The sequence below is a fragment of the Lepisosteus oculatus genome, unplaced genomic scaffold (assembly GCF_040954835.1).
Source record: "Lepisosteus oculatus isolate fLepOcu1 unplaced genomic scaffold, fLepOcu1.hap2 HAP2_SCAFFOLD_87, whole genome shotgun sequence".
Lineage (NCBI taxonomy): Eukaryota > Metazoa > Chordata > Actinopteri > Semionotiformes > Lepisosteidae > Lepisosteus > Lepisosteus oculatus.
This window is the reverse complement of record NW_027168425.1, coordinates 287,346-512,500: the sequence shown is the minus strand read 5'-3', so window position 1 is coordinate 512,500 and position 225,155 is coordinate 287,346. Positions and strand designations below refer to the sequence as shown.

Here is a 225,155-nt window from a genome sequence, read left to right as displayed (position 1 = left end):
GATAATACCGATATGCATGTGATAATCTTCCTTATATCATGTAGTGCGTCATTTGGACACTTTGTGGGCTTGAAATACAAAGAAAATCATGTTTTATGGTACAAGATAAATACAAAACTGAAGCTTTTATTTTAATTAGATTTGTTTATAAAGCATAAGCAATCATTTATTACATTACTATATGTGAAAATAACATTTTAGCATCATATTATTACATACAGGTCTTTAGCTTCAGCACAGTGATATATATATATATATGCTCAGTGATTTATTGGTACATGCCCAGGTCAATAATCAGAATGAGGATTTATTTCCAGACGGGCTACAGGTAGTGTTGTGAAATACTTCAACACACTGGATCGCAGATTTAGACCCCCTGCACTCTTACTCCTTAAAAACCAAAGAAATGAAGATATGTAGCAATCACATTGTAACAGGGGTGACAGTGACTTAATGCTTATACTAGTGGACTTCAGGTACCTTTAGGGTACGGTGTTCCCTGAAGGGCTCTCAAACCCCACATTTCAGATGCCTAGCTGTATCGCTGATCTATTGCACCTCAGAATCACTTTTAAACCTTACCTCTGGTATCTTTAATCCCTATTGCTCAACGCATGGTGAAAGTATTGCATAAATGTGTCTGAAAATGAGCAATGGGCACCTGAGAGACTCATTTGCCTGTTTCACAAATGATCATATTTGACTAGAGATTCTGTTTGGAATTCAGTTGTGCATTCTGACAGCAATCCCTTTCAAAAAACGATACATTCTGGATGAGGTCAAAGGTGCAGGAACACTGTATTTAGGATGTGTTTTAAAATCCATTGACTGATCCCCGAATCCTACCACTGCACCCCGGGGCGTACGGTATATGGGAACGAGCACACGCCACGAATCGTCTCGAATCACTCCCTACAGCTGTAAGGCACCTTGAAGCGTGCACCCCCAACATTCTTCTTTGCGCATCTGTGAAAGGTAAATTCTTGAACAAACTCTGAACCAGCTCTAAGGAAACTAATCAGATTAGACATTACTTTGACTCATCTTTTTACGCTCAGTGCTGGATTGCTCAAACTCCAGCTAGGGTTAGGGTTAGCATTCCCACGCTACTTAGACACTTTGTTTACGCTCAGTGCTGGATTTTGGGAACTTCAGGACGAGTGGGAATTTTCTCCTATCTGTCAATTCTGTTTTGTTTTGGAGACTCTTGGCTGCCTATGTTGTACAGTGCAGCGTGAAGGAAACATTTTCAAAAACTGTGTCAGCTCAAAAGTTGTAAGAAAACCTCTCCAGCTGCTTTAACTCTCTTGATTTTTGTCATTTAACGTGACACTCGATGTATAACTGGAGCCTCACATATGCAAATGGTGAGGCTCCAGTTCGACACCACTTTACAGTATATGACAAAAGCATGGCAGACTGTGCCATGACCGGCAGATAACTTCTGCTTATTTTTACCATATTAAACATTGGAAATCCTCCCACTTGCATTTGTGACACTTGATTTTGGCTCCACCTAATACACTCTTAAAACTTCAAACACTTTTCTCTTCTCCCGCAACACTCTTGTCTGTCGGCACTATGTGGCAGCGTTGCATGACAACCCATCTCACCACGGAAAGGAACCTAACAGCTTTGGTAAGAGAGGAGAAAAGGACCTGGCACGTACGGGGCTCGAACCCACGACCTTGGCGTTATTAGCACCACACTCTAACCAACTGAGCTAACCGGCCTCACGACAGTGGTCCTCTCTGTGCTGACACTGCTCATGATGTTTCCCGAGCCGAAACTGCGTTTTTCCAAGCAATTTGACAAAGCCCGCCCACTGAAAACTGCAGCAGATCGTGTAAAGACGTTCAACTTTGTAATTACTGCACGCACAGGAAGCAGAATAAATTCCTCTTTTCAAACTGTCAAAGGTTTGCTTTGCGAACGCTGCAGGACATCGCACAATCTCTTTTGAACAGGGACGAACGATTTCTTATGGGGCGCAGTAAGTACAGACGTTTAAAAAGCTCCACTCATGTCGACGATGCAGCATGAAGAAGCGCAACCTAACGTTTGACAGACAAAGGCCGGGCGCCGCTACGAGCAATATGAAATCAAACTGACAGCACACGGCGTTTCGCGCTGACTCAAAAGTGATCTCGACAGACGCTGTTCTCTGCATAACGCTGAAAGAGCTAAAGAGCGTTTCTGTTGAGACGTAACAAGCTCGTTTCTTTCTACCATGATGTCACCATGACCAAATCTGTCTTTAAGCACCTTGCTCAGTCTCTGACGACACTGTCAAAAATTGCTTTCGCCGATTGTATTGCAAACCGGCGGAAGCGGGGTATTGGGAAAAGTTTTCAACTAGCAATAATCGCGCCTCGGCTAAACCTCACAGGCTACGATACTGCCACTGCGCAAAGCTGATAGTTGCCAGGCAACCGCGGGGATCCTATGGAAATCGTTATCGATAGTCTCATGGCATGTCGTTTCTGTAACGCTTCATATTTGTCCTCTTCTTCATCTAGCTTGAGGTTTTGAAGAATTTCATGGCAGACAAGGTCTCCGTCGGGAACAAAGGGCGTTGTGAGAAAACCGTTGCTTATTTTCAGCAGCAGAAATACAACCCTTTAAGTACAAGATGACAGAACAATGAGGAAGGGCATGCCGGGAGGAACTCATGCACTACAGAGGAAAGGGGGCGGGCACGTACAGTTCACATTCAAGCCACAAGTACTCTTCTCGGATGTTGCACAAACAAATCCTAACGTCTTGAAAGCATTGCAGCATGTTTGTGTCCCACTTCCCGTGGCTGCAGGACGACTGACACGAACGGACAAACACAATCTGTGGCGTTTAGCGTGACATAGTCTTGCAGGCATCGTGCTGTCTCACTGCAATACTATACCGCTGGAGGAAACAGTCCATCTGGCCATGAAACTCATTTAAACGTCTAGCTACAGCAACTAACTATATCATGATTTATTCAGGATGTGTGGAATCAGCACGTCCCGGAGACAGCTTCCGAAATCGTGAGCATTCTCTGGTGGTAGGGGCGTTCAAGATGGCGCTCAGGTGGGAGGTAAAGTTTAGTGGTTGAGGAGTTTTTTTGAGTTTTTCATGACCTGAATGTTAATTTTTGCTTTTTTTGACTACAGAAAAATAAGGACTTAACACTAGTTGTTTAAACTTCAGTTATAATTGAAAGAAAAAAAAAACGATTTTTTTTAGGTTTAAGAATTTCGATATGAGTAACACTGGGAAAAGAAAAGAGTGCTGGGTCCTCGAAGGAGAAATCTAAGATACCTCAATCGTATATGTATAGCACTACAAGAAAATCGATGGAACTACAGGGAAAAGTGAAGCAGCTGGAGGGGACGTGGAAAGAGTGCTGGAGATGCGCTCGTACGGTAGAGCCATCAAGCAAAGTACCTGAACATGACTCTGTCTTCATAAATGCGCCCCTGTAATAAAGAAATTAAATCCAAAATCAAGAGGGCAGTTGCCTACTGAAGTTCAAGAAGTCATCAATTTTAACCTAGCAACACATTAAAGGCTGCATCTATACAAGTATGATTCTAGAAATGCTCACCAGATTACGTTTTAAGAAGGAACTGCGCCTCAGGTTTCGCCGAGATCTTAACTCGGATGGCAGGATTCAGAGTCCGGAGTGTGGACTGATGGAGCACGGAGGGTCCATATACTGTGGATCCCTCAGTGATCTTCCGCGTATTCAAACCGCCAGCGTGTAACTCCCCTGTCCCCGTGACCTCATTGCTCTGCTCTCACCTCTGTGCAGCCGAGCCCGACTCATGATAAAGTGGAAAAAAATATGCCCCCAACGTGAGATTTAATTTAGATTTCACAGATGCGCAAGGAAGAATGTTGGGGGTGCACACTTCAAGGTGCCTTACAGCTGTAGGGAGTGATTCGAGACGATTCGTGGCGTGCGCTCGTTCCCATATACCGTACGCCCCGGGCTGCAGTGCTAGGATGACATACAATACCGCTTGGGCACGTAACGGCCTTACATGCAAGTGTGGGACGTGAGGGTTTTCGTTTGTTCGTTTTGTTTTGCTCTGCTTTGCTTTGTTTTGCTTTCCATCGCGTTGGTAAGAGCGTAAATAAAAAGGCGATTCCTGCGTCTACCACTAATGTAAGAGCTATTTCAAGTGCGACGTGGTGCGGCTTTTCAAATGCTTGTGGGCATTTCTCTGTTGTTGATTCTTTTTTTGTGTGTAACAAAGTGGCATTTTCATGTCCGGACGGGGAGACTTTATCATTCCGACATGAAGCCACCCTTAAGTCCTCTGAGGCGTGTCTGTCTGCAAGGCTTGTATTTTGGAAATGTTTTTTTTAAACGGAGAATGACTTTGAAATAGGCTTCCGCTGGCGCCTCGCGATCCAGGTAAGATTGTAGCAAGAACGCAGCGGCGGTGGGGCTTGCTGTAGTCGTGGCCGAGTGATTAAAGCGATGGATTGGAAATCCATTGGGGTCTCCCCGCGCAAGTTCGAATCCTGCCGACTAGGTTGTCCGCCTCCAGTCCTTGTGTTCCGGCGCAAGGAAAGAAGCGTGCCTCTTTGCTGTTCCTGGTGGTTTTAAAACGCCAAATCGCTTGTACCCGCTGCCTTGGAAATAAATTCTTCAGCATCCGCGAATGCCTTTTTGCAGCTAAATGACGGTGTAAGTGTGTTTAGCCAGCGGGACTGGCTAGAGACGTAACTAAAGAGACTTGACGAAAATCAACTTAAGGAGATTGGAAAATATAAGAGCGTCTGAAAGTATAAGTACAGTACAGGTGGACGTAAAAGTAGTTAGATAAACAGTGTTTGTATTTTTATACAATTAGTTGCAATAGAGGAAACAATTTGGGTTTATTCGAATGTCTCAGACATGCTGAAACGCTGTAGGTTTAGAATCGAGACTGGGGAGAATAACGTCTTGTGAGAAGATCTGTTTACCTAACGATTAGATCCTGTAAATCCCTTGTACCCTCCCTAAGTCTGTCCCAGTCCAGTGGATAAAAATGTACTGTTAATGGAGTGTTGGTTTCTCTGTTATGGGATACTGGAGCACTACTGTCATGCTTGTTTCACTCCTCTGTTCAACAGTGTGCTATAGAGTAATGTATATGGGGAGACGGCAGGAGGCCACAGGAGTATTGGGGCAGCAAGTTTTACTTGCCGAGTACCAGATTTTAATGGGTGGTTTTATCCCAGATCTATTGGGTTGGAATATTATGCATTACAAAGAATGACTATCCAGAACAGGGTATCACGTGGCTTCAACTGACTGTGATCACTCAGTATGTTGATAGTATTCTGAGTGCTTCCCCTGACGAGGAAACCCACAAGTCTGAGTTGCTTCAGCTTTAGAGTGTCTAATAGAAGCAGTTATGATAAGGCCCTTTTGTGTCTAGCATTGTGAAATTTTAACAGGGCTTGGGTGCAATGTTTTTACAGGGTGAGCACAACTCTTAACAGATCTGCTTAAGGGGGGAGTGCAGTACAAGGACAAGATTGCCTTGGTTCCCGCAACAAAAGCCGCCTATAATAATTTGAAACAAGCTCTCTTACAGGTGCTGAGACTGGGGTTTCCTCAGATGGATCAACCATTCCTTTGTATGTAAGTGTGGACAAAGGGTTACTGTATATGTATATAATGTATGTATTTGTTGCATGTAGGCCACAATTCTGGATGGCTATGGAGAAATAGGATTCTCTCACAACGGCAGGGACTCCAGTTAAGAATACTAGGCTTGTCTCTGAACTGATTTGTAGTTTTACAGCTGCCGACAGAAGCAGCTTGAGTAAGGTGTAAATAACACAATAAATAAAGAATTCCAGTAACTCAAGGTAACAACCATGCAGATGCAGATGCCAGACGAGCTGCACTGGGAGAGCGGGAGTCTGAGACCCCTGTGAAACCTCTATTGGGGAAAGGGGAGAATTCAGGTTGAGGCCTTTAATAGATGTTTAATAGTGGTTAGAACAAATGTGTAAAGAATGTGGGGTTGTATGATGATGTGATGTGGGCTGGCACATACCCAAGTGTATGACAAAGATGATCCCAGGGTATGGACTGCCCTGCCCCTTGGATACTGATCTAGGGGCAGACTACACTGGGAAGGTGTGCCAGGCTGTAATTGCCTCACTAGGGGTAAGTTGGAAGTCACATTGCCCCAATCACCCACAGTCTGAAAGACCAACTAAGGAAATATCAACTGAAGGGACACCGTGGGTAGATAACTCTCTATTAAAGTGTTGTAGGTTTGTTAACTGAAGCGGTGCACAGGGCTTGTGAACAGGTGCCGGACGCTTGGGGACCTCCAGCAGAGGGGAGACACGACCGGATACCTGGCGAGTGGGTGTAGGTGAAGAAGAGATACCCTGCCAGATGTTGCAATCCTGCTGGGAGGGACCATATCAACTGCCACCAATTACTGATTGTGCCATCTGAGTGACAGGATGAGATCGCTGGATCCGCGCATCGCACTTTCACTGACCCACGGCACCAGAGACTGAGTGAACAGAAAGAAGGATGTTGTTACCGTTTCTGTGTCTGATGCTTCCTAAGACCAACAGTGTGCTTGTTAGGCCTGAGGAGCATTACTGGGGATATGGTATCAATACATTCCGGGTGTTGGGATATCTATCAGGGTAATACATTTCTAATTGGACTATAAATAATGTCATATTGTCTGCTTTAAAACTGATGTTTTCAACTCTATTGTAGAGATTCTAGAATCAACTAATAGAGAATTGAAATAAAAAAGGGCATAAGAAGACATTACCAAGAACGACCACAAGATGGAGATATTGTCTAGACATTACCAACAACGACCACAAGATGGAGATATTGTCCAAAGAGGCAAGAAGGGCAAAGCCGCGAAAAGGTAAAAGCATTTTTTGAAAGAGATTGCTGTCAGAATGCACATCCGTATCCCAAACAGAATCTCTAGTAGAATATGATCATTTGTGAAACAGGCAAATGAGTGTCTGCTACAATATGATTGCTACATATCTGCATTTGTTGGTTTTTAAGGAGTAAGAGTGCAGGGGGTTTAAACCTGCGATCCAGTGTGTTGAAGTATTTCACAACACTACCCCTAGCACATCTGGAAATAAATCCTCATAAGTGCAAACACATCCTAAATACAGTGTTCCTGCACCTTTGACCTCATCCAGAATGTATCGTTTTTTGAAAGGGATTGCTGTCAGAATGCACAACTGAATCCCAAACAGAATCTCTAGTCAAATATGATCATTTGTGAAACAGGCAAATGAGTCTCTCAGGTGCCCATTGCTCATTTTCAGACACATTTATGCAATACTTTCACCATGCGTTGAGCAATAGGGATTAAAGATACCAGAGGTAAGGTTTAAAAGTGATTCTGAGGTGCAACACATCAGCGATACAGCTAGGCATCTGAAATGCGGGGTTTGAGAGCCCTTCAGGGAACACCTTACCCTAAAGGTACCAGAAGTCCACTAGTATAAGCATTAAGTCACTGTCACCCCTGTTACAATGTGATTGCTACATATCTTCATTTCTTTGGTTTTTAAGTAGTAAGAGTGCAGGGGGTCTAAATCTGCGATCCAGTGTGTTGAAGTATTTCACAACACTACCTGTAGCCCGTCTGGAAATAAATCCTCATTCTGATTATTGACCTGGGCATGTACCAATAAATCACTGAGCATATATATATCACTGTGTTGAAGCTAGAGACCTGTATGTAATAATATGATGCTAAAATGTTATTTTCACATATATTAATGTAATAAATGATTGCTTATGCTTTATAAACAAATCTAATTAAAATAAAAGCTAAAGTTTTGTATTTATCTTGTACCATAGAACATGATTTTCTTTGTATTTCAAGCCCACAAAGTGTCCAAATGACGCACTACATGATATAAAGAAGATTATCACATGCATATCAGTATTATCTTTCTTATGAAAATGCATTCCTTTCATTATCTTTTACTTTTTAAAATGAACTCAAGTTGTGTATAATGTAATAATTTAAGTAGAATAGATTCTAATAATAAAATGATCCAGTGTGTTGCTCTACTACACTACTTCACTGCTCTATGCCGTCTGGAAATAAATCCTCAGACTGCTTACTGCCCTGGGCATGTACCAATGAATTACAGGAGCACATCTATTTATCACTGCGTTGAAGCAGGAGACACATAGTCTCTGCAAACACATCCTAAATACAGTGTTCCAGCACCTTTGACCTCATCCAGAACGTATCATTTCTTGAAAGGGATTGCTGTCCGAATGCACATCTGAATCCCAAACAGAATCTCTAGTAAAATACGATCATTTGTGAAACAGGTAAATGACTGTCTCAGGGGCCCATTCCTCATTCTCAAGACACATGTATGCAGTACGTACACCATGCATTGAGCAATAGGGATTAAAGACACCACAGGTAAGGTTAGATGTCATGTTCTATGATCATTTCTTTCATCATTAGGGACTAAATATACCAAACGTATGATGCTAAAATCCTGAAAAAAGGATGTGCTCCATCTCGGCAGTAGATTGGATTCCAAAACTGATTTGGGTCAATATACATTACCTTTGAAGATAAGGTACAGTCTACTGTAGGGAACCATCAACTTAGAAAGCATTGGCCTTCCCTGGGGGTCAGGTAGGTGCAAAAGATAAACCTTTATCCTATCTTTATCTTAAGATAAGTGGCCAAGCAGTATTTTTCCAAGTTTCACCAAGCTCATCATGTTGCCATAGTAGAAAAAGTTCTATAAAATGTTAAATAACTTTAAAAAAGCATCTTGGTCTTTCAGTACTGTACAAGGTGAATTAAACTGTCCCTGGTAATAAAAAGTAATTAGAAGCATCCCAGAAACTTTATCTCTAGAAACATTAGCTGTTTTATATCATGTAATTTAGTGTGATGTCAGAATTCAAGGACATTATCACACACAGAAATTGGTTCAGTTAAATCTAAAAAACGCAGCTAAACATGGGTTTAAATGTAAAATAGAAGTCTTACCTCTTGTCAAAAGATTTAATTCAAGAAGCGATGTAATAAATGATTGCTTATGCTTTATAAACAAATCTAATTAAAATAAAAGCTTAAGTTTTGTATTTATCTTGTACCATAGAACATGATTTTCTTTGTATTTGAAGCCCACAAAGTGTCCAAATGATGCACTACATGATATAAGGAAGATTATCACATGCATATCGGTATTATCTTTCTTATGAAAATGCATTCCTTTCATTACCTTTTACTTTTTAAAATGAACTCAAATTGTGTATAATGTAATAATTTAAGTAGAATAGATTCAGGTAGGAAATATAGAGTCATGATGTTTATGGCTGACATCATTTCACATGGGTGAATTTTAAGCTAAGAAATAAAAACATTTACAATGAAGATACCATTACTTAATTTTAAATGCCTTTAAAAAATAAATACCTCCTGAGAATAATTTGCCACTCCCAGATCCTTGGTAAGGTACTGTTTGAATCCAATCAGGAGAGGAGCATCCAGGGAGTGCTTTCTATAGAGTCCAGCTTGGGCCACTCTCTTCCGGCCTGCTGATACTTTTTAACTACTCAGGGCCTGTAAGGATATAAAACACCGGTTTAAACATTTTATACCTATAAGACAAATTAGAATTTTAGTAAAAAATAGATACATCTGAAAAATAAAAAGTCTTACTGCTGATAGAGTTCTTCAGAGCTCATATCTTCCCTTTCCTTATCCGCTTCTGTTTCAGTTTCTAGAGCAGCCTCTGGCATCTCTTCCTCCTGGACAGCGGCCTCTTGCTCAGGGCCGCTGGAATGCAGGTATATTCTTTTCAACATGCTTTTACATAATATGTTGTAACAATGATTTCAAAAAGAAACTACAGAAGCCTTACAGATTAAAAATATCTCACCTTGCCAATGTGTCTTCAGGCTTCCCATGTACAAAAAGGCCCAAGGACTCTAGCAGTCTTACAACCACTATCCTGTTTGCCTCACCAGACACGATCTCTATTCTGTGGTAATCCACGATGACCCCATTCTTCAGGTGATTCATCATGTCCTCCCTCGCCTGTTGAGAGGCCATCCTGATCTCTTCTGCCGTGGCGTGCTTCATACACGCCCTCTTCAAGTGAGCAGGAAGCTGATCAAGAGTATTCAGGCACATCTTGCACACCAGGGGAATCCTCGCGGGTTTCCTTTGAAAATAAATAATACCATCTGTGTATAGAAACAAGCTAAGACTGATTTCTTAAATTATCCTTAATTTTCTCTCTCATAGTTTGAGCATAATGATTTTATTGCATTTATATAAGAATTGCTCATTGCTCCAAAATAAATAATGGTTTCATAAAAAAGTGAGCACTTACTTGGTCTCAGTCACAGACTTTCCAATAGAAGCCATTGTGGAGTTCAGCAACTGCAGGTCCTAGAAGTGGGGAAGGAATTTTAAAAGAGAAATTGAATTACAATACAGAAGGAATGGCTGAGGGATCACTGAAATATATATATACAAATTCCAAAGACTGAGTCCATATAGAAACAACTACCTTTCATTTTCAGTATAAGAAAAAAAAAACATTATCTTCCAAAGCATCATAAAATTGTCCCTTCTTCCCCGTGACCTCATTGCTCTGCTCTCTCCTCTGTGCAGCTGAGCCCGACTCACGGTAAAATGGAAAAAAATATGCCCTCGACGTGAAATTTACTCTGGAGCGAGCCAGTGTTGCGCATAGCTGCCTTCAAAGCAGTTGACCCAGGTTCGATTCCCGGCCAATGCAGTTGCAAATGTTTTCAAATGCTGTCATGAGCCTTGGATTGTGACTAGCAAAGTGAAGCCTTTTGAAAGAGCTAAAGCACTGCAAAACGGAATTGAAGGAGAATCTTACAGGGGATTCTGAGCAGTGTCTGCATACATGCAGTCAGATAAAGGTGCTGAAAGCTTGAGCTACTCTCAATGTCATGCTGCCCTTCCCCGGAGTAAATCTGTTACATTGAAAGAATGCTTCTGGCAGGTTCAAAAAGGGACCCTTGTTAATTGGAGAAAACAATGATTTCGAATGAATTCTGTACGCGTTAAAAGACAGCTATACACAGAAAACATGCAGGACACTGCTCATGATGTTTCCCGAGCCGAAACACAGTGCGTTTTTCCAAGCCATTTGACAAAGCCCACCCACTGAAAACTGCAGCAGATCGTGTAAAGACGTTCAACTTTGTAACTACTGCACGCACAGGAAGCAGAATAAATTCCTCTTTTCAAACTGTCAAAGGTTTGCTTTGCGAACGCTGCAGGACATCGCACAATCTCTTTTGAACAGGGACAAACGATTTCTTATGGGGCGCAGTAAGTACAGACGTTTAAAATGCTCCACTCATGCCGACGATGCAGCATGAAGAAGCGCAACCTAACGTTTGACAGACAAAAGCCAGGCGCCGCTACGAGCAATATGAAATCAAACTGACAGCACACGGCGTTTCGCGCTGACACAAAAGTAATCTCGACAGACGCTGTTCTCTGCATAAAGCTGAAAGAGCTAAAGAGCGTTTCTGTTGACACGTAACAAGCTCGTTTCTTTCTACCATGATATCACCATGACCAAATCTGTCTTTAAACACCTTGCTCAGTCTCTGACGAGACTGTCAAAAATTGCTTTCGCCGATTGTATTGCAAACCGGCGGAAGCGGGGTATTGGGAAAAGTTTTCAACTAGCAATAATCGCGCCTCGGCTAAACCTCACAGGCTACGATACTGCCACTGCGCAAAGCTGACGGTTGCCAAGCAACCGCGGGGATTCTATGGAAATCGTTATCGATCGTCTCATGGCATGTCGTTGCTATAACGCTTCATATTTGTCGTCTTCTTCTTCTTCTAGCTTGAGGTTTTGAAGAATTTCATGACAGACAAGGGCTCCGTTGGGAACAAAGGGCGTTGTGAGAAAACCGTTGCTTATTTTCAGCAGCAGAAATACAACCCTTTAAATAAAAGATGACAGAACAATGACGAAGACCGGGGTAAAGTTAGCTCGAAGTTCGAAAACGATTTTGGCACGCCTGTAGCGCTTTCACGAAACCTCTTAGAGTTGCGAGAATGCTTGTTTTGTGTATAAAATACATTGTGGATGCTTTCTCAGCCTTTACTTTTTCGATTTTATGACATTTTTTTGACCATGCACGAATATTCTTTTGTCCATATCTTCGCAATGGAAGCACAGAACGCCGTCAAACCAAATGCATTTTAAAGACCACGACTTGTGGATATTTCCACAGCCTTTACATCAAACTATCAGTGAGCTAATTATCTTTTTTTAAACCTCCGGTTTTTCATCGATGCGTAATTACGCACGAACTGGAACCCGGGGGACCGCTGTGTGCACACGTTCACAACGCGAGAAATACTGTTCAATACGGCTTCATGCGAAAAACCCGTATATGACCATAGGAAGCAGAACAGCGCGGTCTCCCATTACCCAGACTGTAAGCACGGGAATAAAGCTTTGTTTGATTTCTGAAACCCTTCCTTTACGCCCTGTTTTCATTCAGGTAAGGGTCAACTATATTCACAATACTACTGACAGCAGGAAGATTAAAATATTCTTTTCTCAGCAGCTTATTAAAAACAGCTCCCATGATGTTCAAACCGATTTTTTACACAGAACACTGACACAGCTTTGCATTCTGAATCTCTTTTTGTCATGCTTTTATTTAATATGGCACAATGCATTGGGATAGGGGTATTCTGTTCACAAACCAATAGCATTTAAACCACAGCACCCACAATGCAGCAAGTGTTTTGCACACTAAGCAGGTCCTCTGACTTTTCCCAGCTTTGTTTTGGGTTGTGGAACCTTTCTTTATATTTTTTAGGATTTTCTGAAGATAACACTACAGGTAATACACTGGGATAGGTGGGTCATCTTCATGGCTCAATAGCATTTCAAATACAGCACCCACACTGTTGAAACCAAGTGTTTTACACACCAGACAGGCCCCCTAACTTTATATAACCTTGCTGTGGCTGTGGCCCCTTTCTTTAATTTTTTATGATTTTTTGAAGATAACACTACGGGTAATACACTGGGACAGGTGGGTCGTCTTCATGGCTCAATAGCATTTCAAATACAGCACCCACACTGCTGAAACCAAGTGTTTTACACACCAGACAGGCCCCCGGACCTCGTACAACCTTGCTGTGGCTGTGGCCCCTTTCTTTAATTTTTTATGATTTTCTGAAGATAACACTACAGGTAATACACTGGGATAGGTGGGTCGTCTTCATGGCTCAATAGCATTTCAAATACAGCACCCACACTGTTGAAACCAAGTGTTTTACACACCAGACAGGCCCCCTAACTTTATATAACCTTGCTGTGGCTGTGGCCCCTTTCTTTAATTTTTTATGATTTTTTGAAGATAACACTACGGGTAATACACTGGGACAGGTGGGTCGTCTTCATGGCTCAATAGCATTTCAAATACAGCACCCACACTGCTGAAACCAAGTGTTTTACACACCAGACAGGCCCAAGAACCTCGTACAACCTTGCTGTGGCTGTGGCCCCTTTCTTTATTTTTTTATGATTTTCTGAAGATAACACTACAGGTAACACAGTGCGATAGGTGGGTAGTCTTCATGGCTCAATAGCATTTCAAATACAACAACCACACTGCTGAAACCAAGTGTTTTACACACCACACAGGTCCCCTAACCTTATACAACCTTTCTGTGGTTGTGGCCCCTTTATTTATTTTTTTAATAAGAATTTTAGTTTTTCAATATGGCACCATTAGACAGGCGGTACATGGGGATTGGGGGGTGCTATTCATGAGTCAATAGCTCTTCAAGCACAACAGCCACAGTGCTGCAACCAGGTGTTTTACACCAGACATTTCCCCTAACCTTATACAACCTCGCTTTGAGTTGTGGAACATTTCTTTATTTTTTAATGTTTTTTTTGACTGTAATCAAGTGTTGTGCTCACTAGGCAGGCCTCCTGACCTTTCACAGTCATGCTTTGTTGTGTGCAACTTTAATTATCTTTTTAGGATTTTTTGAACATGGCAACTTCCACCAAGACGGGTGGGGGGTGTGGGGGTGCTCTTCAATAGCTTTTTCATCTATACACACAAACGGATGTAACCAAGACACTCAGAACCTGTCACGCAGGGGCTGACTGCTGAGGATAGGGATCCAATGCGGTGCCCTTGGTAGGGTTGGCCCAAGACGCAGGCGTAGTCGGAGTAAACAGGCAGGGGCCCGAGTCCGGGAAGGCGTAGAAGTTGCGTCGGTAGGCAGAGGCGTAAATGAAGAGACAGGCTGGGGTCAGGATCTGAGAAAGCGTAAAACAGGCGAAGGTACAAAATCGAGTGGCTAAAGCAGTTGTCGGAAAAGCGGGGTCGAGGTCCAGGGGAGAAGTCATAGTAAGGCAAAAGCGTAGTTAGTAGGTAAGCTCCGGGACAGAATCTCAATCGTGAGCAATGACCGGGGAACAGATGAGGGTTTAAGTAGAGGACTGATTGACATGTGCACGTTTGGTATGGGGAGAGCTCGAGGGAATGCGGGAGCGCTTGCCTGCGTGAGGGAGATTCATGACAGAACCAACAGAATCAACCTGAACTCATAGAAAAACAAGAATGCCCCCGAGACACCTGAATCCCCCTCCTGGACCACTCTGGTATCAACACCCCCAAACCCATCCATACCAGCTAACAAGATTCAGAATCGGTGCAACCCTCCAACCTGGACCAAGAGCAGGATGGGACAAGAACCTGCACCACACTACGTAGACAGGTTTGTATTTTTGGCTGAAGATGAAAATGTCTAACATAGATTGTTTTGGTTCTAGCAAACAATAAAAATAGTTGTTAAAATCCAAACACACATAATGAGATCACTCTCTGTCAGTAACATTCTGGGTCTGGGCTCCTCTGTATTTGGGCTAAAGAGAGTTCAACAACATTTATTAAATGCACTGACATCATAATCTGACAAGATCCATTGTTTAGGGGAGACTTGACCACCCACTGTCCCCCTGGTATCGTGAAGCTCATTGTCCTTTAGCTTTCCAAAACCAGAATCACTTGGGACTCCGGGGGGATCGGTGTATGCAAAATATGAATTCCTTATGCAAGAAATTGTATATGGTCAATATAGCGATCATATCTTATCAGCAGATGGTAATCTCCAAGGAACAAGTAATAGGTTTATTCCACGCTGAAAAATGATCAAATGATTGATGAACCCAAGTGATTTGAAAGAAATGTTAAACAACTCAAAGCGAGGTTGTATAAGGTTAGGGGAGCTGTCTGGTGTGTAAAACACCTGGTTGCAGCACTGTGGCTGTTGTGCTTGAAGAGCTATTGACTCGTGAAGAGCACGATGTACTATCCCCATGTACCGCCTGTCTAATGGTGCCATATTGAAAAACTCATAAAAAAATAAAGAAAGGGGCCACAACCACAGCAAGGTTGTATAAGGTTCTGGGGGCTGTCTGGTGTGTAAAACACCTGGTTTCAGCAGTGTGGCTGTTGTATTTGAAATGCTATTGAGCCATGAAGACGACCCACCCGTCCCAGTGTATTACCTGTAGTGTTATCTTCAGAAAATCATTACAAAATAAAGAAAGGGGCCACAGCCACAGTAAGGTTGTATGAGGTTTGGGGGCCTGTCTGGTGTGTAAAACACTTGGTTTCAGCAGAGTGGGTGCTGTATTTGAAATGCAATTGAGCCATGAAGACGACCCACCCGTCCCAGTGTATTACCTGTAGTGTTATCTTCAGAAAATCATTACAAAATAAAGAAAGGGGCCACAGCCACAGTAAGGTTGTATGAGGTTTGGGGGCCTGTCTGGTGTGTAAAACACTTGGTTTCAGCAGAGTGGGTGCTGTATTTGAAATGCTATTGAGCCATGAAGACGACCCACCTGTCCCAGTGTATTACCTGTAGTGTTATCTTCAGAAAATCATAAAAAAATTAAAGAAAGGGGCCACAGCCACAGCAAGGTTGTATGAGGTTCGGGGGCCTGTCTGGTGTGTAAAACACTTGGTTTCAGCAGTGTGGGTGCTGTATTTGAAATGCTATTGAGCCATGAAGACAACCCACCCATCCCACCTGTAGTGTTATCTTCAGAAAATCATAAAAAAATAAAGGTTCCATAACCCAAAACAAAGCTGGGAATAGTCAGATGACCTGCTTAGTGTGCAAAACACTTACCTGCAGCATTGTGGGTGCTGTGGTTTAAATGCTATTGGTTTGTGAACCAGTGCATTGTGCCACATTAAATAAAAGCAAGAGAAAAAGAGTTTCAGAACACAAAGCTGTGTCAGTGTTCTGTGTAAAAAATCGGTTTGAACATCATGGGAGCTGTTTTTAATAAGCTGCTGAGTAAAGAATATTTTAATCTTCCTGCTGTCAGTAGTATTGTGAATATAGTTGACCCTTACCTGAATGAAAACAGGACGTAAAGGAAGGGTTTCAGAAATCAAACAAAGCTTTATTCCCGTGCTTACAGTCTGGGTAATGGGAGACCGCGCTGTTCTGCTTCCTATGGTCATACAGTATACGGGTTTTTCGCATGAAGCCGTATTGAACAGTATTTCTCGCTTTGTGAACGTGTGCACACAGCGGTCCCCCGGGTTCCAGTTCGTGCGTAATTACGCATCGATGAAAAACCGGAGGTTTAAAAAAAGATAATTAGCTCACCGATAGATTGATGTAAAGGCTGTGGAAATATCCACAAGTCGTGGTCTTTAAAATGCTTTTGGTTTGAAGGCGTTCTGTGCTTCCATTGCGGAGATATGGACAAAAGCATATTCGTGCTTGGTCAAAAAAATGTCATAAAAACGAAAAAGTAAAGGCTGAGAAAGCATCCACAATGTATTTTATACACAAAGCAAGTGTTTTTGTAACTCTAAGAGATTTCGTGAAAGCGCTACAGGCGTGCCAAAATCGTTTTCGAACTTCAAGCTAACTTTACCCCGGTAACTTGTCTGGTATATTTGAACACAAATGCCGTTCTTCAATTAAAACTAACAGTACATTGTCAGGGACATTCAGTTCTATACAAACAAGAGACAGACGAGAATATTTCTACCGTTCATGTGGACTACGTGTTGACTAACTGATCGGAATATTTGAAAAGTTCGGGCTCATAGCCGATGCAGTGCGTGCTAATTAGAACAACAGCAACGCTGAGCTCTCAGCACCGTACTGAGCCCAGGTGTTTTTCTAATGCTGTCAGGTGCAGTTCATTTACATGAAGGAAATCTCTTACTGGGTACGATTACAATGCAGTAAGTAGCACAGACTGCTTAGGGAGTAGCCCGATGCTTTTAAAAACAACCCGAGCCAGGCAGGAGTCGAACCTGCAATCTCCTGATCCGTAGTCAGACGCGTTATCCATTGCGCCACTGGCCCTGGTGTGATACTGCAGGACTGTAACCCAGTGAGATCAGCACTGCAACTAGTAAAATATTACCCCCGGTCCATTCTTTTCCAAAAGTGAGAAACACCTGTTTTCTACATTTTGTCTGTTTTAAAACCATATCTCTTTAAACCAAACCAAGAGTTTGTCTTTTGCACTGATATTCTGATTCATTTCGATTTCAAAGAAAAAAAAAAACATTATCTTCCAAAGCATCATAAAATTGTCCCTTCTTCCAGACTCTACTTCTCTCTTATAGTAGTACAGCAGACCTTTCCAGGTGAGCAGATCACAGAGTCCGAAATGAGCTTCCTCCATCAAGCAAAGTACCTGAACATGACTCTGTCTTCATAAAAGCGCCCCTGTAATAAAGAAATTAAATCCGAAATCAAGAGGGCAGTTGCCTACTGAAGTTCAAGAAATCATCAATTTTAACCTAGCAACACATTAAAGGCTGCATCTATACAAGTACGATTCTAGAAATGCTCACCAGATTACGTTTTAAGAAGGAACTGCGCCTCAGGTTCTGCCGAGATCTTAACTCGGATGGCAGGATTCAGAGTCCGGAGTGTGGACTGATGGCGCACGGAGGGTCCATATACTGTGGATCCCTCAGTGATCTTCCGCGTATTCAAACCGCCAGCGTGTGACTCCCCTGTCACCTGTCCTCTCTCCTCTGTGCAGCCGAGCCCGATTCACGGTAAAGTGAAAAAAAATAACTAATCATAACTAGGGTCAGGGAGACTGTTTTCACTAGACAAAGGAATAGCAGAACGGGAAACAGTCTTAACAAACCCAGCACTCTTAGGATGTTGCTGTTGCTGCTGCTTATGTTTTAGGGCCAAACAATCTGCAATTATATGACCTCTCTTGTGACAATAAAAACATTCACGCTCCTCTTTAAGACGTGAGGAACTAGTTTTTACTGGGGGAGACTGAGACTGGGAACTTAGAGTAGACAAAGTCTTCTCCGCACGCACAGACATGAAAACATTCTTATGAGTGAGCACGAACTCATCTGCCAAAACAGCGACTTGCGATAAAGTAGTTACTTTTTGCTCATTCAAATACACAACAATGCGTTCAGGCAAACAGTTCTTAAATTCCTCTAAGAGCATTAACTCACGCAATGAGTTAAAGTCACTCACTTTACTGGCTACAACCCATTTATCAAAGAGAGTGCCCTTCTCTCTAGCAAATTCAACAAATGTCTGGTCTGACACTTTACGATGATTTCTGAAGCGTTGTCTATAAGCCTCAGGAACCAATTCATAAGCCCGTAAGATAGCAGCTTTCACAGTATTGTAATTCAAACTTTCTTCTAAAGAAAGTGTAGAACAAACTTCCTGAGCTTTGCCCACTAATCTACACTGCAAAAGCAGTGACCAAACCTCCTTAGGCCAACGAAGTGATGTGGCAATTCGCTCGAATGCACCAAAGTACGAATCAACTTCCGTCTCCCTAAACAGAGGAACTAAAGCAATGTGCTTACTTACATCAAAGGTGGTAGAGAGTGGATCTTGCAAAGGAGACACGCTAGAGGCCTCGGAGTGGGTTGGCTGCACAGCAGGAGCATTCTTTCGTGCTTCTAGCTCAAGCTGTCGGAGCTTAACCTCTTTCTCCGCCTCAATCTCCATCTTACGAATTGCAAGGCGCAATTCAAATTCTGCCTGGCGCACTTGGGCTTTTTCCTGCGCCTCCATGTGCAAGCGGGCCAAATGAACTTTCAGGCGAGTGTCGCTTTTGACCCGGCGGAGACCGGAGAGAACGGTTCAAAGGGAGGCAAGGTGGCCTTGACCTCAGCCTCCACTAAGTCTTCAGCCACCCCCTGCACCTCGTCCTGTTCTTCCACCACCATAGCAGGTTTAGCACCAGCCCCAGGAGAACCGGCGTACCTGCTCGTTAATGCAATGACCTCTAACTCTACCAACCTATCCATCACAGCTCTCTTGACGTCCCTTTTAAGAACTTGCGTCGAAACCTGAATCTGGAAGTAATCAGCAATTTGGAGCAATTCGTCCTTCCTACACTTATCCAGCTGCTCAAAGGAAGGTTCCTCCACAAACTTTCGCAAATCAAAAGTAGCCATAACTACAGTACCTTGCCAAAACACAATCCACAAATCAAAATCCTGTACCAACACCAAAATTCTGCAACACAAAAAAAAATCCTTAGGACGGGAATTTGATATCCCGGACGAGCCCCCAATAATGTTACAACCCCAAGTGTCTAGGGGGAAAGGGGTGTAACATTTAGGATAAGTCTTTTGGAAGCAGATGGGTTTTGGTGAGGGACTAGGAAGCGTGATAAGGGTAAGGAACTAGAGTGGTGCCAAAGAAAAGAAAATAACAAACAAAATGGAGCTGGCTAGGACAGTGAGGGAAAGCTAATCTGACTACAAAAGAAAACCAGAAACACACGGTCTTCTGCGTCTTCAACACCCTAGTTAACCTGCACTGACTACCCAAAACCATACAAGACAAATGGCACTCACCCGTACTAAACTAGTGTACTAATACAAAATTAACTAAGTGTGTAAGTGTACCCAACAACCTAAACTAACCTTATATACAAAAGTTCACACAAAAACACAAGTGAACCAGGAATACAAATAAGGAAAAACAAGAGTTATCAACAGGACAGGGTACAAAAGAACACATAAGTTGAACATGTAACACTTGGGCAAGGTAAAGACAAATCAAGGATGAACACACAAACAAACGAAAGTACAAAGAAACTAACGTAAAACCAACAAAACAACAAAGCCGAAGCTATACGAAAATACACAAACACAAAGCAAAACAAACCAACAAACGAAGCCAAAGCAATAACAAGAAGCGAAGCGAAGCGAAGCGAAGCGAAAACCAAAACCGAACGGGACCGAAGTCAAACGAAAGGCCTTTTCTTTCTGAAAGCCTCCATGTTATATAGTGAATAAAATGTGTTCTGATTGGCTGAAGGCTAATTAATGATGACATCATATTGAAACAGTGGTGTGATGGTTGGCCAATGGGGAAGGGAGAACAATCAAGGGTCAGCAGTGTGGACATAACAGAAAAACACACAGAACACACACTGGGACGTAACAGTGCCGGCGGGGGGCCCTCACCCTGAGGTCTGTGCGGGTCCCAATGCCCCAGCATAGTGACGGAGACGCTGTGTTGTAAAAGGGTGCCGTCCTTTGGATGAGATGTAAAACCGAGGTCACAGCGCTCTGTGGTCATTAAAAATGACCACCAAAACCTTTGACAAAAGCTCTTGGTAATTGATGGTCTTCAATAATGCTCCTCCTTTAGGTACATTTTAAATCAGCTGAAAAATGCTGTGAAATGGGGGGGCACTTCAGGCCAGTGTAGGATTTGGGTTACAAGAACCATAAAAACTGCATGAGAAAGCCCATACACTGAATTACACAGCTTTCTATTCAAAGGAGGACAAAAGAAATTCCCTGAGTTCGATTTTTTGCAGCACAGAGAGGACCACTGTCGTGAGGCCGGTTAGCTCAGTGGGTTAGAGTGTGGTGCTAGTGACGCCAAGGTTGTGGGTTCGAGCCCTGTACGGGCCAGGTCAATTTCTCCTCTCTTACCAAAGCTGTTAGGTCCCTTTCCGTGGTGAGATGGGTTGTCATGCAACACTGCCACATAGTGCCGACAGACAATTAAATGACAAAAATGAAGAGAGTTAAAGCAGCTGGAGAGGTTCTCTTACAACTTTTGAGCTGACACAGTTTTGGAAAATGTTTCCTTCACGCTGCACTGTACCACATAGGCAGCCAAGAGTCTCCAAAACAAAACAGAATTGACAGTCATATAATGTCCATTAACCCCGGTTTTACACGCAGGATCATGTCTGCCATCATAAGAATATGAGTCCAATATTTTAGAATATAGTCAGAATGACTTCTAACCTTACCTGTGGTGTCTTTAATCCCTATTGCTCAATTCATGGTGTACGTACTGCATACATGTGTCTTGAAAATGAGGAATGGGCCCCTGAGACAGTCATTTACCTGTTTCACAAATGATCGTATTTTACTAGAGATTCTGTTTGGGATTCAGATGTGCATTCGGACAGCAATCCCTTTCAAGAAATGATACGTTCTGGATGAGGTCAGTGGTGCTGGAACACTGTATTTAGGATGTGTTTGCAGTGATTGTGTGTCCCCTGCTTCAACGCAGTGATATATAGATGTGCTCCTGTAATTTATTGGTACATGCCCAGGGCAGTAAGCAGTCTGAGGATTTATTTCCAGATGGCATAGAGCAGTGAAGCATTGAAGTAGTGCAACACACTGGATCATTATATTATTAGAATCTATTCTACTTAAATTATTACATTATACACAATTTGAGTTCATTTTAAAAAGTAAAAGGTAATGAAAGGAATGCATTTTCGTAAGAAAGATAATACCGATATGCATGTGATAATCTTCCTTATATCATGTAGTGCGTCATTTGGACACTTTGTGGGATTGAAATACAAAGAAAATCATGTTCTATGGTACAAGATAAATACAAAACTTAAGCTTTTATTTTAATTAGATTTGTTTATAAAGCATAAGCAATCATTTATTACATTAATATATCTGAAAATAACATTTTAGCATCATATTATTACATACAGGTCTCTAGCTTCAACACAGTGCTATATATATATATGCTCAGTGATTTATTGGTACATGCCCAGGGCAACAATCAGAATGAGGATTTATTTCCAGACGGGCTAGAGGTAGTGTTGTGAAATACTTCAACACACTGGATCGCAGATTTAGACCCCCTGCACTCTTACTCCTTTCAAAACCAAAGAAATGAAGATATGTAGCAATCACATTGTAACAGGGGTGACAGTGACTTAATGCTTATACAAGTGGACTTCTGGTACCTTTAGGGTACGGTGTTCCCTGAAGGGCTCTCAAACCCCGCATTTCAGATGCCTAGCTGTATCGCTGATGTGTTGCACCTCAGAATCACTTTTAAACCTTACCTCTGGTATCTTTAATCCCTATTGCTCAACGCATGGTGAAAGTATTGCATAAATGTGTCTGAAAATGAGCAATGGGCACCTGAGAGACTCATTTGCCTGTTTCACAAATGATCATATTTGACTAGAGATTCTGTTTGGGATTCAGTTGTGCATTCTGACAGCAATCCCTTTAAAAAAACGATACATTCTGGATGAGGTCAAAGGTGCAGGAACACTGTATTTAGGATGTGTTTGCAGTTATTCTGTGTCTCTAGCTTCAACACAGTGATATATATATATATATGCTCACTGATTTTTTGGTACATCCCCAGGGCAATAATCATTATGAGGATTTATTTCCAGATGTGCTATGGGTAGTGTTGTGAAATACTTCAACACACTGGATCGCAGGTTTACACCCCTTGCACTCTTACTCCTTAAAAACCAACAAATGCAGATATGTAGCAATCATATTGTAGCAGACACTCATTTGCCAGTTTCAGAAATGATCATAAGGTGAATCCATCCCCTTCAAAGCTCCATGAAAAAATGATATTTTTAAATTTGAAAAAAAAAACATTATAGAACAACATCTCTTGGTCCACAGAGAGCAACAATCCAACTTTGAACAAAATCCATTGACTGATCCCCGAATCCTGATGTTTCTTCGCATGATATTGGGCTTGCAACCACTTTCTGGAAAACGAAGAAAAAGGCCAAAAATGAAAAAAAAGTTATCAATTCTAGAGCCTAAGAGGAAAACAAGACAAATGTATATCTCCAAATAATTTTATGTGCTTCAGAAAAGCCCAGGAAAGTTTTTTGCATACATGAAACCACGCCCGTTTGCACGTAAGCAGACATGGTTTCACAAACGACTGCATGAAAGCACGCGTGCATGCGAAGTCATCCTGTTGAGCATTTGAAAAGCCGCACCACACCACACTTGAAATAGCTCTTACATTAGTGGTAGACACAGGAATCGCCGCAGGAATCAAAATTGAACCTAGTTGCCACATCACATACATCCTGTTCAACGATAAAAAGGTAACATCTATCCTCGCTCCAGAGTAAATCTCACGTTGAGGGCATATTTTTTTCCACTTTACCATGAGTCGGGCTCGGCTGCACAGAGGCGAGAGCAGAGTAATGAGGTCACGGGGACAGGGGAGTCACACGCTGGCGGTTTGAACACGCGGAAGATCACTGCGGGATCCACAGTATGTGGACCCTCCGTGCGCCATCAGTCCACACTCCGGGCTCTGAATCCTGCCATCCGAGTTAAGATCTCGGCGGAACCTGAGGCACAGTTCCTTCTTAAAACGTAATCTGGTCAGCATTTCTAGAATCGTACTTGTATAGATTGTTGCGTGCTCTCTGAAGGCACCAGTTCTGTAGGGTTTGGGCATTAACTGGGACAATTATTAATTGTAGCAGTAAATCATAAAATGATTCTTTGGATGGCCTTAGAATCCAACCATGCGATATAACTCAAACAACGCACACACATAGGTACTAATACACGAGGATACATTTATTAATACATAGAATATGCATGTAAACCAAACAGATCTTATCAAGAGGTTTATCAGAATACAAAAGGTATATATTCAGTCAGTTACAAAGAGTTACATATATCAAGAGGACATATGTTCAGTATATCATTCATTTAGACCGTTTTGTAAATGAACTTGGTTATAACTTCTACATTGGATACTCAAAACAAGTACATAACTCTTAGGAATTAAATTGGTATCAACTGGTTGGGATGACAATTGAATTCTCGAGCTGTAATGCATTGAAGTTGAATACTCATCCAATCTCTGGGGATTCAGATCTCCTGCGGACTCAAAGAAGCAGTTGCAGGCTTGTTGCTGTCCAATCCGCGCTGTCTGGCTTGGTGCCAGGTTGTGCTGTGCGGTTTGCGACAGTGCGCTGCTGATGCTCACTGACCGGCTAGTTAGTGTTGGCTTTAACTAGCAAAGTTTATGCACAGGAGAAAAGATGACTGTGGGTCCCAGCAGGTCAGGAAGAGGACCGGTTCGTTCCTGATGAAGCGCTTGTTCTGATTAGTGATTCAGCTGTCCACAGTTCCGACCTGTTCACGAGGCTTGCTGCTGATGCTAACCTCGGGTGGATCCTCTGGTTACTCGTGGCAACCTCCACTCTCGACTCTTAGAACAGAGGAAAGTACTGGCACTCGGACACACTGGCCGTTCCGTGGTTGTCCGGGCTGAGTCTCAGGATGGTCAGGAGGCGTGCTGTGAGAATGTCCTGCCCTTGGGAGCCTTCTGCTCCTGGGCCGTCCTGCCATGGAATTGTCTTGCACCCCTGGAATTCTCCTTAGAATTCTCCTACTGGAATAGTCCTACTAGTTCTCCTGCACATTGTCTATTGTTTGTTTGTACATTGTCTTGATGCACTGGTTGCACTTTGTTTTGTTTTTTACACTTGTTTTACAATCGAGAGACTTTCTGTAAGTAAGAATTCCATTGTACCAGTACCGGTTACATATGGCAATAAAGTTCAAGTTCAAGTTCAAGTTCTCCAGGCTCTCTGTTGCCTGTTTTTACCTGGAGGAACTTTGGCTTGTCATTGGCTGAAAGTTTAATGGGCATCAGAGTCCCACATGGGTTACATTGCCCTACCAGTCCCTGACTGGTTGATCAAGGTGAGATATGAGTCACTTACTCCTGACACCTAGGAATGCAATCCAGATGTCCATCTGGCACTCCCTAGACAGATAGGCGCCAATGGATGACCATTGATCATGATAGCCAGGCTTAGCTAAGTGCATCCCCATTTGGGAGCTGTCCCTTATCAAAAGAAAACATCTTTAAATCAGCCTGCATGAATAGTTTCTCTGTGGCTGCACCACAGAGATGAAGAGAGAGATGGGGCCTCATTTGGGAAAGCACAGCAACACTTATTTCTGTCTTATTAACAAGCATTGCCTCTACATATCCCCCCTTTTTGAAGGTCACGAGGTCCTGAGACATTGTTGCCTTCAAAACAAAACAGAGTTAAGTGATGTCCCCTGTCATTAGAACATTAACCTTAAATGTCCACATTTCTCCTCGAGAATTCATACCGGAACCAGCATTGGGAACAAACAGGATGAAAAACATCTGGAGTATGTATAAACACGGTAGGAGACATCATCTCAGTCTAGGCATTACAAATCAGGAAGTTCACTGTCAGTATCTGATACCTCTGTAGGCAGATATTTGGGGAAGAAGTAACTTCCTTTCTTTTGAAATGCTAACTTTGACTCATTTGTGCTACCCGGAGTACATCTTGATGTAAGAGTACTGCATTCAGAGTACATTGTCAGCCATGATCCAGCTTCCCAGCAGCAGTGTTACAATAACACCGGTTCCTGTTCCCAGCCCCCCTGATGAACCATGACACCTGTGTTGGGCACCTGCCAGGGTGGTTTGGAGGTTTGTTCCATTAAAGCAAACTAACTACCTGTACCTCCTGAGGGCTTACTGTTTCTTGGATTTCTATCCAATTCAATAGTGTGGCACCTGAAGGCATCCACGACCTCAAGTTTGGTCTTATGTTGTCTGGTTCCAGACTGTACAGTGTCAAGTTACCATGCTGTACTATGGCCTCCTTGGGGCCAGTAGCACGCAAACCTATCAGAAATAGCAAACACACAACAGTGGCGGCAGCAATCAGTCCTCCCAAAAGTCTTTTCGGGTGGCTGATCCCAGTCATCTCCTTCTGAGTGACTGTTGCCTTTCTAAGTTGGCGCAGCATGTACATGGTCTCTTTCTCAGTATGCCATGTGGCATCTTGGGCACCAACATCCTGGAAATCTGAGGAGATCTGACGCAGCTGCTGATGCTGCTCCTCCATTTCCAGGACATCTGCTTTTTCGATTTGTTCATGCCTGTGCTCTAGGAACCCTGCAGGGGGTGGTGCAGCGGTGGAGCATGCCTGACCCTTGGCTTAGTGGTCATCTGGAGCACCTGAGGGATCTGGGATTGTTACTCCATTCTCACTGTTCAGGTCCACCCTGCACACTTCCTGATTGAGGAATCCCTCTATCGGCATGTTTACAATCGTTCGCTGGGCGTGGGTGTAGGACACCTGCTCGCTCCCCCCTTCCCTCTCTAGGGGTTCAGGGAGCTGCCCCAGCACTGGGATAGCTAGTTCACTGTCTTTGAACTCACCATCACCCACCAGGCCCATGTCAGTGCAGGCGGGGATTCTGACACCCCCCTTTTCCATGTTCTGCACTAACAGTCAGGTGGCTTGCCCATCCAGCTCCAGTGGTTGGTGCTGAACCACTGTTGGTCAGACTCAGACTGACAAACTGAGCTGGTGGCTGTAAGAAAACCGGCTCGGCTTTCATTCCCTGTCCCTTCTGGGGGACTGGGTGTATTGGCAACCCTGCCGTTGAGGCAGGAACAATCAGGTCAATCTCACTCACTACCTGGTAGTTGTGAGAAATAATGTTACCTGACTGCAGGTTCCCTGGGTCACAGCAGAGGGAATCGGCATCTGGGATCAGGTGTGTCCACAGCGCAGTAGTCTCAGCGTCCAGCTGAACCTCCTGTCTAACCTGTGAATGTTGCTCCAGGGGATTTCTTTATTTATGTCTTTATTTAGTGGTTTCATTAGTGACAAAGGCTAAACTTTCTTGGAAAAATGTCTTTTATGTAAACCATGTTTGCTATTAATTCATTTAGGACTAGAATATGTTCATTTTCTTCCAATAAAAGAAGGGTTCCATTCGCCATAGTCGGGTTGACATTAGAAGCTTGCCACGCCCGGACTGTAACACCATCGCATTAGCATGTTAAAGCGATTTCGTTGAGGAGCCTGGCTTTCTTAACTAGTAAGTACTGTACTTCCTTGGTTTTTGAGGGGGGAAGGTGTCTTTCGCTGGAAATCTGGTCCCCTTCTACTGTGAAAATACCTGTGAAACCGGTTTAATCCGTCACAGCCAGCACTCCCGCTGGCCACCCACGTGTTATGCTCTTCATTAATGTCTAAGCCGGAACACATCATTATATCTCATTTTGTATTTCTTTAAAAAAAATCGTTTGCCCAGCCTAACAGTATTGTTGTTATTGTTTTTATCCTGTAAAGCGCTTTGAGGAGCCAGCTTTTAAGGCGCCATATACAATAAAGTTCATTATTATTACTATTGTTAAATTGCTGGACAGAGAGGTGAACATTATTACACGGAAGACAAAGATAGCGATTTATGTGTGGATGCTGCACATTGGTGGGGAGTCCCCATTGCCTGTAAAGCACTTTGAGTGGAGTGTCCAGAAAAGCGCTATATAAATGTAAGCAATTATTATTATGATTATTATTATTATGATTATTATTATTATTATTATTATTATTATTACGTTGCATTGTGCATTGTGCTGCTGTAATACAGTTTTAAATAATTAAAAGTCTAAACAGTATCAGCTTTATTTATGGGTTTTAAATCAATATAAATGTTTATATTGTAACGCCTAGGTGACTATTCATTGTTATTAAAATGACTTAAATTTGATCATGTTATGATAATTAGAAATATAAATTTGTTTGGTGCGAGTGAAGTTTTATTTAATCTCTGAGCCAGGGAAACATTGTATTTTTTTAAAAAAATGTTTATTAAAAAAAAGTAACGGCTCCAGCAGGATTCAAAAACACAACATGTGATGTAGAAGTCAGGAAGCTAACCCACAGCACCACCAGCAAGGTCACACAAAGAGTGTCGAAAAAGCCCTACGAAACATTATGTAACAATTCTTGTGTTGCGGTACATGAGTATAATTATATCGTTATTAATTTCTTTAAATACGCGATTCCATATTATATTCCCTTTTAATCAAATTCTTGTACCGGAGCTTGTTGACTCCAGTATCACGTTAGTTAAAGACTTCGATGCTTAAAATGTTTAGGGAGAAATGGAATACTGGTGTGTATGTTTTCTTTAAAGTACCGAGACCAGCCATATACTGTATGTTTAAGTTCCAAAATTAATATCGTTTATGGCCTTCACACGTGTTACAGTATGCTCCTATTCTTTTTATGCTCAGGTACTAAGATTTCCCTTCAGTGGTAAAATTCCATATAAATATTCAATGCTTAAACGGGCACAGTAAAGACATTAAATATACATGTACATATACATACTGTATACAGTACAGTTTGCATACAGTAATATGTTTATGTTCCTAAATCAATCTCTTTTATGAGCATGTGAAAGGCATGGTGAATCGGAGATTCTCAAAAATTACTGTACTTTGCATGATTGGAAACAAATGCGTGATTGCGAAATGCTGTGGTGTTACTTTTACAAAGACGGTCAATGAAAAAAAGAATGTGGACCAGGGCACTACTTTGAGTTTACAGCTTGTCCAAGGTCATTCATTATTAATACTATTAGTAATATCTTCGTTAAAGACTTTGATGGCGACAGCTCAAACATGAGAGGTTGAGCTTTATTAGCTCCACCTTGCAGAAATTCCGGATACTATTATTTTAATTGCGGTTTTATAGGAGAATTTACGGTAACTCGTGGTAGACTGCGTAAAGCGCACCGCAAAATAATGTGGTATCGCCCGCTTGTTTTGAATAGCTGCATCTGTACGCCCCGTGTCTCAACGGTAGGACGGAGTCAAATACTGCCTCGACACGTAACAGCGTTATATTAAACCGCAGGACTTTAGGGCTGTTTTGTTTGAATGTTCAAGGCATTGGTAAGAGCGTAGGTCAAGGGCCATTGGTGCATCTCCTGTAACTGGAGTAAAAATGCTATTCAAAGTGCAGTGACTAAAATCGTCGTCCACATGTCTCCGTTGTTGATTGCTTTCTGTCTAAGAACGTTCTGTTTTCATGTCCGAACGGGGAGACTTTATCATTCCAACTTGAAGCCACCCTTAAGTCCTCTGAGGTGTGTGTGTGTGTGCTTGCACGTATGGCGTAAAAGGTTTCTTAAACGGAGAGCGAACTTGAAAAAAGTTGCCTCCGCCGCCGCCGCCGCCTCGCACTCCCTGTTCGATTGTAGCAAGAAGGCAGCGGCCGTGGCGCTCGCTGTAGTCGTGGCCGAGTGGTTAAGGTGACGGACTTGAAATCCGTTGGGGTCTCCCCGCGCAGGTTCAAATCCTGCCGACTACGGCGTCCTTTGCATTTGGTTGCGTGCGTGCGTGTAAAAGGACCAGCGCCGTTTCGTTTTCGCTGGGACCTTTAACACTCTAAATCGTCTGGACCCGCAGCCTGTGAAATCGATTCTTCAGCACCCACGAAGGACGCTTTGCAGCTGGACACAGATACCGATGCTTTTCTGCAACGAGCTTTCCAGCTGAATTTTCTCGGCAGCTCCCTACTGAACCTGTTCTCCATTGCAACATAGCGGAGGCTCGTCACATCTATAGCAAGGCTGTGTAGGACCGCATACGCCACAGTGACTTGTACACAGACCACATGAAAGGCAAGCAAAATACAATTTTAAAATTCCAAAGACTCACAAGGTCAGAGGAACAGCGATGATCTGAACTGATCTGTTACAGAAGTCTAGGTTGACCTTTTAGAGCTGTAATTGCATTTTTGTTTAATAGAAGATCAAATCTACTCGCATGTACCAGCACCTTACAGTTTATTGATGTTAATTCTGTTTAAGTAATAAGATTGCTAACGATGTTGGACTTTAGCCGGTGTTTTTTAGAACAAATTGCTTACACTTCTGTAAGGAATACGCAGTACGTGCCTTTGTCAGTCATTGCTCACCATACCTGTAACTTTCTTATCTAACTCACTTCCTCAAATGGTGAAGGTCCACAAACATAAATGAAAAAAAATCCCTTGTTGTAGATGAGGTGCACAAAAAAGCAGCCCCTGATAGTGTATAACACATTTATACTATTGCAGAGACACATGTAACATATATATATATACTGTTTATATATATGAAACAGAAATAGAAACAGAAACAGGAATCGCTTACACACCTGGAGAATCTCTGTAGGAATATCTAGCATTTATCAATGGAAATAAAAGCTGCTTTAATACAGTGCATGTTCAAACTCAAACCCTCAGCTGCTGTTCTTGTTTGTTTTGGGACAAATTGCAACTGAGCATCGCATGAGCCGTTACGTACCCTTATCTGTTAGGGAATTTCAAGGGAGGAGTTAGGTCAGAATGGGTAGGCTGCAAAACAACAAGTAAAGATTTATTCCAAGATGAAACGTTGTGGCGGTTTTCTTATCTTTTCAGCATGGACTAAACTTTTACGTGTTCCTTATATGCTATATATGTATATATTAGCACCAATGTCGTTCTTAAAAACTAACATGAAATTGTCAGGGACATTCAGCTATATACAAAGACGAGACAGACAAACTAATAATTCTATATTAACGTGGCCTACATATTGACGCAATGATCGAACTAACTGACATGTTCTGATTCAGATTCCCTGCAGTTTATGCCAATTAGAACAATAGCAATGCTGAGTCCTCCCCACCCTACCGAGCACAAATTCAGCTGCTCTCCAGTTCTGTTCTGCATGTTTTTTCATTGCAATTGAGCTCGGAGCTGGAGATGATCTCCATACAGTTCTGTGTTAACTAGCCCGCACTTGCGTGCTAATTTACGGGTTGTGGCAAATGCTTTTCTATAGTTCATATACATGACAGCAACCTGTTACCGAGGAACCTGAGAGGTTTAAAAGCCACACGAGCCAAGCAGGATTCGAACCTACAATCTTCTGATCCGAAGTCAGATGCATTATCCATTACGCCACTGGCCCATAGAACATGTGCTTGCACTCCACCACAGAGAGCTCTACACTGCTACTAGTAGTACACTTCCCCATCTAAATTTTCACAGCAAGAAACTTGTGTTTCCTACTATTTTTATCAGGTTTAAAATATCATCTCCTTAAAAAAGAAAAAGTGTTGATGTGTCGTGCTGAAATTCCGATTGATTTTGAATTCAAAGAAAAAAGGTTTTCTTCCAAAACACCATGAAATTGTCACATCTTGCAGACAATAGGTGTATTCCATGTTGAAAAGAGAAGAAAGAAAACCATGGAGCCTTTTACAGGTGTGAGGCTTCTTCAGGTGTGAGAAGACCTCACAGCCGAAACACTGTGTTTCCGTTCTTCTCTTTTCAGCATGCAATAAACCTATTACTTGTTCCTTTGCAGCCGAGGCATGCTGACGTAGCTACCCAGCTGAACATCTTGCAGACTCTACAGTACTTCTCTCCTGTAGAAGTAAAGCAGGGCTTGCTGGGTGAGCTTTTGCTCCGGTAAATTAGGTCACGTGTCATGTTAAATCACTTCTTCTAAACACAACATTTGCTGGTGCTAGCTTTCCCCATGAAAAGAGACATTTCCCTTACAGTACATGACATATCGTTTTTATTCTATCAATAAGTATAGAAATTAAAAGAAAAAATGGTGTCGCCAAAGAATGGGAGGTGTCAAGGGCATTGAGCTCCTTGGACATGAAAAGTGCCCGATAAATGCCATTTCTCATCATTTCTCTTGGCGTCAGTTCTGCTATTAAATGGGACGGAGGCAACGGGCTCAGAGAGCAGGTTAAGTGCACACCGAACACAGATGTGTCCAAGTGTCTGTAAAAGGGCGGTGCTCTGCTGGCGCTGTTCCCTAGTGGCTTAAAGTGCCTGCCTAGTAAGCAGGCGATCCTGGGTCTGAATACCAGCGGTGCCTCTCTCCGTGTCTTGTTGTGCCGAATGTCTCATTTCAGACAAACATGTACAGCTTGGTTCAGTTTAATGCAAGAATTCATTTCCTTTCTGGAATAACTTGTTTTTGAAGAAATCCATACAGCTTGTGAAAGATGAAATCCATTTCTTGGTTGTCAGTGGAAAAAGATTGCCGGCTGCAAGAAGTGCAAGTGATTGTTTTCTTTGACCATAAACCTGCAAATGTAGGGAGCTCAAGCGGCCGTCAGTCTCTGTGGTGCAATCGGTTAGCGCATTCGGCTATTAATCGGAAGGTTGGTGGTTCAAGCCCACCCAGAGACGCATGTCTCAGTTTTTCCAATGTAAACATCATCACCGCTAAAGAAAATGGCGCAGAAGGCTCCACAGTCGAAACGTTGTGCTTCTTTTCTTCTCTTTTCAGCATGGAGCAAACCTTTGCTTGATCCTTTGCAGCCTACGCATGCTGACACAGCTACCTTTCTCTTAACGCGCCTCAATCATTATTCACCAAAACCATCAGCAGAATGTGTCGCCTTTGTGGTGATGTCACTCCTCTGCTTCACAAATGTCCTTAGTGACGGACCATTTCTTTCTGCCATTTTTCCGGAGCGGTTATTGATTGCTCCATCATTTCCCTCATACTTTCCATCCCTAGATTGAAAAAAAAAAACAGAAACAGGCTGACAGGACGACAATCAAATTGCAAAAACTCATCAAAGCACTCGATAGAGTATTTGAATCCACAAGTAGCTACGAGCAACTTTGTCCTGGCTTGCATGAAAGTCGGAAAATGTCAAAAAGAAAAAGATGGTGGCTTTTTCATATTCGTTCTTTTATTTTTAGTTTGTTGCTTCTTCTGTCCATTGTCCTCCTGCCTGGCTCTTGACCTGTGACTGTTTGAACGCACACAGTAGACTTTCATGCAGGGGATTTGTCCTGAGCCTCTGTGAAAGACCCACCCACCCCCATAAATAACTGCTCTAGAAACACATGAATGCAAAACTAAACCACAGCTTAAAGAGGAGCTTGTCATGACCGCCAGGCAGTTAAGACCAACTCTTAAGCAATCTAATCAGCACCAGCAGCGGGTGATTATTAACAAACGCCGCCGCACGAGTTAACCCACCTGCACACACTCCACCGTGCGGTACGCAGTGCTATTTTTACCATCTTTACCTGCTTCCCGCTGGTATTGAGTCTACTCCTTGAGAGCTCTACCTGGCGTTTTTTCCATTACTTCTTTTATTCTGGATATTGGACTCCCCTTCTGCCTTTTCGACTTTGGACCTCACCTCTCACCTTGGACTGTTTGCCACCAGTGTACTCCCTGGATTACAACTTACCTTACGCCTCTTGACCACGGAACAAAGCAAAGCAGAGCAAAACAAAAAGAACAAACGAAAACCCTCACGTCCCGCACTTGCATATAATGCCGTTACGTGCCCAAGCAGTATTGTACGTCATCCTGGCAATGCACCCCGGGGCGTACGGTATATGGGAACGAGCACACGCCACGAATCGTCTCAAATCACTCCCTACAGCTGTAAGGCGCCTTGAAGCATGCACCCCCAACATTCTTCTTTGCGCATCTGTGAAAGGTAAACTCTTGAGCAAACTCTGAACCAGCTCAAAGGAAACTAATCCGATTAGACGTTACTTTGACTCATCCTTTAAGGGACCCTTGTTAATTGGAGAAATCAATGATTTTGAATGAATTCTGTATGCGTTAAAAGACAGCTATACACTGAAAACATGCAGGACACTTCTCATGATGTTTCCCGAGCCGAAACACAGTGCGTTTTTCCAAGCCATTTGACAAAGCCCACCCACTGAAAACTGCAGCAGATCATGTAAAGACGTTCAACTTTGTAACTACTGCACGCACAGGAAGCAGAATAAATTCCTCTTTTCCGGTTTTATTTATGCGAACCATAAATAAACCAAATAAACCAAGTTGCAAGAGGCCCGCACCCACAGCACAAATTGCGCAGCCTAGGCCACCTCCTCGCCCCGCACGCCACCGCCTCCTGCTGGGCCCACTCTTTCGCACACTCACACGCCACACTAACACTCAAAAGTGTGGGCAAAACGAGAAAACGAGCGCGCCGTTTCCTACACATCTGCAGTCGCCATTGCGCATTCGCAGCATGTCCCGGGATGCAATTCGGCCTCATTTGCATAACTCCAGACCGGCAGATCGCCACGCAAGCTCGCGACGTGCGCCTGCCACACACCGAACAAACCTTTTCAGCAATTTCCAAAAAACGGGCCTGCTCGCCTGCCCACAAGGCTCCGTCTCTTACCTGCTCTCCAGAGCCTGCTGCCTTCTGTGCTTTTCTCTCGGCACCGCTGCAGCGCACACAACTCCTGCAGCGGGAGGTGGGAGAAAGTTCCCGCGCTCCGCCGCAGGGAAGGCTCGCTCCGTGCGCACACGTCCTTTCGATGCCAGTCCAACAGTTGCTCTGCATTAGCTGCGTCGGGGCTCCGGCGTGTCGCACCTCACCTCACCTCACCTCACCTCACACTGCCCCCTCCTTGAATGTCTGGCGCTGGGCATGCCCCGCTCTCCTCCGCCTTATCTTATCGCGTGTGAGCACCGACAATGGCCACAATGCCGGGGAATGGCACCTGTAAATTAATTATCTTCTCTTGCAGCCTGAGATCATGTCCTTCTTTTGGCTCCCTCCAGTTCTGATAAAAAATCTCACTCTTAGATGTGTTAATTTTTGCAGAGGAAGCCAAAGAGAACCGATCACAGCACTGCAGAGCTCTGCTAATTGAGGCATTGTCAGAGAGGAGTAGGGTGACGTCATCCATGTATAGAGATGTCTTTACCTCTCCTCCCCCACTTCCAGGCACTGGTATCCCATTAATGGCCTGATCCTGGCGCAAGGCACAGGCTAAGGGCTCCATAGCCAAAACGAATAACAAGGGGGATAATGGGCAGCCCTGCCTCACCCCTGAACAGACTTCAAAGGGGCGTGATCTATTGCCATTAACCATTACTCTGCTGTTGCTACCTGTGTACAGCAGGTTAATCCACTTTCTCATGATGGGGCCAAACTTCATGTGCTCAAGTACCGATGTAAAGTACTGCCGGTTTAGGAGGTCAAAGGCCTTTTCTAGGTCTACACCTAAAATGCACAGAGGGAGGGAGCGATCCTCAGAGTACAGACAGACATCCCTCAACAAGGCCAGGTTGTCGCTCATCAGGCGTCCTGCTATCCCACAAGTCTGTTCTTTCCCTACCAGTGAGGCCACTACATTTTGTAGGCGCAGGAAAAGGGCTTTGGACAGGATCTTAGTGTCCACGCCTAACAGGCTGAGGGGTCTCCAGTTCTTTATGTCATTCTTTGCTCCTTTCTTAAACAAGAGAGAGATAGTGCCTTCTCTTAAGGAGTCAGGCATCAATTCTGTCTTATAGCTTTCCTCGAATAGGAGCTGTAGCGGATCCTGAAGCAGATCCCAAAAGGTGCAATAAAATTCTTTAGGGAGCCCGTCAGCACCCGGAGTTTTCCCCTTCTGTAAGCTCTCCATAGCCTGTCTCAGCTCTTCTACTGTCAAATCCCTCTCAAGTACTTCCCTATCTTCTTCACTCAAAACGTTTTCTAGCTTTGAGGTAAAAAAATGAATTTCTTCATCCTTTAACTCTGTAGAGCTGCACAGTCTTGAGTAGAAGGCCTCGGTGCAGGAGAGGATAGCACTCGGCTCTGTTCTCTCTCGTCCCTCCTCATCAACTACACTTTCCATGACAGACTTGGAGCCTACCACTTTCCTGAAAAAGAAGCGAGTACACTTCTTATTTTCTTCCAAGAACTGCACTCTGCTTCTTAACAGCACTCCTCGACTACTTTCAACGGCTATGCTCCGGATATCCTTTTTTAAAAGGGTGATATCCTCGAGCACATCGAAGCCACTGTGCAGCATCGTGTAGAGACGCTGCAGCTGCCTCTGTTTCCTGGCTAGCACTCCTCTCCGTCTGGCAGCAGCCTTCCTTCCCTCAGCCATGAAAAAGGCCTTTGTCCTCATCTTCACCTCCTCCCACCACTCTCCTACTGACCCGTACAGACACTGCAAGGACAGCCACTGTGATAGTTTCTCCTTGTAGCGGGATACTACCCCCTCGTTCTCTAGCAGCTTTGTGTTGAGTTTCCAGAGGCCTGGGCCAAAGACAGTCCCGCCCTGGAGTTCCACTCTACACCCTAAAGCCTGATGATCTGAGAAGAAGACAGGCTGAAGAGTGACCCCAACAGCTTTCACTCTCTCTGAGACAAAGCAATAGTCAATTCTGGAGCTGCTATTCCTCCCTGACCATGTATATCCTGCTGTTGTGGGATATATACATCTATATGTGTCTGAGAGTTTAAAGTCTTGAACTAAGTTTTGCAGGGCCAGTGAGCTGGAATCCAATTTTATCGGAGAGCTAGACTGCCTGTCTGTGTGCTCTAAGATACAATTAAAATCCCCTCCCACTATCACGTCTGTGTTACTTAACAATAGGGGAGAGAGTGCCTTGAGTAGCTCCACCCTTCCTCCCACGTCAGTAGGACAATACACATTGATTAGCCGCAGGTTAACGGTGCCCCATTCCACATTCACACACAGCAACCTGCCATCTATGACCCTCTGAATACTTTTCAATTTGAAAGCCCATCCTTTGAAAAGAATGGCCACGCCAGAGGCTCTGTTGTTATTGTCCCCTGACCAAACAGAAGGCCCTTTATCCCACCTATCTTCAAAGCTTTTATACCTCTCTTGATAGGCTAAAGCACACTCCTGCAACATCAACACATCTCCCTCTCTCTGCTGGAGGTAATCAAAGACACACTGGCATTTAACTCTGTCATTGATACCTCTGGTGTTAAGAGAAATTATGTTTAGAGCCATATTACATAAGAAAGTGGAACCAGTCTTTACAAAACACATTTCTCTTCGGTCTCACCAGTTACCTTCTTCTTTTTCTTTTTCTTCTTACCAATTTCCTGCCAGCCATCCTCTGAATGAGCCTTCATCAGGGTGGCAGCAGTAAAAGCATTCACGGAGTCCATTTCAAGGAAGGGGGTAGAAGGAGGGGTGGAGGGGTTCCAGCTGTCCCCATCGCCATGCTCTCCTTCCTCCTCGCTCGGGGAGAAAACAGAGTCATTTTTCCTTTTCCTCAAGTCCAGCTCCTGGGAGCACTGAGGGGAAAGGGGTGGAGCCGATGCACCAGTCTCCTCTTCCCCCTCACCAACCAGCTGTTGCAGATCCTCCGTGATGGACTGGATGGAGGAGAGGAGGGCATCTGTAGCACTTGCAGAGTCTGAGAAAAGCAGCTCCGCTGAATCCTGGGTATCGTCGCTGGACCCGCTCCACCTGGGGGCCCCACACTGGCCCTCGTTCTGAGGAGCAGGAGTGGGGGAGGGGTCCTCGCTGTTCTCGGGGGTTTTCAAACCCTCGTGCTTGTCTGGTGCAGTCTGCGGTTGTGGGGGCGTAGTGGATTTCTCTTCCACCGGCCCCGGAGCCACAGCAGGACTGATCCTGGCTGGAGGCTGAGACTCTTTGTCCAACAAGGGTTCTTTGTTTGACTTGTTGTTTGCTTTGGCTTTTCGGGCCGGTTTGGCTGAAACAAGCACTGCCTCATCCTTTCTCATTTTGAGTTTATTGGCGTAGGTGTGAGGGCAGTTCTTAAAAACGTGTCCTTCCGAGCCACATAAATTGCACTTTGGCAGCATTGAACAGTCAAAGGCTAAATGTCCCTGTTTGCCACAGGTCTTGCAGCATTTCACAGTGCAGGACGATGCCAGGTGTCCCACAGCACCACAGCGCCGACACACCTTTGGTTGTCCCACATAAAACACATAGCCATTGCAGGCGCCCAGCTGGATTGTAGAGGGCAGGTGCCTTAAGCCTCCATTGACATTGTCCGGTAGCAAGCGAACCTCGAATTTCCTTGCTCCTGTTTTTATACCGTCAACATCTCTAACCTCAGTTCCATGGTGGACGGTGCAGTACTGCTTAAGCCAGGTGTGAATGTCCTCCGTCTTTGCCAGTTCCGAGAACATAACAACATGCACCGTTTTCCTCTCTCTCTGTGTCAGAGGCTGCAAGTTGATCTTCTCAAGGGCAGGAACTTTCCCTCTTTTTGCCTCAAACACATCCACACATTGTTCAAACGGAGAATAGGTAGCAAAAACAACCTCAAATGCTTTCTGACCTGGGAGAGCGAAGATGAAATCCAAGTGCCGAGGTTCAAAGCCAAGTTCCTTCTGTAACACTTTTCTGCTGAACTGCATACGATCCATGAAGAGGTCATCCAAAAGCTCAAAACGTACAGCATTCTTGCGGGATCCAAAGGTTGCCATCTCAAACTGCAAAACAAACACTGCTTCCACAAAACAAGAAAACAATCCAACTACTCCAACTACAGGCTGATCAAGGTATCTCCCCTGCCAGGTAAGCCGAGAGCCGCAGGCGATGAGCCCGGAGCTGAACGGGCCCCACTGGCTCGTTTGTAAGGCCAGGTGCATTGCCAACCACGACCGGCAGGGCAGAGGCCTTGAAGGCAGCCTGGGCTCCTGCAGCTGTCCAGCCACGCACTCTGGTTTCTCTTCATCTCGTACAAATCTTTTGCCTTTTACTAAAGATTTCCATGGAGAGGAGCATGAATGAGTTCCATACAATTTTTGTGCTTCCCTGCCTTCGGGTGGGGCACAGCTGGGCTGGTCAAAGAGAGAAAACAAAACCACTCACAATCGCTCTTATTACGGCGACTGTGGCCGTCTGCTCTGCGAGTCCTCGGTCTCCGCCTGTCTGATTGGCGCTCTTTTCTTTGGGGGGCGGGAAGTGTCCGGCCACAAATATGAAGCGTTACAGCAACGACATGCCATGAGACGATTGATAACGATTTCCATAAGATCCCCGCGGTTGCCTGGCAACCGTCAGCTTTGCGCAGTGGCAGTATCGTAGCCTGTGAGGTTTAGCTGAGGCGCGATTATTGCTAGTTGAAAACTTTTCCCAATACCCCGCTTCCGCCGGTTTGCAATACAATCGGCGAAAGCAATTTTTGACAGTCTCGTCAGAGACTGAGCAAGGTGTTTAAAGACAGATTTGGTCATGGTGACATCATGGTAGAAAGAAACGAGCTTGTTACGTCTCAACAGAAACGCTCTTTAGCTCTTTCAGCGTTATGCAGAGAACAGCGTCTGTCGAGATCACTTTTGAGTCAGCGCGAAACGCCGTGTGCTGTCAGTTTGATTTCATATTGCTCGTAGCGGCGCCCGGCTTTTGTCTGTCAAATGTTAGGTTGCGCTTCTTCATGCTGCATTGTCGGCATGAGTGGAGCTTTTTAAACGTCTGTATTTACTGCGCCCCATAAGAAATCGTTTGTCCCCATTCAAAAGAGATTGTGCGATGTCCTGCAGCGTTCGCAAAGCAAACATTTGACAGTTTGAAAAGAGGAATTTATTCTGCTTCCTGTGCGTGCAGTAGTTACAAAGTTGAACGTCTTTACACGATCTGCTGCAGTTTTCAGTGGGCGGGCTTTGTCAGATGGCTTGGAAAAACGCACTGTGTTTCGGCTCGGGAAACATCATGAGCAGTGTCCTGCATGTTTTCTGTGTATAGCTGTCTTTTAACGCATACAGAATTCATTCGAAATCATTGATTTCTCCAATTAACAAGGGGCCCTTTTTGAACCTGCTAGAAGCATTCTTTCAATGTAACAGATTTACTCCGGGGAAAGGCAGCATGATATTGAGAGTAGCTCAAGCTTTCAGCACCCGTATCGGACTGCGTGTATGCAGACACTGCTCAGAATCCCCTGTAAGATTCTCCTTCAATTCCGTTTTGCAGTGCTTTAGCTCTTTCAAAAGGCTTCGCTTTGCTAGTCACAATCCAAGGCTCATGACAGCATTTGAAACCAATCGCCACTGCGTTGGCTGGGAATCGAACGCGGGTCAACTGCTTGGAAGGTAGCTATGCTCACCACTATACCACCAACGCACGCCCACAGGCGCCCTGCAGGACACCACCAGAGAATGCTCACAATTTCGGAAGCTGTCTCCGGGACGTGCTGATTCCACACATCCTGAATAAATCATGATATTGTTAGTTGCTGTAGCTAGACGTTCAAATGAGTTTCATGGCCAGATGGACTGTTTCCTCCAGCGGTATAGTATTGCAGTGAGACAGCACGATGCCTGCAAGACTATGTCACGCTAAACGCCACAGATTGTGTTTGTGTTGGACAGTTGGACCCTACAGTTGGACCCTCGTCGACAACCTGAATAGCTTATTCAGAAGCAGTGCTGGACCGGGAACGAACCAGCTTCTTCCCAGGCACAAGAGTGACTTGTGAGGACTCGCGGTCACACTCTGTGCATAGAGACTTTCTATCAGCCAGCCGGACTGCTGGTAGATCCCCTCGGAGCAACGACTGCCCTGCGCGCCGCAGTCAGATTCCTCCGCCCGTCCTACTCCGAGCTGCACCTTGACTGGTTGGCCGGTAGCCAGAGGACGCCGGGACAACACCCATTGGACAACCGCTGGAACAGAGGCTGCAACAGAGCCTGTCAGCTGGTTTGGTGTTCATGCCGGGAAATTCCAAATCCATACACAGTGGATAAGTAAACCCCATGTTCTACATTGCGTCTCGAGAATTTAATTGTACCTCAACACAAGTTGTTATCAATTTAATTCATGAGTAATGTATTTACTTCCGAGTTTAGAGTAACAGTGGGTAATAACACTGATTAGCGATTTGGTAACCGAACGATTTATATTGACATATATTCTCTGTTGTGTATCTCTTTGTGTTTGCATCTCTTCGGGATTATATACCTTGTATATTGATAACCCTCACAGTAAGGTCTGCCACTCGTATCCAGGCAGACTAGTATATGTTTGGTGCACAATTTATATTAATAAATGTATCTAGTGTATTGAACCTCTGTGTGTGCGTTGTTAGTTGTTCTGACGATTGATTTTCTAAAAGCCCCAACAAACAACCTTGTGATTACTGCTACAATTAATAATTGTCTCAGTAAACCCATCAAACCATTACATTTAATGGCGTCCCTGGGTGGGCGAGTTTAGAATGAAATGAGAATCCGCGGCTTCTATACGCGAATACCGGGTGTGCTGATAACTGCGTAAAGAAATCCCCCTGTTTTCTAGCGTTTAGTGTAACGTGTGCTGATTGGAAATCCATCTGCTCGGGTGTCTAGATTCCATACTGTATTTTGGAAAAAGAAAAAAAAAAGTAATACTCTTAAAGTTTCTCTGACGTAATGACAATGGCTGCTAAAATGTCTGAAGTGGAGTCGCTTATAAGTACTATTTCTAGCGACGACAATCCTGGTTACTGGAGTGGTATCGAAAAGTTGAACTTTGATGATATTGAGAAGCTGCAAGTAGATTTAGTAGCTAAGGTAGCGAACCAGCTTAACACAGGAGTGTCTGTGAACGCAGTTCTGGTCCTATCGAGTTTCACCTTAAATCTAGCTAAACAGCTGGAACTGTCTTTGTCCGAGCTGACAAAGTTTCAAAAGCTTCAGGGAACGCTAGAAAGATATAAGGCGGAGCGAGTCGAGTTGTTGGATATAATCAGAGAAAAGAGAGTGAAAAATGAGGAAAGTGAAGACTGACTCAGGGAAGTTTTAGGTAAATTAGATGACTTGTCTGCTAGAGAAACTGCGGCTGAGGTAGCTAGGAGAGACCTGGAAGCGAGCTCGAAAGAAAAAGAAAAAGAAATTGTGAGTTTAAATGAGCTCAGCCAGGAAAGGCAAAAGGAGTCAGATGCTGCCGTACTGGAAGCAAAATAGACTAGATCCCACTTGCATGCCAGCCCACCTAGCAGCCCGGAGCGCTCACCCAGCGCGCCGGGAGGAGGTTTCTCCCGGCCAGGGTCTGTGGTCGGATCGGCATGGGGGAGATCGCTGAGTCCTGCGCGAAACGCAAGGGCGAGTCAATTCAGGCATAGACCCCCTGCTCCTGATCACGGCCGTCTCCCTGCCCGCGGAGAAACCGTAAAAATTAACCTCCACTCCCTGAGGCAGTTAGCCAAAGATGTAGAAAGGTTTGACCCGTCAGTGTCAGGGAATAATGTGGAGACCTACATCGATGAGCTGAGATATACTTTGCAGTTTATGCCCGAAGCGTCCGAACAGGAAAAGGCTATGTAAGTAAGGAAAACTACCAGCCGAGCGGTCCACGAGTGGATGTCTAGACAAGGACCGGAGGTCTGTAATAGCTTTGAGGAGCTGTGTCAGGCAATGATCGGAGAATTTTCGGCTTTTATCGATCCCATAGCTGCCGTGGCTGCTGTGCACCATATTAAGCACGAAAAAGCTGAAGCCCCTCGCGACTATTATCAGAGGCTTAGGCGCACTTATTTTGCAGGGCGGAATGAAGAGGGTTGCGAAGAGAACGTGAATTTCAAAGGTTTATTCATTGCTAATCTGCATCCCTCAGTCAGGAAAATGATTGTGATGCACACTGATGCAAAAGCGATGAAAATGGCTGACATTAGAAGGTTGGCTCAAAAAGCCTGGGGAGCTGAAGTCTCTGCTTCCTCAGAGCGAAAACCTGCTAAAACGGCCGTGTTCGCCACTAAAGCCAGCAGGGTTGACGACTCGCCTCAGCTCGAGGCAGCTGAGGTTCCTGAGCTCGCTAAGCCCCGGCGCAAAATAGGCAGGCAGGACCGCACTAAGCGTCAGAGCCGCCGTGAGCGCTACGGGGAAGGCAAGGGCTCAGGCAGAGTCTATCATAAGACTGGACGAAGGGAGTCGACTGCAGCCCGCCTGGCCAGGCTTGAACAAGCCCTGCCTGAGAGATCAGGACAGGGTAAACCTTCCGCACCGAATGCCAGAAGTGTGAATGAGCTTAGGGGGACCACGCCCCTTCTCACTGGAGGAGGCGGGGATCCGTCCCAAGCCCCTCCCTCAGTCTATCTGATTGGGTGGGAGGGTTCCTGCCTGGAAGAAGGCTGTGACTCTGAGTTGGGCGCTGACCCCGCCCCTGAAGTCAAAGAAAAGGCAGGCTTCCAACAATTCTTAGGGAATCTCAGCCAGAAAGGCAAAGCAAGGCGTATTTATATCAAGGTTTCTCTTGAAAACGTCTTAGATAGAGAAGCACTGATTGACACTGGGGCTGAAATTAGTTTGATGTCAGCCGATCTACTCAGCGAGCTCAAACGAGTAGCGAAAGGAAAAGGCATCAGACTTAAGGTAGAACCGTGTAAAATAGATATTTCCAGCTATACCCAGGATCATGCCAGGATCACACACCGAGTGTGGGTGGCACTTAGGTTCGGGCCAATGAACGTGGTGCATCCTGTTTACATCTCTAGGTTAAAAACAGAGCCACTACTCATTGGCCAAGACCTGCTTGACAGGCTGGAGCCTCTGGTGGACTGCCAGCGTGGAAAATTGTGGGCTCAGGTCAAAAACCCTAAGCCTGTTGCACAGCAAAAAGGGGGATTCAGTGGTTATGCTGTGATCACACAGTGCCCACTGAACACTATAGCTGAGTTGGAGGTTCCTCCTGGTTCCTCTGGACGAGAATAAATGTCTCTTCTTGCTTTCCAAAACTACAGGGAAGTCCTGCCCAGGCCAGCACTCCCACGGTCTCCCAACTACAGGAGCAGTGCTCCGAGCAGCTGCTTGACCCGCCAGGTAAAGCACACCCCCTTTTCATCCCTGAAGAAGAGTGGATCTCCCTGTCCGGTAATGAATGGGAGTCCTTTCTGTGCACCCTGGTACCTCAGGGGGTCCAGGACTACCACCCCATGGTGGTGGGAGGGGGTCCAGGTGGCAGAAGTGCAGGTTGATGATGTAATTCTTAGCCTCAGCTCTGAGAAGTCCATAATCAGTGAAGGTCTGTTCGAGGACCTGTCGCGAAGCTGTCAGGTGACCCTGGTGACGCAGTCACAGGTTCTGTGGTGGGCACCCCCACCTCATAGGTCCATTTGGAGCAAAGGAAGCTGTGTAGCTTCCATCTCCATCGGAAAAAGGAAGTTTGCTCACTACTTCCAGGTAGCACCTCAGCTGACCCATTCGGTCTGCATTGGTGCAGACCTATTGGTTCGACTGGGCGCCCAGCTGGACACAGTAAACAGTGTGCTGTGGAAACGGGTGGACCCAGATGCCCACTCTCTAAGCGGTGACCCCGAGAACATTCGGTCAGGTCAGACGATTCCTCAGGCCTGCCAGGTAGTAAACGAATCGGACCTGATCGTTCCTGCGTCAACAGCAGGGTTTCCGGTACGCCTTGTCCTAAAGAAGGGACAGAGAATGGACGCTGAGATGGTTTTCTTCCAACCATCAGCTCAGTTTATCAGACTGAACCTAGCAGTCTGTTGTACCCCCAGACTGGAACGGAATGGCCGAGCCACCTGCCTGTTGGTGCAGAACATAGCAAAACAAGATGTCAAAATCCCTGCTCGCACTGACATGGGACTGGAATTGACAATAGTTTCTATGATTTCGAACTGGCCATCCCAGTACTGGGGCAGCTCCCTGGTCCCTTGGCTTCATAAAAGCGCCCCTGTAATAAAGAAATTAAATCCAAAATCAAGAGGGCAGTTGCCTACTGAAATACAAGAAGTCATCAATTTTAACCTAGCAACACATTAAAGGCTGCATCTATACAAGTGCGATTCTAGAAATGCTCACCAGATTACGTTTTAAGAAGGAACTGCGCCTCAGGTTCCGCCGAGATCTTAACTCGGATGGCAGGATTCAGAGTCCGGAGTGTGGACTGATGGCGAAGGAGGGTCCACATACTGTGGATCCCTCAGTGATCTTCCGCGTATTCAAACCGCCAGCGTGTGACTCCCCTGTCCCTGTGACCTCATTGCTCTGCTCTTTCCTCTGTGCAGCCGAGCCCGACTCACGGTAAAGTGAAAAAAAAGATGCCCTCAACGTGAGATTTACTCTGGAGCGAGGATAGATGTTACCTTTTTATCATTTAACAGGATGTATGTGATGTGGCGACTACGTTCAATTTTGTATCCTCTTTAAAAGATTAAGGACTGGGGTGAGCGTGATATACCACCCTTTCAGCTAAGAACCCGACTTGCGCACCGTTTAAGCTGCATAGACTCGGTCGTTTAACTCTTCTCCGTTAGCAGGGTTAAGGTTAAAGAAAAAAAAATAGCTGACTCCTTTTTTTTGCCAGCCGCTAGCGCTGATTAGCAAGGCTTGTATTTCATGTTTTGCAAGTTGCATCCATTTTAAGAAAAACAAGTCGCGTTAAAGACAGGAAATGAATACTTGCATTTAATTAAGTCTAGCCATAGGCGGGGATCTCCTGTTTACTAGACAGGCGCTTTAACCAACTAAGCCACGGCGCCCCAGGAGTGTTGTCCTTTTGCAGCCACTTGGACACACCACTCAGACACATCTGCATTCGGTGTGTGCTCCGCCTGCTCGCTGAGCAAGTTGCCACCTTTACATACAATAGCAACATCGACACCAAGAGAAAGGATGACAAATGGCTTTTATCTGGAACTTTTCATGTCCAAGGAGCTCAATGTGCTTTCTGTGTACAACAGGGCCACTGAACTCCACACTGGCCACTGAACCACAGCAGTGGCTTGCTGGCTTGACATCTCCCAAGGAAAATGTTGAAATCACATGTGGAACAGGAAAATGACCCTCGAGTACGTGGGGAAAAAAAGAAAAAGATCATCTGGAGCGCGCCAACCCATGTCCGGACAGCCCAGTTTCGTCGACAAGGTGGCTGAGTGGTTAAGGTGATGGACTGCTAATCCATTGTGCTCTGCAGGCATGGGTTCGAATCCCATTCTCATCGCTCTCCATGTCTGACATGTGTGCCTGTTCGACATCGGCCCTCCTGTTGTTTGCTCCGGTGCTAGAGCCGTACATTTTCTAGCAGTGGCTGAACATGGTATAGTAGGCCAACGTCGGTATCGAGCAGTGACAGTAACAGTACTTACTGCGCCCCATAAGAAATCGTTTGTCCCTGTTCAAAAGAGATTGTGCGATGTCCTGCGGCGTTCGTAAAGCAAACCTTTGACAGTTTGAAAAGAGGAATTTATTCTGCTTCCTGTGCGTGCAGTAGTTACAAAGTTGAACGTCTTTACACGATCTGCTGCAGTTTTCAGTGGGCGGGCTTTGTCAGATGGCTTGAAAAAACGCACTGTGTTTCGGCTCGGGAAACATCATAAGCAGTGTCCTGCATGTTTTCTGTGTAAAGCTGTCTTTTAACGCATACAGAATTCATTCGAAATCATTGATTTCTCCAATTAACAAGGGTCCCTTTTTGAACCTGCGAGAAGCATTCTTTCAATGTAACAGATTTACTCCGGGGAAAGCCAGCATGACATTAAGAGTAGCTCAAGCTTTCAGCACCCGTATCGGACTGCGTGTATGCAGACACCGCTCAGAATCCCCTGTAAGATTCTCCCTCAATTCCGTTTTTCAGTGCTTTAGCTCTTTCAAAAGGCTTCGCTTTGCTAGTCACAGTCCAAGGCTCATGACAGCATTTGAAAACATTCGCCACTGCGTTGGCCGGGAATCGAACCCGGGTCAACTGCTTGGAAGGCAGCTATGCTCACCACTATACCACCAACGCACACCCACAGGAAGCCTGCAGGACACCACCAGAGAATGCTTTTTTAATTTTTTTTTTATTAAACATAGAATTTACAAATACAAATACAACAAGAGGATCAGAGTCATGTACAAGAGAAAAAAAACGCAGCAGAAAAAAGCATTTAACTACCAGAGGTAATTAAGTAATTATGTGATCAAATTGTATATTTTACACGTATCATATTTTCCTTGCTTTAATATTTCTCAATTATTTATAAACTTTAGTTTCAACATGCATGCGTTTCCTGTAAAAAATAAAACTCAGCACACAGTTTTTCTTTTAACAACATTTCGAGTACCTCTGGCATTCATGAAAAAGACATACACAAAAGCAAATAACTAACTCTAAGACTGTCTAAACTATTGAGTTTTTCAAAGAACCAGAACTATAACAGTCCTTAACACTTAACTACACCATTCCAAACTAACACTAAAGAAACACTAGTATATACTGGTATAACAAATATAACCAAACATAATCATTAACTGAGCAGTCACTGGGAGCAAATCTCCTTCCCGTCCACAAAGGCCCTCGCTCCCACAAAGTAGGCTCTCCTCCCCTCTCTTCTGGCAGCTTCAACCTGGGGCCACAGCTGGTTCCTGGTGCTCCTGTCCGCGGCAGACAGGTCCTCTGCAAACCTCAGTTTGTTCCCATTCAAATACTCATTCCCCCTCGCCGCTCGCCACAGCATGTCCCTCGCCGTCCTCTTGGTGAACTGTATTATAATCGATCTGGGGCGCACTTGCCCAGACATGTTCGCTCTCCCGAGCCTGTGAACAAAGTCAATGGCCGATATTACGTCCTCCTGGTCCGGCAGGGTCCTTTTACAGATACCCTTCACTGTTGCAACAAGGTCCTTATCACGTTCCTCTTTAACTCCAAATAATTTTAAATTCCATCATCGACGGTATCTATCTACATCGTTCACTTTCAATTCAAGTTCTTTAATATGCTTTTCTTGTTTGGTATTTACTTGTTTAAGAACTTTTACTTCACTCTTTAAGTCTTCAACCTCTTTAAACACACAGTCCATGGACTTTTTAAGACTTTCGATTTCGACTGTATTAGATCAAATCATTTCCTTCAGCTCACCCATGCTCTGTGCCATCATGTTGAAGATGTTGGTCTGGAGCTCCTCCAGCGTCAGGTCGCCCCTTCCTCTCTTGGCTGCCGGGGTTTTCACAGGTGTGCTGGGCAGGGACTCCGGCTCTTCCTCTGGCAGCTGAGTCTCACTTGGGCTGCGAACGCTCGCGTACGAGCGCATCTCCAGCACTCTTTCCACGTCCCCTCCAGCTGCTTCACTTTTCCCTTTAGTTGCCATCAATTTTCTTGTAGTGCTATACATATACGATTGAGGTTTCTTAGACTTCTCCTTCGAAGACCCAGCACTCTCTTTTGTTTTCCCAGTGTTACTCATATCGAAATTCTTAAACCTAAAAAAAATCGTTTTTTTTTCTTTCAATTATAACTGAAGTTTAAACAAGTAGTGTTAAGTCCTTATTTTTCTGTAGTCAAAAAAAGCAAAAATTAACATTCAGGTCATGAAAAACTCAAAAAAAATCCTCAACCACTAAACTTTACCTCCCACCTGAGCGCCATCTTGAACGCCCCTACCACCAGAGAATGCTCACGATTTCGGAAGCTGTCTCCGGGACGTGCTGATTCCACACATCCTGAATAAATCATGATATTGTTAGTTGCTGTAGCTAGACGTTCAAATGAGTTTCATGGCCAGATGGACTGTTTCCTCCAGCGGTATAGTATTGCAGTGAGACAGCACGATGCCTGCAAGACTATGTCACGCTAAACGCCACAGATTGTGTTTGTCCGTTCATGTCAGTCATCCTGCAGCCACGGGAAGTGGGACACAAACATGCCGCAATGCTTTCAAGACGTTAGGATTTGTTTGTGCAACATCCGAGAAGAGTACTTGTGGCTTGAATGTGAACTGTACGTGCCCGCCCCCTTTCCTCTGTAGTGCATGAGTTCCTCCCGGCATGCCCTTCGTCATTGTTCTGTCATCTTGTATTTAAAGGGTTGTATTTCTGCTGCTGAAAAGAATCAACGGGTTTCTTTGTTCCCAACGGAGCCCTTGTCTGTCATGAAATTCTTCAAAACCTCAAGCTAGAAGAAGACGACAAATATGAAGCGTTACAGCAACGACATGCCATGAGACGATTGATAACGATTTCCATAGGATCCCCGCGGTTGCCTGGCAACCGTCAGCTTTGCGCAGTGGCAGTATCGTAGCCTGTGAGGTTTAGCCGAGGCGGGATTATTGCTAGTTGAAAACTTTTCCCAATACCCCGCTTCCGCCGGTTTGCAATACAATCGGCGAAAGCAATTTTTGACAGTCTCGTTAGAGACTGAGCAAGGTGTTTAAAGACAGATTTGGTCATGGTGACATCATGGTAGAAAGAAGCGAGCTTGTTCCCAGTGGGCATTGATTCGTCGAATATACGTATATTTACGGTGAAATTACGGCTATACGTATATATACGTCGCCTCGAAGTATAATCAACGTCGAATTGCAACCGTAAAATTGACGACATTAACAAACGCATATATAACGTCGAAAACACATCTAACACAGTGCCTGAGGCTTTTTACTGTATGTATCGTGTGTGCCGCAACTAGGAGTATACGGCACTCTGCACAGTGTACGAAGTAAATTATTTTCGCAGCAATTAATTTACACGTGTATAATAAATATAGTAAATATAATAAATTAATTACTGCGAAAATAATTTACTTCGTACACTGTGCAGAGTGCCGTATACTCCTAGTTGCGGCACACACGATACATACAGTAAAAAGCCTCAGGCACTGTGTTAGATGTTTTTTCGACGTTATATATGCGTTTATTCATGTCGTCGATTTTACGGTTGCAATTCGACGTTGATTATACGTCGAGGCGACGTATATATACGTATAGCCGTAATTTCGCCGTAAATATACGTATATTCGACGAATCAATGCCCACAGCTTGGCATACAAGGGTTTTGCTGAGGGGGTCTTGCCACCTGCCTGAAAAAAAACAGTAAAATGTTTCAGTGCCTATAGAGTTTCTATTTTTATTTTCTTGACAAAAGTCCCCCATCAGTGCGCGGTGCCCGAGGAAAAATCTGTAGGGGGGCGTCTGAAATTCTGAGGGGGGAGTGATATTTCGGTTGAAACGGAGCTGTACGGTGCAGCTACCCAAATGAAATCTCGCAGCTATGCCATTGATTAGTGCTTCATGATAGAAGATAACGACTAGCAATCTGGTATTTGCGATGAAGTTCAGTTTCACATTTTTCGTCACTCTCAAGGTTTGTATTGCCTGGAGCGAAAAGTACCATAAGCGTTCATTTTTGCAGCTACATGGACGTTCTGAATCGTTAAGAAAAAAATGTTGTAAAACCAACAGAAAGCACAGACTGCTATAACTAGTCCTAGTTATATAACGATTTTAAGTATAATGATAAACTACTGCAAGGAATCGGTCCACCTGAGCAAACAGGATCGTAATGTTGACACTCAATAATATGTGCAGTTCCTGGACGGATAGCCCTCCTGCCCATCAAACAGACTGAGTGACTGTTCGTGTCATTTAGTGTTGTCTGACCATTGACAAAGTACAACTATTTTTTTAGGGTGCAAATTAAGTTAGGTAAATCTTTTTGCCCAAAACTGAAGGGGCGACATTCCCCCCTCCCCCTGTGATGCCAGGCCTGTCCCCATCCTATTCCATAATGTCATTATATATAATACCATACAACAGTGACCGATCCTTAATATTTGCATGCGTTAAAATTGCACATCAGCTCATAGCAGCGATGTATTATCAATGTTAAATTTCAACCATAATATCGACAACATTAATAAACGCATACGTTGAGAAAATATCGAACCCATCATATTTTCCGGTTATATACCACAATGCATTGCTAGTATTCGTTGGTCACCATTTTGGACACGTTTTTCAAACGTAGAAGTATATCCGAAAATATCTCAGCAATCCTCTTTTGACGAGTAAGTATGAACAATAATAATACTATCTGAATACATACAGATCTTTCTTAATATTATTTTGATTAAAATAGTATGTGAATAAGCAAAAAAAATGGCACATAAAATAGTGTGAATGGGGAAGATGACACAAAATCGTTTTGCCGTTTCTCTTATTCTTATTCTATGTTGTACTTTCAAACTTTGGGTACTCTTTAATTAGGACAGACTTTATTGCTCAACTGCTATGATGCAAGCCAAATTTTATACATTTATTTCAGCTTTGAGCTTAGTAAACCGTTCATTTTTTAGATTATACTAAAGAAGATATTAATCATTATTTATTTGGGAAGTAATATTATATAATTTTCTCCTAGCTGCGGTGCTGAAGTCCCACCCTACATCAACAGAAAAAGAAATAAAGGAGCACGCAATGTGTTACTTGAAGAATGCATATGCAAGGCAGGGGGCCAAGAGATCTGGACTCTGAAAATAATAGGTTTTTGGTTCTAACTGTTAGGACAATTAGACAGGGTTTGCAAATAGTGGACAAAAATCGTCTTAACTTCCATTGTAATATTTTATATTTTATGTAATATTTTTTTCTTGGAAATATAGAAGTTGTACATTTTAAAATGTATATTTGAATCAAAATGTGGTTTTGAGTTAGTGTGTTAATGTAATTAGTTTTCTGTTTGTCATTACTATACTGTATATTGGAACAAGTAATAGGTTTATTCCATGCTGAAAAAAAGAAGAAAGAGAACACAACGTTTCGGCCGTGGAGCCTTCTTCAGGTGTGAGAGAGACAGGGCAGTAGGCAAAGGTAAAGTAGCGGGAGAACAAAGGTTGAGAGGGAGGAGGAGTGAGAGGCGGGAGCAGGGGACAGAAAGAGAGGCCAATCAAGAGGTGTGAAGTCAGAATGGGTGCAGAGAGGTGTGAAATGAAACTTCCAATGAATGGAGAAAATTTAAAAGAACAGTAATCTGTCGTTAAGGGAAGGGAGAATGTGTGATCCTAGCTGCAGAATAATTTTAGTTTCGGTGGTCTTTCTGATGTATGAGTTCGGAAAACCGTCTTGGAGAACACAGACGGAGAGATTAGAGTGGTCGTGGCCGTCAGAGTGGCCGTCAGTATATTGTATATTGCCGTGGCCGGCAATATACAATATACTGTATATTGCCATGTTACCAGAATTTGTAGCTGAAGTTTAAGACTAGTTGTGTTTTTATGATTATTGCCCATATGTTGATTGTTGATTGATTGTATACAATGTATAATTTGAAATACATATGTTTCAGGTGTGAATGTGTATTTTCAGAATACATTTCTAAACCTAATCATTGGCTTGTTTTACTTGTTTCTACACCTATAAAATCTATCTTTGATGTATAATAGACCTCTACCCATATACGTATAATAGACCTCTAATGTTATCCGTATAATAGACCTCTAACCATATACGTATAATAGACCTCTAAAGTTATCCGGAACTCCAACCATATATGTATAATAGTCCTCTAAATTTATCCGTATAATAGAACTCCAACCATTTATGTATAATGAACGTCTAAATATAGACGTATAATTGACGTATAACTTTAGACGTATATTAGAATTTCATTCTAGACGAATTGTAGACCACATTTAGACGTCTAAGATATGCGTTTAATAGACGTATATTATACGTCTTTTGCCCAATGGGTTACGTCTCAACAGAAACGCTCTTTAGCTCTTTCAGCGTTATGCAGAGAACATCGTCTGTCGAGATCACTTTTGAGTCAGCGCGAAACGCCGTGTGCTGTCAGTTTGATTTCATATTGCTCGTAGCGGCGCCCGGCTTTTGTCTGTCAAACGTTAGGTTGCGCTTCTTCATGCTGCATCGTCGGCATGAGTGGAGCTTTATAAACGTCTGTACTTACTGCGCCCCATAAGAAATCGTTTGTCCCCGTTCAAAAGAGATTGTGCGATGTCCTGCAGCAAACCTTTGACAGTTTGAAAAGAGGAATTTATTCTGCTTCCTGTGCGTGCAGTAGTTACAAAGTTGAACGCCTTTACACGATCTGCTGCAGTTTTCAGTGGGCGGGCTTTGTCAAATGGCTTGGAAAAACGCACTGTGTTTCGGCTCGGGAAACATCATGAGCAGTGTCCTGCATGTTTTCTGTGTATAGCTGTCTTTTAACGCATACAGAATTCATTCGAAATCATTGATTTCTCCAATTAACAAGGGTCCCTTAAAGGATGAGTCAAAGTAACGTCTAATCGGATTAGTTTCCTTAGAGCTGGTTCAGAGTTTGCTCAAGAGTTTACCTTTCACAGATGCGCAAAGAAGAATGTTGGGGGTGCACGCTTCAAGGCGCCTTACAGCTGTAGGGAGTGATTCGAGACGATTCATGGCGTGTGCTCGTTCCCATATATCGTACGACCCGGGATGCAGTGCTAGGATGACGTACAATACCGCTTGGGCACGTAACGGCGTTATATGCAAGTGCAGGACGTGAGGGTTTTCGTTTGTTTGTTTTGTTTTGCTCTGCTTTGCTTTGTTTTGCTTTCCATCGCGTTGGTAAGAGCGTAAATAAAAAGGCGATTCCTGCATCTACCACTAATGTAAGAGCTATTTCAAGTGCGACGTGGTGCGGCTTTTCAAATGCTTGTGGGCATTTCTCTGTTGTTGATTCTTTTTTTGTGTGTAACAAAGTGGCATTTTCATGTCCGGACGGGGAGACTTTATCATTCCGACATGAAGCCACCCTTAAGTCCTCTGAGGCGTGTCTGTCTGCAAGGCTTGTATTTTGGAAATGTTTTTTTGAAACGGAGAACGACTTTGAAATAGGCTTCCGCCGGCGCCTCGCGATCCAGGTAAGATTGTAGCAAGAACGCAGCTGCGGTGGGGCTTGCTGTAGTCGTGGCTGAGTTGTTAAGGCGATGGACTAGAAATCCATTGGGGTCTCCCCGCACAGGTTCCAATCCTGCCGACTACGTTGTCCGCCTTCAGTCGGTGTGTTTCGGCACAAGCAAAGAAGCGCGCCTCTTTGCTGTTCCTGGTGGTTTTAAAACGCCCAATCGCTTGTACCCGCTGCCTTGGAAATAAGTTCTTCAGCGTCCGCAAATGGCATTTTGCAGCTGGAAGCATATGTCGACGCGTTTTGCACAGAGCACCAAAAAAGCGTCTTTTTTGAAGGCCCAGGCACTGAGCATTGGTGGTTCAGTGGTAGAATTCTCGCCTGCCACGCGGGAGGCTCGGGTTCGATTCCCGGCCAATGCAGTGGCTTTTGCAGCGAGCGGCTCCATCACTTGCATCCCCTTGCAACTCGCAACTGAAAACCCACTGAAGCTAAGCAGGTGTGAGCCAGGTCAGTACCTGGATGAGGATGAGCTACAGGGAAAAACAAAGCTTCCAGCTGGAAGCGGTGTTAATGGTGCCGGCGGGGGGGCGCTCACCCTGAGGTCTGTGCGGGTCCCAATGCCCCAGTATAGTGACGGAGATGCTGTGTTGTAAAAGGGCGCTGTCTTTTGGATGAGATGTAAAACCGAGGTCACAGCGCTCTGTGGTCATTCAAAATGACCACCAAAACCTTTGACAAAAGCTCTTGGTAATTGATGGTCTTCAATAATGCTTCTCCTTTAGGTACATTTTAAATCAGCTGAAAAATGCTGTGAAATGGGGGGGCACTTCAGGCCAGTGTAGGATTTGGGTTACAAGAACCATGAAACTGCACGAGAAAGCCCGTACACTGAATTACACGGCTTTCTATTCAAAGGAGGACAAAAGAAATTCCCTGAGTTTGATTTTTTGCAGCACAGAGAGGAGCACTGTCGTGAGGCCGGTTAGCTCAGTTGGTTAGAGCGTGGTGCTAATAACGCCAAGGTCGCGGGTTTGAGCCCTGTACGGGCCAGGTCTAGGTCCAGGTCCCTGTTTGTGAAACAGGCAAATGACTGTCTCAGGGGCCCATTCCTCATTCTCAAGACACATGTATGCACTATGTACACCGTGCATTGAGCAATAGGGACTGAGTACACCACAGGTAAGGTTAGAAGTCATTCTGAGGTGCCACATGTGAGGGATACAGCTAGGCATCCGAAATGTAGGGTTTGAGACCCTTCAGGAGTACTGCATCCTCTGAGACAGACCCTGTTAAACAAATGATCATTTCTTTCGGCATTAGGGACTAAATATACTAAACATATGATGCTAAAATGTTATTTTCACATATATTAATGTAATAAATGATTGCTTATGCTTTATAAACAAATCTAATTCAAATAAAAGCTTAAGTTTTGTATTTATCTTGTACCATAGAACATGATTTTCTTTGTATTTCAAGCCCACAAAGTGTCCAAATGACGCACTACATGATATAAGGAAGATTATCACATGCATATCGGTATTATCTTTCTTATGAAAATGCATTCCTTTCATTACCTTTTACTTTTTAAAATGAACTCAAATTGAGTATAATGTAATAATTTAAGTAGAATAGATTCTAATAATATAATGATCCAGTGTTTTGCACTACTTCACTGCTTCACTGCTCTATGCCATCTGGAAATAAATCCTCAGACTGCTTACTGCCCTGGGCATGTACCAATAAATTAAAGGAGCACATCTGTTTATCACTGCGTTGAAGCAGGAGACACACAGTCTCTGCAAACACATCCTAGATACAGTGTTCCAGCACCTTTGACCTCATCCAGAACGTATCATTTCTTGAAAGGGATTGCTGTCCGAATGCACATCTGAATCCCAAACAGAATCTCTAGTAAAATACGATCATTTGTGAAACAGGCAAATGACTGTCTCAGGGGCCCATTCCTCATTGTCAGACACATGTATGGAATGCTTTCACCGTGCATTGAGCAATAGGGATTAAAAACACCGCAGGTAAGGTTAGATGTCATGTTCTATGATCATTTCTTTCAGCATTAGGGACTAAATATACTAAACGTATGATGCTAAAATGTTATTTTCACATATATTAATGTAATAAATGATTGCTTATGCTTTATAAACAAATCTAATTAAAATAAAAGCTTAAGTTTTGTATTTATCTTGTACCATAGAACATGATTTGCTTTGTATTTCAAGCCCACAAAGTGTCCAAATGTTCTATGATCATTTCTTTCATCATTAGGGACTAAATATACCAAACGTATGATGCTAAAATCCTGAAAAAAGGATGTGCTCCATCTCGTCAGTAGATTGGATTCCAAAACTGATTTGGGTCAATATACATTACCTTTGAAATTAAAGTACAGTCTACTGTAGGGAACCATCAACTTAGAAAGCATTGGCCTTCCCTGGGGGTCAGGTAGGTGCAAAAGATAAACCTTTATCCTATCTTTATCTTAAGATAAGTGGCCAAGCAGTATTTTTCCAAGTTTCACCAAGCACATCATGTTGCCATAGTAGACAAAGTTCTATAAAATGTTAAATAACTTTTAAAAAAAGTATCTTGGTCTTACAGTACTGTACAAGGTGAATTAAACTGTCCCTGGTAATAAAAAGTAATTAGAAGCATCTCAGAAACTTTATCTCTAGAAACATTAGCTGTTTTATATCATGTAATTTAGTGTGATGTTGTCAGAATTCAAGGACATTATCACACACAGAAATTGGTTCAGTTAAATCTAAAAAACACAGCTAAACATGGGTTTAAATGTAACAGAAGTCTCACCTCTTGTCAAAAGATTTAATTCAAGAAGCGATGTAATAAATGATTGCTTATGCTTTATAAAGAAGCTTAAGTTTTGTATTTATCTTGTACCATAGAACATGATTTTCTTTGTATTTGAAGCCCACAAAGTGTCCAAATGATGCACTACATGATATAAGGAAGATTATCACATGCATGTCGGTATTATCTTTCTTATGAAAATGCATTCCTTTCATTACCTTTTACTTTTTAAAATGAACTCAAATTGTGTATAATGTAATAATTTAAGTAGAATAGATTCAGGTAGGAAATATAGAGTCATGATGTTTATGGCTGACATCATTTCACATGGGTGAATTTTAAGCTAAGAAATAAAAACATTTACAATGAAGATACCATTGCTTAATTTTAAATGCCTTTAAAAAATAAATACCTCCTGAGAATAATTTGCCACTCCCAGATCCTTGATAAGGTACTGTTTGAATCCAATCAGGAGAGGAGCATCCAGGGAGTGCTTTCTATAGAGTCCAGCTTGGGCCACTCTCTTCCGGCCTGCTGATACTTTTTAACTACTCAGGGCCTGTAAGGATATAAAACACCGGTTTAAACATTTTATACCTATAAGACAAATTAGAATTTTAGTAAAAAATAGATACATCTGAAAAATAAAAAAGTCTTACTGCTGATAGAGTTCTTCAGAGCTCACATCTTCCCCTTCCTTATCCGCTTCTGTTTCAGTTTCTAGAGCAGCCTCTGGCATCTCTTCCTCCTGGACAGCGGCCTCTTGCTCAGGGCCGCTGGAATGCAGGTAGATTCTTTTCAACATGCTTTTACATAATATGTTGTAACAATGATTTCAAAAAGAAACTACAGAAGCCTTACACATACACGCCCTCTTCAAGTGAGCAGGAAGCTGATCAAGAGTATTCAGGTACATCTTGCACACCAGGGGAATCCGCGCGGGTTTCCTTTGAAAATAAATAATACCATCTGTGTATAGAAACAAGACTGATTTCTTAAATTATCCTTAATTTTCTCTCTCATAGTTTGAGCATAATGATTTTATTGCATTTATATAAAATGCAATAAATAAATAATGGTTTCATAAAAAAGTGAACACTTACTTGGTCTCAGTCACAGACTTTCCAATAGAAGCCATTGTGGAGTTCAGCAACTGCAGGTCCTAGAAGTGGGGAAAGAATTTTAAAAGAGAAATTGAATTACAATACAGAAGGAATGGCTGAGGGTTCACTGAAATATATAAATATACAAATTCCAAAGACTGAGTCCATATAGAAACAACTACCTTTCATTTTCAGTATAAGAAAAAAAAAACATTATCTTCCAAAGCATCATAAAATTGTCCCTTCTTCCAGACTCTACTTCTCTCTTGTAGTAGTATAGCAGACCTTTCCAGGTGAGCAGATCACAGAGTCCGAAATGAGCTTCCTCCATCAAGCAAAGTACCTGAACATGACTCTGTCATCATAAAAGCGCCCCTGTAATAAAGAAATTAAATCCGAAATCAAGAGGGCAGTTGCCTACTGAAATACAAGAAGTCATCAATTTTAACCTAGCAACACATTAAAGGCTGCATCTATACAAGTACGATTCTAGAAATGCTCACCAGATTACGTTTTAAGAAGGAACTGCGCCTCAGGTTCCGCCGAGATCTTAACTCGGATGGCAGGATTCAGAGTCCGGAGTGCGGACTGATGGCGCACGGAGGGTCCATATACTGTGGATCCCTCAGTGATCTTCCGCGTATTCAAACCGCCAGCGTGTGACTCCCCTGTCCCCGTAACCTCATTGCTCTGCTCTCTCCTCTGTGCAGCTGAGCCCGACTCACGGTAAAATGGAAAAAAATATGCCCTCGACGTGAGATTTATTCTGGAGCGAGCCAGTGTTGCGCATAGCTGCCTTCAAAGCAGTTAACCCAGGTTCGATTCCCGGCCAACGCAGTTGCGAATGTTTTCAAATGCTGTCATGAGCCTTGGATTGTGACTAGCAAAGCGAAGCCTTTTCAAAGAGCTAAAGCACTGCAAAACGGAATTGAAGGAGAATCTTACAGGGGATTCTGAGCAGTGTCTGCATACATGCAGTCAGATAAAGGTGCTGAAAGCTTGAGCTACTCTCAATGTCATGCTGCCCTTCCCCGGAGTAAATCTGTTACATTGAAAGAATGCTTCTGGCAGGTTCAAAAAGGGACCCTTGTTAATTGGAGAAATCAATGATTTCGAATGAATTCTGTATGCGTTAAAAGACAGCTATACACAGAAAACATGCAGGACACTGCTCATGATGTTTCCCGAGCCGAAACACAGTGCGTTTTTCCAAGCCATTTGACAAAGCCCACCCACTGAAAACTGCAGCAGATCATGTAAAGACGTTCAACTTTGTAACTACTGCACGCACAGGAAGCAGAATAAATTCCTCTTTTCAAACTGTCAAAGGTTTGCTTTGCGAACGCTGCAGGACATCGCACAATCTCTTTTGAATGGGGACAAACGATTTCTTATGGGGCGCAGTAAGTACAGACGTTTAAAATGCTCCACTCATGCCGACGATGCAGCATGAAGAAGCGCAACCTAACGTTTGACAGACAAAAGCCAGGCGCCGCTATGAGCAATATGAAATCATACTGACAGCACACGGCGTTTCGCGCTGACACAAAAGTAATCTCGACAGACGCTGTTCTCTGCATAAAGCTGAAAGAGCTAAAGAGCGTTTCTGTTGACACGTAACAAGCTCGTTTCTTTCTACCATGATATCACCGTGACCAAATCTGTCTTTAAACACCTTGCTCAGTCTCTGACGAGACTGTCAAAAATTGCTTTCGCCGATTGTATTGCAAACCGGCGGAAGCGGGGTATTGGGAAAAGTTTTCAACTAGCAATAATCGCGCCTCGGCTAAACCTCACAGGCTACGATACTGCCACTGCGCAAAGCTGACGGTTGCCAGGCAACCGCGGGGATCCTATGGAAATCGTTATCGATCGTCTCATGGCATGTCGTTGCTATAACGCTTCATATTTGTCGTCTTCTTCTTCTTCTAGCTTGAGGTTTTGAAGAATTTCATGACAGACAAGGGCTCCGTTGGGAACAAAGGGCGTTGTGAGAAAACCGTTGCTTATTTTCAGCAGCAGAGATACAACCCTTTAAATACAAGATGACAGAACAATGACGAAGGGCATGCCGGGAGGAACTCATGCACTACAGAGGAAAGGGGGCGGGCACGTACAGTTCACATTCAAGCCACAAGTACTCTTCTTGGATGTTGCACAAACAAATCCTAACGTCTTGAAAGCATTGCAGCATGTTTGTGTCCCACTTCCCGTGGCTGCGGGACGACTGACACGAACGGACAAACACAATCTGTGGCGTTTAGCGTGACATAGTCTTGCAGGCATCGTGCTGTCTCACTGCAATATTATACCGCTGGAGGAAACAGTCCATCTGGCCATGAAACTCATTTGAACGTCTAGCTACAGCAACTAACAATATCATGATTTATTCAGGATGTGTGGAATCAGCACGTCCCGGAGACAGCTTCCGAAATCGTGAGCATTCTCTGGTGGTAGGGGCGTTCAAGATGGCGCTCAGGTGGGAGGTAAAGTTTAGTGGTTGGGGAGGTTTTTTGGGGTTTTCATGACCTGAATGTTAATTTTTGCTTTTTTTGACTACAGAAAAATAAGGACTTAACACTAGTTGTTTAAACTTCAGTTATAATTGAAAGAAAAAACGATTTTTTTTTAGGTTTAAAAAGTCCGATATGAGTAACACTGGGAAAAGAAAAGAGAGTGCTGGGTCTTCGAAGGAGAACTCTAAGATACCTCAATCGTATATGTATAGCACTACAAAAAAATCGATGGCAACTAAAGGGAAAAGTGAAGCAGCTGCAGGGGCAGCAACAGGGCGGAGGCGCCGCGCGCCCGGCCGACGTGTTGGACCGGTGCGCTTTACGTGCTGAAATAAACACGCGAAAGCCCCGAAATGTTTCCAGAGTGCTGTGCACTGGAGGTTTTTGTCTGGTGAAGACTTGCCTGGTGCTCCTCCGTGCAGATTGTTTGTCCTCCTCCAGTGCGGGACGAGCCAACACAAGGGAGCGCATTCGCCAACATCCAGGCACGCAATGCGATTTGGAAAGCAGCTCCTTTCCAAAGAGTTGCACACGAACGATCCTTCAGTCCCGCTCGGGGGGCACGGAACCCCCGCCACACATAGCTTCAAGTAGCGAGTCAGGCGCCAGGGCTTTCGCTTACGGCCACACCACCCTTAACACGCCTGATCTCGTCTGATCTTGGAAGCTAAGCAGCGTAAGGCCTGGTTAGTACTTGGATGGGAGACTGCCTGGGAATACCAGGTGCTGTAAGCTTTTGCTCTCCCGGCCAGCAGGGGTCGCCGTTGGTGCCGTAGGCTTTGGGAGGAAAACCTGCAGGATGGAAAGGTGATCTATAGCCTCATCTCTAGAGATGTTTTGTTGCTGTGGCATGTGTGTGACCCATATTCAAAAAAAAAAACCCGTCTGTAAAACGAATATCGAAGCTGCCTCTAAATCTGCAAATGAAGATGAGTCGATAAACCACTCGTTTTTCGTATAACTAGACATTTATTCATTTGTTACCGATTTCATTCATTGAGCACGGATACAATAGAGGTACAGCCATTCACTGTTTGACATGTCTGCACTGGTACAGAACCGAGCAATCAGAAAACGGGTGAAACTGTCTTTAGACTCAGCATACAGTACCGAGGCCCCCCATGACCAAATAAAGGCTAACCTCGATAATCAGCCTAAAGAACGCAGACTACAGCAAAACGACCGACTTTGAAAAGGGAATGAACGTCCGGAAGGAGTAGTGGAACTAGCTTGAGATGCTTCTCCGGACCCCTAACTAAAAGCCAGCGAGAACCAGCAGCGGCGTCCACTCCTGTCGAACCGGGATCCTTCCGCAGCCACGCAGCTCGTGGTGTCCTAACCCTCCTGTATCTGATTTTGGACCAAGCACATCAGGGGAGAGCGCGAACGCAGTCCCCCACTACCAGAAATTATGCAGTCGAGATTCCCACATTTGGGGAATTCGCAGGGGTCAGCACAGCCGGAGTGCAATGGCCAAGCCTCGCCCTGGGTGAACCTCCTTCTTGATCAAGGTATCTCCCCTGCCAGGTAAGTATGAGTTAAACAGGCCCCTGCAAGCGGCCCGCACCCACAGCACAAATCGCGCAGCCTAGGCCACCTCCTCGCCCCGCACGCCACCGCCTCCTGCTGGGCCCACTCTTTCACACACTCACACGCCACACTAACACTCAAAAGTGTGGGCAAAACGAGAAAACGAGCGCGCCGTTTCCTACACATCTGCAGTCGCCGTTGCGCATTCGCAGCATGTCCCGGGATGCAATTCGGCCTCATTTGCATAACTCCAGACCGGCAGATCGCCACGCAAGCTCGCGACGTGCGCCTGCCACACACCGAACAAACCTTTTCAGCAATTTCCCAAAAAACGGGCCTGCTCGCCTGCCCACAAGGCTCCGTCTCTTACCTGCTCTCCAGAGCCTGCTGCCTTCTGTGCTTTTCTCTCGGCACCGCTGCAGTGCACACAACTCCTGCAGCGGGAGGGGGGGAGAAAGTTCCCGCGCTCCGCCGCAGGGAAGGCTCGCTCCGTGCGCACACGTCCTTTCGATGCCAGTCCAACAAGTGCTCCGCATTAGCTGCGTCGGGGCTCCGGCGTGTCGCACCTCACCTCACCTCGCACTGCCCCCTCCTTGAATGTCTGCCGCTGGGCATGCCCCGCTCTCCTCCGCCTTATCTTATCGCGTGTGAGCACCGACAATGGCCACAATGCCGGGGAATGGCACCTGTAAAGTGTTAATTGGTGCACAGGAACAGCCCGTCTCGTCTCGGGGGGGCAGGCTTCAGAGACAATACAGCAAACACAGCGGGGCGGGGGAAGAAGACGACACCACACATGCGGGTACATTCAGCTCCGGCGGGAACGAGACATTTGTCGGTCTTTTCAAGTGCCGAGAGCCGAGCAATCCTTCACTTGTATCGTTTCTCCCCGGTGACTAGATCTGGCCCTGCGACTCTCGACTGGGCTCACCCCCGGGGCAGCCCAGCAGGTGTGAGCCTGGCCGGCACCCGGGTGGGAGATTCCACCCCGGAAAAGCTCCGGTTGCTGCTGCTCCTGCAAGAGGTGTGACTGGGACCAGTAGGGAGCGCTCACCCTGCGGGCTGTGTGGCTCTCTTACGCCCCAGCCTCCTGATGGCGACACTCTGCTGCACAAACAGGCGCCATCCTTCGGGGGAGGCGTCAAACCGAGGTCCCGACCCTCCTTGGCCATTAGGAAACCCCAGGGCGTCTCTCAAAAAGAGACGCCAGGGTTGTCCCTCTGGTGTTAGTGCTCCCCTTTACCCATCAGTCGGGGTCTCCTCCTAATCCCCGTCTCACCTGTAACAATCAATGACGAGGCCCCCCTGTCCGTGAGATTTAGTACTCGCGCAAGAGACCGGGGGCAGAGCGCGAACGCGGTCCCCCGCCCCCCACAAAGTGCGCGCTCCGGACTAATGACTGAACGAGCCTGGTGAATACTCATCACGTGGCACAATGAGAGCGTGCAGTCAGCTGTCCAAGGCAGCAACCTCATTGCTCGTTCAAAAGAACACGTACTGAAAACTCATCACCACTATGTCGTAAATGAGCACCGCGATCGCTTGTTGTCATGCGTCCTTACTTGGGAAATGCAGAAGCAAAAACTGCCCTCTCTCAGCCACCGAAACGTGTGCGGCTCGCCTTGCACTCTCTGCGCCTCGCATATTTATGGAGCTGTCTGCTCTTCTTTCTGTTGAAGTACGCAAGTTACGGGGCGTACTGCACACTATGATGTGCTCAATGACAGCTTTCAAAATTTGAAAACTATGAGCTTCATTGCTCAAGTCGAACGAATGTGGTTGTTACGCAATTGATGATCAAACGCACATATTCTAACGATGCGTGAGAGTATGTTCTAAAGGTCCCTGGCTCGATCCCGGGTTTCGGCATTTTGTTTAATCGCGCCCTTTGTTTCTCTCTCCAGCGCCCTCTGCCTAAAGTGACGCGTCCCTTTCTCAGCCCGAAACGCAAGCGAGACACCAGCAACAGTCCCTACAGGTTTCCGTAGTGTAGCGGCTATCACGTTTGCCTAACACGCGAAAGGTCCCCGGTTCGAGACTGGGTGCAAACAGCTTCTTCTTGCACGCTCCTGCACTTCACAGAGGTCTTGAACCACCAGTCATTTGTTCCCAATGTATTTCCGGTGCCTTCATGCACTCTTGTACCAAACACATGTTTTTTCTGTACCTGGAGCCGATCATTTGCAATTGGGCTGTGCCGACAGACCAAGACGAGCTCTGTCGGCTCAAAAGCAGCGCAACACCTGCGAGAACAACAGAAAGATTAGCATCCAGCGGGGGCTTCTTAGTGAGCCCAAGATCTAATCAAGAATCGACTCCAGAAACAGGGCTTGGCGCATTGTTCCATACTCCGACCACTCTTGGTGTAAACAGGTCCCTCCTGGTCTCTGCATGAAATGCACTTTCCTGCGTTTGCTTTGGTGTAACTGGCTTCCCATGCATGGGCGAATGTGAAGAAGATCCTTAGTAAGTCATTGAAGAAACCCGAGAAGAGGTCGGAGTGGTCTCTGTCGTTCATCAACGATCCAGTCAGGCAGTACTCCTCTGTAAAGCGCCGTTCGTTCACATCAATTGGCTTTTTTTTGCCTTCATTCGTGCAAGTAGTAAAAGCAGACGCCCCTATTCTGCCGTGACCCGGATTCGAACCGGGGTTGTTGCGGCCACAACGCAAAGTACTGACCACTATACGATCACGGCGAGTTACCGATACACACGTGGCAGGGCGGAAAAGGCTGTGCTCTCTTCGTGTGACATAATTCGGGAAAGTCCTGACGTTGCATTTCAACTGAGCCCCAGTATACATCGACCCTTCGACACTCTGAGTGACAACTCTCTTGCGTGTTTTCTCATATTTATGTAGTTTGCTTGCATGATGCCCGGAACAGCAGGGTTGTGCACTCCCATATGGTCTAGCGGTTAGGATTCCTGGTTTTCACCCAGGCGGCCCGGGTTCGACTCCCGGTATGGGAACGTGTCAATTTTGCCTCCTGCTTTCCAAAAGATCAGCACTGTGTACGAAGGAGCCGCATTAAAACTACTCAACGTGCAAAACGTGCGAGAAGAGGGGGCGCTTGTTTCCAGCCGAAACTTCTCGCGTGTGAGACGAGCTGACCATCGCTGCAGGAGGTGGGAGGGTCACTCTGGTAGACAGGGCTGACCTTCAGCAATAGGATTTATACTCTCCAAGATGATATTTGCACTTTCTGGAGAGGCGATTTTCTCCACTTCAGTAGCCCGATTTCGTCGATTGCGTGGAGAGGGCTGTAGAATGTGGCGCCGTCTTTCCTGCTCCGTCCATGACAGGCATGCTGGTCTCTGGAGAGAGAGCATGGTCCATCAGCGCACCCCAATAAAGGCACTGGAAGCAGCTGAATCGCAGTGGCGAAGCTCAGCGCTCGGCCGCTGGGCACATCTGACCACAGTTTCCGTAGTGTAGTGGTTATCACGTTCGCCTCACATGCGAAAGATCCCTGGATCGAAACCGGGCGGAAACAGACCAGACTTCTTCTGTCGCCACGCACAAAAGGGGATTGGGGATTCGCCTAGTGCTGTGATCGAACAGACCCACTCACCTCTTAGTGTGGCGGGATCTGCACAGTGCATGTCGCAGCGCATCCTGCTTTCACTTCAATGCGCGTCCTGATGTACCCCGGTCTCCCGCGTGACAGGTGGGGACAGGTGACAGGTCCACGTGACAGGTCCTATACTAACGAGGAAGACATCACTCTCTCCGACCCCCGGCATCGTGTCCCGACCCACCGTGCTGGAAGCCGACTCGTGCTGTGATTCCTTTACGGAGCAGAAATGACATCCGAGGAGCCGAGAGATCATTTCAGCATTTCGCGTCTGAACGGAAAACACAAACGACCAACTCGGAATGACTTGCTTTGGACGCTTTTTTTAAAGCGTTCTTTGTGCACGACAACTGCGCCGCCTAGCAGATACAAATGGGTTGTACAACTTTGAAGTAGCAAATGGAAGAGGGCTAAGCCTCCTCTCTTTTAGCCCAGGTTCGATCTGTCTCCCAGAATCACCAGGGCGCACGCACACACACACACCCGTGCCGTTGAAGTACTCTGCTTCATTTCTAAGGGCAACTCAACATTCACTCCTACCCCGAGTGCAGAAAAGACAGCGTCTGCAGCAACAGCAGCTCAGGTCTCTGCACAGGAGCTAAGCTGCCCCCATCTCCTCTGCTCTGCGGCTCCTACGGAGTGGAGTCCTGCCTGGAGCTGTGTTTGCAGGCGGCGGCTCCCCGCACCCTGTCTGTGCGTCGTGTCCAAGAGCTCCTGGGAGGAAGAGAGAGCCCTCCGACTCGGGGGCTTTTCCACGGTCTGTGTGAGGAGGGGCGGGTGTGTCCAGCAGCTTATCGAGCGGAAGCCTGGGGCGGCGGAGAGCTGTGATCGTGCAGACCTTGAGGTGTCACCTCTTTGTCTGCTTTCCCGCCCTCCCTCCGCCCAAGCTCTGCTCCAAAGTAGCCCGGCAACCCCTCACACCTGCACGTGTCACAACCTAAGGTGTGGTCATGAGACACCCATGGGGTGTTGTTCTGTTCTTGCTAATTGTTTCCTGCCCGTCGCAGGCAGGAGTCCATGCGAGGAAGATGCGCTGGACAGAGCTCAGAGGGCGCACCTGGGTGGCTTTCCTTCTGAGTGACGTTCCTGCAACACTCTCACGCTACTCTTGGTGCACTCATGCCGCAACACAGGAAGGCTGGAGCAGGTGGCTGTGGGCTCTGTGCACCGCCGAAAATAGCTCAGCTGGGAGAGCGTTAGACTGAAGATCTAAAGATCCCGGGTTTCGGTGTTTTGTTTCATCGCGCCCTTTGTTCCTCTCTCCAGCGCCCCCTGCCTAAAGTGACGCGTCCCTTTCTCAGCCCGAAACGCAAGCGAGACACCAGCAGCAGTCCCTGCAGGTTTCCGTGGTGTAGCGGCTATCACGTTCGCCTAACACGCGAAAGGTCCCCGGTTCGAGACCGGGCGGAAACAGCCTCGTTTTGCACGCTCCTGTACTTCACAGAGGTATTGAGCGACCGGTCATTTGTTCCCAATGTATTTCCGGTGCCTTCATGCACTCTTGTACCAAACGCACGTTCCTTCTGTATGCGGAGCCGATCATTTGCAATTGGGCTGTGCCGACAGATCAGGACGAGCTCTGTCGGCTCAAAAGCAGCGCAGGACCTGCAAGAACAACAGAAAGATTAGCATCCAGCGGGGGCTTCTTAGTGAGCCCAAGATCTCATCAAGAATCGGCTCCAGCAACAGGGCTGGGCGCATTGTTCCATTCTCCGACCACTCTCGGTGTAAACAAGTACCTCCTGGTCTCTGCTTGAATTGCACTTTCCTGCGTTTGCTTTGGTGTAACTGGCTTCCCCTGCATGGGCGAATGTGAAGAAGATCCTTAGTAAGTCATTGAAGAAACCCGAGAAGAGGTCGGAGTGGTCTCTGTCGTTCATCAACGATCCAGTCAGGCAGTACTCCTCTGTAAAGCGCCGTTCGTTCACATCAATTGGCTTTTTTTTGCCTTCATTCGTGCAAGTAGTAAAAGCAGACGCCCCTATTCTGCCGTGACCCGGATTCGAACCGGGGTTGTTGCGGCCACAACGCAAAGTACTGACCACTATACGATCACGGCGAGTTACCGATACACACGTGGCAGGGCGGAAAAGGCTGTGCTCTCTTCGTGTGACATAATTCGGGAAAGTCCTGACGTTGCATTTCAACTGAGCCCCAGTATACATCGACCCTTCGACACTCTGAGTGACAACTCTCTTGCGTGTTTTCTCATATTTATGTAGTTTGCTTGCATGATGCCCGGAACAGCAGGGTTGTGCACTCCCATATGGTCTAGCGGTTAGGATTCCTGGTTTTCACCCAGGCGGCCCGGGTTCGACTCCCGGTATGGGAACGTGTCACTTTTGCCTCCTGCTTTCCAAAAGATCAGCACTGTGTACGAAGGAGCCGCATTAAAACTACTCAACGTGCAAAACGTGCGAAAAGAGGGGGCGCTTGTTTCCAGCCGAAACTTCTCGCGTGTGAGACGAGCTGACCATCGCTGCAGGAGGTGGGAGGGTCACTCTGGTAGACAGGGCTGACCTTCGGCAATAGGATTTATACTCTCCAAGATGATATTTGCACTTTCTGGAGAGGCGATTTTCTCCACTTCAGTAGCCCGATTTCGTCGATTGCGTGGAGAGGGCTGTAGAATGTGGCGCCGTCTTTCCTGCTCCATCCATGACAGGCGTGCTGGTCTCTGGAGAGAGAGCACGGTCCATCAGCGCACCCCAATAAAGGCACTGGAAGCAGCTGAATCGCATTGGCGAAGCTCAGCGCTGGGCCGCTGGGCACATCTGACCACAGTTTCCGTAGTGTAGTGGTTATCACGTTCGCCTCACACGCGAAAGATCCCCGGATCGAAACCGGGCGGAAACAGACCAGACTTCTTCTGTCGTCACGCACAAAAGGGGATTGGGGATTCGCCTAGTGCTGTGATCGAACAGACCCACTCACCTCTTAGTGTGGCGGGATCTGCACAGTGCATGTCGCAGCGCATCCTGCTTTCACTTCAATGCGCGTCCTGATGTACCCCGGTCTCCCGCGTGACAGGTGGGGACAGGTGACAGGTCCTGTACTAACGAGGAAGACATCGCTCTCCGACCCCCGGCATTGTATCCCGACCCACCGTGCTGGAAGCCGACTCGTGCTGTGATTCCTTTACGGAGCAGAAATGACAACCGAGGAGCCAAGAGATCATTTCAGCATTTCGCGTCTGAACGGAAAACACAAACGACCAACTCGGAATGACTTGCCTTTGACGCTTATATACCTCTTAGTGTGGCAGGATCTGCACAGTGCATGTCGCAGCGCTCCCTGCTTTCACTTCAATGTGCTTCCTGATGTCGAGTCGTGTGCCGTGCGGAGGCTCTGAAAGCGAGAGCAATGAAAAGGTGCACGACACTGTGAAATAAACATAAATAAACGCATATATAACGTCGAAAACACATCTAACACTAGGAGTATACAGCACTCTGCACAGTGTACGAAGTAAATTATTTTCGCAGTAATTAATTATATTTACTATATTTATTATACACGTGTAAATTAATTACTGCGAAAATAATTTACTTCGTACACTGTGCAGAATCCCGTATACTCCTAGTGTTAGATGTGTTTTCGACGTTATATATGCATTTATTAATGTCGTCGATTTTACGGTTGCAATTCGACGTTAATTATACGTCGAGGCGACGTATATATACGTATAGCCGTATTTTCGCCGTGAATATACGTATATTCGACGAATCAATGCCCACAGCTTGGCATACAAGGGTTTTGCGGAGGGGTCTTGCCACCTGCCTGAAAAAAAAACAGTAAAATGTTTGAGTGCCTATAGAGTTTCTATTTTTATTTTCTTGAGAAAAGTTGATACCATTTCCTGGAAACCCCGTCCCCCATCAGTGCGCGGTGCCCGGGGAAAAATCTGTAGGGGGGCGTCTGAAATTCTGAGCGGGGGTGATATTTCGGTTGAAACGGAGCTGTACGGTGCAGCTACCCAAATGAAATCTCGCAGCTATGCCATTAATTAGTGCTTTATGATAGAAGATATCGACTAGCAATCTGGTATTTGCGATGAAGTTCAGTTTCACATTTTTCGTCACTCTCACTGGAGAGTATTGCCTGGAGCGAAAAGTACCATAAGCGTTCATTTTTGCAGCTACATGGACGTTCTGAATCGTTAAGAAAAAATGTTGTAAAACCAACAGAAAGCACAGACTGCTATAACTAGTCCTAGTTATATAACGATTTTAAGTATAATGATAAACTACTGCAAGGAATCGGTCCACCTGAGCAAACAGGATCGTAATGTTGACACTCAATAACGACACTGATATGTGCAGTTCCTGGACGGATAGCCCTCCTGCCCATCAAACAGACTGAGTGACTGTTCGTGTCATTTAGTGTTGTCTGACCATTGACAAAGTACAACTATTTTTTTAGGGCGCAAATTAAGTTAGGTAAATCTTTTTGCCCAAAACTGAAGGGGCAACATTCCCCCCTCCCCCCGTGATGCCAGGCCTGTCCCCATCCTATTCCATAATGTCATTATATATAATACCATACAACAGTGACCGATCCTTACTAACTACATGCGTTAAAATTGCACATCAGCTCATAGCAGGGGGCACATAGCCGCGATGTATTATCAATGTTATATTTCAACCATAATATCGACAACATTAATAAACGCATACGTTGAGAAAATATCGAACCCAGCATATTTTCCGGTTATATACCACAATGCATTGCTAGTATTCGTTGGTCACAATTTTGGACACGTTTTTCAAACGTAGAAGTATATCCGCAAATATCTCAGCAATCCTCTTTTGACGAGTAAGTATGAACAATAATAATACTATCTGAATACATACAGATCTTTCTTAATATTATTTTGATTAAAATAGTACGTGAATAAGCAAAAAATGGCACATAAAATAGTGTGAATGGGGAAGATGACACAAAATCGTTTTGCCGTTTCTCTATTCTTATTCTATGTTGTACTTTCAAACTTTGGGTACTCTTTAATTAGGACAGACTTTATTGCTCAACTGCTATGATGCAAGCCAAATTTTATACATTTATTTCAGTTTTGAGCTTAGTAAACCGTTCACTTTTTAGATTATACTAAAGAAGATATTCATCATCATTTATTTGGGAAGTAATATTATATAATTTTCTCCTAGCTGCGGTGCTGAAGTCCCACCCTACATCAACAGAAAAAGAAATAAAGGAGCATGCAATGTGTTACTTGAAGAATGCATATGAAAGACAGGGGGCCAGGAGATCTGGACACTGAAAATAATAGGTTTTTGGTTCTAACTGTTAGGACAATTAGACAGGGTTTGCAAATAGTGGAAAAAAATCATCTTAACTTCCATTGTAATATTTTTTTTTCTTGGAAATATAGAAGTTGTACATTTTAAAATGTATATTTGAATCAAAATGTGGTTTTGAGTTAGTGTGTTAATGTAATTAGTTTTGTGTTTGTCATTACTATACTGTATATTGCCATGTTACCAGAATTTGTAGCTGAAGTTTAAGACTAGTTGTGTTTTTTATGATTATTGCCCATATGTTGATTGTTGATTGATTGTATACAATGTATAATTTGAAATACATATGTTTCAGGTGTGAATGTGTATTTTCAGAATACATTTCTAAATCTAATCATTGGCTTGGTTTACTTGTTTCTACACCTATAAAATCTATCTTTGATGTATAATAGACCTCTACCCATATACGTATAATAGACCTCTAACCATATACGTATAATAGACCTCTAAAGTTATCCGTATAATAGACCTCTAACCATATACGTATAACAGACCTCTAACCATATACGTATAATAGACCTCTAAAGTTATACGTATAATAGACCTCTAACCATATACGTATAATAGACCTCTAAAGTTATGCGTATAATAGACCTCTAACCATATACGTATAATAGACCTCTAAAGTTATCCGTATAATAGACCTCTAACCATATATGTATAACAGACCTCTAACCATATACGTATAATAGACCTCTAAAGTTATACGTATAATAGACCTCTAACCATATACGTATAATAGACCTCTAAAGTTATACGTATATTAGACCTCTAACCATATACGTATAATAGTCCTCTAAAGTTATCCGTATAATAGACCTCTAAAGTTATCCGGAACTCCAACCATATATGTATAATAGTCCTCTAAATTTATCCGTATAATAGAACTCCAACCATTTATGTATAATGAACGTCTAAACATAGACGTATAATTGACGTATAACTTTAGACGTATATTAGAATTTCATTCTAGACGAATTGTAGACCACATTTAGACGTATAAGGTATGCGTTTAATAGACGTTTATTATACGTCTTTTGCCCACTGGGTGGGCTCCAGATGCACATGGAAGCAATCAAGTGTTTCATCCGAGCTGTTTCAAAGACTGCCCAAGAGCTTTCCTTTCACAGAGGCGCAACGATTAATGATGGGGGTGCACCCTTCAATGCGCCTTACGACTCTAGGGAGTGATTGAGACGAATCGTAGCGTGTGCTCATTTCTCTCTATTCCCCGTGTTGCAGTGGTAGGATGACGTAAATTACTGCTTCGACACGTAACGCCATTATAATCACGTGCAGGAGCTGAGGGTTTTAGTTTTGTTTCGTTTTCCATGGCGTTCGTAAGCGCGCAAATCAAAGGCAAGTCCTGCGTCTAACACGAACGTAAATGCTTTTGAAAGTGCAGTGTGGTGCAGCTTGTAAAATCCTTGTCCACATTTGTGGTTTGTTGATGTTTGTTCTGTCTGCCAAAGTTGCATTTTGACATCCGGACGGGGGGACTTTATCATTTGAACGTGAAGCCAGCCTTAAACCCTCTGAGGTGTGTCTGTCTGCCGGCACGTATCTTGTGAAAGGTATTTTTTTTTAACGGAGAGCAACTTTAAAAAGGTATCCGCAGCCACCTCGCAGTCCGTGTTTGATTATAGGAGGAATACGGCGGTGGGGGGCTCGCTTTTGTCGTGGTCGAGTGGTTAAGGCGATGGGCTCGAAATGCGTTGGGGACTCCCCGCGCAGGTTCGAAACCTGCCGACTCCGGCGTCTGCCGCATGTCGCCTTGTGCCTGCGCGGCAGAGGCGAAGTGCCGCTTCTCCTTTCCTGGTACTATAACAACGCGAAATCGCTTGGACCTGCTGCCATGGACATCAATTCTTCAGATAACCACACACTTTTCCTTCGCACCTCTGGTGCTCTGCTTATGCCTTTGAAAACCTAATGAATAAAGCTGAAAGAACCGACACGATATGTAGGTGCTGGTAAAGCACGCAGTAAAGAACTGTTAACAGCAAGGGTTTCAGTGGGTTAACTGAGGAGAAGGTGTGATCGCTAATTGTTGACTTTTTATTTGGTGTTAGAAACACTCTTACTGTGCATGACGTGCAACAAATGTAGCCACAGAAATTGCATCACGCTTTCATGTATGCTATTGCAAACACCAACGTTCCCTAGATAGAAAACCGAAATAGCCGTGGGTTTGCTTGCTGGTCTGAAGGATCTCTCTTCGAATCTCTATCATTTGTCAATGGAAGTAAAAGGCGCTGCAATCTGATACGTTCAGAATCAAACCCGCAGCTGTTGTTCGACTTTATTTCTTGACTAATTACAACTGAGTGTCGCATGAGCAGTTACATAAACTTGTCTGGTATATTTGAACACAAATGCCGTTCTTCAATTAAAACTAACAGTACATTGTCAGGGACATTCAGTTCTATACAAACAAGAGACAGACGAGAATATTTCTACCGTTCATGTGGACTACGTGTTGACTTACTGATCGGAATAATTGAAAGGTTCGGGCTCATAGCCGATGCAGTGCGTGCTAATTAGAACAGCAACGCTGAGCTCTCAGCACCGTACTGAGCCCAGGTGTTTTTCTAAAGCTGTCAGGTGCAGTTCATTTACATGAAGGAAATCTCTTACTGGGTACGATTACAATGCAGTAAGTAGCACAGACTACGTAGGGAGTTGCCCGATGCGTTTAAAAACGACCCGAGCCAGGCAGGCGTCAAACCTGCAATCTTCTGATCCGTAGTCAGACGTGTTATCCATTGCGCCACTGGCCCTGGTGTGACACTGCAGGACTGTAACCCAGTGAGATCAGCACTGCAACTAGTAAAATATTACCCCCGGTCCATTTTTTTCCAAAAGTGAGAAACACCTGTTTTCTACATTTTGTCTGTTTTAAAACCATATCTCTTTAAACCAAACCAAGACTTTGTCTTTTGCACTGATATTCTGATTCATTTCGATTTCAAAGAAAAAAAAAACATTATCTTCCAAAGCATCATAAAATTGTCGATTCTTCCAGACTCTACTTCTCTCTTGTAGTAGTACAGCAGACCTTTCCAGGTGAGCAGATCACAGAGTCCGAAATGAGCTTCCTCCATCAAGCAAAGTACCTGAACATGACTCTGTCATCATAAAAGCGCCCCTGTAATAAAGAAATTAAATCCGAAATCAAGAGGGCAGTTGCCTACTGAAGTTCAAGAAGTCATCAATTTTAACCTAGCAACACATTAAAGGCTGCATCTATACAAGTACGATTCTAGAAATGCTCACCAGATTACGTTTTAAGAAGGAACTGCGCCTCAGGTTCCGCCAAGATCTTAACTCGGATGGCAGGATTCAGAGTCTGGAGTGTGGACTGATGGCGCACGGAGGGTCCATATACTGTGGATCCCTCAGTTTTCTTCCGCGTGTTTAAACCGCCAGCGTGTGACTCCCCTGTCCCCGTGACCTCATTGCTCTGCTCTCGCCTCTGTGCAGCTGAGCCCGACTCATGGTAAAGTGGAAAAAAATATGCCCTCAACGTGGGATTTACTCTGGATCGAGGATAGATGTCACCTTTTTATCGTTGAACAGGATGTATGTGATGTGGCGACTAGGTTCAATTTTGTATCCTTTTAAAAGATTAAGGACTGGGGTGAGCGTGATTTACCACCCTTTCAGCTAAGAACCCGACATGAGCACCGTTTAGGCTGCATAGACTCGGTCGTCTAACATTGCTGACTTCTTTTTTTTTGCCAGCCGCTAGCGCTGATTAGCAATGTTTGTATTTCATGTTTTGCAAGTTGCATCCATTTTAAGAAAAACAAGTCGTGTTAAAGACAGGAAATGAATACTTGCATTTAATTAAGTCTAGCTGTAGGCGGTTGTCTGTAAGGACCAGTTCTGTTCGAGAAGACAGAACAAAGAAGGCACCACTGGGATTCGGACTCAGGATCTCCTGTTTAAGAGACAAGCGCTTTAGCCAACTAAGCCACGGCGCCCCGGGAGGGGTGTCCTTTTGCAGCCATTTGGACACACCACTCAGACACATCTGCATTCGGTGTGTGCTCCGCCTGCTCGCTGAGCAAGTTGCCACCTTTACATACAATAGCAACATCGACACCAAGAGAAAGGATGACAAATGGCTTTTATCTGGAACTTTTCATGTCCAAGGAGCTCAATGTGCTTTCTGTGTACAACAGGGCCACTGAACTCCACACTGGCCACTGAAGCACAGCAGTGGCTTGCTGGCTTGACATCTCCCAAGGAAAATGTTGAAATCGCATGTGGAACAGGAAAAGGACCCTCGAGTACGAGGGAAAAAAAAGAAAAAGATCATTTGGAGCGCGCCAACCCATGTCTGGACAGCCCAGTTTCATCGACGAGGTGGCCGAGTGGTTAAGGCGATGGACTGCTAATCCATTGTGCTCTGCACGCATGGGTTCAAATCCCATCCTCGTCGCTCTCTACGTTTGACGTTGGCCCTCCTTTTGTTTGCTCCAGTACTAGAGCCTTACATTTTCTAGCGGTGGCTGAACATGGTATAGTAGGCTAACGTTGGTATCGACCAGTGGCAGTAACAGTATTTACGTGCCGCTGCTGCCAAGTGGCTCTGGGTTGAGACCGCGTTTTCACTTACTTGCAGCACAAACGGAGAAAGCGATTTTTGACAGTCTCTCGTGAGACTGCGCTAGGTGTTTAGGGATATACTGAGGGATCCACAGTATGTGGACCCTCCGTGCGCCATCAGTCCGCACTCCGGACTGAGAAGAAGACAGGCTGAAGAGTGACCCCAACAACTTTCACTCTCTCTGAGACAAAGCAATAGTCAATTCTGGAGCTGCTATTCCTCCCTGACCATGTATATCCTGCTGTTGTGGGATATATACATCTATATGTGTCTGAGAGTTTAAAGTCTTGAACTAAGTTTTGCAGGGCCAGTGAGCTGGAATCCAATTTTATCGGAGAGCTAGACTGCCTGTCTGTGTGCTCTAAGATACAATTAAAATCCCCTCCCACTATCACTTCTGTGCTACATAACAATAGGGGGGAGAGTGCCTTGAGTAGCTCCACCCTTCCTCCCACGTCAGTAGGACAATACACATTGATTAGCCGCAGGTTAACGGTCCCCCATTCCACATCCACACACAGCAACCTGCCATCTATGACCCTCTGAATACTTTTCAATTTGAAAGCCCATCCTTTGAAAAGAATGGCCACGCCAGAGGCTCTGTTGTTATTGTCCCCTGACCAAACAGAAGGCCCTTTATCCCACCTATCTTCAAAGCTTTTATACCTTTCTTGATAGGCTATAGCACACTTCTGCAACATCAACACATCTCTCTCTCTCTGCTGGAGGTAATCAAAGACAGACTGGCATTTAACTCTGTCATTGATACCTCTGGTGTTAAGAGAAATTATGTTTAGAGCCATATTACATAAGAAAGTGGAACCAGTCTTTACAAAACACATTTCTCTTCGGTCTCACCTGTTACCTTCTTCTTTTTCTTTTTCTTCTTACCAATTTCCTGCCAGCCATCCTCTGAATGAGCCTTCATCAGGGTGGCAGCAGTAAAAGCATTCACGGAGTCCATTTCAAGGAAGGGGGTAGAGGGAGGGGTGGAGGGGTTCCAGCTGTCCCCATCGCCATGCTCTCCTTCCTCCTCGCTCGGGGAGAAAACAGAGTCATTTTTCCTTTTCCTCAAGTCCAGCTCCTGGGAGCACTGAGGGGAAAGGGGTGCAGCCGATGCACCAGTCTCCTCTTCCCCCTCACCCACCAGCTGCTGCAGATCCTCCGTGATGGACTGGATGGAGGAGAGGAGGGCATCTGTAGCACTTGCAGAGTCTGAGAAAAGCAGCTCCGCTGAATCCTGGGTATCCTCGCTGGACCCGCTCCACCGGGGGGCCCCACACTGGCCCTCGTTCTGAGGAGCAGGAATGGGGGAGGGGTCCTCGCTGTTCTCGGGGGTTTTCAAACCCTCGTGCTTGTCTGGTGCAGTCTGCGGTTGTGGGGGCGTAGTGGATTTCTCTTCCACCGGGCCCAGAGCCACAGCAGGACTGATCCTGGCTGGAGGCTGAGACTCTTTGTCCAACAAGGGTTCTTTGTTTGACTTGTTGTTTGCTTTGGCTTTTCGGGCCGGTTTGGCTGAAACAAGCACTGCCTCATCCTTTCTCATTTTGAGTTAATTGGCGTAGGCGTGAGGGCAGTTCTTAAAAACGTGTCCTTCCGAGCCACATAAATTGCACTTTGGCAGCATTGAACAGTCAGAGGCTAAATGTCCCTGTTTGCCACAGGTCTTGCAGCATTTCACAGTGCAGGACGATGCCAGGTGTCCCACAGCACCACAGCGCCGACACACCTTTGGTTGTCCCACATAAAAAACATAGCCATTGCAGGCGCCCAGCCGGATTGTAGAGGGCAGGTGCCTTAAGCCTCCATTTACATTGTCCGGTAGCAAGCAAACCTCGAATTTCCTTGCTCCTGTTTTTATACCGTCAACATCTCTAACCTCAGTTCCATGGTGGATGGTGCAGTACTGCTTAAGCCAGGTGTGAATGTCCTCCGTCTTTGCCAGTTCCGAGAACATAACAACATGCACCGTTTTCCTCTCTATCCGTGTCAGAGGCTGCAAGATGATCTTCTCAAGGGCAGGAACTTTCCCTCTTTTTGCCTCAAACACATCCACAAATTGTTCAAACAGAGAATAGGTAGCAAAAACAACCTCAAATGCTTTCTGACCTGGGAGAGCGAAGATGAAATCCAAGTGCCGAGGTTCAAAGCCAAGTTCCTTCTGTAACACTTTTCTGCTGAACTGCATACGATCCATGAAGAGGTCACCCAAAAGCTCAAAACGTACAGCATTCTTGCGGGATCCAAAGGTTGCCATCTCAAACTGCAAAACAAACACTGCTTCCACAAAACAAGAAAACAATCCAACTACTCCAACTACAGGCTGATCAAGGTATCTCCCCTGCCAGGTAAGCCGAGAGCCGCAGGCGATGAGCCCGGAGCTGAACGGGCCCCACTGGCTCGTTTGTAAGGCCAGGTGCATTACCAACCACGACCGGCAGGGCAGAGGCCTTGAAGGCGGCCTGGGCTCCTGCAGCTGTCCAGCCACGCACTCTGGTTTCTCTTCATCTCGTACAAATCTTTTGCCTTTTACTAAAGATTTCCATGGAGAGGAGCATGAATGAGTTCCATACAATTTTTGTGCTTCCCTGCCTCCGGGTGGGGCGCAGCTGGGCTGGTCAAAGAGAGAAAACAAAACCGCTCACAATCGCTCTTATTACGGCGACTGTGGCCGTTTGCTCTGCGAGTCCTCGGTCTCCACCTGTCTGATTGGCGCTCTTTTCTTTGGGAGGCGGGAAGTGTCCGGCCGCAAATATGAAGCGTTACAGCAACGACATGCCATGAGACGATTGACAACGATTTCCATAGGATCCCCGCGGTTGCCTGGCAACCGTCAGCTTTGCGCAGTGGCAGTATCGTAGCCTGTGAGGTATAGCCGAGGCGCGATTATTGCTAGTTGAAAACTTTTCCCAATACCCCGCTTCCGCCGGTTTGCAATACAATCGGCGAAAACAATTTTCGACAGTCTCGTCAGAGACTGAGCAAGGTGTTTAAAGACAGATTTTGTCATGGTAACATCATGGTAGAAAGAAACAAGCTTCTTACGTCTCAACAGAAACGCTCTTTAGCTCTTTCAGAGTTATGCAGAGAACAGCGTCTGTCGAGATCACTTTTGAGTCAGCGCGAAACGCCGTGTGCTGTCAGTTTGATTTCATATTGCTCGTAGAGCGCCCGGCTTTTGTCTGTCAAACGTTAGGTTGCGCTTCTTCATGCTGCATCGTCGGCATGAGTGGAGCTTTTTAATTGTCTGTACTTGTCTTACTGCGCCCCATAAGAAATCGTTTGTCCCCGTTCAAAAGAGATTGTGCGATGTCCTGCAGCGTTCGCAAAGCAAACCTTTGACAGTTTGAAAAGAGGAATTTATTCTGCTTCCTGTGCGTGCAGTAGTTACAAAGTTGAACGTCTTTACACGATCTGCTGCAGTTTTCAGTGGGCGGGCTTTGTCAGATGGCTTGGAAAAACGCACTGTGTTTCGGCTCGGGAAACATCATGAGCAGTGTCCTGCATGTTTTCTGTGTATAGCTGTCTTTTAACGCACACAGAATTCATTCGAAATCATTGATTTCTCCAATTAACAATGGAACCTCCCTTTTTGAACCTGCGAGAAGCATTCTTTCAATGTAACAGATTTACTCCGAGGAAAGGCAGCATGACATTGAGAGTAGCTCAAGCTTTCAGCACCCGTATCGGGCTGCGTGTATGCAGACACCGCTCAGAATCCCCTGTAAGATTCTCCCTCACTTCCGTTGTGCAGTGCTTTACCTCTTTCAAAAGGCTTCACTTTCCTAGTCACATTCCAAGGCTCATCGAACCCGGGCTGTTTCCTCCAGCGGTATAGTATTGCAGTGAGACAGCACGATGCCTGCAAGACTATGTCACGCTAAACGCCACAAATTGTGTTTGTCCGTTCGTGTCAGTCGTCCTGCAGCCACGGGAAGTGGGACACAAACATGCTGCAATGCTTTCAGGACGTTAGGATTTGTTTATGCAACATCCGAGAAGAGTACTTGTGGCTTGAATGTGAACTGTACGTGCCCGCCCCCTTTCCTCTGTAGTGCATGAGTTCCTCCCGGCATGCCCTTCGTCATTGTTCTGTCATCTTGTATTTAAAGGGTTGTATTTCTGCTGCTGAAAATAAGCAACGGTTTTCTCACAACGCCCTTTGTTCCCGACGGAGCCCTTGTCTGTCATGAAATTCTTCAAAACCTCAAGCTAGAAGAAGAAGAAGACGACAAATATGAAGCGTTACTGCAACGACATGCCATGAGACGATCGATAACGATTTCCATAGGATCCCCGCGGTTGCCTGGCAACCGTCAGCTTTGCGCAGTGGCAGTATCGTAGCCTGTGAGGTTTAGCCGAGGCGCAATTATTGCTAGTTGAAAACTTTTCCCAATACCCCGCTTCCGCCGGTTTGCAATACAATCGTCGAAAGCAATTTTTGACAGTCTCGTCAGTGCGTGACATAGTCTTGCAGGCATCGTGCTGTCTAACTGCAATACTATACCGCTGGAGGAAACAGCCCGGGTTCAATGAGCCTTGGAATGTGACTAGGAAAGTGAAGCCTTTTGAAAGAGGTAATGTCGACGCTTTTTTAACAGAGTACCAAAAAAGCGTCTTTTTTGAAGACCTGGGCACTGAGCATTGTTGGTTCAGTGGTAGAATTCTCGCTTCTCACGCGGGAGGCTCTGGTTCGATTCCCAGCCAAAGCAGTGGCTTTTGCAGCGAGCGGCTCCATCACTTGCATCCCCTTGCAACTCGCAACTGAAAACCCACTGAAGCTAAGCAGGTGAGCCAGGTCAGTACCCGGATGAGGGTGAGCTACAGGGAAAAACAAAGTTTCCAGCTGGAAGCGGTGTTAATGGTGCCGGCGGGGGGGCGCTCACCCTGAGGTCTGTGCGGGTCCCAATGCCCCAGCATAGTGACGGAGACGCTGTGTTGTAAAAGGGCGCTGTCTCTTGGATGAGATGTAAAACTGAGGTCACAGCGCTCTGTGGTCATTAAAAATGACCACCAAAACCTTTGACAAAAGCTCTTGGTAATTGATGGTCTTCAATAATGCTTCTCCTTTAGGTACATTTTAAATCAGCTGAAAAATGCTGTGAAATGGGGGGTCACTTCACGCCAGTGTAGGATTTGGGTTACAAGAACTATAAAACTGCACGAGAAAGCCCGTACACTGAATTACACGGCTTTCAATTCAAAGGAGGGCAAAAGAAATTCCCTGAGTTCGATTTTTTGCAGCACAGAGAGGATTGCTGTCGTGAGGCTGGTTAGCTCAGTTGGTTAGAGCTAATAACACCAAGGTTGTGGGTTCGAGTCCCGTACGGGCCAGGTCCTTTTCTCCTCTCTTACAAAAGCTGTTAGGTTCCTTTCCGTGGTGAGATGGGTTGTCATGCAACGCTGCTACATAGTGCCGACAGACAATTAAATGACAAAAATGAAGAGAGTTAAAGCAGCTGGAAAGATTTTCTTACAACTTTTGAGCTGACACAGTTTTGGAAAATGTTTTCTTCACGCTGCACTGTACCACATAGGCAGCCAAGAGTCTCCAAAACAAAACAGAATTGACAGTCATATAATGTCCATTAACCCCGGTTTTAAACACAGCATCATGTCTGCCATCATAAGAATATGAGTCCAATATTTTAGAATATAGTCAGAATGTCTTCTAACCTTACCTGTGGTGTCTTTAATCCCTATTGCTCAATGCATGATGTACGTACTGCATACATGTGTCTTGAGAATGAGGAATGGGCCCCTGAGACATTTACCTGTTTCACAAATGATCGTATTTTACTAGAGATTCTGTTTGGGATTCAGATGTGCATTCGGACAGCAATTCCTTTCAAGAAATGATACGTTCTGGATGAGGTCAAAGGTGCTGGAACACTGTATTTAGGATGTATTTGCAGTGATTGTGTCTCCTGCTTCAACGCAGTGATATATAGATGTGCTCCTGTAATTTATTGGTACATGCCCAGGGCAGTAAGTTGTCTGAGGATTTATTTCCAGACGGCATAGAGCAGTGAAGCAGTGAAGTAGTGCAACACACTGGATCATTATATTATTAGAATCTATTCTACTTAAATTATTACATTATACACAACTTGAGCTCTCAGCACCGTACTGAGCCCAGGTGTTTTTCTAAAGCTGTCAGGTGCAGTTCATTTACATGAAGGAAATCTCTTACTGGGTACGATTACAATGCAGTAAGTAGCACAGACTACTTAGGGAGTAGGCTGATGTGTTTAAAAACAACCAGCGCCAGGCAGGAGTCGAACCTCCAAACTCCTAATCCATAGTCAGACACATTATCCATTGCACCACTGGCCCTCGTGTGACACTGCAGGGCTGTAACCCAATGAGCTTAGCACTGCAACTAGTAAAATATTACCCCCGGTCCATTCTTTTCCAAAAGTGAGAAACACCTGTTTTCTACATTTTGTCTGTTTTAAAACCATATCTCTTTAAACCAAACCAAGAGTTTGTCTTTTGCACTGATATTCTGATTCATTTCGATTTCAAAGAAAAAAAAAACATTACCTTCCAAAGCATCATAAAATTGTCCCTTCCTCCAGACTCTACTTCTCTCTTGTAGTAGTACAGCAGACCTTTCCAGGTGAGAAGATCACAGAGTCCGAAATGAGCTTCCTCCATCAAGCAAAGTACCTGAACTTGACTCTGTCATCATAAAAGCTCCCCTGTAATAAAGAAATTAAATCCGAAATCAAGAGGGCAGTTGCCTACTGAAGTTCAAGAAGTCATAAATTTTAACCTAGCAACATATTAAAGGCTGCATCTATACAATTACGATTCTAGAAATGCTCACCAGATTACGTTTTAAGAAAGAACTGCGCCTCAGGTTCCGCCGAGATCTTAACTCGGATGGCAGGATTCAGAGTCTGGAGTGTGGAATGATGGCGCACGGAGGGTCCACATACTGTGGATCCCTCAGTGATCTTCCGCGTGTTCAAACCGCCAGCGTGTGACTCCCCTATCCCCCTGACCTCATTGCTCTGCTCTCGCCTCTGTGCAGCTGAGCCCGACTCATGGTAAAGTGGAAAAAAATATGCCCTCAACGTGAGATTTACTCTGGAGTGAGGATAGTTGTTACATTCTTATCGTTGAAACGGATGTATGTGATGTGGCGACTAGGTTCTTCTCCATTAGCAGGCTTAAGGTTAAAGAAAAAAACATTGCTGACTTCTTTTTTTTTTGCCAGCCGCGAGCGCTGATTAGCGAGGTTTGTATTTCATGTTTTGCAAGTTGCATCCATTTTAAGAAAAACAAGTCGTTCAAGACAGGAAATGAATACTTGCATTTAATTAAGTCTAGACGTATGCGGTTGTCTATAATGACCAGTTCTGTTCGAGAACACAGAACAAAAAAAGGCACCGCTGGGATTCGGACCCAGGATTTTCTGTTTACTAGACAGGCGCTTTAACCAACTGAGCCACGGCGCCCTGGGAGTGCTGTCCTTTTGCAGCCACTTGGACACACCACTCAGACACATCTGCATTCGGTGTGTGCTCCGCCTGCTCGCTCAGCAAGTTGCCACCTTTACATACAATAGCAACATCGACACCAAGAGAAAGGATGACAAATGGCTTTTATCTGGAACTTTTCATGTCCAAGGAGCTCAATGTGCTTTCTGTGTACAACAGGGCCACTGAACTCCACACTGGCCACTGAACCACAGCAGTGGCTTGCTGGCTTGACATCTCCCAAGGAAAATGTTGAAATCGCATGTGGAACAGGAAAATGACCCTCGAGTATGAGGGAAAAAAAAGAAAAAGATCAACTGGAGTGCGCCAACCCATGTCAGGACAGCCCAGTTTCCTAGACGAGGTGGCCGAGTGGTTACTGTATGCTGAGTCTAAAGACAGTTTCACCCGTTTTCTGATTGCTCGGTTCTGTACCAGTGCAGACATGTCAAACAGTGAATGGTTGTACCTCTATTGTATCCGTGCTCAATGAATGAAAAAGGTAACAAACGAATATATGTCTAGTTATACGAAAAACGAGTGGTTTATCGACTCATCTTCATTTGCAGATTTAGAGGCAGCTTCGATATTCGTTTTACAGACGGAGTTTTTTTTTTAATATGGGTCACACACATGCCACAGCAACAAAACATCTCTAGAGATGAGGCTATAGATCACCTTTCCATCCTGCAGGTTTTCCTCCCAAAGCCTACGGCACCAACGGCGACCCCTGCTGGCCGGGAGAGCAAAAGCTTACAGCACCTGGTATTCCCAGGCAGTCTCCCATCCAAGTACTAACCAGGCCCGACGCTGCTTAGCTTCCGAGATCAGACGAGATCGGGCGTGTTCAGGGTGGTGTGGCCGTAAGCGAACGCCTCGGCGCCTGACTCGCTACTTGAAGCTGTGTGTGGCGGGGGTTCCGTGCCCCCCGAGCGGGACTGAAGGATCGTTCGTGTGCAACTCTTTGGAAAGGAGCTGCTTTCCAAATCGCATTGCGTGCCTGGATGTTGGCGAATGCGCTCCCTTGTGTTGGCTCGTCCCGCACTGGAGGAGGACAAACAATCTGCACGGAGGAGCACCAGGCAAGTCTTCACCAGACAAAAACCTCCAGTGCACAGCACTCTGGAAACATTTCGGGGCTTTCGCGTGTTTATTTCAGCACTTAAAAAGCGCACCGGTCCAACACGTCGGCCGGGCGCGCGGCGCCTCCGCCCTCTTGTGGCCTTGCGGCGTCAGAGCAAGAGGCTCCTTCTCGCTGCCCTTCCGCTGTATTGCAGGGCCCCGAGAGGGAACCCGGAGCGCGCACTTTGTGGGGGGCGGGGGACCGCGTTCGCGCTCTGCCCCCGGTCTCTTGCGCGAGTACTAAATCTCACGGACAGGGGGGCCTCGTCATTGATTGTTACAGGTGAGACGGGGATTAGGAGGAGACCCCGACTGATGGGTAAAGGGGAGCACTAACACCAGAGGGACACCCCCGGCGTCTCTTTTTGAGAGACGCCCTGGGGTTTCCTAATGGCCAAGGAGGGTCGGGACCTCGGTTTGACGCCTCCCCCGAAGGACGGCGCCTGTTTGTGCAGCAGAGTGTCGCCATCAGGAGGCTGGGGCGTAAGAGAGCCACACAGCCCGCAGGGTGAGCGCTCCCTACTGGTCCCAGTCACACCTCTTGCAGGAGCAGCAGCAACCGGAGCTTTTCCGGGGTGGACTCTCCCATCCGGGTGCCGGCCAGGCTCACACCTGCTGGGCTGCCCCGGGGGTGAGCCCAGTCGAGAGTCGCAGGGCCAGATCTAGTCACCGGGGAGAAACGATACAAGTGAAGGATTGCTCGGCTCTCGGCACTTGAAAAGACCGACAAATGTCTCGTTCCCGCCGGAGCTGAATGTACCCGCATGTGTGGTGTCGTCTTCTTCCCCCGCCCCGCTGTGTTTGCTGTATTGTCTCTGAAGCCGGCCCCCCCGAGACGAGACGGGCTGTTCCTGTGCCCCAATTAACACTTTACAGGTGCCATTCCCCGGCATTGTGGCCATTGTCGGTGCTCACACGCGGTAAGAGAAGGCGGAGGAGAGCGGGGCATGCCCAGGGGTAGACATTCAAGGAGGGGGCAGTGCGAGGTGAGGTGAGGTGCGACACGCCGGAGCCCCGACGCAGCTAATGCGGAGCACTTGTTGGACTGGCATCGAAAGGACGTGTGCGCACGGAGCGAGCCTTCCCTGCGGCGGAGCGCGGGAACTTTCTCCCCCCCTCCCGCTGCAGGAGTTGTGTGCACTGCAGCGGTGCCAAGAGAAAAGCACAGAAGGCAGCAGGCTCTGGAGAGCAGGTAAGAGACGGAGCCTTGTGGGCAGGCGAGCAGGCCCGTTTTTTGGAAATTGCTGAAAAGGTTTGTTCGGTGTGTGGCAGGCGCACGTCGCGAGCTTGCGTGGCGATCTGCCGGTCTGGAGTTATGCAAATGAGGCCGAATTGCATCCCGGGACATGCTGCGAATGCGCAACGGCGACTGCAGATGTGTAGGAAACGGCGCGCTCGTTTTCTCGTTTTGCCCACACTTTTGAGTGTTAGTGTGGCGTGTGAGTGTGCGAAAGAGTGGGCCCAGCAGGAGGCGGTGGCGTGCGGGGCGAGGAGGTGGCCTAGGATGCGCGATTTGTGCTGTGGGTGCGGGCCGCTTGCAGGGGCCTGTTTAACTCATACTTACCTGGCAGGGGAGATACCTTGATCAAGAAGGAGGTTCACCCAGGGCGAGGCTCGGCCATTGTACTCCGGCTGTGCTGACCCCTGCGAATTCCCTAAATGTGGGAATCTTGACTGCATAATTTCTGGTAGTGGGGGACTGCGTTCGCGCTCTCCCCTGATGTGCTTGGTCCAAAATCAGATACGGGAGGGTTAGGACACCACGAGCTGCGTGGCTGCGGAAGGATCCCGGTTCGACAGGAGTGGACGCCGCTGCTGGTTCTCGCTGGCTTTTAGTTAGGGGTCCGGAGAAGCATCTCAAGCTAGTTCCACTACTCTTTCCGGACGTTCATTCCCTTTTCAAAGTCAGTCGTTTTGCTGTAGTCTGCGTTCTTTAGGCTGATTATCGAGGTTAGCCTTTATTTGGTCATGGGGGGCCTCGGTACTGTATGCTGAGTCTAAAGACAGTTTCACCCGTTTTCTGATTGCTCGGTTCTGTACCAGTGCAGACATGTCAAACAGTGAATGGCTGTACCTCTATTGTATCCGTGCTCAATGAATGAAATCGGTAACAAATGAATATATGTCTAGTTATACGAAAAACGAGTGGTTTATCGACTCATCTTCATTTGCAGATTTAGAGGCAGCTTCGATATTCGTTTTACAGACGGGGTTTTTTTTTGAATATGGGTCACACACATGCCACAGCAACAAAACATCTCTAGAGATGAGGCTATAGATCACCTTTCCATCCTGCAGGTTTTCCTCCCAAAGCCTACGGCACCAACGGCGACCCCTGCTGGCCGGGAGAGCAAAAGCTTACAGCACCTGGTATTCCCAGGCAGTCTCCAATCCAAGTACTAACCAGGCCCGACGCTACTTAGCTTCCGAGATCAGACGAGATCGGGCGTGTTCAGGGTGGTGTGGCCGTAAGCGAAAGCCCCGGCGCCTGACTCGCTACTTGAAGCTGTGTGTGGCGGGGGTTCCGTGCCCCCCGAGCGGGACTGAAGGATCGTTCGTGTGCAACTCTTTGGAAAGGAGCTGCTTTCCAAATCGCATTGCGTGCCTGGATGTTGGCGAATGCGCTCCCTTGTGTTGGCTCGTCCCGCACTGGAGGAGGACAAACAATCTGCACGGAGGAGCACCAGGCAAGTCTTCACCAGACAAAAACCTCCAGTGCACAGCACTCTGGAAACATTTCGGGGCTTTCGCGTGTTTATTTCAGCACTTAAAAAGCACACCGGTCCAACACGTCGGCCGGGCGCGCGGCGCCTCCGCCCTCTTGTGGCCTTGCGGCGTCAGAGCAAGAGGCTCCTTCTCCCTGCCCTTCCGCTGTGTTGCAGGGCCCCGAGAGGGAACCCGGAGCGCGCACTTTGTGGGGGGCGGGGGACCGCGTTCGCGCTCTGCCCCCGGTCTCTTGCGCGAGTACTAAATCTCACGGACAGGGGGGCCTCGTCATTGATTGTTACAGGTGAGACGGGGATTAGGAGGAGACCCCGACTGATGGGTAAAGGGGAGCACTAACACCAGAGGGACACCCCCGGCGTCTCTTTTTGAGAGACGCCCTGGGGTTTCCTAATGGCCAAGGAGGGTCGGGACCTCGGTTTGACGCCTCCCCCGAAGGACGGCGCCTGTTTGTGCAGCAGAGTGTCGCCATCAGGAGGCTGGGGCGTAAGAGAGCCACACAGCCCGCAGGGTGAGCGCTCCCTACTGGTCCCAGTCACACCTCTTGCAGGAGCAGCAGCAACCGGAGCTTTTCCGGGGTGGAATCTCCCATCCGGGTGCCGGCCAGGCTCACACCTCCTTGGCTGCCCCGGGGGTGAAGGATCGTTCGTGTGCAACTCTTTGGAAAGGAGCTGCTTTCCAAATCGCATTGCGTGCCTGGATGTTGGCGAATGCGCTCCCTTGTGTTGGCTCGTCCCGCACTGGAGGAGGACAAACAATCTGCACGGAGGAGCACCAGGCAAGTCTTCACCAGACAAAAACCTCCAGTGCACAGCACTCTGGAAACATTTCGGGGCTTTCGCGTGTTTATTTCAGCACTTAAAAAGCACACCGGTCCAACACGTCGGCCGGGCGCGCGGCGCCTCCGCCCTCTTGTGGCCTTGCGGCGTCAGAGCAAGAGGCTCCTTCTCGCTGCCCTTCCGCTGTGTTGCAGGGCCCCGAGAGGGAACCCGGAGCGCGCACTTTGTGGGGGGCGGGGGACCGCGTTCGCGCTCTGCCCCCGGTCTCTTGCGCGAGTACTAAATCTCACGGACAGGGGGGCCTCGTCATTGATTGTTACAGGTGAGACGGGGATTAGGAGGAGACCCCGACTGATGGGTAAAGGGGAGCACTAACACCAGAGGGACACCCCCGGCGTCTCTTTTTGAGAGACGCCCTGGGGTTTCCTAATGGCCAAGGAGGGTCGGGACCTCGGTTTGACGCCTCCCCCGAAGGACGGCGCCTGTTTGTGCAGCAGAGTGTCGCCATCAGGAGGCTGGGGCGTAAGAGAGCCACACAGCCCGCAGGGTGAGCGCTCCCTACTGGTCCCAGTCACACCTCTTGCAGGAGCAGCAGCAACCGGAGCTTTTCCGGGGTGGAATCTCCCATCCGGGTGCCGGCCAGGCTCACACCTGCTGGGCTGCCCCGGGGGTGAGCCCAGTCGAGAGTCGCAGGGCCAGATCTAGTCACCGGGGAGAAACGATACAAGTGAAGGATTGCTCGGCTCTCGGCACTTGAAAAGACCGACAAATGTCTCGTTCCCGCCGGAGCTGAATGTACCCGCATGTGTGGTGTCGTCTTCTTCCCCCGCCCCGCTGTGTTTGCTGTATTGTCTCTGAAGCCGGCCCCCCCGAGACGAGACGGGCTGTTCCTGTGCCCCAATTAACACTTTACAGGTGCCATTCCCCGGCATTGTGGCCATTGTCGGTGCTCACACGCGGTAAGATAAGGCGGAGGAGAGCGGGGCATGCCCAGGGGCAGACATTCAAGGAGGGGGCAGTGCGAGGTGAGGTGAGGTGCGACACGCCGGAGCCCCGACGCAGCTAATGCGGAGCACTTGTTGGACTGGCATCGAAAGGACGTGTGCGCACGGAGCGAGCCTTCCCTGCGGCGGGGCGCGGGAACTTTCTCCCCCCCTCCCGCTGCAGGAGTTGTGTGCACTGCAGCGGTGCCAAGAGAAAAGCACAGAAGGCAGCAGGCTCTGGAGAGCAGGTAAGAGACGGAGCCTTGTGGGCAGGCGAGCAGGCCCGTTTTTTGGAAATTGCTGAAAAGGTTTGTTCGGTGTGTGGCAGGCGCACGTCGCGAGCTTGCGTGGCGATCTGCCGGTCTGGAGTTATGCAAATGAGGCCGAATTGCATCCCGGGACATGCTGCGAATGCGCAACGGCGACTGCAGATGTGTAGGAAACGGCGCGCTCGTTTTCTCGTTTTGCCCACACTTTTGAGTGTTAGTGTGGCGTGTGAGTGTGTGAAAGAGTGGGCCCAGCAGGAGGCGGTGGCGTGCGGGGCGAGGAGGTGGCGTAGGCTGCGCGATTTGTGCTGTGGGTGCGGGCCGCTTGCAGGGGCCTGTTTAACTCATACTTACCTGGCAGGGGAGATACCTTGATCAAGAAGGAGGTTCACCCAGGGCGAGGCTCGGCCATTGCACTCCGGCTGTGCTGACCCCTGCGAATTCCCCAAATGTGGGAATCTCGACTGCATAATTTCTGGTAGTGGGGGACTGCGTTCGCGCTCTCCCCTGATGTGCTTGGTCCAAAATCAGATACGGGAGGGTTAGGACACCACGAGCTGCGTGGCTGCGGAAGGATCCCGGTTCGACAGGAGTGGACGCCGCTGCTGGTTCTCGCTGGCTTTTAGTTAGGGGTCCGGAGAAGCATCTCAAGCTAGTTCCACTACTCTTTCCGGACGTTCATTCCCTTTTCAAAGTCAGTCGTTTTGCTGTAGTCTGCGTTCTTTAGGCTGATTATCGAGGTTAGCCTTTATTTGGTCATGGGGGGCCTCGGTACTGTATGCTGAGTCTAAAGACAGTTTCACCCGTTTTCTGATTGCTCGGTTCTGTACCAGTGCAGACATGTCAAACAGTGAATGGCTGTACCTCTATTGTATCCGTGCTCAATGAATGAAATCGGTAACAAATGAATATATGTCTAGTTATACGAAAAACGAGTGGTTTATCGACTCATCTTCATTTGCAGATTTAGAGGCAGCTTCGATATTCGTTTTACAGACGGGGTTTTTTTTTGAATATGGGTCACACACATGCCACAGCAACAAAACATCTCTAGAGATGAGGCTATAGATCACCTTTCCATCCTGCAGGTTTTCCTCCCAAAGCCTACGGCACCAACGGCGACCCCTGCTGGCCGGGAGAGCAAAAGCTTACAGCACCTGGTATTCCCAGGCAGTCTCCCATCCAAGTACTAACCAGGCCCGACGCTGCTTAGCTTCCGAGATCAGACGAGATCGGGCGTGTTCAGGGTGGTGTGGCCATAAGCGAAAGCCCCGCCGCCTGACTCGCTACTTGAAGCTGTGTGTGGCGGGGGTTCCGTGCCCCCCGAGCGGGACTGAAGGATCGTTCGTGTGCAACTCTTTGGAAAGGAGCTGCTTTCCAAATCGCATTGCGTGCCTGGATGTTGGCGAATGCGCTCCCTTGTGTTGGCTCGTCCCGCACTGGAGGAGGACAAACAATCTGCACGGAGGAGCACCAGGCAAGTCTTCACCAGACAAAAACCTCCAGTGCACAGCACTCTGGAAACATTTCGGGGCTTTCGCGTGTTTATTTCAGCACGTAAATTGCACCGGTCCAACACGTCGGCCGGGCGCGCGGCGCCTCCGCCCTCTTGTGGCCTTGCGGCGTCAGAGCAAGAGGCTCCTTCTCGCTGCCCTTCCGCTGTGTTGCAGGGCCCCGAGAGGGAACCTGGAGCGCGCACTTTGTGGGGGGCGGGGGACCGCGTTCGCGCTCTGCCCCCGGTCTCTTGCGCGAGTACTAAATCTCACGGACAGGGGGGCCAAGTCATTGATTGTTACAGGTGAGACGGGGATTAGGAGGAGACCCCGACTGATGGGTAAAGGGGAGCACTAACACCAGAGGGACACCCCCGGCGTCTCTTTTTGAGAGACGCCCTGGGGTTTCCTAATGGCCAAGGAGGGTCGGGACCTCGGTTTGACGCCTCCCCCGAAGGACGGCGCCTGTTTGTGCAGCAGAGTGTCGCCATCAGGAGGCTGGGGCGTAAGAGAGCCACACAGCCCGCAGGGTGAGCGCTCCCTACTGGTCCCAGTCACACCTCTTGCAGGAGCAGCAGCAACCGGAGCTTTTCCGGGGTGGAATCTCCCATCCGGGTGCCGGCCAGGCTCACACCTGCTGGGCTGCCCCGGGGGTGAGCCCAGTCGAGAGTCGCAGGGCCAGATCTAGTCACCGGGGAGAAACGATACAAGTGAAGGATTGCTCGGCTCTCGGCACTTGAAAAGACCGACAAATGTCTCGTTCCCGCCGGAGCTGAATGTACCCGCATGTGTGGTGTCGTCTTCTTCCCCCGCCCCGCTGTGTTTGCTGTATTGTCTCTGAAGCCGGCCCCCCCGAGACGAGACGGGCTGTTCCTGTGCCCCAATTAACACTTTACAGGTGCCATTCCCCGGCATTGTGGCCATTGTCGGTGCTCACACGCGATAAGATAAGGCGGAGGAGAGCGGGGCATGCCCAGCGGCAGACATTCAAGGAGGGGGCAGTGCGAGGTGAGGTGAGGTGCGACACGCCGGAGCCCCGACGCAGCTAATGCGGAGCACTTGTTGGACTGGCATCGAAAGGACGTGTGCGCACGGAGCGAGCCTTCCCTGCGGCGGAGCGCGGGAACTTTCTCCCCCCCTCCCGCTGCAGGAGTTGTGTGCACTGCAGCGGTGCCGAGAGAAAAGCACAGAAGGCAGCAGGCTCTGGAGAACAGGTAAGAGACGGAGCCTTGTGGGCAGGCGAGCAGGCCCGTTTTTTGGAAATTGCTGAAAAGGTTTGTTCGGTGTGTGGCAGGCGCACGTCGCGAGCTTGCGTGGCGATCTGCCGGTCTGGAGTTATGCAAATGAGGCCGAATTGCATCCCGGGACATGCTGCGAATGCGCAACGGCGACTGCAGATGTGTAGGAAACGGCGCGCTCGTTTTCTCGTTTTGCCCACACTTTTGAGTGTTAGTGTGGCGTGTGAGTGTGTGAAAGAGTGGGCCCAGCAGGAGGCGGTGGCGTGCGGGGCGAGGAGGTGGCCTAGGCTGCGCGATTTGTGCTGTGGGTGCGGGCCGCTTGCAGGGGCCTGTTTAACTCATACTTACCTGGCAGGGGAGATACCTTGATCAGCCTGTAGGTGGAGTAGTTGGATTGTTTTTCTTTTGTTGGAAGCAGTGTTCGATTTGCGGTTTTTGAAATGGCAACCTTTGGATCCCGTAAGAATGCTGTACGTTTTGAGCTCTTGGATGACCTCTTCATGGATCGTATGCAGTTCAGCAGAAAAGTGTTACAGAAGGAACTTGGCTTTGAACCTCGGCACTTGGATTTCATCTTCGCTCTCCCAGGTCAGAAAGCATTTGAGGTTGTATTTGCTACCTATCCTCTGTTTGAACAATGCGTGGATGTGTTTGAGGCAAAAAGAGGCAAAGTTCCTGCACTTGAGAAGATCAACTTGCAGCCTCTGACACAGAGAGAGAGGAAAACGGTGCATGTTGTTATGTTCTCGGAACTGGCAAAGACGGAGGACATTCACACCTTGCTTAACCAGTACTGCACCGTCCACCATGGAACTGAGGTTAGAGATGTTGATGGTATAAAAACAGGAGCAAGGAAATTCGAGGTTCGCTTGCTACCGGACAGCGTAAATGGAGGCTTAAGGCACCTGCCCTCTACAATCCGGCTGGGCGCCTGCAATGGCTATGTGTTTTATGTGGGACAACCAAAGGTGTGTCGGCGCTGTGGTGCTGTGGGACACCTGGCATCGTCCTGCACTGTGAAATGCTGCAAGACCTGTGGCAAACAGGGACATTTAGCCTCTGACTGTTCAATGCTGCCAAAGTGCAATTTATGTGGCTCGGAAGGACACGTTTTTAAGAACTGCCCTCACGCCTACGCCAATAAACTCAAAATGAGAAAGGATGAGGCAGTGCTTGTTTCAGCCAAACCGGCCCGAAAATCCAAAGCAAACAACAAGTCAAACAAAGAACCCTTGTTGGACAAAGACTCTCAGCCTCCAGCCAGGATCAGTCCTGCTGTGGCTCCGGGGCTGGTGGAAGAGAAATCCACTACGCCCCCACAACCGCAGACTGCACCAGACAAGCACGAGGGTTTGAAAACCCCCGAGAACAGCGAGGACCCCTCCCCCACTCCTGCTCCTCAGAACGAGGGCCAGTGTGGGGCCCCCCGGTGGAGCGGGTCCAGCGAGGATACCCAGGATTCAGCGGAGCTGCTTTTCACAGACTCTGCAAGTGCTACAGATGCCCTCCTCTCCTCCATCCAGTCCATCACGGAGGATCTGCAGCAGCTGGTGGGTGAGGGGGAAGAGGAGACTGGTGCATCGGCTGCACCCCTTTCCCCTCAGTGCTCCCAGGAGCTGGACTTGAGGAAAAGAAAAAATGACTCTGTTTTCTCCCCGAGCGAGGAGGAAGGAGAGCATGGCGATGGGGACAGCTGGAACCTCTCCACCCCTCCCTCTACCCCCTTCCTTGAAATGGACTCTGTGAACGCTTTTACTGCTGCCACCCTGATGAAGGCTCATTCAGAGGATGGCTGGCAGGAAATTGGTAAGAAGAAAAAGAAAAAGAAAAAGGTAACAGGTGAGACCGAAGAGAAATGTGTTTTGTAAAGACTGTTTCCACTTTCTTATGTAATATGGCTCTTAACATAATTTCTCTTAACACAAGAGGTATCAATGACAGAGTTAAATGCCAGTCTGTCTTTGATTACCTCCAGCAGAGAGAGGGAGATGTGTTGATGTTGCAGGAGTGTGCTTTAGCCTATCAAGAGAGGTATAAAAGTTTTGAAGATAGGTGGGATAAAGGGCCTTCTGTTTGGTCAGGGGACAATAACAACAGAGCCTCTGGCGTGGCCATTCTTTTCAAAGGATGGGCATTCAAATTGAAAAGTATTCAGAGGGTCATAGATGGCAGGTTGCTGTGTGTGGATGTGGAATGGGGGACCGTTAACCTGCGGCTAATCAATGTGTATTGCCCTACTGACGTAGGAGGAAGGGTGGAGCTACTCAAGGCACTCTCCCCCCTATTGTTATGCAGCACAGACGTGATAGTGGGAGGGGATTTTAATTGTATCTTAGAGCACACAGACAGGCAGTCTAGCTCGCCGATAAAATTGGATTCCAGCTCACTGGCCCTGCAAAACTTAGTTCAAGACTTTAAACTCTCAGACACATATAGATGTATATATCCCACAACAGCAGGATATACATGGTCAGGGAGGAATAGCAGCTCCAGAATTGACTATTGCTTTGTCTCAGAGAGAGTGAAAGTTGTTGGGGTCACTCTTCAGCCTGTCTTCTTCTCAGATCATCAGGCTTTAGGGTGTAGAGTGGAACTCCAGGGCGGGACTGTCTTTGGCCCAGGCCTCTGGAAACTCAACACAAAGCTGCTAGAGAACGAGGGGGTAGTATCCCGCTACAAGGAGAAACTATCACAGTGGCTGTCCTTGCAGTGTCTGTACGGGTCAGTAGGAGAGTGGTGGGAGGAGGTGAAGGTGAGGACAAAGGCCTTTTTCATGGCTGAGGGAAGGAAGGCTGCTGCCAGACGGAGAGGAGTGCTAGCCAGGAAACAGAGGCAGCTGCAGCGTCTCTACACGATGCTGCACAGTGGCTTCGATGTGCTCGAGGATATCGCCCTTTTAAAAAAGGACATCCGGAGCATAGCCGAAGAAAGTAGTCGAGGAGTGCTGTTAAGAAGCAGAGTGCAGTTCTTGGAAGAAAATGAGAAGTGTACTCGCTTCTTTTTCAGGAAAGTGGTAGGCTCCAAGACTGTCATGGAAAGTGTAGTTGATGAGGAGGGACGAGAGAGAACAGAGCCGAGTGCTATCCTCTCCTGCACCGAGGCCTTCTACTCAAGACTGTACAGCTCTACAGAGGTAAAGGATGAAGATATTCATTTTTTTACCTCAAAGCTAGAAAACATTTTGAGTGAAGAAGATAGGGAAGTACTTGAGAGGGATTTGACAGTAGAAGAGCTGAGACAGGCTATGGAGAGCTTACAGAAGGGGAAAACTCCGGGTGCTGACGGGCTCCCTAAAGAATTTTATTGCACCTTTTGGGATCTGCTTCAGGATCCGCTACTGCTCCTATTCGAGGAAAGCTACAAGACAGAATTGCTGCCTGACTCCTTAAGAGAAGGCACGATCTCTCTCTTGTTTAAGAAAGGAGCAAAAAATGACATAAAGAACTGGAGACCCCTCAGCCTGTTAGGCGTGGACACTAAGATCCTGTCCAAAGCCCTTTTCCTGCGCCTACAAAATGTAGTGGCCTCACTGGTAGGGAAAGAACAGACTTGTGGGATAGCAGGACGCCTGATGAGCGACAACCTGGCCTTGTTGAGGGATGTCTGTCTGTACTCTGAGGATCGCTCCCTCCCTCTGTGCATTTTAGGTGTAGACCTAGAAAAGGCCTTTGACCGCCTAAACCGGCAGTACTTAACATCGGTACTTGAGCACATGAAGTTTGGCCCCATCATGAGAAAGTGGATTAACCTGCTGTACACAGGTAGCAACAGCAGAGTCATGGTTAATGGCAATAGATCACGCACCTTTGAAGTCTGTTCAGGGGTGAGGCAGGGCTGCCCATTATCCCCCTTGTTATTCGTTTTGGCTATGGAGCCCTTAGCCTGTGCCTTGCGCCAGGATCAGGCCATTAATGGGATACCAGTGCCTGGAAGTGGGGGAGGAGAGGTAAAGACGTCTCTATACATGGATGACGTCACCCTGCTCCTCTCTGACAATGCCTCAATTAGCAGAGCTCTGCAGTGCTGTGATCGGTTCTCTTTGGCTTCCTCCGCAAAAATTAACACATCTAAGAGTGAGATTTTTTATCAGAACTGGAGGGAGCCAAAAGAAGGACATGATCTCAGGCTGCAAGAGAAGAGAATTAAGGTCCTGGGGGTGTATTTTGGAGAAGAGATGGGAACAGTAAATTGGCAGAACAAATTGCCAATCTTAAACAAAAAACTGATGCAATGGAAGGACCGAGACCTCACCATGACAGGGAAGGTGCTGGTCATCAAAGCCGAGCTCTTGCCTGTCTTGAATTTTCTGGCTTCTACCTTCCCAATCCCACACCGTGTTGCGGCGGTGCTGAGGAGATTGATGTTTCAATTTCTATGGGGTGGGAAGCAGGAAAGACTCAGAAGGGAAATAATGTACAGGCCGCTACCCTCAGGGGGGAAGTCTGTCCCAGATATTGCTACGAAGCTGCTGTGCATTTTCCTGGCCTCTGTGCTGAGAGGCTTTGCAACAGCACCTGCAGCGCGTACCTGGACTTATTTTTCCAGGCTCTGGGTAGGTAGGGAGGTGTTCAGGGTGTGGGGTGTCAGACCCAAGCTGGACGTCCCACTCTCTGACACATGCCCTGCAATTTATGGGACAGTTAAAAGTTTTCTAAGATCTCACCCAATTGGCCATATTCCCCTCCGAGATGTCAGCGTCCAAAAACTGGAAGATTTCGTAGCACCCCAGAACAATAGGCAGACCCCTGTGGGCATTTTAACATCAGCCCAAACAAGGAAGGTGTGGAAACACACATCCTCTAAATTTCTGTGCAACATTCACAGAGATTTAGCCTGGAGTGTCGTCCACCAGTGCTTACCGGTACGAACTTTCTTGTACCGTAGGGGCCTCACCCCCAGCCCTCGCTGCGTTAGGGTGGGCTGCGGCGAGGAGGAGACTGTGACCCATCTCCTGTGGTCCTGCTTTTTTGCTAAGGCCTTCTGGGCACAGTTTGAAGATTGGTTGCAGGCTCTCTCGCCCCAATTTACCCTGACCGCTGCTTTCATCATATATGGCATCTCTCCTGTCAAACTTCCCCCTGACGTGTTTGACAGGATCTGGGCCGTGGTGAACAGTGGGAAAGACGCCCTGTGGAGAGTGAGGAACATGGGGCTGTTCAAAGGCATCGAGGTCCCAGTCAAGGCAGCAGGTAGCCTGGCCCTGTTCATCACCCGAGAGAACTATTACCTCAGAGATCTGTGGAGAGAAGGGAGGGAGGAAGCAGAAAATCTGTGGGAAATAGAGAGCATTGGACAGTATCTCAAGAAACTGTGAAAAACATTATCATGTTTAAATAAAGAATGTGATTTGCACCAGAAAAAAAGAAAATTGTTGCTATGTAACTGTTACCGTGTCAAAATGTAATGAGATGTGATCATATATACTGTTTTAAGTATGTATATTAATGTAAAGCTTTCTGATTTGTGATTTCCTGTATTTTTTTGTGAAAAGAAAATAAAGTTCTTAAAAATCGAAATCGAATCGGTTCACCCAGGGCGAGGCTCGGCCATTGCACTCCGGCTGTGCTGACCCCTGCGAATTCCCCAAATGTGGGAATCTCGACTGCATAATTTCTGGTAGTGGGGGACTGCGTTCGCGCTTTCCCCTGATGTGCTTGGTCCAAAATCAGATACAGGAAGGTTAGGACACCACGAGCTGCATGGCTGCGGAAGGATCCCGGTTCGACAGGAGTGGACGCCGCTGCTGGTTCTCGCTGGCTTTTAGTTAGGGGTCCGGAGAAGCATCTCAAGCTAGTTCCACTACTCCTTCCGGACGTTCATTCCCTTTTCAAAGTCAGTCGTTTTGCTGTAGTCTGCGTTCTTTAGGCTGATTATCGAGGTTAGCCTTTATTTGGTCATGGGGGGCCTCGGTACTGTATGCTGAGTCTAAAGACAGTTTCACCCGTTTTCTGATTGCTCGGTTCTGTACCAGTGCAGACATGTCAAACAGTGAATGGCTGTACCTCTATTGTATCCGTGCTCAATGAATGAAATCGGTAACAAATGAATATATGTCTAGTTATACGAAAAATGAGTGGTTTATCGACTCATCTTCATTTGCAGATTTAGAGGCAGCTTCGATATTCGTTTTACAGACGGGTTTTTTTTTTTGAATATGGGTCACACACATGCCACAGCAACAAAACATCTCTAGAGATGAGGCTATAGATCACCTTTCCATCCTGCAGGTTTTCCTCCCAAAGCCTACGGCACCAACGGCGACCCCTGCTGGCCGGGAGAGCAAAAGCTTACAGCACCTGGTATTCCCAGGCAGTCTCCCATCCAAGTACTAACCAGGCCCGACGCTGCTTAGCTTCCGAGATCAGACGAGATCGGGCGTGTTCAGGGTGGTGTGGCCGTAAGCGAAAGTCCCGGCGCCTGACTCGCTACTTGAAGCTGTGTGTGGCGGGGGTTCCGTGCTCCCCGAGCGGGACTGAAGGATCGTTCGTGTGCCACTCTTTGGAAAGGAGCTGCTTTCCAAATCGCATTGCGTGCCTGGATGTTGGCGAATGCGCTCCCTTGTGTTGGCTCGTCCCGCACTGGAGGAGGACAAACAATCTGCACGGAGGAGCACCAGGCAAGTCTTCACCAGACAAAAACCTCCAGTGCACAGCACTCTGGAAACATTTCGGGGCTTTCGCGTGTTTATTTCAGCACGTAAAGCGCACCGGTCCAACACGTCGGCCGGGCGCGCGGTGCCTCCGCCCTCTTGTGGCCTTGCGGCGTCAGAGCAAGAGGCTCCTTCTCGCTGCCCTTCCGCTGTGTTGCAGGGCCCCGAGAGGGAACCCGGAGCGCGCACTTTGTGGGGGGCGGGGGACCGCGTTCGCGCTCTGCCCCCGGTCTCTTGCGCGAGTACTAAATCTCACGGACAGGGGGGCCTCGTCATTGATTGTTACAGGTGAGACGGGGATTAGGAGGAGACCCCGACTGATGGGTAAAGGGGAGCACTAACACCAGAGGGACACCCCCGGCGTCTCTTTTTGAGAGACGCCCTGGGGTTTCCTAATGGCCAAGGAGGGTCGGGACCTCGGTTTGACGCCTCCCCCGAAGGACGGCGCCTGTTTGTGCAGCAGAGTGTCGCCATCAGGAGGCTGGGGCGTAAGAGAGCCACACAGCCCGCAGGGTGAGCGCTCCCTACTGGTCCCAGTCACACCTCTTGCAGGAGCAGCAGCAACCGGAGCTTTTCCGGGGTGGAATCTCCCATCCGGGTGCCGGCCAGGCTCACACCTGCTGGGCTGCCCCGGGGGTGAGCCCAGTCGAGAGTCGCAGGGCCAGATCTAGTCACCGGGGAGAAACGATACAAGTGAAGGATTGCTCGGCTCTCGGCACTTGAAAAGACCGACAAATGTCTCGTTCCCGCCGGAGCTGAATGTACCCGCATGTGTGGTGTCGTCTTCTTCCCCCGCCCCGCTGTGTTTGCTGTATTGTCTCTGAAGCCGGCCCCCCCGAGACGAGACGGGCTGTTCCTGTGCCCCAATTAACACTTTACAGGTGCCATTCCCCGGCATTGTGGCCATTGTCGGTGCTCACACGCGATAAGATAAGGCGGAGGAGAGCGGGGCATGCCCAGCGGCAGACATTCAAGGAGGGGGCAGTGCGAGGTGAGGTGAGGTGCGACACGCCGGAGCCCCGACGCAGCTAATGCGGAGCACTTGTTGGACTGGCATCGAAAGGACGTGTGCGCACGGAGCGAGCCTTCCCTGCGGCGGAGCGCGGGAACTTTCTCCCCCCCTCCCGCTGCAGGAGTTGTGTGCACTGCAGCGGTGCCGAGAGAAAAGCACAGAAGGCAGCAGGCTCTGGAGAACAGGTAAGAGACGGAGCCTTGTGGGCAGGCGAGCAGGCCCGTTTTTTGGAAATTGCTGAAAAGGTTTGTTCGGTGTGTGGCAGGCGCACGTCGCGAGCTTGCGTGGCGATCTGCCGGTCTGGAGTTATGCAAATGAGGCCGAATTGCATCCCGGGACATGCTGCGAATGCGCAACGGCGACTGCAGATGTGTAGGAAACGGCGCGCTCGTTTTCTCGTTTTGCCCACACTTTTGAGTGTTAGTGTGGCGTGTGAGTGTGTGAAAGAGTGGGCCCAGCAGGAGGCGGTGGCGTGCGGGGCGAGGAGGTGGCCTAGGCTGCGCGATTTGTGCTGTGGGTGCGGGCCGCTTGCAGGGGCCTGTTTAACTCATACTTACCTGGCAGGGGAGATACCTTGATCAAGAAGGAGGTTCACCCAGGGCGAGGCTCGGCCATTGCACTCCGGCTGTGCTGACCCCTGCGAATTCCCCAAATGTGGGAATCTCGACTGCATAATTTCTGGTAGTGGGGGACTGCGTTCGCGCTTTCCCCTGATGTGCTTGGTCCAAAATCAGATACAGGAAGGTTAGGACACCACGAGCTGCATGGCTGCGGAAGGATCCCGGTTCGACAGGAGTGGACGCCGCTGCTGGTTCTCGCTGGCTTTTAGTTAGGGGTCCGGAGAAGCATCTCAAGCTAGTTCCACTACTCCTTCCGGACGTTCATTCCCTTTTCAAAGTCAGTCGTTTTGCTGTAGTCTGCGTTCTTTAGGCTGATTATCGAGGTTAGCCTTTATTTGGTCATGGGGGGCCTCGGTACTGTATGCTGAGTCTAAAGACAGTTTCACCCGTTTTCTGATTGCTCGGTTCTGTACCAGTGCAGACATGTCAAACAGTGAATGGCTGTACCTCTACTGTATCCATGCTCAATGAATGAAATCGGTAACAAATGAATATATGTCTAGTTATACGAAAAACGAGTGGTTTATCGACTCATCTTCATTTGCAGATTTAGAGGCAGCTTCGATATTCGTTTTACAGACGGGTTTTTTTTTTTGAATATGGGTCACACACATGCCACAGCAACAAAACATCTCTAGAGATGAGGCTATAGATCACCTTTCCATCCTGCAGGTTTTCCTCCCAAAGCCTACGGCACCAACGGCGACCCCTGCTGGCCGGGAGAGCAAGAGCTTACAGCACCTGGTATTCCCAGGCAGTCTCCCATCCAAGTACTAACCAGGCCCAACACTGCTTAGCTTCCAAGATCAGACGAGATCGGGCGTGTTCAGGGTGGTGTGGCCGTAAGCAAAAGCCCTGGCGCCTGACTCGCTACTTGAAGCTGTGTGTGGCGGGGGTTCCGTGCCCCCCGAGCGGGACTGAAGGATCGTTCGTGTGCCACTCTTTGGAAAGGAGCTGCTTTCCAAATCGCATTGCGTGCCTGGATGTTGGCGAATGCGCTCCCTTGTGTTGGCTCGTCCCGCACTGGAGGAGGACAAAGAATCTGCACGGAGGAGCACCAGGCAAGTCTTCAGTGCACAGCACTCTGGAAACATTTCGGGGCTGTCGCGTGTTTATTTCAGCACGTAAAGCGCACCGGTCCAACACTTCGGCCGGGCGCGCGGCGCCTCCGCCCTCTTGCTGCCCCTGCAGCTGCTTCACTTTTCCCTTTAGTTGCCATCGATTTTTTTGTAGTGCTATACATATACGATTGAGGTATCTTAGAGTTCTCCTTCGAAGACCCAGCACTCTCTTTTCTTTTCCCAGTGTTACTCATATCGGACTTTTTAAACCTAAAAAAAAATGGTTTTTTTTTTCTTTCAATTATAACTGAAGTTTAAACAACTAGTGTTAAGTCCTTATTTTTCTGTAGTCAAAAAAAGCAAAAATTAACATTCAGGTCATGAAAAACTCAAAAAAACTCCCCAACCACTAAACTTTACCTCCCACCTGAGCGCCATCTTGAACGCCCCTACCACCAGAGAATGCTCACGATTTCGGAAGCTGTCTCCGGGACGTGCTGATTCCACACATCCTGAATAAATCATGATATTGTTAGTTGCTGTAGCTAGACGTTCAAATGAGTTTCATGGCCAGATGGACTGTTTCCTCCAGCGGTATAATATTGCAGTGAGACAGCACGATGCCTGCAAGACTATGTCACGCTAAACGCCACAGATTGTGTTTGTCCGTTCGTGTCAGTCGTCCCGCAGCCACGGGAAGTGGGACACAAACATGCTGCAATGCTTTCAAGACGTTAGGATTTGTTTGTGCAACATCCAAGAGGAGTACTTGTGGCTTGAATGTGAACTGTACGTGCCCGCCCCCTTTCCTCTGTAGTGCATGAGTTCCTCCCGGCATGCCCTTCGTCATTGTTCTGTCATCTTGTATTTAAAGGGTTGTATTTCTGCTGCTGAAAATAAGCAACGGTTTTCTCACAACGCCCTTTGTTCCCAACGGAGCCCTTGTCTGTCATGAAATTCTTCAAAACCTCAAGCTAGAAGAAGAAGAAGACGACAAATATGAAGCGTTATAGCAACGACATGCCATGACACGATCGATAACGATTTCCATAGGATCCCCGCGGTTGCCTGGCAACCGTCAGCTTTGCGCAGTGGCAGTATCGTAGCCTGTGAGGGTTAGCCGAGGCGTGATTATTGCTAGTTGAAAACTTTTCCCAATACCCCGCTTCCGCCGGTTTGCAATACAATCGGCGAAAGCAATTTTTGACAGTCTCGTCAGAGACTGAGCAAGGTGTTTAAAGACAGATTTGGTCACGGTGATATCATGGTAGAAAGAAACGAACTTGTTACGTGTCAACAGAAACGCTCTTTCAGCTTTATGCAGAGAACAGCGTCTGTCGAGATTACTTTTGTGTCAGCGCGAAACGCCGTGTGCTTGTCAGTATGATTTCATATTGCTCGTAGCGGCGCCTGGCTTTTGTCTGTCAAACGTTAGGTTGCGCTTCTTCATGCTGCATCGTCGGCATGAGTGGAGCATTTTAAACGTCTGTACTTACTGCGCCCCATAAGAAATCGTTTGTCCCCATTCAAAAGAGATTGTGCGATGTCCTGCAGCGTTCGCAAAGCAAACCTTTGACAGTTTGAAAAGAGGAATTTATTCTGCTTCCTGTGCGTGCAGTAGTTACAAAGTTGAACGTCTTTACACGATCTGCTGCAGTTTTCAGTGGGTGGGCTTTGTCAAATGGCTTGGAAAAACGCACTGTGTTTCTGCTCGGGAAACATCATGAGCAGTGTCCTGCATGTTTTCTGTGTATAGCTGTCTTTTAACGCATACAGAATTCATTCGAAATCATTGATTTCTCCAATTAACAAGGGTCTCTTTTTGAACCTGCCAGAAGCATTCTTACAATGTAACAGATTTACTCCGGGGAAGGGCAGCATGACATTGAGAGTAGCTCAAGCTTTCAGCACCTTTATCTGACTGCATGTATGCAGACTCTGCTCAGAATCCCCTGTAAGATTCTCCTTCAATTCCGTTTTGCAGTGCTTTAGCTCTTTCAAAAGGCTTCGCTTTGCTAGTCACAATCCAAGGCTCATGACAGCATTTGAAAACATTCGTAACTGCGTTGGCCGGGAATCGAACCTGGGTTAACTGCTTTGAAGGCAGCTATGCGCAACACTGGCTCGCTCCAGAATAAATCTCACGTCGAGGGCATATTTTTTTCCATTTTACCGTGAGTCGGGCTCAGCTGCACAGAGGAGAGAGCAGAGCAATGAGGTCACGGGGACAGGGGAGTCACACGCTGGCGGTTTGAATACGCGGAAGATCACTGAGGGATCCACAGTATATGGACCCTCCGTGCGCCATCAGTCCGCACTCCGGACTCTGAATCCTGCCATCCGAGTTAAGATCTCGGCGGAACCTGAGGCGCAGTTCCTTCTTAAAACGTAATCTGGTGAGCATTTCTAGAATCGTACTTGTATAGATGCAGCCTTTAATGTGTTGCTAGGTTAAAATTGATGACTTCTTGTATTTCAGTAGGCAACTGCCCTCTTGATTTCGGATTTAATTTCTTTATTACAGGGGCGCTTTTATGAAGACAGAGTCATGTTCAGGTACTTTGCTTGATGGAGGAAGCTCATTTCGGACTCTGTGATCTGCTCACCTGGAAAGGTCTGCTATACTACTACAAGAGAGAAGTAGAGTCTGGAAGAAGGGACAATTTTATGATGCTTTGGAAGATAATGTTTTTTTTTTCTTATACTGAAAATGAAAGGTAGTTGTTTCTATATGGACTCAGTCTTTGGAATTTGTATATATATATTTCAGTGATCCCTCAGCCATTCCTTCTGTATTGTAATTCAATTTCTCTTTTAAAATTCCTTCCCCACTTCTAGGACCTGCAGTTGCTGAACTCCACAATGGCTTCTATTGGAAAGTCTGTGACTGAGACCAAGTGTTCACTTTTTTATGAAACCATTATTTATTTAGGAGCAATGAGCAATTCTTATATAAATGCAATAAAATCATTATGCTCAAACTATGAGAGAGAAAATTAAGGATAATTTAAGAAATCAGTCTTAGCTTGTTTCTATACACAGATGGTATTATTTATTTTCAAAGGAAACCCGCGAGGATTCCCCTGGTGTGCAAGATGTGCCTGAATACTCTTGATCAGCTTCCTGCTCACTTGAAGAGGGCGTGTATGAAGCACGCCACGGCAGAAAACATCAGGATGGCCTCTCAACAGGCGAGGGAGGACATGATGAATCACCTGAAGAACGGGGTCATCGTGGATTACCACAGAATAGAGATCGTGTCTGGTGAGGCAAACAGGATAGTGGTTGTAAGACTGCTAGAGTCCTTGGGCCTTTTTGTACATGGGAAGCCTGAAGACACATTGGCAAGGTGAGATATTTTTAATCTGTAAGGCTTCTGTAGTTTCTTTTTGAAATCATTGTTACAACATATTATGTAAAAGCATGTTGAAAAGAATCTACCTGCATTCCAGCGGCCCTGAGCAAGAGGCCGCAGTCCAGGAGGAAGAGATGCCAGAGGCTGCTCTAGAAACTGAAACAGAAGCGGATAAGGAAGGGGAAGATGTGAGCTCTGAAGAACTCTATCAGCAGTAAGACTTTTTATTTTTCAGATGTATCTATTTTTTACTAAAATTCTAATTTGTCTTATAGGTATAAAATGTTTAAACCGGTGTTTTATATCCTTACAGGCCCTGAGTAGTTAAAAAGTATCAGCAGGCCGGAAGAGAGTGGCCCAAGCTGGACTCTATAGAAAGCACTCCCTGGATGCTCCTCTCCTGATTGGATTCAAACAGTACCTTACCAAGGATCTGGGAGTGGCAAATTATTCTCAGGAGGTATTTATTTTTTAAAGGCATTTAAAATTAAGCAATGGTATCTTCATTGTAAATGTTTTTATTTCTTAGCTTAAAATTCACCCATGTGAAATGATGTCAGCCATAAACATCATGACTCTATATTTCCTACCTGAATCTATTCTACTTAAATTATTACATTATACACAATTTGAGTTCATTTTAAAAAGTAAAAGGTAATGAAAGGAATGCATTTTCATAAGAAAGATAATACCGATATGCATGTGATAATCTTCCTTATATCATGTAGTGCATCATTTGGACACTTTGTGGGCTTCAAATACAAAGAAAATCATGTTCTATGGTACAAGATAAATACAAAACTTAAGCTTTTATTTTAATTAGATTTGTTTATAAAGCATAAGCAATCATTTATTACATCGCTTCTTGAATTAAATCTTTTGACAAGAGGTAAGACTTCTGTTACATTTAAACCCATGTTTAGCTGTGTTTTTTAGATTTAACTGAACCAATTTCTGTGTGTGCTAATGTCCTTGAATTCTGACAACATCACACTAAATTACATGATATAAAACAGCTAATGTTTCTAGAGATAAAGTTTCTGAGATGCTTCTAATTACTTTTTATTACCAGGGACAGTTTAATTCACCTTGTACAGTACTGTAAGACCAAGATGCTTTTTTTAAAAGTTATTTAACATTTTATAGAACTTTGTCTACTATGGCAACATGATGTGCTTGGTGAAACTTGGAAAAATACTGCTTGGCCACTTATCTTAAGATAAAGATAGGATAAAGGTTTATCTTTTGCACCTACCTGACCCCCAGGGAAGGCCAATGCTTTCTAAGTTGATGGTTCCCTACAGTAGACTGTACTTTAATTTCAAAGGTAATGTATATTGACCCAAATCAGTTTTGGAATCCAATCTACTGACGAGATGGAGCACATCCTTTTTTCAGGATTTTAGCATCATACGTTTGGTATATTTAGTCCCTAATGCTGAAAGAAATGATCATAGAACATTTGGACACTTTGTGGGCTTGAAATACAAAGCAAATCATGTTCTATGGTACAAGATAAATACAAAACTTAAGCTTTTATTTTAATTAGATTTGTTTATAAAGCATAAGCAATCATTTATTACATTAATATATGTAAAAATAACATTTTAGCATCATACGTTTAGTATATTTAGTCCCTAATGCTGAAAGAAATGATCATAGAACATGACATCTAACCTTACCTGCGGTGTTTTTAATCCCTATTGCTCAATGCACGGTGAAAGCATTCCATACATGTGTCTGACAATGAGGAATAGGCCCCTGAGACAGTCATTTGCCTGTTTCACAAATGATCGTATTTTACTAGAGATTCTGTTTGGGATTCAGATGTGCATTCGGACAGCAATCCCTTTCAAGAAATGATACGTTCTGGATGAGGTCAAAGGTGCTGGAACACTGTATCTAGGATGTGTTTGCAGAGACTGTGTGTCTCCTGCTTCAACGCAGTGATAAACAGATGTGCTCCTTTAATTTATTGGTACATGCCCAGGGCAGTAAGCAGTCTGAGGATTTATTTCCAGATGGCATAGAGCAGTGAAGCAGTGAAGTAGTGCAAAACACTGGATCATTATATTATTAGAATCTATTCTACTTAAATTATTACATTATACTCAATTTGAGTTCATTTTAAAAAGTAAAAGGTAATGAAAGGAATGCATTTTCATAAGAAAGATAATACCGATATGCATGTGATAATCTTCCTTATATCATGTAGTGCGTCATTTGGACACTTTGTGGGCTTGAAATACAAAGAAAATCATGTTCTATGGTACAAGATAAATACAAAACTTAAGCTTTTATTTTAATTAGATTTGTTTCTAAAGCATAAGCAATCATTTATTACATTAATATATGTGAAAATAACATTTTAGCATCATATGTTTAGTATATTTAGTCCCTAATGCCGAAAGAAATGATCATTTGTTTAACATGCACGGGTCTGTCTCAAAGGATGCAGTACTCCTGAAGGGTCTCAAACCCTACATTTCGGATGCCTAGCTGTATCCCTCACATGTGGCACCTCAGAATGACTTCTAACCTTACCTGTGGTGTATTCAGTCCCTATTGCTCAATGCACGGTGTACATACTGCATACATGTGTCTTGAGAATGAGGAATGGGCCCCTGAGACAGTCATTTGCCTGTTTCACAAACAGGGACCTGGACCTAGACCTGGCCCGTACAGGGCTCAAACCCGCGACCTTGGCGTTATTAGCACCACGCTCTAACCAACTGAGCTAACCAGCCTCACGACAGTGCTCCTCTCTGTGCTGCAAAAAATCAAACTCAGGGAATTTCTTTTGTCCTCCTTTGAATAGAAAGCCGTGTAATCAGTGTACGGGCTTTCTCGTGCAGTTTCATGGTTCTTGTAACCCAAATCCTACACTGGCCTGAAGTGCCCCCCCATTTCACAGCATTTTTCAGCTGATTTAAAATGTACCTAAAGGAGAAGCATTATTGAAGACCATCAATTACCAAGAGCTTTTGTCAAAGGTTTTGGTGGTCATTTTGAATGACCACAGAGCGCTATGACCTCGGTTTTACATCTCATCCAAAAGACAGCGCCCTTTTACAACACAGCATCTCCGTCACTATACTGGGGCATTGGGACCCGCACAGACCTCAGGGTGAGCGCCCCCCTGCCGGCACCATTAACACCGCTTCCAGCTGGAAGCTTTGTTTTTCCCTGTAGCTCATCCAGGTACTGACCTGGCTCACACCTGCTTAGCTTCAGTGGGTTTTCAGTTGCGAGTTGCAAGGGGATGCAAGTGATGGAGCCGCTCGCTGCAAAAGCCACTGCATTGGCCGGGAATCGAACCCGAGCCTCCCCCGTGGCAGGCGAGAATTCTACCACTGAACCACCAATGCTCAGTGCCTAGGCCTTCAAAAAAGATGCTTTTTTGGTGCTCTGTGCAAAACGCGTCGACATCTGCTTCCAGCTGCAAAATGCCATTTGCGGACGCTGAAGAACTTATTTCTAAGGCAGCGGGTACAAGCGATTGGGCGTTTTAAAACCACCAGGAACAGCAAAGAGGCGCGCTTCTTTGCTTGAGCCGAAACACACCGACTGAAAGTGGACAACGTAGTCGGCAGGATTGGAACCTGTGCGGGGAGACCCCAATGGATTTTTAGTCCATTGCCTTAACCACTCAGCCACGACTACAGCAAGCCCCACTGCCGCTGCGTTCTTGCTACAATCTTACCTGGATCGCGAGGCGCCGGCGGAAGCCTATTTCAAAGTCGTTCTCCGTTTCAAAAAAACATTTCCAAAATACAAGCCTTGCAGACAGACACGCCTCAGAGGACTTAAGGGTGGCTTCATGTCGGAATGATAAAGTCTCCCCGTCCGGACATGAAAATGCCACTTTGTTACACACAAAAAAAGAATCAACAACAGAGAAATGCCCACAAGCATTTGAAAAGCCGCACCACGTCGCACTTGAAATAGCTCTTACATTAGTGGTAGACACAGGAATCGCCTTTTTATTTACGCTCTTACCAACGCGATGGAAAGCAAAACAAAGCAAAGCAGAGCAAAACAAAACGAACAAACGAAAACCCTCACGTCCTGCACTTGCATATAACCCCGTTACGTGCCCAAGCGGTATTGTACGTCATCCTAGCACTGCACCCCGGGTCGTACGGTATATGGGAACGAGCACACGCCACGAATCGTCTCGAATCACTCCCTACAGCTGTAAGGCGCCTTGAAGCGTGCACCCCCAACATTCTTCTTTGCGCATCTGTGAAAGGTAAACTCTTGAGCAAACTCTGAACCAGCTCTAAGGAAACTAATCCGATTAGACGTTACTTTGACTCATCTTCTTACGCTCAGTGCCGGATTGCTCAAACTCCAGCTAGGGTTAGGGTTAGCATTCCCACGCTACTTAGACACTTTGTTTACGCTCAGTGCTGGATTTTGGGAACTTCAGGACGAGTGGGAATTTTCTCCTATCTGTCCATTCTGTTTTGTTTTGGAGACTCTTGGCTGCCTATGTTGTTCAGTGCACCGTGAAGGAAACATTTTCCAAAACTGTGTCAGCTCAAAAGTTGTAAGAAAACCTCTCCAGGTGACACTCGATGTATAACTGGAGCCTCACATATGCAAATGGTGAGGCTCCAGTTCGACACCCAGTTCCACACCACTTTACAGTATATGACAAAAGCATGGCAGACTGTGCCGGACCAGCTGGTAACTTCCGCTTATTTTGACCATATTAAACATTGGAAATCTTCCCACTTGCATTTGTGACACTTGATTTTGGCTCCACCTAAGACACTCTTAAATCTTCAAACACTTTTCTCTTCTCCCGCAACACACTTGTCTGTCGGCACTATGTGGCAGCGTTGCATGACAACCCATCTCACCACGGAAAGAAACCTAACAGCTTTGGTAAGAGAGTAGAATTACCTGAAGAACTGCTTTTTATGGAAGCAGGACCAAGCGATGTAGCATTTTTATAGTACCAGGAAAGGAGAAGCGGCACTTCGCCTTTGCCGCACAGGCACAAGGTGACGTGCGGCAGACGCCGTAGTCGGCAGGATTCGAACCTGAGCGGGGAGTCCCCAATGGATTTCAAATCCATCGCCTTAACTACTCGGCCACGACTACAGCGAGCTCGCCGCCGCCGCATTCCTCCTATAATCTAACACGGAGTGCGAGGTGGCTGCGGAAACCTTTTTAAAGTCGCTCTCTGTTAAAAAAAAAACCTTTCACAAGATACATGCCGGCAGACAGACACGCCTCAGAGGGTTTAAGGCTGGCTTCACGTTCAAATGATAAAGTCTCCCCGTCCGGATGTCAAAATGCAACTTTGGCAGACAGAAAAAACATCAACAAACCACAAATGTGGACAAGGATTTTACAAGCTGCACCACACTGCACTTTCAAAAGCATTTACATTCGTGTTAGACGCAGGAATTGTCTTTGTTTTGCGCGCTTACGAACGCCATAGAAAACGAAACAAAACAAAAGCCCTCAGCTCCTGTACTTGATTATAACGCCGTTACGTGTCGAAGCAGGAATTTACGTCATCTTACCACTGCAACATGGGGAATAGAGGGAAATGAACACACGCTACGAATCGTCTCAATCACTCCCTAGAGTCGTAAGGCACATTGAAGGGTGCACCCCCATCATTAATCGTTGGGCCTCTGTAAAAGGAAAGCTGTTGAGCAGTCTTTGAAACAGCTCGGATGAAACACTTGATTGCTTCCATGTGCATCTGGAGCCCACTTCTTATTTTCACTTCACGCCGCCCAAAGCATTTCTAAAACAGGAGATTCGCGTTTGGGAATGCGCCCTGCCCTACAAATAAAACAGGTCTACGGGTCTGAAACCTGCTCCACGGAAAACAGTTCTGTTGCGCTTTTGATCAAAGGGAGATTCTCTGTTCTTACTTTTTGATGACATAACACCCAAAGGGGCCTCTTTGGAGCTGGATTCCAACCAGCATCCTAAAGTTTCTTGGCGGTATCCTTTACAGTCCTCTGTTCGGTCGACAAGGAACAGAAGGGGGCAGCTTTCCTCACACATACAGTGCAATGTACTGTAGTGTTCCCCTTCATTGAATTCGCAGTTCTGCATCAGACCTCTAACTCGTTTCCTTAGCTTGGATTTAAGCCACGAAGCAGGCTTCTACTGTATAAACGTCTAGAGGAATCACAAACTATTTGAGAGGCCATCATCCCAGGGGGAACTGACAAAGTCTATCCCTAAACACCTAGCGCAGTCTCTCGAGAGACTGTCAAAAATCGCTTTCTCCGTTTGTGCTGCAAGTAAGTGAAAACGCGGTCTCAACCCAGAGCCACTTGGCAGCAGTGGCACGTAAATACTGTTACTGCCACTGCTCGATACCGACGTTAGCCTACTATACCATGTTCAGCCACCGCTAGAAAATGTAAGGCTCTAGTACTGGAGCAAACAAAAGGAGGGCCAACGTCGAACGGGCACACATGTCAGACATGGAAACCGACAAGAGTGGGATTTGAACTCATACATGCAGAGCACAATGGATTAACAAGCCATCGCCTTAACCACTCAGCCACCTCGTGAACAGAACTGGGCTGTCCAGAAATGGGTTGGCGCGCTCCAGATGATCTTTTTCTTTTTTTTCCCTCGTACTCGAGGGTCCTTTTCCTGTTCCACATGCGATTTCAACATTTTCCTTGGGAGATGTCAAGCCAGCAAGCCACTGCTGTGGTTCAGTGGCCAGTGTGGAGTTCAGTGGCCCTGTTGTACACAGAAAGCACATTGAGCTCCTTGGACATGAAAAGTTCCAGATAAAAGCCATTTGTCATCCTTTCTCTTGGTGTCGATGTTGCTATTGTATGTAAAGGTGGCAACTTGCTCAGCGAGCAGGCGGAGCACACACCGAATGCAGATGTGTCTGAGTGGCGTGTCCAAGTGGCTGCAAAAGGACAATACTCCCGGGGTGCCGTGGCTTAGTTGGTTAAAGCGCTTGTCTCTTAAACAGGAGATCCTGGGTCCGAATCCCAGTGGTGCATTCTTTGTTCTGTCTTCTCGAACAGAACTGGTCCTTACAGACAACCGCCTACGGCTAGACTTAATTAAATGCAAGTATTCATTTCCTGTCTTGAATGACTTGTTTTTCTTAAAATGGATGCAACTTGCAAAACATGAAATACAAACCTCGCTAATCAGCGCTCGCGGCTGGCAAAAAAAAAAGAAGTCAGCAATGTTTTTTTCTTTAACCTTAAGCCTGCTAATGGAGAAGAAACTAGTCGCCACATCACATACATCCGTTTCAACGATAAGAAGGTAACAACTATCCTCACTCCAGAGTAAATCTCACGTTGAGGGCATATTTTTTTCCACTTTACCATGAGTCGGGCTCAGCTGCAGAGAGGCGAGAGCAGAGCAATGAGGTCAGGGGGACAGGGGAGTCACACGCTGGCAGTTTGAACACGCGGAAGATCACTGAGGGATCCACAGTATGTGGACCCTCCGTGCGCCATCATTCCACACTCCAGACTCTGAATCCTGCCATCCGAGTTAAGATCTCGGCGGAACCTGAGGCGCAGTTCTTTCTTAAAACGTAATCTGGTGAGCATTTCTAGAATCGTACTTGTATAGATGCAGCCTTTAATGTGTTGCTAGGTTAAAATTTATGACTTCTTGAACTTCAGTAGGCAACTGCCCTCTTGATTTCGGATTTAATTTCTTTATTACAGGGGCGCTTTCATGATGACAGAGTCATGTTCAGGTACTTTGCTTGATGGAGGAAGCTCATTTCGGACTCTGTGATCTGATCACCTGGAAAGGTCTGCTGTACTACTACAAGAGAGAAGTAGAGTCTGGAGGAAGGGACAATTTTATGATGCTTTGGAAGGTAATGTTTTTTTTTTCTTTGAAATCGAAATGAATCAGAATATCAGTGCAAAAGACAAACTCTTGGTTTGGTTTAAAGAGATATGGTTTTAAAACAGACAAAATGTAGAAAACAGGTGTTTCTCACTTTTGGAAAAGAATGGACCGGGGATAATATTTTACTAGTTGCAGTGCTAAGCTCACTGGGTTACAGTCCTGCAGTGTCACACCAGGGCCAGTGGTGCAATGGATAATGTGTCTGACGATGGATTAGGAGTTTGGAGGTTCGACTCCTGCCTGGCGCTGGTTGTTTTTAAACGCATCAGGCTACTCCCTTAGTAGCCTGTGCTACTTACTGCATTGTAATCGTACCCAGTAAGAGATTTCCTTCATGTAAATGAACTGCACCTGACAGCTTTAGAAAAACACCTGGGCTCAGTACGGTGCTGAGAGCTCAAGTTGTGTATAATGTAATAATTTAGGTAGAATAGATTCTAATAATATAATGATCCAGTGTGCTGCACTACTTCACTGTTTCACTGCTCTATGCCTTCTGGAAATAAATCCTCAGACTACTTACTGCCCTGGGCATGTACCAATAAATTACAGGAGCACATCTATATATCACTGCGTTGAAGCAGGAGACACAATCACTGCAAACACATCCTAAATACAGTGTTCCAGCACCTTTGACCTCATCCAGAACGTATCATTTCTTGAAAGGAATTGCTGTCCGAATGCACATCTGAATCCCAAACAGAATCTCTAGTAAAATCCGATCATTTGTGAAACAGGTAAATGTCTCAGGGGCCCATTCCTCATTCTCAAGACACATGTATGCAGTACGTACACCATGCATTGAGCAATAGGGATTAAAGACACCACAGGTAAGGTTAGAAGACATTCTGACTATATTCTAAAATATTGGACTCATATTCTTATGATGGCAGACATGAGTCTGTGTTTAAAACCGGGGTTAATGGACATTATATGACTGTCAATTCTGTTTTGTTTTGGAGACTCTTGGCTGCCTATGTGGTACAGTGCAGCGTGAAGAAAACATTTTCCAAAACTGTGTCAGCTCAAAAGTTGTAAGAAAACCTTTCCAGCTGCTTTAACTCTCTTCATTTTTGTCATTTAATTGTCTGTCGGCACTATGTGGCAGCGTTGCATGACAACCCATCTCACCACGGAAAGGAACCTAACAGCTTTTGTAAGAGAGGAGAAAACGACCTGGCCTGTATGGAGATCGAACCCACGACCTTGGCGGTATTAGCACCACGCTCTAACCAACTGAGCTAACCAGCCTCACGACAGCAATCCTCTCTGTGCTGCAAAAAATCGAACTCAGGGAATTTCTTTTGCCCTCCTTTGAATAGAAAGCCGTGTAATTCAGTGTACGGGCTTTCTCGTGCAGTTTCATGGTTCTTGTAACCCAAATCCTACACTGGCGTGAAGTGACCCCCCATTTCACAGCATTTTTCAGCTGATTTAAAATGTACCTAAAGGAGAAGCATTATTGAAGACCATCAATTACCAAGAGCTTTTGTCAAAGGTTTTGGTGGTCATTTTTAATGACCACAGAGCGCTGTGACCTCGGTTTTACATCTCATCCAAGAGACAGCGCCCTTTTACAACACAGCGTCTCCGTCACTATGCTGGGGCATTGGGACCCGCACAGACCTCAGGTTGAGCGCCCCCCCACCGGCACCATTAACACCGCTTCCAGCTGGAAACTTTGTTTTTCCCTGTAGCTCACCCTCATCCGGGTACTGACCTGGCTAACAAATGCTTTGCTTCAGTGGGTTTTCAGTTGCGAGTTGCAAGGGGATGCAAGTGATGGAGCCGCTCGCTGCAAAAGCCACTGCTTTGGCTGGGAATCGAACCAGAGCCTCCCACGTGGGAAGTGAGAATTCTACCACTGAACCACCAATGCTCAGTACCCAGGCCTTCAAAAAAGACGCTTTTTTGGTGCTCTGTTAAAAAAGCGTCGACATTACCTCTTTCAAAAGGCTTCACTTTCCTAGTCACATTCCAAGGCTCATTGAACCCGGGCTGTTTCCTCCAGCGGTATAGTATTGCAGTTAGACAGCACGATGCCTGCAAGACTATGTCACGCTCTGACGAGACTGTCAAAAATTGCTTTCGCCGATTGTATTGCAAACCGGCGGAAGCGGGGTATTGGGAAAAGTTTTCAACTAGCAATAATCGCGCCTCGGCTAAACCTCACAGGCTACGATACTACCAATGCGCAAATCTGACGGTTGCCAGGCAACCGCGGGGATCCTATGGAAATCGTTATCAATCGTCTCATGGCATGTCGTTGCTGTAACGCTTCATATTTGTCGTCTTCTTCTTCTAGCTTGAGGTTTTGAAGAATTTCATGACAGACAAGGGCTCCGTCGGGAACAAAGGGCGTTGTGAGAAAACCGTTGCTTATTTTCAGCAGCAGAAATACAACCCTTTAAATACAAGATGACAGAACAATGACGAAGGGCATGCCGGGAGGAACTCATGCACTACAGAGGAAAGGGGGCGGGCACGTACAGTTCACATTCAAGCCACAAGTACTCTTCTCGGATGTTGCACAAACAAATCCTAACGTCCTGAAAGCATTGCAGCATGTTTGTGTCCCACTTCCCGTGGCTGCAGGACGACTGACACGAACAGACAAACACAATCTGTGGCGTTTAGTGTGACATAGTCTTGCAGGCATCGTGCTGTCTCACTGCAATACTATACCGCTGGAGGAAACAGCCCGGGTTCGATGAGCCTTGGAATGTGACTAGGAAAGTGAAGCCTTTTGAAAGAGGTAAAGCACTGCACAACGGAACTGAGGGAGAATCTTACAATGATTCCGAATGAATTCTGTATGCGTTAAAAGACAGCTATACACAGAAAACATGCAGGACACTGCTCATGATGTTTCCCGAGCCGAAACACAGTGCGTTTTTCCAAGCCATCTGACAAAGCCCGCCCACTGAAAACTGCAGCAGATCGTGTAAAGACGTTCAACTTTGTAACTACTGCACGCACAGGAAGCAGAATAAATTCCTCTTTTCAAACTGTCAAAGGTTTGCTTTGCGAACGCTGCAGGGCATCGCACAATCTCTTTTGAACGGGGACAAACGATTTCTTATGGGGCGCAGTAAGTACAGACGTTTAAAAAGCTCCACTCATGCCGACGATGCAGCATGAAGAAGCGCAACCTAACGTTTGACAGACAAAAGCCGGGCGCCGCTACGAGCAATATGAAATCAAACTGACAGCACACGGCGTTTCGCGCTGACTCAAAAGTGATCTCGACAGACGCTGTTCTCTGCATAACGCTGAAAGAGCTAAAGAGCGTTTCTGTTGAGACGTAACAAGCTTGTTTCTTTCTACCATGATGTTACCATGACAAAATCTGTCTTTAAACACCTTGCTCAGTCTCTGACGAGACTGTCAAAAATTGCTTTCGCCGATTGTATTGCAAACCGGCGGAAGCGGGGTATTGGGAAAAGTTTTCAACTAGCAATAATCGCGCCTCGGCTAAACCTCACAGGCTACGATACTGCCACTGCGCAAAGCTGACGGTTGCCAGGCAACCGCGGGGATCCTATGGAAATCGTTATCAATCGTCTCATGGCATGTCGTTGCTGTAACGCTTCATATTTCACAGCATATTCCCGCCCCCCAAAGAAAAGAGCGCCAATCAGAGAGGCGGAGACCGAGGACTCGCAGAGCAGACGGCCACAGTCGCCGTAATAAGAGCGATTGTGAGCGGTTTTAGTTTCTCTCTTTGACCAGCCCAGCTGCGCCCCACCCGAAGGCAGGGAAGCACAAAAATTGTATGGAACTCATTCATGTTCCTCTCCATGGAAATCTTTAGTAAAAGGCAAAAGATTTGTACGAGATGAAGAGAAACCAGAGTGCGTGGCTGGACAGCTGCAGGAGCCCAGGCCGCCTTCAAGGCCTCTGCCCTGCCGGTCGTGGTTGGCAATGCACCTGGCCTTACAAACGAGCCAGTGGGGCCCGTTCAGCTCTGGGCTCATCGCCTGCGGCTCTCGGCTTACCTGGCAGGGGAGATACCTTGATCAGCCTGTAGTTAGAGTAGTTGGATTGTTTTCTTGTTTTGTGGAAGCAGTGTTTGTTTTGCAGTTTGAGATGGCAACCTTTGGATCCCGCAAGAATGCTGTACGTTTTGAGCTTTTGGATGACCTCTTCATGGATTGTATGCAGTTCAGCAGAAAAGTGTTACAGAAGGAACGTGGCTTTGAACCTCGGCACTTGGATTTCATCTTCGCTCTCCCAGGTCAGAAAGCATTTGAGGTTGTTTTTGCTACCTATTCTCTGTTTGAACAATGTGTGGATGTGTTTGAGGCAAAAAGAGGGAAAGTTCCTGCCCTTGAGAAGATCAACTTGCAGCCTCTGACAGAGAGAGAGAGGAAAACGGTGCATGTTGTTATGTTCTCGGAACTGGCAAAGACGGAGGACATTCACACCTGGCTTAAGCAGTACTGCACCGTCCACCATGGAACTGAGGTTAGAGATGTTGACGGTATAAAAACAGGAGCAAGGAAATTCGAGGTTCGCTTGCTACCGGACAATGTAAATGGAGGCTTAAGGCACCTGCCCTCTACAATCCGGCTGGGCGCCTGCAATGGCTATGTTTTTTATGTGGGACAACCAAAGGTGTGTCGGCGCTGTGGTGTTGTGGGACACCTGGCATCGTCCATACATTTCAAAATCCATACAGCTTGTGAAAGATGAAATCCATTTCTTGGTTGTCAGTGGAAAAAGATTGCCGGCTGCAAGAAGCGCAAGTGATTGTTTTCTTTGACCATAAACCTGCAAATGTAGGGAGCACAAGCGGCCGTCAGTCTCTGTGGCGCAATCGGTTAGTGCGTTCGGCTGTTAACCGAAAGGTTGGTGGTTCAAGCCCACCCAGGGACGCATGTCTCAGTTTTTCCAATGTAAACATCATCACCGCTAAAGAAGATGGCGCAGAAGGCTCCACAGTCGAAACGCTGTGCTTCTTTTCTTCTCTTTTCAGAATGGAGTAAACCTTTGCTTGATCCTTTGCAGCCTACGCATGCTGACACAGCTACCTTTCTCTTAACGCGCCTCAATCATTATTCACCAAAACCATCAGCAGAATGTGTCGCCTTTGTGGTGATGTCACTCCTCTGCTTCACAAATGTCCTTAGTGACGGACCATTTCTTTCTGCCATTTTTCCGGAGCGGTTATTGATTGCTCCATCATTTCCCTCATACTTTCCATCCCTAGATTGAAAAAAAAAAAAACAGAAACAGGCTGACAGGACGACAATCAAATTGCAAAAACTCATCAAAGCACTCGATAGAGTATTTGAATCCACAAGTAGCTACGAGCAACTTTGTCCTGGCTTGCATGAAAGTCGGAAAATGTCAAAAAGAAAAAGATGGTGGCTTTTTCATATCTGTTCTTTTATTTTTAGTTCGTTGGCTCTTCTGTCCATTGTCCTCCTGCCTGGCTCTTGACCTGTGACTGTCTGAACGCACACATCAGACTTTCAGGCGGGGGATTTGTCCTGAGCCTCTGTGAAAGACCCACCCACCCCCATAAATAACTGCTCTAGAAACACATGAATGCAAAACTAAACCACAGCTTAAAGAGGAGCTCCAACTCAGTGCCATACTAATGTAAACGAAGTAATACTAAGACATGTTCTTATGGATTTGTCTTACCTTGAGATATGTAATTGGATTTCAGGATTAACTTCCTCATTCAATGTACTGGTGATTTTTTGCCTGGTCAGTACCTGGGTGGGAGACCTCCAGCGAACAATTAAGCTTGCTGCTGGAAGTGGTGTTAAGAGACTCTTAGGATCTTCCAGAGGTGTCTGTCCAATAGCACTAGTTAGTTGCCTTAGAGCTGGCTCAAACATTGCTCAAGAGTCTACCTTTCACAGATGCGCAAAGATGAATGATGGGGGTGCACGCTTCAAGGAGCCTTCCAACTGTAGGGACCGATTAGAGACGATCCGTAGCATGTGTTCGTTTCCATATACGCCCCGTGTCTCAACGGTAGGACAGAGTCAAATACTGCCTCGACACGTAACAGCGTTATATTAAACCGCAGGACTTGAGGGCTGTTTTGTTTGAATGTTCAAGGCATTGGTAAGAGCGTAGGTCAAGGGCCATTGGTGCATCTCCTGTAACTGGAGTAAAAATGCTATTCAAAGTGCAGTGACTAAAATCGTCGTCCACATGTCTCCGTTGTTGATTGCTTTCTGTCTAAGAACGTTCTGTTTTCATGTCCGAACGGGGAGACTTTATCATTCCAACTTGAAGCCACCCTTAAGTCCTCTGAGGTGTGTGTGTGTGTGTGCTTGCACGTATGGCGTAAAAGGTTTCTTAAACGGAGAGCGAACTTGAAAAAAGTTGCCTCCACTGCCGCCGCCGCCTCGCACTCCCTGTTCGATTGTAGCAAGAAGGCAGCGGCCGCAGCGCTCGCTGTAGTCGTGGCCGAGTGGTTAAGGTGACAGACTTGAAATCTGTTGGGGTCTCCCCGCGCAGGTTCAAATCCTGCCGACTACGGCGTCCTTTGCATTTGGTTGCGTGCGTGCGTGTAAAAGGACCAGCGCCGTTCCGTTTTCGCTGGGACCTTTAACACTCTAAATCGCCTGGACCCGCAGCCTGTGAAATCGATTCTTCAGCACCCACGATGGACGCTTTGCCGCTGGACGCAGATAACGATGCTTTTCTGCAACGAGCTTTCCAGCTGAATTTTCTCAGCAGCTCCGTACTGAACCTGTTCTCCATTGCAACATAGCGGAGGCTCGTCACGTCTATAGCAAGGCTGTGTAGGACCGCATACGCCACAGTGACTTGTACACAGACCACATGAAAGGCAAGCAAAATACACTTTTAAAATTCCAAAGACTCACAAGGTCAGAGAAACAGCGATGACCTGAACAGATCTGTTACAGAAGTCTAGGTTGACCTTTTTAGAGCTGTAATTGCATTTTTGTTTAATAGAAGATCAAATCTACTCGCATGTACCAGCACCTTACAGTTTAGTGATGTTAATTCTGTTTAAGTAATAAGATTGCTAACGATGTTGGACTTTAGCCGGTGTTTTTTAGAACAAATTGCTTACACTTCTGTAAGGAATACCCAGTACGTGCCTTTGTCAGTCATTGCTCACCATACCTGTAACTTTCTTATCTAACTCACTTCCTCAAATGGTGAAGGTCCACAAACATAAATGAAAAAAAAACCCTTGTTGTAGATGAGGTGCACAAAAAAGCAGCCCCTGATAGTGTATAACACATTTATACTATTGCAGAGACACATGTAACATATATATATATAATGTATATATATGAAACAGAAATAGAAACAGAAACAGGAATCGCTTACTCACCTGGAGAATCTCTGTAGGAATATCTAGCATTTATCAATGGAAATAAAAGCTGCTTTAATACAGTGCATGTTCAAACTCAAACCCTCAGCTGCTGTTCTTGTTTGTTTTGGGACAAATTGCAACTGAGCATCGCATGAGCCGTTAGGTACCCTTATCTGTTAGGGAATTTCAAGGGAGGAGTTAGGTCAGAATGGGTAGGCTGCAAAACAACAAGTAAAGATTTATTCCAAGATGAAACGTTGTGGCGGTTTTCTTATCTTTTCAGCATGGACTAAACATTTACGTTTTCCTTATATGCTATATATGTATATATTAGCACCAATGTCGTTCTTAAAAACTAACATGAAATTGTCAGGGACATTCAGCTATATACAAAGACGAGACAGACAAAGTAATAATTCTGTATTAACGTGGCCTACATATTGACGCAATGATCGAACTATCTGACATGTTCTGATTCAGATCCCCTGCAGTTCATGCCAATTAGAACAATAGCAATGCTGAGTCCTCCCCACCCTACTGAGCACAAATTCAGCTGCTCTCCAGTTCTTTTCTGCATGTTTTTTCATTGCAATTGAGCTCAGAGCTGGAGATGATCTCCATACAGTTCTGTGTTCACCAGCCCGCACTTGCGTGCTAATTTACGGGTTGTGGCAAATGCTTTTCTATAGTTCATATACATGACGGCAACCTGTTACCGAGGAACCTGAGAGGTTTAAAAGCCTCGCGAGCCAAGCAGGACTCGAACTTACAATCTTCTGATCCAAAGTCAGAAGCGTTATCCATTACGCCACTGGCCCATAGAACACGTGCTTGCACTCCACCACAGAGAGCTCTACACTGCTACTAGTAGTACACTTCCCCATCTAAATTTTCACAGCAAGAAACTTGTGTTTCCTACTATTTTTATCAGGTTTAAAATATCATCTCCTTAAAACAGAAAAAGTGTTGATGTGTCGTGCTGAAATTCCGATTGATTTTGAATTCAAAGAAAAAAGGTTTTCTTCCAAAACACCATGAAATTGTCACATCTTGCAGACAATAGGTGTATTCCATGTTGAAAAGAGAAGAAAGAAAACCATGGAGCCTTTTACAGGTGTGAGGCTTCTTCAGGTGTGAGAAGACCTCACAGTCGAAACGCTGTGTTTCCGTTTTTCTCTTTTCAGCATGCAATAAACCTATTACTTGTTCCTTTGCAGCCGAGGCATGCTGACGTAGGTACCCAGCTGAACATCTTGCAGACTCTACAGTACTTCTCTCCTGTAGAAGTAAAGCAGGGCTTGCTGGGTGAGCTTTTGCTCCGGTAAATTAGGTCACGTGTCATGTTAAATCACTTCTTCTAAACACAACATTTGCTGGTGCTAGCTTTCCCCATGAAAAGAGACATTTCCCTTACAGTACATGACATATCGTTTTTATTCTATCAATAAGTATAGAAATTAAACAAAAGAAAAAATGGTGTCGCCAAAGAATGCACAGCTCTGTCGCCTTGGGGAGGTGTCAAGGGCATTGAGCTCCTTGGACATGAAAAGTGCCCGATAAATGCCATTTCTCATCATTTCTCTTGGCATCAGTTCTGCTATTAAATGGGACGGAGGCAACGGGCTCAGAGAGCAGGTTAAGTGCACACCGAACGCAGATGTGTCCAAGTGTCTGTAAAAGCGTGGTGCTCCGCTGGCGCTGTTCCCTAGTGGCTTAAAATGCCTGCCTGGTAAGCAGGCGATCCTGGGTCTGAATACCAGCGGTGCCTCTCTCCGTGTCTTGTTGTGCCGAATGTCTCATTTCAGACAAACATGTACAGCTTGGTTCAGTTTAATGCAAGAATTCATTTCCTTTCTGGAATAACTTGTTTTTGAAGAAATCCATACAGCTTGTGAAAGATGAAATCCATTTCTTGGTTGTCAGTGGAAAAAGATTGCCGGCTGCAAGAAGCGCAAGTGATTATTTTCTTTGACCATAAACCTGCAAATGTAGGGAGCACAAGCGGCCGTCAGTCTCTGTGGCGCAATCGGTTAGCGCGTTCGGCTGTTAACCGAAAGGTTGGTGGTTCAAGCCCACCCAGGGATGCATGTCTCCGTTTTTCCAATGTAAACATCATCACCGCTAAAGAAGATGGCGCAGAAGGCTCCACAGTCGAAACGTTGTGCTTCTTTTCTTCTCTTTTCAGCATGGAGTAAACCTTTGCTTGATCCTTTGCAGCCTACGCATGCTGACACAGCTACCTTTCTCTTAACGCGCCTCAATCATTATTCACCAAAACCATCAGCAGAATGTGTCGCCTTTGTGGTGATGTCAGTCCTCTGCTTCACAAATGTCCTTAGTGACGGACCATTTCTTTCTGCCATTTTTCCGGAGCGGTTATTGATTGCTCCATCATTTCCCTCATACTTTCCATCCCTAGATTGAAAAAAAAAAAACAGAAACAGGCTGACAGGACGACAATCAAATTGCAAAAACTCATCAAAGCACTCGATAGAGTATTTGAATCCACAAGTAGCTACAAGCAACTTTGTCCTGGCTTGCGTGAAAGTCGGAAAATGTCAAAAAGAAAAAGATGGTGGCTTTTTCATATCTGTTCTTTTATTTTTAGTTCGTTGGCTCTTCTGTCCATTGTCCTCCAGCCTGGCTCTTGACCTGTGACTCTCTGAACGCACACATTAGACTTTCAGGCGGGGGATTTGTCCTGAGCCTCTGTGAAAGACCCACCCACCCACATAAATAACTGCTCTAGAAACACATGAATGCAAAACTAAACCACAGCTTAAAGAGGAGCTTGTCATGACCGCCAGGCAGTTAAGACCAACTCTTAAGCAATCTAAACAGCACCAGCAGCGGGTGATTATTAACAAACGCCGCCGCACAAGTTAACCCACCTGCACACACTCCACCGTGCGGTACGCAGTGCTATTTTTACCATCTTTACCTGCTTCCCGCTGGTATTGAGTCTACTCCTTGAGAGCTCTACCTGGCGTTTCTGCCTTTTCGACTTTGGACCTCGCCTCTCACCTCGGACTGTTTGCCACCAGTGTTCTCCCTGGATTACGACTTACCTTACGCCTCTTGACCACGAAACAAAGCAAAGCAGAGCAAAACAAAATGAACAAACGAAAACCCTCACGTCCCGCACTTGCATATAACGCCGTTACGTGCCCAAGCGGTATTGTACGTCATCCTAGCACTGCACCCCGGGGCGTACGGTATATGGGAACGAGCACACGCCACGAATCGTCTCGAATCACTCCCTACAGCTATAAGGCACCTTGAAGCATGCACCCCCAACATTCTTCTTTGCGCATCTGTGAAAGGTAAACTCTTGAGCAAACTCTGAACCAGCTCTAAGGAAACTAATCCGATTAGACGTTACTTTGACTAATCTTTTAAGGGACCCTTGTTAATTGGAGAAATCAATGATTTCGAATGAATTCTGTATGCGATAAAAGACAGCTATACACAGAAAACATGCAGGACACTTCTCATGATGTTTCCCGAGCCGAAACACAGTGCGTTTTTCCAAGCCATCTGACAAAGCCCGCCCACTGAAAACTGCAGCAAATCGTGTAAAGACGTTCAACTTTGTAATTACTGCACGCACAGGAAGCAGAATAAATTCCTCTTTTCAAACTGTCAAAGGTTTGCTTTGCGAACACTGCAGGACATCGCACAATCTCTTTTGAACGGGGACAAACGATTTCTTATGGGGCACAGTAAGTACAGACGTTTAAAAAGCTCCACTCATGCCGACGATGCAGCATGAAGAAGCGCAACCTAACGTTTGCATTCCTAGCAAATTCCTTTTATTTTTTGATAAATAAAGACAGTCTTGTTTAACAAACAACACACACAACATTTTACATTGTGAATTCAATTCAAATCAATGTATTTCTATATAGCGCCTTTCACAACAAGGTTGTCCCAAGGCACTTAACAATGCAAGTTGTTAAGAGCCTTGTGTTTAATATGCCGCCTAGGTTACGTGCTGTCTCTTTGAGGCAAATGTTTAAATCCTCTGAGTTAAGTGCTGAAGTTATAGTAGTCCTATCAGTATTGTTGCCTCCGATCAACAGATCCTCATTTTTCTCAGAGTTGAGTAACAAAAAGTTTTCACACATCCAAGTATTTCCTTCCTTAATGCATTTAACTAAACTGATAATAGAAGAGTTGTCGTTTGGTGTAAACAAAATGTTTATTTGAGTGTCATCAGCATATGAATGAAAGTTCATATTATTTTTTCATATTATCCTACCTAGCAGCAGCATGTTGAGAGAGAGAGCAATATTGGTCCCAGCACTGATCTTCTGGTACCCCAAATTGAACTGGTGACATTGATGAAGCAGTACAATTATTAGATATTTGAACATAATGAAAACGATGAGTAAAATGTGAAGTAAACCACTGAAGGACGGTTCCAGATAAGCCAACCTCAAACTCAAGCCTGTGTAACAAAACAGAGAGGTCAACCATGTCAAAGGCAGCTCTAAGATCTAGAAGCACAAGCACTGTTGCATTCCCCGCATCAGTAGCTAAGAGAATATCATTTACGACTCTTGTTAATGCAGTTTCAGAAACCAGACTGAAATTTCTCAAGTATATTATTTGAATCCAGATACGATTGACGTTGGGCAACAACTATTCTCCCAAGACTTTTAGATTGAAATGGGACCTTTGAGACAGGCCTGTAGTTGTTAAGAACTTGTGGATCCAAATTTGACTTCTTAAGGAGTGGTCTAACAACCGCTACCTTAAATTGATCAGGTACAACGCCTGACGCAAGCGATGCATTCATCATACTAATTATAGGTCCTGCCAGTCCTTCGAGGGAATCTTTGACTAGCTGAGTGGGGATGGGATCTAGCGAACAGGTGGTTGACTTTGTCTTACGTCTGTGTTCATGAGTCCACCATAAGAAGAAATCTGAACAGGAGTGGTGATCATGCGAGGTCACCATGGAGGAAACCACTGCTCTCCCCCCCAAAAAAACCACCACTGCCCCTCTCAAGTTTGCTAAAGACCACATGGATGTTCCACAGCAACTCCTGGAACAATGTTCTGTGGACAGACGTGACAAAAGTTGAACTTGTTGGTAAATGTGCACAGCGTTATGTTTGGAGATAACAAAACACTGCATACCAACTCCAAAACCTCATCCCACCTGGGAAGGATGGCGGAGGCTGTACGGCTTGCAATCATCGAGGGACCGATGAATTCCAAGATGTATCAGGAAAATCTACAGCAGAATGTCAGGGTGTCTGCCTGTGATCTAAAACTCGAAAGACGCTGGGTCATGCAGCATGACAAAAACAAAGGAGTACATCAACAACAGAGTGGCTGAAACAAAAGAAATTCCGTATTTTGGGATGGCCAAGTAAGAGTCCTGACCCCAATCCCATTGAAGTGCTGTGGCGTGATCTGAAGCAGGCCGTTCAGTGCAAGACATCCCAAAAATATACATGAACTGAAACAGTTTTTCATAGAGGAATAGGCCAAAATACCTCCTAACCGCTGCTCAGGTCTGACCAGCCGCTACAGAAAGTGGGGGTTGAGGTTTTTGTCATAAAGGAGGTTCCACTAGCTCCTTAATATAAGGGTTCACGTACTTTTTCCATCAATGACCTTGATTTTTTAAACCATTTGGTCAATAAAGAAACAGCAATGTCAAATGTTGGGCGTGTGTTGTTTGTGAAATCAGACTCTCTTTATTAATTATTATGACTTAGATAAAGATAAGATCACATGTTAGGAGCCATTCATGCAGAAATCCACATCATTCCGAAGGGCTGTTTACAAAAGTTTTTCTCCCAACTGTATGTGAGAGAAAAGCAGAGACGCTCACTGAGTAAGGTGGGGTTGCAGCTTTGCAAATCACAAGGACATTTGTACGCTCAAAATGGGACAGGAGCACCCCAGATGGGACTCAAACCCACAAACCCTGGCTTAGGAAGCCAGTGCCTTATCCATTAGGCCACTGGGGCACACTGGGTTGGGTCGATCATGCTGATGAAGAGCCAGTTTTTTTTTCCTTTGCTTTTACAAAGGGATCCCCAAAATTAGGAAAGTTAGGCAGCAGAAGGTTTACTGTGACCTGAGAAGGACCGGCATCCAATCACGGTGGTACACACAGACACGCTCTCACTCATCTGAGCTACACGGCTACCAAGATGATCTCAGGTGCGCCGAGCTGGTACGGAACATATTGAACTGAACAACGGCGAATTGTCTCTCAGACAGGCTTTTCACCTCTGAGCTCCCTGACTGACAGTAATCAGCTAGCTAGTGAAACAGTCAGCTGCTTCTAAGCCTTAAACAGCTGCATCTCGGCGCTTCCACAGACAGATGATTTGAAAGCCAAACATCGCCCATTGGGAACACCTTACTATCACTAGTTTAAGAGACTCTTAAGGTCTTGCAGAGGTGCCTGTCTAATAGCATGCGCTTTGCAAGCTATAGGTGTTTAGGCTGAGGCAGAATGCCTGTTAACAAAATGTTTTTCTAAAGGGGCCTCGCACTCTTTTCCAAGCAATGGTCACCATCCCCACCGAGTGTCACAATGTAGTCATGTCCTAGGACATCACCTGTTAGTCTCCATTTGTCTGCCACCAACACTTTAGGTTACAGGGTCACAACCGCACCCCAGAGACCAGAGGAGCCGTTGGCGTTCTGGCGGCGCAGATTGGGCTGAAGGTGGGGCGCTTGAATCTCGCTGTTGGAGGCCGTCTGAAACTGACCCAAGCCTTTCCCTTGAATTAAATGTAAATAAGAAATGAACCCCAGATGCACATGGAATCAATCACGTGTTTCCTTTGAGCCGTTTCAGAGACTGCTCCAGAGTTTACCTTGCACAGATGCGCAAAGATTAATGATGGGGGTGCACGCTTCCAGGCGTCTTACAACTGTAGGGACTGTTTAGAGACAATTCGTAGATTGTGCTCATTTCCCTCTATTCCCCGTGTTGCAGTGGTAGGATGACGTAAATTCCTGCTTCGACACGTAACGGCATTATAATCAAGTGCAGGAGCTGAGGGCTTTAGTTTTGTTTCGTTTTCCATGGCGTTCGTAAGCGCGCAAATCAAAGGCAATTCCTGCGTCTAACACGAATGTAAATGCTTTTGAAAGTGCAGTGTGGTGCAGCTTGTAAAATCCTTTTCCACATTTGTGGTTTGTTGCTGTTTTTTCTGTCTGCCAAAGTTGCATTTTGACATCCGGACTGGGGGACTTTATCATTTGAACGTGAAGCCAGCCTTAAACCCTCTGAGGCGTGTCTGTCTGCCGGCACGAATCTTGTGAAAGGTTTTTTTTTTTAACGGAGAGCGACTTTAAAAAGGTTTCCGCAGCCACCTCGCACTCCGTGTTAGATTATAGGAGGAATGCGGCGGCAGCGAGCTCGCTTTTGTCATGGCCGAGTGGTTAAGGCGATGGATTCGAAATGCGTTAGGGACTCCCCGCGCAGGTTCGGAACTTGCCGACTCCTGCGTCTGCCGCACGTCGCCTTGTGCCTGCGCGGCAAAGGCAAAGTGCCGCTTCTCCTTTCCCGGTACTATAAAAACGTTAAATCGCTTGGACCCGCTGCCATGGAAAGCAGTTCTTCAGATTACCATACATTCTGCGTTCGCACCTCTGGTGCTCTACTTATGCCTTTGAAAACCTAATGAATAAAGCTGAAAGAACCGACACGATATGTAGGTGCTCGTAAAGCACGCATTAAAGAACTGTTAACAGCAAGGGTTTCAGTGGGTTAACTGAGAAGGCGTGATCGCTAATTGTTGACTTTTTATTTGGTGTTAGAAACACTCTTACTGTGCATGACGTGCAACAAATGTAGCCACAGAAATTGCATCACGCTTTCATGTATGCTATTGCAGACACCAACGTTGCCTAGATAGAAAACCGAAATAGCCGTGGGTTTGCTTGCTGGTCTGAAGGATCTCTCTTCGAATCTCTATCATTTGTCAATGGAAGTAAAAGACGCTGCAATCTCATACGTTCAGAATCAAACCCGCAGCTGTTGTTCGACTTTATTTCTTGACTAATTACAACTGAGTGTCGCATGAGCAGTTACATAAACTTGTCTGGTATATTTGAACACAAATGCCGTTCTTCAATTAAAACTAACAGTACATTGTCAGGGACATTCAGTTCTATACAAACAAGAGACAGACAAGAGAATATTTCTACCTTTCATGTGGACTACGTGTTGACTTACTGATCGGAATAATTGAAAAGTTCGGGTTCATAGCCGATGCAGTGCGTGCTAATTAGAACAACAGCAACGATTAGCTCTCAGCACCGTACTGAGCCCAGGTGTTTTTCTAAAGCTGTCAAGTGCAGTTCATTTACATAAAGGAAATCTCTTACTGGGTACGATTATAATACAGTAAGTAGCACATGCTACTTAGGGAGTAGCCTGATGCGTTTAAAAACGACCCGAGCCAGGCGGAAGTTGAACCTACAATCTCCTGATCCGTAGTCAAACGTGTTATCCATTGCACCACTGACCCTGGTGCAACACTGCAGGACTGCAAGCCGGTGAGCTCAGCACTGCAACTAGTAAAATACCCCGGTCCATTCTTTTCCAGAAGTGAGAAACACCTGTTTTCTACATTTTGTCTGTTTTAAAACCATATCTCTTTAAACCAAACCAAGAGTTTGTCTTTTGCTCTGATATTCTGATTCATTTCGATTTCAAAGAAAAAAAAAACTACCTTCCAAAGCATCATAAAATTGTCCCTTCTTCCAGACTCTACTTCTCTCTTGTAGTAGTACAGCAGACCTTTCCAGGTGAGCAGATCACAGAGTCTGAAATGAGCTTCCTCCATCAAGCAAAGTACCTGAACATGACTCTGTCATCATAAAAGCGCCCCTGTAATAAAGAAATTCAATCTGAAATCAAGAGGGCAGTTGCCTACTGAAATACAAGAAGTCATCAATTTTAACCTAGCAACACATTAAAGGCTGCATCTATACAAGTACGATTCTAGAAATGCTCACCAGATTACGTTTTAAGAAGGAACTGCGCTTCAGGTTCTGCCGAGATCTTAACTCGGATGGCAGGATTCAGAGTCCGGAGTGCGGACTGATTGCGCACGGAGGGTCCATATACTGTGGATCCCTCAGTGATCTTCCGCGTGTTCAAACAGCCAGCGTGTGACTCCCCTGTCCCCGTGACCTCATTGCTCTGCTCTCTCCTCTGTGCAGCCGAGCCCGATTCACGGTAAAGTGAAAAAAAATATGCCCTCAACGTGAGATTTACTCTGGAGCGAGGATAGATGTTACCTTTTTATCATTGAACAGGATGTATGTGATGTGGCGTCTAGGTTCAATTTTGTATCCTCTTTAAAAGATTAAGGACTGGGGTGAGCGTGATTTACCACCCTTTCAGCTAAGATCCCGACGTGCGCACCGTTTAAGCTGCATAGACTCGGTCGTTTAACTCTTCTCCATTAGCAGGGTTAAGGTTAAAGAAAAAAAACATTGCTGACTTCTTTTTTTTTGCCAGCTGCTAGCGCTGATTAGCAAGGTTTGTATTTCATGTTTTGCAAGTTGCATCCATTTTAAGAAAAACAAGTCGTGTTAAAGACAGGAAATGAATACTTGCATTTAATTAAGTCTAGCCGTAGGCGGTTATCCACTGGGATTCAGACCCAGGGCCTCCTGTTTTCTAGACAGGCGCTTTAACCAACTAAGCCACAGCGCCCCGTGAGTGCTGTCCTTTTGCAGCCACTTGGACACACCACTCAGACACATCTGCATTCGGTGTGTGCTCCGCCTGCTCGCTGAGCAAGTTGCCACCTTTACATACAATAGCAACATCGACACCAAGAGAAAGGATGACAAATGGCTTTTATCTGGAACTTTTCATGTCCAAGGAGCTCAATGTGCTTTCTGTGTACAACAGGGCCACTGAACTCCACGCTGGCCACTGAACCACAGCAGTGGCTTGCTGGCTTGACATCTCCCAAGGAAAATATTGAAATCGCATGTGGAACAGGAAAATGACCCTCGAGTACGAGGGAAAAAAAAGAAAAAGATCATCTGGAGCGCGCCAACCCAGTTGGGACAGCCCAGTTTTGTCGACGAGGTGGCCGAGTGGTTAAGGTGATGGATTGCTAATCTATTGTGCTTTGCACGCATGGGTTCAAATCCCATCCTCGTCTGTTTCCATTCTGTTTTTGATCCCTATTGCTCAATGCACAGTGAAAGCATTGCATACATGTGTCTGACAATGAGAAATGGGCCCCTGAGACAGTCATTTGCCTGTTTCACAAATGATCGTATTTTACTAGAGATTCTGTTTGGGATTCAGATGTGCATTCGGACAGCAATCCCTTTCAAGAAATGATACGTTCTGGATGAGGTCAAAGGTGCATCATTTGGACACTTTGTGGGCTTGAAATACAAAGAAAATCATGTTCTATGGTACAAGATAAATACAAAACTTAAGCTTTTATTATAATTAGATTTGTTTATAAAGCATAAGCAATCATTCATTACATTAATATATGTAAAAATAACATTTTAGCATCATACGTTTAGTATATTTAGTCCCTAATGCTGAAAGAAATGATCATAGAACATGACTTCTAACCTTACCTGCGGTGTTTTTGATCCCTATTGCTCAATGCACAGTGAAAGCATTGCATACATGTGTCTGACAATGAGAAATGGGCCCCTGAGACAGTCATTTGCCTGTTTCACAAATGATCGTATTTTACTAGAGATTCTGTTTGGGATTCAGATGTGCATTCGGACAGCAATCCCTTTCAAGAAATGATACGTTCTGGATGAGGTCAAAGGTGCTGGAACACTGTATTTAGGATGTGTTTGCAGTTATTCTGTGTTTCTAGCTTCAACCCAATGATATATATATATATGCTCACTGATTTTTTGGTACATGCCCAGGGCAATAATCATTATGAGGATTTATTTCCATATGTGCTAGAGGTAGTGTTGTGAAATTCTTCAACACACTGGATCGCAGGTTTAAACCTGCACTCTTACTCCTTAAATACCAACAAATGCAGATATGTAGCAATCATATTGTAGCTGACACTCATTTGCCTATTTCACAAATGAGCATATTTTACTAGAGATTCTGTTTGGGATACGGATGTGCATTCTGACAACAATCTCTTTCAAAAAATGATTTTACCTTATCGCAGCTTTGCCCCTCTTGCCTCTTTGGAAAATATCTCCATCTTGTGGTCGTTGTTGGTAATGTCTAGACAATATCTCCATCTTGTGGTCGTTGTTGGTAATGTCTAGACAATATCTCCATCATGTGGTCGTTGTTGGTAATGTCTTCTTATGCCCTTTTTTTATTTCAATTCTTTATTAGTTGATTCTAGAATCTCTACAATAGAGCTGAAAATATCAGTTTTGTAGCAGACAATATGACATTAGTTATAGTCCAATTAAGACTTTATTACCCTGTTTGTAACATAACAAATTAAAATTGATTAAAACTAAGTTTGGAACACCAGGGAACATAAAAAATGATTTTTAGGAAAACCATGAGGTTCTCTGTGTCCGATGCCTGCAAGGGGAGAAAGCTAGAATTCTTTGCTTTTTCAAAATTTGAAAATAAACATCATATAACAACAGCTTTCATTCCTAGGAGTGAAAAATAACCATTTTTGAAGACATTTTAGTTTCTAAAACACTACAATAAAGTTAAAAACATCAGTTTTATATTACTTTTAGTATTTTTAGTGAAATTAGTCATTTATTGCACTATTTTTAATATAATCTCTAATTAAAAGTGAATAGAATTAAGTTTGGAGCAACAAGGAACACAAAAAAAAAGATTTTAAGGAAAAAAATGATGTCTTCTGTGCCAGGTGCCTGCAAGGGGAGAAAGCTAGAATCCTACCCAGGCTCCTGGAGCTCTGTCCTGGCTAAAGGAGGGTGAATCCATCCACTTCAAAGCTCCATGAAAAAATGATCATTTAAAATTTGAAAAAAAAAACATCATATAACAACAGTTTTCATTCATAGGAGTGAAAAACAACCATTTTTGAAGACATATTAGTTTCTAAAACACTACAATAAAGTTGAAAACATCCGTTTTATATTACATTAATTTTTGTGAAATTAGTCATTTATTGCACTATTTTTAATAAAATCTCTAATTAAAAGTGATTAAAATTAAGTTTGGAGCAACAAGGAACACAAAAAAAAAGATTTTAAGGAAAAAAATGATGTCTTCTGTGCCAGGTGCCTGCAAGGGGAGAAAGCTAGAATCCTACCCAGGCTCCTGGAGCTCTGTCCTGGCTAAAGGAGGGTGAATCCATCCCATTCAAAGCTCCATGAAAAAATGATATTTTTAAATTTGAAAAAAAAAAAACATTATAGAACAACATCTCTTGGTCCACAGAGTGCAAAAATCCAACTTTGAAGAAAATCCATTGACTGATCCCCGAATCCTGAAGTTTCTTCGCATGATATTGGGCTTGCAACCACTTTCTGGAAAATGATGAAAAATGCCAAAAATGAAAAAAAAGTTATCAATTCTAGAGCCTAAGAGGAAAATAAGACAAATGTATATCTCCAAATAATTTTATGTGCTTCAGAAGAGCCCAGGAAAGTTTTTTGCATACATGAAACCACGCCCGTTTGCACGTAAGCAGACATGGTTGCACACACGACTGCATGAAAGCACGCGTGCATGCAAAATCATCCTGTTAAGCATTTGAAAAGCCGCACCACGGCGCACTTGAAATAGCTCTTACATTAGTGGTCGACACAGGAATCGCCTTTTTATTTACGCTCTTACCAACGCGATGGAAAGCAAAACAAAGCAAAGCAGAGCAAAACAAAACGAACAAACGCAAAACCCTCACGTCCCGCACTTGCATATAACGCCGTTACGTGCCCAAGCGGTATTGTACGTCATCCTAGCACTGCACCCCGGGGCGTACGGTATATGGGAATGAGCACACGCCACGAATCGTCTGAAATCACTCCCTACAGCTGTAAGGCGCCTTGAAGCGTGCACCCCCAACATTCTTCTTTGCGCATCTGTGAAAGGTAAACTCTTGAGCAAACTCTGAACCAGCTCTAAGGAAACTAATCCGATTAGACGTTACTTTGACTCATCCTTTAACAGTTTTCAGTCTCTGTCTTTAAACACCTTGCTCAGTCACATTCAAGCCACAAGTACTCTTCTCGGATGTTGCACAAACAAATCCTAATGTCTTGAAAGCATTGCAGCATGTTTGTGTCCCACTTCCCGTGGCTGCAGGACGACTGACACGAACGGACAAACACAATCTGTGGCGTTTAGCGTGACATAGTCTTGCAGGCATCGTGCTGTCTTACTGCAATACTATACCACTTGAGGAAACAGTCCATCTGGCCATGAAACTCATTTGAACGTCTAGCTACAGCAACTAACAATAACATGATTTATTCAGGATGTGTGGAATCAGCACGTCCCGGAGACAGCTTCTGAAATCGTGAGCATTCTCTGGTGGTGTCCTGGAGGGCTCCCCCGGGCATGTGTTGGTGGTATAGTGGTGAGCATAGCTACCTTCCAAGCAGTTGACCCGGATTTGATTCCTGGCCAACGCAGTGGCAAGTGTTTTCAAATGCTGTCACAAGCCTTGGATTGTGACTAGCAAAGCGAAGCCTTTTGAAAGAGCTAAAGCACTGCAAAACGGAATTGAAGGAGAATCTTACAGGGGATTCTGAGCGGTGTCTAAATAAATAAATTCACAACGTCCGCGGATGGCATTTTGCAGCTGGAAGTAGATGTCGACGCTTTTTGCACACAGCACCAAAAAAGCGTCTTTTTTGAAGGTACAGGCATTGAGCATTGGTGGTTCATTGTTAGAACTCTTGCCTGCCACGCAGGAGGCTTGGTTTCGATTCCTGGCCAGTGGCTTTTGCAGCGAACGGCTCCATCACTTGCATCCCAACTTTTGCAACTCGCAACTGAAAACCCACTGAAGCTAAGCAGGTGTGAGCCAGGTCAGTACCTGGATGAGGGTGAGCTACAGGGAAAAACAAAGCTTCCAGCTGGAAGTGGTGTTAATGGGGCCAGCGGGGAGGCGCTCACCCTGAGGTCTGTGCGGGTCCCAATCTCCCAATATAGTGACGGAGAAGCTCTGTTGTAAAAGGGCGCTGTCTTTTGGATGAGATGTAAAACCGAGGTCATAGTGCTCTGTGGTCATTAAAAATGACCACCAAAACCTTTGACAAAAGCTCTTGGTAATTGATGGTCTTCAATAATGTTTCTCCTTTAGGTACATTTAAAATCAGCTGAATAATGCTGTGAAACCATGAAACTGCATGAGAAAGCCCGTACACTGAATTACAAGGCTTTCTATTCAAAGGAGGACAAAAGAAATTCCCTGAGTTCGATTTTTTGCAGCACAGAGAGGGGCACTGTCATAAGGCCGGTTAGCTCAGTTGGTTAGAGCGTGGTGCAAATAACGCCAAGGTCGCGGGTTCGAGCCCCGTACGGGCCATGTCCTTTTCTCCTCTCTTACCAAAGCTGTTAGGTTCCTTTCCTTGGTGAGATGGGTTGTCCTGCAACGCTGCCACACAGTGCCGACAGACAAGAGTGTTGCGGGAGAAGAGAAAAGTGTTTGAAGATTTAAGAGTGTCTTAGGTGGAGCCAAAATCAAGTGTCACAAATGCAAGTGGGAAGATTTCCAATGTTTAATATGGTCAAAATAAGCGGAAGTTACCAGCTGGTCCGGCACAGTCTGCCATGCTTTTGTCATATACTGTAAAGTGGTGTCGAACTGGAGCCTCACCATTTGCATATGTGAGGCTCCAGTTATACATCGATTGTCACATTAAATGACAAAAATGAAGAGAGGTAAAGCAGCTGGAGAGGTTTTCTTACAACTTTTGAGCTGACACAGTTTTGGAAAATGTTTCCTTCACGCTGCACTGTACAATATAGGCAGCCAAGAGTCTCCAAAACAAAACAGAATTGACAGATAGGAGAAAATTCCCACTCGTCCTGAAGTTCCCAAAATCCAGCACTGAGCGTAAACAAAGTGTCTAAGTAGCGTGTGAATGCTAACCCTAACCCTAGCAGGAGTTTGAGCAATCCAGCACTGAGAGTAAAAAGATGAGTCAAAGTAACGTCTAATCGGATTAGTTTCCTTAGAGCTGGTTCAGAGTTTGCTCAAGAGTTTACCTTTCACAGATGCGCAAAGAAGAATGTTGGGGGTGCAGGCTTCAAGGCGCCTTACAGCTGTAGGGAGTGATTCGAGACGATTCGTGGCGTGTGCTCGTTCCCATATACCTTACGCCCCGGGGTGCAGTGCTAGGATGACGTACAATACCGCTTGGGCACGTAACGGCGTTATATGCAAGTGCGGGACGTGAGTGTTTTCGTTTGTTCGTTTTGTTTTGCTCTGCTTTGCTTTGTTTTGCTTTCCATCGCGTTGGTAAGAGCGTAAATAAAAAGGCGATTCCTGTGTCTACCACTAATGTAAGAGCTATTTCAAGTGCGACGTGGTGCAGCTTTTCAAATGCTTGTGGGCATTTCTCTGTTGTTGATTCTTTTTTTGTGTGTAACAAAGTGGCATTTTCATGTCCGGACGGGGAGACTTTATCATTCCGACATGAAGCCACCCTTAAGTCCTCTGAGGCGTGTCTGTCTGCAAGGCTTGTATTTTGGAAATGTTTTTTTGAAACGGAAAACGACTTTGAAATAGGCTTCCGCTGGCGCCTCGCGATCCAGGTAAGATTGTAGCAAGAACGCAGCGGCGGTGGGGCTTGCTGTAGTCGTGGCTGAGTGGTTAAGGCGATGGACTAGAAATCCATTGGGGTCTCCCCGCACAGGTTCCAATCTTGCCGACTACGTTGTCCGCCTTCAGTCGGTGTGTTTCGGCACAAGCAAAGAAGCGCGCCTCTTTGCTGTTCCTGGTGGTTTTAAAACGCCCAATCGCTTGTACCCGCTGCCTTGGAAATAAGTTCTTCAGCGTCCGCAAATGGCATTTTGCAGCTGGAAGCATATGTCGACGCGTTTTGCACAGAGCACCAAAAAAGCGTCTTTTTTGAAGGGACAGGCACTGAGCATTGGTGGTTCAGTGGTAGAATTCTCGCCTGCCACGCGGGAGGCTCGGGTTCGATTCCCGGCCAATGCAGTGGCTTTTGCAGCGAGCAGCTCCATCACTTGCATCCCCTTGCAACTCGCAACTGAAAACCCACTGAAGCTAAGCAGGTGTGAGCCAGGTCAGAATCCGGATGAGGGTGAGCTACAGGGAAAAACAAAGCTTCCAGCTGGAAGCGGTGTTAATGGTGCCGGCGGGGGGGCGCTCACCCTGAGGTCTGTGCGGGTCCCAATGCCCCAGTATAGTGACGGAGATGCTGTGTTGTAAAAGGGCGCTGTCTTTTTGGATAAAACCGAGGTCACAGCACTCTGTGGTCATTCAAAATGACCACCAAAACCTTTGACAAAAGCTCTTGGTAATTGATGGTCTTCAATAATGCTTCTCCTTTAGGTACATTTTAAATCAGCTGAAAAATGCTGTGAAATGGGGGGGCACTTCAGGCCAGTGTAGGATTTGGGTTACAAGAACCATGAAACTGCACGAGAAAGCCCGTACACTGATTACACGGCTTTCTATTCAAAGGAGGACAAAAGAAATTCCCTGAGTTTGATTTTTTGCAGCACAGAGAGGAGCACTGTCATGAGGCCGGTTAGCTCAGTTGGTTAGAGCGTGGTGCTAATAACGCCAAGGTCGCGGGTTTGAGCCCTGTACGGGCCAGGTCTAGGTCCAGGTCCCTGTTTATGAAACAGGCAAATGACTGTCTCAGGGGCCCATTCCTCATTCTCAAGACACATGTATGCAGTATGTACACCGTGCATTGAGCAATAGGGACTGAATACACCACAGGTAAGGTTAGAAGTCATTCTGAGGTGCCACATGTGAGGGATACAGCTAGGCATCCGAAATGTAGGGTTTGAGGCCCTTCAGGAGTACTGCATCCTTTGAGACAGACCCGTGCATGTTAAACAAATGATCATTTCTTTCGGCATTAGGGACTAAATATACTAAACATATGATGCTAAAATGTTATTTTCACATATATTAATGTAATAAATGATTGCTTATGCTTTATAAACAAATCTAATTAAAATAAAAGCTTAAGTTTTGTATTTATCTTGTACCATAGAACATGATTTTCTTTGTATTTCAAGCCCACAAAGTGTCCAAATGACGCACTACATGATATAAGGAAGATTATCACATGCATATCGGTATTATCTTTCTTATGAAAATGCATTCCTTTCATTACCTTTTACTTTTTAAAATGAACTCAAATTGAGTATAATGTAATAATTTAAGTAGAATAGATTCTAATAATATAATGATCCAGTGTTTTGCACTACTTCACTGCTTCACTGCTCTATGCCATCTGGAAATAAATCCTCAGACTGCTTACTGCCCTGGGCATGTACCAATAAATTAAAGGAGCACATCTGTTTATCACTGCGTTGAAGCAGGAGACACACAGTCTCTGCAAACACATCCTAGATACAGTGTTCCAGCACCTTTGACCTCATCCAGAACGTATCATTTCTTGAAAGGGATTGCTGTCCGAATGCACATCTGAATCCCAAACAGAACCTCTAGTAAAATACGATCATTTGTGAAACAGGCAAATGACTGTCTCAGGGGCCCATTCCTCATTGTCAGACACATGTATGGAATGCTTTCACTGTGCATTGAGCAATAGGGATTAAAAACACCGCAGGTAAGGTTAGATGTCATGTTCTATGATCATTTCTTTCGGCATTAGGGACTAAATATACTAAACGTATGATGCTAAAATGTTATTTTCACATATATTAATGTAATAAATGATTGCTTATGCTTTATAAACAAATCTAATTAAAATAAAAGCTTAAGTTTTGTATTTATCTTGTACCATAGAACATGATTTTCTTTGTATTTCAAGCCCACAAAGTGTCCAAATGTTCTATGATCATTTCTTTCAGCATTAGGGACTAAATATACCAAACGTATGATGCTAAAATCCTGAAAAAAGGATGTGCTCCATCTCGTCAGTAGATTGGATTCCAAAACTGATTTGGGTCAATATACATTACCTTTGAAATTAAAGTACAGTCTACTGTAGGGAACCATCAACTTAGAAAGCATTGGCCTTCCCTGGGGGTCAGGTAGGTGCAAAAGATAAACTTTTATCCTATCTTTACCTTAAGATAAGTGGCCAAGCAGTATTTTTCCAAGTTTCACCAAGCACATCATGTTGCCATAGTAGACAAAGTTCTATAAAATGTTAAATAACTTTTAAAAAAAGCATCTTGGTCTTACAGTACTGTACAAGGTGAATTAAACTGTCCCTGGTAATAAAAAGTAATTAGAAGCATCTCAGAAACTTTATCTCTAGAAACATTAGCTGTTTTATATCATGTAATTTAGTGTGATGTTGTCAGAATTCAAGGACATTATCACACACAGAAATTGGTTCAGTTAAATCTAAAAAACACAGCTAAACATGGGTTTAAATGTAACAGAAGTCTTACCTCTTGTCAAAAGATTTAATTCAAGAAGCGATGTAATAAATGATTGCTTATGCTTTATAAAGAAATCTAATTAAAATAAAAGCTTAAGTTTTGTATTTATCTTGTACCATAGAACATGATTTTCTTTGTATTTGAAGCCCACAAAGTGTCCAAATGATGCACTACATGATATAAGGAAGATTATCACATGCATATCGGTATTATCTTTCTTATGAAAATGCATTCCTTTCATTACCTTTTACTTTTTAAAATGAACTCAAATTGTGTATAATGTAATAATTTAAGTAGAATAGATTCAGGTAGGAAATATAGAGTCATGATGTTTATGGCTGACATCATTTCACATGGGTGAATTTTAAGCTAAGAAATAAAAACATTTACAATGAAGATACCATTACTTAATTTTAAATGCCTTTAAAAAATAAATACCTCCTGAGAATAATTTGCCACTCCCAGATCCTTGGTAAGGTACTGTTTGAATCCAATCAGGAGAGGAGCATCCAGGGAGTGCTTTCTATAGAGTCCAGCTTGGGCCACTCTCTTCCGGCCTGCTGATACTTTTTAACTACTCAGGGCCTGTAAGGATATAAAACACCGGTTTAAACATTTTATACCTATAAGACAAATTAGAATTTTAGTAAAAAATAGATACATCTGAAAAATAAAAAGTCTTACTGCTGATAGAGTTCTTCAGAGCTCATATCTTCCCTTTCCTTATCCGCTTCTGTTTCAGTTTCTAGAGCAGCCTCTGGCATCTCTTCCTCCTGGACAGCGGCCTCTTGCTCAGGGCCGCTGGAATGCAGGTATATTCTTTTCAACATGCTTTTACATAATATGTTGTAACAATGATTTCAAAAAGAAACTACAGAAGCCTTACAGATTAAAAATATCTCACCTTGCCAATGTGTCTTCAGGCTTCCCATGTACAAAAAGGCCCAAGGACTCTAGCAGTCTTACAACCACTATCCTGTTTGCCTCACCAGACACGATCTCTATTCTGTGGTAATCCACGATGACCCCATTCTTCAGGTGATTCATCATGTCCTCCCTCGCCTGTTGAGAGGCCATCCTGATCTCTTCTGCCGTGGCGTGCTTCATACACGCCCTCTTCAAGTGAGCAGGAAGCTGATCAAGAGTATTCAGGCACATCTTGCACACCAGGGGAATCCTCGCGGGTTTCCTTTGAAAATAAATAATACCATCTGTGTATAGAAACAAGCTAAGACTGATTTCTTAAATTATCCTTAATTTTCTCTCTCATAGTTTGAGCATAATGATTTTATTGCATTTATATAAGAATTGCTCATTGCTCCAAAATAAATAATGGTTTCATAAAAAAGTGAGCACTTACTTGGTCTCAGTCACAGACTTTCCAATAGAAGCCATTGTGGAGTTCAGCAACTGCAGGTCCTAGAAGTGGGGAAGGAATTTTAAAAGAGAAATTGAATTACAATACAGAAGGAATGGCTGAGGGATCACTGAAATATATATATACAAATTCCAAAGACTGAGTCCATATAGAAACAACTACCTTTCATTTTCAGTATAAGAAAAAAAAAACATTATCTTCCAAAGCATCATAAAATTGTCCCTTCTTCCCTGTGACCTCATTGCTCTGCTCTCTCCTCTGTGCAGCTGAGCCCGACTCACGGTAAAATGGAAAAAAATATGCCCTCGACGTGAAATTTACTCTGGAGCGAGCCAGTGTTGCGCATAGCTGCCTTCAAAGCAGTTGACCCAGGTTCGATTCCCGGCCAATGCAGTTGCAAATGTTTTCAAATGCTGTCATGAGCCTTGGATTGTGACTAGCAAAGTGAAGCCTTTTGAAAGAGCTAAAGCACTGCAAAACGGAATTGAAGGAGAATCTTACAGGGGATTCTGAGCAGTGTCTGCATACATGCAGTCAGATAAAGGTGCTGAAAGCTTGAGCTACTCTCAATGTCATGCTGCCCTTCCCCGGAGTAAATCTGTTACATTGAAAGAATGCTTCTGGCAGGTTCAAAAAGGGACCCTTGTTAATTGGAGAAATCAATGATTTCGAATGAATTCTGTACGCGTTAAAAGACAGCTATACACAGAAAACATGCAGGACACTGCTCATGATGTTTCCCGAGCCGAAACACAGTGCGTTTTTCCAAGCCATTTGACAAAGCCCACCCACTGAAAACTGCAGCAGATCGTGTAAAGACGTTCAACTTTGTAACTACTGCACGCACAGGAAGCAGAATAAATTCCTCTTTTCAAATATCGGCCATTGACTTTGTTCACAGGCTCGGGAGAGCGAACATGTCTGGGCAAGTGCGCCCCAGATCGATTATAATACAGTTCACCAAGAGGACGGCGAGGGACATGCTGTGGCGAGCGGCGAGGGGGAATGAGTATTTGAATGGGAACAAACTGAGGTTTGCAGAGGACCTGTCTGCCGCGGACAGGAGTACCAGGAACCAGCTGTGGCCCCAGGTTGAAGCTGCCAGAAGAGAGGGGAGGAGAGCCTACTTTGTGGGAGCGAGGGCCTTTGTGGACGGGAAGGAGATTTGCTCCCAGTGACTGCTCAGTTAATGATTATGTTTGGTTATATTTGTTATACCAGTATATACTAGTGTTTCTTTAGTGTTAGTTTGGAATGGTGTAGTTAAGTGTTAAGGACTGTTATAGTTCTGGTTCTTTGAAAAACTCAATAGTTTAGACAGTCTTAGAGTTAGTTATTTGCTTTTGTGTATGTCTTTTTCATGAATGCCAGAGGTACTCGAAATGTTGTTAAAAGAAAAACTGTGTGCTGAGTTTTATTTTTTACAGGAAACGCATGCATGTTGAAACTAAAGTTTATAAATAATTGAGAAATATTAAAGCAAGGAAAATATGATACGTGTAAAATATACAATTTGATCACATAATTACTTAATTACCTCTGGTAGTTAAATGCTTTTTTCTGCTGCGTTTTTTTTCTCTTGTACATGACTCTGATCCTCTTGTTGTATTTGTATTTGTAAATTCTGTTTAATAAAAAAAAAATTAAAAAAAGCATTCTCTGGTGGTGTCCTGCAGGCTTCCTGTGGGTGTGCGTTGGTGGTATAGTGGTGAGCATAGCTGCCTTCCAAGCAGTTGACCCGGGTTCGATTCCCGGCCAACGCAGTGGCGAATGTTTTCAAATGCTGTCATGAGCCTTGGATTGTGACTAGCAAAGTGAAGCCTTTTGAAAGAGCTAAAGCACTGAAAAACGGAATTGAAGGAGAATCTTACAGGGGATTCTGAGCGGTGTCTGCAAACACGCAGTCCGATACAGGTGCTGAAAGCTTGAGCTACTCTCAATGTCATGCTGCTTTTCCCCGGAGTAAATCTGTTACATTGAAAGAATGCTTCTCGCAGGTTCAAAAAGGGACCCTTGTTAATTGGAGAAATCAATGATTTTGAATGAATTCTGTATGCGTTAAAAGACAGCTATACACAGAAAACATGCAGGACACAGCTCATGATGTTTCCCGAGCTGAAACACAGTGCGTTTTTTCAAGCTATCTGACAAAGCCCGCCCACTGAAAACTGCGGCAGATCGTGTAAAGACGTTCAACTTTGTAACTACTGCACGCACAGGAAGCAGAATAAATTCCTCTTTTCAAACTGTCAAAGGTTTGCTTTACGAACGCCGCAGGACATCGCACAATCTCTTTTGAACAGGGACAAACGATTTCTTATGGGGCGCAGTAAGTACTGTTACTGTCACTGCTCGATACCGACGTTGGCCTACTATACCATGTTCAGCCACTGCTAGAAAATGTACAGCTCTAGCACCGGAGCAAACAACAGGAGGGCCGACGTCGAACAGGCATACGTGTCAGTCATGGAGACCGATGAGAATGGGATTCGAACCCATGCCTGCAGAGCACAATGGATTAGCAGTCCATCACCTTAACCACTCAGCCACCTTGTCGACAAAACTGGGCTGTCCGGACATGGGTTGGCGCGCTCCAGATGATCTTTTTCTTTTTTTCCCCACGTACTCGAGGGTCATTTTCCTGTTCCACATGTGATTTCAACATTTTCCTTGGGAGATGTCAAGCCAGCAAGCCACTGCTGTGGTTCACTGGCCAGTGTGGAGTTCAGTGGCCCTGTTGTACACAGAAAGCACATTGAGCTCCTTGGACATCAAAAGTTCCAGATAAAAGCCATTTGTCATCCTTTCTCTTGGTGTTGATGTTGCTATTGTATGTAAAGGTGGCAACTTGCTCAGCGAGCAGGCGGAGCACACACCGAATGCAGATGTGTCTGAGTGGTGTGTCCAAGTGGCTGCAAAAGGACAGTGCTCCCGGGGCACCGTGGCTTAGTTGGTTAAAGCACCTGCCTAGTAAACAGGAGATCCTGGATTCAAATCCCAGCAGTGCCTTCTTTGTTCTGTCTTCTCAAACAGAACTGGTCCTTCCAGACAACCACCTACGGCTAGACTTGCAAATATTCATTTCCTGTCTTTAACGCGACTTGTTTTTCTTAAAATGGATGCAACTTGCAAAACATGAAATACAAACCTTGCTAATCAGCGCTAGCGGCTGGCAAAAAAAAAAGAAGTCAGCAATGTTTTTTTTCTTTAACCTTAACCCTGCTAATGGAGAAGAGTTAAATGACCGAGTCTATGCAGCTTAAACGGTGCGCAAGTCGGGTTCTTAGCTGAAAGGGTGGTAAATCACGCTCACCCCAGTCCTTAATCTTTTAAAGAGGATACAAAATTGAACCTAGTCGCCACATCACATACATCCTGTTCAATGATAAAAAGGTAACATCTATCCTCGCTCCAGAGTAAATCTCATGTTGAGGGCATCTTTTTTTTTCACTTTACCGTGAGTCGGGCTCGGCTGCACAGAGGAGAGAGCAGAGCAATGAGGTCACGGGGACAGGGGAGTCACACGCTGGCGGTTTGAATACGCGGAAGATCACTGAGGGATCCACAGTATGTGGACCCTCCGTGCGCCATCAGTCCGCACTCCGGACTCTGAATCCTGCCATCCGAGTTACGATCTCGGCGGAACCTGAGGCGCAGTTCCTTCTTAAAACGTAATCTGGTGAGCATTTCTAGAATCGCACTTGTATAGATACAACTATACAAGTACGATTAGTACGAAATCAGTAGGCAACTGCCCTCTTGATTTTGGATTTAATTTCTTTATTACAGGGGCGCTTTTATGAAGACAGAGTCATGTTCAGGTACTTTGCTTGATGGAGGAAGCTCATTTCGGACTCTGTGATCTGCTCACCTGGAAAGGTCTGCTGTACTACTACAAGAGAGAAGTAGAGTCTGGAAGAAGGGACAATTTTATGATGCTTTGGAAGATAATGTTTTTTTTTTCTTATACTGAAAATGAAAAGTAGTTGTTTCTATATGGACTCAGTCTTTGGAATTTGTATATTTATATATTTCAGTGAACCCTCAGCCATTCCTTCTGTATTGTAATTCAATTTCTCTTTTAAAATTCCTTCCCCACTTCTAGGACCTGCAGTTGCTGAACTCCACAATGGCTTCTATTGGAAAGTCTGTGACTGAGACCAAGTAAGTGTTCAATTTTTTATGAAACCATTATTTATTTTGGAGCAATGAGCAATTCTTATATAAATGCAATAAAATCATTATGCTCAAACTATGAGAGAGAATTTTAAGGATAATTTAATAAATCAGTCTTAGCTTGTTTCTATACACAGATGGTATTATTTATTTTCAAAGGAAACCCGCGAGGATTCCCCTGGTGTGCAAGATGTGCCTGAATACTTTTGATCAGCTTCCTGCTCATTTGAAGAGGGCGTTTATGAAGCACGCCACGGCAGAAGAGATCAGGATGGCCTCTCAACAGGCGAGGGAGGACATGATGAATCACCTGAAGAACGGGGTCATCGTGGATTACCACAGAATAGAGATCAAAGGACACTTTGTGGGCTTAAAATACAAAGAAAATCATGTTCTATGGTACAAGATAAATACAAAACTTAAGCTTTTATTTTAATTAGATTTGTTTATAAAGCATAAGCAATAATTTATTACATTAATATATGTGAAAATAACATTTTAGCATCATATTATTACATACAGGTCTCTAGCTTCAACACAGTGATATATATATATATATGCTCAGTGATTTATTGGTACATGCCCAGGTCAATAATCAGAATGAGGATTTATTTCCAGACGGGCTACAGGTAGTGTTGTGAAATACTTCAACACACTGGATCGCAGATTTAGACCCCCTGCACTCTTACTCCTTAAAAACCAAAGAAATGAAGATATGTAGCAATCACATTGTAACAGGGGTGACAGTGACTTAATGCTTATACTAGTGGACTTCTGGTACCTTTAGGGTAAGGTGTTCCCTGAAGGGCTCTCAAACCCTGCATTTCAGATGCCTAGCTGTATCGCTGATGTGTTGCACCTCAGAATCACTTTTAAACCTTACCTCTGGTATCTTTAATCCCTATTGCTCAACGCATGGTGAAAGTATTGCATAATTGTGTCTGAAAATGAGCAATGGGCACCTGAGAGACTCATTTGCCTGTTTCACAAATGATCACATTTGACTAGAGATTCTGTTTGGGATTCAGTTGTGCATTCCGACAGCAATCCCTTTCAAAAAACGATACATTCTGGATGAGGTCAAAGGTGCAGGAACACTGTATTTAGGATGTGTTTGCACTTATTCTGTGTCTCTAGCTTCAACACAGCGATATATGTATATGCTCACTGATTTTTTGGTACATGCCCAGGGCAATAATCATTATGAGGATTTATTTCCAGATGTGCTAGGGGTAGTGTTGTGAAATACTTCAACACACTGGATCGCAGGCTTAAACCCCCTGCACTCTTACTCCTTAAAAACTAACAAATGCAGATATCTAGCAATCATATTGTAGCAGACACTCATTTGCCTGTTTCACAAATGATCATATTTTACTAGAGATTATCTTTGGGATACGGATGTGCATTCTGACAGCAATCTCTTCCAAAAAATGATTTTACCTTATCGCGGCTTTGCCCTACTTGCCCCTTTGGACAATATCTCCATCTTGTGGTCGTTGTTGGTAATGTCTAGACAATACCTCCATCTTGTGGTCGTTGTTGGTAATGTCTTCTTATGCCATTTTTTTATTTCAATTCTCTATTAGTTGATTCTAGAATCTCTACAATGAAGTTGAAAACATCAGTTTTATAGCAGACAATATGACATTATTTATAGTCCAATTAGAAACTTATTACCCTGTTTTTAACATAATAACAAATTAAAATTGATTAAAACTAAGTTTGGAACACCAGGGAACATAACAAATGATTTTTAGGAAAACCATGAGGTTCTCTGTGCCCGATGCCTGCAAGGAGAGAAAGCTAGAATCCTTTGATTTTTTCAAAATTTGAAAATAAACATCATATAACAACAGCTTTCATTCCTAGGAGTAAAAAATAACCATTTCTGAAGACATAGTAGTTTCTAAAACACTACAATAAAGTTAAAAACATCAGTTTTATATTACATTATTTTTAGTGAAATCAGTCATTTATTACACTATTTTTAATATAATCTCTAAGTAAAAGTGATTAGAATTAAGTTTGGAACAACAAGGAACACAAAAAAAAAGATTTTAAGGAAAAAAATGATGTCTTCTGTGCCAGGTGCCTGCAAGGGGAGAAAGCTAGAATCCTACCCAGGCTCCTGGAGCTCTGTCCTGGCTAAAGGAGGGCGAATCCATCCCATTCAAAGCTCCATGAAAAAATGATATTTTTAAATCTGAAAAAAAACATTATAGAACAACATCTCTTGGTCCACAGAGTGCAAAAATCCAACTTTGAAGAAAATCCATTGACTGATCCCCGAATCCTGAAGTTTCTTCGCATGATATCGGGCTTGCAACCACTTTCTGGAAAATTATGAAAAATGCCAAAAATGAAATAAAAGTTATCAATTCTAGAGCCTAAGAGGAAAATAAGACAAATGTATATCTCCAAATAATTTTATGTGCTTCAGAAGAGCCCAGGAAAGTTTTTTGCATACATGAAACCACGCCCGTTTGCACGTAAGCAGACATGGTTGCACACACGACTGCATGAAAGCACGCGTGCATGCAAAATCATCCTGTTAAGCATTTGAAAAGCCGCACCACGGCGCACTTGAAATAGCTCTTACATTAGTGGTCGACGCAGGAATCGCCTTTTTATTTACGCTCTTACCAACGCGATGGAAAGCAAAACAAAGCAAAGCAGAGCAAAACAAAACGAACAATAAGATCTGTTAGGTTTACATGCATATTTTATGTATTAATAAATGTATCCTCGTGTATTAGTACCTGTGTGTGCGCGTTGTTTGAGTTATGTCACATGGTTGGATTCTAAAGCCATCAAAAGAATCAACTTTGTGATTTACTGCTACAATTAATAATTGTCTCAGTAAATGCCCAAACCCTACAGAACTGGTGCCTTCAGAGAGCCACTACATTTAATTTTGCTATGGCAACATTACATATTTGGCGTCCCTGAGCCGGTTTTCTTACATGTGAAAATAACATTTTAGCATCATATTATTACATACAGGTCTCTAGCTTCAACACAGTGATATATATATATACTCAGTGATTTATTGGTACATGCCCAGGTCAATAATCAGAATGAGGATTTATTTCCAGACGGGCTACAGGTAGTGTTGTGAAATACTTCAACACACTGGATCGCAGATTTAGACCCCCTGCACTCTTACTCCTTATAAACCAAAGAAATGAAGATATGTAGCAATCACATTGCAACAGGGCTGACAGTGACTTAATGCTTATACTAGTGGACTTCTGGTACCTTTAGGGTACGGTGTTCCCTGAAGGGCTCTCAAACCCCGCATTTCAGATGCCTAGCTGTTTCGCTGATGTGTTGCACCTCAGAATCACTTTTAAACCTTACCTCTGGTATCTTTAATCCCTATTGCTCAACGCATGGTGAAAGTATTGCATAAATGTGTCTGAAAATGAGCAATGGGCACCTGAGAGACTCATTTGCCTGTTTCACAAATGATCATATTTGACTAGAGATTCTGTTTGGGATCCGGATGTGCATTCTGACAGCAATCTCCTTATCGCGGCTTTGCCCTTCTTGCCTCTTTGGACAATATCTCCATCTTGTGGTCGTTGTTGGTAATGTCTAGACAATATCTCCATCTTGTGGTCGTTGTTGGTAATGTCTAGACAACATCTCCATCTTGTGGTCGTTATTGGTAATGTCTTCTTATGCCCTTTTTTATTTTAATTCTCTATTAGTTGATTCTAGAATCTCTACAATGGAGATGAAAACATCAGTTTTATAGCAGACAATATGACATTATTTATAGTCCAATTAGAAACTTATTACCCTGTTTTTAACATAATAACAAATTAAAATTGATTAAAACTAAGTTTGGAACACCAGGGAACATAACAAATGATTTTTAGGAAAACCATGAGGTTCTCTGTGTCCAATGCCTGCAAGGGGAGAAAGCTAGAATCCTTTGATTTTGAGTTGAACAAGTTCAACTTTTGTCACGTCTGTCCACAGAACATTGTTCCAGGAGTTGCTGTGGAACATCCATGTGGTCTTTAGCAAACTTGAGAGGGGCAGTGGTGGTTTTTTTTGGGGGGAGAGCAGTGGTTTCCTCCGTGGTGACCTCGCATGATCACCACTCCTGTTCAGATTTCTTCTTATGGTGGACTCATGGACACAGACGTAAGACAAAGTCAACCACCTGTTCGCTAGATCCCATACCCACTCAGCTAGTCAAAGATTCCCCCGAAGGACTGGCAGGACCTATAATTAGTATGATGAATGCATCGCTTGCGTCAGGCGTTGTACCTGATCAATTTAAGGTAGCGGTTGTTAGACCGCTCCTTAAGAAGTCAAATTTGGATCCACAAGTTCTTAACAACTACAGGCCTGTCTCAAAGGTCCCATTTCAATCTAAAAGTTTTGAGAGAATAGTTGTTGCCCAACGTCAATCGTATCTGGATTCAAATAATATACTTGAGAAATTTCAGTCTGGTTTCTGAAACAGCATTAACAAGAGCCTTAAATGATATTCTCTTAGCTACTGATGCGCGGAATGCAACAGTGCTAGGTTGCAACAGTGCTAGGAATGCAAACGTTAGGTTGCGCTTCTTCATGCTGCATGGTCGGCAAGAGTGGAGCTTTTTAAACGTCTGTACTTAGTGCGCCTCAAAAGAAATCGTTTGTCCCCGTTCAAAAGAGATTGTGCGATGTCCTGCAGCGTTCGCAAAGCAAACCTTTGACAGTTTGAAAAGAGGAATTTATTCTGCTTCCTGTGCGTGCAGTAGTTACAAAGTTGAACGTCTTTGCACGATCTGCTGCAGTTTTCAGTGGGCGGGCTTTGTCAGATGGCTTGGAAAAACGCACTGTGTTTCGGCTCGGGAAACATCATGAGCAGTTTCCTGCATGTTTTCTGTGTATAGCTGTCTTTTAACGCATACAGAATTCATTCGAAATCATTGATTTCTCCAATTAACAAAGGTCACTTAAAGGATGAGTCAAAGTAACGTCTAATCGGATTAGTTTCCTTAGAGCTGGTTCAGAGTTTGCTCAAGAGTTTACCTTTCACAGATGCGCAAAGAAGAATGTTGGGGGTGCACGCTTCAAGGCGCCTTACAGCTGTAGGGAGTGATTCGAGACGATTCGTGGCGTGTGCTCGTTCCCATATACCGTACGCCCTGGGGTGCAGTGCTAGGATGATGTACAATACCGCTTGGGCACGTAACGGCTTTATATGCAAGTGCGGGACGTGAGGGTTTTCGTTTGTTCATTTTATTTTGCTCTGCTTTGCTTTGTTTTGCTTTCCATCGCGTCGGTAAGAGCGTAAATAAAAAGGCGATTCCTGCGTCTACCACTAATGTAAGAGCTATTTCAAGTGCGCCGTGGTGCGGCTTTTCAAATGCTTAACAGGATGATTTTGCATGCACGCGTGCTTTCATGCAGTCGTGTGTGCAACCATGTCTGCTTACGTGCAAACGGGCGTGGTTTCATGTATGCAAAAAACTTTCCTGGGCTCTTCTGAAGCACATAAAATTATTTGGAGATATACATTTGTCTTATTTTCCTCTTAGGCTCTAGAATTGATAACTTTTTTTTCATTTTTGGCATTTTTCATTTTCCAGAAAGTGGTTGCAAGCCCGATATCATGCGAAGAAACTTCAGGATTCGGGGATCAGTCAATGGATTTTCTTCAAAGTTGGATTTTTGCACTCTGTGGACCAAGAGATGTTGTTCTATAATGTTTTTTTTCAGATTTAAAAATATCATTTTTTCATGGAGCTTTGAAGGGGATGGATTCACCCTCCTTTACCCAGGACAGAGCTCCAGGAGCCTGGGTAGGATTCTAGCTTTCTCCCCTTGCAGGCACCTGGCACAGAAGACATCATTTTTTTCCTTAAAATCTTTTTTTTTTTTTGTGTTCCTTGTTGTTCCAAACTTAATTTTAATCACTTTTAATTAGAGATTTTATTAAAAATAGTGCAATAAATGACTAATTTCACAAAAAATAATGTAATATAAAACGGATGTTTTCAACTTTATTGTAGTGTTTTAGAAACTACTATGTCTTCAAAAATGGTTATTTTTCACTCCTAGGAATGAAAGCTGTTGTTATATCATGTTTATTTTTTCAAATTTTAAATGATCATTTTTTCATGGAGCTTTGAAGGGGATGGATTCACCCTCCTTTAGCCAGGACAGAGCTCCAGGAGCCTGGGTAGGATTCTAGCTTTCTCCCCTTGCAGGACCTGGCACAGAAGACATCATTTTTTTTCCTTAAAATCTTTTTTTTTTGTGTTCCTTGTTGCTCCAAACTTAATTCTATTCACTTTTAATTAGAGATTATATTAAAAATAGTGCAATAAATGACTAATTTCACTAAAAATACTAAAAGTAATATAAAACGGATGTTTTTAACTTTATTGTAGTGTTTTAGAAACTAATATGTCTTCAAAAATGGTTGTTTTTCACTCCTAGGAATGAAAGCTGTTGTTATATGATGTTTATTTTCAAATTTTGAAAAAGCAAAGGATTCTAGCTTTCTCCCCTTGCAGGCATTGGACACAGAGAACCTCATGGTTTTCCTAAAAATCATTTTTTATGTTCCCTGGTGTTCCAAACTTAGTTTTAATCAATTTTAATTTGTTATGTTACAAACAGGGTAATAAAGTCTTAATTGGACTATAACTAATGTCATATTGTCTGCTACAAAACTGATATTTTCAGCTCTATTGTAGAGATTCTAGAATCAACTAATAAAGAATTGAAATAAAAAAAGGGCATAAGAAGACATTACCAACAACGACCACATGATGGAGATATTGTCTAGACATTACCAACAATGACCACAAGATGGAGATATTGTCCAAAGAGGCAAGAGGGGCAAAGCTGCGATAAGGTAAAATCATTTTTTGAAAGAGATTGTTGTCAGAATGCACATCCGTATCCCAAACAGAATCTCTAGTAAAATATGATCATTTGTGAAACAGGCAAATGAGTGTCCGCTACAATATGATTGCTACATATCTGCATTTGTTGGTATTTAAGGAGTAAGAGTGCAGGTTTAAACCTGCGATCCAGTGTGTTGAAAAATTTCACAACACTACCTCTAGCACATATGGAAATAAATCCTCATAATGATTATTGCCCTGGGCATGTACCAAAAAATCAGTGAGCATATATACAGTGCCTTGCGAAAGTATTCGGCCCCCTTGAACTTTTCAACCTTTTGCCACATTTCAGGCTTCAAACATAAAGATATACATTTTTTATTTTATGTGAAGAATCACCAACAAGTGGGACACAATTGTGAAGTGGAACGAAATCTATTGGATTTTTGAAACTTTTTTAACTAATAAAAAAATGAAAAGTGGGGCGTGCAAAATTATTCGGCCCCCTTGCGTTAATACTTTGTAGAGCCACCTTTTGCTGCGATTACAGCTGCAAGTCGCTTGGGGTATGTCTCTATCAGTTTTGCACATCGAGAGACTGAAATTCTTGCCCATTCTTCCTTGCAAAACAGCTCGAGCTCAGTGAGGTTGGATGGAGAGCGTTTGTGAACAGCAGTTTTCAGCTCTTTCCACAGATTCTCGATTGGATTCAGGTCTGGACTTTGACTTGGCCATTCAAACACCTGGATACGTTTATTTGTGAACCATTCCTTTGTAGATTTTGCTGTATGTTTGGGATCATTGTCTTGTTGGAAGATAAATCTCCGTCCCAGTTTCAGGTCTTTTGCAGACTCCAACAGGTTTTCATCCAGAATGGTCCTGTATTTGGCTGCATCCATCTTCCCCTCAATTTTAACCATCTTCCCTGTCCCTGCTGAAGAAAAGCAGGCCCAAACCATGATGCTGCCACCACCATGTTTGACAGTGGGGATGGTGTGTTGAGGGTGATGAGCTGTGTTGCTTTTACGCCAAACATATCGTTTTGCATTGTGGGCAAAAAGTTCGATTTTGGTTTCATCTGACCAGAGCACCTTCTTCCACATGTTTGGGGTGTCTCCCAGGTGGCTTGTGGCAAACTTTAGACGAGACTTTTTATGGATATCTTTGAGAAATGGCTTTCTTCTTGCCACTCTTCCATAAAGGCCAGATTTGTGCAGTGTAAGACTGATTGTTGTCCTATGGACAGACTCTCCCACCTCAGCTGTAGTTCTCTGCAGTTCATCCAGAGTGATCATGGGCCTCTTGGCTGCATCTCTGATCAGTCTTCTCCTTGTCTGAGCTGAAAGTTTAGAGGGACGGCCAGGTCTTGGTAGATTTGCAGTGGTCTGATACTCCTTCCATTTCAAGATGATCGCTTGCACAGTGCTCCTTGGGATGTTTGAAGCTTGGGAAATCTTTTTGTATCCAAATCCGGCTTTAAACTTCTCCACAACAGTATTACGGACCTGCCTGGTGTGTTCCTTGGTCTTCATGATGCTCTCTGCGCTTTCAACAGAACCTTGAGACTATCACAGAGCAGGTGCATTTATACAGAGACTTGATTACACACAGGTGGATTCTATTTATCACCATCAGTCATTTAGGACAACATTGGATCATTCAGAGATCCTCGCTGAACTTCTGGAGTGAGTTTGCTGCACTGAAAGTAAAGGGGCCGAATAATTTTGCACGCCCCACTTTTCATTTTTTTATTAGTTAAAAAAGTTTCAAAAATCCAATAGATTTCGTTCCACTTCACAATTGTGTCCCACTTGTTGGTGATTCTTCACAATAAAAAATGTATATCTTTATGTTTGAAGCCTGAAATGTGGCAAAAGGTTGAAAAGTTCAAGGGGGCCGAATACTTTCGCAAGGCACTGTATATATATCACTGGGTTGAAGCTAGAAACACAGAATAACTGCAAACACATCCTAAATACAGTGTTCCAGCACCTTTGACCTCATCCAGAACGTATCATTTCTTGAAAGGGATTGCTGTCCGAATGCACATCTGAATCCCAAACAGAATCTCTAGTAAAATACGATCATTTGTGAAACAGGCAAATGACTGTCTCAGGGGCCCATTTCTCATTGTCAGACACATGTATGCAATGCTTTCACTGTGCATTGAGCAATAGGGATCAAAAACACCGCAGGTAAGGTTAGAAGTCATGTTCTATGATCATTTTTTTCAGCATTAGGGACTAAATATACTAAACGTATGATGCTAAAATGTTATTTTTACATATATTAATGTAATAAATGATTGCTTATGCTTTATAAACAAATCTAATTATAATAAAAGCTTAAGTTTTGTATTTATCTTGTACCATAGAACATGATTTTCTTTGTATTTCAAGCCCACAAAGTGTCCAAATGATGCACCTTTGACCTCATCCAGAACGTATCATTTCTTGAAAGGGATTGCTGTCCGAATGCACATCTGAATCCCAAACAGAATCTCTAGTAAAATACGATCATTTGTGAAACAGGCAAATGACTGTCTCAGGGGCCCATTTCTCATTGTCAGACACATGTATGCAATGCTTTCACTGTGCATTGAGCAATAGGGATCAAAAACAGAATGGAAACAGACGAGGATGGGATTTGAACCCATGCGTGCAAAGCACAATGGATTAGCAACCCATCGCCTTAACCACTCGGCCACTTCGTCAACAAAACTGGGCTGTCCCAACTGGGTTGGCGCGCTCCAGATGATCTTTTTCTTTTTTTTCCCTCGTACTCGAGGGTCATTTTCCTGTTCCACATGCGATTTCAACATTTTCCTTGGGAGATGTCAAGCCAGCAAGCCACTGCTGTGGTTCAGTGGCCAGCGTGGAGTTCAGTGGCCTTGTTGTACACAGAAAGCACATTGAGCTCCTTGGACATGAAAAGTTCCAGATAAAAGCCATTTGATATCCTTTCTCTTGGTGTCGATGTTGCTATTGTATGTAAAGGTGGCAACTTGCTTAGCGAGCAGGCGGAGCACACACCGAATGCAGATGTGTCTGAGTGGTGTGTCCAAGTGGCTGCAAAAGGACAGCACTCCCGGGGCGCTGTGGCTTAGTTGGTTAAAGCGCCTGTCTAGTAAACAGGAGACCCTGGGTCTGAATCCCAGTGGATAACCGCCTACGGCTAGACTTAATTAAATGCAAGTATTCATTTCCTGTCTTTAACACGACTTGTTTTTCTTAAAATGGATGCAACTTGCAAAACATGAAATACAAACCTTGCTAATCAGCGCTAGCAGCTGGCAAAAAAAAAAGAAGTCAGCAATGTTTTTTTTCTTTAACCTTAACCCTGCTAATGGAGAAGAGTTAAACGACCGAGTCTATGCAGCTTAAACGGTGCGCACGTCGGGTTCTTAGCTGAAAGGGTGGTAAATCACGCTCACCCCAGTCCTTAATCTTTTAAAGAGGATACAAAATTGAACCTAGTCGCCACATCACATACATCCTGTTCAATGATAAAAAGGTAACATCTATCCTCGCTCCAGAGTAAATCTCACGTTGAGGGGATATTTTTTTTCACTTTACCGTGAATCGGGCTCGGCTGCACAGAGGAGAGAGCAGAGCAATGAGGTCACGGGGACAGGGGAGTCACACGCTGGCTGTTTGAACACGCGGAAGATCACTGAGGGATCCACAGTATATGGACCCTCCGTGAGCAATCAGTCCGCACTCCGGACTCTGAATCCTGCCATCCGAGTTAAGATCTCGGCAGAACCTGAAGCGCAGTTCCTTCTTAAAACGTAATCTGGTGAGCATTTCTAGAATCGTACTTGTATAGATGCAGCCTTTAATGTGTTGCTAGGTTAAAATTGATGACTTCTTGTATTTCAGTAGGCAACTGCCCTCTTGATTTCAGATTGAATTTCTTTATTACAGGGGCGCTTTTATGATGACAGAGTCATGTTCAGGTACTTTGCTTGATGGAGGAAGCTCATTTCGGACTCTGTGATCTGCTCACCTGGAAAGGTCTGCTGTACTACTACAAGAGAGAAGTAGAGTCTGGAAGAAGGGACAATTTTATGATGCTTTGGAAGGTAGTTTTTTTTTCTTTGAAATCGAAATGAATCAGAATATCAAAGCAAAAGACAAACTCTTGGTTTGGTTTAAAGAGATATGGTTTTAAAACAGACAAAATGTAGAAAACAGGTGTTTCTCACTTTTGTAAAAGAATGGACCGGGGGTATTTTACTAGTTGCAGTGCTGAGCTCACCGGGTTGCAGTCCTGCAGTGTTGCACCAGGGTCAGTGGTGCAATGGATAACACATCTGACTACGGATCAGGAGATTGTAGGTTCGACTTCTGCCTGGCTCGGGTCGTTTTTAAACGCATCAGGCTACTCCCTAAGTAGCCTGTGCTACTTACTGTATTGTAATCGTACCCAGTAAGAGATTTCCTTCATGTAAATGAACTGCACCTGACAGCTTTAGAAAAACACCTGGGCTCAGTACGGTGCTGAGAGCTCATCGTTGCTGTTGTTCTAATTAGCACGCACTGCATCGGCTATGAACCCGAACTTTTCAATTATTCCGATCAGTAAGTCAACACGTAGTCCACATGAAAGGTAGAAATATTCTCTTGTCTGTCTCTTGTTTGTATAGAACTGAATGTCCCTGACAATGTACTGTTAGTTTTAATTGAAGAACGGCATTTGTGTTCAAATATACCAGACAAGTTTACGTAACTGCTCATGCGACACTCAGTTGTAATTAGTCAAGAAATAAAGTCGAACAACAGCTGCGGGTTTGATTCTGAACGTATGAGATTGCAGCGCCTTTTACTTCCATTGACAAATGATAGAGATTCGAAGAGAGATCCTTCAGACCAGCAAGCAAACCCACGGCTATTTCGGTTTTCTATCTAGGCAACGTTGGTGTCTGCAATAGCATACATGAAAGCGTGATGCAATTTCTGTGGCTACATTTGTTGCACGTCATGCACAGTAAGAGTGATTCTAACACCAAATAAAAAGTCAACAATTAGCGATCACGCCTTCTCCTCAGTTAACCCACTGAAACCCTTGCTGTTAACAGTTCTTTACTGCGTGCTTTACGAGCACCTACATATCGTGTCGGTTCTTTCAGCTTTATTCATTAGGTTTTCAAAGGCATAAGTAGAGCACCAGAGGTGCGAACGCAGAATGTGTGGTAATCTGAAGAACTGCTTTCCATGGCAGCGGGTCCAAGCGATTTAGCGTTTTTATAGTACCGGGAAAGGAGAAGCGGCACTTTGCCTTTGCCGCGCAGGCACAAGGCGACTTGCGGCAGACGCCGGAGTCGGCAAGTTCCGAACCTGCGCGGGGAGTCCCCAACGCATTTCGAGTCCATCGCCTTAACCACTCGGCCATGACAAAAGCGAGCTCGCTGCCGCCGCATTCCTCCTATAATCTAACACGGAGTGCGAGGTTGCTGCGGAAACCTTTTTAAAGTCGCTCTCCGTTAAAAAAAAAATACCTTACACAAGATTCGTGCCGGCAGACAGACACGCCTCAGAGGGTTTAAGGCTGGCTTCACGTTCAAATGATAAAGTCCCCCAGTCCGGATGTCAAAATGCAACTTTGGCAGACAGAAAAAACATCAACAAACCACAAATGTGGAAAAGGATTTTACAAGCTGCACCACACTGCACTTTCAAAAGCATTTACATTCGTGTTAGACGCAGGAATTGCCTTTGATTTGCGCGCTTACGAACGCCATGGAAAACGAAACAAAACTAAAGCCCTCAGCTCCTGCACTTGATTATAATGCCGTTACGTGTCGAAGCAGGAATTTACGTCATCCTACCACTGCAACACGGGGAATAGAGGGAAATGAGCACAAGCTACGAATTGTCTCTAAACAGTCCCTACAGTTGTAAGACGCCTGGAAGCGTGCACCCCCATCATTAATCTTTGCGCATCTGTGCAAGGTTAACTCTGGAGCAGTCTCTAAAACGGCTCAAAGGAAACACGTGATTGATTCCATGTGCATCTGGGGTTCATTTCTTATTTACATTTAATTCAAGGGAAAGGCTTGGGTCAGTTTCAGACGGCCTCCAACAGCGAGATTCAAGCGCCCCACCTTCAGCCCAATCTGCGCCGCCAGAACGCCAACGGCTCCTCTGGTCTCCGGGGTGCGGTTGTGACTCCGTAACCTAAAGTGTTGGTGGCAGACAAATGGAGACTAACAGGTGATGTCCTAGGACATGACTACGTTGTGACACTCGGTGGGGATGGTGACCATTGCTTGGAAAAGAGTGCGAGGCCCCTTTAGAAAAACATTTTGTTAACAGGCATTCTGCCTCAGCCTAAACACCTATAGCTTGCAAAGCGCATGCTATTAGACAGGCACCTCTGCAAGACCTTAAGAGTCTCTTAAACTAGTGATAGTAAGGTGTTCCCAATGGGCGATGTTTGGCTTTCAAATCATCTGTCTGTGGAAGCGCCGAGATGCAGCTGTTTAAGGCTTAGAAGCAGCTGACTGTTTCACTACCTAGCTGATTACTGTCAGTCAGGGAGCTCAGAGGTGAAAAGCCTGTCTGAGAGACAATTCGCCGTCGATCAGTTCAATATGTTCCGTACCAGCTCGGCGCACCTGAGATCATCTTGGTAGCCGTGTAGCTCAGATGAGTGAGAGCGTGTCTGTGTGTACCACCGTGATTGGATGCCGGTCCTTCTCAGGTCACAGTAAACCTTCTGCTGCCTAACTTTCCTAATTTTGGGGATCCCTTTGAAAAAGCAAAGGAAAAAAAAACTGGCTCTTCATCAGCATGATCGACCCAACCCAGTGTGGCGCAGTGGCCTAATGGATAAGGCACTGGCCTCCTAAGCCAGGGATTGTGGGTTTGAGTCCCATCTGGGGTGCTCCTGTCCCATTTTGAGCGTACAAATGTCCTTTTGATTTGCAAAGCTGCAACCCCACCTTACTCAGTGAGCGTCTCTGCTTTTCTCTCACATACAGTTGGGAGAAAAACTTTTGTAAACAGCCCTTCGGAATGATGTGGATTTCTGCATGAATGGCTCCTAACATGTGATCTTATCTTTATCTAAGTCATAATAATTAATAAAGAGAGTCTGATTTAACAAACAACACACGCCCAACATTTGACATTGCTGTTTCTTTATTGACCAAATGGTTTAAACAATCAAGGTCATTGATGGAAAAAGTACGTGAACCCTTATATTAAGGAGCTAGTGGAACCTCCTTTATGACAAAAACCTCAACCCCCACTTTCTGTAGCGGCTGGTCAGACCTGAGCAGCGGTTAGGAGGTATTTTGGCCTATTCCTCTATGAAAAACTGTTTCAGTTCATGTATATTTTTGGGATGTCTTGCACTGAACGGCCTGCTTCAGATCACGCCACAGCACTTCAATGGGATTGGGGTCAGGACTCTTACTTGGCCATCCCAAAATACGGAATTTCTTTTGTTTCAGCCACTCTGTTGTTGATGTACTCCTTTGTTTTTGTCATGCTGCATGACCCAGCGTCTTTCGAGTTTTAGATCACAGGCAGACACCCTGACGTTCTGCTGTAGATTTTCCTGATACATCTTGGAATTCATCGGTCCCTCGATGATTGCAAGCAGTACAGCCTCCGCCATGCTTCCCAGGTGGGATGAGGTTTTGGAGTTGGTATGCAGTGTTTTGTTATCTCCAAACATAACGCTGTGCACATTTACCAACAAGTTCAACTTTTGTCACGTCTGTCCACAGAACATTGTTCCAGGAGTTGTGGAACATCCATGTGGTCTTTAGCAAACTTGAGAGGGGCAGTGGTGGTTTTTTTTGGGGGGAGAGCAGTGGTTTCCTCCATGGTGACCTCACATGATCACCACTCCTGTTCAGATTTTTTCTTATGGTGGACTCATGAACACAGACGTAAGACAAAGTCAACCACCTGTTCGCTAGATCCCATCCCCACTCAGCTAGTCAAAGATTCCCTCGAAGGACTGGCAGGACCTATAATTAGTATGATGAATGCATCGCTTGCGTCAGGCGTTGTACCTGATCAATTTAAGGTAGCGGTTGTTAGACCGCTCCTTAAGAAGTCAAATTTGGATCCACAAGTTCTTAACAACTACAGGCCTGTCTCAAAGGTCCCATTTCAATCTAAAAGTCTTGGGAGAATAGTTGTTGCCCAACGTCAATCGTATCTGGATTCAAATAATATACTTGAGAAATTTCAGTCTGGTTTCTGAAACTGCATTAACAAGAGTCGTAAATGATATTCTCTTAGCTACTGATGCGGGGAATGCAACAGTGCTTGTGCTTCTAGATCTTAGAGCTGCCTTTGACACGGTTGACCTCTCTGTTTTGTTACACAGGCTTGAGTTTGAGGTTGGCTTATCTGGAACCGTCCTTCAGTGGTTTACTTCACATTTTACTCATCGTTTTCATTATGTTCAAATATCTAATAATTGTACTGCTTCATCAATGTCACCAGTTCAATTTGGGGTACCAGAAGATCAGTGCTGGGACCAATATTGCTCTCTCTCTCTACATGCTGCTGCTAGGTAGGATAATCTGAAAAAATAATATGAACTTTCATTCATATGCTGATGACACTCAAATAAACATTTTGTTTACACCAAACGACAACTCTTCTATTATCAGTTTAGTTAAATGCATTAAGGAAGGAAATACTTGGATGTGTGAAAACTTTTTGTTACTCAACTCTGAGAAAAATGAGGATCTGTTGATCGGAGGCAACAATACTGATAGGACTACTATAACTTCAGCACTTAACTCAGAGGATTTAAACATTTGCCTCAAAGAGACAGCACGTTACCTAGGCGGCATATTAGACACAAGGCTCTTAACAACTTGCATTGTTAAGTGCCTTGGGACAACCTTGTTGTGAAAGGCGCTATATAGAAATACATTGATTTGAATTGAATTGACAATGTAAAATGTTGTGTGTGTTGTTTGTTAAACAAGACTGTCTTTATTTATCAAAAAATAAAAGGAATTTGCTAGGAATGCAAACGTTAGGTTGCGCTTCTTCATGCTGCATCGTCGGCATGAGTGGAGCTTTTTAAACGTCTGTACTTACTGTGCCCCATAAGAAATCGTTTGTCCCCGTTCAAAAGAGATTGTGCGATGTCCTGCAGTGTTCGCAAAGCAAACCTTTGACAGTTTGAAAAGAGGAATTTATTCTGCTTCCTGTGCGTGCAGTAGTTACAAAGTTGAACGTCTTTACACGATTTGCTGCAGTTTTCAGTGGGCGGGCTTTGTCAGATGGCTTGGAAAAACGCACTGTGTTTCGGCTCGGGAAACATCATGAGAAGTGTCCTGCATGTTTTCTGTGTATAGCTGTCTTTTAACGCATACAGAATTCATTCGAAATCATTGATTTCTCCAATTAACAAGGGTCCCTTAAAAGATGAGTCAAAGTAACGTCTAATCAGATTAGTTTCCTTAGAGCTGGTTCAGAGTTTGCTCAAGAGTTTACCTTTCACAGATGCGCAAAGAAGAATGTTGGGGGTGCATGCTTCAAGGTGCCTTACAGCTGTAGGGAGTGATTCGAGATGATTCGTGGCGTGTGCTCGTTCCCATATACCGTACGCCCCGGGGTGCAGTGCTAGGATGACGTAAAATACCGCTTGGGCACGTAACGGCGTTATATGCAAGTGCGGGACGTGAGGGTTTTCGTTTGTTCATTTTGTTTTGCTCTGCTTTGCTTTGTTTCGTGGTCAAGAGGCGTAAGGTAAGTCGTAATCCAGGGAGAACACTGGTGGCAAACAGTCCGAGGTGAGAGGCGAGGTCCAAAGTCGAAAAGGCAGAAGGGGAGTCCAATATCCAGAATAAACGAGGTAATGGAAAAAACGCCAGGTAGAGCTCTCAAGGAGTAGACTCAATACCAGCGGGAAGCAGGTAAAGATGGTAAAAATAGCACTGCGTACCGCACGGTGGAGTGTGTGCAGGTGGGTTAACTCGTGCGGCGGCGTTTGTTAATAATCACCCGCTGCTGGTGCTGTTTAGATTGCTTAAGAGTTGGTCTTAACTGCCTGGCGGTCATGACAAGCTCCTCTTTAAGCTGTGGTTTAGTTTTGCATTCATGTGTTTCTAGAGCAGTTATTTATGGGGGTGGGTGGGTCTTTCACAGAGGCTCAGGACAAATCCCCTGCATGAAAGTCTACTGTGTGCGTTCAAACAGTCACAGGTCAAGAGCCAGGCAGGAGGACAATGGACAGAAGAAGCAACGAACTAAAAATAAAAGAACGAATATGAAAAAGCCACCATCTTTTTCTTTTTGACATTTTCCGACTTTCATGCAAGCCAGGACAAAGTTGCTCGTAGCTACTTGTGGATTCAAATACTCTATCGAGTGCTTTGATGAGTTTTTGCAATTTGATTGTCGTCCTGTCAGCCTGTTTCTGTTTTTTTTTTTCAATCTAGTGATGGAAAGTAAGAGGGAAATGATGGAGCAATCAATAACCGCTCCGGAAAAATGGCAGAAAGAAATGGCCCGTCACTAAGGACATTTGTGAAGCAGAGGAGTGACATCACCACAAAGGCGACTTATTCTGCTGATCGTTTTGGTGAATAATGATTGAGGCGTGTTAAGAGAAAGGTAGCTGCGTCAGCATGCTTAGGCTGCAAAGGATAAAGCAAAGGTTTACTCCATGCTGAAAAGAGAAGAAAAGAAGCACAACGTTTCGGCTGTGGAGCCTTCTGCGCCATCTTCTTTAGCAATGGTGATGATGTTTACATTGGAAAAACTGAGACACGCATACTGGAGGGGCTTGAACCACCAACTTTTCAGCACCACAGAGTCTGACAGTCTTTTGTGCGCCCTACATTTGCAGGTTTATGGTCAAAGAAAACAATCACTTGCGCTTCTTGCAGCCGGCAATCTTTTTCCACTGACAACCAAGAAATGGATTTCATCTTTCACAAGCTGTATGGATTTCTTCAAAAACAAGTTATTCCAGAAAGGAAATGAATTCTTGCATTAAACTGAACCAAGCTGTACATGTTTGTCTGAAATGAGACATGTGGCACAACAAGACACGGAGAGAGGCACCGCTGGTATTCAGACCCAGGATCGCCTGCTTACTAGGCAGGCACTTTAAGCCACTAGGGAACAGCGCCAGCAGAGCACCGTGCTTTTACAGACACTTGGACACATCTGCGTTCGGTGTGCACTTAACCTGCTCTCTGAGCCCGTTGCCTCCGTCCCATTTAATAGCAGAACTGACGCCAAGAGAAATGATGAGAAATGGCATTTATCTGGCACTTCTCATGTCCAAGGAGCTCAATGCCCTTGACACCTCCCCAAGGCGACAGAACTGTGCATTCTTTGGCGACAACATTTTTTCTTTTGTTTTATTTCTATACTTATTGATAGAATAAAAACGATATGTCATGTACTGTAAGGGAAATGTCTGTTTTCATGGGGAAAGCTAGCACCAGCAAATGTTGTGTTTAGAAGAAGTGATTTAACATGACACGTGACCTAATTTACCGGAGCAAAAGCTCACCCAGCAAGCCCTGCTTTACTTCTACAGGAGAGAAGTACTGTAGAGTCTGCAAGATGTTCAGCTGGGTAGCTACGTCAGCATGCCTCGGCTGCAAAGGAACAAGTAATAGGTTTATTGCATGCTGAAAAGAGAAGAACGGAAACACAGCGTTTCGGCCGTGAGGTCTTCTCACACCTGAAGAAGCCTCACACCTGTAAAAGGCTCCATGGTTTTCTTTCTTCTCTTTTCAACATGGAATACACCTATTGTCTGCAAGATGTGACAATTTCACGGTGTTTTGGAAGAAAACCTTTTTTCTTTGAATTCAAAATCAATCAGAATTTCAGCACGACACACCAACACTTTTTCTGTTTTAAGGAGATGATATTTTAAACCTGATAAAAATAGTAGGAAACACAAGTTTCTTGCTGTGAAAATTTAGATGGGGAAGTGTACTACTGGTAGCAGTGTAGAGCTCTCTGTGGTGGAATGCAAACACATGTTCTATGGGCCAGTGGCGTAATGGATTACGCGTCTGACTTTGGATCAGAAGATTGTAGGTTTGAGTCCTGCCTGGTTTGTGAGGCTTTTAAACCTCTCAGGTTCCTCGGTAACAGGTTGCCGTCATGTATATGAACTATAGAAAAGCATCTGCCACAACCCGTAAATTAGCACGCAAGTGCGGGCTAGTTAACACAGAACTGTATGGAGATCATCTCCAGCTCCGAGCTCAATTGCAATGAAAAAACATGCAGAACAGAACTGGAGAGCAGCTGAATTTGTGCTCAGTAGGGTGGGGAGGACTCAGCATTGCTATTGTTCTAATTGGCATGAACTGCAGGGGATCTGAATCAGAACACGTCACTTAGTTCGATCATTGCGTCAATATGTAGGCCACGTTAATATAGAATTATTACTTTGTCTGTCTCGTCTTTGTATATAGGTGAATGTCCCTGACAATTTCATGTTAGTTTTTAAGAACGACATTGGTGCTAATATATACATATATAGCATATAAGGAACACGTAAAAGTTTAGTCCATGCTGAAAAGATAAGAAAACCGCCACAACGTTTCATCTCGGAATAAATCTTTACTTGTTGTTTTGCAGCCTACCCATTCTGACCTAACTCCTCCCTTGAAATTCCCTAACAGATAAGGGTACGTAACGGCTCATGCGATGCTCAGTTGCAATTTGTCCCAAAACAAACAAGAACAGCAGCTGAGGGTTTGAGTTTGAACATGCACTGTATTAAAGCAGCTTTTATTTCCATTGATAAATGCTAGATATTCCTACAGAGATTCTCCAGGTAGTAAGCGATTCCTGTTTCTGTTTCTATTTCTGTTTCATATATATATACAGTATATATACAGTATTGTACTATTATTATATAATTGTTACACTGTGGCTGTGTTGTGTGTGTTAAGCTGCTGTTGCACTGCAATTTCCCTCACGGGATCAATAAAGTATCTATCTATAAGAAGACATTACCAACAACGACCACAAGATGGAGATATTGTCTAGACATTACCAACAACGACCACAAGATGGAGATATTGTCCAAAGAGGCAAGAAGGGCAAAGCCGCGATAAGGTAAAATCATTTTTTGTAAGAGATTGCTGTCAGAATGCACATCCGTATCCCAAACAGAATCTCTAGTAAAATATGATCATTTGTGAAACAGGCAATTGAGTGTCTGCTACAATATGATTGCTACAGATGCAGCCATTCAAAATGCGCGGGCGTACGCTGTACGCAGTCTACCACAAGTTACCGGTAAATACCGCGAGTTACCGGTAAATACCGCTAGCAAAATAATAGTATCCGGAATTTCCGCAAGGTGGCGCTAATAAAGCTCAACTTCTCATGTTTGAGCTGTAGCCATCAAAGTCTTTAATGAAGATATTACTAATAGTATTAATAATAAATGAACTTGGACAAGCTGTAAACTCAAAGTATTGCCCTGGTCCACATTATTTTTTTCATTGACCGTCTTTGTAAAAGTAACACCACAGCATTTCGCAATCACGCATTTTTTTCCAATCATGCAAAGTACAGTAATTTTTGAGAATCGATTCACCATGCCTTTCACATGCTCATAAAAGAGGTTGATTTAGGAACATAAACATATTACCGTATGCAAACTGTACTGTATACAGTTTGTATATGTATATGTATATGTATATGTAATGTCTTAACTGTGCCCGTTTAAGTATTGAATATTTATTTGGAATTTTACCACTGAAGGGAAATCTTAGTGCCTGAGCATAAAAAGAATAGGAGCATACTGCAACACGTGTGAAGGCCATAAACGATATTAATTTTGGAACATAAACATACAGTATATGGCTGGTCTCGGTACTTTAAAGAAAACATACACGAAACATGGTTTCATTATGACCAGAATCGGTCTTGAGATATTTTTAACTTGATTTACAGTATTTGAGAGGTATGTCTTGACACCGATACTACGTAAATACTCCTCACGTATATGTTTCTAGGTTTATATTATGCATTTCATACGGTCAAATTGCTTTTGAGCAACTGATAAGAAGCGCGAAACGGTATGCCCAGGGCGTTTTAGTTTTCGTTTTGTTTTAATGCAGTGCAGTGGATTGATTAGAGATATCAAGTACATACAAGTCATTTTTTAAATGTTGTAGTTCGTCTTGTAAAAATGTTACGAGTACATCATCTGTCAACAATTACACAGGTTCTGTTTCCATATTGCGGTTTTTGGTTACGTAATATTATTTTCTAATTTCACGTTGTGAATATATGATTTGGGCAAACAGAGCCGCAAAGAAGTACATTATGGGTTGTTGTTGTTTTTTTGCAGTTTTATCTAAAATAAGTGATGCTTAAACCTTTGTCTGATTCTTGTGAAACTATCCACACGACAGTTACCTAGGAGTTGACTTCAGTGATGTCACTGATGGGATGTTTCTAAAAATCCATCCTCTGTAAAACATCTTCTCTAGTTGTTCTGCATATGTATTCGCTAATGAAGCTGTGTGTTCTGAGCCTGGTTCTCTACATTTCTGTATGAACCAGCTTAGAGGGCTAAAGACAGCTTGTGTTTAAATTGAGTGTAAGGTAATTTATGCTTCTAAAGTCATGGTCAGCATTTATTATTGTACTGTGCTGTAAACTTCTTCTGTGCCTAATTACATTATTTTATAGTCGATAATGTTTCTGTAGTGCTTTTTCAGCCCTCAGCATGTGTCTGCGCTGGTGGTGCTGTGGGTTAGGTTCCTGACTCCTATGTCACATGGTCTGTGGTTGAATCTCATGGAACTATGACTTTAATTTTTAACAAACATTTCTTTGAAAAAATGAAACATTTCCCTTGGTCAGAGATTAAATAAAACCTCACTCGCATCAAAACAAATTTATATTTCTAAATATCACAACATGATCGAATTTACGTCTTTTTAATAACAATGAATAGTCACCTATGCGTTACAAAATAAACATTTATATTGATTTGAATCGCGTTTTGATTTAAATCGTAAACGCGTGTTTAAATATATGTGTTTAAAGGCGATATACTGTATAAAAGTGCTGATTCTAATGGAATGTGTTCGGCCGGGGATTCAAAAAAATTATTTTTTTTAATTGCGAATCTAAGGAAAATTGCAGTATAACTTTGTTCATGCACAAACAGTGGCATGTTACATTATAATTTGGGTGTCTCCTCTTGCCAGAAAGCTCTAAATTGCATTTTGAGTGCGGTTTTTGACTTTTTCTAAATTGCAACCCATAAATAAAGCTGATACAGTTTAGACTTACTGTATTCTAAACTGTATTACAACATCACATTGGACAATGCAACGTAAATTGCAAAAATGCACTTGGAATCTGTCCAAGCCCTACTACGAAAATTATTTAAACTGCGACACTTATCATTCATCTTTAAATAAACTTTATTTTATATAGCGTTTTAAGCGAATAGATAATTAGATTGCTCATAAACCTAATCGCTTTTTCTACATAAACACAGCGTGATTGCTCTCTGAAAATGCTTTTTTCTTTATATTTAGGCTCAGATTTCAACTATAGATCGTATTATTATGAACTTTCTTGGAAAAATGTCTTTTATGTAAACCATGTTTGCTATTAATTCATTTAGGGCTAAAATACGTTCATTGTCTTCCAATCGAGTCGAGTTGACATTGGAAGCTTGCCACGCCCGGACTGTTACACCAACGCATTAGCATGTTGAAGCGATTTCATTGAGGAGGCCATCTACTAGTTAACACTGTACTTCCTACTTTGAAAATACCTGTGAAATTGGTTTAATTCGTCACAGCCAGCACTCCGGCAGAGAGGGGGGTTGTACTCGTTAATGTCTGATGACATACAAGTGGAAAGATTACAGATTTTAATCGTTTTTTTTCTGAACCAGGGAAAATCTGATCATGTTTCTCTATAACAATAATAAAAAACTTTATTTTCAATTATTTTACATATCCCGCTTGCACATCGCATGACTTTAATAAATCTATTCTTTATTAATACTAAATAAATAATACTAAAAATACTTCAGCAAAGAGGTCACTTGATTTTTGGAATAATTCCAAATAGCACAATGATCCACTGGCATTCCTGAAGTCTGTTTAGTGCATAATCTTCCAAATACAATCACTAAGCAATTATAAGAATTATACCATCCTATTTCTTTGTGATGTCCTGTAAAAACTAAACCTATTTTTATAAGGCTTTTACTCAAAAGATTTCCAAACACACAAAGCATTTGTGAAGTACTATAGTATTTCTAAAGGTTACTGGTACAACATCAATCATTAAAGCTTAACAATAAAGTTTAGATTGCTGACTATGGACTAACTACATTAACTAACTGCAATGCAACACTATACATTTTACAAGAATATCTGGTTGAATTCTTGCATTTGTAGCCAATTTAATGCGAGAGAAATAAGCCAATTTAATTATTTCACAAAAAATAATGTGATATAAAATGGATGTTTTTAACTTTATTGTAGTGTTTTAGAAACTAATATGTCTTCAAAAATGGTTGTTTTTCACTCCTAGGAATGAAAGCTGTTGTTATATAATGTTTATTTTCAAATTTTGAAAAATCAAAGGATTCTAGCTTTCTCCCCTTGCAGGCATCGGACACAGAGAACCTCATGGTTTTCCTAAAAATCATTTTTTATGTTCCCTGGTGTTCCAAACTTAGTTTTAATCAATTTTAATTTGTTATTATGTTAAAAACAGGGTAATAAATTTCTAATTGGACTATAAATAATGTCATATTGTCTGCTATAAAAATGATGTTTTCAACTCTATTGTAGAGATTCTAGAATCAACTAATAGAGAATTGAAATAAAAAAGGGCATAAGAAAACATTGCCAACAACGACCACAAGATGGAGATATTGTCTAGACATTACCAACAACGACCACAAGATGGAGATATTGTCCAAAGAGGCAAGAAGGGCAAAGCTGCGATAAGGTAAAATCATTTTTTGAAAGAGATTGCTGTCAGAATGCACAACTGAATCCCAAACAGAATCTCTAGTCAAATATGATCATTTGTGAAACAGGCAAATGAGTCTCTCAGGTGCCCATTGCTCATTTTCAGACACATTTATGCAATACTTTCACCATGCGTTGAGCAATAGGGATTAAAGATACCAGAGGTAAGGTTTAAAAGTGATTCTGAGGTGCAACACATCAGCGATACAGCTAGGCATCTGAAATGCGGGGTTTGAGAGCCCTTCAGGGAACACCGTACCCTAAAGGTACCAGAAGTCCACTAGTATAAGCATTAAGTCACTGTCACCCCTGTTACAATGTGATTGCTACATATCTTCATTTCTTTGGTTTTTAAGGAGTAAGAGTGCAGGGGGTCTAAATCTGCGATCCAGTGTGTTGAAGTATTTCACAACACTACCTGTAGCCCGTATGGAAATAAATACTAATTCTGATTATTGCCCTGGGCATGTACCAATAAATCACTGAGCATATATCACTGTGTTGAAGCTAGAGACCTGTATGTAATATTATGGTGCTAAAATGTCATTTTCACATATATTAATGTAATAAATGATTGCTTATGCTTAATAAACAAATCTAATTAAAATAAAAACTTAAGTTTTGTATTTGTTTTGTACCATAGAACATGATTTTCTTTGTATTTCAAGCCCACAAAGTGTCCAAATGATGCACGACATGATATAAGGAAGATTATCACATGAAAAATCGGTATTATCTTTCTCATGAAAATGCATTCCTTTCATTACCTTTTAATTTTTAAAATGAACTCAAGTTGTGTATAATGTAATAATTTAAGTAGAATAGATTCTAATAATATAATGATCCAGTGTGTTGCACTACTTCACTGCTTCACTGTTCTATGCCGTATGGAAATAAATCCTCAGACTGCTTACTGCCCTGGGCTTGTACCAATAAATTACAGGAGCACATCTATATATCACTGCGTTGAAGCAGGAGACAGACAATCACTGCAAACACATCCTAAATACAGTGTTCCAGCACCTTTGACCTCATCCAGAACGTATCATTTCTTGAAAGGGATTGCTGTCTGAATGCACATCTGAATCCCAAACAGAATCTCTAGTAAAATACGATCATTTGTGAAACAGGCAAATGACTGTCTCAGGGGCCCATTACTCATTCTCAAGACACATGTATGCAGTACGTACACCATGCATTGAGCAAAAGGGATCAAAGACACCACAGGTAAGGTTAGAAGTCATTCTGACTATATTCTAAAATATTGGACTCATATTCTTATGATGGCAGACATGATGCTGCGTTTAAAACCGGGGTTAATGGACATTATATGACTGTCAATTCTGTTTTGTTTTGGAGACACTTGGCTGCCTATATGGTACAGTGCAGCGTGAAGGAAACATTTTCCAAAACTGTGTCAGCTCAAAAGTTGTAAGAGAACCTCTCCAGCTGCTTTAACTCTCTTCATTTTTGTCATTTAATTGTCTGTCGGCACGATGTGGCAGCGTTGCATGACAACCCATCTCACCACGGAAAGGAACCTAACAGCTTTGGTAAGAGAGGAGAAAAGGACCTGGCCAGTAAGGGGCTCGAACCCACGACTTTGGCGTTATTAGCACCATGCTCTAACCAACTGAGCTAACCGGCCTCACGACAGTGATCCTCTCTGTGCAGCGCCTTTTACTTCTATTGACAAATGATAGCGATTCGAAGAGAGATCCTTCAGACCAGCAAGCAAACCCACGGCTATTTCGGTTTTCTATCTAGGCAACGTTGGTGTCTGCAATAGCATACATGAAAGCGTGATGCAATTTCTGTGGGTACATTTGTTGCACGTCATGCACAGTAAGAGTGTTTCTAACACCAAATAAAAAGTCAACAATTAACGATCACGCCTTCTCCTCAGTTAACCCACTGAAACCCTTGCTGTTAACAGTTCTTTACTGCGTGCTTTACGAGCACCTACATATCGTGTCGGTTCTTTCAGCTTTATTCATTAGGTTTTCAAAGGCATAAGTAGAGCACCAGAGGTCTGAAGAACTCATTTCCATGGCAGCAGGGCCAAGTGATTTAGCGTATTTATAGTACCAGGAAAGGAGAAGCGGCACTTCGCCTTTGCCACAGAGGCACAAGGATACGTGTGGCAAACGCCATAGTCGGCAGGATTCAAACCTGCGCAGGGAGTTCTCAACGGATTTCGAGTCCATCGCCTTAACCACTCGGCCACGACTACAGCGAGCTCACCCCCGCCGCATTCCTCCTATAATCTAACACGGAGTGCGAGGTGGCTGCGGAAACGTTTTCAAAGTCGCTCTCTGTTAAAAAAAAATAAATACCTTTGACAAAATACGTGCCGGCAGACAGACATGCCTCAGAGGGTTTAAGGCTGGCTTCACTTTCAAATGATAAAGTCTCCCCGTCCGGATGTCAAAATGCAACTTTGGCAGACAGAAAAAACATCAACAAACCACAAATGTGGACAAGGATTTTACAAGCTGCACCACACTGCACTTTCCAAAGCATTTACATTCCTGTTAGACGCAGGAATTGCCTTTGATTTGCGCGCTTACGAACGCCATGAAAAACGAAACAAAACTAAAGCCCTCAGCTCCTGCACTTGATTATAATGCCGTTACGTGTCGAAGCAGGAATTTATGTCATCCTACCACTGCAACACGGGGAATAGAGGGAAATGAGCACACGCTACGTACGTCTCAATCACTCCCTAGAGTCGTAAGGCGCATTGAAGGGTGCACCCCCATCATTAATCGTTGCGCCTCTGTGAAAGGAAAGCTCTTGAGCAGTCTTTGAAACAGCTCGGATTAAACACTTGATTGCTTCCATGTGCATCTGGAGCCCATTTCTAATTTTCACTTCACGCCGCCCAAAGCATTTCTAAAACATGAGATTCGCGTTTGGGAATGCGCCCTGCCCTACGAATAAAACAGGTCTACGGGTCAGAAACCTGCTCCACGGAAAACAGTTCTGTTGCGCTTTTGATCAAAGGGAGATTCGCTGTTCTTACTTTTTGATGACATAACACCCAAAGGGGCTTCTTTGGAGCTGGATTCCAACCAGCATCCTAAAGTTTCTTGGCGGTATCCTTTACAGTCCTCTGTTCGGTCGACAAGGGACAGAAGGGGGCAGCTTTCCTCACACACACAGTGCAATGTACTGTAGTGTTCCCGTTCATTGAATTCGCAGTTCTGCATCAGACCTCTAACTCGTTTCCTTAGCTTGGATTTAAGCCACGAAGCAGGCTTCTACTGTATAAGGAATCACAAACTATTTGAGAGGCCATCATCCCAGGGGGAACTGACAAAGTCTATCCCTAAACACCTAGCGCAATCTCTCGAGAGACTGTCAAAAATCGCTTTCTCCATTTCCGTTGCAAGTAAGTGAAAATGCGGTCTCAAACCAGAGCCACTTGGCAGCAGCGGCACGTAAATACTGTTACTGTCACTGCTCGATACTGACGTTAGCCTACTATACCATGTTCAGCCACCGCTAGGAAATGTACGGCTCTAGTACTGGAGCAAACAACAGGAGGGCCAAAGGCACACGGGCACACATGTCAGACATGGAGAGTGACGAGAATGGGACTCAAACCCATGCGTGCAGAGTACAGTGGATTAGCAGTCCATTGCCTTAACCACTCGGCCACCTCATCTAGGAAACTGGGCTGTCCAGACATGGGTTGCCGCGCTCCAGATGATCTTTTTCTTTTTTTTCCCTCGTACTCGAGGGTCATTTTCCTGTTCCACATGCGATTTCAACATTTTCCTTGGGAGATGTCAAGCCAGCAACCCACTACTGTGGTTCAGTGGCCATTGTGGAGTTCAGTGGCCCTGTTGTACACAGAATGCACATTGAGCTCCTTGGACATGAAAAGTTCCAGATAAAAGCCATTTGTCATCCTTTCTCTTGGTGTCGATGTTGCTATTGTATGTAAAGGTGGCAACTTGCTCAGCGAACAGGCGGAGCACACACCGAATGCAGATGTGTCTGAGTGGTGTGTCCAAGTGGCTGCAAAACGACAGCACTCCCAGGGCGCCGTGGCTTAGTTGGTTAAAGCGCCTGTCTAGTAAACAGGAAATCCTGGGTCCGAATCCCAGCGGTGCCTTTTTTGTTCTGTGTTCTTGAACAGAACTGGTCATTATGGACAACCGCCTACAGCTAGACTTAATTAAATGCAAGTATTCATTTCCTGTCTTTAACGCGACTTGTTTTTCTTAAAATGGATGCAACTTGCAAAACATGAAATACAAACCTTGCTAATCAGCGCAATCGGCTGGCAAAAAAAAAGAAGTCAGCAATGTTTTTTTTCTTTAACCTTAACCCTGCTAATGGAGAAGAGTTAAACGACTGAGTCTATGCAGCTTAAACGGTCCGCACGTCGGGTTCTTAGCTGAAAGGGTGGTAAATCCCGCTCACCCCAGTCCTTAATCTTTTAAAAGGATACAAAATTGAACCTAGTCGCCACATCACATACATCCTGTTCAATAATAAAAAGGTAACATCTATCCTCGCTCCAGAGTAAATCTCACGTTGAGGGCACCTTTTTTTTTCACTTTACCGTGAATCGAGCTCGGCTGCACAGAGGAGAGAGCAGAGCAATGAGGTCACGGGGACAGGGGAGTCACACGCTGGCGGTTTGAATACGCGGAAGATCACTGAGGGATCCACAGTATATGGACCCTCCGTGCGCCATCAGTCCGCACTCCGGACTCTGAATCCTGCCATCCGAGTTAAGATCTCGGCGGAACCTGAGGCGCAGTTCCTTCTTAAAACGTAATCTGGTGAGCATTTCTAGAATCGTACTTGTATAGATGCAGCCTTTAATGTGTTGCTAGGTTAAAATTGATGACTTCTTGTATTTCAGTAGGCAACTGCCCTCTTGATTTCAGATTTAATTTCTTTATTACATGGGCGCTTTTATGAAGACAGAGTCATGTTCAGGTACTTTGCTTGATGGAGGAAGCTCATTTCAGACTCTGTGATCTGCTCACCTGGAAAGGTCTGCTGTACTACTACAAGAGAGAAGTAGAGTCTGGAAGAAGGGACAATTTTATGATTCTTTGGAAGGTAGGTTTTTTTTTCTTTGAAATCGAAATGAATCAGAATATCAGTGCAAAAGACAAACTCTTGGTTTGGTTTAAAGAGATATGGTTTTAAAATAGACAAAATGTAGAAAACAGGTGTTTCTCACTTTTGGAAAAGAATGGACCGGGGGTAATAGTTTACTAGTTGCAGTGCTGAGCTCATCGGGTTGCAGTCCCGCAATGGATAACGCGTTTGACTATGGATCAGGAGATTGTAAGTTTGACTCCTGCCTGGCTCGGGTCGTTTTTAAACGCATCGGGCTACTCCCCTAAGTAGTCTGTGCTACTTACTGCATTGTAATCGTACTCAGTAAGAGATTTCCTTCATGTAAATGAACTGCACCTGACAGCTTTAGAAAATCACCTGGGCTCAGTCCGGTGCTGAGAGCTCAGCGTTGCTGTTGTTCTAATTAGCACGCACTGCATCGGCTATGAACCCGAACTTTTCAATTATTCCGATCATTAAGTCAACACGTAGTCCACATGAAAGGTAGAAACATTCTCTTGTCTGTCTCTTGTTTGTATAGAACTGAATGTCCCTGACAATGTACTGTTAGTTTTAATTGAAGAACGGCATTTGTCAAATATATCAGACAAGTTTACGTAACTGCTCATGCGACACTCAGTTGTAATTAGTCAAGAAATAAAGTCGAACAACAGCTGCGGGTTTGATTCTGAACGTATCAGATTGGAGCGCCTTTTACTTCAATTGACAAATGATAGAGATTCGAAGAGAGATCCTTCAGACCAGCAAGCAAACCCACGGCTATTTCGGTTTTCTATCTAGGCAACGTTGGTGTCTGCAATAGCATACATGAAAGCGTGATGCAATTTCTGTGGCTACATTTGTTGCACGTCATGCACAGTAAGAATGTTTCTAACACCAAATACAAAGTCAACAATTAGCGATCACGCCTTCTCCTCAGTTAACCCACTGAAACCCTTGCTGTTAACAGTTCTTTAATGCGTGCTTTACGAGCACCTACATATTGTGTCGGTTCTTTCAGTTTTATTCATTAGGTTTTCAAAGGCATAAGTAGAACACCAGAGGTGCAAACGCAAGATGTGTGGTTATCTGAAGAACTCATTTCCATGGCAGCAGGGCCAAGCGATTTAGCGTTTTTATAGTACCAGGAAAGGAGAAGCGGCACCACGCTTTTGCCGCGCAGGCACAAGGAGACGTGCGGCAGACGCCATAGTCTGCAGGATTCAAACCTACGCGGGGAGTCCCCAACGGATTTCGAGTCCATCGCCTTAACCACTCGGCCACGACTACAGCGAGTTCGCCATCGACGCATTCCTCCTTTAATCTAACACGGAGTGCGACGTGGCTGCGGAAACCTTTTCAAAGTCGCTCTCCGTTAAAAAAAAAAAAATACCTTTGACAAAATACGTGCCAGCAGACAGACACGCCTCAGAGGGTTTAAGGCTGGCTTCACGTTCAAATGATAAAGTCTCCCCGTCCGGATGTCAAAATGCAGCTTTGGCAGACAGAACAAACATCAACAAACCACAAATGTGGATAAGGATTTTACAAGCTGCACCACACTGCACTTTCCAAAGCATTTACATTCCTGTTAGACGCAGGAATTGCCTTTGATTTGCGTGCTTACAAACGCCATGGAAAACGAAACAAAACAAAAGCCCTCAGCTCCTGCACTTGATTATAACGCCGTTACGTGTCGAAGCAGAAATTTACGTCATCCTACCACTGCAACACGGGGAATAGAGGGAAATGAGCACACGCTACGAATCGTCTCAATCACTCCCTAGAGTCGTAAGGCGCATTGAAGGGTGCACCCCCATCATTAATCATTGCACCTCTGTGAAAGGAAAGCTCTTGAGCAGTCTTTGAAACAGCTCGGATGAAACACTTGATGGCTTCCATGTGCATCTGGAGCCCATTTCTTATTTTCACTTCACGCCGCCCAAAGCATTTCTAAAACAGGAGATTCGCATTTGGGAATGCGCCCTGCCCTACAAATAAAACAGGTCTACGGGTCTGAAACCTGCTCCACGGAAAACAGTTCTGTTGCGCTTTTGATCAAAGGGAGAGTCGCTGTTCTTACTTTTTGATGACATAACACCCAAAGGGGCTTCTTTGGAGCTGTATTCCAACCAGCATCCTAAAGTTTCTTGGCGGTATCCTTTACAGTCCTCTGTTCGGTCGACAAGGGACAGAAGGGGGCAGCTTTCCTCACACATACAGTCCAATGTACTGTACTGTTCCCGTTCATTGAATTCGCAGTTCTGCATCAGACCTCTAACTCGTTTCCTTAGCTTGGATTTAAGCCACGAAGCAGGCTTCTACTGTATAAACGTCTAGAGGAATCACAAACTATTTGAGAGGCCATCATCCCAGGGGGAACTGACAAAGTCTATCCCTAAACACCTAGTGCAGTCTCTCGAGAGACTGTCAAAAATCGCTTTCTCCGTTTGCGTTGCAAGTAAGTGAAAACGCGGTCTCAACCCAGAGCCACTTGGCAGCAGCGGCATGTAAATACTGTTACTGTGACTGCTCGATACCGACGTTAGCCTACTATAACATGTTCAGCCACCGCTAGAAAATGTACAGCTCTAGTACCGGAGCAAAGAACAGGAGGGCCAACACCAAACGGGCACACGTGTCAGACATGGAGAGCGACAAGGATGGGATTCGACCCCATGCCTTAACCACTCGGCCACCTCGTCAACAAAACTGGGCTGTCCTGACATGGGTTGGCGCACTCCAGTTGATCTTTTTCTTTTTTTTCCCTCATACTCGAGGGTCATTTTCCTGTTCCACATGCGATTTCAACATTTTCCTTGGGAGATGTCAAGCCAGCAAGCCACTGCTTTGGTTCAGTGGCCAGTGTGGAGTTCAGTGGCCCTGCTGTACACAGAAAGCACATTGAGCTCCTTGGACATGAAAAGTCCAATAAAAGCCATTTGTCATCCTTTCTCTTGGTGTCGATGTTGCTATTGTATGTAAAGGTGGCAACTTGCTCAGCGAGCAGGCGGAGCACACACCGAATGCAGATGTGTCTGAGTGGTGTGTCCAAGTGGCTGCAAAAGGACAGCACTTCCGGGGCGCCGTGGCTTAGTTGGTTAAAGCGCCTGTCTAGTAAACAGGAAATCCTGGGTCCGAATCCCAGCGGTGCCTTTTTTTGTTCTGTGTTCTCAAACAGAACTGGTCATTATGGACAACCGCATACGTCTAGACTTAATTAAATGCAAGTATTCATTTCCTGTCTTGAACGACTTGTTTTTCTTAAAATGGATGCAACTTGCAAAACATGAAATACAAACCTCGCTAATCAGCGCTCGCAGCTGGCAAAAAAAAAAGAAGTCAGCAATGTTTTTTTCTTTAACCTTAAGCCTGCTAATGGAGAAGAACCTAGTCGCCATATCACATACATCCGTTTCAACGATAAGAAGGTAACAACTATCCTCACTCCAGAGTAAATCTCACGTTGAGGGCATATTTTTTTCCACTTTACCATGAGTCGGGCTCAGCTGCACAGAGGCGAGAGCAGAGCAATGAGGTCACGGGGACAGGGGAGTCACACGCTGGCGGTTTGAACACGCGGAAGAACACTGAGGGATCCACAGTATGTGGACCCTCCGTGCGCCATCATTCCACACCAGACTCTGAATCCTGCCATCCGAGTTAAGATCTCGGCGGAACCTGAGGCGCAGTTCTTTCTTAAAACGTAATCTGGTGAGCATTTCTAGAATCGTACTTGTATAGATGCAGCCTTTAATGTGTTGCTAGGTTAAAATTTATGACTTCTTGAACTTCAGTAGGCAACTGCCCTCTTGATTTCGGATTTAATTTCTTTATTACAGGGGCGCTTTTATGATGAAAGAGTCATGTTCAGGTACTTTGCTTGATGGAGGAAGCTCATTTTGGACTCTGTGATCTGCTCACCTGGAAAGGTCTGCTGTACTACTACAAGAGAGAAGTAGAGTCTGGAGGAAGGGACAATTTTATGATGCTTTGGAAGGTAATGTTTCTTTTTTCTTTGAAATCGAAATGAATCAGAATATCAGTGCAAAAGACAAACTCTTGGTTTGGTTTAAAGAGATATGGTTTTAAAACAGACAAAATGTAGAAAACAGGTGTTTCTCACTTTTGGAAAAGAATGGACCGGGGGTAATATTTTACTAGTTGCAGTGCTAAGCTCACTGGGTTACAGTCCTGCAGTGTCACACCAGGGCCAGTGGCGCAATGGATAACGCGTCTGACTACGGATCAGGAGATTGCAGGTTCGACTCCTGCTGGCTCGGGTCGTTTTTAAACACATCAGCCTACTCCCTAAGTAGCCTGTGCTACTTACTGCATTGTAATCGTACCCAGTAAGAGATTTCCTTCATGTAAATGAACTGCACCTGACAGCTTTAGAAAAACACCTGGGCTCAGTACGGTGCTGAGAGCTCAAGTTGTGTATAATGTAATAATTTAAGTAGAATAGATTCTAATAATATAATGATCCAGTGTGTTGCACTACTTCACTGCTTCACTGCTCTATGTCGTCTGGAAATAAATCCTCAGACTGCTTACTGCCCTGGGCATGTACCAGTAAATTACAGGAACACATCTATATATCATTGCGTTGAAGCAGGAGACACAATCACTGCAAACACATCCTAAATACAGTGTTCCAGCACCTTTGACCTCATCCAGAACGTATCATTTCTTGAAAGGAATTGCTGTCCGAATGCACATCTGAATCCCAAACAGAATCTCTAGTAAAATACGATCATTTGTGAAACAGGTAAATGTCTCAGGGGCCCATTCCTCATTCTCAAGACACATGTATGCAGTACGTACACCATGCATTGAGCAATAGGTATTAAAGACACCACAGGTAAGGTTAGAAGACATTCTGACTATATTCTAAAATATTGGACTTATATTCTTATGATGGCAGACATGATACTGTGTTTAAAACCGGGGTTAATGGACATTATATGACTGTCAATGCTGTTTTGTTTTGGAGACTCTTGGCTGCCTATGTGGTACAGTGCAGCGTGAAGAAAACATTTTCCAAAACTGTGTCAGCTCAAAAGTTGTAAGAAAACCTCTCCAGCTGCTTTAACTCTCTTCATTTTTGTCATTTAATTGTCTGTCGGCACTATGTGGTAGCGTTGCATCACAACCCATCTCACCACGGAAAGGAACCTAACAGCTTTTGTAAGAGAGGAGAAAAGGACCTGGCCCGTACGGGGCTCGAACCCCAGCCTTGGCGTTATTAGTACCACGCCAAAAAAAAAAAAGCGTCGACATTACCTCTTTCAAAAGGCTTCACTTTCCTAGTCACATTCCATGGCTCATTGAACCCTGGCTGTTTCCTCCAGCGGTATAGTATTGCAGTTAGACAGCACGATGCCTGCAAGACTATGTCGCGCTCTGACGAGACTGTCAAAAATTGCTTTCGCCGATTGTATTGCAAACCGGCGGAAGCGGGGTATTGGGAAAAGTTTTCAACTAGCAATAATCGCGCCTCGGCTAAACCTCACGGGCTACGATACTGCCAATGCGCAAAGCTGACGGTTGCCAGGCAACCGCGGGGATCCTATGGAAATCGTTATCAATCGTCTCATGGCATGTCGTTGCTGTAACGCTTCATATTTGTCGTCTTCTTCTTCTAGCTTGAGGTTTTAAAGAATTTCATGACAGACAAGGGCTCCGTCGGGAACAAAGGGCGTTGTGAGAAAACCGTTGCTTATTTTCAGCAGCAGAAATACAACCCTTTAAATACAAGATGACAGAACAATGACGAAGGGCATGCCGGGAGGAACTCATGCACTACAGAGGAAAGGGGGCGGGCACGTACAGTTCACATTCAAGCCACAAGTACTCTTCTCGGATGTTGCACAAACAAATCCAAACGTCCTGAAAGCATTGCAGCATGTTTGTGTCCCACTTCCCGTGGCTGCAGGACGACTGACACGAAGGGACAAACACAATCTGTGGCGTTTAGCGTGACATAGTCTTGCAGGCATCGTGCTGTCTCACTGCAATACTATACCGCTGGAGGAAACAGCCCGGGTTCGATGAGTCTTGGAATGTGACTAGGAAAGTGAAGCCTTTTGAAAGAGGTAAAGCACTGCACAACGGAATTGAGGGAGAATCTTACAGGGGATTCTGAGCGGTGTCTGCATACACGCAGTCCGATACGGGTGCTGAAAGCTTGAGCTACTCTTAATGTCATGCTGCCTTTCCTCGGAGTAAATCTGTTACATTGAAAGAATGCTTCTCGCAGGTTCAAAAAGGGACCCTTGTTAATTGGAGAAATCAATGATTTCGAATGAATTCTGTATGCGTTAAAAGACAGCTATACACAGAAAACATGCAGGACACTGCTCATGATGTTTCCCGAGCCGAAACACAGTGCGTTTTTCAAAGCCATCTGACAAAGCCCGCCCACTGAAAACTGCAGCAGATCGTGTAAAGACGTTCAACTTTGTAACTACTGCACGCACAGGAAGCAGAATAAATTCCTCTTTTCAAACTGTCAAAGGTTTGCTTTGTGAACGCTGCAGGACATCGCACAATCTCTTTTGAACGGGGACAAACAATTTCTTATGGGGCGCAGTAAGTACAGACGTTTAAAGAGCTCCACTCATGCCGACGATGCAGCATGAAGAAGCGCAACCTAACGTTTGACAGACAAAAGCCGGGCGCCGCTACGAGCAATATGAAATCAAACTGACAGCACACGGCGTTTCGCGCTGACTCAAAAGTGATCTCGACAGACGCTGTTCTCTGCATAACGCTGAAAGAGCTAAAGAGCGTTTCTGTTGAGACGTAACAAGCTTGTTTCTTTCTACCATGATGTTACCATGACAAAATCTGTCTTTAAACACCTTGCTCAAAAATTGCTTTCGCCGATTGTATTGGAAACCGGCGGAAGCGGGGTATTGGGAAAAGTTTTCAACTAGCAATAATCGCGCCTCGGCTAAACCTCACAGGCTACGATACTGCCACTGCGCAAAGCTGACGGTAGCCAGGCAACCGCGGGGATCCTATGGAAATCGTTATCAATCGTCTCATGGCATGTCGTTGCTGTAACGCTTCATATTTGCGGCCGGACACTTCCCGCCCCCCAAAGAAAAGAGCGCCAATCAGACAGGCTGAGACCGAGGACTCGCAGAGCAGAAGGCCACAGTCGCCGTAATAAGAGCGATTGTGAGCGGTTTTGTTTTCTCTCTTTGACCAGCCCAGCTGCGCCCCACCCAAAGGCAGGGAAGCACAAAAATTGTATGGAACTCATTCATGCTCCTCTCCATGGAAATCTTTAGTAAAAGGCAAAAGATTTGTACGAGATGAAGAGAAACCAGAGTGCGTGGCTGGACAGCTGCAGGAGCCCAGGCCGCCTTCAAGTCCTCTGCCCTGCCGGTCGTGGTTGGCAATGCACCTGGCCTTACAAACGAGCCAGTGGGGCCCGTTCAGCTCCGGGCTCATCGCCTGCGGCTCTCTGCTTATCTGGCAGGGGAGATACCTTGATCAGCCTGTAGTTGGAGTAGTTGGATTGTTTTCTTGTTTTGTGGAAGCAGTGTTTGTTTTGCAGTTTGAGATGGCAACCTTTGGATCCCGCAAGAATGCTGTACGTTTTGAGCTTTTGGATGACCTCTTCATGGATCGTATGCAGTTCAGCAGAAAAGTGTTACAGAAGGAACTTGGCTTTGAACCTCGGCACTTGTATTTCATCTTCGCTCTCCCAGGTCAGAAAGCATTTGAGGTTGTTTTTGCTACCTATTCTCTGTTTGAACAATGTGTGGATGTGTTTGAGGCAAAAAGAGGGAAAGTTCCTGCCCTTGAGAAGATCAACTTGCAGCCTCTGACACAGAGAGAGAGGTTGTTATGTTCTCGGAAATGGCAAAGACGGAGGACATTCACACCTGGCTTAAGCAGTACTGCACCATCCACCATGGAACTGAGGTTAGAGATGTTGACGGTATAAAAACAGGAGCAAGGAAATTCGAGGTTCGCTTGCTACCGGACAATGTCAATGGAGGCTTAAGGCACCTGCCCTCTACAATCCAGCTGGGCGCCTGCAATGGCTATGTTTTTTATGTGGGACAACCAAAGGTGTGTCGGCGCTGTGGTGCTGTGGGACACCTGGCATCGTCCTGCACTGTGAAATGCTGCAAGACCTGTGGCAAACAGGGACATTAAGCCTCTGACTGTTCAATGCTGCCAAAGTGCAATTTATGTGGCTCGGAAGGACACGTTTTTAAGAACTGCCCTCACGCCTACGCCTATAAACTCAAAATGAGAAAGGATGAGGCAGTGCTTGTTTCAGCCAAACCGGCCTGAAAAAGCCAAAGCAAACAACAAGTCAAACAAAGAACCCTTGTTGGACAAAGAGTCTCAGCCTCCAGCCAGGATCAGTCCTGCTGTGGGTCCGGGGCCGGTGGAAGAGAAATCCACTACGCCCCCACAACCGCAGACTGCACCAGACAAGCACGAGGGTTTGAAAACCCCAGAGAACAGCGAGGACCCCTCCCCCACTCCTGCTCCTCAGAACGAGGGCCAGTGTGGGGCCCCCCGGTGGAGCGGGTCCAGCGAGGATACCCAGGATTCAGCGGAGCTGCTTTTCTCAGACTCTGCAAGTGCTACAGATGCCCTCCTCTCCTCCATCCAGTCCATCACGGAGGATCTGCAACAGCTGGTGGTTGAGGGGGAAGAGGAGACTGGTGCATCGGCTGCACCCCTTTCCCCTCGGTGCTCCCAGGAGCTGGACTTGAGGAAAAGGAAAAATGACTCTGTTTTCTCCCCGAGCGAGGAGGAAGGAGAGCATGGCGATGGGGACAGCTGGAACCCCTCCACCCCTCCTTCTACCCCCTTCCTTGAAATGGACTCCGTGAACGCTTTTACTGCTGCCACCCTGATGAAGGCTCATTCAGAGGATGGCTGGCAGGAAATTGGTAAGAAGAAAAAGAAAAAGAGAAGGTAACAGGTGAGACCGAAGAGAAATGTGTTTTGTAAAGACTGGTTCCACTTTCTTATGTAATATGGCTCTAAACATAATTTCTCTTAACACCAGAGGTATCAATGACAGAGTTAAATGCCAGTGTGTCTTTGATTACCTCCAGCAGAGAGAGGGAGATGTGTTGATGTTGCAGGAGTGTGCTTTAGCCTATCAAGAGAGGTATAAAAGCTTTGAAGATAGGTGGGATAAAGGGCCTTCTGTTTGGTCAGGGGACAATAACAACAGAGCCTCTGGCGTGGCCATTCTTTTCAAAGGATGGGCTTTCAAATTGAAAAGTATTCAGAGGGTCATAGATGGCAGGTTGCTGTGTGTGGATGTGGAATGGGGGACCGTTAACCTGCCGCTAATCAATGTGTATTGTCCTACTGACGTGGGAGGAAGGGTGGAGCTACTCAAGGCACTCTCTCCCCTATTGTTAAGTAGCACAGACGTGATAGTGGGAGGGGATTTTAATTGTATCTTAGAGCACACAGACAGGCAGTCTAGCTCTCCGATAAAATTGGATTCCAGCTCACTGGCCCTGCAAAACTTAGTTCAAGACTTTAAACTCTCAGACACATATAGATGTATATATCCCACAACAGCAGGATATACATGGTCAGGGAGGAATAGCAGCTCCAGAATTGACTATTGCTTTGTCTCAGAGAGAGTGAAAGTTGTTGGGGTCACTCTTCAGCCTGTCTTCTTCTCAGATCATCAGGCTTTAGGGTGTAGAGTGGAACTCCAGGGCGGGACTGTCTTTGGCCCAGGCCTCTGGAAACTCAACACAAAGCTGCTAGAGAACGAGGGGGTAGTATCCCGCTACAAGGAGAAACTATCACAGTGGCTGTCCTTGCAGTGTCTGTACGGGTCAGTAGGAGAGTGGTGGGAGGAGGTGAAGATGAGGACAAAGGCCTTTTTCATGGCTGAGGGAAGGAAGGCTGCTGCCAGACGGAGAGGAGTGCTAGCCAGGAAACAGAGGCAGCTGCAGCGTCTCTACACGATGCTGCACAGTGGCTTCGATGTGCTCGAGGATATCACCCTTTTAAAAAAGGACATCCGGAGCATAGCCAAGAAAGTAGTCGAGGAGTGCTGTTAAGAAGCAGAGTGCAGTTCTTGGAAGAAAATGAGAAGTGTACTCGCTTCTTTTTCAGGAAAGTGGTAGGCTCCAAGTCTGTCATGGAAAGTGTAGTTGATGAGGAGGGACGAGAGAGAACAGAGCCGAGTGCTATCCTCTCCTGCACCGAGGCCTTCTACTCAAGACTGTACAGCTCTACAGAGGTAAAGGATGAAGAAATTCATTTTTTTACCTCAAAGCTAGAAAACGTTTTGAGTGAAGAAGATAGGGAAGTACTTGAGAGGGATTTGACAGTAGAAGAGCTGAGACAGGCTATGGAGAGCTTACAGAAGGGGAAAACTCCGGGTGCTGACGGGCTCCCTAAAGAATTTTATTGCACCTTTTGGGATCTGCTTCAGGATCCGCTACTGCTCCTATTCGAGGAAAGCTATAAGACAGAATTGCTGCCTGACTCTTTAAGAGAAGGCACTATCTCTCTCTTGTTTAAGAAAGGAGCAAAGAATGACATAAAGAACTGGAGACCCCTCAGCCTGTTAGGCGTGGACACTAAGATCCTGTCCAAAGCCCTTTTCCTGCGCCTACAAAATGTAGTGGCCTCACTGGTAGGGAAAGAACAGACTTGTGGGATAGTAGGACGCCTGATGAGCGACAACCTGGCCTTGTTGAGGGATGTCTGTCTGTACTCAGAGGATCGCTCCCTCCCTCTGTGCGTTTTAGGTGTAGACCTAGAAAAGGCCTTTGACCGCCTAAACCGGCAGTACTTAACATCGGTACTTGAGCACATGAAGTTTGGCCCCATCATGAGAAAGTGGATTAACCTGCTGTACACAGGTAGCAACAGCAGAGTAATGGTTAATGGCAATAGATCACACCCCTTTGAAGTCTGTTCAGTAGTGAGGCAGGGCTGCCCATTATCCCCTTTGTTATTCGTTTTGGCTACGGAGCCCTTAGCCTGTGCCTTGCGCCAGGATCAGGCCATTAATGGGATACCAGTGCCTGGAAGTGGGGGAGGAGAGGTAAAGACATCTCTATACATGGATGACGTCACCCTGCTCCTCTCTGACAGTACCTCAATTAGCAGAGCTCTGCAGTGTTGTGAGCGTTTCTCTTTGGCTTTCTCTGCAAAAATTAACAAATCTAAGAATGAGATTTTTTATCAGAACTGGAGGGAGCCAAAAGAAGGACATGATCTCAGGCTGCAAGAGAAGAGAATTAAGGTCCTGGAGAATTAATTCCTGGCTTGGCATCTCCCAAGGAAAATGTTGAAATCGCACGTGGAACAGGAAAATGACCCTCGAGTACGAGGGAAAAAAAAGAAAAAGATCATCTGGAGCGCGCCAACCCATGTCCGGACAGCCCAGATCCCTCGACGAGGTGGCCGAGTGGTTAAGGCGATGGACTGCTAATCCGTTGTGCTCTGCACGCATGGGTTCGAATCCCATCCTCGTCGCGCTCCATGTCTGACACGTGTGCCCGTTCGGCGTTGGCCCTCCTGTCATTTGCTCCGGTTCTAGAGCCGTGCATTTTCTAGCGGTGGCTGAACATGGTATAGTAGGCTAACGTCGGTATCGAGCAGTAACAGTAACGGTATTTACGTGCCGCTGCTGCCAAGTGGCTCTGGGTTGAGACCGCGTTTTCACTTACTTGCAACGCAAACGGAGAAAGCGATTTTTGACGGTCTCTCGAGAGACTGCGCTAGGTGTTTAGGGATAGACTTGTCAGTTCCCCCTGGGATGGTGGCCTCTCAAATAGTTTGTGATTCCTCTAGACGTTTATACAGTAGAAGCCTGCTTCGTGGCTTAAATCCAAGCTAAGGAAACGAGTTAGAGGTTTGATGCAGAACTGCGAATTCAATTAAGGGGAACACTACAGTACATTGCACTGTATGTGTGAGGAAAGCTGCCCCCTTCAGTCCCTTGTCGACCGAACAGAGGACTGTAAAGGATACTGCCAAGAAACTTAAGGATGCTGGTTGGAATCCAGCTCCAAAGAAGCCCCTTTGGGTGTTATGTCATCAAAAAGTAAGAACAGCGAATCTCCCTTTGATCAAAAGCGCAACAGAGCTGTTTTCCGTGGAGCAGGTTTCAGACCCGTAGACCTGTTTTCCCAAACGCGAATCTCCTGTTTTAGAATTGCTTTGGGCGGTGTAGCGGCGAGGCTTATTAATAAGAAAGAATTAAGTGTTTCTGAGCTTTCCCAAATTAGGCCTCATCTCTCTGTTCATCTCTGTGGTGCAGCCACAGAGAAACTATTCATGCAGGCTGATTTAAGGTTTCCCTTGATAAGGGACAGCTCCCAAAGGGGGATGCACTTAGCTAAGCCTGGCTATCATGATCAATGGTCATCCATTGGCGCCTATCTGTCTAGGGAGTGCCAGATGGACATCTGGACTGCATTCCTAAGTGTCAGGAGTAAGTGACTCATATCTCACCTTGATCAACCAATCAGGGACTGGTAGGGCCGAGTAACCCACGTGGGACTCTGATGCCCATGGAACTTTCAGCCAATCAACGAGCTGAAGTTCCTCCAGGTAAAAACAGGCAACACAGAGAGCCTGAGAGATTCAGTGGGAATTCAGTAGAGATTTCTGTGGAGTTTTCTAAAGGGAATTCAAAGGAGAATTCCAGGGCAGGACAGCCCAGGAGCAGAAGGCTCCCAAGGGCAGGACATTCTCACAGCGCGCCTCCTGACCATCCTGAGACTCAGCCCGGACAACCACGGAACGGCCAGTGTGTCCGAGTGCCAGAACTTTCCTTTGTTCTAAGAGTCTAAAGCGGAGGTTGCCAGAGAGTAACCAGAGGATCCACCCGAGGTTAGCACCAGCAGCAGGCCTCGTGAACAGGTCGGAACTGTGGACAGTTGAATCACTATTCAGAACTAGCTCTTCATCAGGAACGAACCGGTCTTCTTCTTGACTTGCTGGGACCCACAGTCATCTTTTCTCCTGTGCACAAACTTTGCTAGTTAAAGCCAACACTAACTAGCCGGTCAGTGAGCATCAGCAGCGCACCGTCGCAACCCGCACAGCACAGCCTGGCACCTAGACAGAGAGCACGGATTGGACAGCAACAAGCCTGCAACTGTTTCTTTGTGCCCGCAGGAGATCTGAATCCCCAGAGATTGGATGAGTATTCAACTTCACTGCATTACTGCTCGCGAATTCAATTGTTATCCCAACCAGTTGATATCAATTTAATTCCTAAGAGTTATGTACTTGTTTTCAGTATCTAATGTAGAAGTTATTACCAGGTTCATTTATGAAATGGTCTAAATGAATGATATACTGAATGTATGTCCTCTTGATATGTGTAACACTTTGTAACTGACTGAATATATACCTTTTGTATTCTGATAACCCTCTCGATAAGATCTGTTCGTTTTACATGCATATTCTATGTATTGTAACGCCCTCGCCTGGTGGTGAGGAGGAAGCGCCCCTAGGCGCTCGTAGTACCGCTGGGCATGCTAGGAGTGGTAGCCGGAGTGCGGTCTACGCGAGGGAAGCTCGCCCCACACCCAAAGTCCGTCAAGGCCCCCTGCGCCCTGTGGGAGGCCTTGGAGGTAAAGGACGGGGTGCTGCGCCGGGGGTGCCGGGTACCCTCCAGTGGCGAGGTACGGTGGCAGCTGATGGTGCCTTGGTCGCTCCGCGGGGCGGTGCTCCGAGCAGTGCATGGCCAGCCGGGCGTGGGGCACTTTGGCGGTAAAAAAACCCTGTAGCGCCTCCGAGGCCATTTTTATTGGGGTCTTTGCCACCGGGACGTGGAGTGGTACTGCCGAACGTATGCAGTGTGCGTGGCGCAGAAGGGTCCCCCCGAGCGCTCTCGGGCCCCCCTCCAACAACACCAGGTGGGGGCTCCTATGGAGCGGGTGGGGGTGGACGTTTTGGGCCCGTTTCTGCGCACCGAGGCCGGGAACCTCTACGTCTTGGTGGCCATGGATTATTTTATGAAGTGGCCGGAGGCCTACGCCCTCCCGGACCAGAGTGCCCCCACGGTGGCCGATGCACTGCTGGAGGGGATGTTTGCCAGGCTGGGGGTGCCGGAGGAGTTACATAGTGACTAGGGGCGTAACTTCGAGTCCCAGGTCTTCGCCAGAGTGTGCCAGTGCCTGGGGATCACTAAGACGCGGACCACACCTCTGCATCCCCAGAGCAACGGGTTGGTGGCGCGGTTTAATCGTACGCTCACCACCCAGCTGGCCACCCTGGTGTCCCGGCACCAACGGGACTGGGACCGCCACCTCCCCCTTGCACTCTGGGCGTATAGGACCGTGGTCCAGGAATCCACCGGGTGCACCCCAGCCTCACTCATGCTGGGCCGGGAAATGTGAACCCCGGTGGACCTGGTCTTCGGCCCGTCGCCCGGAGACGGGTCGGCACCGCTGGCTGGACCGGACTACGAATGGGACCTGCGGCAGCGGATGCAGCAGGTGCACAGCTTTGCACGGACCCACCTGACACAGGCGGGGGTCCGGCAGAAGCGGCACTACGACCTGCGCTGCAGGGGGCCTGCCTTCCAGCCCGGGGACTCGGTTTGGGTGTACAACCCGCGCCGCCGCAAATGCCTCAGCCCTAAGCTGGCGCCGTCGTGGGAGGGGCCCGCTGAGGTACTCTGGGTGGTGGGCGAGGTCTGCTACCGTGTCCGGTTGCGAACACGGGGGAGAGTGGTGGTCCTGCACCAAGACCGGCTGGCCCCCTACCAGGCCCGGGAGGAGGAGCCGTGTGGGGAGGCTCTAGAGGACCAGCTGGGGCTGGAGCCGGCCGATAGTGGGGCGTCCGTGGGTCGCCAGCCGTCACCGTGGCCAACGGCTTCTCACACAGGGTTCCACAGCAGTTAGCCGAGTACGAGTACAGCCTGAGGGGGGTGTTCGACGTCGGCGAGACGCCAGACGCTTCAGGTTTTTAAGGAGTAAGAGTGCAGGGGGTCTAAACCTGCGATCCAGTGTGTTGAAGTATTTCACAACACTACCCCTAGCACATCTGGAAATAAATCCTCATAATGATTATTGCCCTGGGCATGTACCAAAAAATCACTGAGCATATATATATATATATCACTGTGTTGAAGCTAGAGACACAGAATAAGTGCAAACACATACAGTGTTCCTGCACCTTTGACCTCATCCAGAATGTATCGTTTTTTGAAAGGGATTGCTGTCAGAATGCACAACTGAATCCCAAACAGAATCTCTAGTCAAATATGATCATTTGTGAAACAGGCAAATGAGTCTCTCAGGTGCCCATTGCTCATTTTCAGACACAATTATGCAATACTTTCACCATGCGTTGAGCAATAGGGATTAAAGATACCAGAGGTAAGGTTAAAAGTGATTCTGAGGTGCAACACATCAGTGATACAGCTAGGCATCTGAAATGCGGGGTTTGAGAGCCCTTCAGGGAACACCGTACCCTAAAGGTACCAAAAGTCCACTAGTATAAGCATTAAGTCACTGTCACCCCTGTTACAATGTGATTGCTACATATCTTCATTTCTTTGGTTTTTAAGGAGTAAGAGTGCAGGGGGTCTAAATCTGCGATCCAGTGTGTTGAAGTATTTCACAACACTACCTGTAGCCCGTCTGCATTCTGATTATTGACCTGGGCATGTACCAATAAATCACTGAGCATATATATATATATATCACTGTGTTGAAGCTAGAGACCTTTATGTAATATTATGATGCTAAAATGTCATTTTCACATATATTAATGTAATAAATGATTGCTTATGCTTTATAAACAAATCTAATTAAAATAAAAGCTTACGTTTTGTATTTAACTTGTACCATAGAACATGATTTGCTTTGTATTTCAAGCCCACAAAGTGTCCAACTGACGCACTACATGATATAAGGAAGATTATCACATGCATATCGGTATTATCTTTCTTATGAAAATGCATTCCTTTCATTACCTTTTACTTTTTAAAATGAACTCAAATTGTGTATAATGTAATAATTTAAGTAGAATAGATTCTAATAATATAATGATCCAGTGTGTTGCACTACTTCACTGCTTCACTGCTCTATGCCGTCTGGAAATAAATCCTCAGACTGCTTACTGCCCTGGGCATGTACCAATAAATTACAGGAGCACATCTATATATCACTGCGATGAAGCAGGAGACACACAATCACTGCAAACACATCCTAAATACAGTGTTCCAGCACCTTTGACCTCATCCAGTACGTATCATTTCTTGAAAGGGATTGCTGTCCGAATGCACATCTGAATCCCAAACAGAATCTCTAGTAAAATACGATCATTTGTGAAACAGGTAAATGACGGTCTCAGGGGCCCATTCCTCATTCTCAAGACACATCTATGCAGTACGTACACCATGCATTGAGCAATAGGGATTAAAGACACCACAGGTAAGGTTAGAAGTCATTCCGACTATATTCTAAAATATTGGACTCATATTCTTATGATGGCAGTCACTTATGATAGTGACAGAGACGCTGTGTTGTAAAAGGGCGCTGTCTTTTGGATGAGATGTAAAACAGAGGTCACAGCGAGCTGAAAAACACGTTTTGAAAAGTGTGCTTTTCCTGCCCCAGAAGTTAAATGGGGGTGACCAAAGTTGCCCAAACGTGTTTATTTCTGCTGAAAAACCCGTTTTGACAGCTTCTGCACAGTGGGGTTAAGGGCTGACTCAGTGGGCTCTAATGAGCCAGGCAGCTACATTGGGATTCCAAGGTTTGAAAAAATACGTTTATTTCGAGCTGAAAAACAAGTTTTGAAAAGTGTGCTTTTCCTGCCCCAGAAGTTAAATGGGGGTGACCAAAGTTGCCAAAATATGTTTATTTCTCTGTCACTATGCTGGGGAATTGGGACCCGCACAGACCTCAGGGTGAATGCCCCCCCGCCGGCACCATTAACACCGCTTCCAGCTGGAAGCTTTGTTTTTCCCTGTAGCTCACCCTCATCCGGGTACTGACCTGGCTCACACCTGCTTAGCTTCAGTGGGTTTTCAGTTGCAAGTTGCAAGGGGATGCAAGTGATGGAGCCGCTCGCTGCAAAAGCTACTGCATTGGCCGGGAATCGAACCCGAGCCTCCCGCGTGGCAGGCGAGAATTCTACCACTAAATCACCAATGCTCAGTGCCTGGACCTTCAAAAAAGACGCTTTTTTGGTGCTCTGTGCAAAACGCGTCGACATCTGCTTCCAGCTGCAAAATGCCATTTGCAGACGCTGAAGAATTTATTTCCAAGGCAGCGGGTACAAGCGATTTGGCGTTTTAAAACCACCAGGAACAGCAAAGAGGTGCGCTTCTTTGCTTGCGCCAGAACACAACGACAGGAGGTGGACAACGTAGTCGGCAGGATTCGAACCTGCGCGGGGAGACCCCAATAGATTTCTAGTCCATCGCCTTAAGCACTCGGCCACGACTACAGCAAACCCCGCCACCGCTGCGTTCTTGCTACAATCTTACCTGGATCGCGAGGCGCCGGCGGAAGCCTATTTCAAAGTCGTTCTCCGTTTCAAAAAAACATTTCCAAAATACAAGCCTTGCAGACAGACACGCCTCAGAGGACTTAAGGGTGGCTTCATGTCGGAATGATAAAGTCTCCCCGTCCGGACATGAAAATGCAACTTTGTTACACACAAAAAAAGACTTTCAGAGGCTTCCCGGATGTTTCCACCAGATTAAAATATTCACCGACGCAATGTCCATTCTGGAAGTCTGGTTGAAGCGGTTGAAGCGGTTTAGTCGGGATTTGTTCACCGTCCGTGTAGAGAGCCAGAAAGTTAATGTTGTAGTGTTTAAATTTGAAGGGGTTTTGTGTAAAACTGCCGCTGAATGCCGCTTTGTCCACAAACCCCAAAATTACCACTTTGGGTAACTGTCCGAGAAAGAGGTTTTCTTGGTTACACACATGGCTCCCTGCAGGCAGGCTGAAGACTTTCATCTGTACGCGGTCTATGGGGTATTTAGGTATTTAGTGGTGCGACCGTCAGGAGTGCTTCGGCGTTCACAAACAAAGATGCAGAGAGTACGCTCAGTTTGTGTTCTCCGATGTTGTTCATTAAGCAGAAAGCATCTCTGTTGCGCGTGAGTTTTATTTTCAGGTCTACGCCATTCAGTAGTCCCAGTGGGCAAAAGACGTATAATATACGTCTATTAAACGCATACCTTAGACGTCTAAATGTGGTCTACAATTCGTCTAGAATGAAATTCTAATATACGTCTAAAGTTATACGTCAATTATACGTCTATGTTTAGACGTTCATTATACATAAATGGTTGGAGTTCTATTATACGGATAAATTTAGAGGACTATTATACATATATGGTTGGAGTTCCGGATAACTTTAGAGGTCTATTATACGGATAACTTTAGAGGACTATTATACGTATATGGTTAGAGGTCTATTATACGTATACCTTTAGAGGTCTATTATACGTATAACTTTAGAGGTCTATTATACGTATATGGGTAGAGGTCTGTTATACGGATAACATTAAAGGTCTATTATACGTATATGGGTAGAGGTCTATTATACATCAAAGATAGATTTTATAGGCGTAGAAACAAGTAAACCAAGCCAATGATTAGGTTTAGAAATGTATTCTGAAAATACACATTCACACCTGAAACATATGTATTTCAAATTATACATTGTATACAATCAATCAACAATCAACATATGGGCAATAATCATAAAAAACACAACTAGTCTTAAACTTCAGCTACAAATTCTGGTAACATGGCAATATACAGTATAGTAATGACAAACACAAAACTAATTACATTAACACACTAACTCAAAACCACATTTTGATTCAAATATACATTTTAAAATGTACAACTTCTATATTTCCAAGAAAAAAAATATTACAATGGAAGTTAAGACGATTTTTGTCCACTATTTGCAAACCCTGTCTAATTGTCCTAACAGTTAGAACCAAAAACCTATTATTTTCAGTGTCCAGATCTCCTGGCCCCCCGTCTTTCATATGCATTCTTCAAGTAACACATTGCATGCTCCTTTATTTCTTTTTCTGTTGATGTAGGGTGGGACTTCAGCACCGCAGCTAGGAGAAAATTGTATAATATTACTTCCCAAATAAATGATGATTATCTTCTTTAGTATAATCTAAAAAGTGAACGGTTTACTAAGCTCAAAACTGAAATAAATGTATAAAATTTGGCTTGCATCATAGCAGTTGAGCAATAAAGTCTGTCCTAATTAAAGAGTACCCAAAGTTTGAAAGTACAACATAGAATAAGAATAGAGAAACGGCAAAACAATTTTGTGTCATCTTCCCCATTCACACTATTTTATGTGCCATTTTTTGCTTATTCACGTACTATTTTTATCAAAATAATATTAAGAAAGATCTGTATGTATTCAGATAGTATTATTATTGTTCATACTTACTCGTCAAAAGAGGATTGCTGAGATATTTGCGGATATACTTCTACGTTTGAAAAACGTGTCCAAAATTGTGACCAACGAATACTAGCAATGCATTGTGGTATATAACCGGAAAATATGCTGGGTTCGATATTTTCTCAACGTATGCGTTTATTAATGTTGTCGATATTATGGTTGAAATATAACATTGATAATACATCGCGGCTATGTGCCCCCTGCTATGAGCTGATGTGCAATTTTAACGCATGTAGTTAGTAAGGATCGGTCACTGTTGTATGGTATTATATATAATGACATTATGGAATAGGATGGGGACAGGCCTGGCATCACGGGGGGAGGGGGGAATGTTGCCCCTTCAGTTTTGGGCAAAAAGATTTACCTAACTTAATTTGCGCCCTAAAAAATAGTTGTACTTTGTCAATGGTCAGACAACACTAAATGACACGAACAGTCACTCAGTCTGTTTGATGGGCAGGAGGGCTATCCGTCCAGGAGCTGCACATATCAGTGTCGTTATTGAGTGTCAACATTACGATCCTGTTTGCTCAGGTGGACCGATTCCTTGCAGTAGTTTATCATTATACTTAAAATCGTTATATAACTAGGACTAGTTATAGCAGTCTGTGCTTTCTGTTGGTTTTACAACATTTTTTCTTAACAATTCAGAACGTCCATGTAGCTGCAAAAATGAACGCTTATGGTACTTTTCGCTCCAGGCAATACTCTCCAGTGAGAGTGACGAAAAATGTGAAACTGAACTTCATCGCAAATACCAGATTGCTAGTCGATATCTTCTATCATAAAGCACTAATTAATGGCATAGCTGCGAGATTTCATTTGGGTAGCTGCACCGTACAGCTCCGTTTCAACCGAAATATCACCCCCGCTCAGAATATCAGACGCCCCCCTACAGATTTTTCCCCGGGCACCGCGCACTGATGGGGGACGGGGTTTCCAGGAAATGGTATCAACTTTTCTCAAGAAAATAAAAATAGAAACTCTATAGGCACTCAAACATTTTACTGTTTTTTTTTTCAGGCAGGTGGCAAGACCCCTCCGCAAAACCCTTGTATGCCAAGCTGTGGGCATTGATTCGTCGAATATACGTATATTCACGCCGAAAATACGGCTATACGTATATATACGTCGCCTCGACGTATAATCAACGTCGAATTGCAACCGTAAAATCGACGACATTAATAAATGCATATATAACGTCGAAAACACATCTAACACTAGGAGTATACGGCACTCTGCACAGTGTACGAAGTAAATTATTTTCGCAGTAATTAATTTACACGTGTATAATAAATATAGTAAATATAATTAATTACTGCGAAAATAATTTACTTCGTACACTGTGCAGAGTGCTGTATACTCCTAGTGTTAGATGTGTTTTCGACGTTATATATGCGTTTATTAATGTTTATTTCACAGTGTCGTGCACCTTTTCATTGCTCTCGCTTTCAGAGCCTCCGCACGGCACACGACTCGACATCAGGAAGCACATTGAAGTGAAAGCAGGGAGCGCTGCGACATGCACTGTGCAGATCCCGCCACACTAAGAGGTATATAAGCGTCAAAGGCAAGTCATTCCGAGTTGGTCGTTTGTGTTTTCCGTTCAGACGCGAAATGCTGAAATGATCTCTCGGCTCCTCGGTTGTCATTTCTGCTCCGTAAAGTAATCACAGCACGAGTCGGCTTCCAGCACGGTGGGTCGGGACACAATGCCGGGGGTCGGAGAGCGATGTCTTCCTCGTTAGTACAGGACCTGTCACCTGTCCCCACCTGTCACGCGGGAGACCGGGGTACATCAGGACGCGCATTGAAGTGAAAGCAGGATGCGCTGCGACATGCACTGTGCAGATCCCGCCACACTAAGAGGTGAGTGGGTCTGTTCGATCACAGCACTAGGCGAATCCCCAATCCCCTTTTGTGCGTGGCGACAGAAGAAGTCTGGTCTGTTTCCGCCCGGTTTCGATCCGGGGATCTTTCGCGTGTGAGGCGAACGTGATAACCACTACACTACGGAAACTGTGGTCAGATGTGCCCAGCGGCCCAGCGCTGAGCTTCGCCAATGCGATTCAGCTGCTTCCAGTGCCTTTATTGGGGTGCGCTGATGGACCGTGCTGTCTCTCCAGAGACCAGCACGCCTGTCATGGACGGAGCAGGAAAGATGGCGCCACATTCTACAGCCCTCTCCACGCAATCGACGAAATCGGGCTACTGAAGTGGAGAAAATCGCCTCTCCAGAAAGTGCAAATATCATCTTGGAGAGTATAAATCCTATTGCCGAAGGTCAGCCCTGTCTACCAGAGTGACCCTCCCACCTCCTGCAGCGATGGTCAGCTCGTCTCACACGAGAGAAGTTTCGGCTGGAAACAAGCGCCCCCTCTTCTCGCACGTTTTGCACGTTGAGTAGTTTTAATGCGGCTCCTTCGTACACAGTGCTGATCTTTTGGAAAGCAGGAGGCAAAATGTACACGTTCCCATACCGGGAGTCGAACCCGGGCCGCCTGGGTGAAAACCAGGAATCCTAACCGCTAGACCATATGGGAGTGCACAACCCTTCTGTTCCGGGCATCATGCAAGCAAACTACAGAAATATGAGAAAACACGCAAGAGAGTTGTCACTCAGAGTGTCGAAGGGTCGATGTATACTGGGGCTCAGTTGAAATGCAACGTCAGGACTTTCCCGAATTATGTCACACGAAGAGAGCACAGCCTTTTCCGCCCTGCCACGTGTGTATCGGTAACTCGCCGTGATCGTATAGTAGTCAGTACTTTGTGTTGTGGCCGCAACAACCCCGGTTCGAATCCGGGTCAAGGCAGAATAGGGGTGTCTGCTTTTACTACTTGCACGAATGAAGGCAAAAAAAAGCCAATTGATGTGAACGAACGGCGCTTTACAGAGGAGTACTGCCTGACTGGATCGTTGATGAACGACAGAGACCACTCCGACCTCTTCTCGGGTTTCTTCAATGACTTACTAAGGATCTTCTTCACATTCGCCCATGCAGGGGAAGCCAGTTACACCAAAGCAAACGCAGGAAAGTGCAATTCAAGCAGAGACCAGGAGGGACTTGTTTACACCGAGAGTGGTCGGAGAATGGAACAATGCGCCCAGCCCTGTTGCTGGAGCCGATTCTTGATGAGATCTTGGGCTCACTAAGAAGCCCCCGCTGGATGCTAATCTTTCTGTTGTTGTTGCAGGTCCTGCGCTGCTTTTGAGCCGACAGAGCTCGTCCTGATCTGTCGGCACAGCCCAATTGCAAATGATCGGCTCCGCATACAGAAGGAACGTGCGTTTGGTACAAGAGTGCATGAAGGCACCGGAAATACATTGGGAACAAATGACCGGTCGCTCAATACCTCTGTGAAGTACAGGAGCGTGCAAAACGAGGCTGTTTCCGCCCGGTCTCGAACCGGGGACCTTTCGCGTGTTAGGCGAACGTGATAGCCGCTACACCACGGAAACCTGCAGGGACTGCTGCTGGTGTCTCGCTTGCGTTTCGGGCTGAGAAAGGGACGCGTCACTTTAGGCAGGGGGCGCTGGAGAGAGGAACAAAGGGCGCGATGAAACAAAACACCGAAACCCGGGATCTTTAGATCTTCAGTCTAACGCTCTCCCAGCTGAGCTATTTCGGCGGTGCACAGAGCCCACAGCCACCTGCTCCAGCCTTCCTGTGTTGCGGCATGAGCGCACCAAGAGTAGCGGGAGAGTGTTGCAGGAACGTCACTCAGAAGGAAAGCCACCCAGGTGCGCCCTCTGAGCTCTGTCCAGCGCTTCTTCCTCGCATGGACTCCTGCCTGCGACGGGCAGGAAACAATTAGCAAGAACAGAACAACACCCCATGGGTGTCTCATGACCACACCTTAGGTTGTGACACGTGCAGGTGTGAGGGGTTGCCGGGCTACTTTGGAGCAGAGCTTGGGTGGAGGGAGGGCGGGAAAGCAGACAAAGAGGTGACACCTCAAGGTCTGCACGATCACAGCTCTCCGCCGCCCCAGGCTTCCGCTTGATAAGCTGCTGGACACACCCGCCCCTCCTCACACAGACCGTGGAAAAGCCCCCGAGTCGGAGGGCTCTCTCTTCCTCCCAGGAGCTCTTGGACACGACGCACAGACAGGGTGCGGGGAGCCGCCGCCTGCAAACACGGCTCCAGGCAGGACTCCACTCCGTAGGAGCTGCAGAGCAGAGGAGATGGGGGCAGCTTAGCTCCTGTGCAGAGACCTGAGCTGCTGTTGCTGCAGACGCTGTCTTTTCTGCACTCGGGGTAGGAGTGAATGTTGAGTTGCCCTTAGAAATAAAGCAGAGTACTTCAACGGCACGGGTGTGTGTGTGTGCGTGCGCCCTGGTGATTCTGGGAGACAGATCGAACCTGGGCTAAGAGAGAGGAGGCTTAGCCCTCTTCCATTTGCTACTTCAAAGTTGTACAACCCATTTGTATCTGCTAGGCGGCGCAGTTGTCGTGCACAAAGAACGCTTTGAAAAGCGTCCAAAGCAAGTCATTCCGAGTTGGTCGTTTGTGTTTTCCGTTCAGACGCGAAATGCTGAAATGATCTCTCGGCTCCTCGGTTGTCATTTCTGCTCCGTAAAGGAATCACAGCACGCGTCGCCTTCCAGCACGCTGGGTCGGGACACGATGCCGGGGGTCGGAGCGTGTGATGTCTTCCTCGTTAGTATAGTGGCAAGTATCCCCGCCTGTCACGCGGGAGACCGGGGTTCGATTCCCCGACGGGGAGTAGCTTTTCTTTTACCTCCTTAGAGAAAGGACTGCCTTTCACTTCTCTGTTTTCTAACACAGCGTCGTGCACCTTTTCATTGCTCTCGCTTTCAGAGCCTCCGCACGGCACACGACTCGACATCAGGAAGCATATTGAAGTGAAAGCAGGGAGCGCTGCGACATGCACTGTGCAGATCCCGCCACACTAAGAGGTGAGTGGGTCTGTTCGATGCACAAAGAACGCTTTGATAAGCGTCAAAGGCAAATCATTCCGAGTTGGTCGTTTGTGTTTTCCGTTCAGACGCGAAATGCTGAAATGATCTCTCGGCTCCTCGGTTGTCATTTCTGCCCCGTAAAGGAATCACAGCACGAGTCGGCTTCCAGCACGTTGTGTCGGGACACGATGCCGGGGGTCGGAGAGAGAGATGTCTTCCTCGTTAGTATAGGACCTGTCACGTGGACCTGTCACCTGTCCCCACCTGTCACGCGGGAGACCGGGGTACATCAGGACGCGCATTGAAGTGAAAGCAGGATGCGCTGCGACATGCACTGTGCAGATCCCGCCACACTAAGAGGTGAGTGGGTCTGTTTGATCACAGCGCTAGGCGAATCCCAAATCCCCTTTTGTGCGTGGCGACAGAAGAAGTCTGGTCTGTTTCCGCCCGGTTTCGATCCGGGGACCTTTCGCGTGTGAGGCGAACGTGATAACCACTACACTACGGAAACTGTGGTCAGATGTGCCCAGCGGCCCAGCGCTGAGCTTCGCCAATGCGATTCAGCTGCTTCCAGTGCCTTTATTGGGGAGCGCTGATGGACCGTGCTCTCTCTCCATTGACCAGCACGCCTTATGTTTAGATCCATATTACATAAGAAAGTGGAACCAGTCTTTACAAAACACATTTCTCTTCGGTCTCACCTGTTACCTTCTTCTTTTTCTTTTTCTTCTTACCAATTTCCTGCCAGCCATCCTCTGAATGAGCCTTCATCAGGGTGGCAGCAGTAAAAGCATTCACGGAGTCCATTTCAAGGAAGGGGGTTGTCGTGGAAATTTAACTATCAAGGAAGCCACAAGAGAGAGTTCTCACCTGAGTAAGGTCTTTATTTCAATATTGCAATATTGGGAGCCCTGCTGCCACTTCGCAAAGTGCATCAGAGACTCAATTAGTTACAAGCAGTACAGGGCTTTTATAAGACGTTGCGCTGTAAAAAAAGTTCAGCACTTGGTCCCTTCTAAAACTTCCCCTTTCTCTAAAAGAAAACAAATTACCTCATAGAGCGAGAGAAAAACACTAGATTTGTTATTGAAAGTTTATCAGTTACTTTCAGCTAATTCTAATGACCCAGACAGCATATATTGTTTTGGTACATTGTCTTCTAAACTAACCTAAACAGTGTACTTTGTTGACGAACTGTTTTCTAAAATTCTGCACGTACTGTAGCATAGCAGTTATATCCTTGAAATATTATCTAAAAGCACCAATATATTTTTTTGCAAAGCTCTCTACATTTTTAAGAATCAATTAACTCATTAGATTTCCACTACAATTCCCTCCTTTTTATTCTTGAAAATGATTAAAAGTTAGATTCTTCATATGGACTCCCAGGAGGCTCCCATACTTCAGATTCTTCCGTTTTTATCAGAACATACTGATGCGCAAACATATTCATTATCATATTGCGAAGCATTGGAATAATACAAGTCGAACAGCAACACAAAAACAGGAAGACAAGTATCACAGCTACTATAATTGGTGTTAGTAACTTGAAAAAACACATTCCCCCCGGCCCAAACAGTGATTCTAACCAAGAGAGAAAAGCAGGTGTATCTTTAATGCCTCTTTCTTTGTCCACCTTGTCTCTCAGTTCTTTCAAATGTTGAATAGCAAGCGTAAGATTTCCGTAATCATTTTCATTTGCTGGAATAAATGTGCAACAGGAGTCTCCTATTAAAGCACAGACTCCTCCAGATGCTGCATTTTGTAGATCCAGCACGAACCTGTTCTGAAGTGCCATTAATCTAACTCCCCTTAATTCTTGTTTGATAGCGTCTAAGCCTTCTAACGTGATGTTAATAAACGAGTACATTTCATAGCGAGTAATTTGTAACCAGCGGGCATTAGCTACTGCCTGAATACTCAGTCCTGAGGAAAAAATCATTTCAGCTGCAGTAAATAGTCTATGGTCTTCTGGTACTTTAGAAATATCTGGACCATATCTGTCAGCCCAACTGAGAGCGCGTTTAACCCTTGACTCCCTCTGAAGGGGCTTCATTGAATTTAACAAGTAAGAGTTTACTGGGACAATGAGAATGGAGTGGTGTAGCGTGACTAGAGCACACACTCCTCTCCACTGGGGAGGAAGGCTATCATAAACTTTTGTAGCACATTGCCAATACCAATCCATCAAAACCATAGTTCCATTAGATAAAGTATGGTTAGTAACCGTGGCGCTACAGCCTCCTGTTCTTCCTACTGAGGGGCCACGACCTTTATTCTCATAGCAATAAGAGTGATTAACCTTAGAAGGCAGGTAAACTGCTATTTTAACAGGAGAATCAGTCCAGGTAATGTGATTCTTTAGGTAATCCCACAAAGGAGGACATTCTGCTTTTTTACTGGTAACATTGAAGTGAATAGCAAAATGCACTGCTGGATCACTGGGAGAAACAAAGCCTAATGCTACTGTAGTAGACTTATTTATCTTCAGGCCGGCTGCATATGGATGCCCCTTTGAGTAGGTCAAATACGTTATGGTGAAGGTGGGAAAAGATCTTGGATCTGGCTTTGGAAATCCTGCCACTAGACTTATGCATTCAGAAATGTGACTATCAACTGGTCGGGGGAAAAGTTGCATGGGTGAGGCTGTAGAATGAGGCATTAAAGCACATACATAACAAGATGCATTAAATTTCTTTAACTTTACAGTATAATTTATAAATTTGTACCACAAATTACTCATATCCCCCTCATTATCAGTTTCATTCAGCCAGTTTGTATACAAAGAGGCTTCACGTTTAGATTCTTCCTCTTTCTGGGTGGTGACAGGCTTCCACATAAAAAGGAAAAAGGCTGTGCACATCAGTCCCAAGCAGGTGATCCCCATCTATCCCTGTGGAGACATCACTCCTGCTCTTTGCTCAGTTCGTTTGTGACCTTTTTACAGTGGGAAGCATGAATTCAGGGCACCTGGCACGGCCCCCTCCACCTGAGTGAACACCATTTCTTTTTCCTGTCTTTCACCAGAATCCAGTCTCCTTATTCACGCATTAGTTCTTACAGCACAGGTAAATCCCTGTGGGCTGGAGCCCAGCATTTTTCTTAGGGTTTTTTTTACAAGATTGGTCAACAGCTGGGTAATAACTCTTAGAAAAATCTACACATTGTTCCACTGCCTCAGCTGTGCCGTTTTGCAGAACAATTCTAGCTGAAGTTGTAAAATTTCTCTTTGGTCAGTTCCTGCAAAACATCTTATTAAGAACAAACAAACCATAATAATAATGTGCATCTAGGGGAATCACTCCCAAGGGTAACCCCCCTTAAAACTATATTGTTCTACCCATCAGGTTCTGCCACTAGATAAGAGAACCTTTCCCATGAAATCATTTTTTGACCTTCATGATCCCTTCAGGGCGTACAATTAGCACAGAAGCAGCAGCTTTAGTCCACATGTTTTTCAAGCAGGTTATTAACAGTATGATCATAACGAATAATACCAGACACACAAATATGTATTGAACCAGAGACCCTCTCCAGGTTCCTAGCACAGACTGTAGCCATGCACCAATGCCCCAATTATCTGGATTATAATTATGATATATATTTTTCTTCATCATAGATGTGCTTTGCTAAGTCATTCATTTGCTAATAATTGTCTAGAATACAAGTACTGTTTAGTCTTTGCTCACCTAAACAGCTGTCTATCACCCTAATAGAGAATGGCCTAAAACTGTGATTATAGCGAGGAGCATACAGTTATTTCCATTATAATATATCTGAGTTACACTCAGACTAAAAGAAGGGCTATTTACCCATGCCAATAAACCTAAATAATCACCTCTATCAAAGGGGATTACTCCCATGAGCATCTTCTATAGCAATACAATCCCAACATGAGCTCTGATTATTATTTGTGGCTGACTGATAAAGTATTGATTCCATATCCCCATTTTATCAAAGTAAAACTCATTACACTTAACAGGTACACTGTCGCCCCCCCTCAGGAAGCTCAACAAACACAGAAACAGTTACAATATAATAATTAATGTTCACTCAGTCTCTGGTGCAGTGGTTCGGTGTCGGCGCAATGCGTAGATCCAGCGATCTCGTCCTGTCACTCAGATGGCAGAGTCGGTAGTCAGTTGCACTTGATATGGTCCTTCCCAGCAGGGTTGCAACATCTGGCAGGGTATATCTTCCTCACCATACCCACTCGCCAGGTATCAGGTCGTGTCTTCCCTCTACTGGAGGTCTCCAAGTGTCCAGCACCTGTTCACCAGCCCCATGCACCACTTCAATTAACAACCTACAATATTACAATAGAGAATTAGCAAATTTAACAATCCATTAGCCAAATTCATCCCTCCAGGAAGTTTTGTTGATTGGCTTGTGATGATATCAAACAGGCTCTATTACACAGTTCTGTTTGATCCAGCCCGCATTCCATGGCGTTCCTTCATTCTGATGTCTAGTCGATCTTTTAGAGTTCTGTTCCTTCATTCCACTGTTCCAGCAGACTGAGGGTGATCTCAGTCCATCTCACCCCGAATAATCCAGCCACAGCCTGTCCCTTGATCATAATACAAGCGGTAGGTCAGTGCCCACTGAGGGCTTATCTCCATCATCAAGTGTTTGGTAGACACAGAGGCAGTGACAGCAACCCACTGGGAAAACAGATGATAAGAGCCAAGGTTTCCCTTTACAATTGTAAATTGTAAACATTTGCTACTGCGTGAAAGGTTTCTCAGGAGCAGGCCTTTTGAGCTGTAGCACCTGCACCTGAACTGTAGTTGAGTTCCTTTGATAAGCATCACATTGAGATACCACATAAGTGGGTACTGCTTCAAACACGGTCCCCACCCAGGTGTCCGACAGAGTGCATTTGTCGAGCTATAAAGGGCATTAGGCTGTGAGGGCATGCAGAGCGTCCAGTGTGCTGGCAGCACCACACTCTTTTCTAACCATGTCCTTTTCTCTGCTTTAGAGGCCTCAGCCTGAATATCCTGTAGCTGTCCCCTTTTCACCAACAGAGGTCTCACAGGGGTCTCAGACTCCTGTTCTACGAGTACTGCTCACCTGACAGCTACATCTGCAAAGTTGTTCCCTCGAGTTACTGGAAACATTTCTTTATTATGTGATTTACACTTTACCACAGCTACTTCAGTCAGCAGCTGCAAAGCTTCTAACAGTTCAGAGACAAACCCAGCATTCTTAACTGGAGTCCCTGCCATGTTGGGGAAATCCCTATTCCTTCACTGCCATCCAAACTTGTGGCATACACCAAATGTATATATACAGTCTATATAAATTGCTACAATTTTCCATTTAGCATATTTACAAGTTTCAATTAAATCTTTTCATTCGGTCTGCTAGTTCTACACCAGATTATTCACAGTTTATACAGCCAGGCAGGTAGCCTGCACAACACATAAACACGGCCCCTTGGCCACCGGGCCACCCACCAGACGATGCCTATCTCCATGCTCCTGCACCAGCACAACAGCTCACGACCCATTTCTTTCACTTACATACAGATTACATACAGATGATCCGTCTGAGGGAATCCAGTCCAGAGCCAGTGCCTGCAAGAAAGCTTGTTTCAAAACATCAAAAACGGTTTCTGCTGCAGGGGTCAAGGCAATTTTGTCTTTAGACTGCACTACCCCCCTTAAACCAGTACGTCACTAGACAAGCTCGTTCTGAGAAGGCATTCACCCTGGCTTTATCATGTAGTTGGTTTTATACTCCTTTTTTTCCTCTCAAGATCCAATACTTGGAGTAGTCCGGCCTTATGGATTCCCTCATTAGGTAAAACAATCACAATATCACATAACTCTATTGAGTTAGTTTACATAAATGCTATTTCATGCAGTTATTCCTTATAAAATGCTGCAGTCTGGGCCTAAAATAGGTCTGGGGTGTCCCCCACCCACATCAGTAGTTGAAACTGTACATCTTTACCCAAGCAGACTGTGACAGCTTATATTTGCTTTAAACACAACCCTTACACTCCTTCTCCTGTAGCCTCCTGTTATCCGTTAGAAAACGTTATATCACATCTTTATGCTGTTTTAGTCTAAAAACAGGACAGCTGTGCTCCTGTGCCCCACAGTTACTGCACACTGTAAGATTATTTCACTTTTATTTAAATCCTGAGATAAATTTAGGAAGGCTACAGAGGGGCTTACTAGATTAAAACTGTTAGTTCACACACGGCTCTCGTTTCAGCTTCTGACAAGTTCTTTAATTGTGAAATCAAGCCTCTTTCTTACAATTTCTCCAAAAAACACATTTTTTTTTTTAGTAACTGCACACCAGCTTATTAGTAGTTCTGTCTTTGAGGTTTTATATCTCGGTATAACATTAAAGTCGCACAATAATTTCGACAAACTGGCGGCTCCCTTTTCTCCTCCTTGGGAGTCTTTTTACCACCCATTTGCAGCGCTCGCAGTTCTGCATGCATGCTTCGCGAGTTATTAAATCACATCTGTCTCTGTTCGTAATATCAGGAAAGCATAGTTGCACATTCTTGGCAACATCAGGTTTTAACCAACTCAAGTAAATTTGTTTTATTACTGTGGAAGTATCTTCATTCACTTCCTTTTCATCGGCTAACCCCGAGTATACTATCCATAAAGCTATAAACCTTTCTGTAAAATCTGAAAACATCCTCACTTCCTTCTGCTGACATGCTGTTAATTTTCTCTAATCAGTTTTCGGTGGGTAATGCTCTTTCAAAAATCTCCACACTAATTCCCACCCTTCTCCCAGATTCTCTCTTAAGGCGTTCTATTTCTTCTTTTGCTTTCTCTTTTTCTACATATACAACTTCGTTTCGTTCAGCCATTGCTTTTAGCTTTTCCATCAGGGATTTTTGCGTCTCATCTATGATATTCTGTTGAATTCTCAAATATTCCTCTAAATATTTTTATCCAAAGGTTCATACACTTTTCTACATTCCTGTTCAGCCTAAATTCCGTCTGACAGTCAATATTTCTTTTAAGTTTCACTTTGGATTAATCAAACTTTTTTTTCCTTCACACCAAACCATTTTCACGTCTCCCACGCGCCCCGCGGAATCCCCCAGTCGAGACAAACTGACGAACTATCACAATTCGGGAACACGGACCAGGTTCCAAATCCTGGCTTTAAACACACAGTTGAATCGAGTTACCATTTTCGGCTCTTCCTCGAGTACAGTTCTAGTTGCTACCTTCAGCCGTACTGCAGTCGTGTACCAGGATGCAACACCTGGATTTTTTCGCACGGGCAGGGCGAGATGCTATTCCTTCAGCAATCCCTCCTTTTCTACCCCACCTTCACAAAACAGGCATCTAAAACACATACACCATTAACTCATTTTTCTGTTGTACTCGCTTCAGCTTCAGGAAAACCCTGAACCCACCACAGCAACATGGAGAGGACAAGGGACTTTTTAGAAAAGAGGAGTCCTTACCTCTTTTTAGAAGCGGCCGCCTAACTTTTCCTCCCCATGTCCGTGTGGTTTAATTTAGATGGATACTTCTTCATCATTTGGGTCACGTATCCGCCAATCTGCCTCCTCCTTTTTAGAGGATGTTGAAAACCTTTAGGAACAATATGATCTAGCAACAAGGTTATGTCACTGTAATTAGGCTTAAGACAATCAAGAACAAGGCGCTTGCCTTTCTTCTAAATTCTTTACGATCATCAGGCAATTAAGGAAAAGACTTAACTAATGCAAATAATTCACTAGGAGACCAATGTCAATGTACTGTACATATGGTGGAGTTCTTTCTGGACCTGAAAAAGTGCACATTGGTATTTCACAAACAAGTGGCTCCGGACCGCTTTCTAATTTCGGTGGAGACTTTTTCTTTTTAGTACGCATGGCCATGACTTTAGCTGCAGTTTGCTGTTCTTTAGTTTCAAGACTAGTCTTTTTTTAAGCTTCCCATTATTTCTGTGATTCCTCTTTCCATTAAATAAGTTTTCCAATTCATTTTCTTTCATTTCTTCTCCTTCTCTTCTAAGTTTCCCCTTCTTCAGGAAACTTCTTTTTCCTAATTCAACTTTCCTCTGTCCATTCTGATTCACTTACAAAGATCCTTCATAGTTATGGGCCCCTAATTATCATATATAAATTATGTGCAAGTTCCCTTACACCTATTACCCTAGCTTTACAGTTCATGAACATAATTTTTTTCCCTAACCCAGGCTATAATTGTTTCTCCGAATTTGTCGTACATGTACTTTTGCTGGACTGCTCGGTCCCATTTTCGTCTCTGAATTTTAATTTCCCATTTTTACCGATCGGTGCCTTACTTAGAACCTTATCACATTAACTACTCCGCAGAGCAAAAACCACACGTCTGTGTTAAGATAAGTTCTTTATATGAGTCCCAGACTCATCAAACCCGCGTGAGAACACCCCTGTGGCTCGCTTCTCAAACTATTAATTTTTAAGGATCACTTACTGACGTCAGACAGCTGCCAATTCTCCAGACGCGTCTCTGGAAGGATAAACAGTTTATCCTCCGAGGTTCGTCCAATTTGCTAAAATTGTCCGGGTCCGGATGGAGTTTCAGCAGCCGTTCGCGTTCAGGTTTGTGATCCCGGACGAGCCCCCAAATTGTCATGGAAATTTAACTATCAAGGAAGCCACAAGAGAGAGTTCTCACCTGAGTAAGGTCTTTATTTCAATATTGCAATATTGGGAGCCCTGCTGCCACTTCGCAAAGTGCATCAGAGACTCAATTTGTTACAAGCAGTACAGGGTTTTTATAAGACGTTGCGCTGTAAAAAAGTTCAGCACTTGGTCCCTTCTAAAACTTTCCCTTTCTCTAAGAGAAAACAGATTACATCATAGAGCGAGAGAAGAAAACTAGATTTGTTATTCAAAGCTTATCAGTTACTTTCAGCTAATTCTAATGACCCAGACAGCATATATTATTTTGGTACATTGTCTTCTAAACTAACCTAAACAGTGTACTTTGTTGACGAACTGTTTTCTAAAATTCTGCACGTACTGTAGCATAGCAGTTATATCCTTGAAATATTATCTAAAAGCACCAATATATTTTTTTTAAAGCTCTCTACATTTTTAAGAATCAATTAACTCATTAGATTTCCACTACACTCACATATCCTCATGCTCAACTTTGGCTCAACCACACAAACTATGAAGATAATCATCTGCTTTTGCTCCAAGATTTATGTTACTAGGCTCTCTCCTGGGGATCCTCGTGTTCAAACATTGCCCTTATTGTGGATGATCCATGACAGAATTCAGGGAATTCAGAATTCTGATACCTCAGCTCAGATTCTGACTGGGCAGACTGTCATTGCCTGGTGTGAATGTGTGCATATCTGTTTTTGTGCATGTTCTGTGGCCTGTTGTACAGTACATCACAAATGAAAGGGAAATAGAAAACTAAAATAAGACTCAAGTGTTTTATCTTTCAACAGTGTTTCATTAGTATCTGTGCTAGATCCTGTCATCCACTGCTTACCACAACAGGCTCTAGCACGGGATAGCAGCTAATACATTTAACAATCTCACTGCACAATGTTGTATATTCAAGGGCTGATCTTCTGTACTTTTTCTTTCACTTTTCATTTCCTAGAAACTCAGTCCTGCCAGGAATAATCTGAGAACAAAATCAATCTGAGTGAAAATCGAAGCAGAGGAAGATTGTTTTACAGAGTCAACAAGGTCTAATTCAAGGTCATCAGCACTAACAACATTCTCTCTGGAGACAGGCGATAAGAAAATTGAAAGTGTGTATTGTTACACAACAGCAGAGACTATGAGTTATGCTATCATGAGAGTGGTGATGGATTTTTTTCATTGCTTAGTTTTGCAGGTTCTGTACATTTGAACATTCAAATTGACTAAAGTAAAGGAGTTTTCCCTTTTTACCACATAATTCCCAAAGATCAACACTAATAGAAAGCCTAATTCCAGCCAAGATTCAATTACTGTCTCTCAGGCATCCCAGCAGTGGATTTCATGACTTCAGACAGCCATCTTTATCAGTGGAGAACTCAATGCTCTGAGGTTTACTGGCAGAGTCTCACACTGGGTAATATGTTGGTAAATAATGTCCTATGGAATTCTACTATTGATAAATTCTACTATGGAACTGCGATGTGTCCTGAAAAAATCTTCTATGATAGTGGTACAGTCCATCACACCCCACCTACAGCCTTTAAAAGAGAAAAAAAAAATTCTGATATTATGGTGGAAAAAGAGGGGATTCAGTGGCTGACGAGATTGCTAAACAATATTGCAAAGGAAGAGAGAATTCCAGAAGAATGGACAAAAAGCAGTATGGTTACCATCTACAAGGAGAAAGGAGACCCAATGGAGTGTAAAAACTATAGAGGAATAAAACTTCTGGAACATGGATTGAAAATCCTGGAAAAAATTCTGGACAAGAGACTCAGGAAGATAATCAGGATCCACAACTCACAATTTGGATTCTCAGTGGGGAAAAGCACAACAGATGCCATTTTTGTGATGAGACAGTTACAGGAGAAGACACTAGAGAAAGGGAAAAAGCTGTATGTGGCCTTTCTGGACTTGGAGAAGGCATATGACCGTGTGCCCAGAGAGGTGGTTTATTGGTGCTTGAGGAAGAAAGGAGTACCAGAAAGCATGGTGAAGTTAGTTCAAGCAACCTATAGAGATGCAACTACGAAGATGATAACACAACAGGGAGAGACAAAAGAGTTTGAAATCACAGTTGGAGTACACCAAGGATCAGCACTAAGTCCTTTCCTTTTCATAAACATTATTGACACACTGACAGAGGAGGTAAGAACAGAAGTGCCTTGGGAACTCATCTTTGCTGATGATGTGGCACTGATGGCAGACTCAGAAGTAGAACTACAGGAGAAAGTGTTCAAATGGCAGAGGAGTCTGGAAAAAGGTGGACTGAAAATGAATGCAGAAAAATCTGAAATAATGGTAATGGAGAGAAGAGGAGATACTATGACCAATAATGAGGAGACAAATGGAGGAAAACTGAAACAAGTTGATGACTTTAAATACCTTGGATCAAAACTGGTAAAGGGAGGAGAAACACTGGAGGCAGTAAAACAAAGAGTGAAAGCTGGATGGAACAAGTGGAGAGAGATAACTGGAATAATCTGTGACAGGAAAATTCCCAGAAAGTTAAAGTGCAAAATGTACAAGACTGTGATTAGACCTGTACTACTATATGGAGCTGAATGCTTGGCAGTTGGAAAGAGGGAAGAGAACTTGATGAGAAGAACTGAAATGAGGATGTTGAGATGGATTCTGCAGATTTCAATGAAGGATAAGATCAGAAATGAAGAAATCCGTAGACGATGTAGGGTGGTGAATGTGGTTGAGAAGATGCGAGAGGCGAGGTTACGGTGGTATGGACATATCATGAGGAGGGACGTTGAGGAAGTAACAAAGAGGGTAATGGAATTTGAGGTGGAAGGTAACAGAGGAAGAGGCAGGCCTAGAAAGAGATGGATAGATTGTGTGAGAAAAGATATGGAGGTATGTGAAGTGAGTAAAGAAGATGTGCTCGACAGAGACAAATGGAGAAGAGCAACCAAAGCAGCTGACCCCAGGACAGTCTGGGACTAAGGCTGTGAAAAAGAAGAAGAAGAAGAAGAAAAAGATGGTGGAAAAAGAGCCCTGGAATCTTTGTAGAAGGACAGAAGACGGAAAGAACGGGCAGTGTAACCATGGCGAAGAGAAGGGAAATATTGGAGAGAGCTTTTTTCATACACTTTTTATGACTGTTTTTGTGGCTGTTTTTCCAGCCCAAAAATGATCAACAAATATGGGCAGGCGTCCTGTGCCAAATCCAATCTACCTTTCTTCCAAGCATACAGGAATGTCAGTGAATTAAATATTGACATTTGAAAATACCCAAAAATATGCAATCACACATATGCAGTTTGAGCAAACATAAGACAATACCCAAGTACCACAAACTACCAGGCATCATTAGCAGTTCAGGTGGGGAGCTGTGTCAGCATGCGTAGGCTGCAAAGGAACAAGTAATAGGTCTATTCCATGCTTAAAAGAGAAGAAAGAAAACACAACATTTCAGCTGTGGAGCCCTCACACCTGAAGAAGGCTCCACGGCCGAAACGTTGTGTTTTCTTTCTTCTCTTTTCATCTAGTGTCATTAGCCAGTTCCTGTCAAAATAAAATAGAAATGGATAACATTCTAGAGAGAGTTTGAAATACCAAGGTACAATTTAAACCATATTTCTTCCACTACAACCACAATATTTTGGAGAGATCGCTGAGCCTAACTGTTCTGGCATGCCCGTTAGCCTCCGTCCTGCTTCAGCAATGAATGCAACGGGGCACATTCTGAGGGAGATGCGGTCAATCAGGTTGCAGGAAAACCACGCTATGCTTTTTTTTGAGATCCTGAAAAGGACAGAGGGGCCATGTATATGTGTGCAGCTGGATATGTAATTGCAGGTAGCGTAGCAAATTCTGCTGAAGCCCCACTGCCTGGTGTGGACGGTAGCTGTGCATGTTGCAGCAGAATTGTGCATGTGAGATCAAGGGGGCATGTCATGTGTTTGAGCACTTCACTCCCTTCCGGAAGCACGTGATTCCCTGAGTCCCAAAAATTTGTAAGTTCTTTGGATGACCTGTGGACCGATCTTTCACGATGAAGAATTCCTTAAGAAGAATAGATCTCGGCCCACCATCCCAATGCCTCCATCTCAAAACAGCAACCTCCCACTGCCCTTAGTCTGCAAGGCAGTCCTTTCAAGTGCGATGATGACGCCGGGACCTTCGTTGCCTATTGTACGAGGTGAACTTTTGTGCTCATCAATTCAACGCTCTTTCCATCAACTCATCTTGTCTTTTGACGCTTCGTGTTTTGTGCTCCTTTGACTATCGGCATATCGGGTGACTGCAAACACTGAAGTTCTTGCTTACGGAGTGTGGAACAGTGTTTTCAAGTGATCGCTGTTCTGTCATGTTGACGCCGAGTGAATCTTTCTTTGGCAACATGGGCAGGCTGACAGAAGCGCGAGCTAAAGTAATGGCAAATTTCTTGACTTATTTCTGAATGTGAATGTTCTTTAGAAAAGGGATGCGGCATTGCTTCTCCCCCGTGTAAAGGTCACGCATTCCAGACGTGGTTATGAGCGAACAGTTGCCGCAAGTGTTTGAAAAGAACAAGAGAGGAAGCAGCCCTGCCCCGTGTGAGAATCAAACTCAGGACCTTCAGACGATGAGACTGACGCGCTACCAACTACGCCTACGAGGCCAGCTGCAGTACACAGCCGGAAAGTTTGCCTCATATGGATTTCAGTCGCCCGTTCCCTAATCTTTAGACGCCCTCTGCTGGATGTTGCATTTGCCTTTTGATCTCACCGATACTTTTTTGGTCTGTTTCTGTTGCGAGTCCGTTTTTCAGATCTCACCTAGCACAAGTCTCTCTGGCTGAAGTGGCCTCTCTGCTTCAGCATCGTGCCCTCACTCAGCCATTAAAAACGTCACTCGGACTTCTGACATGCTGACATGAAATGTCAAGAGAGAGTGGCGGAGACGCTTAAGGCAGAGAGAAGATGAAGAGGGGGCGTGGCTGCGAAATGATTGACAGCTGCATGACGCTTTCCATACAAGGCGTGACCACAGGCTAAAGGACACCTTTCGGCACATCAAGCTCTAAGCACACACCTGGAGGACGTGGGAAATGATCCCGCTACCTCTCGCGTGCAAAGCAAGCGCTGTACCATGCAAGCTAACCCCCCTTGCTGGGGTTATGCCTCGGTGTCGCCTAGTGCCGCTTGTTCCCCTCTTACCAGTTGCAGTTCACTGCCCTTCGTCTGCAAGGCAGTCGTGTAATTGCAGCTTTCTTGACTTATTGATGAAGGTCTGACTGGACGAGCGAATGATGCCTCTCCCCCGTCCTCAAGCTCGTTGACAGAATAAAATGGCAAGTGCCGCCGTGGCTCATTGGTTTAGGGATATGATTCTCGCTTAGGGTGTGGGAGGTCCTGGGTTCAACTCGCGGATGAGCCCTTGTGTGCTCTTTTTGTCCTCGTCCACAAGACTGGGAATTGATATCCACATCACCTTGCAGCATCTGCTTATGGCAAACGATGGAATGTGACTAATGACTGAACGAGCCTGGTGAATACTCATCACGTGGCACAATGAGAGCGTGCAGTCAGCTGTCCAAGGCAGCAACCTCATTGCTCGTTCAAAAGAACACGTAGTGAAAACTCATCACCACTATGTCGTAAATGAGCACCGCGATCGCTTGTTGTCATGCGTCCTTACTTGGGAAATGCAGAAGCAAAAACTGCCCTCTCTCAGCCACCGAAACGTGTGCGGCTCGCCTTGCACTCTCTGCGCCTCGCATATTTATGGAGCTGTCTGCTCTTCTTTCTGTTGAAGTACGCAAGTTACGGGGCGTACTGCACACTATGATGTGCTCAATGACAGCTTTCAAGATTTGAAAACTATGAGCTTGATGGCTCAAGTCGAACGAATGTGGTTGTTACGCAATTGATGATGAAACGCACGTATTCTAACGATTCGTGAGAGTATGTTCTAAAGGTCCCTGGCTCGATCCCGGGTTTCGGTTTTTTGTTTCATCGCGCCCTTTGTTCCTCTCTCCAGCGCCCCCTGCCTAAAGTGACGCTTCCCTTTTTCAGCCCGAAACGCAAGCGATACACCAGCAACAAACCCTACAGGTTTCCGTAGTGTAGTGGTTATCACGTTTGCCTAACATGCGAAAGGTCCCAGGTTCGAGACCGGGTGAAAACAGCCTCTTCTTGCACGCTCCTGCACTTCACAGAGGTCTTGAACCACCAGTCATTTGATCCCAATGTATTTCCGGTGCCTTCATGCACTCTTGTACCAAACGCACATTCCTTCTGTACCTGGAGCCAAACATTTGCAATTGGGCTATCCCGACAGACCAAGACGAGCTCTGTCGGCTCAAAAGCAGCGCAACACCTGCGAGAACAACAGAAAGATTAGTATCCAGCGGGGGCCTCTTAGTAAGCCCAAGATCTAATCAAGAATCGACTCCAGCAACAGGGCTGGGTGCATTGTTCCATATTCCGACCACTCTTGGTGTAAACAGGTCCCTCCTGGTCTCTGCTTGAAATGCACTTTCCTGCGTTTGCTTTGGTGTAACTGGCTTCCCCTGCATGGGCGAATGTGAAGAAGATCCTTAGTAAGTCATTGAAGAAACCCGAGAAGAGGTCGGAGTGGCCTCTGTCGTTCATCAACGATCCAGTCAGGCAGTACTCCTCTGTAAAGCGCCGTTCGTTCACATCAATTGGCTTTTTTTTGCCTTCATTCGTGCAAGTAGTAAAAGCAGACGCCCCTATTCTGCCGTGACCCGGATTCGAACCGGGGTTGTTGCGGCCACAACACAAAGTACTGACCACTATACGATCACGGCGAGTTACCGATACACACGTGGCAGGGCGGAAAAGGCTGTGCTCTCTTCGTGTGACATAATTCGGAAAAGTCCTGACGTTGCATTTCAACTGAGTCCCAGTATACATCGACCCTTCGACACTCTGAGTGACAACTCTCTTGCGTGTTTTCTCATATTTATGTAGTTTGCTTGCATGATGCCCGGAACAGAAGGGTTGTGCACTCCCATATGGTCTAGCGGCTAGGATTCCTGGTTTTCACCCAGGCGGCCCGGGTTCGACTCCCGGTATGGGAACGTGTCAATTTTGCCTCCTGCTTTCCAAAAGATCAGCACTGTGTACGAAGGAGCCGCATTAAAACTACTCAACGTGCAAAACGTGCGAGAAGAGGGGGCGCTTGTTTCCAGCCGAAACTTCTCGCGTGTGAGACGAGCTGACCATCGCTGCAGGAGGTGGGAGGGTTACTCTGGTAGACAGGGCTGACCTTCGGCAATAGGATTTATACTCTCCAAGATGATATTTGCACTTTCTGGAGAGGCGATTTTCTCCACTTCAGTAGCCCGATTTCGTCGATTGAGTGGAGAGGGCTGTAGAATGTGGCGCCGTCTTTCCTGCTCCGTCCATGACAGGCGTGCTGGTCTCTGGAGAGAGAGCATGGTCCATCAGCGCACCCCAATAAAGGCACTGGAAGCAGCTGAGTCGCATTGGCGAAGCTCAGCACTGGGCCGCTGGGCACATCTTACCACCGTTTCCGTAGTGTAGTGGTTATCATGTTTGCCTCACACGCGAAAGGTCCCCGGTTCGAAACCAGGCGGAAACAGACCAGACTTCTTCTGTCGCCACGCACAAGAGGGGATTGGGGATTCGCCTAGCGCTGTGATCGAACAGACCCACTCACCTCTTAGTGTGGCGGGATCTGCACAGTGCATGTCGCAGCGCATCCTGCTTTAACTTCACTGCGCGTCCTGATGTACCCCGGTCTCCCGCGTGACAGGTGGGGACAGGTGGCAGGTCCTATACTACCGAGGAAGACATCGCTCTCTCCGACCCCCGGCATCGTGTCCTGACCCACCGTGCTGGAAGCCGACTCGTGCTGTGATTCCTTTACGGAGCAGAAATGACAACTGAGGAGCCGAGAGATCATTTCAGCATTTCGCGTCTGAACGGAAAACACAAACGACCAACTCGGAATGACTTGCCTTTGACGCTTATCAAAGCGTTCTTTGTGCATCGAACAGACCCACTCACCTCTTAGTGTGGCGGGATCTGCACAGTGCATGTCGCAGCGCTCCCTGCTTTCACTTCAATGTGCTTCCTGATGTCGAGTCGTGTGCCGTGCGGAGGCTCTGAAAGCGAGAGCAATGAAAAGGCGCACGACGCTGTGTTAGAAAACAGAGAAGTGAAAGGCAGTCCTTTCTCTAAGGAGGTAAAAGAAAAGCTACTCCCCGTCGGGGAATCGAACCCCGGTCTCCCGCGTGACAGGCGGGGATACTTGCCACTATACTAACGAGGAAGACATCACACTCTCCGACCCCCGGCATCGTGTCCCGACCCACCGTGCTGGAAGCCGACGCGTGCTGTGATTCCTTTACGGAGCAGAAATGACAACCGAGGAGCCGAGAGATCATTTCAGCATTTCGCGTCTGAACGGAAAACACAAACGACCAACTCGGAATGACTTGCCTTTGATGCTTTTCAAAGCGTTCTTTGTGCACGATGACTGCGCCGCCTAGCAGATACAAATGGGTTGTACAACTTTGAACTAACAAATGGAAGAGGGCTAAGCCCCCTCTCTTTTAGCCCAGGTTCGATCTGTCTCCCAGACTCACCAGGCGCACGCACACACACACACCCGTGCCGTTGAAGTGCTCTGCTTCATTTCTAAGGGCAACTCAACATTCACTCCTACCCCGAGTGCAGAAAAGACAGCGTCTGCAGCAACAGCAGCTCAGGTCTCTGCCCATCTCCTCTTTTCTGCGGCTCCTGCGGAGTGGAGTCCTGCCTGGAGCTGTGTTTGCAGGCGGCAGCTCCCCGCGCCCTGTCTGTGCGTCGTGAAATTAATTAATAACGTTAATAAATTTATAAAGTAAATTTATAAAGTTATAAATTAGAAATTAATAACGATATAATTATATTCATGTACCGCAACACAAGAATAGTACACACTGTACATTGTCTGTCGATAATGTTTCTGTAGTGCTTTTTCAGCACTCAGCACGTGACTGTGCTGTTGGCGCTGTGGGTTAGGTTCCTGACTTCCATATCGCACGGTCTCTGATTGAATCCCATAGAACTATGACTTCATTTTTTAACAAACATTTCTTTGAAAAAATGAAACGTTTCCCTTGGTCAGAGATTAAATAAAACCTCACTTTTTTTGAGGTTTTACTGTGCAGAGTGAGGTTTTAGCTCACTTTTTTTGAGCAGAAGGTTTACTGTGACTTGAGAAGGGCCGGCATCCAATCACGGTGGTACACACACACGCTCTCACTCATATGAGCTACACGGCTACCAAGATGATCTCGGGTGCGCCGAGCTGGTACGGAACATATTGAACTGATCGACGGCGAATTGTCTCTTAGACAGGCTTTTCACCTCTAAGCTCCCTGACTGACAGTGATCAGCTAGGTAGTGAAACAGTCAGCTGCTTCTAAGCCATAAACAGCTGCATCTCGGCGCTTCCACGGAGAGATGATTTGAAAGCCGAACATCGCCCATTGGGAATACCTTACTATCACTAGTTTAAGAGACTCTTAAGATCTTGCAGAGGTGCCTGTCTAATAGCATGCGCTTTGCAAGCTATAGGTGTTTAGGCTGAGGCAGAATGCCTGTTAACAAAATGTTTTTCTAAAGGTGTGTCTAAGTGGCTGCAAAAGGACAACACTCCTGGGGCGCCGTGGCTCAGCTCCTGCACTTGATTATAATGCCGTTACGTGTCGAAGCAGTAATTTACGTCATCCTACCACTGCAACACAGGGAATAGAGAGAAATGAGCACACGCTACGAATCGTCTCAATCACTCCCTACAGTCGTAAGGCGCATTGAAGGGTGCACCCCCATCATTAATCGTTGCGCCTCTGTGAAAGGAAGGCTCTTGGGCAGTCTTTGAAACAGCTCGGATGAAACACTTGATTGCTTCCATGTGCATCTGGAGCCCACTTCTTATTTTCACTTCACGCCGCCCAAAGCATTTCTAAAACAGGAGATTCGCGTTTGGGAATGCGCCCTGCCCTACAAATAAAACAGGTCTACGGGTCTGAAACGTGCTCCACAGAAAACAGCTCTGTTGCGCTTTTGATCAAAGGGAGATTCACTGTTCATACTTTTTGATGACATAACACCCAAAGGGGCTTCTTTGGAGCTGGATTCCAACCAGCATCCTTAAGTTTCTTGGCGGTATCCTTTACAGTCCTCTGTTCGGTCGACAAGGGACAGAAGGGGGCAGCTTTCCTCACACATACAGTGCAATGTACTGTACTGTTCCCGTTCATTGAATTCGCAGTTCTGCATCAGACCTCTAACTCGTTACATTAGCTTGGATTTAAGCCACGAAGCAGGCTTCTACTGTATAAACTTCTAGAGGAATCACAAACTATTTGAGAGGCCACCATCCCAGGGGGACCTGACAAAGTCTATCCCTAAACACCTAGCGCAGTCTCTCGAGAGACTGTCAAAAATCGCTTTCTCCGTTTGCGTTGCAAGTAAGTGAAAATGCGGTCTCAACCCAGAGCCACTTGGCAGCAGCGGCATGTAAATACTGTTACTGTCACTGCTCGATACCGACGTTAGCCTACTATACCATGTTCAGCCACCGCTAGAAAATGTACGGCTCTAGTACCGGAGCAAAGAACGGGAGGGCCAACACTGAACGGGCACACGTGTCAGACATGGAGAGCAACAAGGATGGGATTTGACCCCATGTGTGCAGAGCACAATGGATTAACAGTCCATCGCCTTAACCACTCGGCCACCTCATCAACAAAACTGGGCTGTCCTGACATGGGTTGGCGCACTCCAGTTGATCTTTTTCTTTTTTTTTCCCTCATACTCGAGGGTCATTTTCCTGTTCCACATGCGATTTCAACATTTTCCTTGGGAGATGTCAAGCCAGCAAGCCACTGCTGTGGTTCAGTGGCCAGTGTGGAGTTCAGTGGCCCTGTTGTACACAGAAAGCACTTTGAGCTCCTTGGACATGAAAAGTTCCAGATAAAAGCCATTTGTCATCCTTTCTCTTGGTGTCGATGTTGCTAATTCAGTGTACGGGCTTTCTCGTGCAGTTTCATGGTTCTTGTAACCCAAATCCTACACTAGCGTGAAGTGACCCCCCATTTCACAGCATTTTTCAGCTGATTTAAATTGTACCTAAAGGAGAAGCATTATTGAAGACCATCAATTACCAAGAGCTTTTGTCAAAAGTTTTGGTGGTAATTTTTAATGACCACAGAGCGCTGTGACCTCGGTTTTACATCTCACCAAAGAGACAGCGCCCTTTTACAACACAGCGTCTCCGTCACTATGCTGGGGCATTGGGACGCGCACAGACCTCAGGGTGAGCGCCCCCCCACCGGCACCATTAACACCGCTTCCAGCTGGAAACTTTGTCTTTCCCTGTAGCTCACCCTCATCCGGGTACTGACCTGGCTAACACCTGCTTTGCTTCAGTGGGTTTTCAGTTGCGAGTTGCAAGGGGATGCAAGTGATGGAGCCGCTCGCTGCAAAAGCTACTGCATTGGCCGGGAATCGAACCCAAGCCTCCCACGTGGCAGGTGAGAATTCTACCACTAAATCACCAATGCTCAGTGCCTGGACCTTCAAAAAAGACGCTTTTTTGGTGCTCTGTGCAAAACGCGTCGACATCTGCTTCCAGCTGCAAAATGCCATTTGCAGACGCTGAAGAATTTATTTCCAAGGCAGCGGGTACAAGCGATTTGGCGTTTTAAAACAACCAGGAACAGCAAAGAGGTGCGCTTCTTTGCTTGCGCCAGAATACAACGACAGGAGGTGCGAGTTGCAAGGGGATGCAAGTGATGGAGCCGCTCGCTGCAAAAGCCACTGCTTTGGCTGGGAATCGAACCAGAGCCTCCCGCGTGGGAAGCGAGAATTCTACCACTGAACCAACAATGCTCAGTACCCCTGCCTTGAAAAAAGACGCTTTTTTGGTGCTCTGTTAAAAAAGCGTCGACATTACCTCTTTCAAAAGGCTTCACTTTCCTAGTAACATTCCAAGGCTCATTGAACCCGGGCTGTTTCCTCTAGCGGTATAGTATTGCAGTTAGACAGCACGATGCCTGCAAGACTATGTCACGCTCTGACGAGACTGTCAAAAATTGCTTTCGCCGATTGTATTGCAAACCGGCGGAAGCGGGGTATTGGGAAAAGTTTTCAACTAGCAATAATCGCGCCTCGGCTAAACCTCACAGGCTACGATACTGCCAATGCGCAAAGCTGACGGTTGCCAGGCAACCGCGGGGATCCTATGGAAATCGTTATCAATCGTCTCATGGCATGTTTTGCTGTAACGCTTCATATTTGTCGTCTTCTTCTTCTAGCTTGAGGTTTTAAAGAATTTCATGACAGACAAGGGCTCCGTCGGGAACAAAGGGCGTTGTGAGAAAACCGTTGCTTATTTTCAGCAGCAGAAATACAACCCTTTAAATACAAGATGACAGAACAATGACGAAGGGCATGCCGGGAGGAACTCATGCACTACAGAGGAAAGGGGGCGGGCACGTACAGTTCACATTCAAGCCACAAGTACTCTTCTCGGATGTTGCACAAACAAATCCAAACGTCCTGAAAGCATTGCAGCATGTTTGTGTCCCACTTCCCGTGGCTGCAGGACGACTGACACGAAGGGACAAACACAATCTGTGGCGTTTAGCGTGACATAGTCTTGCAGGCATCGTGCTGTCTCACTGCAATACTATACCGCTGGAGGAAACAGCCCGGGTTCGATGAGTCTTGGAATGTGACTAGGAAAGTGAAGCCTTTTGAAAGAGGTAAAGCACTGCACAACGGAATTGAGGGAGAATCTTACAGGGGATTCTGAGCGGTGTCTGCATACACGCAGTCCGATACGGGTGCTGAAAGCTTGAGCTACTCTCAATGTCATGCTGCCTTTCCTCGGAGTAAATCTTTTACATTGAAAGAATGCTTCTCGCAGGTTCAAAAAGGGACCCTTGTTAATTGGAGAAATCAATGATTTCGAATGAATTCTGTATGCGTTAAAAGACAGCTATACACAGAAAACATGCAGGACACTGCTCATGATGTTTCCCGAGCCGAAACACAGTGCGTTTTTCAAAGCCATCTGACAAAGCCCGCCCACTGAAAACTGCAGCAGATCGTGTAAAGACGTTCAACTTTGTAACTACTGCACGCACAGGAAGCAGAATAAATTCCTCTTTTCAAACTGTCAAAGGTTTGCTTTGTGAACGCAGCAGGACATCGCACAATCTCTTTTGAACGGGGACAAACAATTTCTTATGGGGCGCAGTAAGTACAGACGTTTAAAGAGCTCCACTCATGCCGACGATGCAGCATGAAGAAGCGCAACCTAACGTTTGACAGACAAAAGCCGGGCGCCGCTACGAGCAATATGAAATCAAACTGACAGCACACGGCGTTTCGCGCTGACTCAAAAGTGATCTCGACAGACGCTGTTCTCTGCATAACGCTGAAAGAGCTAAAGAGCGTTTCTGTTGAGACGTAACAAGCTTGTTTCTTTCTACCATGATGTTACCATGACAAAATCTGTCTTTAAACACCTTGCTCAAAAATTGCTTTCGCCGATTGTATTGGAAACCGGCGGAAGCGGGGTATTGGGAAAAGTTTTCAACTAGCAATAATCGCGCCTCGGCTAAACCTCACAGGCTACGATACTGCCACTGCGCAAAGCTGACGGTAGCCAGGCAACCGCGGGGATCCTATGGAAATCGTTATCAATCGTCTCATGGCATGTCGTTGCTGTAACGCTTCATATTTGCGGCCGGACACTTCCCGCCCCCCAAAGAAAAGAGCGCCAATCAGACAGGCGGAGACCGAGGACTCGCAGAGCAGAAGGCCACAGTCGCCGTAATAAGAGCGATTGTGAGCGGTTTTGTTTTCTCTCTTTGACCAGCCCAGCTGCGCCCCACCCAAAGGCAGGGAAGCACAAAAATTGTATGGAACTCATTCATGCTCCTCTCCATGGAAATCTTTAGTAAAAGGCAAAAGATTTGTACGAGATGAAGAGAAACCAGAGTGCGTGGCTGGACAGCTGCAGGAGCCCAGGCCGCCTTCAAGTCCTCTCCCCTGCCGGTCGTGGTTGGCAATGCACCTGGCCTTACAAACGAGCCAGTGGGGCCCGTTCAGCTCCGGGCTCATCGCCTGCGGCTCTCGGCTTACCTGGCAGGGGAGATACCTTGATCAGCCTGTAGTTGGAGTAGTTGGATTGTTTTCTTGTTTTGTGGAAGCAGTGTTTGTTTTGCAGTTTGAGATGGCAACCTTTGGATCCCGCAAGAATGCTGTACGTTTTGAGCTTTTGGATGACCTCTTCATGGATCGTATGCAGTTCAGCAGAAAAGTGTTACAGAAGGAACTTGGCTTTGAACCTCGGCACTTGTATTTCATCTTCGCTCTCCCAGGTCAGAAAGCATTTGAGGTTGTTTTTGCTACCTATTCTCTGTTTGAACAATGTGTGGATGTGTTTGAGGCAAAAAGAGGGAAAGTTCCTGCCCTTGAGAAGATCAACTTGCAGCCTCTGACACAGAGAGAGAGGTTGTTATGTTCTCGGAAATGGCAAAGACGGAGGACATTCACACCTGGCTTAAGCAGTACTGCACCGTCCACCATGGAACTGAGGTTAGAGATGTTGACGGTATAAAAACAGGAACAAGGAAATTCGAGGTTCGCTTGCTACCGGACAATGTAAATGGAGGCTTAAGGCACCTGCCCTCTACAATCCGGCTGGGCGCCTGCAATGGCTATGTTTTTTATGTGGGACAACCAAAGGTGTGTCGGCGCTGTGGTGCTGTGGGACACCTGGCATCGTCCTGCACTGTGAAATGCTGCAAGACCTGTGGCAAACAGGGACATTAAGCCTCTGACTGTTCAATGCTGCCAAAGTGCAATTTATGTGGCTCGGAAGGACACGTTTTTAAGAACTGCCCTCACGCCTACGCCTATAAACTCAAAATGAGAAAGGATGAGGCAGTGCTTGTTTCAGCCAAACCGGCCTGAAAAAGCCAAAGCAAACAACAAGTCAAACAAAGAACCCTTGTTGGACAAAGAGTCTCAGCCTCCAGCCAGGATCAGTCCTGCTGTGGCTCCGGGGCCGGTGGAAGAGAAATCCACTACGCCCCCACAACCGCAGACTGCACCAGACAAGCACGAGGGTTTGAAAACCCCAGAGAACAGCGAGGACCCCTCCCCCACTCCTGCTCCTCAGAACGAGGGCCAGTGTGGGGCCCCCCGGTGGAGCGGGTCCAGCGAGGATACCCAGGATTCAGCGGAGCTGCTTTTCTCAGACTCTGCAAGTGCTACAGATGCCCTCCTCTCCTCCATCCAGTCCATCACGGAGGATCTGCAACAGCTGGTGGTTGAGGGGGAAGAGGAGACTGGTGCATCGGCTGCACCCCTTTCCCCTCGGTGCTCCCAGGAGCTGGACTTGAGGAAAAGGAAAAATGACTCTGTTTTCTCCCCGAGCGAGGAGGAAGGAGAGCATGGCGATGGGGACAGCTGGAACCCCTCCACCCCTCCTTCTACCCCCTTCCTTGAAATGGACTCCGTGAACGCTTTTACTGCTGCCACCCTGATGAAGGCTCATTCAGAGGATGGCTGGCAGGAAATTGGTAAGAAGAAAAAGAAAAAGAGAAGGTAACAGGTGAGACCGAAGAGAAATGTGTTTTGTAAAGACTGGTTCCACTTTCTTATGTAATATGGCTCTAAACATAATTTCTCTTAACACCAGAGGTATCAATGACAGAGTTAAATGCCAGTGTGTCTTTGATTACCTCCAGCAGAGAGAGGGAGATGTGTTGATGTTGCAGGAGTGTGCTTTAGCCTATCAAGAGAGGTATAAAAGCTTTGAAGATAGGTGGGATAAAGGGCCTTCTGTTTGGTCAGGGGACAATAACAACAGAGCCTCTGGCGTGGCCATTCTTTTCAAAGGATGGGCTTTCAAATTGAAAAGTATTCAGAGGGTCATAGATGGCAGGTTGCTGTGTGTGGATGTGGAATGGGGGACCGTTAACCTGCCGCTAATCAATGTGTATTGTCCTACTGACGTGGGAGGAAGGGTGGAGCTACTCAAGGCACTCTCTCCCCTATTGTTAAGTAGCACAGACGTGATAGTGGGAGGGGATTTTAATTGTATCTTAGAGCACACAGACAGGCAGTCTAGCTCTCCGATAAAATTGGATTCCAGCTCACTGGCCCTGCAAAACTTAGTTCAAGACTTTAAACTCTCAGACACATATAGATGTATATATCCCACAACAGCAGGATATACATGGTCAGGGAGGAATAGCAGCTCCAGAATTGACTATTGCTTTGTCTCAGAGAGAGTGAAAGTTGTTGGGGTCACTCTTCAGCCTGTCTTCTTCTCAGATCATCAGGCTTTAGGGTGTAGAGTGGAACTCCAGGGCGGGACTGTCTTTGGCCCAGGCCTCTGGAAACTCAACACAAAGCTGCTAGAGAACGAGGGGGTAGTATCCCGCTACAAGGAGAAACTATCACAGTGGCTGTCCTTGCAGTGTCTGTACGGGTCAGTAGGAGAGTGGTGGGAGGAGGTGAAGATGAGGACAAAGGCCTTTTTCATGGCTGAGGGAAGGAAGGCTGCTGCCAGACGGAGAGGAGTGCTAGCCAGGAAACAGAGGCAGCTGCAGCGTCTCTACACGATGCTGCACAGTGGCTTCGATGTGCTCGAGGATATCACCCTTTTAAAAAAGGACATCCGGAGCATAGCCAAGAAAGTAGTCGAGGAGTGCTGTTAAGAAGCAGAGTGCAGTTCTTGGAAGAAAATGAGAAGTGTACTCGCTTCTTTTTCAGGAAAGTGGTAGGCTCCAAGTCTGTCATGGAAAGTGTAGTTGATGAGGAGGGACGAGAGAGAACAGAGCCGAGTGCTATCCTCTCCTGCACCGAGGCCTTCTACTCAAGACTGTACAGCTCTACAGAGGTAAAGGATGAAGAAATTCATTTTTTTACCTCAAAGCTAGAAAACGTTTTGAGTGAAGAAGATAGGGAAGTACTTAAGAGGGATTTGACAGTAGAAGAGCTGAGACAGGCTATGGAGAGCTTACAGAAGGGGAAAACTCCGGGTGCTGACGGGCTCCCTAAAGAATTTTATTGCACCTTTTGGGATCTGCTTCAGGATCCGCTACTGCTCCTATTCGAGGAAAGCTATAAGACAGAATTGCTGCCTGACTCCTTAAGAGAAGGCACTATCTCTCTCTTGTTTAAGAAAGGAGCAAAGAATGACATAAAGAACTGGAGACCCCTCAGCCTGTTAGGCGTGGACACTAAGATCCTGTCCAAAGCCCTTTTCCTGCGCCTACAAAATGTAGTGGCCTCACTGGTAGGGAAAGAACAGACTTGTGGGATAGTAGGACGCCTGATGAGCGACAACCTGGCCTTGTTGAGGGATGTCTGTCTGTACTCAGAGGATCGCTCCCTCCCTCTGTGCGTTTTAGGTGTAGACCTAGAAAAGGCCTTTGACCGCCTAAACCGGCAGTACTTAACATCGGTACTTGAGCACATGAATTTTGGCCCCATCATGAGAAAGTGGATTAACCTGCTGTACACAGGTAGCAACAGCAGAGTAATGGTTAATGGCAATAGATCACACCCCTTTGAAGTCTGTTCAGTAGTGAGGCAGGGCTGCCCATTATCCCCTTTGTTATTCGTTTTGGCTACGGAGCCCTTAGCCTGTGCCTTGCGCCAGGATCAGGCCATTAATGGGATACCAGTGCCTGGAAGTGGGGGAGGAGAGGTAAAGACATCTCTATACATGGATGACGTCACCCTGCTCCTCTCTGACAGTACCTCAATTAGCAGAGCTCTGCAGTGTTGTGAGCATTTCTCTTTGGCTTCCTCTGCAAAAATTAACAAATCTAAGAATGAGATTTTTTATCAGAACTGGAGGGAGCCAAAAGAAGGACATGATCTCATGCTGCAAGAGAAGAGAATTAAGGTCCTGGAGAATTAATTGCTGGCTTGGCATCTCCCAAGGAAAATGTTGAAATCGCACGTGGAACAGGAAAATGACCCTCGAGTACGAGGGAAAAAAAAGAAAAAGATCATCTGGAGCGCGCCAACCCATGTCCGGACAGCCCAGATCCCTCGACGAGGTGGCCGAGTGGTTAAGGCGATGGACTGCTAATCCGTTGTGCTCTGCACGCATGGGTTCGAATCCCATCCTCGTCGCGCTCCATGTCTGACACGTGTGCCCGTTCGGCGTTGGCCCTCCTGTCATTTGCTCCGGTTCTAGAGCCGTGCATTTTCTAGCGGTGGCTGAACATGGTATAGTAGGCTAACGTCGGTATCGAGCAGTAACAGTAACGGTATTTACGTGCCGCTGCTGCCAAGTGGCTCTGGGTTGAGACCGCGTTTTCACTTACTTGCAACGCAAACGGAGAAAGCGATTTTTGACAGTCTCTCGAGAGACTGCGCTAGGTGTTTAGGGATAGACTTGTCAGTTCCCCCTGGGATGGTGGCCTCTCAAATAGTTTGTGATTCCTCTAGACGTTTATACAGTAGAAGCCTGCTTCGTGGCTTAAATCCAAGCTAAGGAAACGAGTTAGAGGTTTGATGCAGAACTGCGAATTCAATTAAGGGGAACACTACAGTACATTGCACTGTATGTGTGAGGAAAGCTGCCCCCTTCAGTCCCTTGTCGACCGAACAGAGGACTGTAAAGGATACCGCCAAGAAACTTAAGGATGCTGGTTGGAATCCAGCTCCAAAGAAGCCCCTTTGGGTGTTATGTCATCAAAAAGTAAGAACAGCGAATCTCCCTTTGATCAAAAGCGCAACAGAGCTGTTTTCCGTGGAGCAGGTTTCAGACCCGTAGACCTGTTTTCCCAAACGCGAATCTCCTGTTTTAGAAGTGCTTTGGGCGGTGTAGCGGCGAGGCTTATTAATAAGAAAGAATTAAGTGTTTCTGAGCTTTCCCAAATTAGGCCTCATCTCTCTGTTCATCTCTGTGGTGCAGCCACAGAGAAACTATTCATGCAGGCTGATTTAAGGTTTCCCTTGATAAGGGACAGCTCCCAAAGGGGGATGCACTTAGCTAAGCCTGGCTATCATGATCAATGGTCATCCATTGGCGCTTATCTGTCTAGGGAGTGCCAGATGGACATCTGGACTGCATTCCTAAGTGTCAGGAGTAAGTGACTCATATCTCACCTTGATCAACCAATCAGGGACTGGTAGGGCCGAGTAACCCACGTGGGACTCTGATGCCCATGGAACTTTCAGCCAATCAACGAGCTGAAGTTCCTCCAGGTAAAAACAGGCAACACAGAGAGCCTGAGAGATTCAGTGGGAATTCAGTAGAGATTTCTGTGGAGTTTTCTAAAGGGAATTCAAAGGAGAATTCCAGGGCAGGACAGCCCAGGAGCAGAAGGCTCCCAAGGGCAGGACATTCTCACAGCGCGCCTCCTGACCATCCTGAGACTCAGCCCGGACAACCACGGAACGGCCAGTGTGTCCGAGTGCCAGAACTTTCCTTTGTTCTAAGAGTCTAAAGCGGAGGTTGCCAGAGAGTAACCAGAGGATCCACCCGAGGTTAGCACCAGCAGCAGGCCTCGTGAACAGGTCGGAACTGTGGACAGTTGAATCACTATTCAGAACTAGCTCTTCATCAGGAACGAACCGGTCTTCTTCTTGACTTGCTGGGACCCACAGTCATCTTTTCTCCTGTGCACAAACTTTGCTAGTTAAAGCCAACACTAACTAGCCGGTCAGTGAGCATCAGCAGCGCACCGTCGCAACCCGCACAGCACAGCCTGGCACCTAGACAGAGAGCACGGATTGGACAGCAACAAGCCTGCAACTGTTTCTTTGTGCCCGCAGGAGATCTGAATCCCCAGAGATTGGATGAGTATTCAACTTCACTGCATTACTGCTCGCGAATTCAATTGTTATCCCAACCAGTTGATATCAATTCAATTCCTAAGAGTTATGTACTTGTTTTCAGTATCTAATGTAGAAGTTATTACCAGGTTCATTTATGAAATGGTCTAAATGAATGATATACTGAATGTATGTCCTCTTGATATGTGTAACACTTTGTAACTGACTGAATATATACCTTTTGTATTCTGATAACCCTCTCGATAAGATCTGTTCGTTTTACATGCATATTCTATGTATTGTAACGCCCTCGCCTGGTGGTGAGGAGGAAGCGCCCCTAGGCGCT

General features: G+C 45.3%; 66 non-coding genes and 2 pseudogenes across 66 annotated transcripts; 34 read left to right on the top strand and 34 right to left on the bottom strand.

The window, feature by feature from the left end:
* Positions 1 to 2,274: 2,274 nt before the first annotated feature.
* Positions 2,275 to 2,416, bottom strand: LOC138236147 (U4 spliceosomal RNA). The gene has a single exon (XR_011188541.1). It is a non-coding gene; the product is annotated as a U4 spliceosomal RNA (small nuclear RNA).
* A 2,023-nt stretch (positions 2,417 to 4,439) lies between these two features.
* Positions 4,440 to 4,521, top strand: trnas-gga (transfer RNA serine (anticodon GGA)). Its single transcript has one exon. It is a non-coding gene; the product is annotated as a tRNA-Ser (tRNA).
* A 7,105-nt stretch (positions 4,522 to 11,626) lies between these two features.
* Positions 11,627 to 11,768, bottom strand: LOC138236135 (U4 spliceosomal RNA). Its single transcript, XR_011188529.1, has one exon. It is a non-coding gene; the product is annotated as a U4 spliceosomal RNA (small nuclear RNA).
* Positions 11,769 to 17,341: 5,573 nt separating this feature from the next.
* Positions 17,342 to 17,414, bottom strand: trnar-acg (transfer RNA arginine (anticodon ACG)). The gene has a single exon. It is a non-coding gene; the product is annotated as a tRNA-Arg (tRNA).
* Positions 17,415 to 29,435: 12,021 nt separating this feature from the next.
* Positions 29,436 to 29,517, top strand: trnas-uga (transfer RNA serine (anticodon UGA)). Its single transcript has one exon. It is a non-coding gene; the product is annotated as a tRNA-Ser (tRNA).
* Positions 29,518 to 31,074: 1,557 nt separating this feature from the next.
* On the bottom strand, positions 31,075 to 31,147 carry trnar-ucg (transfer RNA arginine (anticodon UCG)). Its single transcript has one exon. It is a non-coding gene; the product is annotated as a tRNA-Arg (tRNA).
* A 1,170-nt stretch (positions 31,148 to 32,317) lies between these two features.
* On the top strand, positions 32,318 to 32,391 carry trnan-auu (transfer RNA asparagine (anticodon AUU)). Its single transcript has one exon. It is a non-coding gene; the product is annotated as a tRNA-Asn (tRNA).
* A 6,251-nt stretch (positions 32,392 to 38,642) lies between these two features.
* Positions 38,643 to 38,759, top strand: LOC138236090 (U5 spliceosomal RNA). The gene has a single exon (XR_011188490.1). It is a non-coding gene; the product is annotated as a U5 spliceosomal RNA (small nuclear RNA).
* Positions 38,760 to 38,989: 230 nt separating this feature from the next.
* On the top strand, positions 38,990 to 39,131 carry LOC138236138 (U4 spliceosomal RNA). The gene has a single exon (XR_011188532.1). It is a non-coding gene; the product is annotated as a U4 spliceosomal RNA (small nuclear RNA).
* Positions 39,132 to 46,572: 7,441 nt separating this feature from the next.
* Positions 46,573 to 46,644, bottom strand: trnag-ucc (transfer RNA glycine (anticodon UCC)). The gene has a single exon. It is a non-coding gene; the product is annotated as a tRNA-Gly (tRNA).
* A 2,245-nt stretch (positions 46,645 to 48,889) lies between these two features.
* LOC138236145 (U4 spliceosomal RNA) lies at positions 48,890 to 49,031 on the top strand. Its single transcript, XR_011188539.1, has one exon. It is a non-coding gene; the product is annotated as a U4 spliceosomal RNA (small nuclear RNA).
* Positions 49,032 to 53,849: 4,818 nt separating this feature from the next.
* On the top strand, positions 53,850 to 53,920 carry trnag-gcc (transfer RNA glycine (anticodon GCC)). The gene has a single exon. It is a non-coding gene; the product is annotated as a tRNA-Gly (tRNA).
* Positions 53,921 to 59,117: 5,197 nt separating this feature from the next.
* On the bottom strand, positions 59,118 to 59,259 carry LOC138236134 (U4 spliceosomal RNA). Its single transcript, XR_011188528.1, has one exon. It is a non-coding gene; the product is annotated as a U4 spliceosomal RNA (small nuclear RNA).
* Positions 59,260 to 60,565: 1,306 nt separating this feature from the next.
* Positions 60,566 to 60,684, top strand: LOC138236108 (5S ribosomal RNA; annotated as a pseudogene).
* A 636-nt stretch (positions 60,685 to 61,320) lies between these two features.
* Positions 61,321 to 61,484, bottom strand: LOC138236119 (U1 spliceosomal RNA). Its single transcript, XR_011188515.1, has one exon. It is a non-coding gene; the product is annotated as a U1 spliceosomal RNA (small nuclear RNA).
* Positions 61,485 to 64,104: 2,620 nt separating this feature from the next.
* Positions 64,105 to 64,176, bottom strand: trnah-gug (transfer RNA histidin (anticodon GUG)). Its single transcript has one exon. It is a non-coding gene; the product is annotated as a tRNA-His (tRNA).
* Positions 64,177 to 64,377: 201 nt separating this feature from the next.
* Positions 64,378 to 64,449, top strand: trnae-uuc (transfer RNA glutamic acid (anticodon UUC)). Its single transcript has one exon. It is a non-coding gene; the product is annotated as a tRNA-Glu (tRNA).
* A 451-nt stretch (positions 64,450 to 64,900) lies between these two features.
* trnav-cac (transfer RNA valine (anticodon CAC)) lies at positions 64,901 to 64,973 on the top strand. The gene has a single exon. It is a non-coding gene; the product is annotated as a tRNA-Val (tRNA).
* A 1,421-nt stretch (positions 64,974 to 66,394) lies between these two features.
* trnav-aac (transfer RNA valine (anticodon AAC)) lies at positions 66,395 to 66,467 on the top strand. The gene has a single exon. It is a non-coding gene; the product is annotated as a tRNA-Val (tRNA).
* A 574-nt stretch (positions 66,468 to 67,041) lies between these two features.
* Positions 67,042 to 67,113, bottom strand: trnah-gug (transfer RNA histidin (anticodon GUG)). The gene has a single exon. It is a non-coding gene; the product is annotated as a tRNA-His (tRNA).
* Positions 67,114 to 67,314: 201 nt separating this feature from the next.
* On the top strand, positions 67,315 to 67,386 carry trnae-uuc (transfer RNA glutamic acid (anticodon UUC)). Its single transcript has one exon. It is a non-coding gene; the product is annotated as a tRNA-Glu (tRNA).
* Positions 67,387 to 67,837: 451 nt separating this feature from the next.
* trnav-cac (transfer RNA valine (anticodon CAC)) lies at positions 67,838 to 67,910 on the top strand. The gene has a single exon. It is a non-coding gene; the product is annotated as a tRNA-Val (tRNA).
* A 6,824-nt stretch (positions 67,911 to 74,734) lies between these two features.
* Positions 74,735 to 74,816, top strand: trnas-gcu (transfer RNA serine (anticodon GCU)). Its single transcript has one exon. It is a non-coding gene; the product is annotated as a tRNA-Ser (tRNA).
* A 2,656-nt stretch (positions 74,817 to 77,472) lies between these two features.
* LOC138236097 (U5 spliceosomal RNA) lies at positions 77,473 to 77,589 on the top strand. Its single transcript, XR_011188496.1, has one exon. It is a non-coding gene; the product is annotated as a U5 spliceosomal RNA (small nuclear RNA).
* Positions 77,590 to 77,819: 230 nt separating this feature from the next.
* On the top strand, positions 77,820 to 77,961 carry LOC138236038 (U4 spliceosomal RNA). Its single transcript, XR_011188439.1, has one exon. It is a non-coding gene; the product is annotated as a U4 spliceosomal RNA (small nuclear RNA).
* A 1,341-nt stretch (positions 77,962 to 79,302) lies between these two features.
* LOC138236045 (U4 spliceosomal RNA) lies at positions 79,303 to 79,444 on the top strand. The gene has a single exon (XR_011188446.1). It is a non-coding gene; the product is annotated as a U4 spliceosomal RNA (small nuclear RNA).
* A 3,777-nt stretch (positions 79,445 to 83,221) lies between these two features.
* Positions 83,222 to 83,340, bottom strand: LOC138236042 (5S ribosomal RNA). Its single transcript, XR_011188443.1, has one exon. It is a non-coding gene; the product is annotated as a 5S ribosomal RNA (ribosomal RNA).
* Positions 83,341 to 85,149: 1,809 nt separating this feature from the next.
* Positions 85,150 to 85,313, top strand: LOC138236123 (U1 spliceosomal RNA). Its single transcript, XR_011188519.1, has one exon. It is a non-coding gene; the product is annotated as a U1 spliceosomal RNA (small nuclear RNA).
* Positions 85,314 to 85,948: 635 nt separating this feature from the next.
* On the bottom strand, positions 85,949 to 86,067 carry LOC138236107 (5S ribosomal RNA). Its single transcript, XR_011188506.1, has one exon. It is a non-coding gene; the product is annotated as a 5S ribosomal RNA (ribosomal RNA).
* Positions 86,068 to 88,691: 2,624 nt separating this feature from the next.
* Positions 88,692 to 88,855, top strand: LOC138236116 (U1 spliceosomal RNA). Its single transcript, XR_011188512.1, has one exon. It is a non-coding gene; the product is annotated as a U1 spliceosomal RNA (small nuclear RNA).
* Positions 88,856 to 89,490: 635 nt separating this feature from the next.
* Positions 89,491 to 89,609, bottom strand: LOC138236065 (5S ribosomal RNA). Its single transcript, XR_011188465.1, has one exon. It is a non-coding gene; the product is annotated as a 5S ribosomal RNA (ribosomal RNA).
* A 6,974-nt stretch (positions 89,610 to 96,583) lies between these two features.
* LOC138236126 (U1 spliceosomal RNA) lies at positions 96,584 to 96,724 on the top strand (annotated as a pseudogene).
* Positions 96,725 to 97,360: 636 nt separating this feature from the next.
* On the bottom strand, positions 97,361 to 97,479 carry LOC138236144 (5S ribosomal RNA). Its single transcript, XR_011188538.1, has one exon. It is a non-coding gene; the product is annotated as a 5S ribosomal RNA (ribosomal RNA).
* Positions 97,480 to 99,286: 1,807 nt separating this feature from the next.
* On the top strand, positions 99,287 to 99,450 carry LOC138236113 (U1 spliceosomal RNA). The gene has a single exon (XR_011188509.1). It is a non-coding gene; the product is annotated as a U1 spliceosomal RNA (small nuclear RNA).
* Positions 99,451 to 100,086: 636 nt separating this feature from the next.
* On the bottom strand, positions 100,087 to 100,205 carry LOC138236087 (5S ribosomal RNA). The gene has a single exon (XR_011188487.1). It is a non-coding gene; the product is annotated as a 5S ribosomal RNA (ribosomal RNA).
* A 1,293-nt stretch (positions 100,206 to 101,498) lies between these two features.
* Positions 101,499 to 101,640, top strand: LOC138236140 (U4 spliceosomal RNA). Its single transcript, XR_011188534.1, has one exon. It is a non-coding gene; the product is annotated as a U4 spliceosomal RNA (small nuclear RNA).
* A 5,714-nt stretch (positions 101,641 to 107,354) lies between these two features.
* On the bottom strand, positions 107,355 to 107,436 carry trnaf-aaa (transfer RNA phenylalanine (anticodon AAA)). Its single transcript has one exon. It is a non-coding gene; the product is annotated as a tRNA-Phe (tRNA).
* A 1,367-nt stretch (positions 107,437 to 108,803) lies between these two features.
* Positions 108,804 to 108,885, bottom strand: trnas-uga (transfer RNA serine (anticodon UGA)). The gene has a single exon. It is a non-coding gene; the product is annotated as a tRNA-Ser (tRNA).
* Positions 108,886 to 113,720: 4,835 nt separating this feature from the next.
* LOC138236149 (U4 spliceosomal RNA) lies at positions 113,721 to 113,862 on the bottom strand. The gene has a single exon (XR_011188543.1). It is a non-coding gene; the product is annotated as a U4 spliceosomal RNA (small nuclear RNA).
* Positions 113,863 to 115,032: 1,170 nt separating this feature from the next.
* On the bottom strand, positions 115,033 to 115,174 carry LOC138236132 (U4 spliceosomal RNA). The gene has a single exon (XR_011188526.1). It is a non-coding gene; the product is annotated as a U4 spliceosomal RNA (small nuclear RNA).
* A 227-nt stretch (positions 115,175 to 115,401) lies between these two features.
* Positions 115,402 to 115,518, bottom strand: LOC138236071 (U5 spliceosomal RNA). The gene has a single exon (XR_011188471.1). It is a non-coding gene; the product is annotated as a U5 spliceosomal RNA (small nuclear RNA).
* A 946-nt stretch (positions 115,519 to 116,464) lies between these two features.
* Positions 116,465 to 116,538, top strand: trnan-guu (transfer RNA asparagine (anticodon GUU)). Its single transcript has one exon. It is a non-coding gene; the product is annotated as a tRNA-Asn (tRNA).
* A 1,544-nt stretch (positions 116,539 to 118,082) lies between these two features.
* On the top strand, positions 118,083 to 118,164 carry trnas-uga (transfer RNA serine (anticodon UGA)). Its single transcript has one exon. It is a non-coding gene; the product is annotated as a tRNA-Ser (tRNA).
* Positions 118,165 to 120,986: 2,822 nt separating this feature from the next.
* On the top strand, positions 120,987 to 121,060 carry trnan-guu (transfer RNA asparagine (anticodon GUU)). The gene has a single exon. It is a non-coding gene; the product is annotated as a tRNA-Asn (tRNA).
* A 3,829-nt stretch (positions 121,061 to 124,889) lies between these two features.
* Positions 124,890 to 124,962, bottom strand: trnar-ccu (transfer RNA arginine (anticodon CCU)). Its single transcript has one exon. It is a non-coding gene; the product is annotated as a tRNA-Arg (tRNA).
* Positions 124,963 to 129,059: 4,097 nt separating this feature from the next.
* trnas-gcu (transfer RNA serine (anticodon GCU)) lies at positions 129,060 to 129,141 on the top strand. The gene has a single exon. It is a non-coding gene; the product is annotated as a tRNA-Ser (tRNA).
* A 5,881-nt stretch (positions 129,142 to 135,022) lies between these two features.
* On the top strand, positions 135,023 to 135,093 carry trnag-gcc (transfer RNA glycine (anticodon GCC)). Its single transcript has one exon. It is a non-coding gene; the product is annotated as a tRNA-Gly (tRNA).
* Positions 135,094 to 140,561: 5,468 nt separating this feature from the next.
* trnag-ucc (transfer RNA glycine (anticodon UCC)) lies at positions 140,562 to 140,633 on the top strand. Its single transcript has one exon. It is a non-coding gene; the product is annotated as a tRNA-Gly (tRNA).
* Positions 140,634 to 169,047: 28,414 nt separating this feature from the next.
* Positions 169,048 to 169,129, bottom strand: trnas-cga (transfer RNA serine (anticodon CGA)). Its single transcript has one exon. It is a non-coding gene; the product is annotated as a tRNA-Ser (tRNA).
* Positions 169,130 to 170,945: 1,816 nt separating this feature from the next.
* trnat-agu (transfer RNA threonine (anticodon AGU)) lies at positions 170,946 to 171,019 on the top strand. The gene has a single exon. It is a non-coding gene; the product is annotated as a tRNA-Thr (tRNA).
* A 2,173-nt stretch (positions 171,020 to 173,192) lies between these two features.
* Positions 173,193 to 173,274, bottom strand: trnas-cga (transfer RNA serine (anticodon CGA)). The gene has a single exon. It is a non-coding gene; the product is annotated as a tRNA-Ser (tRNA).
* A 1,792-nt stretch (positions 173,275 to 175,066) lies between these two features.
* On the top strand, positions 175,067 to 175,140 carry trnat-agu (transfer RNA threonine (anticodon AGU)). The gene has a single exon. It is a non-coding gene; the product is annotated as a tRNA-Thr (tRNA).
* Positions 175,141 to 177,387: 2,247 nt separating this feature from the next.
* Positions 177,388 to 177,529, bottom strand: LOC138236142 (U4 spliceosomal RNA). The gene has a single exon (XR_011188536.1). It is a non-coding gene; the product is annotated as a U4 spliceosomal RNA (small nuclear RNA).
* A 1,308-nt stretch (positions 177,530 to 178,837) lies between these two features.
* On the bottom strand, positions 178,838 to 178,982 carry LOC138236040 (U4 spliceosomal RNA). Its single transcript, XR_011188441.1, has one exon. It is a non-coding gene; the product is annotated as a U4 spliceosomal RNA (small nuclear RNA).
* A 230-nt stretch (positions 178,983 to 179,212) lies between these two features.
* LOC138236073 (U5 spliceosomal RNA) lies at positions 179,213 to 179,329 on the bottom strand. Its single transcript, XR_011188473.1, has one exon. It is a non-coding gene; the product is annotated as a U5 spliceosomal RNA (small nuclear RNA).
* Positions 179,330 to 183,404: 4,075 nt separating this feature from the next.
* On the top strand, positions 183,405 to 183,486 carry trnas-gcu (transfer RNA serine (anticodon GCU)). Its single transcript has one exon. It is a non-coding gene; the product is annotated as a tRNA-Ser (tRNA).
* Positions 183,487 to 193,380: 9,894 nt separating this feature from the next.
* trnav-cac (transfer RNA valine (anticodon CAC)) lies at positions 193,381 to 193,453 on the bottom strand. The gene has a single exon. It is a non-coding gene; the product is annotated as a tRNA-Val (tRNA).
* A 451-nt stretch (positions 193,454 to 193,904) lies between these two features.
* On the bottom strand, positions 193,905 to 193,976 carry trnae-uuc (transfer RNA glutamic acid (anticodon UUC)). Its single transcript has one exon. It is a non-coding gene; the product is annotated as a tRNA-Glu (tRNA).
* An 847-nt stretch (positions 193,977 to 194,823) lies between these two features.
* Positions 194,824 to 194,896, bottom strand: trnav-aac (transfer RNA valine (anticodon AAC)). The gene has a single exon. It is a non-coding gene; the product is annotated as a tRNA-Val (tRNA).
* A 1,196-nt stretch (positions 194,897 to 196,092) lies between these two features.
* trnad-guc (transfer RNA aspartic acid (anticodon GUC)) lies at positions 196,093 to 196,164 on the top strand. The gene has a single exon. It is a non-coding gene; the product is annotated as a tRNA-Asp (tRNA).
* A 634-nt stretch (positions 196,165 to 196,798) lies between these two features.
* On the bottom strand, positions 196,799 to 196,871 carry trnav-cac (transfer RNA valine (anticodon CAC)). Its single transcript has one exon. It is a non-coding gene; the product is annotated as a tRNA-Val (tRNA).
* Positions 196,872 to 211,707: 14,836 nt separating this feature from the next.
* Positions 211,708 to 211,779, bottom strand: trnah-gug (transfer RNA histidin (anticodon GUG)). Its single transcript has one exon. It is a non-coding gene; the product is annotated as a tRNA-His (tRNA).
* A 201-nt stretch (positions 211,780 to 211,980) lies between these two features.
* On the top strand, positions 211,981 to 212,052 carry trnae-uuc (transfer RNA glutamic acid (anticodon UUC)). Its single transcript has one exon. It is a non-coding gene; the product is annotated as a tRNA-Glu (tRNA).
* Positions 212,053 to 213,197: 1,145 nt separating this feature from the next.
* On the bottom strand, positions 213,198 to 213,269 carry trnad-guc (transfer RNA aspartic acid (anticodon GUC)). The gene has a single exon. It is a non-coding gene; the product is annotated as a tRNA-Asp (tRNA).
* A 3,792-nt stretch (positions 213,270 to 217,061) lies between these two features.
* LOC138236141 (U4 spliceosomal RNA) lies at positions 217,062 to 217,203 on the bottom strand. The gene has a single exon (XR_011188535.1). It is a non-coding gene; the product is annotated as a U4 spliceosomal RNA (small nuclear RNA).
* A 1,307-nt stretch (positions 217,204 to 218,510) lies between these two features.
* On the bottom strand, positions 218,511 to 218,655 carry LOC138236039 (U4 spliceosomal RNA). The gene has a single exon (XR_011188440.1). It is a non-coding gene; the product is annotated as a U4 spliceosomal RNA (small nuclear RNA).
* A 230-nt stretch (positions 218,656 to 218,885) lies between these two features.
* Positions 218,886 to 219,002, bottom strand: LOC138236072 (U5 spliceosomal RNA). Its single transcript, XR_011188472.1, has one exon. It is a non-coding gene; the product is annotated as a U5 spliceosomal RNA (small nuclear RNA).
* A 4,075-nt stretch (positions 219,003 to 223,077) lies between these two features.
* trnas-gcu (transfer RNA serine (anticodon GCU)) lies at positions 223,078 to 223,159 on the top strand. The gene has a single exon. It is a non-coding gene; the product is annotated as a tRNA-Ser (tRNA).
* The last annotated feature ends 1,996 nt before the right edge of the window (positions 223,160 to 225,155 follow it).